The sequence below is a fragment of the Triticum urartu genome, chromosome 6A (assembly GCF_056163025.1).
Source record: "Triticum urartu cultivar PI428250 chromosome 6A, HENAU_Tu73, whole genome shotgun sequence".
NCBI lineage: Eukaryota > Viridiplantae > Streptophyta > Magnoliopsida > Poales > Poaceae > Triticum > Triticum urartu.
This window is the reverse complement of record NC_141878.1, coordinates 529,397,187-529,685,544: the sequence shown is the minus strand read 5'-3', so window position 1 is coordinate 529,685,544 and position 288,358 is coordinate 529,397,187. Positions and strand designations below refer to the sequence as shown.

General features: G+C 43.5%; 2 protein-coding genes across 2 annotated transcripts; one reads left to right on the top strand and one right to left on the bottom strand.

The window, feature by feature from the left end:
• The first annotated feature begins 24,874 nt into the window (after nt 1-24,874).
• On the top strand, nt 24,875-28,442 carry LOC125514671 (endoglucanase 7). Its single transcript, XM_048680011.2, has 4 exons — nt 24,875-25,739; nt 26,276-26,476; nt 27,197-27,451; nt 27,531-28,442. Exons 1-4 carry the CDS (start codon nt 25,281-25,283, stop codon nt 28,224-28,226), a joined length of 1,611 nt encoding a protein of 536 aa, XP_048535968.1. The 5' UTR covers nt 24,875-25,280; the 3' UTR covers nt 28,227-28,442.
• A 527-nt stretch (nt 28,443-28,969) lies between these two features.
• Nucleotides 28,970-37,720, bottom strand: LOC125516889 (dynamin-2A). Its single transcript, XM_087528627.1, has 22 exons — nt 37,496-37,720; nt 37,357-37,407; nt 37,148-37,268; nt 36,951-37,049; nt 36,443-36,504; nt 35,976-36,093; nt 35,546-35,888; nt 35,141-35,288; nt 34,826-34,927; nt 34,621-34,740; nt 33,895-33,978; nt 33,672-33,799; nt 33,146-33,230; nt 32,913-33,021; nt 32,492-32,568; nt 32,291-32,347; nt 31,908-32,046; nt 31,677-31,834; nt 31,337-31,450; nt 31,193-31,260; nt 30,456-30,628; nt 28,970-29,549 (listed from the first exon to the last, which is right to left on the bottom strand). The coding sequence occupies exons 1-22, from the start codon at nt 37,649-37,651 to the stop codon at nt 29,329-29,331; spliced, it is 2,733 nt and encodes a 910-aa protein (XP_087384753.1). The 5' UTR covers nt 37,652-37,720; the 3' UTR covers nt 28,970-29,328.
• Between the last annotated feature and the right edge of the window lie 250,638 nt (nt 37,721-288,358).

Here is a 288,358-nt window from a genome sequence, read left to right as displayed (position 1 = left end):
TATGCTATAAAGAATAATGATATCCATGACACTTGTCATCATGATTTTAACTTTCAATTGTATTATGCCTCACATGATAATTATTTTGTTGAGTTTGCTCCCACTATTATTCATGAGAAGAATTTTTCTTATGTGGAGAGTAGTAAATTTTCTATGATTGTAGATCATGAAAAGAATGCTTTATGTGATAGTTATATTCTTGAATTCATTCATGATGCTACTGAAAATTATTATGAGGGGGGAATATATGCTTGTAGGAGTTGCAATAATATCAAGTTTCCTCTCTATGTGCTTAAAATCCGGAAGTTATGCTTGTTTTGCTTTCCTATGCAAGTTGATTCTTGTTCCCGCAAGTTGTTTGCTCACAAATTCCCTATGCATAGGAAGTGGGTTAGACTTAAATGTGCTAGTCATATTCTTCAAGATGCTCTCTTTATGTTACAATTCTTATCTTTTATGTGAGCATCGTTGAAATCATCATGCCTGGCTAGGGGAGTTAAACGATAGCGCTTGTTGGGAGGCAACCCAATTTTATTTTAGCTCCTTGATTTTTACTCCTGTTTAGTAATAAATAATTCATCTAGCCTCTGTTAGATGTGGTTTTATTCTTTTAATTAGTGTTTGTGCCAAGTAGAACCTTTGGGAAGACTTGGGGAAAATCTTTGCGATCTTACTGTAAAAAAACAGAAACTCTAGCGCTTACGAGAATTGCTGCCATGTTTTATTGGAGAGTGCTATTTAGTTAATTATTTTTGCAGATGATTAATAGATAAGTTCCTCACGTCCAACAATTTATTTTAGAATTTTATGAATTCCAGAAATATACGTTTGATCCAGATTACTACAGACTGTTCTGTTTTTGACAGATTCTGTTTTTTATTGTGTTGTTTGCTTATTTTGGTGAATCTATGAGTAGTATCGGAGGGTATGAACCATACATAAGTTGGAATACAGTAGATATTACACAAATATTAATTTATAATGAGTTCACAACAGTACCTAAGTGGTGATTTATTTTATTATACTAACGGAGCTTACGAGTTTTCTGTTAAGTTTTGTGTTGTGAAGTTTTCAAGTTTTGGGTAAAGATTCGATGGATTATGGAATAAGGAGTGGCAAGAGCCTAAGCTTGGGGATGTGCAAGGCACCCCAAGTTAATATTCAAGGACAACCAAGAGCCTAATCTTGGGGATGCCCCGGAAGGCATCCCCTCTTTCGTCTTCGTTCATCGGTAACTTTACTTGGAGCTATATTTTTATTCACCACATGATATGTGTTTTGCTTGGAGCGTCAATTTATTTTATTTTGTTTTTCTTGATGTTTGAATAAAGTATCAAGATATGAAATTCTTAAATATTAGAGAGTCTTCATATAGTTGCATAATTATTTGACTGCTCATTGATCTTCACTTATATCATTCGGAGTAGTTTGTCATTTGCTCTAGTGCTTCACTTATATCTTTTTAGAGCACGGTGGTGTTTTTATTTTATAGAAATAGATGAAATCTCATACTTCACTTATATTATTTTGAGAGTCTTTAGAACAGCATGTTAGTTTGCTTTGGTTATGAAACTAGTCCTAATATGATGGGCATCCAAGAGGGATATAATAAAAACTTTCATATAAAGTGCATTGAATACTAAGAGAAGTTTGACACTTGATAATTGTTTTGAGATATGGAAATGGTGATATTAGAGTCATGCTAGTTGAGTAATTGTGAATTTGAGAAATACTTGTGTTGAAGTTTGTGATTCCCGTAGCATGCACGTATGGTGAACCATTATGTAACAAAGTCGGAGCATGATTTATTTATTGATTGTCTTCCGTATGAGTGGTGGTCGGGGACGAGCGATGGTCTTTTCCTACCAATATATCCCCCTAGGAGCATGCGCATAGTACTTTGTTTCGATAACTAATAGATTTTGCAATAAGTATGTGAGTTCTTTATGACTAATGTTGAGTCCATGGATTATACGCACTCTCACCCTTCCACCATTGCTAGCCTCTCTAGTACCGCGCAACTTTCGCCGGTACCATAAACCCACCATATATCTTCCTCAAAACAACCACCATACCTACCTATTATGGCATTTCCATAGCCATTCCGAGATAAATTGCCATGCAACTTTCCACCGTTCCGTTATTATGACACGATTCATCATTGTCATATTGCTTTGCATGATCATGTAGTTGACATCGTATTTGTGGCAAAGCCACCGTTCATAATTCTTTCATACATGTCACTCATGTATCATTGCACATCCCCGTACACCGCCGGAGGCATTTATATAGAGTCATATCTTGTTCTAAGTATCGACTTGTAATTCTTGAGGTGTAAGTAAATAAAAGTGTGATGATCATCATTATTAGAGCATTGTCCCAGTGAGAAAGGATGATGGAGACTATGATTCCCCCACAAGTTCGGATGAGACTCCGGACGAAAAAAAAAGAGGCCAAAGAAGCCCAAATAAAAAAAGAGGCCATACAAAAAAAGAGAAGGCCCAAATAAAAAAATAAAAATAAAAAAAATGAGAGAAAAAGAGAGAAGGGGCAATGCTACTATCCTTTTACCACACTTGTGCTTCAAAGTAGCACCATGATCTTCATGATAGAGTCTCCTATGTTGTCACTTTCATATACTAGTGGGAATCTTTCATTATAGAACTTGGCTTGTATATTCCAATGATGGGCTTCCTCAAATGCCCTAGGTCTTCGTGAGCAAGCGAGTTGGATGCACATCCACTAGTTTCTTTTATTGAGATTTCATACATTTATAGCTCTAGTGCATCCGTTGCATGGCAATCCCTACTCACTCACATTGATATCTATTGATGGGCATCTCCATAGCCCATTGATACGCCTAGTTGATGTGAGACTATCTTCTCCTTTTTGTCTTCTCCACAACCACCATTATATTCCACCTATAGTGCTATGTCCATGGCTCACGCTCATGTATTGGTGAAGATTGAAAAAGTTTGAGAACATCAAAAGTATGAAACAATTGCTTGGCTTGTCATCGGGGTTGTGCATGATTTAAATACTTTGTGTGGTGAAGATGGAGCATAGCCAGACTATATGATTTTGTAGGGATAACTTTCTTTAGCCATGTTATTTTGAGAAGACACGATTGCTTAGTTAGTATGCTTGAAGTATTATTATTTTTATGTCAATATTAAACTTTTGTCTTGAATCTTATGGATCTGAACATTCATGCCAAAATGAAGAGAATTTCATGGATAAATATGTTAGGTAGCATTCCACATAAAAAATTATCTTTTTTATCATTTACCTACTCGAGGATGAGCAGGAATTAAATTTTGGGATGCTGATACGTCTCCAATGTATCTATAATTTTTGATTGTTCCATGCTATTATATTATCAACCGTGGATGTTTTATATGCATTTATATGCTATTTTATATGATTTTTGGGACTAACCTATTAACCTAGAGCCCAGTGCCAGTTTCTTCTTTTTCCTTGTTTTAGAGTATCGCAGAAAAGGAAAATCAAACGGAGTCCAATTGACCTGAAACTTCATGGAACTTATTTTTGGACCAGAAGAAGCCCACGGAGTATCGGAGTTGGACCAGGAGAGTCTCGAGCTGCCCACGAGGGTGGGGGGCACGCCCCCTGCCTCGTGGACAGCCCAGAGATCCACCGACGAACTTCTTCCTCCCATATATACCCGTATACCCTAAAAACTTCGGGGAGCAGAATAGATCGGGAGTTCCGCCGCCAGAAGCCTCCGTAGCCTCCAAAAACAAATCTAGACCCGTTCCGGCATCCTGCCGGAGGGGGAATCCCTCTCCGGTGGCCATCTTCATCATCCCGGTGCTCTCCATGACGAGGAGGGAGTAGTTCTCCCTCGGGGCTGAGAGTATGTACCAGTAGCTATGTGTTTGATCTCTCTCTCTCTCATGTTCTTGAGGTGGTACGATTTTGATGTATCCCGAGCTTTGCTATTATAGTTGGATCTTATGATGTTTCTCCCCCTCTACTCTCTTGTAATGGATTGAGTGTTCCCTTTGAAGTTATCTTATCGGATTGAGTCTTTAAGGATTTGAGAACACTTAATGTATGTCTTGCGTGGGATATCTTTGGTGACAATGGGGTATTCTATGATCCACTTGATGTATGTTTTGGTGATCAACTTGCGGGTTCCGTGACCTAGGGAATCTATGCATAGGGGTTGGCACACGTTTTCGTCTTGACTCTCCGGTAGAAACTTTGGGGCACTCTTTGAGGTTCTATGTGTTGGTTGAATAGATGAATCTGAGATTGTGTGATGCATATCGTATAATCATACCCATGGATACTGGAGGTTACATTGGAGTATCTAGGTGACATTAGGGTTTTGGTTGGTTTGTGTCTTAAGGTGTTATTCTAGTACGAACTCTAGGGCTGTTTGTGACACTTATAGGAATAGCCCAACGGATTGATTGGAAAGAATAAGTTTGAGGTGGTTTCATACCCTACCATAATCTCTTCGTTTGTTCTCCGCTATTAATGACTTTGTAGTGACTCTTTGTTGCATGTTGAGGGATAGTTATGTGATCCAATTATGTTATTATTGTTGAGAGAACTTGCACTAGTGAAAGTATGAACCCTAGGCCTTGTTTCAACGCATTGCAATACCGTTTACGCTCACTTTTATCATTAGTTACCTTGCTGTTTTTATATTTTCAGATTACAAAAACCTTTATCTACCATCCATATACCACTTGTATCACCATCTCTTCGCCGAACTAGTGCACCTATACAATTTACCATTGTATTGGGTGTGTTGGGGACACAAGAGACTCTTTGTTATTTGGTTGCAGGGTTGCTTGAGAGAGACCATCTTCATCCTACGCCTCCTACGGATTAATAAACCTTAGGTCATCCACTTGAGGGAAATTTGCTACTGTCCTACAAACCTCTGCACTTGGAGGCCCAACAACGTCTACAAGAAGAAGGTTGTGTAGTAGACATCACATCCCTCCCTCTCCAGGGAAATACCGACGTAGTTCTAGCCACCATCACGCCACCTCGTGGCCCTTCTTTCCTCTCTCTACTAAAGCCCACTAAGGCACATTAACTTCCCCGGGGGGTTTCGGTAACCTCCCGGTACTCCGAAAAAATGCCCGAACCTCTCGGAACCATTCCGATGTCCAAATGCAACCTACCAGTATATGAATCTTTACCTCTCGACCATTTCTAGACTCCTCGTCATGTCCTTGATCTCATCCGGGACTCTAAACAAACTTCGGTCATCAAATCACATAACTCATAATACAAATCGTCATCGAATGTTAAGCGTGCGGACCCTACGGGTTCGAGAACTATGTAGACATGACCGAGACACATCTCCGGTCAATAACCAATAGCGGAACCTGGATGCTCATATTGGCTCCTACATATTCTACGAAGATCTTTACCGGTCAAACCGCATAACAACATACATCATTCCCTTTGTCATCAGTATGTTACTTGCCCGAGATTCGATCGTCGGTATCATCATACCTAGTTCAATCTCGTTACCGGCAAGTCTCTTTACTCGTTCTGTAATGCATCATACCGTAACTAACTCATTAGTCACATTGCTTGCAAGGCTCATAGTGATGTGCATTACCGAGAGGGCCCAGAGATACCTCTCCCATACATGGGGTGACAAATACTAATCTCGATCTATGCCAACTCAACAAACACCATGTCAGACACCTTTTGAGCATCTTTATAATTACCCAGTTACATTGTGACATTTGATATCACAAGGTGTTCCTCCGGTATTCGGGAGTTGCATAATCTCATAGTCAAAGGAACATGTATAAGTCATGAAGAAAGCAATAGCAATAAAACTAAACGATCATTATGTTAAGCTAATGGATGGGTCTTGTCCATCACATCATTCTCTAATGACGTGATCCCGTTCATCAAATGACAACACATGTCTATGGTCGGGAAACTTAGCCATCTTTGATTAACGAGCTAATCGAGTAGAGGCATACTAGGGACACTCTGTTTGTCTATGTATTCACACATGTACTAAGTTTTCGGTTAATACAATTCTAGCATGAATAATAAACATTTACCATGATATAAGGAAATATAAATAACAACTTTATTATTGCCTCTAGGGCATATTTCCTACAGTCTCCCACTTGCACTTGAGTCAATAATCTAGATTACAAAGTAATGATTCTAACACCCATGGAGTCTTCGTGCTAATCATGTTTTGCTCGTGAAAGAGGCTTAGTCAACGGGTCTGCAACATTCAGATCCATGTATATCTTGCAAATCTCTATGTCTCCCTCCTTGACTTGATCGCGGATGGAATTGAAGCGTCTCTTGATGTGTCTGGGTCTCTTGTGAAATCTGGATTCCTTCGCCAAGGCAATTGCTCCAGTATTGTCACAAAAGATTTTCATTGGACCTGATGCACTAGCTATTACACCTAGATCGGATATGAACTCCTTCATCCAGACTCCTTCATTTGCTGCTTCCGAAGTAGCTATGTACTCTACTTCACACGTAGATCCCGCCACGATGCTCTGCTTGGAAATGCACTAACTTACAGCTCCACCATTCAATATAAATACGTATCTGGTTTGTGACTTAGAGTCATTCAGATCAGTGTCAAAGCTTGCATCGACGTAACCATTTACGACGAGCTCTTTGTCACCTCCATAAACGAGAAACATATCCTTAGTCCTTTTTAGGTATTTTAGGATGTTCTTGACCGTTGTCCAGTGATCCACTCCTGGATTACTTTGGTACCTCCTTGCTAAACTTATAGCAAGGCACACATCAGGTCTGGTACACAGCATTGCATACATGATAGAACCTATGGTTGAGGCATAGGGAATGACTTTCATTTTCTCTCTATCTTCTGCAGTAGTCGGTCACTGAGTCTGACTCAACTTCACACCTTGTAACACAGGCAAGAACCCTTTCTTTGACTGATCCATTTTGAACTTCCTCAAAACTTTATCAAGGTATGTGCTTTGTGAAAGTCCAATTAAACGTCTTGATCTATCTCTATTGATCTTGGTGCCCAATATATAAGCAGCTTCACCGAGGTCTTTCATTGAAAAATTATTATTCAAATATCCTTTTGTGCTATCCAGAAATTCTGTATTATTTCCAATCAACAATATGTCATCCACATATAATATCAGAAATGCTACAGAGTTCCCACTCACTTTCTTGTAAATACAGGATTCTCCAAAAGTCTGTATAAAACCATATGCTTTGATCACACTATCAAAGCGTATATTCCAACTCCGAGAGGCTTGCACCAGTCCATAAATGGATTGCTGGAGCTTGCACACTTTGTTAGCACCTTTTGGATCGACAAAACCTTCTGGTTGCATCATATACAGCTCTTCTTTAAGATATCCATTAAGGAATGTAGTTTTGACATCCATTTTCCAAATTTCATAATCATAAAGTGCGATAATTGCTAACATGATTCGGACAGACTTAAGCATCGCTATGGGTGAGAAGGTCTCATCGTAGTCAACTCCTTGAACTTGTCGAAACCTTTCGCAACAAGTCGAGCTTTGTAGACACTAACATTACAGTTAGCGTCGGTCTTCTTCTTGAAGATCCATTTATTCTCTAATGCATGCCGATCATCGGGAAAGTCAACCAAAGTCCACACTTTGTTCTCATACATGGATCCCACCTCAGATTTCATGGCCTCAAGCCATTTCGCGGAATTTGGGCTCATCATCGCTTCATCATAGTTCATAGGTTCATCATGGTCAAGTAACATGACCTCCAGAATAGGATTACCGTACCACTCTAGTGCGGATCGTACTCTGGTTGACCTACGAGGTTCGGTAGCAACTTGATCAGAAGTTCCATGATCATCATCATTAGCTTCCTCGCTAATTGGTGTAGGAATCACTGGAACTGATTTCTGTGATGAACTACTTTTCAATTCGGGAGAAGGTACAATTACCTCATCAACTTCTACTTTCCTCCCACTCACTTCTTTCGAGAGAAACTCCTTCTCTAGAAAGGACCCATTCTTAGCAATGGATATCTTGCCTTCGGATCTGTGATAGAAGGTGTACCCAACAGTCTCCTTTGGGTATCTTATGAAGACACATTTCTCCGATTTGGGTTCGAGCTTATCAAGTTGAAGCTTTTTCACATAAGCATCGCAGACCCGAACTTTAAGAAATGACAGCTTAGGTTTCTTGCCAAACCATAGTTCATATGGTGTTGTCTCAAAAGATTTAGATGGTTCCCTATTTAATGTGAATGCAGTCGTCTCTAAAGCATAACCCCAAAACGATAGTGGTAAATCAGTAAGAGACATCATAGATCGCACCATATCTAATACGGTTACAACGTTCGGACACACCATTACGCTATGGTGTTCCAGGTGGTGTGAGTTGCGAAACTATTCCACATTGTTTCAAATGAAGACCAAACTCATAACTCAAATATTCACCTCCACGATCAGACAGTAGAAACTTTATTTTCTTGTTACGATGATTTTCCATTTCACTCTGAAATTCTTTGAACTTTTCAAATGTTTCAGACTTATGTTTCATTCAGTAGATATACCCATATCTGCTTAAATCATCTGTGAAGGTCAGAAAAAAACGATACCCACCGTGAGCCTCAACACTCATCGGACCACACACATCAGTATGTATTATTTCCAATAAGTCAGTTGCTCGCTCCGTTGTTTCGGAGAAAGGATTTTTAGTCATCTTGCCCATGAGGCATGGTTCGCAAGCATCAAGTGATTCGTAATCAAGTGATTACATAATTCCATCAGCATGGAGTTTCTTCATGCGCTTTACACCAATATGACCTAAACGACAGTGCCACAAATAAATTGCACCATCATTATTAACCTTGCATCTTTTGGCTTCAATATTATGAATATGTGTATCACTACAATTGAGATTCAACAAAAATAGACCACTCATCAAGGGTGCATGACCATGAAAGATATTACTCATATAAATAGAACAACCATTCTTTCATTTAAATGAATAACTGTCTCGCATTAAACAAGATCCAGATATAATGTTCATGCTCAATGCTGGCACCAAATAACAATTATTTAGGTCTAAAACTAATCCCGACGGTAGATGTAGAGGTAGCGTGTCGACGGCGATCACATCGACTTTGGAACCATTTCCCACGCGCATCATCACCTCGTCCTTAGTCAATCTTCGTTTAATCTGTAGCCCCTATTTCTAGTTGCAAATATGAGCAACAGAACGAGTATCAAATACCCAGGCGGTAGTACGAGCATTAGTAAGGTACACATCAATAACATGTATATCAAATATACCTTTCACTTTGCCATCCTTCTTATCCGCCAAATACTTGGGGCAGTTCCGCTTCCAGTGACCAGTCCCTTTGCAGTAGAAGCATTCAGTCTCAGGTTTAGGTCCAGACTTGGCCTTCTTCCCTTGAGGAGCAACTGGCTTGCTATTATTCTTGAAGTTCCCCTTCTTCCCTTTGCCCTTTTTCTTGAAACTAGTGGTCTTGTTAACCATCAACACTTGATGCTCCTTCTTGATTTCTACCTCCGCAGCCTTTAGCATCGCGAAGAGCTCGGGAATTGTATTTTCCATCCCTTGCATATTATAGTTCATCACGAAGCCTTTATAGCTTGGTGGCAGTGATTGAAGAACTCTGCCAATGACACTATCATCAGGAAGATTAACTCCCAGCTGAGTCAAGTGGTTGTGGTACCCAGACATTTTGAGTATGTGTTCACTGACAGAACTATTCTCCTCCATTTTGCAGATATAGAACTTGTTGGAGACCTCATATCTCTCAACTCGGGCATTTGCTTGAAATATTAACTTCAACTACTGGAACATCTCATATGCTCCATGACGTTCAAAACGTCTTTGAAGTCCCGGTTCTAAGCCGTAAAGCATGGCACACTGAACTATCAAGTAGTCATCAGCTTTGCTCTGTCAGACTTTCATAACGTCCAGAGTTGCTCCTGCAGCGGGTCTTGCAACTAGCGGTGCTTCCAGGACGTAATTCTTGTGTGCAGCAATGAGGATAATTCTCAAGTTACGGACCCAGTCCGTGTAGTTGCTACCATCATCTTTCAACTTAGCTTTCTCTAGGAACGCATTAAAATTTAAGGAAACGGTAGCACGGGCCATTGATCTATAACAACATAGACATGCATATACTATCAGGTACTAAGTTCATGATAAATTAAAGTTTAATTAATCATATTACTTAAGAACTCCCATTTAGATAGACATCCCTCTAGTCATCTAAATGATCATGTGATCCATATCAACTAAACCATGTCCGATCATCACGTGAGATGGAGTAGTTTTCAATTGTGAACATCACTATGTTGATCATATCTACTATATGATTCACGTTCGACCTTTCGGTCTCAGTGTTCCGAGGCCATATCTGCATATGCTAGGCTCGTCAAGTTTAACCCGAGTATTCTGCACGTGCAAAACTGGCTTGCACCCGTTGTATGTGAACGTAGATCTTATCACACCCGATCATCACGTGGTGTCTCGGCACGACGAACTGTAGCAATGGCGCATACTCAGGGAGAACACTTGTACCTTGAAATTTAGTGAGGGGTCATCTTATAATCCTACCGCCGTACTAAGCAAAATAAGATGCAAAAAGGATAAACATCACATGCAATCAAAATATGTGACATGATAAGGCCATCATCATCTTGTGCCTTTGATCTCCATCTCCAAAGCACCGTCATGATCTCCATCATCACCGGCTTCACACCTTGATCTCCGTCGTAGCATCATTATCGTCTCGCCAACTATTGCTTCTACGACTATCGCTACCGCTTAGGGATAGAGTAAAGCAATTACATGGCGGTTGCATTTCATACAATAAAGCGACAACCATAAGGCTCCTGCCAGTTGCCGTTACTTTTACAAAACATGATCATCTCATACAACAATTTATATCTCATCACGTCTTGACCATATCACATCACAATATGCCCTGCAAAAACAAGTTAGACGTCCTCTACTTTGTTGTTCCAAGTTTTACGTGGCTGCTGCGGGCTTCTAGCAAGAACCGTTCTTACCTACGTATCAAAACCAAAACGATTTTTCGTCAAGTGTGCTATTTTAACCTTCAACAAGGATCAGCCGTAGTCAAACTCGATTCAACTAAAGTTGGAGAAACAGACATCCACCAGCCACCTGTGTGCGAAGCACGTCGGTAGAACCAGTCTCATGAACGCGGTCATGTAATGTCGGTCCGGGCCGCTTAATCCAACAATACCGCTGAATCAAAGTAAGACGTTGGTGGTAAGCAGTATGACTATTATCGCCCACAACTCTTTGTGTTCTACTCGTGCATATAACATCTACGCATAGACCTGGCTCGGATTCCACTGTTGGGGAACGTAGTGATACGTCTCCAATGTATCTATAATTTTTTATTGTTCCATGCTTTTATATTATCTGTTTTGGATGTTTAATGGGCTTTAATATGCTCTTTTATATTATTTTTGGGACTAACCAATTAACTGGAGGCCCAGTGCCAGTTTCTGTTTTCTTGCCTATTTTAGAGTTTTGCAGAAAAGGAATACCAAACAGAGTCCAAATGGAATGAAACCTTCGCGATGATCTTTCTTGGACCGAAAGCAATCTAGAAGACTTGGAGTTGAAGTCTGGAACTCCACAAGGAAGCCACGAGGCAGGAGGGCGCGCCCCCACCCTCGTGGGCCCCTCGTAGCTCCACCGACATACTTCTTTCGTCTATATATACTCTTATACCCTAGAAACATCAAGGAGAGCCACGAAACCACTTTTCCACCGCCGCAACCTTCTGTACCTGTGAGATCCCATCTTGGGACCTTTTCCGGTGATCTGTCGGAGGGGGAATCGATCACGGAGGGCTTCTACATCAACACCATTGCCTCTCCGATGAAGCGTGCGTAGTTTACCACAGATCTTCGGGTCCATAGTTATTAGCTAGATGTCTTCTTCTCTCTCTTTGATTCTCAATACAAAGTTCTCCTCGATGTTCTTGGAGATCTATTCGATGTAATACTCTTTTGCGATGTGTTTGTCGAGATCCGATGAATTGTGGATTTACGAACAAGATTATCTATGAATATTATTTGGTTCTTCTCTGAATTCTTATATGCATGATTTGATATCTTTGCAAGTCTCTTCGAATTATCGGTTTAGTTTGGCCTACTAGATTGATCTTTCTTGTAATGGGAGAAGTGCTTAGCTTTGGGTTCAATCTTGTGGTGTCCTTTCCCAGAGACAGTAGGGGCAGCAAGGCACGTATTGTATTGTTGTCATCAAGGATAAAAAGATGGGGTTTATATCATATTGCTTGAATTTATCCCTCTACATCATGTCATCTTGCTTAATGTGTTACTCCGTTCTTATGAACTTAATACTCTAGATGCATGCTGGATAGCGGTCGATGTATCGAGTAATAGTAGTAGATGCAGAATCATTTCGATCTACTTGACACGGACGTGATGCCTATATTCATGATCATTGCCTTAGATATCTTCATAACTATGCGATTTTCTATCAATTGCTCGGCAGTAATTTGTTCACCCACCGTAATACATGCTATCTTGAGAGAAGCCACTAGTGAAACCTATGGCCCCCAGGTCTCTTTCCTATTATATTACATCTCTTTTATTTATATCGCATCTCGTTTACTATTTTGCAATCTTTACTTTCCAATCTATACAACAAAAATACCAAAAATAGTTACTTTACTATCTCTATTAGATCTCACTTTTGCGAGTGACCGTGAAGGGATTGACAACCCCTTTATCGCGTTGGTTGCAAGGTTATTGATTTTTTGTGCAGGTACTAGGTGACTTGTGCGTTGTCTCCTACTGGATTGATACCTTGGTTCTCAAAACTGGGGGAAATACTTACGCTACTTTGCTGCATCACCCTTTCCTCTTCAAGGGAAAACCAACGCATGCTCAAGAGGTAGCACGTAGTAATTCAAAAAAAATCCGACAATCATGCGAGATCTAACTAGGAGATGCATAGCAACGAGAGGGGAGAGTGTGTCCACGTACCCATGTACACGGTTGATGTAGTCAAACGTCTTCACGATCCAACCGATCCAAGTATCGAACGTATGGCACCTCCGTGTTCAGCACACGTTCAGCACGATGACGTCCCTCGAGCTCTTGATCCATTTGATGAGAGGGAGAGTTCCGTCAGCACGACGGCGTGGCGACGGTGATGATGAAGTTACCGGCGCAGGGCTTCACCTAAGCACTACAACGATATGACCGAAGTGTTGAACTATGGAGGGGGGCACCGCACACGGCTAAGAGATTGTCTATTATGCTATTGGGGCGCCCCTGGCCATGTATATAAAGGAGGGAGAGAGAGAGGAGGCCGGCCAGGAGGGGCGCGCCAGGGGGGAGTCCTACTTGGACTCCTAGTCCAAGTAGGATTCCCCCCCCCTTCCTTTCTTCCACTGGAGGGAAAGGAAGGAAGGGAGAAGGAGAAAGAAGGAGGGGGGCGCGCCCCCACCCCTTGTCCAATTTGGTTTGGGCAGGGGGAGGCGTGCGCCACCTCGTGGCCCTTCTTCCCTCTCTCCACTAAATCCCATAAGGCCCATTAATTCCTCGGGAGGTTCTGGTAACCTCCCGGTACTCCAGAAAAATGCCCGAACCATTCCAATGTCCAAATGCAACCTTCCAATATATGAATATTTACCTATCGACCATTTCGAGACTCCTCGTCATGTCCTTGATATCATCCGGGACTCTGAACAAACTTCGGTCATCAAATCACATAACTCATAATACAAATCATCATCGAACGTTAAGCATGCGGACCCTACGGGTTCGATAACTATATAGACATGACCGAGACACATCTCCGGTCAATAACCAATAGCGGAACCTGGATGCTCATATTGGCTCCTACATATCCTATGAAGATCTTTATCGGTCAAACTGCATAACAACATACGTCATTCCCTTTGTCATCGGTATGTTACTTGCTCGAGATTCGATCGTCGGTATCATCATACCTAGTTCAACCTCGTTACTGGCAAGTCTCTTTACTCGTTCTGTAATGCATCATGCCATAACTAACTCATTAGTCACATTGCTTGCAAGGCTCATAGTGATGTGCATTACCGAGAGGGCCCAGAGATACCTCTCCAATACACAGAGTGACAAATCATAATCCCGATCTATGCCAGCTCAACAAACACCATTGGAGACACCTATTGAGCATCTTTATAATCAACCAGTTACATTGTGACGTTTGATAGCACACAAGGTGTTCCTCCGGTATTCGGGAGTTGCATAATCTCATAGTCAAAGGAACATGTATAAGTCATGAAGAAAGCAATAACAATAAAACTAAACGATCATTATGCTAAGCTAATGGATAGGTCTTGTCCATCACATCATTCTCTAATCATGTGATCTCGTTCATCAAATGACAACACATGTCTATGGTCAGGAAACTTAACCATATTTGATTAACGAGCTAGCCAAGTAGAGGCATACCAGGGACACTCTGTTTTTTCTATGTATTCACACATGTACTAAGTTTCCGGTTAATACAATTCTAGCATGAATAATAAACATTTATCATGATATAAGGAAATATAAATAACAATTTTATTATTGCCTCTAGGGCATATTTCCTTCATAATATGGGGGCATAAACATCTTATATGATGGCATTGGTCGGCCTCTCGAGCTACGGAATGTGACGACCACCATAGGGTCTTCGTGGGGATTCTCTCTCCAGGTCTGATGGCTACTACTAGTGCCTCATATTGGTGAGGTTGTGGGATGCGTCCGGAAGGCTTCGTTGTCGGTTTTGGCGACTCTCACTCTGGCTCGTTTGTTTTGACGATGAGATGCAACTCATGCACAATGACTTGACGCCAAGGATATGGTGGTGCAGCAGCGATGCTGTGATTTTTAGCCCAATGCATGTAGTTGTTGGGATCATGGAAAAGTTGTGGAGACGACATATGGTTGATTTTGACTTGGTCGTGCTTCACGAGTACCCAGTCTTGAGCTCCAAAGTGAAAACCCTAGGCCTGACTCGAGTTGGTTATACTCCCTCCGTTCCAAAATAGATGACTCAACTTTGTACTAAAGTTAGCATAAAGTTGAGTCATCTATTTTGGAACGAAGGGAGTACCTGTCAATGGTGATATTTTTGGCGGCGTTGCCTTATTAAAGGCATTGCTCGGATATGCTCGAACTTATTCTTCAGGGTGAAAACCTAGAATCTTGACTTTGATAGTTCAATCCGGTGACGACGATGCTTGAGTGTAGTCCCCGACTTGAAGTTGTTGTTGTTGAATAATCTCGTTGTTCTTGTGGTGTAAAGAAATGGTTGGTGCGGATATTGTCATTGTTGTAGTCTGCTTATCGTTGTTTCGATCGTTGGTTTTTCCTCGCTAGGCATAGTTTTGATCATGCATAATTTTGCTAGTTGTCGGCTTGTTTTTATTTGTGTGTGTTGATGTTTGTTGTGTGCATTTTAATTATGCAGAAGCCGGGTGTGCGGTCATTGTGCGTGTGTCTACTTGATGCGGGAGAGGATTTGTTGCATTCAAGTGTGTAGGCATGCATGTCTCTAGTGCCCGCCTTTTATTTTGGCTTTTGATTTTCAAAGTTTAATATTTTTTAAACGAAATTTCCAAATTAAGTTATGTTTTCATATTCGTTTCTCGTGGCCAGCGCTTCAAATAAGATCCAATTTGAATATATTTTTGATGACTTTAAAAAAAGAAACATAGTACGAGCGATCGATAAAAATTAATTATTTTGTGTCTGTGATCGATAGAAAAAATTTCTTGAAATTATATCTGTTAAACTGGTTGAAACTTAGCAGTTTTAGGTACAAAAATCGTAAGTTTCATTGTTGAAACTTAAAACTTTTTGAGTAATGTTCTTTTTTACTGTGCTCTCATGCGGGGTTGAACTATTGTGTGAATCGCGAGGCAAAATGAGCAGGCGGCAGGACTTTGAAGGTAAGTGACCCGCAATCATGTGCCTCTACGCATTTCCGCACTTGATACTTCATTTTGAGTCAATAAAATTCACCATTTATCAAAAAAAATAAGATGAATGACCATGGTAGTACAACATTTTTAGATCCTCCTACTAAATCTCACCCTAATGGAGGGGGCATTTTGGCCAGACTCAGGTGAACCTGGCAGTGAACAAAAAACGTTCAAAATACAAAATAAATTCATAAAATTCTATACCTTTTTGTGGAGAAGGATGACTGAGTGCGTCATGTCCATGCCAAATTTCAAAGCATTTGGATGTCTGAGTAACTCTTAGCAAAAATGATAAACATGGGGTGTGTGAAAAAGTTTATTGTTTATGCACTGTTTGGGCCCTTTTTTTTTGCTGAGAGCTACTCAGGTGTCCAAATACTTTGAAATTTGGCACGCACCTCAGGCACTCAAACATCTTCTGTGAAAAGAAATTGTTTTTTCTCAAATTTTAGTATTTGTTTTGAATTTACTGTTCACTGGGCTCAGAATTGAATATTCGACCCGGAATTTCCTAGTTTATATATGAACTGAACCTTTTCGTGATAGGGTTAGATGTACCAATTGTAAATAAATAATCCATCCTAAGCTCCAAATGACTAGAAACTAGCTCTTGCAGTCTACTCATGTCAATTTTGCCACGTCGTCGTCCAGTGTGAGAAAGGAAGAGGCGTTTACGACAATGTGGTAGTAACTGCATGTTGGCATGTAGTAGCTGTTGAAGCTAGTGACCTGCGTGAAACTTTCTGCGGAAACATCTGTCTTCCATGGACGAGTCGCCGTGGCAGCCTGGCTGGCGATCGACAGCATGGAATCTGACTGGCAAGTGGAGCTGGCTATTTGAGACGTCACCGTGAGGCCGGCAGGACGCCATCAACCTGTTCACGCGTCTCATCTCATTCTCCGGGCGTGGACAAGATGGACCGTGTGGTACGTGGAGCCATGGAAACATGGCGCACGGGGCTGTCGCGACTGACTGGTGGACCCTCATAACCTGTCTAATGAGGCCGTTTTTTTAGATATATATACATGGATGGCCATCTAATCAATACTACGTACTCTAGCAAACATGCATGCACAGTTAGTTCAAGTGGCAAAACGAGCGGTGATGTCTACGAATGCGTGTGGGGATCATATGGATAATAACTAATCGCGATATGCTGTTTGCCTTGATCATAAGTGGCACTGCAGAAGCAGACCAAGAATCTCTAACCTCCTCTAGAACGACTGTGCGAGGTCCCCAACCCCAACAGTTCTTTTGACTGTTACACTCCACAGACGTTCAACGACAGGCACACCGGCCCGGTCGAGCGACCGATGCCGATGCCCATTCGGTGGCTAGCAGCCGGCAATGCCAGGCCGTTCCACAAAGAAATTCCTACCCCCTAACCCTAGAACCAAACAAAACGCACGTCGCCGTGAATCAATCCGTTGGGAAGGAACAAGCACATTTCCGGCGTCTGTGCGTGTGTGGCTGCTGTTACTTACACCAGCGGCTCCAAGACAAGCTGTGCGCCTAAAAATTCCCCTAGAAAAGGTAGGGTAGGAAGCACCAACGAAGAACGCGGTGCGCCGGTGAGTGGAGTATAACACTGTAACACAATCAATCGCCTAACTTGCACTAGCGCGTACGTACGTTCGTACATGCACGGCGCGTCATCGCATCGCCCGTTTTGACCCCATGCAGCTAGCGCGCGCGCGCGAAGACAAACCATTCCGTTCGGCCCACGCACGCACCGTCCCATCCGTTGACAACGTCGCCGCAAGGCAGAGCATGCAGCCAGAGCCAGGATATGTGCATGGCGGGACGCGCGCGCGGCCGAACCAACGCGCGCGCGCATGCGGACGAACTGGAAAAGGCGCCTCTCGCCGAACAGATCGCATAAGGCCATGCATATGCATATGTAAAGAAGATTTTGTGCTTTTCTTCAAGATCTGACCATACATACATGCATGTACGTATAATATATTGTAGTACTATCTTTTCTATATGCAAAAAATAGGCCACACATATTTATTTTTTCGAAACGGAGGCAAAAGCTTTGCCTCATCTCATTAATTAAGAAGAGTTTTGAAATACATGACCGACCGTCCATGGACGGCCTCAATTCGAAAGTCTACTCTCGCGGCATAAGAGAACTCAAATGCTTGGCCCCCGCCAACCCCCAAAGCCTGGCTTCGGTCTTAATTCTAGATGTGATTACATATGGCATGGAGGACACATTCCTAAACACTCTCGCGTTCCGCTCGTTCCAAATCTCCCATGAAACCAACATGACGACAGATGCGAGGCCCTTTCTCACATTGGCATTGACGCCCATCATGTGGTGCCACCAGTCCTTGACGTTGTCGAAGCTGCTCCGGTCGGCGATGTCCACATTGGTCAAGCCCATCCAAGTCTTGATCTCTGCCCAAATGCGCTTCGTGTATCGACACCGGAACCTGATGTGCGCCGCCGTCTCTAGCTCCCTCTTGCATAATTGGCATAGGTTACAGTTTGGCCATCCTCTTCGTTGAAGCTTGTCCGCGGTCCAAACCCGGTCCTGAATGATAAGCCAAGCAAAGAATTTGTGCTTTGGCGGCGCCCAATTGTTCCACACAGCCGACTTCATTTGTGATGTAGTGGAGTCCCCAAGTTGAGCGTTGTAAGCCGAGGATGCCGAGTATTCACCGGAAGGCGAAGACTTCCAAACGATCTCATCGTCCACATCCTCATCGAGAAAGACCTCCTGTAATCCGACCCAAAGCTCATAGTATTCAAGGAAGTGTTGAACTGTGAGCCCAGAATTCATGTTGATATTGACAATCCATCTGTTGAGATCCAAAGCCTTATGCACAGTGTCCTTCTTGTGTTTGGAAATTGCAAAAATGAAGGGAGCGATGTCCTTTGGCTTGCGACCACCAAGCCAAGGGGAATTCCATAAAGAGGCCTTTTGCCCGTTACCAAAGGTGATGGCAGTGCAATAATAAAAAAGTGTCATGTCCTCTTCATCGCACGGATGCCCCAATTCAACCCAAGCTCTATCCGGGTCCTTCCAAGCCAACCAAGGCCATCTGAGCCGCAAGGCACGAGCGAATTTGTCCATGTCCAGGATGCCAAGGCCTCCCATATCCTTGGGTGTACAAACCTTTTCCCATTTTATCTTGCATTTTCCCCCGGAAACCTTGTCTGTGCCTCCCCATAGGAAAGCCCGTTGCAGTTTCACAATGGAAGTCATTGTTCCTTTTGGCACCACAAGCGAAGTGAGGTGGTGGATGGCCTGTGAAGTGATAACCGACTTGACCCAAGTGGTCCTCCCAGCCATGGTAATGTACCTTCCCTGGCCAGTCATGATCTTTCCAGCAATCTTATCGAGTAAATGTTGGAAGTCCACAGCCCGCAAGCGATGAATGGATAGCGGAAGGCCAAGGTACCGCAAGGGGAATTGAGCTCGGACTGCTGGGAAGGAACCCAAAATCATGTCCAGGTCAACATTGGAGCATCTAATAGGGGCCACCAAGCTCTTTTGAATGTTTGTAACTAGGCCGGTGACGTTGCCAAAGCTTTGAAGTATGGTAGCAAGCATGTCCACATCCTCCTTGATAGGCGCCAAGAAAATTGCAGCGTCGTCCGCCTATAGAGAGGTGCGAAGACAGGCTCCACGACCTCGTAATCTATGCAGGTCTCAATTTTCTGTTGCCACGTCCAAGATTTGTTGAAGGGGGTCCATAGCAAGGACAAATAGAAGGGGCGACAATGAGTCCCCCTGTCGGAGGCCCTTCCCATGTTGAATAGGACTGCCGGGAACACCGTTTAGGAGAACCCTAGAGGTGGACGTCCGAAGTAGAGCCGTGATCCATTCACAAAACCTGGGAGGAAAACCTCTTCTCTGTAGCAGGTCAAGCAGATATTCCCATCTAACAGAATCAAAAGCCTTCTTTATGTCCAACTTGAGCAGGAGTGATGGTGTATTTGTTCATTGGAGCCGGCGAGCATAGTTGCGGACATACATGAAGTTGTCATGGATGCACCGAGATTTGATGAAAGCACTTTGAGCACGGGATATGAGAATGTTCATGAATGGGGCGAGCCTCATCGCCATCACCTTTGCCACAATCTTGGCGACAGCATGGATCAGACTGATAGGCCTAAAGTCCGTGATTGCCTCGGCCCCCTCTTTCTTTGGCAAGAGGACCACATTTGCAGAGTTCAGCCAGTGAAAGTTCTCCGCATGCAAACTCGAGAAGATGGAGATGACCTTCATAAGATCGTCCTTGATAATTGGCCAGCAACTCTTGAAGAACGCCCCGGTAAAGCCATCGGGCCCCGGAGCCTTGTCGCTAGGCATTGCCTTTATGGCGGCAAGCACCTCGTCACCCGTCATCTCATCCCCAAGACTGGAGAGGTCACACTCTGTAAAATGGAGGGGCTGCCAATTGAAGTCTGTGGTTCTGCATGGCCCTTTGCTCAATGCGGTGGTAAAGTGTTGGTTCATAATATATTCCTTGTCCTCATGCTTTGTAACCCAACCAGCCCCGTTGCTTAACTTGTGGATGAAGTTCTTGCGCCTCCGCCCATTAATCTTCATGTGAAAAAATTTTGTGTTGGCATCCCCCTCCTTCAAGTTGTGAATGTGGGCACACTGCTTTTTTCTAGCCCTCTCAAGAACCGCTAAACTGATGACGCGCCTCTTAAGCCGCTTACGAAAGTCAAACTCCTCCGGCGAGAGAGAGCGCGATTCCTGGGCGATGTCCAATCTGAGAATTATTACAAGTGCCATGTGAAGGTGTAACCTTGCATACGAGGAGAAGGATTGACTCCATTTTCTCAATCGGACAGCCGTTGTCCGAAGCTTATGGAAGAGAACTTGACAAGGCTCGTAGTGGGGTGTGGGAGAAGCCCAAGTATCGGTGACCGTCTCGTGAAAACCTGGCATCTTGATCCAAAAGTTCTCAAACTTGAAGCTTCTCGGCTTTTTGGGGCCAATTATAGGTGCCAGTAGCATGGGACAGTGGTCCGACAAGGATGAAGATAAAGCATGCAAGATGTGGTATTGGAATTCAATGTCCCACTCCGCGTTGCAGAACACGCTGTCTAGCTTGCTCATGGTGGGGTTTTGCCTCTCATTACTCCAAGTGAATCGACGGTTTTGAAGGTGAATCTCGCGTAGATCACAGCCATGAAGTGTGGCACGAAAGCGGTTGATACGACTGCGGTTGACGCTCCTCTTGTTCTTGTCCCTTGCACGGTAAATTTGGTTGAAATCCCCATTTACTAGCCATTTTCTGCCGTGTTCCGGCTTGTGAGCCATGAGCTCCTCGAAAAAAACCTCCTTTTGATTGCTCTGAGTTGGGCCATACACGGAAGTGAGGCGAAAGGAGCTCTCATCTCGGATTGTCGTAACCGTGAGAGAGAGGCAGTAGGTGCCCATGATGATGTCCGAGATACGAAACAAATCATCATTCCAGAGAACTGCGATTCCTCCTCTTGTACTCCTCCTGACGCGGTTTCAGCAGGAATCCTTCTCGTTTTCATCGGTATGGAGGAGGGTTCATACGCTTATAGTACTGCTACTAGTGGAAGTTGTCGTCGTCGTGTACACATGCATGGGGCGCATGCATCCAAAAATCTATCCGCGTCACGTCGCGGCCAGCCAGACCATTGGTTGGACAGCACTCGCGACTAGGTAGTACAGTAGAAGTTTATGAAACATATGTGGACGTAGGGACACATGGATACATAAGCCTTGTACAATAAGAGGTGTTTAGAGAGATGCTTAGAAAAATAGACCGGATTTTTCTAAAGCATCGGTGCCTATTTCTACAGGAGAGACGCTTAGTTAAGCGTCTATCCTGTACAAATACGCATCGGTGCTTAAGAAAAGCCTGATTTATTTTTATAAACACCTCCCCTTAGCACCTCCCATTGTACCAAGCCTTAGGTGCAAAAATCACGATCCTAAACGGCGACCCGTTCCTGTTCCTTTGTCATCTCCCGTCCTGTCGCCCGATCGATCGCTTGCTGATTGATGCTGCATTGGATTCCAACAAAATGCTCCCAAATCATGGGGGAATACTAGCTTGTGCTGGCGATCGATCAAGCATGGAAACCGCGTTGCCAGCTTCACCAGTGCCAATTTGCCGAACAGGCGTAGTCTTGTTGCAATTGCCTTCCTCGGCATCGAATATGCGTCGTACCATACCGAAAACCCCCCGTATTAATGGCGTTTGGGAGCACCTGCTCCCTTTTCACAATTTTTTTCCAGAATGTTCAAAAAGAATCTCACATTTAGATGACTCGTCATTGTATCTAGATACATACAATGGTTCATGAAAACCACTACCGAGTTGTGAGCTGTGGAAAAATAAAAATCAAACCCTTCTTTTCACAACCGGAAAAAAGTTACTTTAGCTCTTTTTTTTATGCAGACCACAAATCAACAAAAGAAATGAAAAAACCTGATGGTGCATAACTCACTCTAACATTAACATATCAGATTTTTTGTCGAAATGTATAAATAAATATTTTGGAAAAAATAAATATATAAATAAATAAACATGGTCATGACTAAGATAAGCAAACAATTGTATGGTTGTGAAGCAGTGCGACGAAATTCCTGATCAATGCCATTGTATTTATATGTGTGTTCATGATAAAGAAAACATTAATCATAAACCATGAAAGAAACTATAGTGTCCCTGCATACCTGAGGTGGACCTAACCAATAGCTTTCCAGTATGTAATTATGCAGGTACTTGTCCTACAAATCGTTGAAATATATAAATAAATAAATATTATCACAAAAAGAGATACATAAATAAATAGACATGGTCACGATTAAGATAATCAAACTATGGTTTGGTGAAGCGGTGCGACTAAAATTCCCATCAATGTCATCATACCTTAATATATGTGTGTTCATGATTTCAAAGAAAACATATATAGATCATAAACCATGAAAGAAAGTATACTGCCCTTGCATACGTGAGGTGGACCTAGCGTGTGTAGTTGCGTACACCTGGCTAGTGGCATCGCACTGGAATTTGAAAACGACCAAGGAAAAAAGGTACCCTCAGATAAAGGTTTTTGGAAGCAAGAAAGTCTTTATCACCCCAACAAGAGGTAGGTCATTGGTTCGATCAACCTCCGTCACTCGACCTCTAGTCTAAAAAGAAAAACATATCAGAACTAGCGGCTAGAAAATTCAGGAAAGTTAATCGCGAGGGCACGGAAAATCCGTGGCACAAATGCATATCAACGTCATGCATCATCGGCCACCAGAAGGCAGCCATTAATTAGTGATCTAACCACGTACAAAAGGAGGGCGATGAGGTGGTGTTGGCTTAGTAGCCTCCTTGAATTTTCCCGCCTTTGCTTGACAGAACGGTTTACGGAGGGAGTAGGACTTCCCAACCGCACGGGAAAATTGGACAAACCAGACGTCTGGTTGAGCTACGGGGAGAAGAAGAAGCCCCTAGAAAACGGAACCACTAGCATCTCACGTACACACACATACATTAAGCACATCGTGATCGATACTACGTACGTCTAGATCTTCAATTTTCTTCTTCGACGAGCAATAGAAAACGACGAGGGCTAATAGACGGGTGTGTGCGGTGCCAGAGCACGGTCAAAATGTGGTGGTTCAGTCGGCCCTCTCCGAGGAACAATGGTTGACTAGGCCACATGGGAGAGACGGAGAGAGCTATCGGAGAAGTTTCCAAGGGATCGGGTGCTAGTAGCAGTAGTTTATGGTTTGGCAAAGCACATATGTCGCGGTAAAAACCGTGCGTCTATCCATGAACCTGCCTACCAGTACTACCAGATAGATGTACGTACCCATGCATGTATCTAGGGTCTAGCAGGATGGCAATAGGATTGCGCAGCCGGTGGAAGAAAAGGGAGGCATCAAATCGTTGCCGCCGGGGAGTCCCTGTCCGGCCACGGGGAAACGGATCACAAGCTTCACGTACACGCACGAGAATAGGTGGAGGAGAAGACGTATGCTTGTAGCTTAGCTTCAGCAAAAGAAACAGCTAGCTCCTTGTATACTTTTGCATGTGCTCCCTCCCTCCGAAAATACTTGTCAGACCAGTATTTCCGAACGGAGAAAGTACATTCGTTTAGCAGAATATATGGTGCGGCTTAATCGGCTCGTGCTATGTAGTTTGTTGATCATTGATAGTAGTACCTTGCTAGTTCAACCTAATAATCATCTTGCTAGCATTAGCAGTTGATAATAGTATTATCATCGCGAAACATGCTGCAACCGTCGGCTGACTACACGATTGACCAACCGATCGTGGAGAGACATGCCCGCCCCCGACAAACACATGCCCCGCCCCGGCGCCCGGCCGGAACAATAATCTCACGGCTCACACAAAGCTTATAATTTGCCTATAGTTAAACGTACGTCAGCCAACCACTTATAACTACCGCGTAACGTGTACCATATCACTAACATGTTTTTCCACGGGAGGTAGCAAGAGAGAGAAAAAAACGGGTCTTTTTTATCAGACCGGCCGCCTGACCTAGGATACCTTCCCTGCTAAGATTTGACAGTGAAATGAAAACCTGTTACCGGCCACCGGCCGGCCGGTCGATCGGCCGGCGACCTGGCCCGAAGGAACTACGCCGGTCGCACGCGTCCTTCGGCCATGTGTTGGTGCCTGGCGGTACGTGCCCGGCTGGCCCCAACCGACTCACGCTCTGAAAAAAACACGTAACGCGTCCCGGTCAAAATCTGCTCCGCTGCCGCCTCCCTTGCGTGCGTCGTCGCTAACCCAGAACCCAACCCAACCATCTCAATCTATCTCCCCAGACCAAACAAAGGATACAAAACCCGAACGAGTCCACCCCCTCCAACTCCAAAACGCAGCTTCGCTCGCTCGCTCGCTCGCTTACATTTGCATCGTTTCTTTCCTGCCTGCTCCTCCTCTTGCCATCTACTACTATCTCTAGAGTTTTATATTCCCCCGTCCCGGCCCGGCCGCCGAACCGGTTCAACGCGGTGCGCGTGCGTGCGCTGGACCCGGACGCCGGCCGCGAATATAAGCGCGCCAGCCCACGGCCTCAGGTCGGAGGACACTGCCCCGCCCCGCCCCGCTCGCCACACAGCACGCAACGCACAACCGCGGGAGAGAGATCACACACACACCCCTACGCTCGCACACAGGCTAAGCTAGCAGAGCCGGCAGAGGGCGGCGCGGCGGTGATCACAGGGCGCGCCCCGGGCACGCACGCACAAGCGAAGGCGCCAACGATCCGAGGAGCATCTTCTTGCGCAATGAGATCAGGGAGCACCCCATGGCTGCGGGCGGCGCTGCTGCTAGTGCTGGCGGTGCTGCTGACCGCGGTGGCGGCGGCGGAGGGGAGCAAGAGCGGGAGCGGCGACGGCAAGGCGCACAACTACGAGGAGGCGCTGCGGAAGAGCCTGCTCTACTTCGAGGCGCAGCGGTCGGGGCGGCTGCCGCACGGGCAGCGCGTGCCGTGGCGCGACCACTCGGGCCTCACCGACGGGCTGGAGCAGGGGGTGGACCTGGTGGGCGGCTACTACGACGCCGGCGACCACGTCAAGTTCGGCCTGCCCATGGCCTTCACCGTCACCATGCTCTCCTGGAGCATGCTCGAGTACGGGGACGACGTCGCGGCCGCCGGCGAGCTCGCGCACGCGCTCGAGGCCATCAAGTGGGGCACCGACTACTTCATCAAGGCGCACACGCAGCCCGACGAGCTGTGGGCCGAGGTACGTACTCCACGAGCCGACGACGGCGATCGTGTGTCACCTCCATCCCCTGGCTATAGCTAGCTGTGTTCAGATACGATCATGACATGCATGAGATGAGACCGACCGGTTCCAAGCTAGCTGTTGCGCACGCAAGCCAGCGATCGTTCCAAGAAAGAAAGAGAGAGAGAGACCAATTCAATCATGCACACCTAGCTACCTCGCTGCACTTTGATCAATTAGATTCTTCATTTACATACTACACAAAATCTTTTATGTAGAGAGATCAATTATATAGATATAGGAGTATTTTTCTGGTTAGGAGAGAAAAGAAAAAGGTTCTTTTTCTGGTGAATAACAACAAGCGTGTTAGGTAGGCGGCCAGTTTGATTTGATGAACGTACGTACCAACGAACGGCGGCACTAAACTTTTTTTTTTGCGTGGTTGCACTAAACTATTTTCTCCCACACATGGCGTGCATATGTTTCACAGCTTCGTCGGTCGTCCACGATGCACCCGAGCCGTCGGATTAATCCCCTAGCTTTTTCTTGAACAGGTGGGGGACGGCGACACGGACCACTACTGCTGGCAGCGGCCGGAGGACATGACGACGTCGCGGCAGGCGTACAAGGTCGACCGCGACCACCCCGGCTCCGACGTCGCCGGCGAGACGGCCGCCGCCATGGCCGCCGCCTCCATGGTCTTCCGCAAGTCCAACCCGCACTACGCCCACCTCCTCCTGCACCACGCCCAGCAGGTACACACTCCAGATACACACATCGTGTACGTTGACGTGGTGCATGCAATTGCAAAGTCTCATGTGGAAAAATGAGAGAAAAATATCGGCGCAAGCTTGGAGCTTTGTGTAGCACCAGTCTGTCTGCGTACCGGATTTTGGAACATAGCGTACGAATATTGGTAGCTTTGGTCAAGGGGCGCCGGTCTTTTCATGGGCATATGAGGTGTGTGTTCTTTTCTTGTGCCCTGTGCCGCACATGCCAAGTCGCAAACAGCTCGACGCGATGAGACCGACGTCGATCGATCGGGCGGGAAAACGGAGGTTTTTTCTCTTCTGTCGGCTGGCTGCCGTGTGGGGCCGGGGCGCAACCTCTATCTGGTGGACGGGGAACTTTCCATTTGCCGCCTCCGGGCATGATTAGGTGGCCAGTTCAATCACATGCTGAGCCAGCGGCTTAACTGGGAAATTATTAGGAAGCGGTCGTCGTGCCATCATGTGCTAATTGAACCCGTCCGTATCCACACCCACTGGCCTGGCTTGGCTACCTACCTGCCTGCCGCTTTTCAAGTGTCGACTATAAAACGCATCAATGAATGATAGATACATATGCAGCCTTAGTTATTATTCTTAGGGCTTTTTATTTTTTATTTTTTAAGCTGATGATAGTGTATGCGATCTTACTAGTTGTTGGATGTACGTGCACGTTGGCTGATGTTCGCTTTGTGAACGTGCGTGCAGCTGTTCGAGTTCGCGGACGGGTACAGGGGCCAATACGACAGCAGCATCGCGGAGGTGAAGAGCTACTACGCGTCGGTGAGCGGGTACAAGGACGAGCTGCTGTGGGCCGCCCTGTGGCTCCACCGCGCCACCGGCAAGGCCGCCTACCTCGACTACGTCGTCGACAACGCCCACGACTTCGGCGGCACCGGCTGGGCCATCACCGAGTTCAGCTGGGACGTCAAGTACGCCGGCGTCCAGATCCTCGCCGCCAGAGTAAGCCACTGCGCACTTTGAGCTATCAGGTGAACCATCACTGGCCGGCCGGTCACTGACGAGACGAAATGATTTTCAGCTGCTGCTGAGGGGGGAGCACACGGCGGAGCAGAAGAGCACGCTGGAGCGGTACCAGGCCAAGGCGGAGCACTACGTGTGCGCGTGCCTGGGCCGGAACGCGCAGGCCGGCGGCGAGGACGCCAACGTGGAGCGGAGCCCGGGGGGGATGCTCTACATCCGGCAGTGGAACAACATGCAGTACGTGACCAACGCGGCGTTCCTGCTCTCCACCTACGCCGACTACCTGGCCGAGGCCGGCGTGGGGACGGTGACCTGCGCGGGCGGCGGGACGGCGGGCGCCGGCGAGGTGGCGGCGCTGGCCAGGGCGCAGACGGACTACGTGCTGGGCACCAACCCCAGGGGCGTCAGCTACCTCGTGGGCTACGGCCCCAAGTACCCCGCCAGGGTGCACCACCGCGCGGCATCCATCGTGCCGTACAAGCACAGCAAGCAGTTCATCGGGTGCTCGCAGGGGTTCGACCACTGGTTCGGCCGCCGGAGCTCCAACCCCAACGTGCTCGTCGGCGCCATCGTCGGCGGGCCCGACCGGAGGGACCGGTTCAGGGACAACCGGGACAACTACATGCAGACGGAGGCGTGCACCTACAACACCGCGCCCATGGTGGGGATGTTCGCCAAGCTCAACCGGATGGCGAGGGAGGAGAGGGAGCAGAGAGCTGCCACCGCGAGAAGCGGCACGGCGGCCGAGGTGTAAATGGGTTAGATAGGTTATAGGTCGAGGGGCTGTACAATTTTCCCCATTCTTTTGTTCATTTCTTCTCCTTCTTTGGAGGTTTCTTGATACACAGAAAGGATGGAGATGGGTGTAGTATATGAGGGGAAAAAAAAGGGCTGGAGGCATTGACATGCAAATGTAAATTCGCTGCCTGTACATATGAGAAAAGGAAAATGAGAATTTATATATCGGTGATTCTAGTTTGTTTAAGCTTGCAAGAGAGGAGTCTATTGTCCAAGCTTGAAAATGAGAGTTGGCCACGAAAGGAGACGCGACACAACAAACGCATTCAAATAGGAGGACAATATGAGGGCCGTTTTTTGATGAAAACGAAAATGAAACTAGCAACGAAACCTTCACTTCATCAAGTAACCAGCTTTTACATGGGTGCCCTGTACAATCATTCGTGATTATAATTAGGGTCTGCTATTTTAACAGCAAAATTTTGAATCAGAGGACACATGTAGTGATGCCCCGTAAAACTAGGAAATAAGAATCCAACGATGAAGCAGGAAGTTACACAAAGGTAGATGGAAGAACACATAAATAATAATACTCTGTAAAGAAATATAAGATTGTTTAGATCACTAAATTTCTTTACAGAGGGAGTATCAACAAGAGTGCTTATGATTTCTCGTGGCTAATCAAAGAATGACGATCCAGATCCCTTGCATACAACACCAAGCATATCACCTCAAAATAAAAACGTGAGTCTCGTGAGGTCAAAAAGAATGGAAAGAATATAATACACCAATGGGTGAAAAGGATACATTGCCAGTTTGATGGAAGACTTACAAGTTACAACAACAGAGTTCAGAACCAAGATCAACTGATCTGTGGCAACAAAATCTCACAGGCCGAGAGAGCATCAGACTGATCAATATAGCAAAATGATCGCGAAACAACCACCGTAGATAACCTACATATTTCTATAAACAACTGAGGTCCTCTGGATACACACCATTCATGCGATCTCTCGCCAGCTCTCTATTCTCATTCCAATTTGTTTTCCCATCACTATCAGGTGGGAGTGAGAGCATGCCATGAAAAATAGGATTCTCACATATGCCAATCAACATGCTTAGTATTTCGGTGGTGCAGGTGGCAACCGGTTTGGTGTGCGTCGGCTGCCTGAATTGGCACCGTTGGCATCCCCATTTTCATACCGCCGACCACGACTGTCAGCACTTCTCGATCTTGACTCGTTCTGTGAACTGGATCGGTCGGCAGAGCCATTTGCTGCAGCACTGAAGGCAGACCTCCAGTCCTCACCCGACTGGCTAGGGCTCTGTGGGCCACTCTCTGCAAGTGATGTTTCATTTTGTCAGGGTAAAGGTTTGGTTTGTACACCAGGAAAGCAGAAGAAAGAAGAAAAAAAACATCCCAGGGGTATTACTAATATCTTTAATCACATTTCAGAATAAAAGGTGCATGTAAATTCACCTCTCTCCTTTGCCTTAATTTATTTTCACCCTCTCCTAAATAGTCTCCTTTATTTTATCTCTGGTAGTATCCCTTTAGATGCATATTTTATCTTACTCGGTCGGTGATAACTACTAATACAAAATAAAATACAATCGACAAATTTTCAAACCAAGGAAAGAATGTTTAGCAACTTGAAACTAGGATGCTCACAAGTGGTGAACACAAGCTCCTGAACCTAATGCAAGCATATTGCCCCTCCTAAGTTTTGGCCAAAGATGTGTGCCGCCACAACCCAACCTCGATATAACAAATCTGAGCTTTGAACGAAGTACTTCCCCTAGCGTGAAACGCTATACTGTGGTGTTCCAGGTTTGTTTGCATATAGAACAGGTCTGAAATTTTTTGCAGACGCTATGCAAAACAAGTGAAAGGTGCCCACACACAAACACCAAAGAAACTCATTTCTGCCAAGTTGGTACCAAAAAGTCAAACATCATTGATTATTGTAAGTAGCCTTCAAGAAGTGCTTGTACAGGTGGCAGTGATATGAACAACCATCAGCTAATCAGAAAATTGGCATACAGTACAAAGAAATTAAGAACATAATTGATTTTTGCTTGAAACAAGTAACCAATGCGGATGAATTACTTTCAGGGAAATTTTAATGCTTAACTTCTACAAAGTTGTTAGCAAGTTCTAGGTATCATTTGCATCAAGCGATATTGAGGTTTCGGCTGGCTGCTGATACTGAGTATGAAACAGATATTGAAATAGCGCGCTTACCCGGACCAGAAGTATCATCAGAATATGATGCAACTGCAGCTCTGTTATCATGGACACTGAGCTGACGAGTAAGTTTTGACAGAAGAGTCGATTGTTTTTGGGCCTTTTCCCGTCTGCGTTTAGCATTGTGGTCCTCTTGGAGAAGTTCTTCAATCCTTGCATTGCTTTGTGAACTGAAACCGAAAATTGAGACAAAGTTAACAACACTGCAACGAATTATACAAAGATACTTAAATAGATTGACCATGGAACAGGCACGCACTTTTTCAACATTTCTAAAAGTTCACAGTAAGAAATGAATAGCAAAAAAATAGATGAGCTATACTTGGGTTGGTGAATATTAGGTGTAGGCACGCGACTGTGTAAAGTGATTGGAGCCAGAACTGTGTGAATCAATTGGATCGGTGCATATCACTTTTTAAATAAGGATGCAACTTTTTAGTCGTGAAGCATTTCCCAGTATAAAATACACCTCATAAAAGTAACATAATTAGAAGGAAAATAAATATAATGAAGCTATTCAAAATGAACCTACCCATTAGTAGCAAGGACCCATAAGGCCATAACTGCGAGTTAAACTAGGGTTTAGGTAGGAGTACACAAAAGCATTGTGATTCTTCCAACTGGGTGGTCCATTTTTCAGTCAATTGGGTACAAGAAAGAGGATACTGATGAATGGACAAGTGGACACCGAACCAGGGTATCAATTTCGTTTCAGAACAAAGAGAGAATCCAACCTTATTGAGCTGTACAGCTGGTTTAGCATATCTTCCTTTGCTTTCTCCACTTGGCAAAGCACAATAGCCTGATCAATTGATCATGCATAAGATAATGAATGCCACATTTGACAATGTTAAAATAAATGACAGGGACAAATATACCTTTGGAACATTTGCTGCCAGGCTGTTCAACACAGCCTCGACATAACCACGAACTTCTTGTGACATCCATCGGAGTTCTTCTTCAGGATCAGCAGGCCTCCGGGCCATCGTATCCTTGAGAGAAAAGGTGTAATCACGTGTCATTGAATTGTAGAACAAAGCAACAGCAAGAGGTGAGCTTTTGTTTGATAAGATCACACATTGAAATGAGAAACATGCTAACTCAAAATAAGCAGTTCAAAGAAAATAAGCTGAGGCAACTAACTCTTGAAAGTAAGTTCTAAAAGCTTAACGGTGGATACTGGAAAAGGACACAACTCAAACATAGTGTGGAGCTTACAAGAGATCCATCTGAATGGCTTTGTCTCATGGAACCGCCCTCAGGAGTATTTGAACTCTTGACAGACCCGCCTTTGCTCTGAATAATACCTTTTATCTTCTTCACCCATTCAATCTTGTCAGCCATACTCTCAGCCTTCAATACAACGGCACTATGAGCTGCAACATGAAATAAACATTAATGCGGTAGAGTCAGAGTAAACCTTGAGATAGTTGGTTTAGAGGTAGCAACCTTTCAGCACAGTTTTGTAGGCAACCCTGTTAGTAATCTTAAATACGAGACTTGGGCCTTTCTCTGCCCCATTCGCCTTCTTTGAATCCTTAGAAGTTTTAGAAAGCTCTTCCTCCTCTATCTCTTCCAGGTTACATTCCTGAATCACACGACATACTGTTACTACGAAAGTTTATATGACAGCTCCCATAGTTGTAGACATGATATTTCTAAGTTCAAATATCTTTTTAAAAAAGTTTTAAAAACTGGAACTATCCACGATGACTCAGAAAACATTTACTGTGTCTATTACAACCAAGAATGGTAAAGTAATGCATCAATCACAGATTACTCAATGTCAAGTAGAACAAAATGAACATGGTAAAATATATAATCAAGCACACCTCTAAGACAATGACGCCTCGAAAATGTCTCTCCTCTTGTTTCTTGGTGTAGCCAAGCTGGACAGGGAAAGTTCAAAGTAAATAACACCAACCACCTCAAATGTTAAAAATCAGCAGAAAATGTCAAGAATAGTATCAAAAGATTGCATTCAGAAGTTCAGAACAGTTGAGACTAGTGGGCACCAGGGCAGATTTATTTACCTTTCCACTCTTCTCATTTAGGACAAACCACCTTTTGCTCCATTCATTGTTTTTTGCACTCTTTTTCAATAGGTAACCTAAAGGGAGAAGAAAACATATGCTTTGTGTATCAATAAATCAAACCCAAATTACTGGAAAAGAAATCATCAAAACCATGTAATTTGTTACATCCTTATGCATGCATTGTATACTAGACAATGGAAGATTATGTCAGAGTAAGCATGGAATTAACAAGCGGCCAAAAAGGTTGATTCTTATCAAAAGGCTTATTTCATTTTACTAGATAAAAAATGGCATGGTAGCTACGTCAGATAAATATCTGTGACTTCCAGTTTTAATCATAGTCGCATATAAGCAAAAGTGCTAGCAAATTGTTCTGAGAAAAGCTGAAGTTGAGCCAAACTACAGTGCAGTATTATACCTGCAGTTATTTCGCCGCCAGGACCAGCAACCTGCAGATTAGGTCCCTCTTTGGTATCTTTATCTTGCTGATTGGATTTGTCTTTTGACGACTTAGCTTGCTCAGAACCCTAATATGAAATACAACCAATGTAAAGTTATGAACAGCCAGACCAACACAAATATAGGGTGATCAATCTGCATACAGTTTTGTAGGTATGCAGATTCATGCAAGCAAAGACGCAGAAGTGATACCTTGTTCATCATGGCTTGCTCAGCATCTTGTGCTTTCTTAGATGATTTAGTTTTCACCTCCTCCTCACGGCGCTGTCTTTCCATTCTGTGAATATCATGCCAAGCAAAAAGATTAAAACTTAACTATGTGAATATGATCATGAAAGCTCTGAAAGGGCAGCTCCACTTATAGACTGCTTATAGTACGACAGATCATTACAAGTGAGATCAATCTTTTTAACGTAGAAGTTAAAAATGAAGTGGTACACTTTATTGTGTCGCTTTGTAAGGAAAAAGATTCAGCATTTTCGCAGTATAATTTAGGTTGCTAGTGCTATCTCTATTTGTCACTAATATGATCTAACATTAGCTTTCTCTGGTTTAAGAAAATGAGTTAAGAATCTTAAAAACTTCCCTTACCAATTTACCAATAATAGGAAAATAGAAGTAGAAAAAACAGATTACTTGCCAAAGTTATACTTAAGTTGATCAAATAAAATGAAACTAATTACCAACATATTTGTTAAGAGGCCCCAGCTAACCTTACCTTCTTTGTACTAAACGGATGAAATGTTGTGGGGGGACAAAGGCACGCTCCATATCAACGAGCGCAACCACCATCTTTTTCGCATCACTTTTGAATGTATCCAACGCATTAGATGCAATTGTAATGATCTTGCCAAAATAAATGGTGGAATGTTCTGATCAGAACTAATAATGAGTAAGATTTATGTGTATACAAACAGTAAAAAGGGGGAGTAAGTTGATACCTCGCGTTTGAACGGAGGATATCTTCCGAGCCCTGGCGTGCCATTTGCAGTGGCATTTACTATGTCCAACAATACACGGTGTACCTAGTTTAAGAAAACTGATATATCAGAAGTTACATAGACAGTACCTACCAATGCAAAATATACCTATTAGGCTGAGCAAGCCTATGTTTGTATTCAAACTTGGAGCTTGCCTCCTTAACTACTCTACACACATGGGTACATTATGGGCTTGAGCTCCACTTGATAAGGCTTGAATATATATAGTGTCCATTTGAGCCTAGCTTGACCCCATTCTATAAGCTTAACTGCTTAAGGTAATTACAAATGTCTGAGCCCAAGTGTTTTGCTCTTTGGATAGTTCTAATACTAGTGTATTAACTTAACTCTACACACATGGGTACATTATGGGCTTGAGCTCCGCTCGATAAGGCTTGAATATATATAGTGTCCATTTGAGCCTAGCTTGACCCCATTCTATAAGCTTAACTGCTTAAGGTAATTACAAATGTCTGAGCCCAAGTGTTTTGCTCTTTGGATAGTTCTAATAGTAGTGTATCGACAAACATAATAACTGGTAAGCTACACAAACAGTTGCATATTTGAGCAAGGAGCATTTTACAGATAAAACATAATACTGAATATTAGCAGGGTACAAATAGCTCATCAAGAAAACTACATTGTTCTTCATCCAAAGGCATAACATATGTCTAAGCCAAGACATACCTCTTCAACACATAGTCGTGATGGCTCCTTTGCCATTTCAAGCACTCCTTTAATCAAAGATTTTAAACCTTTCTCCGGGGATATCAAATATGGTTGATAACCATCAGCTTCCAAGACAATCTAGAATATGAAGAGAATGATTTCCATTGTTGGCCAATATAGTATTCCACTCTAGTATTTAATATAGAAGAGCTTTTAGATTTACCCTTTTGACATTGTTCAGATCAAAATGCCTGTCCAACGGAAGCTGTTTGATCCTATCTGGAAACTTGCCCTCGAAACTTGCAACAATTTTCCAACCAGACCCCTATTGATTGAGAACAGTATAATGATATTGTAATCAGTACTTTACTTGACAAGTACTTCCTCCGTCAGGAATTACTTGATGCTCAAATAGATGTAGATACATCCTCTTGAGCGTCAAGTAATTCCTACATCCGCTTGAGCGTCATGTAATTCCGGACGGAGGGAGTACTAAATTAGGTATAGACAACGACCATAACTCAAGCTTATTACTAACCTCACCAGAAGTAACATGAGCGAGAAACTTATCTTCAAATTCTCGGCACAGCTCCAAAGCGACAGCCCTGGTTCCTTCCGGACTTTGTACCATCGATTCTCCAAGCCTTGCAAGTTCATCTTTCACTACCTGAGACTTGCCCTGAAGCCTGAGAAATAGAGCAAGGGTACAGGTATTTGCAAAATTAAACACCAGAAATCACAATCAGGTTATTTTTTATATATAAAAGACAAAAGACAAGAAATATCCATGTTTCATGGTGCACTGATGATCAATTAAATTGATAAATAGAATGGATGATTAGTTGATCAGAATAGTTCAGTGGTCATAGCAAATTTCGGTAAGGAGTTTGAAAAATGGTATACTTTAACATTTCAGCTTCAACATATAGATCATGATGCTTACCCAGACAACAAGTTAGGTAGCCGCACTTTCATCCGCTTACGTATCTGCTTAGCAATGGTATCAACAAGAGCAATTCTTCCCAGCTTATTCTGAGGAGCAGTGGTTAAGATTGATTTAAGGCTTTCCGCCTCAGCTCGCCAGGCTGTTTCCAGTGAATTCTCAGATCCAACTGACCCTGATTGAGCTGACGCAATTGCAACAGATTGCCCTATTAAAGCAACCCATTCAATTTCAGCTGCTGTGCGTGGGCCTTTATTAGACAAAATGGCCTGAACACATGCAACTGTTTTTGCATCTGATGCGGCTTGATCGATTTTACTCAAGACACCTATTGTTCTGGTTCCTACAAGGACAAGAAAAAACATCAGTTGCTACGAAGAGAGTGACTGTGCTTTTCTGGAGGATGTATGATCAGATTCAAATGACAGACCCTCTGGATCAATATCCCTCGCCAGTTTAAGAGCCCGGGATGATGCAACCTCAGGGGCTTGCATTGCTGGTATCACAACAATCAATATTGCATCATTGTGGCCAGCAAACTCATTAATCTGAAATGTTAACAACAGTATGTTAACATGAGATGATAGAAACATGATACACAACATTGCAGTTTTGCTGCTTCTCTTCCACGCTGTAAGCGGATGGGGAGGGAGAATGAGTAGCATAGTTACGACAGGCAGTAAGTGATTCTCAGTTCAAGTGCATGACATGCTGTCACTGGTCTGATGTTCCAGCCATTCCTATACGTTAACTATTATTCCAGTTTATATTGGTTAAGTTGATCTACAATGACACAATCATATTTTAACCACAAGGACTATGAATATTCAAAAGATTGGTCAAGCATTGCTTACTACTTGAGGGGTAAGATAAAAATATTGTGTGAGCAGTACTCACTGTTGAATCATCGATAACTCGTTGGTCTATGCCAGGTAAATCAATCAACTTTAGTGGAGGAGCTGGAAAAACAAAGACAGATACAGTGAGAAATCATTTGCGAAGTAAAGATAAGGAGTTAATGTCTAGCATGTAGCACAACTCTCAGATATTGAGCTGGTATTTCCGAATCAGATTAATTATATTGAGCTGGTATTCCGAATCAGATTAATTGCATCGTTGGAAAAATTAAGAGAGCGCACTTTTGAGTAATTAGTAATAACCATACCAGAACACGCTAGATTTGAGTACTAATTGGCGCCTTCCACGATCTTAAGGTCTTACCACTTCAGCTTTAAATGGCACATAAAACTTAAGCTATCAATACCAAACTATGGAAACAGTTTGGAAACTTGCTCAAACATACCATACCCTCAGGAATGCCTGACTAAGTGACTATACAGCTTCTACTAGACTAGCAACATTGCCCAAACTACTAGAGTAAACATGTTGTGATCCAGCGACAGACCTGTACTTGTCCGCAGCTTGAGGTAAATCTCATCAGTCCTGCTCCTCCCGGGTCCGGTGGCCTTGCTAAGCCTATCCTGCAGCGAATGCCGGAGCGCACCTGCAGGCCAACACAACCACAAAGTGTCACCAAACTGAGCGCACCGACCAACCGCGTGCATTGCCAGATCTGGCTGGACAAGGGGAGATCTCACTCACTCGAAGAAACCTGCTGCGACTTGCTGTCGATCTGCAGGACTATGGACTTGCTGCTGAGCCCTGGATCCCTCTGCAGGTCGACAACTATGGGCGCCCGCGTGGCCCCGTTCTCCCCCGTCGGCTGCAGCACACCAGCCACCACTGCTCAGCACAAACGAACGCCTAAAGCGGCGGAGGGCAGCGAGAGCTACTAGAGACGAGGCACTCACCAGCACGGGGTGGCCGATGAGGGAGTTGAGCACGGCCGACTTGCCGGACCCCTGCACGGAACAAAACCGGATCGCGTCAGATCGGGGCGCGGGCGCGGGAGGGGCGGGCGGGAGAGGGCTCCGGGGCGGCGGCACTTACGACGTTGCCGAGCGCGACGGCGTTGAGGAAGGTGGAGGGGCGGCGCGGGGCGGCGTCGTCGGAGGGGTCGTCGTCGGCGAGGAGCGAGGCGGCCTGGCGCATGGACTCGGAGAGCTCGACGAGCTCGACGATGGCGTCCATGGCCGACGACGACATGGGCGCAGGGATCTCGAGGGGCTGGTCGGGGAGATCTCGGGGGTGGGGTGGGGTGGGGTGGGGTGGGGAGCTGCTGTTGCGAGCAATTTGGAGGCGGTCTCCTGCAAACAGTTGGAATCCGCCGGGCGAGTGTAGGGGGGCTGGGAATGGGAACGGGAATGGGATTTGACACGCGAGAGGGGAGGGGGAGTCGTTGCGCACTTGCAGTTGCGCCCCTGCTTTTCAAGTGACGGGACCACCCACCAGTGAGGTGCGGGTGCGGTGGGGTGTGGGACGTTTTGCTCGTTCCGGCGCGTCGGTCGTGTTTGGTTGCAGATCTGGCTCGGGGGTGGAGCTCGGCTCTACGCGGAAACGGGCTGCGGTACGTTTGAGCCTGCTGCGTGTTTTTTTTTCAGTTCGGGAGCTTTATTAATTATTACTCACAATCTGAATTAAATGCTACTGGTGAATCTGAAGAGGAAATTGGGTGTTTAATTAAACATCCTTCTGCTGTGACTGGTAAATGTGTGTGTTGATATTTGACACGGTATATTAATTGCACATAGATATTTAGGTAAGATTTTTTTGCCGGTTATTTATATGATTAGGGCGGACATTGTTATTTAGGGACAGTTCTTTTGGGTAGCTTAAAAATTAAGCTGTCTCTCCCCAGCTTAAAAATAAACCGCCATCTAAGTTTGTTGAATGTGGCCATGCAAGCTAGGCGGCCATGGGCTGGAGGGCTGGGAATATCAAACCTCATATGGCTGAATGTGGCCACGCAAGCTAGGTGGCCATGGCTTCAACGGGTGGACTCGAGCAGACCTTGGAGCGAATTCACAATTAAAGTTCCAACGGAAGCAAAACTTCTGTTCCAGGCAGCAACCAGGAGTGAGGCGCATTGTGGGCTAAACACCCTTTTCTGAGAGGATCGTTGGATCAATGGGATGAGGGTGCAGAAGATTGGACCAATTATATATGGCATGATCCCTCGGCGCGTCAGACAGGTGAGACATGTGGCACCGGCCATCGAGGATGGCTCTTGGGCTCTGGATGTCGGCTCGGAGCTTGGGGAGCAAGCTTTGAGGGAATTCTTATCCATATGGCTATGCGTGTGCACGTGGGAGCCGGGTGGATGTGCCGGATACGGTATCATGGTCCTGGGAGACTAACGGACGTTACTCGATGAGGTCGACATATGCGGCAAGGTTTTGGGGACGAACGGTGGAACCCATGGCGGAGCTGACCTGGGCATCTCGGGCGCCCTCTAACTGCAAGTTCTTCACTTGGTTAGCACTACGAGACCGGTGCTGGACCTCGGACAGACTTGCACGGAGAGGGTTACCGCATCAGGACGCATGCCCTCTTTGTGACCAGGAGGAGGAAACGATTAATCATGTGCTACTAACATGTGTGTTCGTTCAATCGATATGGGATGTGATTTGTGAGGCGTTGGGCAAGTTGGACTGGACACCGACGGCGCAAGACACACTTGGCGTTTGGCTTCGGGATAAGCAAGGTCTGAACAACCTGCGATGCAAGGATCTAGATACTATCTTCATCCTCACTATTTGGGAGCTGTGAAAGCGTCGCAACGCTATTGTGTTCGACGGAGCGTCCCCTTCGATGGATGTGCTTCTTGCTAGGGTGAAGTCCGAAGGGAGGATATGGTCGATAGCCGGCAAGTTCAAAGGGGACGTTGAACCCTTCTTTGGTAGTTTAGAAAGGAGGGCGCGTAGGGAAGGGTAAAGTGTAACGGAGATCTTGTAAACTATGGTGGAGGCAATCTTTGCCTTTCTTTTCGGACGGAGGGAGTATATAATATGCACGACTCGTGCATATTCGAGAAAAAAAAGATTGTTGAGACTTCTAAATTAGTTATCCATAACTAGCTTAGAAGCCCCAATGAACAAGAAAGGCGGCTTATGGGAAACGTTAGAGAGGGGGTGGCTTGTTTTTTAAGCTGTCAAATGAACTGGTGCTTAGTGCTATAATACTGATTACGCGTTAAACCTGTTGAGCAAGGAGTCTGGATCATTTGGATTCTTTATGTTCCCACTGATACCTAATCGATAACGAAGCTGAATGGCTTTTTTCGGTCCAATTCCATCCATTTTTGTTGAGGCAATTCTGACTTGTTCATCGGGAAGTGATCTAGCTCCTAAGATATATGACATTCTTTGTCCTTATCTTTTCCTGGCCTTCTTGGTTGGAATCTACAATCTACACCTCTCCAAACACAAACACAATATCTTGAGTACCCAGAACCCCCCTAAACAATGACAATGTACCCGAGCAGGCCCTACGTCTATCAGGGAGCTCAAATCCTCACTAGAGTGAGGCACATCTTGATCAATACATTTCGAATCTAAAGGGGGAATGTTATTGTTATGCTGTCCCCACTCTGGAGTATGGGTAGGTGTACTAATAACACCAGGGTGATCTCTATATCTATAGGGACAACACCTAATTTGATGCCCGAGATTGGTTGGGTCTGTCCCTTTGGTTTTTTTGGTAATATAGAATTAAATAAACAAATGAGCCACCGTAAGTCTTCATGTTACTATCGGTACTCATAGTTATCGCGATTTATGTGATAGTGGTGCAACCATTAGTGTTATTCATTTGTCTTTGTATGAAGAAGTTTCCGAGGATTCTACCAAAAAAAGAAGTTTCCGAGGATATAGCACCAATAAACATAGAAAGGACTTGTGCCATTACACACCTTGCTGATAGATCTTATGTTTATCCTATTGGAATCTTGAAATAAGCTAAACTCCTATGTGGTAAAACTAAATACCCTAATGATTTTCTCGTGCTTGGAAATAATCAACATAGCTTTCGTCCTATTGTGTTTCGTAGACCATTTTTACGCAGTGCTAGCGGTGTACTCTCTTCGTTCATAAATATAGGATGTTCTAAAAAAATCTAAATCGCATGTAAATAGACACGTTTTAAGGTGTTTGTTAATTCATTTCGGTCTCTATGTACTTTATATTGAAATATCCAAAACATCTTATATGTGTGAATGGATGGAGTAATTGATTGTTTAAAGAAAAAGGATTTTGTTAAGTTTGGTGATGATCAAGTTGAATTTAATTCCTATAGATTTGCTAAACAACCAAATACTTGTGATAATAAATATTAGAGATGATTTTACTCAAATTGCCTCAATAGGAATTCCTCCTACTAACCTAATGAAGCAAATCTTGACAAGTTGTTGAATTCTTATATTAATGATAAACAGAGAAGAGAAATTGATGAAACTTTTCACTTTCAACCACCACTCTTAAAAGTAAATATTCCACTTGATCTTTGGGGAAGCCTCCACCTCCCCAAAAGGTGATCCATGTTTAAATTAAAACCTCTACCTCACATAGTCAAGTATAATTTTTTGGATGAAAGCAAGCACACAAAGTATTTTTGGTATTATTATTTTTTAGATAAGTTGGGGGAGATGAAAAAGAGAGGAAAATAAAAAGGCAAGAAGGTAAAACAAGTAAATGATAAATGTGAGCGAAGGAACCTGGACTCCTTCACGTGAAGTCTTCCCGGCAACGGCGCCAGAAATTTTTCTGCTACTTTATGATATCGTCGGGATTTCACTTAAAATGAAGGGTGGTGTGGCGTAGTAGCGAAAAGTATTTCCCTCAGTAGAACTAAGGTTTATCAAACCAATAGGAGACTCCACGAGAAAAAGATAAATGGTACCTGCACGCACACATAAAGTAAGTACTTCTACCTAACGAAGGCAATAGGGTTGTCAATCCCCTTGTTCTCTCCGATTACAAGGATCAAGTATGATAGTGGTAGATAGATAAAATAAAAAGGGAAATAAAACTAAATAAATTGTAACAAATATTTTTATGATTTTAGTAAATATAAAGTGAATGGACCCGGGGGCCATAACATTCACTAGAGGTATCTACTCATGAGCGCAACACGGTGGGTAAATAAATTAATTTTGGGCAATTGATAGAAAAGCGCATGGTTATGATGATATTCATGACATGATCAATATATAGGCATTACGTCCATGACAAGTAAACTGTTAAACTTACTGACGTCTACTACTATTACTTCACCCCTCGACACTATCTAGCATGGATCTTAAGGTATTAAGTTCATAACAAATAGAGTAATGCTTGAAGCATGATGACATAACGTAGACAAGATAAAACCAATTAATATGATTGAAACCCATCATTTTACCCTTAGTAGCAACAATACAAATACATGTCTCGCAACTCCTCCTAACATAGAGTGAGGACACCGCAAGATTGAAACTACCATCAAGCACCTCTCTCACTGGAGATCGACCAATCAAATTGGCCAAAAGAGATAGGTAGATCGGAGAAAAATACAAGACTATAAAATCACACATAATAAAGTTCAGAAAAGAGTCAATTACTCTCAATGAATAATCTGATCATAAACCCACAATTCATCTGATACCAACAAACACGCCGCATAAAGATTACATTGAATAGATCTCCGAATAGATAGTTGTATTGAAGATCGGAGAGAGAGAGAGAGAGATTTAGCTACTGTTATGGACCCGTAGGTCCTGTGGGAACTACTCACACATCATCATGGAGGCAGCAACGTTGATGTAGAAGGCCTTTGTGATCAATTCCCCCTCCATATGGTGGAGTACCAGAAAAGGCCTCCATATGGGATCACCAAAGAACAGAGACTTGCGTCAGCGGAAAAAAATTGTTTCGGGTCCTCCCTCCAAGGATTTCTGAATATACGTGAATTTATAGGCTTGGAATTAGGGAAATCGAGCCACAGGAGGCCCACGTGGGGGTAGGTGATAACCCACAAGTATAGGGGATCGCAACAGTTTTCGAGGGTAGAGTATTCAACCCAAATTTATTGATTCGACACAAGGGGAGCCAAAGAATATTCTCAAGTATTAGTAGCTGAGTTGTGAATTCAACCACACCTGGAAACTTAATATCTGCAGCAAAGTACTTAGTAGCAAAGTAATATGATAGTAGTGGTAACGGTAGAAAAAGTAATATTTTTGGTTTTATAGTGATTGTAACAGTAGCAACGGAAAAGTAAATAAGCGAAGAACAATATATGAAAAGCTCGTAGGAAGGCAATGGATCGGTGATGGAGAATTATGTCGGATGCGATCGATCGTGTAACATTCATAACATAGGGTGACACGGAACTAGCTCCAGTTTATCAATGCAATGTAGGCATGTATTCCGAATATAGTCATACGTGCTTATGGAAAAGAACTTGCATGTCATCTTTTGTCCTACCCTCCCGTGGCAGCGGGGTCCTATTGGAAACTAAGGGATATTAAGGCCTCCTTTTAATAGAGTACCGGACCAAAGCATCAACACTTAGTGAATACATGAACTCCTCAAACTACGGTCATCACCGGTAAGTATCCCGATTATTGTCACTTTGAGGTTAACAGATCATAACACATAATAGGTGACTATAGACTTGCAAGATAGGATCAAGAACTCACATATATTCATGAAAACATACTAGGTTCAGATCTGAAATCATGGCACTCAGGCCCTAGTGACAAGCATTAAGCATAGCAAAGTCATAGCAACATCAATCTCAAAACATAGTGGATACTAGGGATCAAACCCTAACAAAACTAACTCGATTACATGATAAATCTCATCCAACCCATCACCGTCCAACAAGCCTATAATGGAATTACTCACGCACGGCGGCGAGCATCATGAAATTGGTGATGGAGGAAGGTTGATAATGACGATGGCGATGGATTCCCCTCTCCGGAGCCCCGAACAGACTCCAGAACAGCCCTCCCGAGAGAGTTTAGGGCTTGGCGGCGGCTCCGTATCGTAAAACGCAATGAATCATTTTCTCTGATTTTTTTCTCCCCGAACACGAATATATGGAGTTGGAGTTGAGGTCGGTGGAGCGTCAGGGGGCCCATGAGGCAGGGGGCGCGCCCAGGGGGCAGGCGCACCCCCCACCCTCGTGGACAGGGTGTGGGCCCCCTGACGTGGATTCTTCCTCCAGTATTTTTTATATATTCCAAAAATAATCTCCATTGATTTTCAGGTCATTCTGAGAACTTTTATTTCTGTACAAAAATAACACCATGGCAATTCTGCTGAAAACAACGTCAGTCCGGGTTAGTTTCATTCAAATCATGCAAGTTATAGTCCAAAACAAGGGCAAAAGTGTTTGGAAAAGTAGATACAACGAAGACGTATCAACTCCCCCAAGCTTGAACCTTTGCTTGTCCTCAAGCAATTCAGTTGATAAACTGAAAGTGATAAAGAAAAACTTTTACAAACTCTATTTGCTCTTGTTGTTGTAAATATGTAAAGCCAGCATTCAAGTTTTTAGCAAAGATTGTGAACTAACCACATTCACAATAACATTTAGGTCTCATGTTTACTCATATCAATGGCATAATCAGCTAGCGAGCAATAATAACAAATCTCGGATGACAACACTTTCTCAAAACAATCATGATATGATATAACAAGATGGTATCTCGCTAGCCCTTTTTGAGACTGCAAAACATAAATGCAAAGCACCTTTAAAGATCAATGACTGACTAGACATTGTAATTCATGGTAAAAGAGATCCAGTCATAGTCATACCCAATGTAAACTAACATTAATGGATGCAAATGACAGAGGTTCTCTCCAACTGGTTCTTTTTAATAAGAGGATGATGACTCAACATAAAAGTAAATGGATAGGCCCTTCGTAGAGGGAAGCAGAGATTTGTAGAGGTGCTAGAGCTCGGTTTTGAAATAGATATGAATAATATTTTGAGTGGTATACTTTCATTGTCAACATAATAACCGAGAGATCTCGATATCTTCCATGCTACACACATTATAGGCGGTTCCTAAACAAAATGGTAAAGTTTATACCCCCCCTCCACCAACAAGCATCAATCCATGGCTTGCTCGAAACAACGAGTGCCTCCAACTAACAAGAGTCCCGGGGGAGTTTTGTTTGCAGTTATTTTGATTTGATTTGCATAAAGCATGGGACTGGGCATCCCGGTGACCAACCATTTTTCTCATGAGTGAGGAGCGGAGTCCACTCCTCTTGAGAATAACCCGCCTAACATGGAAGATACAAATAACCCTAGTTGATACTTGAGCTATTCGAGCATACAAAACAGAATGTTTATTTGAAGGTTTAGAGTTTGGCACATACAAATTTACTTGGAACGACAGGTAGATACCGTATATAGGTAGGTATGGTGGACTTATATGGAACAACTTTGGGGTTTATGGAGTTGGATGCACAAGCAGTATTCCCGCTTAGTACAAGTGAAGGCTAGAAAAAGACTAGGAAGCGACCAACTAGAGAGCGACAACAATCATGAACATGCATTAAAATTAATCAACACCGAATGCAAGCATGATTAGGATATAATGCACCATGAACATAAATATCATAGAGGCTATGTTGATTTTGTTTCAACTACATGCGCGGACATGTGCCAAGTCAAGCCACTCGAATCATTCAAAAGAGGATACCACCCTATCATACCACATCACAACCATTTTAATAGCATGTTGGCACGCAAGGTAAACCATTATAAGCTCCTAGCTAATTAAGCATGGCATAAGCAACTATAATCTCTATTTGTCATTGCAAACATGTTTCTTTCATAATAGGCTGAATCAGGAACGACGAACTAATCATATTTACAAAAACAAGAGAGGTCGAGTTCATACCAGCTTTTCTCATCTCAATAAGTTCATCATATAATCATCATTATTGCCTTTCACTTGCACGACCGAATAGTGTGGATAATAATAATAGTGCACGTGCATTGGACTAAGCTGGAATCTGCAAGCATTCAATTCAAGAGAGAAGACAAGGTAATATGGGCTCTTGGTTAGATCAACAATAATGCATAAGAGAGCCACTCAACATTTTCATTATGGTCTTCTCCTCTCGACCCCCAAAGAAAAGAAACAAAACTATTTATACGGGAAAGCTCCCAACAAGCAAAAGAAGAACGAGAAATCTTTTTGGTTTTTCTTTTTAATTACTACTACTACAGGCATGGAAAGTAAACTAACTAAAAACTACCACTATTTTTTTCTTACGGTTTATCAAACACACAAGAAGAAAGCATAAAAAGGGAAATAAACTAGCATGGATATTACAATGAAAAAGTATGAGCACCGGCAACTAGCATGAGTGCGTGAACAAGAATGTAATATCGGTGAGAAGTATGTACTCCCCCAAGCTTAGGCTTTTGGCCTAAGTTGGTCTACTACCACGGCTGGCCTGGCGGATATCGAAAGTTGTAGTTGGGGTCGTACTGTGATGGAGCCTCGGGTTGCCACTGGTTGGCAATCTCCTCCGGATCCCACTGGTAAACAGACTGTCGTGAAGGATCAAATTGTGGTTCCGGCTCTAGCTCTGTAGCTGATGTGGGGTTTTGGTAGGCGTGAATGGCCTCCGGCGGAACAAGGTACTTGCCTGCAGATAAGTCAAACAAGGAAGGAGCGGGCAAAGTGATAGTCTCAGGGTGATTTTTATCAAAAATCAGCTTGTATTTAAGCATCTTTTCCTTATTCTTAACGATAAAATCATGTGCTACCATACTCTTATAGTCTAGAAAAATAGGAGGCAACAACTTTTCTTTTTTCTCATAATGTCTAATAGGTATGTTAAAATGTGCAGCGAGACGCGAGGCGAAGATACCTCCCAAGATGGGGCCCTTAGTACGGTTAAGATTTAACTGCTTTGCAACAATAGCGCCCATACTAAATGTGTCATCACGGAACAAGGCATGGCACAAAATAACAATATCAGAGGCACTAAAGTTGCCACAGTTTCCGCGACCAATCAAGCACTGCTAGCAAATATTTCAAAGTAACGTAGAACAGGAAAATGTATGCTAGTAATTCTTGCATCGGAAACCTTCCTAGTTTCCCCTACAGCAATCATATCAATAAACCCTTGCACATCACTACGATGTGGTTCTTCTATGCTGACTGTAAAGGGTATCTTACAGACCCGGCAGGAATCAAAAAGGGACATCTCCTTATACTCATCATATAAATAAAAAACCACCGAAGGTGGTGACCTCCTAGCATGGAAATGAAAATTTTGCACAAAAATATTAGTGAGTAAGAGATACTGTTCGCGTTGGTCGTGGAGGAAATCGGTGAGGCCTGCATTCTCAGCCAACTCATAAAAATCATCATAAATCCTGGCTGCTCTCAAGAAATCATCACAAGGCCATTCACACGGCCGAACTTCCGCGGTGCGAGGGAGATTATATTTGGGCCTCTTATCCTCCTCACTTTGCTTGTCCTTCGAGCTTCGGCTCGAGAAGCCCCTCAAAAATCTCTTCATCATTTCCTAAAAATTTCTGAAATTTTTAGTAACTTCAAAATAAAAGTGAACCAAACTCAACAAAATTGATAGCAACTACTCCCACAAGTGCCTAGAGACTATATCATGCATTAAAACTACTTTTGACCATATAAATTTGACATGCAAGCTCAAGGACAGGGTCACCTAAGCAGCAAAAATTTGCAATGAATAAAGCACTAGAACAAAAACTAGTTGGACCATTGGAGGAGTCACATACCAAAGAATAATCCCCCAAATCAGTTTTGTGAATGGAGCTTTGAGCTAGGAGATCGAAAATGGCAGCAAGATGAGCTAGAACTCGTGCTTGAGCTGGTTGGTAATTTTTTTGGGAGGAAGAAGGAGTGTGTGGTAGCTGGAATAAGTGGAGGGGATCCACGTGGGGGCCACGAGGCAGGGGGCGCGCCCTCCACCCTCATGGGCACGTGGCTGCTCCCCCTGCTGTGTTTTCGGTGCCAGATATTCTCAAATATTCTAGAAAAAATCATATTTAATTCTCAGGGCATTTGGAGAACTTTTATTTTCGGGGTATTTTTTATTGCATGGATAATTCAGAAAACAGACAAAAAAGTTATTTTTGCTTTATTTAATATAAATAACAGAAAGTAGAAGGAGGGTACAGAAGGTTGTGCCTTCTAAATTCATCCATCTCATGCTTGTCAAAAGGAATCCACTAACAAGGTTGATCAGGTCTTGTTAACAAACTCATTCCGAATCGCATGAAACCGGAGAAATTTCGAATAACACTAGGTTACCTCAATGGGGATATGCACATCCCCGACAATAAAAATATCATATTTCTTCTTGACAGTAGGAAGAGGAAATTCAAAACCTCCAAAAATAATCGGTGAAATTTTTCCAATAGAATTGATACTGTGGACTTGAGGTTGTTTCCTCGGAAAGTGTATTGTATGCTCATTACCATTAACATGAAAAGTGACATTGCCTTTGGTGCAATCAATAACAGCCCCTGCAGTATTCAAAAAGGGTCTTCCAAGAATAATAGACATACTATCGTCCTTGGGAATATCAAGAATAAAAAAGTCTGTTAAAATAGTAACATTTGCAACCACAACAGGCACATCCTCACAAATACCGACAGGTATAGCAGTTGATTTATTAGCCATTTGCAAAGATATTTCAGTAGGTGTCAACTTATTCAAATCAAGTCTACGATATAAAGAGAGAGGCATAATACTAACACCGGCTCCAAGATCACATAAAGCAGTTTTAACATAATTTCTTTTAATGGAGCATGGTATAGTTTGTACTCCTGGATCTCCAAGTTTCTTTGGTATTCCACCCTTAAAAGTATAATTAGCAAGCATGGTGGAAATTTCAGCTTCCGGTATCTTTCTCTTATTTGTAACAATATCTTTCATATATTTAGCATAAGGATTCATTTTAAGCATATCAGTCAAACGCATACGCAAAAAGATAGGTCTAATCATTTCAGCAAAGCGCTCAAAATCCTCATCATCCTTTTTCTTGGATGGTTTAGGAGGAAAAGGCATGGGTTTCTGAACTCATGGCTCTCTTTCTTTACCGTGCTTCCTAGCAACAAAGTCTCTCTTATCATAACATCGATTCTTTGATTGTGGGTTATCAAGATCAACAACAGGTTCAATCTCTACATCATTATCATTGCTAGGTTGAGCATCAACATGAACATCATCATTAACATTATCACTAGGTTCATGTTCATTACCAGATTGTGTTTCAGCATCAGAAATAGAAATATCATTGGGATTCTCAGGTGTGTCTACAACAGGTTCACTAGAAGCATGCAAAGTCCTATCATTTTTCTTTTTCTTCCTCTTAGAAGGACTAGGTGCATCAACGTTATTTCTCTGAGAATCCTGCTCAATTCTCTTAGGGTGGCCCTCAGGATATAAAGGTTCCCGAGTCACTTTACCTCCTCTAGTTGCAACTCTAACAACAAAGTCATTATTCTTACTATTCAATTCATTGAGCAAATCATTCTGAGCTTTAAGTACTTGTTCTACTTGAGTGGTAACCATAGAAGCATGCTTACTAATAAGTTTAAGTTCACCTTTAACACTAGCCATACAATTACTCAAGTGTTCAATCATATAAGCATTATGTTTCAATTGTATACCAACATAAGCATTAAAATTTTCTTGTTTAACAATAAAATTATCAAACTCATCTAAGCATTGGCTAGCAAACTTATTACGAGGAATATCACCTTCATCAAATCTATAGAGAGAATTTACCTTTTACTACCTGTGTCGGGTTACCAAGACCATGTGTTTCTTCAATAGGTGATGAATTAAGACCATGTATTTCTTCAACACGAGGTAAATTCTTAACATCTTCAGCTTTAGTACCTTTTTCTTTCATAGATTTCTTTGCCTCTTGCATATCTTCAGGACCGAGAAATAGAATACCCCTTTTCTTCGGAGTTGGCTTAGGAGTTGGTTCAGGAAGTGTCCAATTATTTTCATTAGTCAACATATTATTCAATAACAATTCAGCTTGATCAACAGTTCTTTCCCTGAAAACACAACCAGCACAACTATCCAGGTAATCTCTGGAAGCATCGGTTAGTCCATTATAAAAGATATCAAGTATTTCATTTTTCTTGAGAGGATGATCAGGCAAAGCATTAAGTAATTGGAGAATCCTACCCCAAGCTTGTGGGAGACTCTCTTCTTCAATTTGCACAAAATTATATGTTTCCTTTAAAGCAGCTTGTTTCTTATGAGCGGGGAAATATTTAGCAGAGAAGTAATAAATCATATCCTGGGGACTACACACACAACCAGGATCAAGAGAATTAAACCATATCTTAGCATCACCCTTTAATGAGAACGAAAATAATTGAAGGATATAATAGTAGCGAGTTTTATCATCATTAGTGAACAAGGTAGCTATATCATTTAATTTAGTAAGATGTGCCACAACAGTTTCAGATTCATAGCCATAAAAAGGATCAGATTCAACCAAAGTAATTAACTCAAGATCAACTGAGAAATCATAATCCTTATCAGTAATAAAGATAGGTGAAGTAGCATAGGCAGGATCATATTTCATTCTAGCATTCAGAGATTTTTCTTTCAGCTTAGCTAATAGTTTCTTAAGATCACTTCTATCATTGCAAGAAAGAAAGTCTCTAGCAGTTTCTTCATCCATAACATAACCCTCAGGCACAACAGGCAATTCATATCTAGGGGGAGAATCTTCATCATCACTTTCATCAATATTATCAGTTTCAGTAATTTCATTCTCTCTAGCCCTAGCAAGTTGTTCATCAAGAAATTCACCAAGTGGCACAGTAGTATCAAGCATAGAAGTAGTTTCATCATAAGTATAATGCATAGCAGAAGTGACATCATCAATAACATGCGACATATCAGAATTAATAGCAGAAGTAGGTTTAGGTGTCACAAGCTTACTCAAAACAGAAGGTGAATCAAGTGCAGAGCTAGATGGCAGTTCCTTACCTCCCCTCGTAGTTGAGGGATAAATCTTGGTTCTTGGATCTTTCAAGTTCTTCATAGTGATAAACAAATATAAATCCCAAGTGACTCAAAGAATAGAGCTATGCTCCACGGCAACGGCGCCAGAAAGTAGTCTTGATAACCCACAAGTATAGGGGATCACAACAGTTTTCGAGGGTAAAGTATTCAACCCAAATTTATTGATTCGACACAAGGGGAGCCAAAGAATATTCTCAAGTATTAGCAGCCGAGTGATGTCTACTACACAACCTTCTTCTTGTAGACGTTGTTGGGCCTCCAAGTGCAGAGGTTTGTAGGACAGTAGCAAATTTTTCTCAAGTGGATGACCTAAGGTTTATCAATCCGTAGGAGGCGTAGGATGAAGATGGTCTCTCTCAAGCAACCCTACAACCAAATAACTAAGAGTCTCTTGTGTCCCCAACACACCCAATACAATGGTAAATTGTATAGGTGCACCAGTTCGGCGAAGAGATGGTGATACAAGTGCAATATGGATAGTAGATAATAGTTTTTGTAATCTGAAATAATAAAAACAGCAAGGTAGCAAGTGATAAAAGTGAGCGTAAACGCTATTGTAATGATAGGAAATAGGGCCTAGGGTTCATACTTTCACTAGTGTAAGTCCTCTCAACAATAATATCATAATTGGATCACATAACTATCCCTCAATATGCAACAAAGAGTCACTCCAAAGTCACTAATAGCGGAGAACGAACAAAGAGATTATGGTAGGGTACGAAACCACCTCAAAGTTATTCTTTCCAATCAATCCGTTGGGCTATTCCTATAAGTGTCACAAACAGCCCTAGAGTTCATACTAGAATAACACCTTAAGACACAAATCAACCAAAACCCTAATGTCACCTAGATACTCCATTGTCACCTCAAGTATCTGTGGGCATGATTATACGATATGCATCACACAATCTCAATTCATCTATTCAACCAACACAAAGGACCTCAAAGAGTGCCCCAAAGTTTGTACCGGAGAATCATGACGAAAACGTGTGCCAACCCCTATGCATAGGTTCCCAATGTCACGAAACCCGCAAGTTGATCACCAAGACATACATCAAGTGGCACGTGGTATCCCCTTGTCGCCACAGGTATCCACGGCAAGACATACATCAACTGTTCTCAAATCTTTAAAGACTCAATCCGATAAGATTACTTCAAAGGGGAAACTCAATTCATTACAAGAGAGAAGAGGGGGAGGAGAAACATAAGATCCAACTATAATAGCAAAGCTCGCGATACATCAAGATCGTGCCAAATCAAGAACACGAGAGAGAGAGAGATCAAACACATAGCTACTGGTACATACCCTCAGCCCCGAGGGAGAACTACTCCCTCCTCATCATGGAGAGCACCGGGATGATGAAGATGGCCACCGGAGAAGGATTGCCCCCTCCGGCAGGGTGCCGGAACGGGTCTAGATTGGCTTTCGGTGGCTACAGAGGCTTCTGGCGGCGGAACTCCCGATCTAATCTTCGTTCTGGAAGTTTTAGGTTACGTAGGTATATATGGGTGCAGGAGGTACGTCGGAGGAGCCACGGGGGCCCCACGAGGTAGGGGGCGTGCCCTAGGGGGGCGCCCCCCACCCTTGTGAGCACCTCCCGTATCTCCTGACGTGGAGTCCAAGTTTATCTGGTGGCTTTCGTTCCAAAAATAACTTCTCCAGTTGATTTCGTTCTGTTTCAACTCCGTTTGATATTCCTTTTTCGAAATACTGAAATAGGCATAAAACAACAAATCTGGGCTGGGCCTCCGGTTAGTAGGTTAGTCCCAAAAATAATATAAAAGTGGATAATAAAGCCCAATATTGCCCAAAACAATAGATAATATAGCATGGAGCAATCAAAAATTATAGATACGTTGGAGACGTATCACTGAGTTGTCAATTCAACCACACCTGGAAAAGTAAATAAGCGAAGAACAGTAGCAACGGAAAAGTAAATAAGCGAAGAACAATATATGAAAAGCTCGTAGGCAATGGATCGGTGATGGAGAATTATGTCGGATGCGATCGATCATGTAACAGTCATAACATAGGGTGACACAGAACTAGCTCTAGTTCATCAATGTAATGTAGGAATGTATTCCAAATATATTCATACGTGCTCATGGAAAAGAACTTGCATGACATTTTTGTCCTACCCTCCCGTGGCAGCGGGGTCCTATTGGAAACTAAGGGATATTAAGGCCTTCTTTTAATAGAGTACTAGAGCAAAGCATTAACACTTAGTGAATACATGAACTCCTCAAACTACGGTCATCACCGATAAGTATCCCGATTATTGTCACTTCGGGGTTAACGGATCATAACACATAATAGGTGACTATAGACACTACAAAAAAATACACTTTCGTGATGATACGTGTTTGTCACAGTAGGTCGCGTTTTCTGTCATGCATGTACATCCATGACAAATTTATGACAGAATCAAGATAGTCATACCTATGCTGTCGTAGAAGTGTTCCATGACATTGCCAAAATTATCATCACGGAAGTGTCCACTTCCATGAGGATAAATCGCGCGTCACAGAAGTGCTTTCTTCAAGGGTGACCGACACATGGCATCCACCGTAACGAAACGCCGTTAAGCTATCGGGTCGGATTTTGGATCCGGTAACCCGTTAACAGCCATGACCAATGCCGATTTTCCACGTGTAAAATTCTCATTGGCTGACGGATCCATGCATCAGCTCCGTGTTGGCACAGGTGTCACTCATCCAACGGTCGAGATGGGCCTATGATATGTTGACACGTGGACCGGCCCAAAAGTGGCCCACAAAGTTTAAATGGGCCGGCCCAACCGAAGGCCCATAAGATTTAGCGGACCATAATGGGCCGGCCCAGCTAAAGGCCCACAAAATTTAGCGGACCATAATGGGCCAGCCCAGCTAAAGGCCCACACGATTTTGCAGACCATAATGGGCCAGCCCAGCTAAAGGCCCACAAGATTCTGCAGACCATAATGGGCTGGCCCAGCTAAAGGCCCAACATTCTCTGTCAAATCGGCCCGTCAACGGCCTGTCCTAAACTTGTCATCAACGCGGCCCATGGTCACTTCTGGCCCGTTAATAGTCCGCTAAGTAATTGGGCCGAATTACGGCCCGGTGTATTTCCGGCCTGTTAAAGGTCTGGCTTCATTTGGGCCCATTTACAGGCCATCAAAACTTTCGGCCCATAAACGACCGTGAAGGATTTGGGTCATATTCGGCCATGTCTGACATTTGGCCTGTTAGAGGCCCACTATAGCTTTGGGCCACTTTCGGCCTGTTGTCATTTTCGGCTTGTTAACGCTGGACGTAAACCATGGGCCATATGTGGCCCAACGTCATATCGGGCCCATTAACGGCCCATATAAAAATGACGATAATCTAGCCCGACCGAAGTTCCGGCCTGTTAAAGGCGCGTGTATTAGGTCAGCGCATTTACGGCCCGTCCGAATTTCGGCCTGTCAAAGATCCGCATCGTAAATGGGCCACCATTTCGGCCTGCTAAGTTCAGTGGGTTATTTGGCACAATCAGGGCCCAATCTCACTTTCGGACTATTAAAGGCCCATGTTTTTTATGGGCTCGAGATATTTACACTTGTAAACGGCCTATTTTTACCGAGGGCCCAAATTATGTTTAGGCCTGTTAAAGGCCCACTATGGGCACATGCCTACCAGAAAAATATGAAAGCTTATGTTGATTTAGGCCCAAATATTTTTAGTGGGCTACATGCCAATTTCGGCCCGTAATCGTTTTTAGCCCAATTAGAATGGGCCCGACAAATGTTGGCATGTTGGGCTCCTACGAAGCTTTCAGCCGAATACATTACTAAGATAAACCTACACTATACAAAAATAGCGTCGTAATTACTGCAGCCTGAGGCAGCATCATAAATGTTGTATCACAACAAAATAAATTCCAACCATACAACAAAAGGCCTGTTGGCATAAAGTTTATAGTCCTTCCAGAAAATCACCATCAGATGTATAGAAGCACATATCATTTGACCTGAGTGCTAATGCTTCAGGCTGTAGAATCTGATGGAGTAGCATGATCTCCACCTTTTTTCCACAATTGCTCTTGAACAACGAAGCGAATGTCTGATAGTCTGGTTTCAAAACCATTCATATCTTGACGACATTTCTCAACCACTATTCTTGTTTCCGAAACAACATCCATTAGGGATTGGACTTGTGTCTGGAGCACAGATATATCACTTTGTCTAGCAGGAATATTTTGTTCAGTAAGCGATTTGGACGAGGTTACCTTGACAACCAACCCAGAATTATGCAGGAAGGTGCTTTTTGCACTGTTAGTGGAGAGATACTGACGCACTGCAGCAAGAGGTGACATTATGCCTGTAGTAGCCTCGTTACCTTCAGGTGGTTGTGGCTGTTCAATCATTTGTTCCATAGCTTCCTGAAAGTTTGAACTTGTAGATTAGTGTACTAGATAAGTTACTAATGAGACAAAAACAAACAAAGTAGGTTAAATGTTTATACATAACTTATTTTGGTGAACTACTGTAATACATTAGCATGTATTGTAGTGCCAACTACTCCCTCTGTCCCAGAATATAAGAACGTTTTTGACACTATGCTAGTGTTAAAAACATTCTTATATTTTGGGACGGAGGGAGTACATAATAAAATCACTTTCGGAACATATGCCCATGTAGCATGCCTACTGTATTGTCTATTTCCTCACATTCGTTGACATCTAAGGATAAAGAGACATGGTTTAAAGCAGGATGAACATAGTATGACATCATTCATATCATGGGCAAACAGATATAAAACAAACATGCTATTTTATCATTGTGTGCGCACGTGAACATAACAACTAGATTACAGATCAAGACCAAAAGAACATCCTTCATCTCTTTTAAACCATGTAAGGTGAAATGATACGTTAAGACAACTGTGAATAAAAGTGAACAGAGTAACTGACATTGGCTGCAAACCAAGTAGTTACATGAACACATCACAGTACCAATCAGTTCAAGGCAGGAGGAGTAAGGACTTACAACAACGGCTTGAACTGGTGTGCTCATGCCCTTCATCTTGCTGGTGTGGCAATCCTTGAAGATTTGCACTGCATTCGGTTCAGGTTCTTTTTGGTCCGCACAGGCTTTCCTCTGTATTTGGAACAAGTCAATATAGATACGATAATATGGCACAAAAAAGAAGGAAGTAGCAGCTATTTACAAGAGCCTCGCAGTGTGCAATATAGCTACGAGATCCTGTTGTCTGTTGGAATTTCACTTTAGAATGGTTGGTTTTGTTCTTCAATCAGTTAGCCTAGAAGAAGATACACTTGTAAGGCACATACGTAAATACAAGTTCAACATGTGGTCTGATCAAATACATATAGCCTACCCGATACTTTGAATCAGACCAGTGTTTAACGAGGGATGTCCAGTCTTCATCTGTAATATATTCCACTGGAGATGTTTGGGCGATTTCATTGTTAGCCTTGCCTTCAAAGTGAGATTTTCTAAGGTGGTATCGATACTGTCGCAGAGCAGACTGAAAAACATGAGAGCATGCTTGTTTAGTTGCATCATCTTTCGGATCCAACTTGAACCTCATCTGTTGAAAAAAGAATGTGAGTCTTATTAGGAGGAAGCTAGAAAGTATGGGACAAAGCAAGACAATATTACTAATTGCGATGAATAACATTACTTACGGATAAATGGTCAAGGAAGGTGTTAAACTGGGTATTGTCTTTCTCATTCCTGTACTGGATCCATGTTGGGAGGATACGCGCATGACACCTAACGGCAACTGCTGCCTCTGATACTAACTTGGCTGACTCTATAGCATCACGTGGCCTTTTTAAACCTGCCTCAAAATGGATCTCCATTCTTCCTCCTTTAGATTTTGTTAATCTGTCAAGCATTATCCCTGATGTCTGTTTCCGCTTGCACCATGGTGCTAGTTCAACAACGAATATGGAAGGTGTTAGTGTACATCAAACTGTGAGAGTACGTATAAAGGAGCATGCAACTGCAACTTGACTCGGTCAGGTACCGTCTTGGTGTTGATGCTCATGAGGTTCATCTGATCTTGCCAAGTCCTGTTGTGTCAGCAGTGCTTCGGAAGTAGTGTTAGGTGTGAAGGCAGCTTGGGAACTGGCCAGTTCTGGAGCAAACGAATGAGTAACTGGTTGAGATGCTAGTACAGTTGAAGCGGATGCTGCAGCTGGTGGATCAAGTGATACCGTGTTTGTAGATTTAGCCGGTGGACTTGGACCTTCTACTGCACTATAAGTACCGACAGAATCTTGACGGCAGAACCTTTTCTGTTTCACCCGACGAGTAACAGCACTCCCTACTATATTATTTTCCTTGCTCTTTTTTGACTTTGCCATGTCAAGTTGTACCCACAACACAAAAGAATAAAATCACTCTTCAGAACTCATTGATGCATGATACAGACAAGCAATACTTTGATGTAAGACAACCGTATGAGGATGGAATATGTAAGAAAAACAGGACGACATGACATATTCACAGCTACGATGTGCAAACTAAGCAGAAGGATTTTCAAGAAAATAGAAGTAATGCAAGCTAGACATCATATGAAAGATGCAACCAATATTACTCTGCCAAGTTAAAAGTGTCTTGTCATAAGTGGCAATTCGAAAAATTAGAAGCAGTACAACGTAGAAATCAATGCAAGATGCAACCACTATCAAACTGCCATGTTAAAAGTGTTGGAAATATGCCCTAGAGGCAATAATAAATTAGTTATTATTATATTTCCTTGTTCATGATAATCGTTTATTATCCATGCTAGAATTGTATTGATAGGAAACTCAGATACATGTGTGGATACATAGACAACACCATGTCCCTAGTAAGCCTCTAGTTGACTAGCTCGTTGATCAATAGATGGTTACGGTTTCCTGACCATGGACATTGGATGTCATTGATAACGGGATCACATCATTAGGAGAATGATGTGATGGACAAAGACCCAATCCTAAGCCTAGCACAAGATCATGTAGTTCGTATGCTAAAGCTTTTCTAATGTCAAGTATCATTTCCTTAGACCATGAGATTGTGCAACTCCCAGATACCGTAGGAGTGCTTTGGGTGTGCCAAACGTCACAACGTAACTGGGTGGCTATAAAGGTACACTACAGGTATCTCCGAAAGTGTCTGTTGGGTTGGCACGAATCGAGACTGGGATTTGTCACTCCGTGTAAACGGAGAGGTATCTCTGGGCCCACTCGGTAGGACATCATCATAATGTGCACAATGTGATCAAGGAGTTGATCACGGGATGATGTGTTACAAAACGAGTAAAGAGACTTGCCGGTAACGAGATTGAACAAGGTATCGGGATGCCGACGATCGAATCTCGGGCAAGTATCGTACCGCTAGACAAAGGGAATTGTATACGGGATTGATTAAGTCCTTGACATCGTGGTTCATCCGATGAGATCATCGTGGAACATGTGGGAGCCAACATGGGTATCCAGATCCCGCTGTTGGTTATTGACCGGAGAGTCATCTCGGTCATGTCTGCATGTCTCCCGAACCCGTAGGGTCTACACACTTAAGGTTCGGTGACGCTAGGGTTATAGAGATATTAGTATGCGGTAACCTGAAAGTTGTTCGGAGTCCCGGATGAGATCCCGGACATCACGAGGAGTTCCGGAATGGTCCAGAGGTAAAGATTTATATATGGGAAGTCTTGTTTTGGTCGCCGGAAAAATTTCGCGCATTATCGGTATTGTACCGGGAGTGCCGAAAGGGGTCCGGGGGTCCACCAAGGGGGTCCACCTGCCCCGGGGGGCCACATGGGCTGTAGGGGTGTGCGCCTTGGCCTATATGGGCCAAGGGCACCAGCCCCAAGAGGCCCATGCGCCAAGAGATAAGGGAAAGAAAGAGTCCTAAAGGGGGAAGGCACCTCCTAGGTGCCTTGGGGAGGATGGACTCCTCCCTGGCCGCACCCTTCCTTGGAGGAAGGGCCAAGGCTGTGCCCCCCTCTCCCTTGGCCCTATATATAGTGGGGAGAAGGGAGGGCAGCCATACCTAAGCCCTGGCGCCTCCCTCTCCCTCCCATGACACATCTCCCTCCTCCCGCAGCGCTTGGCGAAGCCCTGTTGGAATCCCGCTACTTCCACCACCACACCGTTGTGCTGCTGGATCTCCATCAACCTCTCCTTCCCCCTTGCTGGATCAAGAAGGAGGAGACGTCGCTGCTCCGTACGTGTGTTGAACGCGGAGGTGCCGTCCATTCGGCGCTAGGATCATCGGTGATTTGGATCACGACGAGTACGACTCCATCAACCCCGTTCTCTTGAACACTTCTGCGCGCGATCTATAAGGGTATGTAGATCCACTCCTCCCTCGTTGCTAGATGACTCCATAGATAGATCTTGGTGACACGTAGGAAAATTTTGAATTTATGCTACGTTCCCCAACAAAAAGCGTCCAATCATGAGTGACTGATGCGGGATACACAACAGCAGTACTTTGATGTAAGAACATGGTATGATAGATAGATGCAGTGTATTCTAGACACAGAAAGCCATGTCATATGCACATGTATAACGTATAAACTCAGCAGGTGCAATTTAATCAAAATAGAAGAAATACAGGCTAGACAACATATGCAACATGAAACCAATTATCACACTGTCAACTTAGAGCAAGCACCTGCGATGGTGGAGTACGGGAAATGAACTCATCGTGTAGACTTGGGACTTCAACTGCATTAGCAGTAGCAGTGGCAAATCTAGAGAGTCTCTGTTTGCGTCAGTACGGAGGACCACCAACATCCCCTAACTTACTGTGTTCCTTCCTATTTTCTGATATTGCCTTATGAAGTCAAAACCACAAGAAGATGAATAAAATTAGCTCTGCATAGCTGGTTGATGCATGATATAGACGAACACTACTTTGATGTAAGGCAAGCGCAGGATAGGAGGATGGAATATATACAAAAAAAGACAGCGTTTCATATTCACATGTACGATAGGAGGATGGAATATGTATGAAAAAACAGTAAGCAGAAGGCATTTGAACAAAATTAGAAAAAATGAAAGCCAGGCACCATATGAACATGCAACCAATATCACTCTATCAGGTAAAAAGTGTCTCGTCGTAAGTGCCATTTCAAGAAATTAGAAGCAGTACAAGCTAGAAGACAATGCAAGATGCAACCTACATCATAGTCCCAAGTTAAATGTGTCTTATGGGTAAGTGATCATTGCAGGTATAAGTTGTAAGCTACGCAGATGCAATTCAACACAATCAGAAGCAATACAAACTAGACATCATACGAAAAACGCAACCACGTATAACAGTTCCAAGTAAGAGCAAGCACCTGTGATGGTGGAGTAGGGGAGATGTGCTCATCATGTACACGTATGTTCTAGAAACAGGAACACGTGTCATATTCACAGGCATTATGTGTAAAGTAAGCAGATGCAATTCAAGTTAGAAGCAATACAAGCTAGACATCATACGCAACATGCAACCACATATAATAGTGTCAAGTTAGAGCAAGCACCTGTGATGGTGGAGTAGGGGAGATGTGCTCATCATCTACACAGCTACGTTGACTGTCCAGCCTTGTGTTGTCTTGCGAATCTTGTTGGGAGGATGGCAGAGTAGAATCTGTAGAGACCCCCTGTTTGAGTTGCTCCGAAGGACCACCATCATCCACTGCCGGACTAATTTCCTTCAACTGTAATGATTTTGCATTGTGAAGTCAAACCGATAAGAAAAAGGAATAAAATTCGCTCTTCAGAACTCATTCATGCATGATACTGACAAACACTACTCGGATGAAAGGCAAACACATGATGCGAGGATGGAATATGTATGAAAAACAGGATGGTGTGACATATTCACACCTATGATGTGGTAACTAAGCAGAAGACATTTCAACAAATTAAAAGCACTGCAAGCTAGACACCATATGAAAGATGCAACCAATATCACTCTGCCAAGTTCAAACTGTATGGCATTTCAACAAATTAGAAGCAGTACATGCTAGAAATCATATGCAAGACACAACCAATATCACAGTGGCGACTTAAAGGTGCCTTATCATAAGTGACTGATGCGGGATATGCAAGAATAGTAGTCTGATGTAGAAACATGAACACATGTCATATTCACGGGCATTGTGTGTAAAGTAAGCAGATGCAATTCAACAAAGTTAGAAGCAATACAAGCTAGACATCATACGCAACATGCAACCTGATACGTCCATTTTGCATCATGCTTTTATATCGATATTTATTGCATTATGGGCTGTTATTTCACATTATGTCACAATACTTATGGCTATTCTCTCTTATTTTATAAGGTTTACATAAGGAGGGAGAATGCCGGCAGCTGGAATTCTGGGCTGGAAAAGGAGTAAATATTAGAGACCTATTCTGCACAACTCCAAAAGTCCTGAAACTCCACGGAATACCTTATAATAAATAATGAAAAATCCTCGCCAAAGATTAAGACCAGGGGGTCCATACCCTGTCCACGAGGGTGGGGGGAGTGCCCCCCCTAGGACGCGCCCCCTACCTCGTGGGCCCCCTGATTGCTCTGCGATGACCATCTTCTGCTATACGAAGTCTTTCGTCGAGAAAAAAACGGGAAGCAACCTTTCGGGACGAAACTCCGCCGCCACGAGGCGGAACCTTGTCGGAACCAATCTAGGGCTCCGGCAGAGCTGTTCTGCCGGGGAAACTTCCCTCCCGGAGGGGGAAATCATCGCCATCGTCATCACCAACGCTCCTCTCATCGGGAGAGGGCAATCTCCATCAACATCTTCATCAGCACCATCTCATCTCAAAACCCTATTTCATCTCTTGTATCCAATTCTTGTCTCCAAGTCCGGGATTGGTGCTAGTAGGTTGCTAGTAGTGTTAATTACTCCTTGTAGTTGATGCTAGTTAGTTTAATTGGCGGAAGATCATATGTTTAGATCCTTTATGCATATTATTACCCCTCTAATTATCAACATGAATATGCTTTCTGAGTAGTTACGTTTGTTCCTGAGGACAAGGGAGAAGTCTTGCTATTAGTAGTCATGTGAATTTGGTATTCGTTCAATATTTTGATGAGATGTATGTTGTCTAGCCTCTAGTGGTGTTATGTGAACGTCGACTACATAACACTTCACCATTATTTGGGCCTAGAGGAAGGCATTGGGAAGTAATAAGTAGATGATGGGTTGCTAGAGTGACAGAAGCTTAAACCCTAGTTTATGTGTTGCTTTGTAAGGGGCTGATTTGGATCCATATGTTTCATGCTATGTTAGGTTTACCTTAATACTTTTGTTGTAGTTGCGGATGCTTGCAATAGAGGTTAATCATAAGTGGGATGCTTGTTCAAGTAAGAACAGCACCCAAGCACCGGTCCACCCACATGTCAAATTACCAAAGTACCGAACACGAATCATATGAACATGATGAAAACTAGCTTGACGATATTCCCATGTGTCCTTGGGAGCGCTTTTCCTTATATAAGAGTTTGTCCAAGCTTGTCCTTTGCTACAAAAAGGATTGGGCCACCTTGCTGCACTTTATTTACTTTTGTTACTTGTTGCTCGTTACAAATTATCTTATCACAAAACTATCTGTTACCACTTATTTCAGTACTTGCAGAGAATACCTTGCTGAAAACCGCTTATCATTTCCTTCTGCTCCTCGTTGGGTTCGACACTCTTACTTATCGAAAGGACTACGATATATCCCCTATACTTGTGGGTCATCAAGACTCTTTTCTGGCGCTGTTGCCGGGGAGTGAAGCACCTTTGGTAGGTGGAATTTGGTAAGGAAAAATTTATATAGTGTGCTGAAATTTACTGTCACTTGTTACTATGGAAAGTAATCCTCTGAGGGGCTTGTTCGGGGTATCTTCACCCCGACCAGTAGAGCAAAGAGTTGCTCCTCAACCTACTGAACCTATTGAAAATGAAATTCCTTATGAGTATCCTTCGGGTATGATAGAAAAACTGCTAGCTAATCCTTTTACAGGAGATGGAACAAAGCATCCTGATGAACACCTAATATATGTGGATGAAGTTTGTGGATTATTTAAGCTTGCAGGTATACCCGATGATGTTGCTAAGAAGAAGGTCTTCCCTTTATCTTTGAAGGGAGACGCATTGACATGGTATAGGCTATGTGATGATACGAGATCATGGAACTATAGAAGTTTGAAATTGGAATTTCATCAAAAGTATTACCCTATGCATCTTTTTCATCGTGACCGCAATTATATATATAATTTTTGGCCTTGCGAAGGAGAAAGCATCGCTCAAGCTTGGGGGAGGCTTAAATCAATGTTATATTCATGCCCCAATCATGAGCTCCCAAGAGAAACAATTCTTCAAAAAAATTATGCTCGGCTTTCTGAAAATAATCGCACCATGCTCGATACTTCTTGTGCTGGCTCTTTTATGATGAAGACTATTGGATTTAGATGGGATTTATTGGATAGAATTAAACGCAACTCTGAAGATTGGGATCTCGACAAAGGTAAGGAGTCAGGTATGACACCTAAGTTTGATTGTGTTAAATCTTTTATGGATACCGATATTTTCCGTAAGTTTAGCACTAAATATGGACTTGATTCTGAGATAGTAGCTTCTTTCTGTGAATCTTTTGCTACTTATGTTGATCTCCCTAAGGAGAAGTGGTTTAAATATCATCCTCCCATAGAAGTAAAAGTAGCTGCACCTATTAAAGTTGAAGAAAAGACTGTCACTTATAATGATCCTATTGTTCCTACCTCTTATGTCGAGAAACCACCTTTCCCTGTTAGAGTAAAGGATCATGCTAAAGCTTCAACTGTTGTTCATAAAAGCAATATTAAAACTTGTACACCTCCTGAGCAAGTTAAAGTAGAACCTAATATTGCTATTGTTAAAGATCTCTTGTCTGATAATATTGATGGGCATGTTATTCAGTTCGAAGGTGAAACTGCTAGAATTGCTAAACCTTGTGATAAAGATAAACATAGACCTTTGGTAGGCGTGCCTGTTATTTCTGTTAAAATAGGAGATCATTGTTATCATGGCTTATGTGATATGGGTGCTAGTGCTAGTGCAATACCTATTGACTTATACAAAGAAATTATGCATGACATTGTACCTGTTGAGTTAGAAGAAATTGATGTTACTATTAAACTTGCTAATAGAGATACTATTTCACCAATGGGAATTGTTAGAGATGTTGAAGTCTTGTGTGGGAAAACTAAATATCCTCTTGATTTTCTTGTTCTTGGTTCCCCACAAGATAGCTTTTGTCCCATTATATTTGGTAGACCCTTCTTAAATACTGTTAATGCTACCATAGATTGCACAAGGGATGTTGTTACTGTCGGCTTAGATGATATGACTCATGAGTTTAATTTCTCTAAATTTAGTAAACAACACCATGAAGAAGAATTGCCTAGTAAGGATGAAATTATTGGTCTTGCTTCTATTGCCATACCTCCTAGTGATCCTTTAGAACAATATTTGCTAGACCATGAGAATGATATGTTTATGAATGAAAGAAGGGAAATAGATGAAGTATTCTTTAAACAGGAACCTATTCTGAAACACAATTTGTGTGTTGAAATCCTAGGGGATCCCCCTCCACCTAAGGGTGATCCCGTGTTTGATCTTAAACCGTTGCCTGATAATCTTAAATATGCTTATCTTGATGAAAAGAAGATATATCCTGTTATTATTAGTGCTAACCTTTCAGAGCATGAAGAAGAAAGATTATTGAAAACTCTGAAGAAGCACCGTGCTGCTATTGGATATACTCTTAATGATCTTAAGGGCATTAGTCCCACTCTATGTCAACATAAAATAAATTTGGAAGCAGATGCCAAACCAGTTTGTGATCCTCAACAACGTCTGAATCCTAAAATGAAAGAAGTGGTAAGAAAAGAAATAGTAAAGCTTCTGGAGGCAGGTATACTTTATCCCGTTGCTGATAGTCAGTGGGTAAGTCCTGTTCATTGTGTCCCTAAGAAGGGAGGTATTACTGTTGTTTCTAATGATAAAGATGAATTGATTCCACAAAGAATTATTACAGGTTATAGGATGGTAATTGATTTCCACAAATTAAATAAGTGTTGGGGAACGTTGCAGAAAACAAAAATTTTCCTACGGTTTCACCAAGATCCATCTAGGAGTTCATCTAGCAACGAGTGATTAGATGCATCTACATACCTTTGTAGATCGCGAGCGGAAGCGTTCGAAGAACGGGGTTGATGTAGTCGAACACGACGTGATTCAAATCACCGGAGATCCTAGCACCGAACGGACGGTACCTCCGCGTTCAACACACGTACGGAGCGGATGACGTCTCCTCCTTTCTTGATCCAGCAAGGGGGGAGGAGAGGTTAATGAAGATCCAGCAGCACGACGGCGTGGTGGTGGATGCAGGGCGTCACAGTAGCAGGGCTTCGCCGTGTACTACGTGGGAGAGATGTAACAGGGGAGAGGGAAGCACCAAAGGCTGAGCTATGAAGTCCTCCCTCTCCTCAACTATATATAGGAGGGCCAAGGGGGGGGGGGTGCACCAGCCTAGGAGATCCAATCTCCTAGGTGCGGCGGCCAAGGGGAGGTTTCCCTCCCCCCAAAGGCACCTAGAGGTGCCTTCCACCATTGGGACTCTTCCCTTAAGTGGAACCCTAGGCGCATGGGCTTTTGGGGCTGGTGCCCTTGGCCCATCTAGGCCAAGGCGCACCCCCTACAGCCCATGTGGCCCCCCGGGACAGGTGGCCCCACCCGGTGGGCCCCCGGGACCCTTCCGGTGGTCCCGGTACAATACCGATGACCCCGAAACTTGTCCCGATGGCCGAAACTGCACTTCCTATATATAATTCTTTACCTCCGGACCATTCCGGAACTCCTCGTGACGTCCGGGATCTCATCCGGGACTCCGAACAACATTCGGGTTACTGCATATACATATCTTCACAACCCTAGCGTCACCGAACCTTAAGTGTGTAGACCCTACGGGTTCGGGAGACATGCAGACATGACCGGGACGACTCTCCGGTCAATAACCAACAGCGGGATCTGGATACCCATGTTGGCCCCCACATGCTCCACGATGATCTCATCGGATGAACCACGATGTCGAGGATTAAACAACCCCGTATACAATTCCCTTTGTCAATCGGTATGTTACTTGCCCGAGACTCGATCGTTGGTATCCGAATACCTTGTTCAGTCTCGTTACCGGCAAGTCACTTTACTCGTACTGTAATGCATGAACCCGTGATCAACCACTTGGTCACCTTGAGCTCATAATGATGATGCATTACCGAGTGGGCCCAGTGATACCTCTCCGTTATATGGAGTGACAAATCCCAGTCTCGATCCGTGTCAACCCAACAGACACTTTCGGAAATACCTGTAGTGCACCTTTATAGTCACCCAGTTACGTTGTGACGTTTGATACACCCAAAGCACTCTTACGGTATCCGGGAGTTACACGATCTCATGGTCAAAGGAAAAGATACTTGACATTGGAAAAGCTCTAGCAAACGAACTACACAATCTTGTGCTATGCTTAGGATTAGGTCTTGTCCATCACATCATTCTCCTAATGATGTGATCCCGTTATCAATGACATCCAATGTCCATAGCCAGGAAACCATGACTATCTATTGATCAACGAGCTAGTCAACTAGAGGCTTACTAGGGACATATTATGGTCTATGTATTCACACGTGTATTACGATTTCCGGATAATACAGTTATAGCATGAATAAAGACAATTATCATGAACAAAGAAATATAATAATAATACTTTTATTATTGCCTCTAGGGCATATTTCCAACAGTCTCCCACTTGCACTAGAGTCAATAATCTAGTTACATTGTGATGAATCGAACACCCATGGAATTCTGGTGTTGATCATGTTTTGCCCTAGGGAGAGGTTTAGTCAACGGATCTGCTATATTCAGGTCCGTATGTACTTTACAAATCTCTATGTCTCCATCTTGAACATTTTCACAAATGGAGTTGAAGCGACGCTTGATGTGCCTTGTCTTCTTGTGAAACCTGGGCTCCTTGGCAAGTGCAATAGCCCCAGTGTTGTCACAAAAGAGTTTGATTGGCCCCGACGCATTGGGTATGACTCCTAGGTCGGTGATGAACTCCTTCACCCATATTGCTTCATGTGCTGCCTCCGAGGCTGCCATGTACTCCGCTTCACATGTAGATCCCGCCACGACGCTCTGCTTGCAGCTGCACCAGCTCACTGCTCCACCATTCAACATATACACGTATCCGGTTTGTGACTTAGAGTCATCCAGATCTGTGTCGAAGCTAGCGTCGACGTAACCCTTTACGACGAGCTCTTCGTCACCTCCATAAACGAGAAACATTTCCTTAGTCCTTTTCAGGCACTTCAGGATATTCTTGACCGCTGTCCAGTGTTCCTTGCCGGGATTACTTTGGTACCTTCCTACCAAACTTACGGCAAGGTTTACATCAGGTCTGGTACACAGCATGGCATACATAATAGAACCTATGGCTGAGGCATAGGGGATGACACTCATCTCTTCTATATCTTCTGCCATGGTCGGGCATTGAGCCGAGCTCAATTTCATACCTTGCAAAACAGGCAAGAACCCTTTCTTGGACTGATCCATTTTGAACTTCTTCAAAATCTTATCAAGGTACGTGCTTTGTGAAAGACCTATGAGGCATCTCGATCTATCCCTATAGATCTTGATGCCTAATATATAAGCAGCTTCTCCAAGGTCCTTCATTGAAAAACTCTTATTCAAGTAGGCCTTGATGCTGTCCAAGAGTTCTATATCATTTCCCATCAAAAGTATGTCATCTACATATAGTATGAGGAATGCTACAGAGCTCCCACTCACTTTCTTGTAAACGCAGGCTTCTCCATAAGTCTGCGTAAACCCAAACGCTTTGATCATCTCATCAAAGCGAATGTTCCAACTCCGAGATGCTTGCACCAGCCCATAAATCGAGCGTTGGAGCTTGCACACCTTGTCAGCATTCTTAGGATCAACAAAACCTTCCGGCTGCATCATATACAATTCTTCCTTAAGGAAACCATTAAGGAATGCCGTTTTGACGTCCATTTGCCATATTTCATAATCGTAGAATGCGGCAATTGCTAACATGATTCGGACGGACTTTAGCTTCGCTACCGGTGAGAAAGTCTCATCGTAGTCAACCCCTTGAACTTGTCGATAACCCTTGGCGACAAGCCGAGCTTTATAGATGGTCACATTACCATCCGCGTCTGTCTTCTTCTTAAACATCCATTTATTTTCTATGGCTCGCCGTTCAACGGGCAAGTCAGTCAAAGTCCATACTTCGTTTTCATACATGGATCCTATCTCGGATTTCATGGCTTCTAGCCATTTGTCGGAATCCGGTCCCGCCATCGCTTCTTCATAGTTCGAAGGTTCACCGTTGTCTAACAACATGATTTCCAAGACAGGGTTGCCGTACCACTCTGGTGCGGAACGTGTTCTTGTGGACCTTCGAATTTCAGTAGGAGCTTGATCAGAAGTATCTTGATCATCATGAATAACTTCCTCTCCAGTCGGTGCAGGCACCTCAGGAACATTTTCTTGAGTTGCGCCATTTACCGGTTCAAGAGGCAATACTTCATCAAGTTCTACTTTCCTCCCACTTACTTCTTTCGAGAGAAACTCTTTCTCTAGAAAGGATCCATTCCTGGCAATAAAGATCTTGCCTTCGGATCTGAGGTAGAAGGTATACCCAGCAGTTTCTTTAGGGTATCCTATGAAGACGCATTTTTCCGACTTGGGTTCGAGCTTTTCAGGTTGAAGTTTCTTGACATAAGCATCGCATCCCCAAACTTTTAGAAACGACAGCTTAGGTTTCTTCCCAAACCATAATTCATACGGTGTCGTCTCAACGGATTTCGACGGAGCCCTATTTAAAGTGAATGCGGCAGTCTCTAAAGCATAGCCCCAAAAAGATAACGGTAAATCGGTAAGAGACATCATAGATTGCACCATATCTAATAGAGTGCGATTACGACGTTCGGACACACCATTACGCTGAGGTGTTCCAGGAGGCGTGAGTTGTGAAACTATTCCACATTTTCTTAAGTGTGTGCCAAATTCGTGACTTAAATATTCTCCTCCACGATCTGATCGTAGAAACTTGATTTTTTTGTCACGTTGATTCTCAACCTCACTCTGAAATTCCTTGAACTTTTCAAAGGTTTCAGACTTGTGTTTCATTAAGTAGACATACCCATATCTACTCAAGTCATCAGTGAGGGTGAGAACATAACGATAGCCACCGCGAGCCTCAACACTCATTGGACCGCACACATCAGTATGTATGATTTCCAATAAGTTGGTCGCTCGCTCCATTGTTCCTGAAAACGGAGTCTTGGTCTTTTTTCCCATGAGGCATGGTTCGCACGTGTCAAATGATTCATAATCAAGAGACTCTAAAAGTCCATCTGCATGGAGCTTCTTCATGCGTTTGACACCTATGTGACCAAGGCGGCAGTGCCACAAGTATGTGGGACTATCATTTGTTGGGGAACGTTGCAGAAAACAAAAATTTTCCTACGGTTTCACCAAGATCCATCTATGAGTTCATCTAGCAGCGAGTGATTGGATGCATCTACATACCTTTGTAGATCGCGAGCGGAAGCGTTCGAAGAACGGGGTTGATGTAGTCGAACACGACGTGATTCAAATCACCGGAGATCCTAGCACCGAACGGACGGTACCTCCGCGTTCAACACACGTACGGAGCGGATGACGTCTCCTCCTTTCTTGATCCAGCAAGGGGGGAGGAGAGGTTGATGAAGATCCAGCAGCACGACGCCGTGGTGGTGGATGCAGGGCGTCACAGTAGCAGGGCTTCGCCGTGTACTGCGAGGGAGAGATGTAACAGGGGAGAGGGAAGCACCAAAGGCTGAGCTATGAAGTCCTCCCTCTCCTCAACTATATATAGGAGGGCCAAGGGGGGGGGGGTGCGCCAGCCTAGGAGATCCAATCTCCTAGGTGCGGCGGCCAAGGGGAGGTTTCCCTCCCCCCCAAGGCACCTAGAGGTGCCTTCCACCATTGGGACTCTTCCCTTAAGTGGAACCCTAGGCGCATGGGCTTTTGGGGCTGGTGCCCTTGGCCCATCTAGGACAAGGCGCACCCCCTACAGCCCATGTGCCCCCCCGGGACAGGTGGCCCCACCCGGTGGGCCCCCGGGACCCCTCCGGTGGTCCCGGTACAATACCGATAACCCCGAAACTTGTCCCGATGGCCGAAACAGCACTTCCTATATATAATTCTTTACCTCCGGACCATTCCGGAACTCCTCGTGACGTCCGGGATCTCATCCGGGACTCCGAACAACATTCGGGTTACTGCATATACATATCTTCACAACCCTAGCGTCACCGAATCTTAAGTGTGTAGACCCTACGGGTTCGGGAGACATGCAGACATGACCGGGACGACTCTCCGGTCAATAACCAACAGCGGGATCTGGATACCCATGTTGTCCCCCACATGCTCCACGATGATCTCATCGGATGAACCACGATGTCGAGGATTAAACAACCCCGTATACAATTCCCTTTGTCAATCGGTATGTTACTTGCCCGAGACTCGATCGTCGGTATCCCAATACCTTGTTCAGTCTCGTTACCGGCAAGTCACTTTACTCGTACCATAATGCATGATCCCGTGATCAACCACTTGGTCACCTTGAGCTCATAATGATGATGCATTACCGAGTGGGCCCAGTGATACCTCTCTGTTATATGGAGTGACAAATCCCAGTCTCGATCCGTGTCAACCCAACAGACACTTTCGGAAATACCTGTAGTGCACCTTTATAGTCACCCAGTTACGTTGTGACGTTTGATACGCCCAAAGCACTCTCACGGTATCCGGGAGTTACACGATCTCATGGTCAAAGGAAAAGATACTTGACATTGGAAAAGCTCTAGCAAACGAACTACACGATCTTGTGCTATGCTTAGGATTAGGTCTTGTCCATCACATCATTCTCCTAATGATGTGATCCCGTTATCAATGACATCCAATGTCCATAGCCAGGAAACCATGACTATCTGTTGATCAACGAGCTAGTCAACTAGAGGCTTACTAGGGACATATTATGGTCTATGTATTCACACGTGTATTACGATTTCCGGATAATATAGTTATAGCATGAATAAAGACAATTATCATGAACAAAGAAATATAATAATAATACTTTTATTATTGCCTCTAGGGCATATTTCCAACAGTCTCCCACTTGCACTAGAGTCAATAATCTAGTTACATTGTGATGAATCGAACACCCATGGAATTCTGGTGTTGATCATGTCTTGCCCTAGGGAGAGGTTTAGTCAACGGATCTGCTATATTCAAGTCCGTATGTACTTTACAAATCTCTATGTCTCCATCTTGAACATTTTCACGAATGGAGTTGAAGCGACGCTTGATGTGCCTTGTCTTCTTGTGAAACCTGGGCTCCTTGGCAAGTGCAATAGCCCCAGTGTTGTCACAAAAGAGTTTGATTGGCCCCGACGCATTGGGTATGACTCCTAGGTCGGTGATGAACTCCTTCACCCATATTGCTTCATGTGCTGCCTCCGAGGCTGCCATGTACTCCGCTTCACATGTAGATCCCGCCACGACGCTCTGCTTGCAGCTGCACCAGCTCACTGCTCCACCATTCAACATATACACGTATCCGGTTTGTGACTTAGAGTCATCCAGATCTGTGTCGAAGCTAGCGTCGACGTAACCCTTTACGACGAGCTCTTCGTCACCTCCATAAACGAGAAACATTTCCTTAGTCCTTTTCAGGCACTTCAGGATATTCTTGACCGCTGTCCAGTGTTCCTTGCCGGGATTACTTTGGTACCTTCCTACCAAACTTACGGCAAGGTTTACATCAGGTCTGGTACACAGCATGGCATACATAATAGAACCTATGGCTGAGGCATAGGGGATGACACTCATCTCTTCTATATCTTCTGCCGTGGTCGGGCATTGAGCCGAGCTCAATTTCATACCTTGCAAAACAGGCAAGAACCCTTTCTTGGACTGATCCATTTTGAACTTCTTCAAAATCTTATCAAGGTACGTGCTTTGTGAAAGACCTATGAGGCATCTCGATCTATCCCTATAGATCTTGATGCCTAATATATAAGCAGCTTCTCCAAGGTCCTTCATTGAAAAACTCTTATTCAAGTAGGCCTTGATGCTGTCCAAGAGTTCTATATCATTTCCCATCAAAAGTATGTCATCTACATATAGTATGAGGAATGCTACAGAGCTCCCACTTACTTTCTTGTAAACGCAGGCTTCTCCATAAGTCTGCGTAAACCCAAACGCTTTGATCATCTCATCAAAGCGAATGTTCCAACTCCGAGATGCTTGCACCAGCCCATAAATCGAGCGTTGGAGCTTGCACACCTTGTCAGCATTCTTAGGATCGACAAAACCTTCCGGCTGCATCATATACAATTCTTCCTTAAGGGAACCATTAAGGAATGCCGTTTTGACGTCCATTTGCCATATTTCATAATCGTAGAATGCGGCAATTGCTAACATGATTCGGACGGACTTTAGCTTCGCTACCGGTGAGAAAGTCTCATCGTAGTCAACCCCTTGAACTTGTCGATAACCCTTAGCGACAAGCCGAGCTTTATAGATGGTCACATTACCATCCGCGTCTATCTTCTTCTTAAACATCCATTTATTTTCTATGGCTCGCCGTTCAACGGGCAAGTCAGTCAAAGTCCATACTTCGTTTTCATACATGGATCCTATCTCGGATTTCATGGCTTCTAGCCATTTGTCGGAATCCGGTCCCGCCATCGCTTCTTCATAGTTCGAAGGTTCACCGTTGTCTAACAACATGATTTCCAAGACAGGGTTGCCGTACCACTCTGGTGCGGAACGTGTTCTTGTGGACCTTCGAATTTCAGTAGGAGCTTGATCAGAAGTATCTTGATCATCATGAATAACTTCCTCTCCAGTCGGTGCAGGCACCTCAGGAACATTTTCTTGAGTTGCGCCATTTACCGGTTCAAGAGGCAATACTTCATCAAGTTCTACTTTCCTCCCACTTACTTCTTTCGAGAGAAACTCTTTCTCTAGAAAGGATCCATTCCTGGCAATAAAGATCTTGCCTTCGGATCTGAGGTAGAAGGTATACCCAGCAGTTTCTTTAGGGTATCCTATGAAGACGCATTTTTCCGACTTGGGTTCGAGCTTTTCAGGTTGAAGTTTCTTGACATAAGCATCGCATCCCCAAACTTTTAGAAACGACAGCTTAGGTTTCTTCCTAAACCATAATTCATACGGTGTCGTCTCAACGGATTTTGACGGAGCCCTATTTAAAGTGAATGCGGCAGTCTCTAAAGCATAGCCCCAAAAAGATAACGGTAAATCGGTAAGAGACATCATAGATCGCACCATATCTAATAGAGTGCGATTACGACGTTCGGACACACCATTACGCTGAGGTGTTCCAGGCGGCGTGAGTTGTGAAACTATTCCACATTTTCTTAAGTGTGTGCCAAATTCGTGACTTAAATATTCTCCTCCACGATCTGATCGTAGAAACTTGATTTTTCTGTCACGTTGATTCTCAACCTCACTCTGAAATTCCTTGAACTTTTCAAAGGTTTCAGACTTGTGTTTCATTAAGTAGACATACCCATATCTACTCAAGTCATCAGTGAGGGTGAGCACATAACGATAGCCACCGCGAGCCTCAACACTCATTGGACCGCACACATCAGTATGTATGATTTCCAATAAGTTGGTCGCTCGCTCCATTGTTCCTGAGAACGGAGTCTTGGTCATTTTTCCCATGAGGCATGGTTCGCACGTGTCAAATGATTCATAATCAAGAGACTCTAAAAGTCCATCTGCATGGAGCTTCTTCATGCGTTTGACACCTATGTGACCAAGGCGGCAGTGCCACAAGTATGTGGGACTATCATTATCAACCTTACATCTTTTGGTACTCACACTATGAATATGTGTAGTAATACGCTCGAGATTCATTAAGAATAAACCATTGACTATCGGAGCATGACCATAAAACATATCTCTCATATAAATAGAACAACCATTATTCTCGGATTTAAATGAGTAGCCATCTCGTATTAAACGAGATCCTGATACAATGTTCATGCTCAAACATGGCACTAAATAACAATTATTGAGGTTTATAACTAATCCCGTAGGTAAATGTAGAGGTAGCGTGCCGACGGCGATCACATCGACCTTGGAACCATTCCCGACGCGCATCGTCACCTCGTCCTTCGCCAGTTTCCGTTTATTCCGCAGCTCCTGCTGTGAGTTACAAATATGAGCAACGGCACCGGTATCAAATACCCAGGAGTTACTACGAGCACTGGTAAGGTACACATCAATTACATGTATATCAAATATACCTTTGGTGTTGCCGGCCTTCTTGTCCGCTAAGTATTTGGGGCAGTTCCGCTTCCAGTGACCCTTCCCTTTGCAATAAAAGCACTCTGTCTCAGGCTTGGGTCCATTCTTTGACTTCTTCCCGACAGCTTGCTTGCTGGGCGCAGCAACTTCCTTGCCGTCCTTGTTGAAGTTCTTTTTACCCTTGCCCTTCTTGAACTTAGTGGTTTTATTCATCATCAACACTTGATGTTCCTTCTTAACTTCTACCTCTGCTGATTTCAGCATAGCAAATACTTCAGGAATGGTCTTTACCATCCCCTGCATATTGAAGTTCATCACAAAGCTCTTGTAGCTTGGTGGAAGCGACTGGAGGATTCTGTCAATGACCGCGTCATCCGGGAGATTAACTCCCAGCTGTGTCAAGCGGTTATGTAACCCAGACATAGTGAGTATGTGCTCACTGATAGAACTATTTTCCTCCATCTTACAGCTGAAGAATTTGTCGGAGACTTCATATCTCTCGATCCGGGCATGAGCTTGAAAAACCATTTTTAGCTCTTCGAACATCTCATATGCTCCATGTCTCTCAAAACGATTTTGGAGCCCCGGCTCTAAGCTGTAAAGCATGCCGCACTGAACGAGGGAGTAGTCATCAGTACGTGTCTGCCAAGCGTTCATAGCGTCTTGGTTCTGTGGGACGGGTGGATCACCTAGCGGTGCTTGTAGGACATAATCTTTCTTGGCAGCTATGAGGATGATCCTCAGGTTCCGGACCCAGTCCGTATAGTTGCTGCCATCGTCTTTCAGCTTGGTTTTCTCTAGGAACGCGTTGAAATTGAATACAACGTTGGCCATTTGATCTACAAGACATATTGTAAAGATTTTAGACTAAGTTCATGATAATTAAGTTCATCTAATCAAATTATTAATGAACTCCCACTTAGATTAGACATCCCTCTAGTCATCTAAGTGTTACACGATCCGAGTCGACTAAGCCGTGTCCGATTAACACGTGAGACGGACTAGTCATCGCCGGTGAACATCTTCATGTTGATCGTATCTTCCATACGACTCGTGTTCGACCTTTCGGTCTCTGTGTTCCGAGGCCATGTCTGTACATGCTAGGCTCGTCAAGTTAACCCTAAGTGTTTTTGCATGTGTAAAACTGTCTTACACCCGTTGTATCTGAACGTAAGGATCTATCACACCCGATTAACACGTGGTGCTTCGAAACGACGAACTGTAGCAACGGTGCACAGTTAGGGGAGAACACTTCTTGAAATTGTTGTAAGGGATCATCTTATTTACTACCGTCGTTCTAAGTAAACAAGATGCAAAACATGATAAACATCACATGCAATCAAATAATAATAGTGACATGATATGGCCAATATCACATAGCTCCTTTGATCTCCATCTTGGGGCTCCATGATCATCCTGTCACCGTCATACTCATCGACATGTAAGCTGTGATTCCTTGTACAATAGCATGAACATCTCATACATCACATATAGATCATTCATCATTCATCACAACTTTGGCCATATCATATCACAAAGCACTTGCTGCAAAAACAAGTTAGACGTCCTCTAATTGTTGTTGCAGGTTTTACGTGGCTGAAGTAGGGTTCTAACAAGAACGTTTTCTTACCTACGTGAAAGCCACAACGTGATTTGTCAACTTCTATTTACCCTTCATAAGGACCCTGTTCATCGAATCTGCTCCAACTAAAGTAGGAGAGACAGACACCCGCCAGCCACCTTATGCATCTAGTGCATGTTAGTCGGTGGAACCGGTCTCACGTAAGCATACGTGTAAGGTTGGTCCGGGCCACTTCATCCCACAATACCGTTGAAGCAAGATAAGACTAGTAGCGGCAAGAAAGTTGACAACATCTACGCCCACAACAAATTGTGTTCTACTCGCGCAAGAGAACTACGCATAGACCTAGCTCTGATACCACTGTTGGGGAACGTTGCAGAAAACAAAAATTTTCCTACGGTTTCACCAAGATCCATCTAGGAGTTCATCTAGCGTTCAACACACGTACGGAGCGGATGATGTCTCCTCCTTTCTTGATCCAGCAAGGGGGGAGGAGAGGTTGATGAAGACCCAGCAGCACGACGGCGTGGTGGTGGATGCAGGGCGTCACAGTAGCAGGGCTTCGCCGTGTACTACGTGGGAGAGATGTAACAGGGGAGAGGGAAGCACCAAAGGCTGAGCTATGAAGTCCTCCCTCTCCTCAACTATATAGGAGGGCCAAGGGGGGGGTGCGCCAGCCTAGGAGATCCAATCTCCTAGGTGCGGCGGCCAAGGGGAGGTTTCCCTCCCCCCAAAGGCACCTAGAGGTGCCTTCCACCATTGGGACTCTTCCCTTAAGTGGAACCCTAGGCGCATGGGCTTTTGGGGCTGGTGCCCTTGGCCCTTCTAGGCCAAGGCGCACCCCCTACAGCCCATGTGGCCCCCCGGGACAGGTGGCCCCACCCAGTGGGCCCCCGGGACCCTTCCAGTGGTCCCGGTACAATACCGATGACCCCGAAACTTGTCCCGATGGCCGAAACAGCACTTCCTATATATAATTCTTTACCTCCGGACCATTCCGGAACTCCTCGTGACGTCCGGGATCTCATCCGGGACTCCGAACAACATTCGGGTTACTGCATATACATATCTTCACAACCCTAGCGTCACCGAACCTTAAGTGTGTAGACCCTACGGGTTCGGGAGACATGCAGACATGACCGGGACGACTCTCCGGTCAATAACCAACAGCGGGATCTGGATACCCATGTTGGCCCCCACATGCTCCATGGTGATCTCATCGGATGAACCACGATGTCGAGGATTAAACAACCCTGTATACAATTCCCTTTGTCAATCGGTATGTTACTTGCCCGAGACTCGATCGTCGGTATCCCAATACCTTGTTCAGTCTCGTTACCGGCAAGTCACTTTACTCGTACTGTAATGCATGAACCCGTGATCAACCACTTGGTCACCTTGAGCTCATAATGATGATGCATTACCGAGTGGGCCCAGTGATACCTCTCCGTTATATGGAGTGACAAATCCCAGTCTCGATCCGTGTCAACCCAACAGACACTTTCGGAAATACCTGTAGTGCACCTTTATAGTCACCCAGTTACGTTGTGACGTTTGATACACCCAAAGCACTCTTACGGTATCCGGGAGTTACACGATCTCATGGTCAAAGGAAAAGATACTTGACATTGGAAAAGCTCTAGCAAACGAACTACACGATCTTGTGCTATGCTTAGGATTAGGTCTTGTCCATCACATCATTCTCCTAATGATGTGATCCCGTTATCAATGACATCCAATGTCCATAGCCAGGAAACCATGACTATCTGTTGATCAACGAGCTAGTCAACTAGAGGCTTACTAGGGACATATTATGGTCTATGTATTCACACGTGTATTACGATTTCCGGATAATACAGTTATAGCATGAATAAAGACAATTATCATGAACAAAGAAATATAATAATAATACTTTTATTATTGCCTCTAGGGCATATTTCCAACAATAAGGCTACTAAGAAAGATCATTACCCCTTACCTTTTATCGATCAAATGCTAGAAAGATTATGCAAGCATACACATTACTGCTTTCTAGATGGTTATTCTGGTTTCTCTCAAATACCCGTGTCGGCTAAAGATCAATCAAAGACTACTTTTACATTGCCTTTTGGTACTTTTGCTTATAGACGTATGCCTTTTGGTTTATGTAATGCACCTGCTACCTTTCAAAGATGCATGATGGCTATATTCTCTGACTTTTGTGAAAAGATTTGTGAGGTTTTCATGGACGACTTTTCCGTCTATGGATCTTCTTTTGATGATTGCTTGAGCAATCTTGATCGAGTTTTGCAGAGATGTGAAGAAACTAATCTTGTCTTGAATTGGGAAAAGTGCCACTTTATGGTTAATGAGGGTATTGTCTTGGGGCATAAAGTTTCTGAAAGAGGTATTGAAGTTGATAACGCCAAGGTTGATGCTATTGAAAATATGCCATGTCCCAAGGGCATCAAAGGTATAAGAAGTTTCCTTGGTCACGCCGGATTTTATAGGAGGTTCATTAAGGACTTCTCAAAAATTTCTCGGCCTCTGACTAATTTATTACAAAAAGATATACCATTTGTCTTTGATGAGGATTGTGTAGAAGCATTTGAAATACCATTAGTCTCTACACCTATTGTTCAGCCACCTGATTGGAATTTACCATTTGAAATAATGTGTGATGCTAGCGATTATGCTGTAGGTGCTGTTCTAGGGCAAAGAATTTATAAGAAATTAAATGTTATCCATTATGCTAGTAAGACTCTAGACAATACTCAAAGAAATTATGCTACTACTGAAAAAGAACTTTTATCAGTTGTATTTGCTTGTGATAAGTTCAGACCTTATATTGTTGATTCTAAAGTAACTATCCACACTGATCATGCTGCTATTAAATATCTTATGGAGAAGAAAGATGCTAAACCTAGACTTATTAGATGGGTTCTCTTGCTACAAGAATTTGATTTGCATATTCTTGATAGAAAAGGAGCTGAGAACCCCGTTGCAGACAACTTATCTAGGTTAGAGAATGTTCTTGATGACCCACTACCTATTGATGATAGCTTTCCCGATGAACAATTAAATGTCATAAGTACTTCTCGTAGTACTCATTGGTATGCTGATTATGCTAATTACATTGTTGCTAAATTCATACCACCTAGCTTCACATACCAACAAAAGAAAAAGTTTTTCTATGGTTTGAGACATTAATTTTGGGATGAACCACATCTTTATAAAGAAGGAGTAGATGGTGTTATTAGACGTTGTGTACCTGAGCATGAACAGGTACAAATCCTACGCAAGTGCCACTCCGAAACTTATGGAGGACACCACGCGGGAGATAGAACTGCACATAAGGTATTGCAATCCAGTTTTTATTGGCCTACTCTCTTCAAGGATGCCTGTAAGTTTGTCCTATCTTGTGATGAAGAATTGGTAATATTAGTAGACATCAAGAAGTGCCTATGAATTATTCACTTGTTATTGAACCATTTGATGTTTGGGGCTTTGATTATATGGGACCTTTTCCTGCCTCTAATGGATATACACATATTTTAGTTGTTGTTGATTACGTTACTAAGTGGGTAGAAGCTATTCCAACCAGTAGTGCTGATCATAACACATCTATTAAGATGCTTAAAGAAGTTACTTTTCTGAGGTTTGGAGTCCCTAGATATTTAATGACTGATGGTGGTTCACATTTTATTCATGGCGCTTTCCATAAAATGCTTGCTAAATATGTCGTCAATCATAGAATTTCATCTCCATATCACCCACAGTCTAGTGGTCAAGTAGAATTGAGTAATAGAGAACTCAAATTAATTTTGCAAAAGACTGTCAATAGGTCTAGAAAGAATTGGTCCAAGAAACTTGATGATGCATTATGGGCCTATAGAACTGCACTAGCAAAAGGGCCCGTGCGTTGCAATGGGTTAACCAAGTTATATGTTGTTTACTTATCACAATGACTGATGAGGGTGACCTGAGGGCTTGAGACGTGTACGGGGAGGGGGTAGTGGCCACATGGAGGTGGGGCATGGCGAAGACATGGTGACCGCATCAACTGACATGCCGCATACCTCTCTCTCTCCCCCTCTCTCTCTCTGTTTGTGCATCCCCTCCTCTGGGTCTGAATTGAACAGGGTGCATCGATGTCACGCTCTCTCTACTCTTCATCCTTCCCTCTTTCTTAATCTCACCAAGGACACAGATGGCATTCAGAGTGGAGGGATAACTTGGTGGTTGACACTGAACAACTCATGCGTGTGGTGAAATTTGTTAGTGGAGGAAAAATGAAGAGATAGAGATTGAGAGCAAGTCAACATTTCACACCAATATTTCCCTCACATATATATTAAGAATACAATATAATTACTAATGTATTCGTAATAAGGTTGCTAGTAGGGATGCGCGTGGACCATGTCGGCATTTGCATGTCCACGACCTTCCACGAAAAAAACTAACACCGTCATTATAGTAATTAAAGATTAGCGTTAATATTTGCTTCATGGACAGGTGTGGGCATGCTGCTTTAAGAATCGTGTTAGTGAAATTTTTACTTCGTGCACTATCGTGGACATGCGGACGCCGTCCGCTTGCACACCTAGTTGCTGGACATTAACATTTAAAATATTACATCGCTGACGATGTTGTTGGTGGAATTCAAAAGTAGGCATGTTGTATTTGAAAAAAAATCAATGCGAGTGCATGTATAGCAACTTCTAGTGGATGCCAAAGTACAATATCTACAGAAACAACAGTACCAAATCCCCAATCCCACTGGGAGCTCCTCTTTCTTCCTCGTGTTATTTCACTACCCAGCACCACCCTTTCTTTTCTCCAACTAGCGCCCGTGGTAAGGACGAAGCTACCTCCCGGTGCTCCCTACACCTCCACTCCATCTACTCGTGCTTTGTGTGTCACATCCTCCTCCACAGAACCTCAACCGTGGCATCTAGACCTAGCACAAAAGCATGGCCGTCTGTCAGATTTGGCACGGATGTGCGGTAGCTCCTCTCTCCCCTGATCTTCCCTGTGAGATCTAGTGACCCCCTATGACTTCCTCTCCCACACGGTACCGCCTCACTGACGACCTTGCCAGCAATGTGAGTGACAGTACCACTTCTCTTCTGTTCTCCTGCTGGTTAGCAAACTGAACCAAACCAGTTTTTTAGTCATCTAAAACTGAACCAAAACATTTAACTCTAGTTGGTTTCGGTCATCCAGCAGGAAACAGACAGACCTACAGGTGGTCTGCTCATCACGCTTTGGAACAGACCTATAGCTTTTTGAAAATATGTGCTTCATTATATGGTGGAATAGAATTTTATGAAATCAGATGGCAAGGATTTATAGCTGGGTGTAGCACAAAGAATGGGGGTTGTTAACTTAAAGTATGACATCTAAACAAATGATGCAGTAGAACATATATGATTACCTATGTAGGTTTCAGTTTAAAGAGCCTGATGCTCCAGTTACTCATTTTGATTGAAGATCAAGCTCAGTGTTCTCTTTCTAGTATTGACACTTGGAAATAAAAGTCTAAAATACACATTTTTGTCAATGAGTTTCCACACCAAAACTGAATACAATTTAACTGGTCAATTAGCCTTATGGAACCTTGATCTTAAGCTAAAAACTGAGAATCTACAAATGTGACAGTCAGATTCTCCCATGCTTGTTAAATTTCAACGTGTAAGTTAAGTATCAAATACTTGAACTTTTTTAGAGAAGACATATCAGGTACTAACCATCAGTTTTATCCTTACTTAGATATCAAACGAACCTGAGCATGTGCTCGAAAGATAGATCTTCAAAAAAAAACTTCTGCTTACAATGAATATGGCTGCAACCTGAATATGTGCATAGGTAGCACCATCATCAATAATGTACATAAGTAAAAAGGAAGGATGCAAACCTCTTAGAATTATTTACATTAGTGAAGCCAAATCTTATCTTCTCCTAGGACATTTAGAAGGAAAAGATAATTATTGAGGTTGATAGGATCAAATTTGCATGTCACGGTGTCTTTCTAGCTTTAGGGAGAGAACTAATAAGTAAAAGGAAAGAAGGTGCATGATAATTTAAAGTAGAGAAAATTAAGCATGCCATCCCCACCAAGCCACTTGTTTGCTCAGCACTTCGTTGTCACATCCCAGATGGATCTACCTCGTTTTTGGAGGAAAACAATGTCCACTTGGATTAATATATTTCTGTTGTCACGCACAAGCCTATAGTACTGAACCAACTCTCTCTTGAACCAATCTACAATGTAACACCCTACATTTGATTGGCTAGCACATCAGATGGTTCTTTAAAACTCTCTTCTAGAATTATTATGGTGGCTCTAATAGTGCCTCTCATACAGAAAACAGTGCAATCTGCGGATACACCAAGAAAATAAAAAAGTAAAAACAAAGAGTTCTTTCACTGAAATCATCAGCCGCCACTTAATTAGTTCAGACTTCAGCCGCTGTATTGGTGTCGTACTATAGGTGTGTCCTATTCAGTTTTATAGTTTTATCCTTAACTAGGTTATTAAATAATCTCCATGGAGGTATGTTGATCCTTTTGGTTGTGAGGGCACATCCATCACGATGAAGATGAACCATATCAATGAACCAAAGAAAACCTAGCTGCGTGTGTCTAGTGACTAAGCAACTGAAGGAGGGACGTAGGAAGTGCCAATCTTAATTGTGGCGGATTAAGGACTTGGGAGCAGAGGAGGAGGAATCTCCATGGCCACTTCGTCCCCGAGCAGCAGCAAGGTATCCACTGGTCGTTCCTCCCTGCACATCTACAGGAGAAGAGAAGAGTAGAGGTTAGAGAAAAGGGGAGATAGAGAGGACGAAGCCAAGGGAGGGGATCCACTCACCGGACGAGAGGAGGACGGCATGGCCATGGGTGAGGACAAGATGCCCGAAACCCTATCCATGGGGAGAGGGTCGCGGGTGGGCTTTGGTGGCCTTAAGTGCTGGATATAGCCGGATGGGAGGGTGCCGCGGTGCGAGGGGAGCTCGGGCTGTGCTTCGCGATGGCGGGATTCGCCAGACGTCGCCTGAATCATCCGCCGTAGGTGGCGCCACGAGGAGCCGCGTGAAGAGTGAGAGATGGGACAGGAGAGGGATGGGTGGGTAGGGGATGCCGCGGATCCGGCAGCCTCCGGAGCTGCGAGGTGGGAGAAGAGGAGGGGGAGGGCCAGCGGCGAGGTGGGTCTCAGAAGGAAGGGGAGGCGGTGGGTGGCGACGAGGGCGCCGCCCCTCGTGCTCCGCCGTCGCTGGAAAGGGTAAGTCTGGATAAGATGAAACAGAGGATTGTGGGCTGAATTTCTTATAGTATACGCAGGTAAAATAGTACCACCTCGGATATAGGTGAAAAAAACTGAAAGCGTAAAATCACGGAAAGAAAGCGCATTGTGATGGTGAACCCGGAGACTCAATCCGTGCTTTATTATTAAATAAATATAAATATAAATATAAATATTATTATTATTATATATATTATATTATATTATTATTATTAGGGAGAGATATAAAAATCCTATGGGTATGTCTCCGTATAAAATGGAATATGGAAAGGCATGTCACTTACCTCTCGAACTAGAACATAAGGCATATTGGGCTATTAAAGAGCTCAACTATGATTTCAAACTTGCCGGTGAAAAGAGGTTATTTGATATTAGCTCACTTGATGAATGGAGAACCCAAGCTTATGAAAATGCCAAGTTGTTTAAAGAAAAGGTTAAAAGATGGCATGACAAAAGGATACAAAAGCGTGAGTTTAATGCAGGTGATTATGTATTGCTATACAACTCTCATTTAAGATTTTTTGCAGGAAAACTTCTCTCTAAATGGGAAGGCCCCTATGTTATCGAGGAGGTCTATTGTTCCGGTGCCATAAAAATCAACAACTTTGAAGGCACAAATCCGAAGGTGGTAAACGGTCAGAGAATTAAACATTATATCTTAGGTAATCCCATAAATACTGAAACCATAACCTCGGAGGAATACATAAGGGACACTCTCCAAAATGTTTTAGACTCTGAAAAGGAATAGGTATGCGGTACGGTAAGTAAACCGACTCCAAAACAATTTTAAGGCAATATTTCTCCGTTTTGGAATATTTAGAAAAATAGAAAATTAAGTAGCAGTCCGGGAAGGACACGAGGGCCCCACGAGGGTGGAGGGCGCGCCCTACCCCCTAGGCGCGCCCCCTACCTCGTGAGCACCTCGTGTGCCTTCCGGACTCTGTTTTCTTGCACGATACGTATTTTGGTCGGTAAAAATTCACTATATATTCTCCCGAAGGTTTTGACTCCCATATCACGCAAATATCCTCTGTTCTTGTTTTGGGCTGTTCTCTGTCAGGGTTGTCAAGGCCAGGCATCATGTCGTCCCCCTCCTCCAACAACGGTGACAAAGATGCTTGGCTAATGAAGATAGAGCTAAAGAGGGAAGAACCCATGGAGATCAACAAGGATGAAGGGATCAAGAAGGCCACAGAGAACCAAGCTCCGCCAACAGAAGACATCCTTCAACTTGATCACAACCTTCTTACCCCAACTGAGATCGAAGATTTCCAGATGATTGAGTTAACTCGTATCCAAAAAAAGTATCTCACAAGTGAAAATATTTTGTTGAAGGAGCATATCTTTGCACTCAAGGGCATTATTCGCAAGCTAGAGGACCTCTTACGCTCGATGTGCGACTATCCATCACCTCCATCTTCACCAACAACAATGAAGGAGACATAATAACATGGGTATGGGCACTCCCCTTGGCAACCGCCAAGCTTGGGGGAGGTGCCCCGGTATCGTATCACAATCACAACTCCTATCTTTACCGTTTTCCTTAGTTCGATCCTATTAGTAGTATTTTGATCTAGTAGAATAAAGTTTATGGCATGATCTAGTTTTGAGTTTTGCCCTATGATCTCTCTATGTAATCGAGTCCGTGAGCTATATAATAAAGATTAGTGTTGAGTCAAGGGCTTGATTTTCTTGCTATGATCTTGGGTGAATAAAAGAAAAGAGAAAAAGAATAAAAAGAAACAAAAGTTCATATTGATCTTATTGAGAGTAATGACTTCACATAGGAAGAGTATGATGATTTAAAAGTTGTTGGGAGTTGGCAGACATAGCTTTGGTCATCGTTGCAATTAATAGGAAGTACTAAGGAAAGAGAGGTTTCACATATAAATATATTATCATTGACATTTTTTATGATTCGGAGCACTCCTTAAAATATTACATGCTAAAGAGTTGATATTGGACAAGGAAGACAACATGATGAGTTGTGTTTTCTTATATCTGAGATAAAGTATGTTGTCATGGATCATCCAACATGTTGATCTTGCCTTTCCCCCTCATGCTAGCCAAATTCTCAGCACCAAGTAGAGATACTACTTGTGCTTCCAAATACCCTTAAACCAGTTTTGCCATGAGAGTCCACCATATCTACCTATGGATTGAGTAAGATCCTTCGAGTAAGTTGTCATCGGTGCAAAGCAATAAAAATTGCTCTAAATATGTATGATTAGTGTGGGAGAAATAAGCTTTATACGATCTTGTGATGTGGAAGTAATAAAAGCAACGGACTGCATAATAAAGATTCATATCACAAGGGGTAATATAAAGTGACGTTCTTTCGCATTAAGATTTTGTGCATCCAACCATAAAAGCGCATCACAACCTCTGCTTCCCTCTGCGAAGGGCCTATCTTTTATTATTACCTTCTACCTTATGCAAGAGTCATGGTGATCTTCACCTTTCCTTTTTCATTTTATCCTTTGGCAAGCCCAGCATGTTGGAAAGAACCTGATATATATATATATATATATATATATATATCTAATTGGATGTAGGGGGGCATGAGTTACTATTGTTGACATTACCCTTGAGGTAAAAGGTTGTGGGGCGAAACTATAAGCCCCTATCTTTCTCTGTGTCCGATTAAAACTCCGTAACCACAAGTATTGCGTGAGTGTTAGCAATTATGAAGGACTAGATGATAGTTGAGTATGTGGACTTGCTTTTTAGCTCTGACATAGACTCTTTCTGATGTTATGATAAATTGCAATTGCTTCAATGACTGAGGTTATAGTTTGTTGGTTCTCAATAAGGTTTCTGATTCATACTTTTGCATTGTGAATAGATCATCACTTGAACATAAGTAATCATATGACAATATCCATGTATGTTGCTATTATGAGAATAATCATGATGCCCTGATGTCCGTATTTTATTTTCATCGACGCCTCTACCTCTAAACATGGGGACATATTTATTGTTATCGGCTTTCGCTTGAGGACAAGCGAGGTCTAATCTTGGGGGAGTTGATACGTCCATTTTGCATCATGCTTTTATATCGATATTTATTGCATTATGGGCTGTTATTTCACATTATGTCACAATACTTATGGCTATTCTCTCTTATTTTATAAGGTTTACATAAGGAGGGAGAATGCCGGCAGCTGGAATTCTGGGCTGGAAAAGGAGCAAATATTAGAGACCTATTCTGCACAACTCCAAAAGTCCTGAAACTCCACGGAATACCTTATAATAAATAATGAAAAATCCTCGCCAAAGATGAAGACCAGGGGGCCCACACCCTATCCACGAGGGTGGGGGTGCGCCCCCCTAGGGCGCGCCCCCTACCTCGTGGGCCCCCTGGTGGCTCTCCGATGACCATCTTCTGCTATACGAAGTCTTTCATCAAGAAAAAACGGGAAGCAACCTTTCGGGACGAAACTCTGCCGCCACGAGGCGGAACCTTGGCAGAACCAATCTAGGGCTCCGGCAGAGCTGTTCTGCCGGGGAAACTTCCCTCCCGGAGGGGGAAATCATCGCCATCGTCATCACAAACACTCCTCTCGTCGGGAGAGGGCAGTCTCCATCAACATCTTCATCAGCACCATCTCATCTCAAAACCCTAGTTCATCTCTTGTATCCAATTCTTGTCTCCAAGTCTGGGATTGGTGCTAGTAGGTTGCTAGTAGTGTTAATTACTCCTTGTAGTTGATGCTAGTTGGTTTAATTGGTGGAAGATCATATGTTCAGATCCTTTATGCATATTGTTACCCCTCTGATTATGAACATGAATATGCTTTGTGAGTAGTTACGTTTGTTCCTGAGGACAAGGGAGAAGTCTTGCTATTAGTAGTCATGTGAATTTGGTATTCGTTCGATATTTTGATGAGATGTATGTTGTCTAGCCTCTAGTGGTGTTATGTGAACGTCGACTACATAACACTTCACCATTATTTGGGCCTAGAGGAAGGCATTGGGAAGTAATAAGTAGATGATGGGTTGCTAGAGTGACAGAAGCTTAAACCCTAGTTTATGTGTTGCTTCGTAAGGGGCTGATTTGGATCCATATGTTTCATGCTATGGTTAGGTTTACCTTAATACTTTTGTTGTAGTTGCGGATGCTTGCAATAGAGGTTAATCATAAGTGGGATGCTTGTTCAAGTAAGAACACCACCCAAGCACCGGTCCACCCACATGTCAAATTATCAAAGTACCGAATGCGAATCATATGAACATGATGAAAACTAGCTTGACGATATTCCCATGTGTCCTCAGGAGCGCTTTTCCTTATATAAGAGTTTGTCCAGGCTTGTCCTTTGCTACAAAAAGGATTGGGCCACCTTGATGCACTTTATTTACTTTTGTTACTTGTTGCTCGTTACAAATTATCTTATCATAAAACTATCTGTTACCATTTATTTCAATACTTGCAGAGAATACCTTGCTGAAAACCGCTTATCATTTCCTTCTGCTCCTCGTTGGGTTCGACACTCTTACTTATCGAAAGGACTACGATAGATCCCCTATACTTGTGGGTCATCACAACCACATATAATAGTGCCAAGTTAGAGCAAGCACCTGTGATGGTGGAGTAGGGGAGATGTGCTCATCATCTACACAGCTACGTTGACTGTCTAGCCTTGCGTTGTCTTGCGAATCTTGTTGGGAGGATGGCGGAGTAGAATCTATAGAGAACCTCCGTTTCAGTTGCTCGGAAGGACCAGCATCATCCAATGCCTTGCCAATTTCCTTCAGCTTTATTGATTTTGCATTGTGAGGTCATACCGACAAGAAAAAGGAATATCATTCGCTCTTCAGAACTCATTCATGCATGATACTGACGAACACTACTTTGATGAAAGGCAAAGTCATGATACGAGGATGGAATATGTACGAAAAAATGGACGGCTTGACATATTCACACCTATGATGTGGTAACTAAGCAAAAGACACTTCAACAAATTAGAAACACTGCAAGACACCATATGGAAGGTGCAATCAATATCACTCTGCCAAGTTAAAACTGTCTCATCATAGGTGGCGTTCATCAAACTAGAAGCAATACATGCTAGAAATCATATTCAAGACGCAAACCAATGTCACACTGCCAACTTAAAGGTGTTCCATCATAAGTGACTGATGCAGGATACACAAGAAGAGTAGTTTCATGCAAGAACATGGTGTGATAGACAGATATAGTATGTACCAAAAACAGGAAAGCGTGTCATATTCACATGTATCATGTGTAAGCTAAGCAGATGCAGTTTACACTAATTAGGAGCAATACGAGCTAGACACCATATGCAACATGCAACCAGATATCACATTGCCAAGTTAGAGCAAGCACCTTGGATGGTGGAGTAGGGGAGCGGAGACTTGGACCTTGTAATGCACTATCAGTACAAGGAGAATCGGTACAGATGCTCCGTTTACGTTGCTGTAGAGGACCACCATCATCGCCTTCCTTACTCTTTTCCTTCCTCTTTCTTGATTTTGCCTTGTCAAGTCAAACCCACAAGAAAAAGGAATAAAATTTGCTCTTCAGAACTCATTGATGCATGATACTGATGAACACTACTTTCATGTAAGGCAGCCGCATGATAGGAGGATGGAATATGTATGAAAAATAGGACGGCGTGACATATTGACATGTATGACGTATAAAGTGTAAACTAAGCACAAGGTGCTTGAACTTGTTAGAATCGATGCAAGCTAGAAACCATATGAAAGATGAAACCAATATCACTCTGCCAAATTAAAAGGGTGCCCTAACAAATGTATTTGACCAAATTAGAAGCAATACATGGCAACAGGCTAGAAATAATATGCAATATGCAACGAATAAAGGTGACTCATCGTAAGTGATTGATGCAGGATACAGAAGAGAGGTAGTTTCATGTAAGAATAAGGTTAACACATAGATGTAGTGTGTACCAAAAATAGGAAGGCATGACATATTCATAGGTATAGTGTGTAAACTAAGTAGATGCAATTTACCCTAATTAGAAGCATTACAAGCTAGACACCGTATGCAACATGCAACCACATATCACACTGTGAAGTTAGAGCACGCACCTGTGATGGTGGTGTAGGGGAAGTGCGGTCTTCAGGTACAGAGCTACATTCAACATCTTCATTTAGGCTTGCTGTTTCTTGAGAATCATGTGGAGAGGATGAAATTGCATTCTTTATAAGAGTATTGCGTCTCATATTAACCCATGCGCGTGACTGTCTCATCATAAGCGATAGACGCAGGATACAAAAGAACAGTAGTTTGATGTAAGAACATGGTGTGATAGGCAGATGTAGTATGTACCAAAAACAGGAAGACGTGTCATATTCACATGTATAATGTGTACGCTAAGGAGATGCAATTTAACAAACTAGGAGCATTTATGAGGGATACACAAGAAAAGTAGTTTGATGTAAGAACATGGTTAATAGAAAGACGTAGTATGTACCAAAAACAGGAAGGCATGTCATATTCACAGATATAATGTGTTAACTAAGCAGATGCAATTTACCCTAATTAGAAGCATTACAGGGTAGGCACCATATGCAACATGCAACCACATATCACACTGCCAAGTAAGAGCAAGCACCTGCAATGGTGGTGTGGGGGAATTGCGGTGATCAACTAGAGAGCTACGTTGACTATCTTCATTTAGCCTTGCTGTTTCTTGAGAATCACGTGGGGAGGATGACACTACACTCTTTAAACGAGTAGGGCGTCTCACAGTAACCCACTCGGGTGATTGTCTCATCCTAAGTGATTGACGAGGGATACAAAAGAGCATTAGTTTGATGCACGAACATGGTTAATAGACATATGTAGTATGTATCAAAAACAGGAAGGCATGCCATTATCAAAGGTATAATGTGTAAAGTAAGCAGATGCAATTTAACCAAATTGGAAGCAATACAAGCTAGACACCATATGCAACATGCAACCACATTTGACAGTGCAAAGTTAAAGCAAGAACCTGGGATGATTGTGTGTGGCAATTGAGATCATCAACTGCAGAGCTACATTTACTGTCTCCAACTGCTGACACTGCACCCATTAGAGCGCTGAAACGCTTAGTGCTTATCTTCGAATTACACTGGAGTGACTTCTGTCTTTTCTTTTCTGCATTCATCAACACTGCGTCAGAGTCTGAAATACCCATGCATAAAAAAACAATAGTGTGAGTATGGGTGAAGTGTGTGCACAATTAGTACAATGTAAAGGTAGCAAATAGCAGGTCGGTGAGAAATAAATGACGGGAGGCATATGATAGCTCTACAACATGCATGGCACACTAAATTACTACAAGATTCTATGAAAATAACAGTCGTCTAAAAGCAAATAGGTCAGTCCATTTTTTTTGCACCGTCCGATGTACAAAGAACGGGCAGATCGCCTTCATCTACCTCCAGCCAGTCAGTGCTGACGATCTTCCTCGAAACGCCAGCGACCACTGGCCCAGTATTCCTCCCCTGCCCGCGCCCTCCCCTCGACCTCACTGCACCGCCGTGCTTGGCACCACCCCCCGGCCATCCATTCAAGCCCCGCCGACCTCCAGATCGGGCGCAAGCAGCTCCTGCGCCCCACACCCCTATGATAGACACCGATGCGCCGCTTCCTCGGGGAACAGACGGGCTAGGTGCTCCGCGCGCCTAAGCGGGTGCTGGTTCTTTTAATTGCGGTTCGACTGACCCTGAATTGAAATCCAGGCGGGCTACTAACCTCTAGAAAAGGTGAAATAGTAAAAGGGAGGAAACCTTGTGCATTTAGTATCACGAAGAAGATGCAGTAAGAAGCGCTCAACTAGTTTCTTTCGTGGGATGAATACGGTGTGAGCGGAGACGAAAGATTTGCAGTAATAAGGGAAGAGGAGTACCTCTTTCTGCTGGCAGTGCTGTGTCCTCCTTCTGTTTTTCTGACGATCTTCTTGTTGTTCGCCGGAAACTAGAAGTTATGGAGAATGGTGCAGCCTTGGACGAACCCATGGCCAAGTTGTTGAGTGTGGTGCGGTGGCCGTCTGTCGGCGGCGGGGAAGCAGATTCGAGGCGGCGAACGACAGCGTAGCAGGAACAGCTCCGGTGCGGTGGACGGTTGCGATAGTGGAGCCGCAACAGTGAGGCGTGGGACGGCGTGGTCGGAGTGGTTCTGGTACGGCGCACGTCGGCGTCGGCGTCGTGGAGGCAGCTCTGCCTCAGCTTCAGCTGCTAAGTCCTTGAGGGAGTTGCGGTTGCGGTTGCGTTGGACGACGACGTTGGGGTACCGGCTCCGGCGTGATGGAGGAGGGCGGCGGTGGATTGGCCGCTATGGGGTGGAGGACGAAGGAGGCTGGGGTTTCGCGACTGGTGGAGAGGGCATTTTCGCGCCCATGGAGTATGAACGGGGAAACGGAGGGAGCGGGGAACTAAGGGGGAACAATGTTTCAGTTTGAGACGCGCTTGTTTGAAATTTGGGGAAAGTTACAAACTTTGCCCCATCTAAAATTTCGGACATATTGCGGGTTGGGGGTAGGACAGTCATGTCAGGTGTCCCAAATGTGGGCGGGATAGATTTCGGCTGAGCGCATGGGTAGGCGCCCACGGCGTATGAATGCTTCTCGGAGGCGGTTGAGACTGGCGTCTTGGTGAAGTTACAAACCTACCCCGGTTTAGACCTTTGGACATCGGGCCGATAGGCTACACGGGCTAGAGTCAGCACAGTAATTTCCTACCACCAAAACATTAGTCTCACGCGGTTTCGAGTGACCAGAGGCCTATTTGGCGCTTCGTTCAATATTTGGGAGCAGAAGCATTAACGTTTTCGGTTCTCTTGAATTGAACTTTCAGGATTTGTCAAACTTCACAAATCTTTACTCTTGAAAATCCTAAAGCTACGATTATTTTGGAATGGAGGGGGTACATTTGAATATACATTGTACACGAGTATATATTAAAAAATATGCAACTTACCTCAGTTCATGCATGGTTCCAGATATAATCTCCTTGGTTGCAAAAAAAAAGTTAGATATGCGTATGAATATATATAGCATGTTCAAACTCACAACAAATATTGATGCCCCCTTTTACATCTCATTTACAAATGCCATTATCTCCGGTTCAAATATATGAATGCACTTCCTATGAATTCGAATCTTCGAAACCCCCTTTATGTTGAATTCGACATGTATTCTATTTCGTAGCTAGCAATTTGGAATGTATCCATGCAAGTGACAAATATATAAAGTGCTTCACACTAACAACATGGAGTGCACTAATTAATGTTTATATATGAATTGCAAAAGCATCCATTGCCTGTATTTCAAACCGCTCTCACTCTATGGATCGATAATATGAAATAAGCACATGCACACGCTAGAATTCAATAGAGTATGGGTGTCTGATAGACCGATTTTCGTCCATACGCAATTTGCAAAATTCATGATCTCATCCAAAAATAATAATGCCATTTATATTTTAATTTAATGCGTAGAACCGCCTTTTACACGTAGATGCACTATGCCTCACCCCGTTCTCACAAACACGTTATATATCTCTCTATCTAACGCATAAGTGCACACACTTTATATGCATCAGCATTTCTCTTTCACACATGCTCACAATCTCTCTCAGGGTGTCGGGGTGTCTCACGCGCATGCTCTCTCTGTTTCTCTCTCTCCCTCTTTCTGACTACTATGTACCACTCTTTTCACTAATCTCAGTTGGAAAACACTATTTCTCTCACATGCATATATACACATGCACGGTCTCTATTAGCCCTCTATACGCACATATATGTGCCTACGTGTCTCCCACACGCACATTATCTTTAGGCCTCTCTCGCACACATTGCCCCCCGACACATCTCTCTCTTAGTAGTTGGCAGATATGATTTCATCATATCATTCGGTAGGATATCCCTGGCTGTTAGGCTGGATGGTAATACGAGGCAAAGTTTTACCCTAGTTCGGATCGGACCCTTGCAGTTGAAGAAAGAGCCTACTCCTGGTACTGTATATTAGTGATAGAGGTGTGTACAAAGTACACGTGAATACCAGGCATTGTGCGTGTGTGTATACTATCGACGAACTAGCCCCCAAGCTTGTATAACATACTAAGGGCCTAGGGTTACAAATCATATATAGTCGGCTTATCACCAGTGGGGATAGAGTCCTCCGTGACTCTAGTAGATTCGTGTTGTACGTCGAGTCCTCCACATGGGTCTTCGTATAACACGTCTCGGTCCAACCTATATGTGGCGCAGGATGGAACCGACCCATGAGTCTTCATGTTGACCCACCACAACTAGAAATGATGTGCCCACCACACCACACACGCAATCGGCCACTAAGAAAATAAGCATATACAATAGTACAACGGTATCTAGCTCACGATATGTCTCCCTATTTTGTTGATGACACTGACGGACTTTGCATTTGATGCGTGCTCCGTATTTTGTTGACGACACTTATGGTCATTGTATTTGAAGCGAAAGCATGATATGGTCACTGGACTTCAGAATAAGCTCATCACGGTCACCACATACATTTTGTCGTGCTAACCAACATGTGGTTGGATGGTTAGAGGACAGTGGTTTCTTGAGCCCACCAAGGTTAAAGTCCCGGTGCTTGCATTTATCTTGTGTTAATTTCAGTATTTTCCGGCGATGTACGTTCAGTGGGAGGAGACGTTCCACCCGACTACGAGGCACCTATGGTGATTTCGTAAAATCTCAAGATCGTATATGCTGGCCCACTCTCTCGAAGGTGCTCATAGGGGTAGGGTTCACGTGTGTGCGCTTATAGCGGTGAGTGCTTGCGCGTATATATGAGCCCTTGCGTCTGTACCGTGTTAAACAAATACATATCATGATTATATAGTCACTGGCTCACTTGTACAACTCCGTATTTTGTTGATGACACAATCAATTGACCAGTCAAACGTTCCACGCGGCGCTACTAGTGTTGCACCATCGGGGCGCGTTACCATGGGGCCCACCTGTCAGCCCGTATATGAAAGAAAGAAATGGTAGTTTGAGTCTGTACTGTGTTAATAAAATAGGAGTACATTTTAGGGTGATCATACGGTCACTGGCTCACCATACAACTCCGTAATTTGTTGATAACACGATCAATTGACCAGTCAAACGGTCCACATTCAGCAGCGCACATTACCATAGGGCCCACCCGTCAGTGCGTATATGAAGGTCAGAAATGGTAATAAATTAGTGGTCGGTGGGTATTCGAAGTCGTGAGACCTCTGGTTGGCAGTCACCGGCGGTTGGGGGGGCGTTCATTGGGCGGTGGGGTGGGGATCCCCGGAGAAAAAGCTCGGCGGCGGGGGGGGGGGGGGGGGGGGGCTAGAGGGATGGCCGGTGCGGCGGCGGACCGGCGGTGGGGAGTGGTTTCGGGGAGGGCGGGCCGGCCGCGGGCGGCGGGGGCTGGCGGTTCGGTCGGTGGTGGCTGGCGGCTCAGGGGGGTGGAGTTTGATGATAAACTGGAGGCCCTTGATTTCGTATCCAACGGCTGGAAAAATCTAATGACCAGAGATGAAAAAGTCAGTCGACTGACGTGTAGCCTCACCCCGCACGTACACATGCACGCACGCAAGACACACACGCATGTAGGCGTGCAACACTAACACGTACACACACACGCATGCTGGCGTGCAACACTGACACGTACACATGCACTCACGAACACACGCACGTACGCACCCATGCATGCAACACTGAAACGTACCCTTGCACGCACGCAACACTCGCACGCCTGCATGCACACAGCACACGATGCAAGACACATGCTCAACCTATACGTGCATGCACCCTTTGTTAAGGACATGGATTGTTACGGGTCTTAATCAATCTTATCTGTGATAAGCAGAACATTGATGTTTGCAGCGGTCTTTATGAATCACAATGTATCGAATGGGCTATCAACATAGTAGGCTTATCTACATGAAAAAGATGACGTCACACTCAGTGAACAATCATCGGTTTATGAAATGCCCGCTTCTGACTGCCCTGGCCCACCAAAGGTTCCTCTGCTGTGCGCTACCTGCGTTGGGTCATTGACATGCAGGCCATGCACCCAAAGAGCCCACACGTCAGTGGAAGAACGGCGCGGTGTCCTAGGTCAGAGTCGAGGGCGCCACTCGCGGCACGCCCGGCTGAACACGCCTCCGTGCCGCATTCAAACGCCTCCATGAAACCCGCCCGTGTGGAAGCCGAGAAACCAACTCTGGACACACGTCCATTCATGACCAGGCCGGCGTTAAACGCAACACCGATCAAGCTCCTCCCGTCCACCGCCTATTTAATCTCCTATTTAAATGAGGCCAAACGCCGGCCAAGAATCACACACCTCCGCCGCTCCCCTATCTCCTCCACCATTTTGTCCACTCTTACAATGGCTTACGAAGAGTAGTTATTCCGCATCCAAGCCGGCTGGGTAGCCCGCCGGATACGAGCTATGAAGCTCGCTGATCCACCTCCCTCCCCTGGCCCGACGGAGCCAGTTGCCGCCCCAAGCCGGCACGCGGTTCAGCAACTCGCCGCTCCAAGCCAGCTCGACGAGGAGCAACGCACGGGCGTCGTTGCTGCCATCCACGCCGCCGCCTTGTACCGTGTCTCCCGTTTCTGTGGCCGAGACTCCCATGCCGGTGGCCGCGCCATGCAAGCAGCGACAGAAGCCGGGTGCGCGGAGAGCGACGAGTCGATGGCCAGCGCCTCCGCATCCACCGCCATCATCGAGGAGAAGTAGAACACGGGAGGCCGCCGCCGCTTGGGTCCCATGAAGGCCACCATGGAGGCGACCCCGGCGTACACAGCAGTGTCTTGCCGGATCCTTTTGTTGCGAGGAACTTCGTCGACCCCGCATGGGATCCATGGAAGAGGGGAATGTTAGGATGAACTTGAGCCGATGCCGGCCATGGCGAAGTAGTGGCCGATGATGAATTCGAACCGGTGCCGGCCACCATCATCTTCGGCACCAGCCAATGATATCAGTTGGGCAGTGGGGAAGCGAGCCGTCCTTTGCGCTGAAGCATATACCTCCGGGGCTCCCGGCAGTCCGGTGATCGTGCTGCCGGACATGAGGAACACAAATCGATCGGCGGGCGACCATTTAGGCCAGGTATTATATACCCGTGCTGTCCAGAACTAGCACCGCGTAGTTCATTTGAATGTAATGAAATCCGTCATGTTTGTATGAAAATCCGGTATTTTATATGATTTCTGTCGTTGTTTATATGAAATATCAGTTTGTGTACGTGTTTGCGTGAATTTCGTCCGATTGGTTGAGTTGCTGTCATAATGTGTGCGGCTACGGTTGGATGGCGTAATTTGCGGGTCGCCGGTCGGTCTGCGGGCGGCTCGGGCGGCGTTGTGGGACAAAAAAACACAGCTCGTGCGAGCTCGTCTCCAACGTGCGCGCTGGAGGATGCATGACATCATGAGCACCCGAGCCATTCCTCGTTCATCAGTGGCAAAGGCACTAGTGGACAAAAGGGTCGCCAATATTTTGGCTACCCCGGGCAAGATCCAAACAGCCCCTCCCAACAGATTCAAATCCCTCGTTCGCCATGGAATTTTGCAATGTGTTGTTTTCATGGACTAGCAAGATGCCCGTGCATTGCACGGAACATCAAGATGCATTTTTTTACAAACTCCCGCATGCATGCAAGGGATAATTAATGTCCTCCTTTGCTAGTACCACGAGGCAAACACCATTAATATTGCATCGATTAGTGTTAGTGGCCTTGTATATCTGCAAATTGTAATTTTGATAGTGGCCCCTTGTATATAAAAATGGAGGGAGAAAGATGAGGGCTAAGGTGAGGAGGAGTGGGGCGTGGTGGTGACCGGTGGTCGGACTGGGCGGAGGCATGGGGATGGACGACGCATTATGTCTAGGTTTGTATCTCTTTCACACACACCCACGTAGGTGGGGGACGTGCACGAAGAGAAGAGGTGTACGCACGGCGCACGTACTCCCGTCTCTTTCCCAACCACACCCGCGCGGGTACATGGTGGAGCTCATTTCTGTACGAAAAAGGCAGCCCACGTGGTAATTTGGCACGTGTACTGGTTGTCCACTTGGTGGAGGGAGGATCGTCTACCACGGGTGAACAAACAAATTGCGACTTGACGCGTTATGTTAAATTAAAAAAAGAGGAAAACCATGTGGGGCCTACCTTAGAGGCAAGGCTCTATACACTGGAGTACTTTTGATGTGCCCCGTCAACTCGCAGAACGAGGAGAAGCTTGCTTAGTACGCCGTCTCCCCCGCCCACGGGCGCGGTGGCTCACAGGATGAGGTGAAGCTTGCTTACGAGTAGTTACTGCTGCTGCTGCTCCTCCTCCTCCTCCTCCTCCTACTACTACTACTACTACTACTACTACTACTACTACTACTACTACTACTACTACTACTACTACTACTACTACTACTACTACTACTACTGTACGCCTTTACGCCTGCTCCCTCGCCCACGCGCGCGGTGGCTCGCAGCACGAGGAGAAAATTTTACTACTCCCTCTGTTTACTCCTCGTCCCTACTACATACTTTGGTTAATACTCCCTCCATTTACTTATACAAGGCCACTATAAAAAAATACATTTTGCATCTATACAAGGCCACAAATAGTAATCGAGACAAAAGTTACTACTCCCTCCTTTCCAGTTTATGGCTCAATTTCAAAATCTCTCCAACCAAGGTAGACGATGAGTGGTCGAATTAATTTCGTAGTTTGCACAAGTAATTAGTACGCTCATTTTTCTCAAGAAGTTATGTTTACCGAGGCATTAATTAGAACGAATGCATGAATGACCACTAAATTTCCATGAACTTGTACATGCATTGGTTAGTTTCCTCTTGACACTGCTTGCGTCGGGTGATTTAACGCACCTCAAAATCCAACATGTAATGGTACTACTACTAGTATAGTAGAATTAAGACTTATCAAACGGAAAAACGAATGTTTTTAGATGAGCCCTATAAACCCTAGTGGGTACGTACTCCGTAAAAATAGGTTTTTCCAAAACTAAGTCGCTCCCTTTCATGAATTCTGTAGTATACTCCTCCGTCGACGCTCCCTTTCATGAATTCTGTACTTCCTGTCGCCGACATGTGGGACATATAGCAACCGGGTCGACGTGTCAAGCACCAATAACAGTGCAGAACAGCAGGGGGGAAGCACCCCACTCATATCGGCCCAGTAGTAGTAATGAGCAATGAGACGTCAAATCACAATGCCGCACCTTCCCAGACGGACAAAGCAACCATTATTTCACACTTCGGTTCGCCATCATCTCAAACCACGTAGTATTGCTCCTGCCTCAAGAGGGACACACGCATCACCTTGGTACATCATGACACGTGGGACCGCATGACTGGCCATGCTCCCTCGCCGATCGCTCGGTAAAATCACCTCATTTTTACTATACTTCCTCCGTATCGGTTTACTACATGGCATGCACGTTGTTCTAGGTTGAGAATTTAACTTGCTATATATGTGATGAACAGTACTCTAGCCTTTTAAAAATGTATACTTTTGTACAGTAGTACTATCGATGGATTGCACCATGGAGCAAAAATTGAAATTAAAAAAAGGTGGTACATATAGAGAGCGCTCGTCACCAAATTATGCATATAGTACTATTAAAAAAGCTAGTACGTGCTTAATTGGGGTGCTAAATTCTATTAAAGAAATACTAGTAGTATGTACATACTGAAGAGTTCAAGTAACAAGAAACATAACATAGTTCTGCTGGGGGCTCAGCACAACACACCCCTCAAATTAAACTAAGCACACCTGAAATTAAACTATGCAACTAATCCGGTAGACACTGCATTAGAAGTTTAGAACCACCATGAGCAACGACACTACCACCTTACTCGGAGTCCTCGTCCATGTCCTCGACTTTGTCCTTGTCCCTCTCCCTCTTGGTTGATACTTCTTTGCTTGAACCGCACACTTGGCTGTTGCTCTTAATCCAACCCTTGTAGATATTGAAGCAAAGGTATCCATCCATTGCAGTGTAGTGGATGTGGTCTATATCTAGTACATTCCGCTACCATGCATGACGATGAAATGTGTATGGTGGTTTCTCCAGTTTAACGTACGAAGGATGAACCATGGCTCCTGCCAGGGTCAGCATTGAAGGCTGACGAGAGGACACCAGCCGATTCTTCTGGAGGTCAAAGGGGTTGCCTACAACGAGACCTATCTGACGCAGGACATCCCTGTCGTTCTTAAAGTTTACAGTAACGAATTTCACTATTTTTTCCTTGAGGAAGTTCTTAAAATCCTGGCACTCAACGTCGGCATGGCATATGTGGTAGACCAAGCAAACGTTATGTACGCAAACCTGGGTCACGGCGGGCTTCTTCCTCTCTTCGTCCTTTAGATCCTTCTCTGGTCCTAGGAATGTGGTGTACTCAACATCTAGCCCAGCGACCCACTCATCATCTGAGTTTTCGAACATGCGTCTGAAGCGAGAAAGGCATCCTTTCACCGTCGCGGAAGAACGGGTGTAGATGACGTCGAACTCATCGCCGGTGATGGTTCTAACCTTGTACTCACCGCCGATCGTGGAGATTTGGGACGCCATGGATTTGGGAGGAGGGTTAGGATTAGTGGAACTACCGTAATGTGAATGGACGGGACGACTAGGAGCGAACCGCTGTAGTATTGAAGGACGTGCGGGGACGAGTAGGAGCGAACTGCCAGCGTGCGAACGGCAGGGTAGTGGCTTTCAATTCTCCCATGATACGGGCTTCCGAGAGCCCTTGGATCTTAGATCGAACGGTTGCATGGCGTGATTCTAGACCTATGGGTGAATATCCTATCCTGGAGGGTTATTCTGCAAATTTTCAGCAACTTAGCATGAGACTGTTTGATCTCAGATCCAAGTGCTGCCAGCAGCCCGTATCATGGTCGCGCCTACCACGACCGTCGCATCGCTCGCCCGGTCGCCCCCTTGGAGATTTAACACGGTGCGTTAGGTGATAACCCACAAGTATAGGGGATCGCAACAGCTTTCGAGGGTAGAGTATTCAACCCAAATTTATTGATTCAACACAAGGGGAGCCAAAGAATATTCTCAAGTATTAGCAGCTGAGTTGTCAATTCAACCACACCTGAAAATTTAATATCTGCAACAAAGTATTTAGTAGCAAAGTAATATGATAGTGGTGGTAGCGGCAACAAAAGTAAAGACAGCAAAAGTAATGTTTTTGGTATTTTGTAGTGATTGTAACAGTAGCAGCGGGAAAGTAAATAAGCGAGAACGAGTATATGGAAAACTCGTAGGCACCGGATCAGTGATGGATAATTATGTCGGATGCGGTTCATCATGTAACAGTCATAACATAGGATGACACAGAACTAGCTCCAATTCATCAATGTAATGTAGGCATGTATTCCGTATATAGTCATACGTGCTTATGGAAAAGAACTTGCATGACATCTTTTGTCCTACCCTCCCGTGGCAGCGGGGTCCTATTGGAAACTAAGGGATATTAAGGCCTCCTTTTAATAGAGAACCGGAACAAAGCATTAGCACATAGTGAATACATGAACTCCTCAAACTATGGTCATCACCGGGAGTGGTCCCGATTATTGTCACTTCGGGGTTGCCGGATCATAACACATAGTAGGTGACTATAGACTTGCAAGATAGGATCAAGAACTCACATATATTCATGAAAACATAATAGGTTCAGATCTGAAATCATGGCACTCGGGCCCTAGTGACAAGCATTAAGCATAGAAAAGTCATAGCAACATCAATCTCAGAACATAATGGATACTAGGGATCAAACCCTAACAAAACTAACTCGATTACATGATAAATCTCATACAACCCATCACCGTCCAGCAAGCCTACGATGGAATTACTCACGCATGGCGGTGAGCATCATGAAATTGGTGATGGAGGATGGTTGATGATGACGACGACGACGAATCCCCCTCTCCGGAGCCACGAACGGACTCGAGATCTGCCCTCCCGAGAGGTTTTAGGGCTTGGCGGCGGCTCTGTATCGTAAAACATGATGATTTCTTCTCTTTGATTTTTTCTCTCCGAAAGCAAATATATAGAGTTGGAGTTGGCGTCGGAGGGCATCCAGGGGGCCCACGAGGTAGGGGGGCGCACCCTAGAGGGGGGGGGCGCCCCCACCCTCGTGGACAGGGTGTGGGCCCCCTGGTCTTCATCTTTGGCGAGGATTTTTTATTATTTTTTCTAAGATGTTCCGTGGAGTTTTAGGTCATTCCGAGAATATTTGTTTTCTGCACATAAAAAAACACCATGGCAATTCTACTGAAAACAACGTCAGTCCGGGTTAGTTCCATTCAAATCATACAAGTTAGTGTCCAAAACAAGGGCAAAAGTGTTTGGAAAAGTAGATACGACGGAGACGTATCAACTCCCCCAAGCTTAAACCCTTGCTTGTCCTCAAGCAATTCAGTTGGCAAACTGAAAGAAAGAAAGGGAAACTTTTACAAACTCTGTTTGCTCTTGTTGTTGTAACTATGTCAAGCCAGCATTCAAGTTTTCAGCATAGATCATAACTAACCACATTTGCAATAATTCTCAGGTCTCATAATTACTCATATCAACAGCATAATCAACTAGCAAGTCATAATAATAGATCTCGGACGACAACAATTTCTCAAAACAATCATAATATGATATAACAAGATGGTATCTCGCTAGCCCTTTCTGAGACCACAAAACATAAATGCAGAGCACCTTTAAAGATCAAGGACTGACTAGACATTGTAATTCATGGTAAAAGAGATCCAATCATAGTCACACCCAATATAAATTAATAGTGATGAATGCAAATGACAGCTGTGCTCTCCAGCTAGTGCTTTTTAATAAGAGGGTGATGACTCAACATAAAAGTAAATGGATAGGCCCTTCGCAGAGGGAAGCAGGGATTTGTAGAGGTGCCAGAGCTCGGTTTTGAAATAGAGATAAATTGCATTTTGAGCGGTATACTTTCATTATCAACGTAACAACTAAGAGATGGTGATATCTTCCATGCTAAACACATTATAGGCGGTTCCCAAACAGAATGGTAAAGTTTATACTCCCCCTCCACCAACAAGCATCAATCCATGACTTGCTCGAAACAACGAGTGTCTCCAACATACATCAGGTCCTAGGGGGAGTTTTGTTTGCAATTAATTTTGATTTGGTTTGCATAAGGCATGGGACTGGGCATCCCGGTGACCAGCCATTTTCTCGTGAGTGAGGAGCGGAGTCCACTCCTCTTGAGAATAACCCGCCTAACACGGAAGATAAGGACAACCTTGGTTGATACATGAGCTATTCGAGCATACAAAGCAGAATGTTTATTTGAAGGTTTAGAGTTTGGCACATACAAATTTACTTGGAACGGCATGTAGATACCGCATATAGGAAGGTATGGTGGACTCATCTGGAATAACTTTGGGGTTTAAGGGATTGGATGCACAAGCAGTATTCCCGCTTAGTACAAGTGAAGGCTAGCAAAAGACTGGGAAGCGACCAACTAGAGAGCGACAACAGCCATGTACATGCATTAAAATTAATAGACATTGGATGCAAGCATGAGTAGGATATAATCCACCATGAACATAAATATCGTGAAGGCTATGTTGATTTTGTTTCAACTACATGCGTGAACATGTGCCAAGTCAAGTCACTTAAATCATTCAAAGGAGGGTACCACCCCATCATACCCCATCATAACCATCTCAATAGCATGTGTAACGCAAGGTAAATCATTATAACTCATAGCTAATCAAGCATGGCACAAGCAACTATGATCTCTAATTGTCATTGCAAACATGTTTATTCATAATAAGCTGAATCAAGAACGAGGGGCTCATCATATTTACAAAAACAAAAGAGGTCGAGTTCATACCAGCTTTTCTCATCTCAGTCAGCCCATCATATATCATCATAATTGCCTTTCACTTGCACGACCGAACGGTGTGAATAATAATAAGAGTGTACGTGCATTGGACTAAGCTAGAATCTGCGAGCATTCCATAAACAGGAGAAGACAAGGCAATATGGGCTCTGGGTTAAATCAACAATAATGCATATAAGAGCCACTTCAACAATTTAATCATGGTCTTCTCCTACTGACCCCCAAAGGAAAGAGAAGAAATAAAAACTATTTACATGGGAAAGCTCCCAACAAGCAAAAGAAGAACGGGAAATATTTTTGGGTTTTCCTTTTTTTATTACTACTACTACAGCAGAAAAGTAAACTACACCTAATTTTTTTGTTTTTCTTAACGTTTAACAAACACACAAGAAGAAAGCAGGAAAAAGAAAATAAACTAGCATGGATATTACAGTGAAAGAGTATGAGCACCAACATCTAGTAATGAGTGTGTGTGAGCATAAATGTAATGTCGGTGAGAAATACGTACTCCCCCAAGCTTAGGCTTTTGGCCTAAGTTGGTCTATTGCCAGGGATAGCCTGGCGGATACCCGTAGGTGTAGCTAGGGTCGTACTGTGATGAAGAATAGTTGGGATCATACTGTGAAGAAGAAGAAGACTCTGACTGCCACTGGCTGACAGTCATCTCTGGATCCCAAGAATAAACAGATTGTCATGGAGGCTCATCTTGTGGTTCCTGTTCTGGGGCTGGTGCAGGATTCTTGTAAGCTTGGACGGCAGCCCACGTAACGAGGTAGGGTCCTACAAAATTAAACAAAGAAGGAGTAGTCAACGTAATAGTTTCAGGATAATGTTTATCAAAGTATAACTTATATTTGAGCTCTCCATTCCTGTCCTTAACAAGAAAATCATGAGCTATCATGCTCTTATAGTCTAGATAAGCATTAGGCAGCAATTTTTCTTCTTTCTCACAATGCCTAATAGCTATGTTAAAGTGTGCAGCAAGGCGAGAAGCATAAATGCCTCCAAAGATGGGGCCTTTAGTACGGTTCAGACTCAACCGCCTAGCAATAATTCCGCCCATACTAACAGTGTTGTTGCGGTATAAACCATGGAACAGAATAATAATATCAGGAACACTAAGGTTCCCACAGTTCCCATGACCAATAAAGCATCGACTAGCAAATAAAGCAAAATAGTGTAACACAAGAAAATGTATGCTAGTGATTCTTGCATCAGAAACCTTCCTGGTTTCTCCCATAGAGATAAGGTTAATAAATGGTTCCAACTCTTTACGAGGTGGTTCCTCTAAGATACCATCAGGAGGTATGTTGCAGACTGCGCAAAATTCAGACAATGGCATTTTCTTCACAATGTCATATAAATGAAACTCTACTAAAGGAGGTGACTCTTTAGGGAAAAAGTAGAAGTTTTGCACAAAAGTATTTGTGAGTAAGAGATATTGTGGACGTTGGTCGCGGACGAAGTCGGTGAGGCCAGCATTCTTAATCAATGAATAGAAATACTCATAAATCCCGGCCTCTCTCAAGAAATTATCAGAAGGCCATTCACACGGACGAATCTCCGCGGTACGAGGCAAATTATATTTGGGCCTCTGAGCTTCTTCATTTTGTTTATCCTTTGAGCTTCGGCTCGATGAACCCCTCAAAAGTCTCCTGATTATTTTTCTGAAATAATCTAAAATTTTTAGTAACTTCAAACAAAAGTGAACCAACTTCAATAAAACTGATAGCAACTACTCCTACAAGTGCCTAGAGCCTAAATCAAGCATTAGAACTACTTGGAACCATATAAATTTGACATGCAGGCTCAAGAACATGGTTATCTATGCAGCACAAATTTGCAAAGAATAAAGCACTAGAACAAAAACTAATTGGACCAATGGAGGAGTCACATACCAAGGAACAATCTCCCCACGCAGTTTTGCGAGAGGTGCTTTGAGCAAGGAGATCGAAAATCACAGCAAAAGTGGCTGGAACTCGTGCTTGAGTTGGTTTTTCGGGTTTGTGTGAGACAGAGGAAGAAGATGGGTGCTGGGATAAGTGGAGGAGGGCCACCGTGGGCCCACGAGGCAGGGGGGCGCGCCCTAGAGGGGGGGCGCCCTAGAGGGGGGGGGGGCGCCCACCACCCTCGTGGCCAGGTGGCAGCTCCTCCCACTGTAATTTTTGCACAATAAATCCTCAAATATTCCCGAAAAAATCATATTAAATTGGCATGTCATTCTGAGGACTTCTATTTTCGGGATATTTTTATATTGCACGGATAAGTCAGGAAACAGACACAAAAATACTATTTTTACTTTATTTCTACTAGTTAACAGAAAATATAGAGAGGGTACAGAAGGTTGTGCTTCTAGTTTCATCCATCTCATGCTCATCAAAAAGAATCCACTAACAAGGTTGATCAAGTCTTGTTAACAAACTCATTCCGATAATCATGAAACCGGAGAAAATTCGAATAACACTAAGTTACCTCAACGGGGATATGCATATCCCCTATAATAAGTATATCATATTTCTTTTTGACAATAGGAAGAGTAAATTCAAAACCTCCAATTATAGTCGATGGAATTTTTCCAATGGAGTTGATACTATGAACTTGAGGTTGTTTCCTCGGAAAGTGTACTGTATGCTCATTACCATTAACATGAAAAGTGACATTGCCTTTGTTGCAATTAATAACAGCCCCTGCAGTATTAAGAAAAGGTCTTCCAAGAATAATAGACATACTATCATCTTCGGGAATATCAAGTATAACAAAGTCCGTTAAAATAGTAACATTTGCAACCACAACAGGCACATCCTCACAAATACCGACATGTATAGCAGTTGATTTATCAGCCATTTGCAAAGATATTACGGTAGGTGTTAGCTTATTCAAGTCAAGTCTATGATATAAAGAGAGAGGCATAACACTAACACTGGCTCCAAGATCACATAAAGCAGTTTTAATATAATTTCTTTTAATGGAGCAAGGTATAGTAGGTACTCCGGGGTCTCCAAGTTTCTTTGGTATTCCACCCTTAAAAGTATAATTAGCAATCATGGTGGAAATTTCAGCTTCCGGTATCTTTCTTTTATTAGTAATGATATCCTTCATATATTTAGCATAAGGATTTGTTTTGAGCACATTAGTTAATCGCATACGCAAAAAGATAGGCCTATTCATTTCAGCAAAGCGCTCAAAATCCTCATCATCCTTTTTCTTGGATGGTTTTGGAGGAAAAGGCATGGGTTTCTGAACCCAAGGTTCCCTTTCTTTACCATGTTTCCTAGCAACAAAGTCTCTTTTATCATAACGTTAATTCTTTGATTGTGGGTTATCAAGATCAATAGCAGGTTCAATTTCTACATCATTATCATTACTAGGTTGAGCATCATCATGAACATCATCATTAATATTTTCACTAGGTTCATGTTCATTACCAGATTGTGTTTCAGCTTCAGACATAGATATATCATTTGGATTATCAAGTGGTTCAGCAATAGGTTCACTAGAAGTTTGCATAGTTCTATCATTTTTCTTTTTCTTCTTTTTAGAAGAACTAGGAACATCAATATTATTTCTCTGAGAATCTTGCTCGATTCTCTTAGGGTGGCCTTCAGGATACAAAGGTTCCTAAGTCATTCTACCAGTTCTAGTAGCCACTCTAACAGCATAATCATTTTCTTACTATTCATTTCATCAAGCACTTCTTTTTGAGCCTTAAGTACTTGTTCTACTTGAGTGGTAACCATAGAAGCATGTTTGTTAACAAGTTTAAGTTCACCTTTAATATTAGCCATATAATCACACAAGCGTCTAATCATATAAGCATTTTCTTTTAATTGTCTACCAAAATAAGCATTGAAGTCGTCTTGCTTAAACATAAAGTTATCAAACTCATCCAAGCACTGACTAGCAATGTTAGTAGGAGGAACTTCAGCTTTATCATATCTATAGAGATAATTTACCTTTACTACCTGTGTTGGGATATTAGGGTCAGGAGGTTCTTCAATAAATAAAGAATTGAGATCATAAGTTTCTTCAACAGGCGGTGAATTAAGACCATGTATTTCTTCAATAGGAGGTAAATTCTTAACGTCTTCAGCTTTAATACCTTTTTCTTTCATAGATTTCTTTGCCTCTAGCATATCTTCGGGACTGAGGAATAGAACACCTCTCTTCTTCGGAGTTGGTTTAGGAATAGACTCAGTAATTGGAGCAGGAGCTGGCTCAGGAGGTGCCCAATTATTTTCATTTGTCAACATATTATTCAATAGAATTTCAACTTCATCCGGTGTTCTTTCCCTCAAAAGAGAACCAACACAACTATCCAGGTAATCTCTGGAAGCATCAGCTAGTCCATTATAAAAGATATCAAGTATTTCAGGTTTCTTAAGAGGATGATCAGGCAAAGCATTAAGTAACTTGAGAAGCCTCCCCCAAGCTTGTGGGAGACTCTCTTCTTTAATTTGCACAAAGTTGTATATTTCCCTCAAAGCAGCTTGTTTCTTATGAGCAGGGAAATATTTAGCAGAGAAGTAATAAATCATATTCCGGGGACTACGCACACAACCAGGATCAAGAGAATTAAACCATATCTTAGCATCACCCTTTAATGAGAACGGAAATATTTTGAGTATATAGAAGTAACGCGATCTCTCATCATTAGTGAACAGGGCAGCTATATCATTTAACTTAGTAAGATGTGCCACAACAGTTTCAGATTCATAGCCATAAAACGGATCAGATTCAACCAAAGTAATTATATCAGGATCAACAGAGAATTGATAATCCTTATCAGGAACACAAATAGGTGAAGTAGCAAAAGCAGGGTCGGGTTTCATTTTATCTCTAAGTGATTCTTTGTTCCATTTAACTAATAACCTCTTAAGCTCATATCTATCCCTACAAGCTAAAATAGCGGTAGAAGATTCCATATCAAAAAGATAGCCCTCAGGAATAACAGGCATATTTTCATCATCACTTTCATCATCGTATTCAGATTCAATATTTTCTTTTTCTCTAGCCCTAGCAATTTGTTCATCAAGAAATTCACCAAGGGGCACAGTAGTATCACGCATAGAAGCAATTTCATCATAAGTATCATGCATAGCAGAAGTGGCATCATCAATAACATGCGACATATCAGAATGAATAGCAGAAGCAGGTTTAGGTGTCGCTAGCTTACTCATAACAGAAGGTGAATCAAGTGCAGAGCTAGATGGCAGTTCCTTACCTCCCCTCGTAGTTGAGGGATAGATCTTGGTTTTTGGATCTCTCAAGTTCTTCATAATGATAAGTAGATATATATATCCCAAGTGACTCAAAGAATAGAGCTATGCTCCCCGGTAACGACGCCAGAAATTAGTCTTGATAACCCACAAGTATAGGGGATCGCAATAGCTTTCGAGGGTAGAGTATTCAACCCAAATTTATTGATTCGACACAAGGGGATCCAAAGAATATTCTCAAGTATTAGCAGCTGAGTTGTCAATTCAACCACACCTGGAAACCCTGTTCAAGAATTCATCCGATTAACCAGTTAACTTGCCGATTAATCCCTACTCATAGGGTCACCGAGTAGCCGATAAACTGATAAATCGTCCGATTAGTTGATTAAATGGCTGATTAACTTGCCGATTAGCCTATTAATCCCCTACTCGCCAGCCAACCGAGCAGTTACCAGTTAACGATTTCCTCAACAAGGCCTGGAAACTTAGTATCTGCAGCAAAGTGTTTAGTAGCAAAGTAATATGATAGTGGTGGTAGCGGCAACAAAAGTAAAGACAACAAAAGTAATGTTTTTGGTATTTTGTAGTTATTGTAATAGTAGCAGCGGGAAAGTAAATAAGCGAGAACCAGTATATGGAAAACTCATAGGCACCGGATCAGTGATGGATAATTATGCCGGATGCGGTTCATCATGTAACAGTCATAACATAGGGTGACACAGAACTAGCTCCAATTCATCAATGTAATGTAGGCATGTATTCCGTATATAGTCATACGTGCTTATGGAAAAGAACTTGGATGACATCTTTTGTCCTACCCTCCCATGGCAGTGGGGTCCTATTGGAAATTAAGGGATATTAAGGCCTCCTTTTAATAGAGAACCAGAACAAAGCATTAGCACATAGTGAATACATGAACTCCTCAAACTATGGTCATCACCGGGAGTGGTCCCGATTATTGTCACTTCGGGGTTGCCGGATCATAACACATAGTAGGTGACTATAGACTTGCAAGATAGGATCAAGATCTCACATATATTCATGAAAACATAATAGGTTCAGATCTGAAATCATGGCACTCGGGCCCTAATGACAAGCATTAAGCATAGCAAAGTCATAGAAACATCAATCTCAGAACATAATGGATACTAGGGATCAAACCCTAACAAAACTAACTCGATTACATGATAAATCTCATCCAACCCATCACCGTCCAGCAAGCCTACGATGGAATTACTCACGCACGGTGGTGAGCATCATGAAATTGGTGATGGAGGATGGTTGATGATGACGACGGCGACAAATCCCCCTCTCCGGAGCCCCGAACGGACTCCAGATCAGCCCTCCCGAGAGGTTTTAGGGCTTGGCGGTGGCTCCGTATCGTAAAACATGATGATTTCTTCTCTTTGATTTTTTTCTCTTCGAAAGCAAATATATAGAGTTGGAGTTGGCGTCGGAGGGCATCCAGGGGGGCCCACGAGGTAGGGGGCGCGCCCTAGAGGAGGGGGGGGCGCCCCCACCCTCGTGGATAGGGTGTGGGCCCCCTGGTCTTCATCTTTGGCGATGATTTATTATTATTTTTTCTAAGATGTTCCGTGGAGTTTCAGGTCATTCCGAGAATATTTGTTTTCTGCACATAAAACAACACCATGGCAATTCTGCTAAAAACAGCGTCAGTCCGGGTTAGTTCCATTCAAATCATACAAGTTAGAGTCCAAAACAAGGGCAAAAGTGTTTGGAAAAGTAGATACGATGGAGACGTATCATTAGGCCATCGGATGTTGGCATGTCATACATAGTCATCACTTAGTCACTCATACTACAACAAGGTTGGCTATAAGGTTGGCTATAAGTGTATTTTTTACTCCTCTCTATCTCTTTCTTCGTAATGGAGGTGGTCAGGAATCGGGAGACTCACGCCGGTCGTAGCGTCGCAGTTAAAATGATAATGGCAAGTCAAATCACGGGGCCCCACCTGTCCAGCAGTAACTCGCTGTCAAATTACACAGCCCTACGTTTGCAGCAGCCTACTCCCTCGTCTTCTCGCGTCTCTGTCGAACTGACTAGGCGGAACTACCCCGCCTACTGCGCAGGAAAAGCCCCGCCCTCGACTTTTAAATACAACTACATCCGCTTAAGAATCCAATGATATAATTTTTGTGACATAGTAACTCATATTTTGTTAGTCAAATGGATGACCTAGAACTATGTGCATGCCCTATAAACCGAGACGCCTAAAAATAAAATAAAAACAAGATGGAGAGGGTAGTTCAGCATGTCTTTTTAGATCAATATAGTCGGGATTCACCAAGGAGCAAAACCAAGTGGTAGGCTGCTCCTGTCGTGTTGGCGTAGCAACTCAAGCAGGGTCAGTCTGCACACGAAATGGCGACACACTTAACAGGACCCCTTTGGCCGACATGTGGCTCATCCACCGTCTTGTTCCACGTGCGATGCACCAAATTACAGTTGGGAGCAGTGGTTGGAATTGGAGGCACCCCGGTCGTAGCGCCGCAGTAGTAGAAAATGAGCGATAAGGGGTCAAATCACAAAGCCCCACCTTTCCCGCATTAAGCTGGGTGGACGAAGCAACCATCATTTCACTCTAGGGCGCAAGAGCATAAAGAAAAGAGAAAACAATGATGCGTGCGGCAGCTACCTAGGGCACCCTAGGGTAGGGGTCTCCACTACAGATCCTTTTTTTTGAAAGCACCTCCACTACAAATCGGCTTCTCCCTCGTCCTCTTGAAGAAAACCGATGATGAGTGCGGCGGTAGGGTTTGTAGGAGTACTATGGCATGTGGGGCCACGTCGTAGTAAACGGGTTTGAGTCGACGCCTTAAATATGTGTGGGCCGCTTGGTTTTATGGGAACGAGGCAGCATTTTGGGTTCGGGGACCAGGGGAGATATAGTACATACAAAAAATTGTGGACGTAGGTTCGACCGAAAGGCAATGATGCATGGGCCCTGCATATTGATATACCCGGGGACACGTGAAATTTGCTACTCTACTCAAAACTAGTAAGGTACACATGTATTGTACGCATGAGATTTCGAAACCAAATTATGAATAAATACACACTATGGCATGTAAAGCTTCGAGTCATATATGCATGATATAGATGTTCGTTTAGTTTTTATAGTTCATCGGATTCAAAATCTATTAGTTTTATAAAAAATGTTAAGATTCATGGGGTTGTGCATTATAAGTCATAAAGTAAAAAACAAATAATGGCAATTCATTTAGAAAAAATAATCAATTATGATACAGAAGATTCTAGAACAAAGGAGAAGTGCTTGTGTTTTGAGGTTTGTGCATTATGCTTAAGTTCAACCATGGAGTCTTCTAAATTGTACATGTGGCAGATCTGGTGGAATGTTGATGATATCCAACAGCCAGTAGTGCTCGGATTTGCCTATCTCTGCACTGTCGGGTTAGCTTCATCCAGCGACCATCTTTCAAAGTTATTGGCACACTATATAGTTCTTGTGCCATAGTTGCTTGTTTTGGAAAAAAACTACTAGTGGGTTGTACTATCTATTTAGGAATAGAAGATGTATACATGGAAGTTGTAGGGAAAGAAATGACATGGAGCATCTCAATTCCTATGAGTAGGGATTGGAAAAGAGATGTCATTTGGTTCACATCATAGGAACTTTTCTATTGAATCTAGAGATGACATGTATCTCAATTCCTACGAGGAGGGATTAGAAAAGATATGTAATTTGGTTCATATCATAGGAACTTTTCTATTGAATATACGCTAATGTTTATTTTCCTTTGAAATTAAGGGAGTATAGGAATCCATTCATATGAACCAAGTGGCTCTAAAGCTATAGAAATGATATCATGTTAATTTCCTTTGAAATGTGGAGTATATGAATCTATTCCTATGAACCAATTGGCTCTAAAGGAAAAAATCCTATAAAAATCATATCATATAGAGTTCCTATGATATTCCTCGACACTAAAGGATGCTTGAAATTGCTGCGGGTGATACGATGGTCTTTCTTTGTAGACTCCTCACCCATCTTTATAGTTATCTCTCGAAGATAAATGAAATGATATATACATGGTATTCTACATGTGCAATTTGGTACACGAAAACTCGGTAAAAGTTTGCGAGGTTCGAATTTTCAATAAAGCTATATGCACTACATTTCGGAACGGAGGGAGCATACGGCAGTTGCTAACACTCACGTGGAAGATTAGTGTGTAGGAGGAGTGGCTGTTCTGTTAAATGACATGGCAAAACTGACACTGTCGGATGCCGATCTAACGGTTCTTACGGCGTTCGTCAGGAAAAGGCTTGTGGCGAACGTTTGTCGGATAATGATTTACGGACACATGCATTGCATTAATACGTGCCCCCCTCTCTCTCACGCACACGCACCCTCACGAGTCACGACTCTCCCGAGTCCTCTCGCAGACTCGCACGTCGCACCCACCGTCTATCTGTAGGTAGACGTCACGCACATATGTGCTCTTCACACCCTACCCTCAGAACTTCTAAAAAACAAAAGACGGCGCACACATTTTATTTTAGCTCACACGTCACACACTTATACTATTACTCTTGCGGCAAACGTTCTTTGGGCATAGTATATTGTACTCTCACGAAGAGAAGCGGTGCATGCACGCACTAGTTCTCTCACACCCACTCGCGGGTATACATAGGAGCGCATTTTTTTGAAGCTGGTACAACAAAATCACTCCACTATATATAAAAGCAGGAGCCTTAGCACTTGCTTTACTAGGGTTCCTCTCGTTCACTCTCTCATGCTCTCCAGATCTAAGCAACACATAGGTGGCCACACTCTCTCTCAGCTCACGGCTGGTCACAAATCCGGCCGGACAACCTCGACCGGGGCAGGGGTGTAGGTGCATCGTTCACGCTGTCGTCGGCGGCGAGGGAGGAGACCAACGGCTGCCCACATGTCCCGATCGGCGGCCGTGCCGTTCTCTCCGAGAGAGCACCGACTCGGGAGGGCCTCCGACCCCTTCTTCCTCCCTGCGGTATTGTGGCCAAGATGCGGCCTCCCGACGCTGTCTTTGCCACATGCCGACGACCCTCAGGTATATATTCCTTCAAAACCTGCCTTGCTCTACTGCCCCAGCTCCCTTCGTGTGGATCCTTTTCTACTTCCGTCTGCTGTTCCAAAGCCACCTAGACTTCTACTATTATTAGAAGTAAAGCTAGTTCATACAGTCGACTCAAAGCGTTGGTTCAAACAGGGAAGAAAGTGGGAAAGCTGTAGCATGAATCTAGGACTTGGTTCTAAGAGGAAACAGGGGAAAGTAGTAATATCTGTCACTGTTTAAATAACCGTATTTCGTATTTGCGCAAACAGGGATGTCTGTTTCCATATCGTTTTGGGATGTCTGTCTCCGTATCATTTCTATCCACGCAATCAAAAACACACACCTCAGTTTTAGTACAACTGTGCAAAATGAGATGGCTATCCCTTGTTGCCGTCGTCTAACCTCCCGTCCTCAAGGTATCCCTACATTGGTACTCCCTCCTTTCCGGTTTATAGGGCTTATGTCAAAATTTTAGTTTTTCCATTTTATAAGGCTCAATTTGGTTGTTCCTCATCACATGTTCAGACTTCAAGGTGCATTAAATCATTGCATGCAAGTATTAAGAGAAAACTGACCAATGCATGCATGCATTGCAATTAATGCATTCGTAAACATAATTTTTTGAGGAAAACAAGAGCATTAATTGGGTGCTTTTGCAAACTACAAAAAATATTCCACCACTCATCATCTACCTTGGTTGGTGAGATTTTTGAATTGAGCCTTATAAACCGGAAAGGAGGGAGTAGTAACTAAGGTAGAATGACCAACGCAATCTAAAAGAAGCTGATTCGTATGTTTTACTTCCTGATTGCAGTGCAGGGACAAGCGAAAACAACTGCATCCTAGTCCGGAATGCACTTTCTACCAGTTCATCCATGGACCGAGGACTAGCTGGCACGGCTGCACGATGGTTTTTTGGACAGGTGCGCGGACAAGAGGCATTGTGGTCTGCTTATTTCTGCAAATAGCAGTGCTTAAATTTAGTGGAATGCACAAGCATTTTAGCTGGTCAGTACACTGCATGGTTCAGTTCAGCATTCCAGCTGAGACCACAATTATAATTGGTTATTCTGGAATGAGAGAACCTAACCCTGAATGGTGGCAACAAGAAAAAACCAGAGTGAACTCCAGGAAATTTAAGCCTGCCGGGAGGCCCTTTGCTCAAAGAAGCCTTGCTTGTTTTTTCCTGATTTGTAAACCTTCTGACAACTTTGTCTTTTGCTATGAACTAGTATATGTTTGTTATATTCTATTAATCATTGAGATGTATAAAATTGCTTAACTTATGCTTTTCAAATTTTTTATGAAGACGAGTTTAATGTGAGTGTTCCACATGAACGTTAGACTAGCGTGTGAACGTTTGGAATTTATTACATTGTGGCCTCAATTAACGAGATGAACCACTGCAACAAGATACATAGTTGCTTATATGTCAGACAACAAATTGTTGATTGTTAGCTAGTCGATAGCCCAGTGATGAAGCGAGCTGAGCCAATGTGCCGTGTTTTGCACAACTGCTTACAAGTGGGGTAGCACCAACAGTGTTTACAAGTACTTATGTATACGTCGGCGCATGGTTCTCGAACGAGTGCTCTATTTCATCAAAACACACACTGCTCGTATGATAAACCATGAAAACTTATGTCTTACCATGCCATATTCATGAAAAAACTAGTGAGGACGCATCTGTTTCGGCAACAATTACGATGGTTCTCACATGATTCACGGGCACACAAAAGTAGCAGCAATTCCCATAGACGGATTCAAACAGAGTACTAGCCCCAGAGGGGTCGATAACAGGCAAGGTTCGGATAATTAGAAACAATCCAAACTACTATTAAACACTACCTGGGGCAACTATTTCATGCCTCGATCTAATTTGGGCTGGACACAAGACGGACCTTGCCATGAACATCATCGAGGACGTCCCGCAGCAGCTCAATCTAGTGAACCTTCATGAACACAACCTTGTGGCCTTGCCACTGATAAACTTGTTTGTGGAGGCATGCCACGTCATCTTCCTGTGTAAGCTTGACAAGAACAGTATGCCTCACAAATGAAGGAGTAGCTTTGAACTTCTTGTGCTTCAGTACACCCTAGGCAACACGCCTGACAACAGTGAGGCTGGAATACAACTCTTCATTGGTATAACCGCAAATGGCTTCCAGGATCCAACAGCCTAAGAACTCTGTTTTCCCAGTGTGTATATTCAGGTCGTCCGCCTCATAGCGAGTGACATGTACAACCACACAATCCTTGTCTGCATCAGGGCTCTAATTGAAACAGAAACAAATTCTGAATTACTTTTCAGTATAAGAAACACAAGTTATATAAACCACTATGTATAGCATGGCATCAAAGCTAATAAGATTTTGCATTATTAATCACCACATACTTCCTTTTCTAAAAAAAATCACCACATACTTAGATGAAAAACCACAATCGAGATCGGCAAAGAAGGAAATCACCTTGGGCAGCTCAGCGGGGGGTGACACATCCTCGAAGGTGGAAAACTGCTCCTGCAGTGCCACGGGGGCTGTAACCTCAAACAGGGCGTTGACCATCTCAGTATTGGCCGTGAGCGTATCTGGGGTTGGCTCGGTGGTTGCCTCCATCTTCTTGGAGCTCTCTGTCTCGTGGGGATCAGCCTCCCGCGTCTGCTCCAATATCGGCAGATCTTTGCCTGGTTCTCCTTGGTCCATCATGAAACTGACGAATACTAGGAGACCACTGAAAGGAAAACACAATCGCAATGACAACGAAACAAAAAAAAGAGTGAGGATCGGTTACTTCTTTGCAAAAGTTCTTTTTTTTCTCTGAACGAAAATATACCAACATCACGGATCCACTTACCTTCCCTTCGTTCGGAGAGAAGAATAGTGGCAGATGCGAGTGTTGCCTTTCTTGAAGATGGTGAGGGAGAAGGGGATTCAGCGAAGAGTGAAATGATGGTTGCTTCGTCCGTCAAACTTAGACTGCGGGGAGGTGGGGTTTTGTGATACGACGACTCGTTACTGCCGCGCTACGACCGGGGTGACTCTCCGCCTGCATATTGCCTTCTAATTTGGTGGATGGCATTTGGGCCTGCGCGCTGCATGGCCCACATGTCAGTGAACAAAAGTATAACGGCATTCAGTAGAGGGAGACGTTTCAATGACCTAAGAGGAGCCAGAAGCGGTAGAGTGTCTCCACTGTACTAGTAGTAATTGTTTTTCTGGGTAGCTGTAGAGTGTCTCCACTGTACTAGTAGTAATTGTTTCTCTGGGCCCAAGACAAAACAGCCCATCCACACTAGTAAATAGTAAAATCAATTCGAAAGCCCATATATTTACTGAATTGACGGATGGGTATGTCGAAGAGCAAAAAAAGGAGTTTCAGGTGGGCAAAAGAGCTTCTGAACGTCCCGGGCTTCTATTTACAACATATTGTGGTCATAATCCAGTAAATTTTACGACCCAGTATGTTCATTCTATGGACCCGACCGATCCATTTGACTGTGACTGCCGAAAACAGTGCTGGAGTTAGATGTTGTTGCCCTTTTCAATCTGGTTTTTTTGTAAACCTGATGAACAATTAACCCTCGTGCTTTCGTACAGTTTGTAAGCTGGAGTTAGATGTTCCTGGCCTTTTCAACTCGGCTGTGACTGTCATATTTTCTTTGAAACAAGGCAAATGGCTTTCCATTCATTTAATTTAGAGTGAAATATTGTAACAAATCCCAACCAAGGGAAATAACATCACTCTCGCCGGCTGCTTGAGCTCACTGTGCATTACAGAAGCCAAGTGATTAGCCCCCACCAGCACCCACAAACTTATTTCGAACTAGCACATCAAATGGGCTGTAAATTTTCATAGGAAAGGCTGCATGACCGTGACAGATTTGGATTCTGACATTTGGGACCCGCGAGGAAATAGCCTATCCAAGGTGGTGTCGACTTACTAGCCAGTCAACAAACGATTCTGTCTACCAGCCGTTGGATTGACATCCAACATCTGTCGTGTATCTTCTATCTCTTGTCTTCTTCTTCCTCCGACCGCCCAAACCAAACCACCCCGTCGGCTCCGCCTGCTCCCGCTTCCCATGGCTGGCTGCGCCTCCGCCGCCCTACCGTACGTACCCTCCAAGGTTGGCCAGTCCCTCCTTCTATTCCCCCTGATGACCCACAAGTATAGGGGATCTATCGTAGTCCTTTCGATAAGTAAGAGTGTCGAACCCAACGAGGAGTAGAAGGAAATGATAAGCGGTTTTCAGCAAGGTATTCTCTGCAAGTACTGAAATAAGTGGTAACAGATAGTTTTGTGATAAGATAATTTGTAACGAGCAACAAGTAACAAAACTAAATAAAGTGCAGCAAGGTGGCCCAATCCTTTTTGTAGCAAAGGACAAGCCTGGACAAACTCTTATATAAGGAAAAGCGCTCCCGAGGACACATGGGAATATCGTCAAGCTAGTTTTCATCACATCCATATGATTCGCGTTCGGTACTTTGATAATTTGACATGTGGGTGGACCGGTGCTTGGGTGCTGTTCTTACTTGAACAAGCATCCCACTTATGATTAACCTCTATTGCAAGCATCCGTAACTACAACAAAAGTATTAAGGTAAACCTAACCATAGCATGAAACATATGGATCCAAATCAGCCCCTTACGAAGCAACGCATAAACTACGGTTTAAGCTTCTGTCACTCTAGCAACCCATCATCTACTTATTACTTCCCAATGCCTTCCTCTAGGCCCAAATAATGGTGAAGTGTTATGTAGTCGACGTTCACATAACACCACTAGAGGCTAGACAACATACATCTCATCAAAATATCGAACGAATACCAAATTCACATGACTACTAATAGCAAGACTTCTCCCCTGTCCTCAGGAACAAACGTAACTGCTCACAAAGCATATTCATGTTCATAATCAGAGGGGTAATAATATGCATAAAGGATCTGAACATATGATCTTCCACCAATTAAACCAACTAGCATCAACTACAAGGAGTAATTAACACTACCAGCAACCTACTAGCACCAATCCCAGACTTGGAGACAAGAATTGGATACAAGAGATGAACTAGGGTTTTGAGATGAGATGGTGCTGATGAAGATGTTGATGGAGATTGCCCTCTCCCGATGAGAGGAGCGTTGGTGATGACGATGGTGATGATTTCCCCCTCCGGGAGGGAAGTTTCCCCGGCAGAACAGCTCTGCCGGAGCTCTAGATTGGATCCGCCAAGGTTCCGCCTCGTGGCAGCGGAGTTTCGTCCCGAAAGGTTGCTTCTTATTTTTTTCTCGATGAAAGACTTCATATAGGAGAAGATGGTCATCGGAGAGCCACCAGGGGGCCCACGAGATAGGGGGGCGTGCCCTGGGGGGGCACCCTCGTGAGCAGGGTGTGGGCCCCCTGGTCTTCATCTTTGGCGAGGATTTTTCATTATTTATTATAAGGTATTCCGTGGAGTTTCATGACTTTTGGAGTTGTGCAGAATAGGTCTCTAATATTTGCTCCTTTTCCAGCCCAGACCTCCAGCTGCCGGCATTCTCCCTCCTTATGTAAACCTTGTAAAATAAGAGAGAATAGCCATAATTATTGTGACATATTGTGAAATAACAACCCATAATGCAATAAATATCGATATAAAAGCATGATGCAAAATGGATGTATCAACTCCCCCAAGCTTAGACCTCGCTTGTCCTCAAGCGAAAGTCGATAGCAATAAATATGTCCCCATGTTTAGAGGTACAAGCGTCAATAAAAATAAAATACGGACATGAGGGCATCATGATTATTCTCATAACAGCAACATACATAGATATTGTCATATGATTACTTATGTTCAAGTGATGATCTATTCACAATGCAAAAGTATGAATCAGAAACCTTATTGAGAACCAACAAACTATAACCTCAGTCATTGAAACAATTGCAATTTATCATAGCATCAGAAAGAGTCTATGTCAGAGCTAAAAAGCAAGTCCACATACTCAACTATCATATAGTCCTTCATAATTGCTAACACTCGCGCAATACTTGTGGTTACGGAGTTTTAATCAGACATAGAGAAAGATAGGGGCTTATAGTTTCGCCCCACAAGCTTTTACCTCGAGGGTAATGTCAACAATAATAACTCATGCCCCCCTATATCCAATTATATATATATATATATATATATATATATATATATATATCAGGTTCTTTCCAACATGCTGGGCTTGCCAAAGGATAAAATGAAAAAGGGAGAGGTGAAGATCACCATGACACTTGCATAAGGTAGAAGATAATAATAAAAGATAAGCCCTTCGCAAAGGGAAGCAGAGGTTGCCATGCGCTTTTATGGTTGGATGTACAAAATCTTAATGCGAAAGAACGTCACTTTATATTACCCCTTGTGATATGTACCTTTATTATGCAGTCCGTTGCTTTTATTACTTGCACATCACAAGATCGTATAAAGCTTATTTCTCCCACACTAATCATACATATTTAGAGCAATTTTTATTGCTTTGCACCGATGACAACTTACTCGAAGGATCTTACTCAATCCATAGGTAGATATGGTGGACTCTCATGGCAAAACTGGTTTAAGGGTATTTGGAAGCACAAGTAGTATCTCTACTTGGTGCTGAGAATTTGGCTAGCATGAGGGGGAAAGGCAAGCTCAACATGTTGGATGATCCATGACAACATACTTTATCTCAGATATAAGAAAACATAACCCATTACGTTGTCTTCCTTGTCCAACATCAACTCTTTAGCATGTCATATTTTGATGAGTGCTCCCAATCATAAAAGATGTCAATAATAGTATATTTATATGTGCATCTTCTCTTTCCTTATTACTTCCTATTAATTGTAATGATGACCAAAGCTATGTCTGCCAACTCCCAACAACTTTTAATCATCACACTCTTTCTGTGTGAAGTCATTACTATCAATAAGATCAATATGACCTTTTGTTTCTTCTTATTCTTTTTCTCTTTTCTTTTATTCACCCAAGATTATAGCAAGAAAATCAAGCCCTTGACTCAACACTAATCTTTATTATATAGCTCATGGACTCGATTACATAGAGAGATCATAAAGCAAAACTTAAAACTAGATCATGCCATAAACTTTATTCTACTAGATCAAAATACTACTAATAGGATCGAACTAAGGAAAACGGTAAAGATAGGAGTTGTGATTGTGATACGATACCGGGGCACCTCCCCCAAGCTTGGCGGTTGCCAAGGGGAGTGCCCATACCCATGTGATTATATCTCCTTGGTTGGTGTAGAAGGTGGAGTTGTTGATGATGGATAGTCGCACATCGAGCGTAGGAGGTCTTCTAACTTGCGGATAATGCCCTTGAGTGCGATGATATGCTCCTTCAACAAAATATTTTCACGTGTGAGATACTTATTTTGTATACGAGCCAACTCAATCATCTTGAAAGCTTCGATTTCTGTAGGGGTAAGAAGATTATGATCCATTTGAAGGGTGTCTTCTGTTGCTGGAACTTGGTCCTCCACGGCCTTCTTGATCCCTTCATCCTTGTTGATCTCCATAGGTTCTTCTCTCTTCAGCTCTATATTCATTAGCCAAGCATCGTTGGCCTCATGGTTGGAGGAGGAGGGAGACGACATAGTGCGTGGCCTTGACAACCCTGAGGGAAAACAGCTCGAAACAAAGACATGAGATTTTTGCGTGATACGGGAGTCAAAACCCCCGGGAGATTATATAATGAATTTTTACCGACCAAAATACATATCGTGCAAGAAAACGGAGTCCGGAAGGCACACGAGGTGCTCACAAGGTAGGGGGGCGTGCCCAGGGGGGTAGGGCGCGCCCTCCACCCTCGTGTCCTTCCCGGACTGCTACTTAATTTTCTATTTTTCTAAATATTCCAAAACGGAGAAATATTGCCTTAAAAATTGTTTTAGAGTCGGTTTACTTACCGTACCACATACCTATTCCTTTTCGGAGTCTGAAACATTCTGGAAAGTGTCTCTTATGTATTCCTCCGGGGTTACGGTTTCAATAATATTGGTTTCAACATTTATGGGATATTACCTGAGATATAATGTTTGATTCTTTGACCGTTTACCACCTTCAGATTTGTGCCTTCAAAGTTATTGATTTTTATGGCACCGGAACGATAGACCTCCTCGATAACATAGGGGCCTTCCCATTTAGAGAGAAGTTTTCTTGCAAAAAATCTTAAACGAGAGTTGTATAGCAATACATAATCACCTACATTAAACTCACGCTTTTGTATCCTTTTGTCATGCCATCTTTTAACCTTTTCTTTAAACAACTTGGCATTTTCATAAGCTTGGGTTCTCCATTCATCAAGTGAGCTAATATCAAATAACCTCTTTTCACCAGCAAGTTTGAAATCATAGTTGAGCTCTTTAATAGCCCAATATGCCCTATGTTCTAGTTCTAGAGGTAAGTGACATGCTTTTCCATATACCATTTTATATGGAGACATACCCATAGGATTTTTATATGCAGTTCTATAGGCCCATAATGCATCATCAAGTTTCTTGGACCAATTCTTTCTAGACCTATTGACAGTCTTTTGCAAAATTAATTTGAGTTCTCTATTACTCAATTCTACTTGACCACTATACTGTGGGTGATACGGAGATGCAATTCTTTGATTGACGTCATATTTAGCAAGCATTTTACGGAAAGCACCATGAATAAAATGTGAACCACCATCACTCATTAAATATCTAGGGACTCCAAACCTAGGAAAAATAACTTCTTTAAGCATTTTAATAGAAGTGTTATGATCAGCACTACTAGTTGTAATAGCTTCTACCCACTTAGTAACGTAATAAAAAGCAACTAAAATATGTGTATATCCATTAGAGGCAGGAAAAGGTCCCATATAATCAAAGCCCCAAACATCAAACGGTTCAATAACAAGTGAATAATTCATAGGCATTTCTTGACGTCTACTAATATTACGAATTCTTTGACATTCATCACAAGAAAGGACAAACTTATGGGCATCCTTGAAGAGAGTAGGCCAATAAAAACTGGATTGCAATACCTTATGTGCAGTTCTATCTCCCGCGTGGTGTCCTCCATAAGTTTCGGAGTGGCACTTGCGTAGGATATGTTCCTGTTCATGCTCAGGTACACAACATATAATAACACCATCTACTCCTTCTTTATAAAGATGTGGGTCATCCCAAAAGTAATGTCTCAAATCATAGAAGAACTTTTTCTTTTGTTGGTATGTAAAGCTAGGTGGTATAAATTTAGCAACTATGTAATTAGCATAATCAGCATACTAAGGGGTACTACGAGAAGTACTTATGACATTTAATTGTTCATCATGAAAGCTATCATCAATAGGTAGTGGGTCATCAAGAACATTCTCTAACCTAGATAAGTTGTCTGCAACGGGGTTCTCAGCTCCTTTTCTATCAACAATATGCAAATCAAATTCTTGTAGCAAGAGAACCCATCTAATAAGTCTAGGTTTAGCATCTTTCTTCTCCATAAGATATTTAATAGCAGCATGATCAGTGTGGATAGTTACTTTAGAATCAACAATATAAGGTCTGAACTTATCACAAGCAAATACAACTGCTAAAAGTTCTTGTTCAGTAGTAGCATAATTTCTTCTTTCCCTAGAACAACACCTACAACATAATCGCTAGCATCACACATAATTTCAAAGGGTAAATTCCAATCAGGTGGCTGAACAATAGGTGCAGAGACTACTGCTTTCTTAAGTATTTCAAATGCTTCTACACAATCATCATCAAATAAAAATGTTATATCTTTTTGTAATAAATTAGTCAGAGGCCGAGAAATTTTTGAGAAGTCCTTAATGAACCTCCTATAAAATCCGGTGTGACCAAGGAAACTTCTTATACCTTTGATGTCCTTGGGACATGGCATCTTTTCAATAGCATCAACCTTGGCTTTATCAACTTCAATACCTCTTTCAGAAACTTTATGCCCAAGACAATACCTTCATTAACCATAAAGTGGCACTTTTCCCAATTCAAGACAAGATTAGTTTCTTCACATCTCTGCAAAACTCGATCAAGATTGCTCAAGCAATCATCAAAATAAGATCCATAGACGGAAAAGTCGTCCATGAAACCTCACAAATCTTTTCACAAAAGTCAGAGAATATAGGCATCAGGCATCTTTGAAAGGTAGCAGGTGCATTACATAAACCAAAAGGCATACGTCTATAAGAAAAAGTACCAAAAGGGCATGTAAAAGTAGTCTTTGATTGGTCTTTAGCCGACACAGGTATTTGAGAGAAACCAGAATAACCATCTAGAAAGCAGTAATGTGTATGTTTGCATAATCTTTCTAGCATTTGATCGATAAAAGGTAAGGGGTAATGATCTTTCTAGTAGCCTTATTTAATTTGCGGAAATCAGTTACCATCCTATAACCTGTAATAATTCTTTGTGGAATCAATTCATCTTTATCATTAAGAACAACAGTAATACGTCCCTACTTAGGGACACAATGAACAGGAATTACCCACTGACTATCAGCAACGGGATAAATTATACCTGCCTCCAGAAGCTTTAGTATTTCTTTTCTTACCACTTCCTTCATTTTAGGATTCAGACGTCGCTGAGGATCACGAACTGGTTTGGCATCTGCTTCCAAATTTATTTTATGTTGACATAGAGTGGGACTAATGCCCTTAAGATCATCAAGAGTATATCCAATAGCAGCACGGTGCTTCTTCAGAGTTTTCAATAATCTTTCTTCTTCATGCTCTGAAAGGTTAGCACTAATAATAACATGATATATCTTCTTTTCATCAAGATAAGCATATTTAAGATTATCAAGCAACGGTTTAAGCTCAAACATGGGATCACCCTCAGGTGGAGGAGGATCCCCTAGGATTTCAACAGGCAAATTGTGTTTCAGCATAGGTTCCTGTTTGAAGAATACTTCATCTATTTCCCTTCTTTCATTCATAAACATATCATTCTCATGGTCTAGCAAATATTGTTCTAAAGGATCACTAGGAGGTATGACAATAGAAGCAAGACCAATAATTTCATCCTTACTAGGCAATTCTTCTTCATGGTGTTGTTTACTAAATTTAGAGAAATTAAATTCATGAGTCATATCATCCAAGCCGACAGTAACAACATCCCTAGTGCAATCTATGGTAGCATTAACAGTATTTAAGAAGGGTCTACCAAATATAATGGGACAAAAGCTATCTTGTGGGGAACCAAGAACAAGAAAATCAGCAGGATATTTAGTTTTCCCACACAAGACTTCAACATCTCTAACAATTCCCATTGGTGAAATAGTATCTCTATTAGCAAGTTTAATAGTAACATCAATTTCTTCTAACTCAACAGGTGCAATGTCATGCATAATTTCTTTGTATAAGTCAATAGGTATTGCACTAGCACTAGCACCCATATCACATAAGCCATGATAACAATGATCTCCTATTTTAACAGAAATAACAGGCATGCCTACCACTTGTATATTTTTATCTTTAGCACAAGGTTTAGCAATTCTAGTAGTTTCACCGCAAAACTGAATAACATGCCCATCAACATTATCAGACAAGAGATCTTTAAAAATAGCAATATTAGGTTCTACTTTAACTTGCTCAGGAGGTGTATATGTTTTAATATTGCATTTACGAACCACAGTTGAAGCTTTAGCATGATCCTTTATCCTAACAGGGAAAGGTGAGTTCTCAACATAACAAGTAGGAACAATAGGATCATTATAAGTGACAGTTTTTTCTTCAACTTTAATAGCCGCAGCTACTTTTACTTCTATGGGAGGATGATATTTAAACCACTTCTCCTTAGGGAGATCAACATAAGTAGCAAAAGATTCACAGAAAGAAGCTACTATCTCAGAATCAAGTCCATATTTAGTGCTAAACTTACAGAAAATATCGGTATCCATAAAAGATTTAACACAATCAACCTTAGGTGTCATACCTGACTCCTTACCTTTGTTAAGATCCCAATCTTCAGAGTTGCGTTTAATTCTATCCAATAATCCCATCTAAATCCAATAGTCTTCATCATAAAAGAGCTAGCACAAGAAGTATCGAGCATGGTGCGATTATTTTCAGAAAGCCAAGCATAATTTTTTTGAAGAATCGTTTCTCTTGGGAGCTCATGATTGGGGCATGAATATAACATTGATTTAAGCCTCCCCCAAGCTTGAGCGATGCTTTCTCCTTCGCGAGGCCAAAAATTATATATATAATTGCGATCACGATGAACAAGATGCATAGGGTAATACTTTTGATGAAATTCCAATTTCAATCTTCTATAATTCCATGATCTCGTATCATCACATAGCCTATACCATATCAATGAGTCTCCCTTCAAAGATAAAGGGAATACCTGCTTCTTGGCAACATCATCGGGTATACCTGCAAGCTTCAATAATCCACAAACTTCATTCACATAAATTAGGTGTTCATCAGGATGCTTTGTTCCATCTCCTGTAAAAGGATTAGCTAGCAGTTTTTCTATCATACCCGAAGGATACTCATAAGGAATTTCATTTTCAATAGGTTCAGTAGGTTGAGGTGCAACTCTTTGCTCTACTGGTCGGGGTGAAGATACCCCGAACAAGCCCCTCAGAGGATTACTTTCCATAGTAACAAGTGACAGTGAATTTCAGCACACTATATAAATTTTTCCTTACCAAATTCCACCTACCAAAGGCGCTTCACTCCCCAGCAACGGTGCCAGAAAAGAGACTTGATGACCCACAAGTATATGGGATCTATCTTAGTCCTTTTGATAAGTAAGAGTGTCGAACCCAACGAGGAGCAGAAGGAAATGATAAGCGGTTTTCAACAAGGTATTCTCGGCAAGCACTGAAATTATCGGTAAGAGATAGTTTTGTGATAAGATAATTTGTAACGAGCAACAAGTAACAAAAGTAAATAAAGTGCAGCAAGGTGGCCCAATCCTTTTTGTAGCAAAGGACAAGCCTGGCCAAACTCTTATATAAGGAAAAGCGCTCCCGAGGACACATGGGAATATCGTCAAGCTAATCACGTTCATATGATTCGTGTTCGGTACTTTGATAATTTGACATGTGGGTGGACCGGTGCTTGGGTGCTGTTCTTACTTGAACAAGCATCCCACTTATGATTAACCTCTATTGCAAGCATCCGCAACTACAACAAAAGTATTAAGGTAAACCTAACCACAGCATGAAACATATGGATCCAAATCAGCCCCTTACGAAGCAACACATAAACTAGGGTTTAAGCTTCTGTCACTCTAGCAACCCATCATCTACTTATTACTTCCCAATGCCTTCCTATAGGCCCAAATAATGGTGAAGTGTTATGTAGTCGACGTTCACATAACACCACTAGAGGCTAGACAACATACATCTCATCAAAATATCGAATGAATACCGAATTCACGTAACTACTAATAGCAAGACTTCTCCCTTGTCCTCAGGAACAAATGTAACTACTCACAAAGCATATTCGTGTTCATAGTCAGAGGAGTAATAATATGCATAAGGGATATGTGTTGGGGAACGTAGTAATTTCAAAAAAATTCCTACGCACACGCAAGATCATGGTGATGCATAGCAATGAGAGGGGAGAGTGTGATCTATGTACCCTTGTAGACCGACAGCGGAAGCGTTAGCACAACGCGGTTGATGTAGTCGTACGTCTTCACGGCCCGACCGATCAAGCACCGAAACTACGGCACCTCCGAGTTTTAGCACACGTTCAGCTCGATGATGATCCCCGGACTCCGATCCAGCAAAGTGTCGGGGAAGAGTTCCGTCAGCACGACGGCGTGGTGACGATCTTGATGTTCTACTGTCGCAGGGCTTTGCCTAAGCACCGCTACAATATTATCGAGGATTATGGTGGAAGGGGGCACCGCACACGGCTAAGAATATGATCACGTGGATCAACTTGTGTCTATGGGGTGCCCCTGCCTCCGTATATAAAGGATCAAGGGGGGGGGGGTGCGGCCGGCCAGGAGGAGGGCGCGCCAGGAGGAGTCCTACTCCCACCGGGAGTAGGATTCCCCCCCTTTCCTAGTTGGAATAGGATTCGGGAAGGGGGAAAGAGGAGAGAGAAGGAAGGGGGGGGGCGCCGCCCCCCTCTCCTTGTCCTATTCGGACTAGGGGGGGGGGGGAGGGGCGCGCGGCTCAGCCCTGGCCACCTCTCCTCTCTTCCACTAAGCCCCACTAAGGCCCATATACCTCCCGGGGGGTTCCGGTAACCTCCCGGTACTCCGGTAAAATCCCGATTTCACCCGGAACGCTTCCGATATCCAAATATAGGCTTCCAATATATCAATCTTTATGTCTCGACCATTTCGAGACTCCTTGTCATGTCCGTGATCATATCCGGGACTCTGAACAAACTTCGGTACATAAAAAATGCATAAACTCATAATATAACTGTCATCAAAACCTTAAGCGTGCGGACCCTACGGGTTCGAGAACAATGTAGACATGACCGAGACACGTCTCCGGTCAATAACCAATAGCGGAACCTGGATGCTCATATTGGCTCCCACATATTCTACGAAGATCTTTATCGGTCAGACCGCATAACAACATACGTTGTTCCCTTTGTCATCGGTATGTTACTTGCCCGAGATTCGATCATCGGTATCTCAATACCTAGTTCAATCTCGTTACCGGCAAGTCTCTTTACTCGTTTCGTAATACATCATCTTGCAACTAACTCATTAGTTGTAATGCTTGCAAGGCTTATGTGATGTGCATTACCAAGAGGGCCCAGAGATACCTCTCCGACATTTGGAGTGACAAATCCTAATCTCGAAATACGCCAACCCAACATGTACCTTTGGAGACACCTGTAGAGCACCTTTATAATCACCCATTTACGTTGTGACGTTTGGTAGCACACAAAGTGTTCCTTCGACAAACGGGAGTTGCATAATCTCATAGTCATAGGAACATGTATAAGTCATGAAGAAAGCAATAGCAACATACTAAATGATCGGGTGCTAAGCTAATGGAATGGGTCATGTCAATCAGATCATTCACCTAATGATGTGATCCCGTTAATCAAATAACAACTCTTTGTCCATGGTTAGGAAACATAACCATCTTTGATTAACGAGCTAGTCAAGTAGAGGCATACTAGTGACACTCTGTTTGTCTATGTATTCACACATGTATTATGTTTCCGGTTAATACAATTCTAGCATGAATAATAAACATTTATCATGATATAAGGAAATAAATAATAACTTTATTATTGCCTCTAGGGCATATTTCCTTCAGTCTCCCACTTGCACTAGAGTCAATAATCTAGATTACACAGTAATGATTCTAACACCCATGGAGCCTTGGTGCTGATCATGTTTTGCTCGTGGAAGAGGCTTAGTCAACGGGTCTGCTACATTCAGATCCGTATGTATCTTACAAATCTCTATGTCTCCCACCTGGACTAGATCCCGGATGGAATTGAAGCGTCTCTTGATGTGCTTGGTTCTCTTGTGAAATCTGGATTCCTTTGCCAAGGCAATTGCACCAGTATTGTCACAAAAGATTTTCATTGGACCCGATGCACTAGGTATGACACCTAGATCGGATATGAACTCCTTCATCCAGACTCCTTCATTTGCTGCTTCCGAAGCAGCTACGTATTCCGCTTCACACATAGATCCCGCCACAACGCTTTGTTTAGAACTGCACCAACTGACAGCTCCACCGTTTAATGTAAACACGTATCCGGTTTGCGATTTAGAATCGTCCGGATCAGTGTCAAAGCTTGCATCAACGTAACCATTTACGATGAGCTCTTTGTCACCTCCATAAACGAGAAACATATCCTTAGTCCTTTTCAGGTATTTCAGGATGTTCTTGACCGCTGTCTAGTGATCCACTCCTGGATCACTTTGGTACCTCCCTGCTAGACTTATAGCAAGGCACACATCAGGTCTGGTACACAGCATTGCATACATGATAGAGCCTATGGCTGAAGCATAGGGAACATCTTTCATTTTCTCTCTATCTTCTGCAGTGGTCGGGCATTGAGTCTTACTCAACTTCACACCTTGTAACACAGGCAAGAACCCTTTCTTTGCTTGATCCATTTTGAACTTCTTCAAAACTTTGTCAAGGTAAGTGCTTTGTGAAAGTCCAATTAAGCGTCTTGATCTATCTCTATAGATCTTAATGCCTAATATGTAAGTAGCTTCACCGAGGTCTTCCATTGAAAAACTCTTATTCAAGTATCCCTTTATGCTATCCAGAAATTCTATATCATTTCCAATTAGTAATATGTCATCCACATATAATATCAGAAATGCTACAGAGCTCCCACTCACTTTCTTGTAAATTTAGGCTTCTCCAAAAGTCTGTATAAAACCAAATGCTTTGATCACACTATCAAAGCGTTTATTCCAACTCCGAGAGGCTTGCACCAGTCCATAAATGGATCACTGGAGCTTGCACACTTTGTTAGCTCCCTTTGGATCGACAAAACCTTCTGGTTGCATCATACACAACTCTTCTTCTAGAAATCCATTCAGGAATGCAGTTTTGACATCCATCTGCCAAATTTCATAATCATAAAATGCGGCAATTGCTAACATGATTCGGACAGACTTAAGCATTGCTACGGGTGAGAAGGTCTCATCGTAATCAATCCCTTGAACTTGCTGAAAACCTTTTGCGACAAGTCGAGCTTTGTAGACAGTAATATTACCATCAGCGTCAGTCTTCTTCTTGAAGATCCATTTATTCTCAATTGCTTGCCGATCATTGGGCAAGTCAACCAAAGTCCATACTTTGTTCTCATACATGGATCCCATCTCAGATTTCATGGCTTCAAGCCATTTTGCGGAATCTGGGCTCATCATCGCTTCTTCATAGTTCGTAGGTTCATCATGATCTAGTAGCATGACTTCCAGAACATGATTACCGTACCACTCTGGCCCGGATCTCACTCTGGTTGATCTACGAGGTTCAATAGTATCTTGTTCTGAAGTTTCATGATCATCATCATTAGCTTCCTCACTAACTGGTGTAGGTGTCACAGAAACAGGTTTCTGTGATGTACTACTTGCCAATAAGGGAGTAGGTACAATTACCTCGTCAAGTTCTACTTTCCTCCCACTCACTTCTTTCGAGAGAAACTCCTTCTCCAGAAAGTTTCCGAATTTAGCAACAAAAGTCTTGCCTTCGGATCTGTGATAGAAGGTGTATCCAATAGTTTCCTTTGGATATCCTATGAAGACACATTTCTCCGATTTGGGTTCGAGCTTATCGGGTTGAAGTTTTTTCACATAAGCATCGCAGCCCCAAACTTTCAGAAATGACAACTTTGGTTTCTTGCCAAACCACAGTTCATAAGGCGTCGTCTCAACAGATTTTGATGATGCCCTATTTAACGTGAATGCGGCCGTCTCTAGAGCGTATCCCCAAAACGATAGCGGTAAATCAGTAAGAGACATCATAGATCGCACCATATCTAGTAAAGTACGATTACAACGTTCGGACACACCATTACGCTGTGGTGTTCCGGGTGGCGTGAGTTGCGAAACTATTCCACAATTTTTCAAATGTACACCAAACTCGTAACTCAAATATTCTCCTCCACGATCAGATCGTAGGAATTTTATTTTCTTGTTACGATGATTTTCAACTTCACTCTGAAATTCTTTGAACTTTTCAAATGTTTCAGACTTGTGTTTCATTAACTAGATATACCCATATCTGCTTAAGTCATCTGTGAAGGTGAGAAAATAACGATATCCGCCACGAGCCTCAACATTCATCGGACCACATACATCTGTATGTATGATTTCCAACAAATCTGTTGCTCTCTCCATAGTACCGGAGAACGGTGTTTTTGTCATCTTACCCATAAGGCACGGTTCGCAAGTACCAAGTGATTCATAATCAAGTGGTTCCAAAAGCCCATCAGTATGGAGTTTCTTCATGCGCTTTATACCGATATGACCCAAACGGCAGTGCCACAAATAAGTTGCACTATCAGTATGAACTCTGCATCTTTTGGTTTCAACACTATGAATATGTGTGTCACTACTATTGAGATTTAATAAGAATAGACCACTCTTTAAGGGTGCATGACCATAAAAGATATTACTCATGTAAATAGAACAACCATTATTCTCTGATTTAAATGAATAATCGTCTCGCATCAAACAAGATCCAGATATAATGTTCATGCTTAACGCTGGCACCAAATAACAATTATTTAGGTCTAATATTAATCCCGAAGGTAGATGTAGAGGTAGCGTGCCGACTGCGATCACATCGACTTTGGAACCATTTCCCACGCGCATCGTCACCTCGTCCTTAGCCAATCTTCGCTTAATCCACAGTCCCTGTTTCGAGTTGCAAATATTAGCAACAGAACCAGTATCAAATACCCAGGTGCTACTGCGAGCATTAGTAAGGTACACATCAATAACATGTATATCACATATACCTTCGTTCACCTTGCCATCCTTCTTATCCGCCAAATACTTGGGGCAGTTCCGCTTCCAGTGACCAGTCTGCTTGCAGTAGAAGCACTTAGTTTCAGGCTTAGGTCTAGGTTTGGGTTTCTTCTCTTGAGTAGCAACTTGCTTGCTGTTCTTTTTGAAGTTCCCCTTCTTCTTCCCTTTGCCCTTTTTCTTGAAACTAGTGGTCTTGTTGACCATCAACACTTGATGCTCCTTCTTGATTTCTACCTCCGCAGCTTTCAGCATTGCGAAGAGCTCGGGAATAGTCTTATTCATCCCTTGCATATTATAGTTCATCACGAAGCTCTTGTAGCTTGGTGGCAGTGATTGGAGAATTCTGTCAATGACGCAATCATCTAGAAGATTAACTCCCAATTGAATCAAATAATTATTATACCCAGACATTTTGAGTATATGCTCACTGACAGAACTGTTCTCCTCCATCTTGCAGCTATAGAACTTATTGGAGACTTCATATCTCTCAATCCGGGCATTTGCTTGAAATATTAACTTCAACTCCTGGAACATCTCATATGCTCCATGACGTTCAAAACGTCATTGAAGTCCCGATTCTAAGCCGTAAAGCATGGCACACTGAACTATCGAGTAGTCATCAGCTTTGCTCTGCCAGACGTTCATAACATCTGGTGTTGCTCCAGCAGCAGGCCTGGCACCCAGCGGTGTTTCCAGGACGTAATTCTGCTGTGCAGCAATGAGGATAATCCTCAAGTTACGGACCCAGTCCGTGTAATTGCTACCATCATCTTTCAACTTTGCTTTCTGAAGGAACGCATTAAAATTCAACAGAACAACAGCACGGGCCATCTATCTACAATCAAGCATAAACAAGCAAGATACTATCAGGTACTAAGTTTCATGATAAATTTAGGTTCAATTAATCATATTACTTAAAGAACTCCCACTTAGATAGACATCCCTCTAATCCTCTAAGTGATTACGTGATCCAAATCAACTAAACCATGTCCGATCATCATGTGAGATGGAGTAGTTTCATTGGTGAACATCACTATGTTGATCATATCTACTATATGATTCACGCTCGACCTTTCGGTCTCCGTGTTCCGAGGCCATATCTGTATATGCTTGGCTCATCAAGTATAACCTGAGTATTCCGGCTGTGCAACTGTTTTACACCCGTTGTATTTGAATGTAGAGCCTATCACACCCGATCATCACGTGGTGTCTCAGCACGAAGAACTTTCGCAACGGTGCATGCTCAGGGAGAACACTTCTTGATAATTAGTGAGAGATCATCTTATAATGCTACCGTCAATCAAAGCAAGATAAGATGCATAAAAGATAAACATCACATGCAATCAATATAAGTGATATGATATGGCCATCATCATCTTGTGCTTGTGATCTCCATCTTCGAAGCACCGTCGTGATCACCATCGTCACCGGCGCGACACCTTGATCTCCATCGTAGCATCGTTGTCGTCTCGCCAATCTTATGCTTCCACGACTATCGCTACCGCTTAGTGATAAAGTAAAGCATTACAGCGCGATTGCATTGCATACAATAAAGCGACAACCATATGGCTCCTGCCAGTTGCCGATAACTCGGTTACAAAACATGATCATCTCATACAATAAAATTTAGCATCATGTCTTGACCATATCACATCACAACATACCCTGCAAAAACAAGTTAGACGTCCTCTACTTTGTTGTTGCAAGTTTTACGTGGCTGCTACGGGCTTAAGCAAGAACCAATCTTACCTACGCATCAAAACCACAACGATAGTTTGTCAAGTCGGTGCTGTTTTAACCTTCGCAAGGACCGGGCGTAGCCACACTCGGTTCAACTAAAGTTGGAGAAACTGTCACCCGCTAGCCACCTCTGTGCAAAGCACGTCGGGAGAACCGGTCTCGCGTAAGCGTACGCGTAATGTAGGTCCGGGCCGCTTCGTCCAACAATACCGCCGAACCAAAGTATGACATGCTGGTAAGCAGTATGACTTATATCGCCCACAACTCACTTGTGTTCTACTCGTGCATATAACATCAACATATAAAACCTAGGCTCGGATGCCACTGTTGGGGAACGTAGTAATTTCAAAAAATTTCCTACGCACACGCAAGATCATGGTGATGCATAGCAACGAGAGGGGAGAGTGTGATCTACGTACCCTTGTAGACCGACAGCGGAAGCGTTAGCACAACGCGGTTGATGTAGTCGTACGTCTTCACGGCCCGACTGATCAAGCACCGAAACTACGACACCTCCGAGTTTTAGCACACGTTCAGCTCGATGACGATCCCCAGACTCCGATCCAGCAAAGTGTCAGGGAAGAGTTTCGTCAGCACGACGGCGTGGTGATGATCTTGATGTTCTACCGTCGCAGGGCTTCGCCTAAGCACCGCTACAATATTATCGAGGATTATGGTGGAAGGGGGCACCACACACGGCTAAGAATATGATCACGTGGATCAACTTGTGTCTATGGGGTGCCCCCTGCCTCCGTATATAAAGGATCAAGGGGGGGGGGGGTGCGACCGGCCAGGAGGAGGGCGCGCCAGGAGGAGTCCTACTCCCACCGGGAGTAGGATTCCCCCCTTTCCTAGTTGGAATAGGATTCGGGAAGGGGGAAAGAGGAGAGAGAGAAGGACGGGGGGGGGGGGGGGGGGGGGCGCCGCCCCCCTCTCCGTGTCCTATTCGGACTAGGGGGGAGGGGCGCGCGGCCCAGCCCTGGCCACCTCTCCTCTCTTCCACTAAGGCCCACCAAGGCCCATATACCTCCCTGGGGGTTCCGGTAACCTCCCGGTACTCCGGTAAAATCCCGATTTCACCCGGAACGCTTCCGATATCCAAATATAGGCTTCCAATATATCAATCTTTATGTCTCGACCATTTCGAGACTCCTCGTCATGTCCGTGATCATATCCGGGACTCCGAACAAACTTCGGTACATCAAAAATGCATAAACTCATAATATAACTGTCATCAAAACCTTAAGCGTGCGAACCCTACGGGTTCGAGAACAATGTAGACATGACCGAGACACGTCTCCGGTCAATAACCAATAGCGGAACCTGGATGCTCATATTGGCTCCCACATATTCTACGAAGATCTTTATCGGTCAGACCGCATAACAACATACGTTGTTCCCTTTGTCATCGGTATGTCACTTGCCCGAGATTCGATCGTCAGTATCTCAATACCTAGTTCAATCTCGTTACCGGCAAGTCTCTTTACTCGTTTCGTAATACATCATCTTGCAACTAACTCATTAGTTGTAATGCTTGCAAGGCTTATGTGATGTGCATTACCGAGAGGGCCCAGAGATACCTCTCCGACATTTGGAGTGACAAATCCTAATCTCAAAATACGCCAACCCAACATGTACCTTTGGAGACACTTGTAGAGCACCTTTATAATCACCCATTTACGTTGTGACGTTTGGTAGCACACAAAGTGTTCCTCCGGCAAACGGGAGTTGCATAATCTCATAGTCATAGGAACACGTATAAGTCATGAAGAAAGCAATAGCAACATACTAAACGATCGGGTGCTAAGCTAATGGAATGGGTCATGTCAATCAGATCATTCACCTAATGATGTGATCCCGTTAATCAAATAACAACTCTTTGTCCATGGTTAGGAAACATAACCATCTTTGATTAACGAGCTAGTCAAGTAGAGGCATACTAGTGACACTCTGTTTGTCTATGTATTCACACATGTATTATGTTTCCGGTTAATACAATTCTAGCATGAATAATAAACATTTATCATGATATAAGGAAATAAATAATAACTTTATTATTGCCTCTAGGGCATATTTCCTTTAATATGAACATATGATCTTCCACCAATTAAACCAAGTAGCATCAACTACAAGGAGTAATTAACACTACTAGCAACCCACAGGTACCAATCCCGGACTTGGAGACAAGAATTGGATACAAGAGATGAACTAGGGTTTTGAGATGAGATGGTGCTGATGAAGATGTTGATGGAGATTGCCCTCTCCCGATGAGAGGAGCATTGGTGATGATGATGGTGATGATTTCCCCCTCCGGGAGGGAAGTTTCCCTGGCAGAACAGCTCTGCCGGAGCTCTAGATTGGATCCGCCAAGGTTCCGCCTCGTGGCGGCAGAGTTTCGTCCCGAAATGTTGCTTCTTATTTTTTTATCGACGAAAGACTTCATATAGGAGAAGATGGTCATCGGAGAGCCACCAGGGGGCCCACGAGGTAGGGGGCGCGCCCTAGGGGGGGGCGCCCCCCACCCTCGTGAGTAGGGTGTGGGCCCCCTGGTCTTCATCTTTGGCGAGGATTTTTCATTATTTATTATAAGGTATTCCGTGGAGTTTCATGACTTTTGGAGTTGTGCAGAATAGGTCTCTAATATTTGCTCCTTTTCCAGCCCAGAATTCCAGATGCCGGCATTCTCCCTCCTTATGTAAACCTTGTAAAATAAGAGAGAATAGCCATAAGTATTTTGACATAATGTGAGATAACAGCCCGTAATGCAATAAATATTGATATAAAAGCATGATGCAAAATTAATGTATCACCCCCACACGTCCTGTTATTCTCCGGCGACGTCAGCCCCAACACGCATCCGCGCCCGAACCAGTCAACCCTCGTAGTCCCCTCCGCCTGCGACTGGACCGACGCATCTTCAACGGCTCCTGTTCGTTCTGCCCGAGGCCTCGCCATCGTCCTCCGCCTTGCGGCCTTGGTTCGCTCGCCGTGCGCGGTGCGCCGCCCTCTTGCATTGTCAACGTCGTCAACAACCGAGAGGAACAAGGAGATGACTATACGTGGAGAGGATGACAGTAGGGACCCACCAGCGCCATGGCAGTACGCAAGCAAGTGCCTCTATATTACAAGCCCAAAAATATGGTTCCTCCTAATGGTTGGACATTTGGGGCTCACGCCATTGTCAACGTAGTCAATAAACGAGAGAATTACAGTACGAGCGGCTGACACCAGGGACCCAGCAAGTCACACATTTTTTTAGGAACAAGCAGTTGTTATTTATACTAGTTTAGTGACGGATCAGGGTAACAACGGGGTTGTGCGGGGGCTGTGGCCCGTCTAGCCAGGGTTTTATTTATGTTTACCACATCATGAGCCCAGTTGTGTTTTTTTCTTGCTGAAAATGGCTAGCCCAGTTCTATTTTTTTTAAAGAAATACCCAAACAAGGCCTACTTGCTTTATCAGCCCTGCTGGGCTGCAAATCTTTCAAGACGAGGAGAGTTTCATTCGGTTTGCCCAGAAATGGGCTGTACATTTTTAAAACACATCAAACCGGGAATTAGTTTCAATTTTTTTTCATTACAAGATCTTAAATTCCATTGATTTTTATGCGTGGACAATTATTTGGATTTTATATTTATATAAATTATTTTTCAAAATAGTTTAAATGTGAATCGATATTTCTGGATCAAAAATAGTTGACCGCACCGAAATATGCAAATTTCATATACTTTTTAACCGTGGCCACAATATGGGGTGTAATGCTAACAAAAAGAAGATGGGCTCCAAAAAAATTCTTAAGAATTAGCAAATGGGTTGTACATTATTAGAAATAATGGCAGATGGGCTGTATGCTGTTTTCCATAGATTTGAGTCTGACTTGTGCACCTACTACAGGTTGACGTGTATGCTTTCATAAAAAAAGGTTGACGCACACGCAACGCCCTGTCAACTTAGTCAACACACGAGAGTAGTGACTGTTGGATGTCCATCCAACGGCCATCGTGCTTCTTCAATCTCTACTCTTCATGCTCCAGCCGCTCAACCAAGCACCGACGGGACTGCCTGCTCCCTCCTCCCGTGACCGGCTATGCTGCCGCGCAGGCCTCACGGCCCCACCGTACTCCCATCGCTGGCCTAGCCATCCCTCTACTCACCCACACATGCTGTTATTCTCTGGAGTTGGCAGACGAACCAGTAAACCCTCGTACTCCTCCGCGTGGGAAACAACTGCCGGGTATTCCCTGGCTCCGTGTCGTTCCCTTCCTAGGCCTCGCCGTCGTCCACCGCCCTGGTGCTCTCGGCGCGGCCTGGTCAACGTGGTCAATGAACGACATCCATCGGAAGTGGACTGTACGTGGAGAGGCTGACAGCTAGGTCCACGGCCACACGCAAGGAAATGCCTCCTTATTACGCGCAAAATAATGATTCCTCCACCTGACAGCTAGGACCCACAGGAAGGGCCTCTGTATTTCGTGAAAAAACGTTCCCCCCGCTGATAGGTCGGACCCACCAGCTATATCTTCGCACGCAAGGAAGTGCCTCCTTATTACGCCCCAAAAAATGAATACCCCCTGCTAGCTGGGACCCACCATATTGTTGGGCTGACTTGTGGGCCTACTAAGTTGACGGGGACAGAGGGCTTTGTCAACTTAGTCAATACTCCAGTGACCGTATGATGTCCATCCAACGGCCATAGTGCTTCTTCAACCTCTGGTCTTCTTGCTCGAGCTGCCCAAAGCAGCGCCGGTCGTGCCGCCTGCTCCTGCCTCCCGTGGCCGGCTGTGCTACCGCGGAGGCCTCACCGCCCCCATACTACTCCCACCACTGGCCAGGCCATCACTCCACTCACTCACACCCCCTGTTATTCTGCGGCGTTGGCAGCCTCACACCGCAGCCGAACCAGTGAACACTCGTACTCCTCTCCACGCGGGCATCCACTGCCGCGTCTTGCCCGGCTCCGCGTCGTCCCCTTCCTAGGCCTCGCCGTCGTCCACCCCCGTGGTGCTCTCGGCGCGGCGTGGTCAATGTGGTCAATGACCGACTTCCATCGGAAGAGTACTGTACGTGGAGAGGCTGACAACTGGGTCCATGACAGCCGCAAGGAAGTGCCTCCTTATTACGCGGAAAATAATTATTCCTCCACGTGACAGCGGAGACCCACCAGACGGGCCACCAGTATTTTAGGAAAAAAATAATTTCCCCCTGACTGATGGGACCCACCGAACGGGCCACCGTATTTCACGAAAAAAACGTTCCCCCCGCTGTTAGCTCGGACCCACCGGAAGTGCCTCCTTATTACACACAAAAAATGAATACTCCCCCGGCTAGCTGGGACCCACCTTGGTGGGAGGCTGACTTGTGGGCCTACTAAGTTGACGGGGACGAAGGGCTTTGTCAACTTAGTCAATATGAACGATTCTAGCTCCAGTGACCGTACGATGTCCATCCAACGGCCGTAGTGCTTCTTCAACCTTTGGTCTTCTTGCTCCAGCCGCCCAAAGAAGCGCCGGTCGTGCTGCATGCTCCTGCCTCCTGTGGCCGGCTGTGCTGCCGCAGAGGCCTCACCGCCCCCTACTATTCCCACCGCTGGCCAGGCCCTGCGGCGATGGCAGCATCACACCTCAGCCGAACCAGTGAACCCTCATACTCCTCTCCGCGCGGGCTTCCGCTGCCGCGTCTTCCCCGACTCCGCGTCGTCCCCTTCCTAGGCCTCCCCGTCGTCCACCGCCGTAGTGCTCTCCGTGCAGCGTGGTCAACGTGGTCAAGGAATGACTTCCATCGGAAGAGTACTGTACGTGGAGAGGCTGACAGCTGGGTCCACGGCCACAACCCAGTTTTTTTGTGATTTGCCAAGTAAGTCGCTTTGTTAGGCCTGTTGGGCTGCAAATCTTTCAAGGCGAGGAGAGCTTTCATTCGGCTGGCCGAGAAAATGGCCCATCAGTAATGAGAAATGGGATGTACATTTTTAAAACACATCAAACTGGCAATTAGTTTCAAATATCCTTTTTTTCATTTCAAGATTTTAAATTACATTAATTTTTATGCGTGGAGAATTTGTTGGATTTTATATTGATATACATTTATTTTTAAAATCAGTTTGAATGTGAGTCGAAATTTCGGGATTAAAAACAGCTCGGACCGCACCGAAATATGCAAAATTTCATATAATTTTTTAACCGTGGCCACAATATGGGCTGTAATGCTAACAAAAAGAATATGGGCTCCAAAAAAACCTTAAGAATTAGCAAATGGGCTGTAAATTATTAGAAATAATGGCAGATGGGCTGTATGCTGTTTTCCACAGATTTGAGGCTTTCCTAAAAAAAGGTTGACACACAAGCACTGACTGTTGGATGTCCATCCAACGGCCGTCGTGCTTCTTTAATCTCTGCTCTTCCTGCTCTAGCCGCTCAAACAAGCGTCGGCGGGACTGCCTGCTCCCTCCTCCCCGCGGCCGGCTGTGCTGCCGCGCAGGCCTCATCGCCCCAACGTACTCCCATCGCTGGCCTAGCCATCACTCTACTCACCCACACATGCTGTTATTCTCCGGCGACGACAGACGAACCAGTAAACCCTCGTACAGTCGTACTCCCCTCCGCGTGGGAAACAACTGCCGAGTCTTCCCTACCTCCGTGTCATCCCCTTCCTAGGCCTCGCCATCGTCCACCGCCGTGGTGCTCTCGGCGTGGCGGGGTCAATGTGGTCAACGACCGACTTTCATCGGAAGAGTACTGTGCGTGGAGACGCTGACAGCTGGGTCCATGGCCGCAGCAAGGAAGTGCCTCCTTATTAAGCGCAAAATAATTATTCCTCCACCTGATAGCGGGGACCCACCGGACGGGCCATCGTATTTCGTGAAAAAAAACGTTTCCCCCCTGACTGCTGGGACCCACCAGCTACACCTTCGCACGCAAGGAAGTGCGTCCGGTTAAAAAACAAACAAAACGATTCGCCCCCTGACTGCTGGGACCTAGCAGCTACATCTTCGCACGTAAGGAAGTGCCTGACAGTCGGGACCCACCTGGTCGAAGCGTACATAGCGTTGTCATTCTGGTCGCTAACGTGTACGTACATATATACTGGTGGATGTAGAGGCGCGCACGTGTCGTAGTAGAGGCGCGCACGTAGCATGTACACGTACGTACAGCGGCCAGGGTGCAAGAAAGAAAATACGGCCACGTATGTGTACATACGGGCGGGGTCTCGAACGCCTACTCGCGCATACGTACGGCCATGGCTCGTTGACATGGCTGGGTCGGAACGGAGAAATAGCGTCGTCGTCATGTTCATGAGGAGGCAACGGAATGTGTCGTGTTCATGGGGAGGCAACGGAATGCGTCGTGTTCATCGGGAGGCAATGGAACGCGTGGGAGCCAACCAGCTGGGCGGAACAGAATGCGTGGTCGTGTTCAACGGGAGGGTTTGGACGGAACAGGTGATGGAAATGAGGCCTGGCGTACCGCACAATGGAGGAAACGGCCTTGTGTTCGACCGGCCACGTTCGAAACGGGATCCTGTTCATCGGGAGGGGTCTGGCATACCGCAAAACAGACGAAACGGACCTCCTACGGTCGAAACGGGGGTCTTGTTGATCGGGAGGGGTGTGGCGTACCGCAAAACGGATGAAACGGACTTGTGTTGGAGCGCTACGGTCGAAACGTTGGTCCTGTTCATCGGGAGGGGTGTGGAGTACCGCAAAACGGGACTCCACGGGGTACTGTTCATCTCCACCGTCGACTTCCTCCAGCCTCCACGGGCTACCGTCGACCTCCTCCAGCCTCCACGGGCTCCTGTTCATCCAGCCTCCACCGCGCGCTACTCCACGGGCTACTGTTCAACCACCCCTCCACTGTCTACTGTTCATCCAGCCCTCCACACCACGGGGTCCTGTTCAACCACCCCTCCACAGGCACCCCTCCACCGTCTACTGTTCATCCAGCCCTCCACACCACGGGGTCCTGTTCATCCAGAGGCAACGCCACCGCTCATTGTTCATCCACCCCCCCGCAACGCTCATTGTTCATCCCAGAGGCACCATCGATCGGCTTCAGTTAGCAGCAGTAGCAGAGGAATCGCTCGATCGGGTTCAGTTGACAACCATCGATCGATCGCTCGGGTTCAGTAACGCGTAGCGTGCAGTGCAATCGCTTGGGTTCAGTTAGAGCCCAAAGCCTCGCTCAGGTTCAGTTAGAGCCAACGCCTCGCACACACGCATGTACATGTACAAGAGAAACGCGCATCGCTCGGCCCCCGACCTCCCACCCTAACCGGGAACTCCCCGAAATTTTCCTCGCCCTCGCTTCTACCATAGTTTTTTTCCGTCATGGACGGCCCAAAGAATGTCATCCAGCTGCGTCTCCGGCCCGCCCAGGACGAAAAGCCCATTTTCTGTCATGATTTTTTGTCATAGAAGTACGAGCCCACCACATCTATGATGATACCGGGTTTTGTCACAATTATCGTCATAGAAGTGTCATATGTATGACAAAAAAATTCGTTAAGCCCCAAATGTCATGGATGTGTCTTTTTTTTGTAGTGAGACTTGCAAGATAGGATCAAGAACTCACATATATTCATGAAAACATAATAGGTCCAGATCTGAAATCATGGCACTCGGGCTCTAGTGACAAGCATTAAGCATAGCAAAGTCATAGCAACATCAATCTCAAAACATAGTGGATACTAGGGATCAAACCCTAACAAAACTAACTCGATTACATGATAAATCTCATCCAATCCATTACCGTCCAGCAAGCCTACGATGGAATTACTCATGCACGGCGGTGAGCATCATGAAATTGGTGATGGAGGAAGGTTGATGATGACGATGGCGACGGATTCCCCTCTCCGGAGCCCCGAACGGACTCCAGATCAGCCCTCCCGAGAGAATTTAGGGCTTGGCGGCGGCTCCGTATCGCAAAACATGATGAATCCTTATCTTTGGTTTTTTTCTCCCCAGACACGAATATATGGAGTTGGAGTTGAGGTCGGTGGAGCATCAGGGGGCCCACGAGGCAGGGGATGCGCCCAGGGGGGCAGGCACGCCCCCACCCTCATGGACAGGGTGTGGGCCCCCTGACATGGATTCTTCTTCCAGTATTTTTTATATATTCCAAAAATAATCTCCGTTGATTTTTAGGTCATTCCGAGAACTTTTATTTCTGCACAAAAATAACACCATGGCAATTCTGCTGAAAACAGTGTCAGTCCGGGTTAGTTCCATTCAAATCATGCAATTTAGGGTCCAAAACAAGGGTAAAAGTGTTTGGAAAAGTAGATACAACGGAGACGTATCAGTAGGGCGCGCCCTACTTCCTTGTGGCTTCATCGTGCAACGTTTGGTCTTCCCCCGAAGCTTCTAAGGCCCCTTCTAGTCTAGGAAAAAATGTTAAAAAGTTTCAATGTGTTTGGACTCCGTTTGGTATGGATTTTCCGTGAAATAAAGAAATAGGCAAAAACAAGAATTGGCATCGGGCACTGAGTTAATAGGTTAGTTCCCAAAAAGGATATAAAATGGTACATAAAGCATACAAGATTGATAACATAATAGCATGAAACAATCAAAAAGTATCGATACATTGGAGAATCTCGGAGGGGCGGGGGATGTGAGGGAGTCCTGGACAAGGGGGTCCTCGGGCTGCCGACCTAACCGTCATGGGCCGAACAATCAGGCCACGCTGGAGCTGCTAGAAGACCGAACTATTTGACAGCGTCATATCCGGACAGGAGGCCTTTGCTACCTTGGTGTGTACTATAAGGCACGATGGGAAATTCAGCATGTTTATCCTCTTGTTGTAACCGGCCATGTGTAACCCTAGTACCCCTAGTGCCTATATAAACCGGAGGGTTTAAACCGTAGAGGCTAGAACAACAACCGACATCCCACTAGATTAGGGTTTAGTTCATCTGATCTCGTGGTAGATCGACTTTGTAATCCTCATATATAGCAGCAACATAATCAAGAAGGACGTAGGGTTTTACCTCTTAGAGAGGGCCCGAACCTGGGTAAACATCGTGTCCCTAGTCCCTTGTTCCCCATTGATCCAAGATCCACGGCTCGGGACCCCCTACCCGAGATCCCCCGGTTTTGACACCGACATTGGTGCTTTCATTGAGAGTTCCGTTGTCGGATCGCCGAAAGGATTAATGGCTCGCCTGTTCATCAATAACACCATCTGTACCAAGGACGTCTTCGTCCTCAGCTAAGATCTCGCGTTTGGCAGTGTCGTCATACTGTGTTCCGATCCGACCGGCCGCCTCGGCCAGGTGGGAAACTTCACCCTTGGCCAGAAGGTCATATTCGGGAGCCTAGAGTTCACCGTCGGCCCCCAGGGAGACCTCACTCTGCCAAGAACCTCAGCCCCCTTAGAGCTCGCCAATCCCGATGCTTTGACATCAGGGGAGGTAGACTCGCCAGGGACTGATGCAACATGGAGCCCACCCCTAAAGCCCGACTCTGTCAGTTCGACCGGGTTGATCCCAGCCGAGCGCCACCTGGGCTCAACCTCGAGTGTCCCCATGGCAGTCGCGCTATGAATCGATCCCGAACATTCGAAGGGCATAGTGAAGGAAATATGCCCTAGAGGCAATAATAAAGTTGTTATTTATATTTCCTTATATCATGCTAAATGTTTATTATTCATGCTAGAATTGTATTAACCGGAAACTTAGTACATGTGTGAATACATAGACAAAACAGAGTGCCCCTAGTATGCCTGTACTTGACTAGCTCGTTAATCAGAGATGGTTAAGTTTCCTGACCATAGACATGTGTTGTCATTTGATGAATGATATCACATCATTAGAGAATGATGTGATTGACTTGACCCATCCGTTAGCTTAGCACGATGATCGTTTAGTTTGTTGCTATTGCTTTCTTCATAACTTATACATGTTCCTATGACAATGAGATCATGGAACTCCCGAATACCGGAGGAACACTTAGTGTGCTATAAAATGTCACAATGTAACTGGGTGATTATAAAGATGCTCTAAAGGTGTCTCCGAAGGTGTTTGTTGGGTTGGCATAGATCAAGATTAGGATTTGTCACTCCATGTATCGGAGAGGTATCTCTGGGCCCTCTCGGTAATGCACATCACTATAAGCCTTGCAAGCATTGTGACTAATGAGTTAGTTGTGGGATGATGCATTATGGAACGAGTAAAGAGACTTGTCGGCGACGAGATTGAACTAGGTATGATGATACCGACGATCGAATCTCAGGCAAGTAACATACCGATGACAAAGGAAATGACGTATGTTGTTATGCAGTTTGACCGATAAAGATCTTCGTAGAATATGTAGAAACCAATATGAGCATCCAGGTTCCGCTATTTTTTATTGATCGGAGATGTGCCTCGGTCATGTCTACATAGTTCTCGAACCCGTAGGGTCCGCACGCTTAACGTTCGATGACGATTTGTATTATGAGTTATGTGTTTTGGTGACCGAAGTTTGTTCGGAGTCCCGGATAATATCACGGACATGACGAGGAGCCTCGAATTGGTCTAGAGGTAAAGATTCATATATTGGAAGGTTGTATACAGACACCGGAATGGTTCTGAAGAGGTTCGGGGATTTATCGGAGCACCGGGAGGCTATCGGAACCCCCGGGAAAGTTAATGGGCCATAGTGGAGGAGAGGAGGAAGGCCATGGGAGGTGGCGCCCCCCCTTGCCCAATCTGAATTGGACAAGGGGAGGGGGCGTGCCCCCCTTTCTGTCTCCTTCTCCCTTGAAAGGATCGAGAAGAGGTGTCTAGAGAGGGGTGATTAGACCCTCAACAAAGAAAGGTAGCAGTTTTTAGTTTCTTCAAGTTAAGGTGGAGTTTTAGCACAAGTTTAAACATTCACAATACATTCAAGCAAGCATGGCAAGAGTATATGAGCAGCAGAAAGTAAAGCATGCACGTTGCAAGAATGTAAAGGGATGGGATTGGAGTATGCAAATGCAATTGGAGACTCGGAGATTTTTGGCGTGGTTCCGATAGGTGGTGCTATCGTACATCCACGTTGATGGAGACTTCAACCCACGAAGGGTAACGGTTGCGCGAGTCCACGGAGGGCTGCTCCCACAAAGGGTCCACGAATAAGCAACCTTGTCTATCCCACCATGGCCATCGCCCACGAAGGACTTGCCTCACTAGGGTAGATCTTCACGAAGTAGGTGATCTCCTTGCTCGTACAAACTCCTTGATTCAACTCCACAATCTTGTCGGAGGCTACCAAGTGACACCTGACCAATCTAGGAGACACCACTCTCCAAAAGGTAATAGGCGGTGTGTTGATGATGAACTCCTTGCTCTAGTGCTTCAAATGATAGTCTCCCCAACACTCAACTATCTCTCATGGATTTGGATTTGGTGGAAAGATGATTTGAGTGGAAAGCAACCTGGGGAAGGCTAAAGATCAAGATTCATATGGTTGGAATGGAATATCTTGGTCTCAACACATGAGTAGGTGGTTCTCTCTCCGAAAATGAACGTTGGAAGTGTAGGCATGTTCTGATGGCATTCCTTTCTAATGAAGGAAGGGTGGAGGGGTATATATAGCCTCCACACAAAATCTAACAATTACACACAAATCACCAAACTCGGTGGGACCGAATCATGAAACTCGGTCAGAACGATTCAGTTCATAATGCGACCGTTACGCATTTCGGTGGGATCGATATGATCAACTCGGTGGGACTGATGTGCTAGGGTTAGGGTAAAACTGCAACTCGATTTGACCGATTACACAAGCTCGGTGGGACCGATTTTGGTAATAAGCAAAACAGAGAGTTGGTCGGGCAAACTCGGCGGGACCGATTGCATATCTCGGTGAGACCGAAATAATTGCAACAGGCAACAGAGAGTTCGCAAGCCCATCTTGGTGAGACCGAGATCCCATTGGTGAGACCGAACTGATTAGGGTTTCTGGCAGTGGCTATGTCAAATGAACTCGGTGGCACCGGATAGATCAAATCGGTGGGGCCAAGTTTGACTTTTGGTTTGGGACATATGTGGATATGAGAAAGTGGTTGAGGGCTTTGGAGCATATCACTAAGCAGTTTGAGCAAGCTATCCATTAAGCAACACCTCATCCCCTTTTAATAGTATTGGCTTTCCTATGGACTCAATGTGATCTTGGATCACTAAAATGAAAATGCAGAGTCTTGAGCTTTTGCCAATCCTTTGTTCTTAGCATCTTGCAGGGGTTCCACATCCTCTTGTTCACGCCACTCCATTTGTTGAACTTATCTGAAATATACTAGATAAAACATTAGTCCAACAAGAGATATGTTGACATTAATTACCAAAACCACCCAGGGAGCCCTTGTGCTTTCAATCTCCCCCTTTTTGGTAATTGATGAAAACATACATCAAAGCTTTAGATAAAGATGTAAATATTAGCAAGTAAAGCTTTGGAAAAACATGTAACATGCATAGGCTCCCCCTACATGTATGCATCCATGTAACTATGGAATATGAGAGCATGTGAATGAATAAGCATGACAGAGCAGGCAAGGAGTTACATGTATCTTGGTTATATGCATCAGAGCAAATGATGTGAATATAGAAATTGTATCTTCATGTTCATGAGTCCTTCTTGCAAACAATATGTACATCAGCAAGAGATCATCATGCACATGAATGTGATGCATATACTTACCTTGTGGTCTTGAGCTGGCTTAGAAAGAGATGAACCTGAGTAAACAATGTTAGATAACACAGACACATCTACTAGAAAAGGCAAACAGTAAAGAGTACCAAGATTGGGATGGCATGTAGTAAGTGAGTACTAGGTAGTCTTTTAGATATAGGAATTTCCCCGAAGGTAAAGATATGCAATGAATTCAAAGATTTCCTTCCCTTAGATGTCTTTCTCCCCCTGAATCTTATATGGGATACTGGGAGAAGGTAGGGCAAGAAAATCAGAGCAAAACAAGAAAAACAGCACAAAACAAACATAACACATACTAACATGTCTTTCCTCTCTTAAAGACATGGGACTTCTCTCCTCTTGACTACCAAGCATCTCGGGCTCTTTGATGTGATTACGCATTATCCCCCTATTGAAGTGATATTCTCCCCCTATTGAAGTGATTAAGCTTTGATGTGATCTCTCTCTCTCTCCCCCTTTGACATCAATTTCCAAGAAAGGATCTTTTGGAGTGTGAGTCAAAATAGGTTTGGCCCTTGAGTCATGATACATCTCCAATGTATCTATAATTTTTGATTGCTCCATGCTATTATATTATCTGTTTTAGATGTTAATGGGCCTTATTTTACAATTTTATATCATTTTTGGGACTAACCTATTAACCGGAGGCCCAGCCCAACTTGCTGTTTTTTGCCTATTTCAGTGTTTCGCAGAAAAGGAATATCAAACGAAGTCCAAACGGAATGAAACCTTCGGGAACGTGATTTTCTCAACAAATGTGATCCAGGAGACTTGAAGTGGGCGTCAAGAAACAATCGAGGAGGCCACGAGGTAGGGGGGCGCGCCCTCCACCCTCATGGGCCCCTCGTTGCTCCACCGACCTACTTCTTCCTCCTATATAAGTCCACGTACCCCGCAAACATCCAGGAGCACCACGAAAACCTAATTCAACCGCCGCAACCTTCTGTACACGAGAGATCCCATCTTGGGGCCTTTTTTGGAGCTCCGCCGGAGGGGGCATTGATCACGGAGGGCTTCTACATCAACTCCATGGCCTCTTCGGTGATGTGTGAGTAGTTTACTTCAGACCTTTGGGTCCATAGCTAGTAGCTAGATGGCTTCTTCTCTCTCTTTGGATCTCAATACAAAGTTCTCCTCGATTCTCTTGGAGATCTATTCGATGTAATCTTCTTTTGCGGTGTGTTTGTCGAGATCAGATGAATTGTGGGTTTATGATCTAGATTATCTATGAACAATATTTGATTCTTCTCTGAATTCTTTTATGTATGATTGGTTTATCTTTGCAAGTCTCTTCGAATTATCATTTTGGTTTGGCCTACTAGATTGATCTTTCTTGCAATGGGAGAAGTGCTTAGCTTTGGGTTCAATCTTGCGGTGCTCGATCCCAGTGACAGTAGGGGAAACGACACGTATTGTATTGTTGCCATCGAGGATAAAAAGGGGGGGTTTATATCATATTGCATGAGTTTATCCCTCTACATCATGTCATCTTGCTTAAGGCGTTACTCTGTTCTTATGAACTTAATACTCTAGATGCATGCTGGATAGCGGTCGATGTGTGGAGTAATAGTAGTAGATGCAGAATCGTTTTGGTCTACTTGTCGCGGACATGATGCCTATATACATGATCATGCCTAGATATCCTCATAATTATTCGCTTTTCTATCAATTGCTTGACACTAATTTGTTCACCCACCGTAATACTTATGCTATCTTGAGAGAAGACACTAGTGAAACCTATGGCCCCCGGGTCTATTTTCCATCATACAAGTTTCCAATCTATTTTATTTTGCAATCTTTACTTTCAATCTATATCATAAAATTACCAAAAATATTTATCTTATTATTATCATCTCTATCAGATCTCACTCTTGCAAGTGGTCGTGAAGGGATTTACAACCCCTTTATCGTGTTGGTTGCGAGGTTCTTATTTGTTTGTGTAGGTACGAGGTGAATCGCGCATGGTCTCCTACTGGATTGATACCTTGGTTTTCAAAAACTGAGGGAAATACTTACGCTGCTTTACTGCATCACCCTTTCCTCTTCAAGGGAAAACCAACGCAGTGCTCAAGAGGTAGCAAGAAGGATTTCTGGCACCGTTGCCGGGGATTGCTGCCATTTCTATTTGGAAATGTGCTATTTAGTTAATTATTTTTGCAGATGATTAATAGATAAATTCCTCACGTCCAGAAATTTATTTTAGAATTTTTGGGGGTCCAGAAGTTTGCGTTAGCTACAGATTACTACAGACTGTTCTGCTTTTGACAGATTCTGTTTTTCGTGTGTTGTTTGCTTATTTTGATGAATCTATGGCTAGTAAAAGAGTTTATAAACCATAGAGAAGTTGGAATACAGTAGGTTTAACACCAATATAAATCAAGAATGAGTTCATTACTATACCTTGAAGTGGTGTTTTGTTTTGTTTCGCTAACGGAGATCACGAGATTTTCTATTTTGAGTTTTGTGTTGTGAAGTTTTCAAGTTTTGGGTAAATATTTGATGGATTATGGAACAAGGAGTGGCAAGAGCCTAAGCTTGCAGATGCCCATGGAACCCCAAGGTAAAAATCCAAGGACACCAAGAAGCCTAAGCTTGGGGATGCCCCAGAAGGCATCCCCTCTTTCATCTTCGTCTATCGGTAACTTTACTTGGAGCTATATTTTTTTCACCACATGATATGTGTTTTGCTTGGAGCGTCTTGTATGATTTGAGTCTTTGCTTTTTAGTTTACCACAATCATCCTTGCTGTACACGCCTTTTGAGAGAGACTCACATGATTTGAAATTTATTAGAATACTCTATGTGCTTCAGTTATATCTTTTGAGCTATATAGTTTTTTCTCTAGTGCTTAACCTATATCTTTTAGAGCACGACGGTGGTTTTATTTTATAGAAATAATTGATCTCTCATGCTTCACTTATATTATGTTGAGAGTCCTTTAGAACAACATCGAAATTTGCTTTTAGGAATAATATAAAAACTTTCATAGAAGTGCATTGAATACTATGAGAAGTTTGATACTTGATGATTGTTTTGAGATATGGAGATGGTGATATTAGAGTCATGCTAGTTGAGTAGTTGTGAATTTGAGAAATACTTGTGTTGAAGTTTGTGATTCCCGTAGCATGCACGTATGGTGAACCGTTATGTGATGAAGTCGGAGCATGATTTATTTATTGATTGTCTTCCTTATGAGTGGCGGTCGGGGACGAGCGATGGTCTTTCCTACCAATCTATCCCCCTAGGAGCATGCGCGTAATACTTTGTTTCGATAACTAATATATTTTTGCAATAAGTATGTGAGTTCTTTATGACTAATGTTGAGTCCATGGATTATACGCACTCTCACCCTTCCACCGTTGCTAGCCTCTCTAGTATCGTGCAACTTTCGCCGGTACCATAAACCCACCATATACCTTCCTCAAAACAGCCACCATACCTATCTATTATGACATTTCCGTAGCCATTCTGAAATATATTGCCATGCAACTTTCCGCCGTTCCGTTATTATGACACGCTTCATCATTATCATATTGCTTGCATGATCATGTAGTTGACATCCTATTTGTGGCAAAGCCACCATTCATAATTCTTCATACATGAACTCATGCATCATTGCACATCCCGGTACACCGCCGGAGGCATTCACATAGAGTCATATTTTGTTCTAAGTATTGAGTTGTAATTCTTGAGTTATAAGTAAATTAAAGTGTGATAATCATCATTATTAGAGCATTGTCCCGGTGAGGAAAGGATGATGGAGACTATGATTCCCCCACAAGTCGGGATGAGACTCCGGACGAAAAAAGGAAAAAAAATAAAAGAGGCCAAAAATAAAAAAGAAAGAAGGCCCAAATAAAAAAATTATGAGAGAAAAAGAGAGAAGGGACAATGTTACTATCCTTTTTCCACACTTGTGCTTCAAAGTAGATCCATGATCTTCATGATAGAGAGTCTCCTATGTTATCACTTTTATATACAAGTGGGAATTTTAGATTATAGAACTTGTCTTGTATATTCCAATGATGGGCTTCCACAAAATTGCCCTAGGTCTTCATGAGCAAGCAAGTTGGATGCACACCCACTTAGTTCTTTTGTTGAGCTTTCATACACTTATAGCTCTAGTGCATCCATTGCATGGCAATCCCTACTCACTCACATTGATATCTATTGATGGGCATCTCCATAGCCCGTTGATACGCCTAGTTGATGTGAGACTATCTTCTCCTTTTTGTCTTCTCCACAACCACCATTCTATTCCACATATAGTGTTATATCCATGGCTGACGCTCATATATTGCGTGAAGATTGAAAAAGATTGAGAACATCAAAAGTATGAAACAATTGCTTGGCTTGTCATTGGGGTTGTGCATGATTTAAATATTTTGTGTGATGAAGATAGAGCATAGCCAGACTATATGATTTTGTAGGGATAACTTTCTTTGGCCATGTTATTTTGAGAAGACATGATTGCTTAGTTAGTATACTTGAAGTATTATTATTTTTATGTCAATATTAAACTTTTATCTTGAATCTTTCGGATCTGAACATTCGTGCCACAATAAAGAAAAAATACATTGAGAAATATGTAAGAAAGCATTCCACATCAAAAATTCTGTTTTTATCATTTACCTACTCGAGGACGAGCAGAAATTAAGCTTGGGGATGCTTGATACGTCTCCAACGTATCTATAATTTTTGATTGCTCCATGCTATTATATTATCTGCTTTGGATGTTAATGGGCCTTATTTTACACTTTTATATCATTTTTGGGACTAACCTATTAACCAGAGGCCCAACCCAAATTGCTGTTTTTTTTGCCTATTTCAGTGTTTCGCAGAAAAGGAATATCAAACAAAGTCCAAATGGAATGAAACCTTCGGGAACGTGATTTTCTCAACAAACGTGATCCAGGAGACTTGGAGTGGGCGTCAAGAAACAATCGAGGAGGCCACGAGGCAGGGGGCGCGCCCTCCACCCTCGTGGGCCCCTCGTTGCTCTACCGACCTACTTCTTCCTCCTATATAAGTCCACGTACCCCGCAAACATCCATGAGCACCACGAAAACCTAATTCCACCGCCGCAACCTTCTGTACCCAAGAGATCCCATCTTGGGGCCTTTTCTGAAGCTCCGCCGGAGGGGGCATTGATACGTCTCCAATGTATCTATAATTTTTTATTGTTCCATGCTATATTATATTCTGTTTTGGACATTATTGAGCTTTATTATACACTTTTATATTATTTTTGGGACTAACCTATTAACCGGAGGCCCAGCCCAGAATTGCTCTTTTTTTTGCCTATTTTAGGGTTTCGTAGAAAAAGAATATCAAACGGAGTCCAAAAATAATGAAAGCTTCAGGAACGTGATTTTCGGAACGAACATGATCAAGAGGACTTGGACCCTACGTCAAGACATCAACCAGGAGGCCACGAGGTAGGGGGGCGCGCCTACCCCCCTGGGCACGCCCTCCACCCTCGTGGGCCCCCTGTTGCTCCACCGATGTACTCCTTCCTCCTATATATACCTACGTACCCCCAAACTATCAGATACGGAGCCAAAACCCTAATTCCACCGCCGTAACTTTCTGTATCCACGAGATCCTATCTTGGGGCCTGTTCCGGAGCTCCGCCGGAGGGGGCATCGATCACGGAGGGCTTCTACAGCAACACCATAGCCCTTCCGATGAAGTGTGAGTAGTTTACCTCAGACCTATGGGTCCATAGTTATTAGCTAGATGGCTTCTTCTCTCTTTTTGGATCTCAATACAAAGTTGTCCCCCTCTCTTGTGGAGATCTATTCGATGTAATCTTCTTTTGCGGTGTGTTTGTTGAGATCGATGAATTGTGGGTTTATGATCAAGTTTATCTATGAACAATATTTGAATCTTCTCTGAATTATTTTATGTATGATTAGTTATCTTTGCAAGTCTCTTCGAATTATCAGTTTGGTTTGGCCTACTAGATTGATCATTCTTGCAATGGGAGAAGTGCTTAGCTTTGGGTTCAATCTTGCGGTGCCCTTTCCCAGTGACAGTAGGGGCAGCAAGGCACGCATTTGATTGTTGCCATCGAGGATAACAAGATGGGGTTTATTTCATATTGCATGAGTTTATCCCTCTACATCATGTCATCTTGCTTAAAGCGTTACTCTGTTCTCTTGAACTTAATACTCTAGATGCATGCTGGATAGCGGTCGATGTGTGGAGTAATAGTAGTAGATGCATGCAGGAGTCGGTCTACTCATCTCGGACGTGATGCCTATATACATGATCATGCCTAGATATTCTCATAACTATGCTCAATTCTGTCAATTTCTCAATAGTAATTTGTTTACCCACCGTGAATACTTATGCTCTCGAGAGAAGCCACTAGTGAAACCTATGGCCCCCGGGTCTATCTTCCATCATATTAATCTTCCAATACTTAGTTATTTTTATTGCCTTTTATTTTACTTTGCATCTTTATCATAAAAATACCAAAAAGTATTATCTTATCATATCTATCAGATCTCACTCTCGTAAGTGACCGTGTAGGGATTGACAACTCCTTATCGTGTTGGTTGCGCGGATTTATTTGTTTGTGTAGGTGCGAGGGACTCGTGCGTGGCCTCCTACTGGATTGATACCTCGGTTCTCCAAAACTAAGGGAAATACTTACGCTACTTTGCTGCACCACCCTTTCCTCTTCAAGGGAAAACCAACGCAAGTGCTCAAGAGGTAGCAAGAAGGATTTCTGGCGCCATTGCCAGGGAGGTCTACGCAAAAGTCAACATACCAAGTATCCATCACAACCCTTATCTCCCGCATTACATTATTTGCCATTTGCCTCTCGTTTTCCTCTCCTGCACTTCACCCTTGCCGTTTTATTCGCCCTCTCTCTCTATCCTCCCTCTCTTTCTCTATTTGCCTCTTTTTGCCTATTTCTTGTTTGCTTGTGTGTCGGATTGCTTGCTTGTCACGATGGCTCAAGATAATACCAAATTGTGTGAATTTACCAATACCAACAACAATGATTTTATTAGCACTCCGATTGCTCCTCTTACCGATGCTGAATCTTGTGAAATTAATGCTGCTTTGCTGAATCTTGTCATGAAAGATCCGTTTTCTGGCCTTCCTAGTGAAGATGCCGCTACCCATCTAAATATCTTCGTTGATTTGTGTGATATGCAAAAGAAGAAAGATGTGGACAACGATATTGTTAAATTGAAGCTATTTCCTTTTTCGCTTAGAGATCGTGCTAAAGCTTGGTTTTCGTCTTTGCCTAAAAATAGTATTGATTCATGGAATAAGTGCAAAGATGCTTTTATCTCTAAGTATTTTCCTCCCGCTAAGATCATCTCTCTTAGGAACGATATTATGAATTTTAAGCAACTTGATCATGAACATGTTGCACAAGCTTGGGAGAGGATGAAATTAATGATACGTAATTACCCTACGCATGATTTGAATTTGTGGATGATTATACAAAACTTTTATGCTGGATTGAGTTTTGCTTCTAGAAATCTTTTAGATTCGGCCACGGGAGGCACTTTTATGGAAATCACTTTAGGAGAAGCTACTAAACTCCTAGATAATATTATGGTTAATTATTCTCAATGGCACACCGAAAGATCTACTAATAAGAAAGTGCATGCGATAGAAGAAATTAATGTTTTGAGTGGAAAGATGGATGAACTTATGAAATTATTTGCTAATAAAAGTGTTTCTTTTGATCCTAATGATATGCCCTTGTCTACTTTGATTGAGAATAATAATGAATCTATGGATGTGAATTTTGTTGGTAGGAATAATTTTGGCAACAACGCGTATAGAGGAAACTTTAACCCTAGGCCCTATCCTAGTAATTCCTCTAATAATTATGGTAATTCCTACAACAACTCTTATGGAAATTATAATAAGATGCCCTCTGATTTTGAATCTAATATTAAATAATTTATTACTTCGCAAAAGAATTTCAATGCTTTGATTGAAGAAAAATTGCTTAAGATTGATGAGTTGGCTAGGAACATTGATAGAATTTATCTTGATGTTGATTCTTTGAAACTTAGATCTATTCCACCTAAGCATGATATCAATGAGTCTCTCAAAGCCATGAGAATTTCCATTGATCAGTGCAAAGAAAGAACCGCTAGGATGCGTGCTAAGAAAGATTGCTTTATAAAAGCATGTTCTTCTAGTTTCCATGATAATAAAGATGAAGATCTAAAAGTTACTGATGTGTCCCATATTAAATCTTTGTTTTGCAATATGAATCTTGATAATTATGGGACTGAATATGATCCACCTTTACCTAGACGGTGTTCCAAGAATTTGGAATCTTTGGACCTTGATGCTAAAATTGTTAAAAGTGGGATTGAAGAAGTCAAAACTTTAAATATTAATGAACCCACTATTTTGGATTTCAAGGAATTTAATTATGACAATTTCTCTTTGATAGATTGTATTTCCTTGTTGCAATCCGTGCTAAATTCTCCTCATGCTTATAGTCAAAATAAAGCTTTCACTAAACATATCGTTGACACTTTGATGCAATCTTATGAAGAAAAATTTGAGTTGGAAGTTTCTATCCCTAGAATACTTTATGATGAGTGGGAACCTACTATTAAAATTGAAATTAAATATCATGAATTCTATGCTTTGTGTGATTTGGGTGCTAGTGTTTCCATGATTCCAAAGACTTTGTGTGATTTGCTAGGTTTTCGTGATTTTGATGATTGCTCTTTAAACTTGCACCTTGCAGATTCCCCTATTAAGAAACCTATGGGAAGAATTAATGATGTTATTATAGTTTCAAATAGGAATTATGTGCCCGTAGATTTTATTGTTCTTGACATAGATTGCAATCCTTCATGTCCTATTATTCTTGGTAGACATTTCCTTAGAACGATTGGTGCAATTATTGATATGAAGGAAGGAAATATTAGATTCCAATTTCCATTAAGGAAAGGCATGGAACACTTTACTAGAAATAAAATTAAACTACCTTATGAATCTATTATGAGAGCCACTTATGGATTGCCTACCAAAGATGCCAACACCTAGATCTATCCTTGTTTTTTATGCCTAGCTAGGGGCGTTAAACGATAGCGCTTGCTGGGAGGCAACCAATTTTATTTTTAATCCTTGATTTTTTGTCCTGTTTAGTAATAAATAATTTATCTAGCCTCTGTTTTGGTTGTGTTTTTTGTGTTTAATTAGTGTTTGTGCCAAGTAGAACCGTTGGGAAGACTTGGGGAAAGTCTTGTTAATCTTGCTGTAAAAAACAGAAACTTTAGCGCTCACGAGAACTGCTGCCATTTTTATTTGGAAAGTGCTATTTAGTTAATTATTTTTGCAGATTATTAATAGATAAATTCCTCACGTCCAGAAAATTATTGTAGAATTTTTGGGGTTCCAGATCTTGCGTTAGCGACAGATTACTACAGACTGTTCTGTTTTTGACAGATTCTGTTTTTCGTGTGTTGTTTGCTTATTTTGATGAATCTATGGCTAGTAAAATAGTTTATAAACCATAGAGAAGTTGGAATAAAGTAGGTTTAACACCAATATAAATAAATAATGAGTTCATTATAGTACCTTGAAGTGGTGTTTTGTTTTCTTTCACTAACGGAGCTCACGATTTTCTACTATAAGTTTTGTGTTGTGAAGTTTTTCAAGTTTTGGGTAAAGATTTGATGGATTATGGAACAAGGAGTGGCAAGAGCCTAAGCTTGGGGATGACCATGGCACCCCCAAGATAATCTAAGGACACCCAAAAGCCAAAGCTTGGGGATGCCCCGGAAGGCATCCCCTCTTTCGTCTACTTCTATCGGTAACTTTACTTGGAGCTATATTTTTATTTACCACATGATATGTGTTTTGCTTGGAGCGTCTTGTATTATTTGAGTCTTTATTTATTAGCTTTCCACAATCATCCTTGCTGCACACACCTTTTTGAGAGAGACACACATGATTCGGAAATTATTAGAATACTCTATGTGCTTCACTTATATCTTTTGAGTTATATAGTTTTTGCTCTAGTGCTTCACTTATATCTTTTAGAGCACGGTGGTAGATTTGTTTTATAGAAAGCATTGTTCTCTCATGCTTCACTTAGATTATTTTGAGAGTCCTACAAAACAGCATGGTAATTTGCTTTAATTATTTGAGGCATTCAAGATTAATAAATAAAATTTTCTTATGAGTGTGTTGAATACTATGAGAAGTTTGAAACTTGATAATTGTTGAGATATGGAGATGGTGATATTAGAGTCGTGCTAGTTGAGTAGTTGTGAATTTGAGAAATTCTTGTGTTGAAGTTTGTGATTCCCGTAGCATGCACGTATGGTGAACCGTTATGTTAAGAAGTCGGAGCATGATGTATTTATTGATTGTCCTCCTTATGAGTGGCGGTCGGGGATGAGCGATGGTCTTTTCCTACCAATCTACCCCCCTAGGAGCATGCACGTAGTACTTTGCTTCGATAACTAATAGATTTTTGCAATAAGTATGTGAGTTCTTTATGACTAATGTTGAGTCCATGGATTATACGCACTCTCACCCTTCCACCATTGCTAGCCTCTCTAATACCGTGCACCTTTCGCCGGTATCATACACCCACCATATACCTTCCTCAAAACAGCCACCATACCTACCAATCATGGCATTTCCATAGCCATTTCGAGATATATTGCCATGCAACTTTCCACCATTCCGTTTATCATGACACGCTCCATCATTGTCATATTGCTTTGCATGATCATGTAGTTGACATTTTAGTTGTGGCAAAGCCACCGTTCATAATTCTTTCATATAAGTAACTCATGCATCATTGCTATCCCGGTACACCGCCCGAGGCATTCATATAGAGTCATACTTTGTTCCAGTATCGAGTTGTAATCATTGAGTTGTAAATAAATAGAAGTGTGATGATCATCATTCATAGAGTATTGTCCCAAAAAAAAGAGAAGAAAGGCCAAAGAAAAAAAGAGAAGGCCCAAAAAAATATAAAAAGGGGCAATACTACTATCCTTTTTCCACACTTGTGCTTTAAAGTAGCACCATGATCTTCATGATAGAGAGTCTCCTATGTTATCACTTTCATATACTAGTGGGAATTTTTCATTATAGAACTTGGCTTGTATATTCCAATGATGGGCTTCCTCAAAATGCCCTAGGTCTTCGTGAGCAAGCAAGTTGGATGCACACCCACTTAGTTTCTTTTTGTTAAGCTTTCATATACTTATAGCTCTAGTGCATCTGTTGCATGGCAATCCCTACTCACTCACATTGATATCTATTGATGGGCATCTCCATATCCCGTTGATACGCCTAGTTGATGTGAGACTATCTTCCCCCTTTTGTCTTCTCCACAACCACCATTCTATTCCATCTATAGTGCTATGCCCATGGCTCACGCTCATGTATTGCGTGAAGATTGAAAAAGTTTGAGAACATTAAAAGTATGAAACAATTGCTTGGCTTGTCATCGGGGTTGTGCATGATTTGAATACTTTGTGTGGTGAAGATGGAGCATAGCTAGACTATATGATTTTGTAGGGATAACTTTCTTTGGCCATGTTATTTTGAAGAGACATAATTGCTTAGTTAGTATGATTGAAGTATTATTATTTCTATGTCAATATTAAACTTATGTCTTGAATCTTTTGGATCTGAATATTCATACCACAATTAAGAGAATTACATTGAAATTATGCCAAGTAGCATTCCACATCAAAAATTCTGTTTTTATCATTTACCTACTCGAGGACGAGCAGGAATTAAGCTTGGGGATGCTTGATACCTCTCCAACGTATCTATAATTTTTGATTGTTCCATGCTATATTATATTCTGTTTTGGGCATTATTGGGCTTTATTATATACTTTTATATTATTTTTGGGACTAACCTATTAACCAAAGGCCCAACCCAGAATTCTTGTTTTTTTGCCTATTTTAGGGTTTCACAGAAAAAGAATATCAAACGGAGTCCAAAAATAATGAAAGCTTCGGGAACGTGATTTTTGGAACGAACATGATCCAGAGGATTTGGACCCTACGTCAAGACATCAACCAGGAGGCCACGAGGTAGGGGGGCACGCCTACCCCCCTGGGCGCGCCCTCCACCCTCGTGGGCCCCCTGTTGCTCCACCGACGTACTCCTTCCTCCTATATATACCTACGTACCCCCAAACTACCAGATACGGAGCCAAAACCCTAATTCCACCGCCGTAACTTTCTATATCCACGAGATCCTATCTTGGGGCCTATTCCGGAGCTCCGCTGAAGGGGGCATCGATCACAGAGGGCTTCTACATCAACACCATAGCCCTTCCGATGAAGTGTGAGTAGTTTACCTCAGACCTACGGGTCCATAGTTATTAGCTAGATGGCTTCTTCTCTCTTTTTGGATCTCAATACAAAGTTCTCCCCCTCTCTTGTGGAGATCTATTCGATGTAATCTTCTTTTGCAGTGTGTTTGTTGAGACCGATGAATTGTGGGTTGATGATCAAGTTTATCTATGAACAATATTTGAATCTTCTCTGAATTCTTTTATGTATGATTGGTTATCTTTGCAAGTCTCTTTGAATAATCAGTTCGGTTTGGCCTACTAGATTGATCATTCTTGCAATGGGAGAAGTGCTTAGCTTTGGGTTCAATCTTGTGGTGTCCTTTCCCAGTGACAGTAGGGGCAGCAAGGCACGTATTGTATTGTTGCCATCGAGGATAACAAGATGGGGTTTATTTAATATTGCATGAGTTTATCCCTCTACATCATGCCATCTTGCTTAAAGCGTTACTCTGTTCTCTTGAACTTAATACTCTAGATGCATGCTGGATAGCGGTCGATGTGTGGAGTAATAGTAGTAGATGCAGGCAGGAGTCGGTCTACTTGTCTTGGACGTGATGCCTATATACATGATCATACCTAGATATTCTCATAACTATGCTCAATTCTGTCAATTGCTCAACAGTAATTTGTTTACCCACCGTGAATACTTATGCTCTCGAGAGAAGCCACTAGTGAAACCTATGGCCCCCGGGTCTATCTTCCATCATATTAATCTTCCAATACTTAGTTATTTTTATTTCCTTTTATTTTACTTTGCATCTTTATCATAAAAATACCAAAAAGTATTATCTTATCATATCTATCAGATCTCACTCTCGTAAGTGACCGTGTAGGGATTGACAACCCTCATCGCGTTGGTTGCGAGGATTTATTTGTTTGTGTAGGTGCGAGGGACTCGTGCGTGTCCTCCTACTGGATTGATACCTTGGTTCTCGAAAACTGAGGGAAATACTTACACTACTTTGCTGCACCACACTTTCCTCTTCAAGGGAAAACCAACGCAAGTGCTCAAGAGGTAGCAGGCATTGATGACGGAGGGCCTCTACATCAATTCCATGGCCTCTCCGGTGATGTGTGAGTAGTTTACTTCAGACCTTCGGGTCCATAGCTAGTAGCTAGATGGCTTCTCCTCTCTATTTGGATCTCAATACAAAGTTCTCCTCGATTCTCTTGGAGATCTATTCGATGTAATCTTCTTTTGCGGTGTGTTTGTCGAGATCCGATGAATTGTGGTTTTATGATCCAGGTTATCTATGAACAATATTTGATTCTTCTCTAAATTATTTTATGTATGATTGGTTTATCTTTGCAAGTCTCTTCGAATTATCAGTTTGGTTTGGCCTACTAGATTGATCTTTCTTGCAATGGGAGAAGTGCTTAGCTTTGGGTTCAATCTTGTAGTGCTCGATCCCAGTGACAGTAGGGGAAATGACACATATTGTATTGTTGCCATCGAGGATAAAAAAGATGGGGTTTATATCATATTGCATGAGTTTATCCCTCTACATCATGTCATCTTGCTTAAGGCGTTACTCTGTTCTTATGAACTTAATACTCTAGATGCATGCTGGATAGCGGTCGATGTGTGGAGTAATAGTAGTAGATGTAGAATCGTTTCGGTCTACTTGTCGCGGATGTGATGCCTATATACATGATCATGCCTAGATATTCTCATAATTATTCGCTTTTCTATCAATTGCTCGACGGTAATTTGTTCACCCACCGTAATACTTATGCTATCTTGAGAGAAGCCACTAGTGAAACCTATGGCCCCCGGGTCTATTTTCCATCATACAAGTTTCCAATCTATTTTATTTTGCAATCTTTACTTTCAATATATATCATAAAAATATCAAAAATATTTATATTATTATTATCATCTCTATTAGATCTCACTCTTGCAAGTGGCCATGAAGGGATTGACAACCCCTTTATCGCGTTGGTTGCGAGGTTCTTATTTGTTTCTGTAGGTACGAGGTGACTCACGCGTGGTCTCCTACTGGATTGATACCTTGGTTCTCAAAAACTGAGGGAAATACTTACGCTGCTTTACTGCATCACCCTTTCCTCTTCAAGGGAAAACCAACACAGTGCTCAAGAGGTAGCAAGTCGCAGAGCAAAGCAGCATATAGAATGTGATGCAGGTAGAGGACAAGAATCATTGAGTGGAGCTGGAGCAAATATGCGGGATGCAAGTGAAAAAGTGTCTGCTTAGCACTGAAATCGGTAACACCGAGTTGTTTACTTCGGTAGCACCGAAATGGTTCGGTTTGACTAAAAGTAGCAATCCGGTGTGTCCGAGTTCAACATAGAGACAACATTTTGTCACCTCAGCTCACTAGGCAGATAAGATCTCACAAAGATTTGCAAGGAATTAACTGAAGGATTTGTAATGAATTGGATGTACGGAATGCAGAACAAAACAAAGAAGAGAAGACTTAGATGAAGTTTTTTTTTGAAATAAGGTGGGGAACAAATATGCAAGATACAAATGCAAGAACACGGAGAAACACTAGAGAACTTCATCTAGAATTGGTCGGCGACAAAGTCACCTATGTTAGAGTATATTGACTGAGGAGTCAAGTGGGAACACTTGATCGTAGGTCATACTCATTGTTTAAGCTCAAAATGGGGTTACCATTTTTCATTTAAGCATTTGATGTATTCGCATCTTGTTGAGTTGCTTTGACCTATGACTTGGGGTAAAGCTTCTCTAAGATGGAATAACATACCTTGGGTGGTGGTGTTGAACTTGATCATGTAGTTGAACTTGTGTGGGATGCTCAAGGTTGATGTAGCTCATCAATGACTGGGAGCACCACTTGTAGTTTGAGTTCATCTACCTACATGGGTTAGTCTAGCAAGGAAGAGCACTTGTGTATCCAAAATGATAGTCATGAATTTGATACCAAATGAAATTTGATATATAGAAATGGTCAAAGGATATGTTGAAGGGTTTCATGCTTCCTTGTCTTCAACCACCATATTGTAGAGACTTGGTGATGTAGATATTGCTCAAGATGTGAGTGATTTGCAATCTCATAGATTTCAATTCATCCAAGTATCTACAAGGGTTAGATAGCATGCAAGGGTGCAAATATATCTAAGACATTTTATCACCATCATAAGAGAAACATCAAGGATTAGTCAAAGGCTCATGCCTTGCATGTATCCAAATGGAGTTTCTACTCCAAGTTTGAAGCATCAATTATGTTCAATTCACCTCTCAAATGGCAAAATACTTTCTCGTCAAGCGGTTTGGTGAATATATCCGCCAATTGCTTATCGGTACGAACATGCTTAAGATCAATGTCCCCTTTAGCAACATGATCTCGAATGAAATGATGACGAACTTCAATATGCTTAGTTCGAGAATGTTGCATGGGATTGTGAGCGATCTTAATAGCACTCTCATTGTCACGGAGCAATGGAACATGTTTCACATAGATCCCATAATCTTTAAGAGTTTGGGTCATCAAAAGTAATTGAGCACAACATGAACCGACGACAATGTATTCCGCTTCGGCGGTGGATAAGGATACCGAGTTTTGTTTCTTGGAGGACCAAGACACAAGAGATCTACAAAGAAATTGACAAGTACCTGAAGTGGACTTTCTATCAACCTTGTCACTGTAAGTGCATCTAGTGCCACCCCTAGTTGGTTTTGGAGTATTGACGACAAACCTAGTTGAGGGACTAATGTGTTTGTGAGAATTGCAAGATAACACAGGTAGAAGTCCCTCATTGATTCGGTTTTACTACCAGAGATGACCCCTAAAAATGTATGAAGACATTGAAGTCAAAGGTGGTATATGAAGATATTCACATTGAAGACTATGACAAGAGAAGACACTATATGAAGCCTATGGAGCTCGAAGACTTAGATCTTTCGTAGTTCTTTTTCTTTTGTGTTGAGTCATAGGAACCACCGTACTGTTAAGGGAGGTCCAAGAGAACCAGTCAGAATGACTGAAGTGATGCCTAAACCAAAAACCTATGTCTTCGAGTGAATACTATGAGAGCGAATCCTGTCCAGAGTCGGACAAGTCATCTTTGCTTGTAGCCCAAGTAAAGTTGCTGTGTGAGTTTGAAATCTGACCGTTGGAACACGTGTCAGTTCCTTAGTGACCCAGGGTCATTTCGGACAAATCAGGTCGGGTTGCCAAGTGGCTATAAATAGCCCACCCCCTACAACCATAAACGGTTGGCTGCTCAGATTGAAAGTACGGCTTTTGTCGTTTGAGAGCAACCCACCTCGAAGCCTTTGAGAGAGAATTTCTTGCGAGGATAAAGCCCTAACCACCAGAGCCAGAGAGAATTGGGCATCACTTAAGTCTTCTTGTCTGTGTGATCTGAAGACTTATTACACTTGAGGACTGTGCATCCTCCAGCCGGTTAGGCGTCGCGTTCTGAGCATCCAAGAGACATTGTGGATTGCCGGTGAACGAAGTCTGTGAAGGTTTGGGAGTCTACCTTGAAGACTTACCAGAGTGATTGGGCGAGGTCTATGTGACCTTAGCTCAAGGAGAATACGGTGAGGACTGGGTGTCCTGAGCTGCGTGTTCAGGACTGGGTGTCCGGGACTGTGTGTCCTAAGGTTTAAATACCTAGCCGCTCCAACCAGACGTACAGTTGTCACAGCAACTGGAACTGGTCCAACAAATCATTGTCTTCAACGAGTCACTGGTTTCATCTTCACTTCCCTTTACTTACTGTTACTCCTTGTGAAGTCATTGTATGTTTGCACTATCATTTGTCTTCACTGAGTGACTGCGTGTTCTGTTTGGCTTCACAATATCTTCCTACCTGATCCTTACTACCTAGCTGCTATTAGTCTTTGTGCTTTCACTTCATTGAATACTTGACTATGGTTTGCCTAGTGTATTCTACCTTCCGCTGCATGGTAATAGGTTTAATTTTATCGTTTGTCTTCAAAACTTCTATGTTCTGAAGACTTTCAAAAAAATCGCCTATTCACCCCCCCTCTAGTCGATATAACGCACTTTCAATTGGTATCAGAGCAAGGTGCTCCCTTGTTCTGTGTGATTCGGTTTAACCACCTGGAGTTTTAGCTATGTCGACTGCAGGGATAATTAAAGTCTCTGCTGCGTGCCCCGTCTTCGATGGAACTGAATATCCCTACTAGAAGAATAAGATGCGCATGCATCTTGAAGCCATTGACGTCGACCTATGGTATGTCGTCGAGAACGGCGTTCCCAAGGCTGGAGAAGGTGTCACTGCTGCTGATGTCAAGAAATTCGTTCAACTAGACTCTACTGCCAAGAATATCATCTGTGGTCATCTGACCAAAGGACAGTATGGCCGTGTGAGTGCTTTGAAGACATCCAAGCTGGTCTGGGACTGGCTCTCCAAGGTCAATGAAGGCATCTCAACCCAGAGAGATCAGAGAATCAGTGTCCTTCGCAACCTCTTCAACTGCTTCAAGCGAAATGACAATGAGAATGTCCAGCACACATTTGACCGACTCACTGACATCACAAATGAGCTTCAAGCCCTCGGCGCCACTGAGATTACCAAACACGAAGTCGTCAAGACGCTGCTGAGATCACTTGATAGTTCGTTTGACATCCTGGCCCTGATGATTCAAGAACGTCCTGATTTCAAGACACTCGATCCGTCTGACATACTTGAGAGGCTCAACACACATGAGTTTCAGCTTTCAGAGAAAAGAGATATCTACGGTCCAAACTATGGGCGAACTCGTGCCTTGAAGGCAAAAGCTGTCTCCTCATCTGAAGAAGAATCTAACAGCAGTTCTGATGATCCTGAAGACATTGGAAGGGAACTTGCTATGCTTGTCAAGAAGTTCCAAAAATTCACCAAGAAGAAAGGCTTCAGAAAGTCTTCCCGATCAAGTTCAAGGAATGATGAAGCTCCTGCTCATGACTACAAGAAGAAAACATGTCACAAGTGCAAGAAACTTGGCCACTTCATCTCTGAGTGTCCACAGTGGGACAATGAGAACAAAAAGAAGAAGAAGAGCAAGGAATATGACTCTGACGACAAGAAGAAGAAGAAGAAATACTCAAAGTCTTCTTCCAAGTCTTCCTCAAAGTCTTCATCACACAAGAAGAGCTCATCTGGCAAGGCACGTGCGTTTGTTGGCAAGGAAATGGATTCAGAGGAGGAGTCTGCTTCTGAGGAGGCGGAGGTGGAGTCTGAGGAGGAATCTGACTCAGGCGTCGCAAGTCTGGCTACAGGATACGTTGCCAAGTCCATCTTCAACATTAAAGACAATGACTTCATCACCGACACCGATGCAAATGACAAGGACTACTCCGCTTCTACCTACTGCTTCATGGCACGCGGTGCCAAGGTAAACACACGCACTACTCACTATCAAACATCTAGTGACGATGACTCTGATTGTGGTTCAAAACCTAGCTACAAAACACTTGCTAAAATTGCAACTGAACAACAGAAAGCTATGGAACATATTCAAAAACTGTTAGACAGAAGCGATGATCTTTTAGGTGCTGAAATGACTCGATCTGAATCCTTAATTGAAGACATAAAAAATCTTCATGTTAAGTATCAGGAACTTGAAAGTCGTCATGAAACTCTCTCAACAACTCGTGAAAAGCTTTCCTATGATTATCTTCAAAGGAAGTAAGATCTTGAGAAATTGAGAGCGGTTCATGAAGATCTTGAAACGGAAAACGAGTCACTTCGCGCCAAACAGATCAGTCCCGCTCAGGAAGGATTTGAACCACCATGTCTTAAATTCATTGAGCGTGATAATGCTACTTCTGTTGCTGAATGTTCTACTGCTACTGCTGTTGCAATATCTTCAACCGTTGATGTGGTAACTAACCCCTCTGCTGAGGATACCACCGGTATTGCTGATGAGAATGCTAGGTTGAAGACATTGCTTGAAATAGGGATGTACAAAAGTCTTAAAGGGCATCAGACGCTATGTGATGTCCTGAAAAAGCAGATTCTGAACCGAAACCCTAGGAAAGAGGGTGTAGGGTTCGTAAGGAAAATGAATGTAGATGGCTCTTACTGGAAACCTGAGCAGTACCCCAAAACCATGTGGGTTGCTGCAAAGGAACCTTCAGCAGATCCATCCAATCTATCTGGCTTCACTTGTGCTAACCCCATTATCATTGATGAATCCTTTGATGCAAACTATATACTGTTTAAGAATCAGAATGGTGAAGTGTTTGCTAGGTACATTGGTACTAACTGCAGGAATGGACCGCCTATGAAGAAGATCTGGGTTCCGAAAAGGTGTCTGGAGAATCTTCCTGTGAATGTCATCATGACACCTCACGTGAAGAAGACAAACCTCAGACCAAAGGCTTCATATGGTCCAAAGGCTTCATACAGACAGAGGACTCACCTGAGTCGCACTAACGCAAATGTTTTGCAGGGAAACCATACTCAGGCATATGAATATGAGAGCGGTTCATCAAACCGCCATGTTCATAAGACCAAGAACTATTCTGCTTATTCTTATGAGTACTATTGTCCACCTGCAAGACTGTTTGCTAAGGCTTCAAAGCCAAAATTCTCAGATGCTGCACTTAGACTTATTGCTTCTAAGCCGCCCTTGATGTGGGTGGCTAAGAAAGCTTAACTCTCTTTTGCAGGGAAAGGTCTCCAGCAGAAAACCAAAATCGCCTGACGCTATTGCTGGGACCTTAAACATCTTGTAGGGTGCAAGATCAAATGCCCAAATGGTCTTACTATGTACTTCGTACCTGAATCGCTTGCTACTCTCCCTATTAGTCCTAACCTGGATCTAAGCTTTCATAACCCACTGGTTCGTCAAATGTTTTTGCTTCACAATGCTCTTGGTGAAGCCTATCCCCCTAACTGCACTGTAGGGTACGACACCAGCGTCTTCAGAATGGATTATTGACAGTGGGTGTACAAATCACATGACTGGCAAAAGAAGTCTTCTTATGGACTCAACCTTACGTCCATCCGACAAGAGCCACATCACATTTGCTGACACTGGTAAAAGTAAGGTATTGGGTCTAGGTAGAGTTGCAATCTCAAGGGATCAACACATGGATAAAGTCATGCTTGTTGAATCCCTTGGCTTCAACTTAATGTCTGTCTCAATGCTTTGCGATTTGAACATGATCGTAATATTTGGAAAATATCGTTGCCTTGTACTAATGGAATCTGACAAGTCTCTAGTGTTTGAAGGGTATCGAAAAGATGATTTGTACGTGGTAGATTTCTTAGCAGGGCCACAGCTTGCAGTATGTCTTCTAGCAAAGGCTTCAGAATGCTGGCTCTGGCATCGGAGGCTTGGACATGCTGGCATGAGGAACCTCCACACCCTTGCGAAGAAGAAGCATGTCATAGGCATCGAGGGCATCAAGTTCAAGAAAGACCACTTATGCGGTGCCTGTGAAGCAGGGAAGATGACGAGGGCCAAACATCCCTCGAAGACAATCATGACTACTACTCGACCCTTCGAACTGCTTCACATGGATCTTTTCGGTCCCACTCATTACTCAACTCTAACTACTACTGCTTGCCTCTATGGCTTTGTTATTGTTGATGATTATTCTAGATATTCTTGGGTGCACATAATCCTTTACAAGACTGAAGTGCAAGATGTCTTCAGACGCTTCGCCAATCGAGCTATGAACAATTTTGGCGCCAAGATAAAGCACATTAGAAGTGACAATGGCATTGAATTCAAGAACACTGGCCTTGATACATATCTTGATACCTTGGGCATCACACATGAATTCTCAGCCCCGTACACGCCACAGCAGAATGGCGTCGTCGAACGCAAGAACAGAACACTAATTGAGATGGCCAAAACGATGCTAGATGAATACAAGACCCCAAGAAAATTCTGGCCCGAAGCCATTGATATTGCATGCCATACAATCAATCGTGTTTATCTTCACAAGCTACTGAACAAGACATCTTATGAGCTCCTTACTGGCAAGAAGCCAAATGTCAGTTACTTCAAAGTATTTGGCGCAAGGTGCTGGATCAAGGACCCACATCACACCTCAAAATTTGCACCAAAAGCACATGAGGGTTTTATGCTTGGATATGGAAAGGATTCGCACTCCTACAGAGTCTTCAATCTCTTTCATTACAAAGTGGTTGAAACAGTGGATGTGCGGTTCGATGAGACCAACGGTTCACAAAGAGAGCAGCTGCCAAATGTGCTAGATGAAGTTCCATCCAGTGAATCAATCAAGCTAATGGGAACTAGAGAAATTATACCTTCTGAAGCTCATCCTGAAGAAGAACTTATCATTTCAGCACCTGATCAACATGAAGACAATGCTCAGCCTGAAGACATTCCTTCCAACAACGACAATGAACAGGAAGAGCAAAGTCTTCGCCCTGTACATCCTCGCATTGCCAATGAAGTGCAGATTGAAAGAATAATTGATAGCATCAATGCACTTGGTCCACTCACTCGTTCAAGGGCAACTCAGCTAGCAAATTTTTGTGGGCACTTCGCATTCGTCTCAATAACATAACCCAAGAAAGTTGAAGAAGCCTTCATGGAACCTGAATGGATTCAAGCTATGCAATAAGAGCTTCAACAGTTTGAGCTGAATAATGTATGGGAACTGGTTAAGCGTCCTGATCCACGGAAGCACAATATAATAGGCACCAAATGGATATACCGCAACAAGCAAGATGAGCATGGTCAAGTTGTCAGAAACAAAGCTCGTCTCGTTGCTCAAGGATATACTCAAGTGGAAGGCATTGACTTCGATGAAACATTTGCTCCTGTGGCTAGACTTGAAGCCATACGCATACTGCTGGCCTATGCAAATCATCATAACATACTTCTATATCAAATGGATGTGAAGAGTGCCTTTCTCAATGGCAAGATTGAAGAAGAAGTGTATGTTGCACAACCGCCTGGCTTTGAAGATCCAAAACATCCTGACATGGTATACAAGCTCAACAAGGCACTGTATGGCCTCAAACAAGCCCCTCGGGCCTGGTATGACACACTCAAATACTTCCTGAAGAGCAAAGGCTTCATACCTGGTTCCCTAGATCCCACTCTTTTCACGAAGACATATGATGGTGAACTGTTTGTGTGCCAAATATATGTGGATGACATTATCTTCGGCTGCACCAATCAGAAGTACAGTGAAGAGTTTGGATATATGACGCAAGAGCAATATCAGATGTCCATGACGGGGGAGCTGAAGTTCTTCCTTGGTCTTCAAATACGACAACAACGCAATGGCATCTCCATATCTCAAGAGAAGTATCTCAAAGATTGCCTGAAGAAGTTCGGTATGCAAGACTGCAAAGGCTTCACAACACCAATGCCAGCCAAACATCATCTGGGTCCTGACGACAATGGTAAAGAGTTCGATCAAAAGCATCACATAAATTCTCCCGAAGCCAGTTCCTGTTGGTCCAGCAAACGAAAACCTTTGAAGCCTTTGAACGTCTTGAAGCCTTTCAAGTTAAAGTTTATGGCTTCAGAGAAAGCAGCAAGGAAGGGTAGCAGAAAGCGTCGTGGTGAGACCTCCAGAGATCTGCTAGATGAACTCTCAGAAATGTACAAAACAGATCCTGAAGAGGATTACAGTCAGTGCAAGACCCGAATCCAATGGATTCGAAGATATTGGGCAGAACAATGGTTCAAATACAGATTTGTGACCCAGGAGTATGCTGAAAAAAACGCCATCAAGAGACCATGGGGAGACATCCTATTCAAGAATCTTCTACCCAGGTCCAGAGGTGAAGCCATTGCTCAAGGCTTCTATCCATGCATGGTCCGTGGACCACAGCCTGCTGATGCACACTCATCGTCACTGCTATGGTGTCGTGACGACAATCTGTTCAAGCGCAACTTCCAGTTTGCTCAGAACTCAGCGAAGCAGAACAAGAAGACTTTTGGGTTAGACTTCAACCCTGGTCCCTCATCTCCAAGGGCAGATGGCACACGACATGCAGAACCCAATGTCATCGGTCCTTTCGCCAACCTTGAAGGCCTCATCACCTACATCTTGGTTCAAGGGACTACAGTGAATGAGCCTGCAGCTGACACTGAGTCTGATGACGCGCCTGCAGTGCCGAAGCCAAAGCAGTTGAAGAAGCCAAAAGATTCAAAGACGGCCCCTTCACCAAAAATCTCAAGGGCGAAGCCATTGGCAACTGCACCTCCTGAAGACAGTGTGCAGTCTGAAGACTTATCACGCGTCTCCAAGCCCAGAAGGCCAAGATGCCTCTGTCTCACACTGGCAAAGAGCTAACAGCTGCTGCCATTCTGCGCAATGACGACTTTGATCTGTCAAGTGATGAAGATCTTGCAGATGACGCTCTTGAGCAACTCATCAAGAGCAAAGAAGAAGCAAAAATCTTCAATGATCTGCCTCTCTTTGATGTCACCATCATCCACAACTTCATTGACGAGTGGTTTGACACGCCAAACATCAGCTTTGAAGATCTGCAGCTACCCATTGGCCTCAGTGTCGCCTTCCAAGGGCCATTGCTTCAGAACTTGCTATTGCCCAGCGCATTGTTGAACTAAAGCAGAAGATTGACTATGAAAAGGCTCAGTTTAAGAAGCATATGGCCAAGCTCAACGTGCAAGAAGTGAAGAACTTCAAGACAATGATGCACGAGCTCAAGGAAGCCTTTGTGAAGAAGCGTGCAGAAGCTCAGGGTTCGCGTGAGCGCATGAAGACTCTGGCTGACAGATGTGTGCAAGCCTATAATGAGGCTGAGAAGCGCAAGGCATTTGGGCGTCCTGGCATCGACCCCAGGATGGCCGCAAAGAAGAAGAAGAAGCCTGCTACAGCTGAACCTGATGCACCAAGGCAAGAAGCAGTTCCGATTGTCTTCCCAACTAGACTGACTGGCTCGAAGCCAAAAAGCCGGTCAACAGCTTCAGAGCTCAAGAAGACAAGGACTGCTGAGGCTGAAGCCAGGAAGAGGAAACACTCTGAAGCCACTCCTACTACCCCCTCCAAGAAGAAGAGGAAGACTAAGAAAGCTCGGGCTGCTTCCACAGAGCCCTTGATAGTTGAACCCATTTCTATGGTCTATCCTGAAGCTGAACGACAACTGACAATTCATGAGCCTGCTTCCACAGAGGCACATGAAGCTGAAGACATTCCAGCAGCTGATCCCATCGCTGCTGAAGACATTGGTCAACATGACAATGTAGAAGATGGTGCAGTCCTTCCTCAGCATGAAAATAGCGAACTTATCAGCATTGGTCGTCCACTGACGCCAATTGCACAGGATGCTTCATGGGTGGATCACCCACAAGAGGAAGAAGACTATGAGGCCCAGCCCACTCCAACTCCACAGGCGTCGTCTGCGTTCCGCAGGCTTCGCAAAGGTCCAAGGCCTCAAGTCTCTGCTGAAGACATTCCGGCTGCATCAGCCGCAGAAGGAGTCCCACAAGATCCCACTCCCCTGTCCCACCAAGAAGCAGTTCTCCAGGAGAATGTGCTTGTGACCGACCCTCCAGCTAGTCAAGTGGAGGATGAAAATCGTGAGGCTGCCACAACCACCAATGAAGCTAATGTGGAGCCCTCCCCAGCAAAAGCTTCAGAAGACAGCGAAGCCACTGATCCCGCCACTTCTGTTCCTGAGTATGCTGCCGGTCCCCAGTTCAACTATCATGTTGAGCACAGGCCTCAAGTCCAGAAGCCAATCCCAAGACTACCAAGGTTTCCAGGTCCTGCATCAGCACCTGGCTCCTTCAACATCAATGGCTTCAGGGCAGACAACACGTTCTTCAATAGCTCCAGGAACCCCTACTCAAGGGAAAGGATATCATTTGATCGGTTCTGCAGCTATCCTCAGCGAAGCTTTTACTCTTGCATTCTTTACAACCAAGGTCGCATCTTCCCACACAAGCGCCTTGACGTTGAAGCTATAGCTGGTCTGCCCTGTCTGGAAGAAGCTTTAGATTGCTTCAAGGAAGTTGGACTGCTGCCGTTCATTACTGACAAAGAGCATTGGAATGAAGAGCTGCTGCTTCAATTCTATGCCACACTTCACATCAGAGGGTACAGCAGAGATCCGAAGACTTGGGTCCTGGAGTGGATGACTGGCAACGTTCATCACAAAGCCAATGCATTTGACATCATTGAGCTCACTGGCTTGCCCACTCCTGGCGATCTCTTCGAGCAACGCTGTCAGCTGCATGCTGAAGCTATTGAGAGCATCTTTCAGCGGCCAGAACCTGATATGAGTCAGATGCTCAGCATGATGAAGCCATTGCCCCAAGATGCTGCTTATCCCACAGAGTTCTTCGTTGAAGACCTTGAGTACCTTCCAAGAACCATCTATCACATCATCAGGCAAACTCTCTGGCCTATCAAAAGGCACTCTCCAAATGCCAAGCTTCAGGGTGCAATGAAGACTTTGGTCTTCTATATACTTCATGGCAAATGCTTCAATGCACAGGACTTCTTCATACGCCAACTTGCTGCATCAGGCATTGATCTGTTTGGTTTGAAGTTCTACGCCCCTTGGGTCATGCGGCTGATCAAGCTACACTCCGCCATCTCATATCAGCCCTCAGCCCACAACCATCGAATCTTCTTGCTTGACGTGGACATGTCTACTGAAGCCATATATTCTGAGCCTGCCAAGCAACCTCTAAGTCTTCAAAATGCAGAACATCAGAGTTTTACTCAGAACGTTAAAGGAGTTGAAGCAGTTTCTCGGGTGTATCCTTTGGCTGGCACTACACGTGCACCACACCCTGCTTCCACTGAAGCCACTGACAGTGCCACTGCTCCAAGACCCAAAAAGCGCACTCATGTTCTCAACGACCGAGAGCTTCTTGTGGCTCTACATCAGAAACATGATAGGCATCATGACTGGCTGAAGCGTCAGATGAAAAGCCTCTTGGTGGATGTTAATCGCACTCGAAATCCTTCCACCAAGAATGCTTTCGTTGCCCATGAAACCTGTCGCCGCACATGGAAAGGGCTCACGATGATGTGTTCTGAAGCTGATCTTCAAGAGGATGGCTTCACTGAGAGATTCAAGTTTGACTCCACACCTCCTCGAAGGGCTGTGCTGCTAGGAACTCCATCCCTTGAAGACTCTGAGTTCTCTTCCTCTGCTGCCACAGTGACTGCCAGAATTATTGAGGAAGAAGACGATGCTACTTCACCGCCACCTCCTTCAGCACCTCCAAGCTCTTCTGCACCGCCAAACAACACCAACAACCCTGCTACTTCACCTACTCCTCATGGGAACGAGTAGAGGCTCTATGTCTTCAAACCTTTTTGTTCATTACTGACAAAAGGGGGAGAAGCATATGAGATTGATAGTCTTCAAGCGGGTCCATATGGATGGGTGCTTTATATTTTGCTTCGTGCTTACAACTCTCGTTTTTTCTACATTTGGTTCTTATGAGTTGTAACACTTGAACTAGATGGTCGTCTGCTACTTATTTTCCACCTTGTTTTGCGAAGATAAATTCCGCATGTGCGACGATAAACTCCGCACTTAGCTCATTCTGCAGACGTCCATTTTCCATTATGCATGTCATTATCTTCATATACTTTCACATGCATAGTGGATTGTCATCATAAGTTGAAGTGGATCTCCACAAGTACAACCTGCCATGTGCATTTGCATTCCAAAAGCAAATTAACTCATATGCACATCTTCAGGGGGAGCCCTTGCAACTTATGAAGACAATTCCTTATCCTTTACAATTTCACAGATTATATTCCCCGTTGAAAACTTCAACTAGTTTGTCATCAATCACCAAAAAGGGGGAGATTGTAAGTGCATCTAGTGCCACCCATAGTTGGTTTTGGAGTATTGACGACAAACCTAGTTGAGGGACTAATGTGTTTGTGAGAATTGCAGGATAACACAGGTAGAAGTCCCTCATTGATTCGGTTTTACTACCAGAGATGACCCCTAAAAATGTATGAAGACATTGAAGTCAAAGGTGGTATATGAAGATATTCACATTGAAGACTATGACAAGAGAAGACACTATATGAAGCCTATGGAGCTCGAAGACTTAGATCTTTCGTAGTTCTTTTTCTTTTGTGTTGAGTCATAGGAACCACCGTACTGTTAAGTGGGGTCCAAGAGAACCAGTCAGAATGACTGAAGTGATGCCTAAACCAAAAACCTATGTCTTCGAGTGAAGACTATGAGAGCGAATCCTGTCCAGAGTCGGACAAGTCAGCTTTGCTTGTAGCCCAAGTAAAGTTGCCGTGTGAGTTTGAAATCTGACCGTTGGAACACGTGTCAGTTCCTTAGTGACCCAGGGTCATTTCGGACAAATCAGGTCGGGTTGCCAAGTGGCTATAAATAGCCCACCCCCTACAACCATAAACGGTTGGCTGCTCAGATTGAAAGTACGGCTTTTGTCGTTTGAGAGCAACCCACCTCGAAGCCTTTGAGAGAGAATTTCTTGCGAGGATAAAGCCCTAACCACCAGAGCCAGAGAGAATTGGGCATCACTTAAGTCTTCTTGTCTGTGTGATCTGAAGACTTATTACACTTGAGGACTGTGCATCCTCCAGCCGGTTAGGCGTCGCGTTCTGAGCATCCAAGAGACATTGTGGATTGCCGGTGAACGAAGTCTGTGAAGGTTTGGGAGTCTACCTTGAAGACTTACCAGAGTGATTGGGCGAGGTCTATGTGACCTTAGCTCAAGGAGAATACGGTGAGGACTGGGTGTCCTGAGCTGCGTGTTCAGGACTGGGTGTCCGGGACTGTGTGTCCTAAGGTTTAAATACCTAGCCGCTCCAACCAGACGTACAGTTGTCACAGCAACTGGAACTGGTCCAACAAATCATTGTCTTCAACGAGTCACTGGTTTCATCTTCACTTCCCTTTACTTACTGTTACTCCTTGTGAAGTCATTGTATGTTTGCACTATCATTTGTCTTCACTGAGTGACTGCGTGTTCTGTTTGGCTTCACAATATCTTCCTACCTGATCCTTACTACCTAGCTGCTATTAGTCTTTGTGCTTTCACTTCATTGAATACTTGACTATGGTTTGCCTAGTGTAGTCTACCTTCCGCTGCATGGTAATAGGTTTAATTTTATCGTTTGTCTTCAAAACTTCTATGTTCTGAAGACTTTCATAAAAATCGCCTATTCACCCCCCCCGTCTAGTCGATATAACGCACTTTCAGTCACTGGCATAGTCTGAGTCGGAATAGCCAACAAGATCAAAAGAAGACCTCTTAGAATACCAAATGCCAAAATTTGGTGTATGAATTAGGTATCTCACTATCCTTTTCACAGCCTTAAGATGACATTGTTTGGGGGCCGCTTGATATCGTGCACACATGCACACACTTAGCATAATATGGGGATAGGAGGCACGTAGATATAACAATGAACCAATCATAGAGCGATAAACCTTTTGGTCAATCGGTTTGCCATCCTTGGTCAAGTCAAAATGTCCACTAGTAGGCATGGGAGTTTTCATACCTTTGCTTTCTTGCATCTTGAACTTTTTGAATAAGTCCTTGGTGTACTTTGTCTGAGAGACAAAGGTGCCTTCCTTAGTTTGCTTGATTTGCAAACGAAGAAAGAACTTGAGTTCACTCATCATAGTCATCTCAAACTTCTTCGACATTAGCTTTCTAAACTTTTCACTAAAATGGGGGTTAGTTGAACCGAATATGGTATCATCAACATAAATTTGGCACACAAATAATTCACCATTAACCCTTTTAGTAAAAAGAGTAGAATCAATCTTTCCAATCTCAAAGCCTTTTTCAATAAGGAACTTGGTCAAGCATTTATACCATGCTCTAGGAGCTTGTTTAAGACCATAGAGAGCTTTGTGGAGTTTATAAACATGATCGGGCTTCTTAGGATTAACAAAGCTGGGAGGTTGTTTAACATAAACTTCCTCCTCAATTTCTCCATTTAGAAAAGCACTTTTAATGTCCATTTGGTACAAGGTGATATCATGGTGATTAGCATAGGCAAGTAATATGCGGATGGACTCAAGTCTAGCAATGGGGCATTAAGTCTCACTATAGTCCATACCTTCGACTTGAGTGTAGCCTTGGGTGACGAGACGTGCTTTGTTGTGAACGACTTGTCCATCTTCGTCTTGCTTGTTGCGAAACACCCATTTGGTACCGATGATGTTGTGGTTGTTGTCGGGCTTCTCGACCAATGTCCACACTTGGTTCCTTTCAAAGTTGTGTAGTTCTTCGTGCTTGGCATTTATCCAATCCGGATCTTCCAATGCTTCTTCAACCTTCATAGGTTCAATGCTAGAGATGAATGAATAATGTTCACAAAAATTAGCCAAACGAGTTTTAGAGTGAGTGATTCTCCTGGTTTGAATATCTTTGAAGATTTGTTCAACGGGATGGTCTCGTGAAACCCTTGCTCGAACTCATGGGAGATTTTGTTTGGGTCGGGGTGGAGCATCTTCTTCATCATCTCGTTCTTCTTGTTGGCCTTCTTCGTTGTTGACGTTGTCATTCTCTTGTCGAGGTGGAGAAAGAGGTTGATGAGGTTCATCTTGGTGTACTTCCTCATTTTCTTCATCTTGGTGTGTCCCACTTGTGGATGCTTCCATGTAAACTCTTGGTTCACCTTGTCATGAGGTAGAAGCTTCCACTTGGATGGACGAGGTACTCTCCTTCACCTCCGTTGGATGAATCTTGCCAATAGTCAAGTATTGGATTGCTTTCGAAGGGTCTTTGTCTCCTACATCAATTGGCAATTGCTCTATTTGCGAGCCATTAGATTCATCAAACTTCACATCACCGTCTCTTCAACCTTTCGGGTGAAATTGTTGTAGACACGGTAAGTGTGAGATTTTGAGCCATAACCAAGTAGGAAACCCTCATGAGATTTAGGAGCAAATTTAAAATGACTATGCTTATCAAGAATGTAGCACTTTGAGACGAATACTCGAAAGTATCCAACTTGAGGTTTGTTACCGGTGAGAAGCTCATATGTTGTTTTGCCGAGTAGCTTGTGAAGATACAAGCGATTTGTTGCATAACAAGCTGTCTCAACCGCTTTCGCCCAAAAGTGTTTTGGCGTCTTGTACTCGTCAAGCATCGTTCTCGCCATATCAATAAGAGTCCGGTTCTTTCTCTCAACAACTCCATTTTGTTGAGGTGTGTACATAGCCGAGAACTCGTGTGAAATCCCTTCTTCATCAAGAAAGGTATCCACATTTGCGTTCTTGAACTCCTTTCCATTATCGCTTCGAACCTTCTTGATCTTCACTTCAAATTGATTTTGGGCCTTCCTAGTGAAGTTCTTGAAGATCTTTTGGACCTGCGATTTATCATCAAGAAAGAACACCCACGTAAATCTTGAAAAATCATCAACTATAACTAGACCAAATGAGTTTCCACCGAGAATTTCGTAGGCATTGGGACCAAAGGGATCTATATGAAGTAGCTCGAGCAGTCTTCTCGTGGTCATAATGTTCTTCACGGGGTGACTTCCTCCAACTTGTTTTCCTGCTTGACAAGCACTGCACAATATATCCTTGTCAAATATAACATCTTCCACTCCAAGGATATGATCACCTTTAATAAGCTTATCAAGATTTTGCATGCCCACGTGACCTAACCTTCTATGCCACAACCATCCTTTAAAAGATTTAGCAATTAAGCAAGTTCTAGGTTGAGCCTTTTTTAGTGAAATCTACAATGTAAAGATCACCTTTACGTAAACCGATAAAGACCATTTTATGATTATATATACGAAACACTTGGCAATCTAATTCAGTAAATAGGACATTGAAACCAAAGTCGACAAGTCTAGATACGGAAAGCAAATTATAGCCAAGGGATTCAACGAGCATAAAATTTTGTATGGAGCTATCATGTGAGATGGCTACCTTACCAAGGCCAACCACCTTACCCTTTGAGTTGTCACCAAAAGTGACATACTTTCGAGGGCCGTCGTTTTCAGCGAGCTCATGAAACATATCCTTATCTCCGGTCATGTGATCGGTACGTCCACTATCAAGAACCCATTACTTTCCTCCAGCCATGTAGCCGTGAAGATTTGCCATAAGACCAAAGTGTCTCATAGACTCGTCGAGATCAAAGTCACTATCATCATCCTCATCATAGTATCCATGTTCAACATCGTCTTGTGATGGATCAATTCCTAGAGAGGATAATTCATTAGATAGATGGTCATCACAATAATCATCATTATGAATTCTAATGGCTTCGGATATGATATTGCTAATGATTCCAACATCTCCTTTGGCACGCATGAGATTGGTAAGCTCAAATAGGCAATCACCAAACTTAGAATCATTGGAATTCATCTTACTCAAGGCAATAGACTTATGAAGAATTTCATCTAAGTTTCGCAAGGAATAGTTTGGAAATCATTCCTCAAGAAATCTCCATATGGTGTAAGCACAATCAAGAGTAGGCAAGCTGGCAATCAAGTTTCTAGGTAATCCTCTAGTGATTAAATTGACAGTTCTAAGATTATGGATCATGTCAATAGACTCATCAAGGGTAGGATGCATGGGGTCAACAAGGCGCACACAAGGAGTAGTAATGTACTTGTTCAAGTGATATTCATTGAAAATCTCAAGCATCTCAATTTTCCACTCATGAAAGAACTCTCCATCAAGTATAGGCACTCTACGTCTAAGACTCCCCAACATAGACTCATCCATCTTCCTCGAAAGGTGTTTAAACCAAAGCAATGAAGACCAATGCTCTGATACCAATTGAAAGGATCGAGAAGAGGTATATAGAGGGGGGGGGGGTTGATTAGACCCTCAACAAAGAAAAGTAGCAATTTTTAGTTTCTTCAAGTTAAGGTGGAGTTTTAGCACAAGTTTAAACATTCACAATACATTCAAGCAAGCATGGAAAGAGTATATGAGCAGCGAAAAGTAAAAGCATGCAAGTTGCAAGAATGTAAAGGGATGGGATTGGAGTATGCAAACGCAATTGGAGACTCGGAGATTTTTGGCGTGGTTCCGATAGGTGGAGCTATTGTACGTCCACATTGATGGAGACTTCAACCCACGAAGGGTAACGGTTGCGCGACTCTACAGAGGGATCCACCCACGAACGGTCCATGAAGAAGCAACCTTGGCTATCCCACCATGGCCATCGCCCACGAAGGACTTGCCTCACTAGGGTAGATCTTCACGAAGTAGGCGATCTCCTTGCCCGTACAAACTCCTTGGTTCAACTCCACAATCTTGTCGGAGGCTCCCAAGTGACACCTGACCAATCTAGGAGACACCACTCTCCAAAAGGTAATAGACGGTGTGTTGATGATGAACTCCTTGCTCTAGTGCTTCAAATGATAGTATCCCCAACACTCAACTCTCTCTCACGGATTTGGATTTGGTGGAAAGATGATTTGAGTGGAAAGCAACTTGGGGAAGGCTAAAGATCAAGATTCATATGATTGGAATGGAATATCTTGGTCTCAACACATGAGTAGGTGGTTCTCTCTCAGAAAATGAATGCTGGAAGTGTAGGCACGTTCTGATGGCTCTCCTTTCTAATGAAGGAAGGGTGGAGGGGTATATATAGCCTCCACACAAAATCTAACCGTTACACACAAATCACCAAACTCGGTGGGACCGAATCATGAAACTCGGTCAAAACGATTCAGTTCATAATGTGACCGTTAAGCAGTTTGGTGGGACCGATATGATCAACCCAGTGGGACCGATGTGCTACGGTTAGGGTAAAACCTCAGCTCGGTTTAACCAATTACACAAACTCGGTGGGACCGATTTTGGTAATAAGCAAAATAGAGAGTTGGTCGGGCAAACTCGGTGGGACTGATTGCATATCTCGGTGAGACCGAAATAATTGCAACAGGCAACAGAGAGTTCGCAAGACCATCTCGGCGAGACTGAGATCCCATCGATGAGACCGAACTGATTAGGGTTTCTGGCAGTGGCTATGTCAAATGAACTCGGTGGTGCCAGATAGATCAAATCAGTGGGGCCGAGTTTGACTTTTGGTTTGGGACATATGTGGATATGAGAAAGTGGTTGAGGGCTTTGGAGCATATCACTAAGAACTTTGAGCAAGCAAGCCATTAAGCAACACCTCATCCCGTTTTAATAGTATTGGCATTCCTATGGACTCAATGTGATGTTGGATCACTAAAATGAAAATGCAGAGTCTTGAGCTTTTGAGCTTTTGCCGATCCTTTGTTCTGAGCATCTTGCAGGGGTTCCCCATCCTCTTGTTCACGCCACTCCATTTGTTGAACTTATCTGAAATATACTAGATAAAACATTAGTCCAACAAGAGATATGCTGACATTAATTACCAAAACCACCCAGGGAGCACTTGTGCTTTCATCTCTCATTTCCCACTTTCCCCCTCTCCATTGGAAGGAAAGGGGGGGAGGGCAAATCCTACTAGGAGTGGATTCCTAGTAGGACTCCCCCATGGCGTGCCGCCCTTGGCCGGCCACCTCCTCCTCCCATCCTTTATATACGGGGGTGGGGGAACCCTAAAGGCACACCAAGAATTCTCCTAGACGTGTGTGGTTCCCCCTCCACAGTTTACTCCTCCGGTCATAGCGTCGTAGTTCTTAGGCGAAGCCCTGCACAGATCACATCACCATCACCGTCACCATGCCGTCGTGCTGACGGAACTCTCCCTCGACCCTCTACTGGATCAAGAGTTTGAGGGATGTCATCGAGCTGAATGTGTGCTGAACACGGAGGTGCTGTACATTCGGTACTTGGATCGGTTGGATCGTGAAGACGCTCGACTGCATCAACCACGCTAACCTAATGCTTCCGCTTTTGGTCTACGAGGGTACGTGGACACACCCTCCCCATCTCGTTGCTATGCATCTCCTAGATAGATCTTGTGTGATCATAGGATTTTTTTTGAAATTACATGCTACGTTCCCCAACACATAGACTCGTCAGATCTTTCATCATTGAATGATCTTCTAGATCAGATTCGAGCCATGGGAATCTCTAACGGCCAGCCCTTGGTCTATGAATCATATCGGGCTCAGGCCCGACAACAGGGAAATATACATCCCGCCTATCACACACCTTGTCACCACCATTGAGGAATCAGCTGAAGGCTCATAGCCGCCGAAACTAAAAATGAGCTACGTCCCGGTTGGCGACAACCTCGCTCAGGCTCCAAGCCCAGAATCTAGCTTTCGCCGAAGAGAGCCCGGAACCAGGCCTTTGTTCAAAGCGCGGCCTCGATTCTACACTGCATCATGTGGTCAATTCGGAAGCCGCATTCGGCACACCGGATAACTCACGGACACTCAACACCGTCACTCAAATTCCGGACGTACCACTACCCGAAATACCGAGTTTTGTCCCACCCAACCCCCATGTCGAATACTCCCCAAGTAATTGAAGGAAATATGCCCTAGAGGCAATAATAAAGTTATTATTTATTTTCTTATATCATGATAAATGTTTATTATTCATGCTAGAATTGTATTAACCGGAAAGATAATACATGTGTGAATACATAGACAAACAGTATGTCACTAGTATGCCTCTACTTGACTAGCTCGTTGAATCAAAGATGGTTAAGTTTCCTAGCCATAGACATGAGTTGTCATTTGATTAACGGGATCACATCATTAGAGAATGATGTGATTGACTTGACCCATTCCGTTAGCATAGCACTTGATCATTTAGTTTCTTGATATTGCTTTCTTCATGACTTATACATGTTCCTATGACTATGAGATTATGCAACTCCCGTTTACCGGAGGAATACTTTGTGTGCTACCAAACATCACAACATAACTGGGTGATTATAAAGGTGCTCTACAGGTGTCTCTGAAGGTACTTGTTGGGTTGGCATATTTCGAGATTAGGATTTGTCACTCCGATTGTCGAAGAGGTATCTCTGGGCCCACTCGGTAATGCACATCACTATAAGCCTTCCAAGCATTGCAACTAATGAGTTAGTTGTGGGATGATGTGTTACGGAACGAGTAAAGAGACTTGCCGATAACGAGATTGAACTAGGTATTGAGATACCGACGATCGAATCTCGGGCAAGTAACATACCGATGACAAAGGGAACAACGTATGTTGTTATGCAGTTTGACCGATAAAGATCTTCGTAGAATATGTAGGAGCCAATATGAGCATCCAGGTTCCGCTATTGGTTATTGACTGGAGACGTGTCTCGGTCATGTCTACATAGTTCTCGAACCCGTAGGGTCCGCACGCTTAAAGTTCGATGACGGTTATATTATGAGTTTATGTGTTTTGATGTACCGAAGGAGTTCGGAGTCCCGGATGAGATCGGGGACATGAAGAGGAGTCTCGAAATGGTCGAGACGTAAAGATCGATATATTTGACGACTATATTCGGACATCGGAAAGTTTCTGAGTGATTCGGGTATTTTCGGGAGTACCGGGGAGTTATGGGAATTCGTATTGGGCCTTAATGGGCCATATGGGAAAGGAGAGAAAGGCCTCAAAGGGTGGCCGCACCCCTCCCCGTGGGCTGGTCCGAATTGGACTAGGGAGGGGGGCGCCCCCTTCCTTCCTTCTCCTTTTCCCTTCCCTTTCCTTCCCTCCTACTCCTACTACTTGGAAGGGCTCCTAATTCTACTAGGAAAGGGGGAATCCTACTCCCGGTGGGAGTAGGACTCCCCTAGGGCGCGCCATAGAGAGGGCCGGCCCTCCCCCTCCTCCACTCCTTTATATTCGGGGGCAGGGGGCACCCCAAAGACACAACAATTGATCTCTTAGCCGTGTGCGGTGCCCCCCTCCACCATAATCCACCTCGGTCATATCGTAGTGGTGCTTAGGCGAAGCCCTGCGTCGGTAGAACATCATCATTGTCACCACACCGTCGTGCTGACGAAACTCTCCCTCAACACTCGGCTGGATCGGAGTTCGAGGGACGTCATCGAGTTGAACGTGTGCAGAACTCGGAGGTGCCGTGCGTTCGGTACTTGATCGGTCAAATCGTGAAGACGTACGACTACATCAACCGCGTTGTGCTAACGCTTCCGCTTTTGGTCTACGAGGGTACGTAGACAACACTCTCCCCTCTCGTTGCTATGCATCACCATGATCTTCCGTGTGCGTAGGAAATTTTTGAAATTACTATGTTCCCCAACAGTAATTCAGGAAACCCTGACGTATGGGATTTGATTTCTGTCAAACAACAGCCCGGAGAAATAGTCCACCATTATTGGGTAAGATTCCTCCTGGTCAAAAATAAAATGACAAAATACTGTGATCAAGAAATAATAGAGACCTTTTGGTTCAATTGCCGGGACGAAGGAATTTTGAATGCCCTTGCACATCACCGTGTGCAAAGCTACACCAAATTATCGGACCTGGTACGCAAATATTGCGCCATGGAAAGCGCCTGGAAAGCACAACAAACGCGCATGGATGCAACCCACGCCGAGCAACCTAGAAAAGCTCCGGCAAAACAACCATACCTACGGCGGTCGCCCGAACATGAGCCCGCTGGGGAGAAGAATAGATCCCTCGTGAGACACAGGTCAGTCCTCGATGAGCTACTGGACAAACCATGTCCTATACACTCGGCCTTGCGAAACACAAACCCAACCCGCAGGCTTAGAGCTTGCTGGGTGGTCAGACAATTGACTAAGAGTGGTGAAGCAATCCTTGGACTCACCCCCAGTAGATGATCAACAACACCCCCATATGGCGACAATGACGTTATGGCGATCTACAAAACATTCCCCTCAATAAATCAAAGGAAAAGAGCACTTCGAGAGCTCGTCCAAGCCCACTAGGTTACAACTGCTAACTCATGGACGGACACACATATCACATTCGATGAAGAATACGAACCAAGGGCCCGCCCTATTCGAACACCCGTGATATTTCTCCAATGTATCTACAATATATGAAGTATTCATGCCATATTTACAACAATTCTATATGATTTTGGTATGATTTGATTATAACTAGCCTGGATCGATGCTGTTTTCAGCAGAACTACCATGGTGTCGTTTTTTTGTGCAAAAAATAAAAGTTCTCAGAATGAGTTGAAAATTTACGGAGAATATTTTTGGAAAATGTAGAAAATACTGGAACGAAAAGATAGTGGAGAGGAGTCCCGAGGCAACTACAAGGGTGGGGGCGCGCCCTCTGCCTTGTCGTCACCTGGTGGGCCCCCTTGACTTGTCCTCGACGCCAACACGTCCTATAAATTCCAAAACCTCTGGAAATAAACCTAGATAGGGAGTTCCGCCGCCGCAAGCCTCTATAGCCACGAAAAAACAATCAGGAGCCCGTTCCGGCACCCTGCCGGAGGGGGAAACCATCATCGGTGGCCATCTTCATCATCCTGGCGGTCTCCATGATGAGGAGGGAGTAGTTCACCCTAGGGTATGTACTAGTAGCTATGTGTTTGATCTCTGTCTCTATCGCATTGTTGATTTGGCACGATCTTGATGTACTGAAAGCTTTGTTACTATAGTTGAATCATATGGTGTTTCTCCCCCTCTATCTTCTTGTGATGAATTGAGTTTTACCTTTGAGGTTTCACTATTATCAGATTGAATACTATTCTGGATTTGAGAACACTTGATGTATGCCTTGCGTGGGATACCCGTGGTGATAGTGGGGTGTTCTATTGATTCACTTGATGTATGTTTTGGCACTCAACTCGCGGATTCCCGATGTGACATTGGGGTAATCTATGCATAGGGGTTGATGCATGTTTTCATCCTTGTTTCTCCGGTAGGAATCTTGGGGCACTCTTTGAGGTTCTTTATGTTGGATTGAATATTATGAATCTGAAGTTGTTTGATGCATATCTGATACGTCTCCAACGTATCTATAATTTTTGATTGTTCCATGCTATTATATTATCCGTTTTGGATGTTAATGGGCCTTATTTTACACTTTTATATCATTTTTGGGACTAACATATTAACCGGAGGCCCAGCCCAAATTGCTGTTTTTTGCCTATTTTAGTGTTTCGCAGAAAAGGAATATCAAATGAAGTCCAACGGAATGAAACCTTCGGGAACGTGTTTTTCTCAACAAACGTGATCTAGGAGACTTCGAGTGGGCGTCAAGAAACAATCGAGGAGGCCACGAGGCAGGGGGCGCGCCTACCCCCCTAGGCGCGCCCTCCACCCTCATGGGCCCCTCGTTGCTCCACCGACCTACTTACTCCTCCTATACAAGTCCACGTACCTTGCAAACATCCAGGAGCACCACGAAAACCTAATTCCATCGCCGCAACCTTCTATACCCGAGAGATCCCATCTTGGGGCCTTTTTCGGAGCTCCGTCGAAGGGGGCATTGATCACGGAGGGCCTCTACATCAACTCCATGGCCTCTCTGGTGATGTGTGAGTAGTTTACTTCAGACCTTCGGGTCCATAGCTAGTAGCTAGATGGCTTCTTCTCTCTCTTTGGATCTCAATACAAAGTTCTCCTTGATTCTCTTGGAGATCTATTCGATGTAATCTTCTTTTGCGGTGTGTTTGTCGAGATCCGATGAATTGTGGGTTTATGATCCAGATTATCTATGAACAATATTTGATTCTTTTCTGAAATCTTTTATGTATGATTGGTTTATCTTTGCAAGTCTTCGAATTATCAGTTTGGTTTGGCCTACTAGATTGATCTTTCTTGCAATGGGAGAAGTGCTTAGCTTTGGGTTCAATCTTGAGGTGCTCGATCCCAGTGACAGTAGGGGAAACGACACGTATTGTATTGTTTCCATCAAGGATAAAAATATGGGGTTTATATCATATTGCATGAGTTTATCCCTTTACATCATATAATCTTGCTTAAGGCGTTACTCTGTTCTTATGAACTTAATACTCTAGATGCATGCTGGATAGCGGTCGATGTGGAGTAATAGTAGTAGATGCAGAATCGTTTCGGTCTACTTGTCGCAGACGTGATGCCTATATACATGATCATGCCTAAATATTCTCATAATTATTCGCTTTTCTATCAATTGCTCGACAGTAATTTATTCACACACTGTAATACTTATGCTATCTTGAGAGAAGCCACTGGTGAAACCTATGGCCCCCGGGTCTATTTTCCATCATACAAGTTTCCAATCTATTTTATTTTGCAATCTTTACTTTCAATCTATATCATAAAAATACCAAAAATATTTATCTTATTATTATCATCTCTATCAGATCTCACTCTTGCAAGTGACCGTGAAGGGATTGACAACCCCTTTATCGCGTTGGTTGCGAGGTTCTTATTTGTTTGTGTAGGTACGAGGTGACTCGTGCGTGGTCTCCTACTGGATTGATACCTTGGTTCTCAAAAACTGAGGGAAATACTTACGCTGCTTTAATACATCACCCATTCCTCTTCAAGGGAAAACCAACGCAGTGCTCAAGAGGTAGCAATATCATATAATTGATCCATGGATACTTGTGGTGACATTGGAGTATCTAGGTGACATTAGAGTTTATTGATGTGTGTCATATGGTGTTATTTTACTATGAACTCTAGAGTTGTTTGTGATACTTATAAGAATATCTCAATGGATTGATCGAAAAGAATAACTTTGAGGTTGTTTCGTACCCTACAAGCAATTTCATCTTATGTCTCCACGATAGGAACTTTGGAGTGACTCTTTTTTGCACGTTGATGGATTGTTATATGATCTAATTTATGTTATCATTGTTGAGAGAACTTGCACTAGTGAAAGGATGAACCCTAGGCCTTGTTTCCAAGCATTGCAATACCATTTTTCTCACTTTTGTTACTAGTTACCTTGCTGTTTTTATATTTTCAGATTACAAAAACCTTTATCTACCATCCATATTACACCTTAGTGCACCTATACAATTTACCATTGTATTGGGTGTGTTAGGGACACAAGATACTCTTTGTTATTTGGTTGCAGGGTTGTTTGAGATAGACCATCTTCACCCTACGCCTCCCACGGATTGATTAACCTTAGGTCATCCACTTGAGGGACATTTGCTACCGTCCTATAGAACTCCGCGCTTGGAGGCCCAACACGAGTCTACATGAAGAAGTTTGCATAGTAGACATCAAGCTCTTTTCTGGCGCCGTTACCGGGGAGGTTAGTGCTTGAAGGTATATCTTTAGATCTTTAATTGAATCTTTTAGTTTCTTGTTTTATCACTAGTTTAGTCTATAAAAGAAAACTACAAAAAAATGGAATTGAGGTTGCCTCATATGCTTCAGCCTTTTAATGTCTTTCATGAAAATGATGGAAAGGATAATTGTGTTCTAGTGTTAGAGGAATAAGTCAATAAAATGTTTGGCACTAAATTATTTGGACATTTACATCTATGCCCCTAATTTGCGCCCACTCTCAGATTTACCCCTGATTTCAAAGCCTACTCAAATTTTCCCCTCCGCCGTTAGGTGCACTTACAGAAATACCCTTTTGTGTCGTTACCGTCCGGTCAAAGCCGGTCAAAGGGCTTTGACCGTCCTGAAAAAAATAGCAAAAAAAATCTAAAAAATCTGAAAATTTGTGGGATCAAAGATACTCAGATTCACAAGGTGCGTGAAAAGTTTCGTGCTGTTTGTACATTCCAGGAGCTCGTGTTAGAGGAAAAACAATAAATATGTAAGCCTGTGAACAGTAAATTCAAAAAAATAGCAAGAAAATTAAAAAACATATGAAATTTTTTGGCATCAAAGAGGCGCGAGTCTGCAAGCTGGGTGCAAATTTTTGTTGTGTTTGGACATTGGAGGGGCTTGTGGAGAAAAAAACAAAATTTGGCTCTGGAAAAAACTTGGGAAAAATGACTATTTTGTTTTTTCTTGCTATAGCTCCTCGCATGTCATTTGATCACAAAAACATGCAAGAACCTTGTGCACCCAAGCCACTTTGATGCCAAAAAATTTCATATTTTTTAAAATTTTCTTGCTATTTTATTTTAAATTTATTGTTCACAAGGGTGCAGATTAACTATTTTTCCTCACCATGAGCTCCTGGAATGTCCAAATAGCATGAAAATTTGCACACACCTTGGGCACATGAGTATCTTCGATCTCACAAAATTTTAGATTTTTAAGATTTTTTTTGCTATTTTTTTCAGGACGGTCAAAGCTGTTTGACCGGACAATAACGACGCAGAAGGGCATTTCTATAAGGGCACCTAACGGCGGAGGGGCAAATTTGAGCAGGCTTTCGAATTAGGAGTATATCTAATTAGGTGGTTCGAGTTAGGGACAGAAATGCAAATGGCCCTAAATTATTTGAATGATGAGCATGATTGCAATGTTGTTAGTATGAATTCTTTGAATATCCATGATGCTAATGATATGCAAAGCTACAAGCTTGGGGATGCTATATTTGATGAAGATGATTTTTTTAGTCCCCGAAGTTTTGATGTGCAAATTTATTATGATGATAGCATGCCTCCTATTTACGATGATTGCAATATTTACGAAAGTGAGTTTGGAAGAGTGTCAACTTTATATAATAATGATCCCACTATTTTGGAGGGTGTTGAATCTTATAATATTTATGAATGTGGATTTGGAGAGGTCATGACTTTATTTAGTGATGAATCCACTATTTTGGAAGAGGTTTCAATTGATTATGAGAACAAAGTTGCTATCTATGATGATTATTGTGATGACATGTATGCTATAGAGAATAATGATAACCATGAAACTTGTCATCATGATTTTAATTTTCAATTGAATTATGCCTCACATGATAGTTATTTTTTGTATTTGCTCCCGCTATTATGAATGAGAAGAATTTTGCTTATGCAGAGAGTAGTAACATTTCTATGCTTGTGCATCATGAAAATAATGCTTTATGTGATAGTTATATTGTTGAATTCATTCATGATGCTACTGAAATTATTGTGAGGGAGGAATATATGCTTGTAGGAGTAGCAATAATATCAAGTTTCCTCTCTATGTGTTGAAAATCTTGAAGCTATGCTTGTTTTGCCTTCCTATGCTAGTTGATTCTTGTTCCCATAAATTGTTTGCTCGCAAAATCCCTATGCATAGGATGTGGGTTAGACTTAAATGTGCTAGTAATATGCTTAATGATGCTCCCATTATGTTTCAATTCTTATCTTCTATGTGAGCATCATTGTCATCATCATGCCTAGCTAGAAAGGCATTAAAGAAAAGCGCTTGTTGGGAGACAACCCAATATTTACCCCTACTGTTTTTGTGTGTTCACATGATTATGCTACTGTATTAATAATGTTTTATAGCTTTTGTTTCAATAAAGTGCCAAGTAAGACCTTTGGGATGGTCTACGGTGATAGTTGATTTGATCTTGCTGCAAAATAGAAACTTTTGCGCCCAGTAACATAATTTTCATTTCTTACAGAAGCATGATAAAATCATGAATCTTTTTGCACAAGATTGATATACAAATTTTCCAGATTGTCCTAATTTTTCAGAATTTTGGAGTATCAGAAGTATGGTTGTTGTTCAGATCATTACAAATTGTTCTGTTTTTGACAGATTCTGTTTTCAATGCATAGTTTGCATGTTTTAGTGTCTCCATAGCTTATATTAAGTGATATAAATTGTGGAAATGATAAGTTGCAGTAGGCATTGTGTGAGAACAATTCTGAATCTTATCTTTGACATTACCCAAGTGAATGATTTGCTTTATTATACAAACGCATCTCACGAAGTTCTGTTAAGTTTTATGTGATTGATGTTTTCAAGTTTTGGGTGAGATATCGATATGAGGAGAATAAGGAGTGGTGTCAGTGTCAAAACCGGCGGATCTCGGGTAGGGGGTCCCGAACTGTGCGTCTAAGGCGGATGGTAATAGGAGGTAGGGGACACGATGTTTTACCCAGGTTCAGGCCCTCTTGATGGAGGTAAAACCCTACGTCCTGCTTGATTTATTCTTGATGATATGAGTATTACAAGAGTTGATCTACCACGAGATCGGAGAGGCTAAACCCTAGAAGCTAGCCTATGGTATGATTGTATGTTGTCCTACGGACTAAAACCCTCCGGTTTATATAGACACCGAAGGGGGCTAGGGTTACACATTGTCCTACGGACTAAAACCCTCCGGTTTATATAGACACCGAAGGGGGCTAGGGTTACACAAGGTCGGTTACAAAGGAGGAGATATACATATCCGTATTGCCTAGCTTACCTTCCACGCCAAGCAGAGTCCCATCCGGGCACGAGACGAAGTCTTCAATCTTATATCTTCATAGTCCAATAGTCCGGCCAAAGGATATAGTCCGACTGTCCGAAGACCCCCTAATCCAGGACTCCCTCAGTAGCCCCTGAACCAGGCTTCAATAATGATGAGTCCGGCGCGCAGTATTGTCTTCGGCATTGCAAGGCGGGTTCCTCCTCCGAATACACCACAGAAGAATTTAAATACAAGGATAGTGTCCGACCCTGCAAAATAAGTTCCACATACCATCGTAAAGAGAATAATATTTCCAAAAATCTAATCTGCTGACTTGCTTTGGCAACATGACATTATGCCATGGCCCGGTGATTATTCGAACCGTTCCCTTTAACTAGCCCCGCACATATCGCGAGGCAGTTTCTTGACACGTCTTGTCAAAGAAGAGATTGTGTTCCCCTTATTACAGGATTCTCATCAATACGGGCGCGGGTAACCCAACTGCGCCATCGATTATGGCGCTTGGGGGATAAGCGAGTTTTACCAGGCTAGTGGGGGCGCATAGTTTTGGCCGCCCTTATAAAGGGACATGGTTTAACCTTTTTCTACCCACGCCTTCTTCCTCCTTGCTCATCCATTCTTTCACACTCGAGCTCCAATGCCCAAGTCCACATCCTTCCCCTCAACCTTCTCCAATCATGTCCGGAGCGGGAGGCAAATGGATGGCTTCCTCCGTTACGGAGGGACACATCAAGAAGCTGCGTGGAGCCGGATACTTAGCCGCGAATATCGGGCATCGGCTGCCCGCTGCGGGGCAGATCGTTCCTACCCCTGAACCTCACGAGAGGGTAATTTTCCTCCACCACTTCCTCCGCGGACTGGGGTTTCCCCTCCATCTATTCGCCCGTGGTGTCATGTTCTACTATGGGCTGGACTTCCACGATCTGGCCCCGAACTTCATCCTCAACATTTCGGCGTTCATAGTCGTGTGTGAGGCTTTCGTCCGCATCCGGCCCCACTTTGGCCTGTGGTTAAAGACCTTCAATATCAAGCCGAAGGTGGTGGGAGGCCAACAAGCAGAATTCAGCGGAGCCATGGTGGGTAAGATGCCCAATGCTATATGGCTCGAAGGCTCCTTCGTGGAGACCATAAAGGGGTGGCAATCAGCGTGGTTCTACATCACCGAGCCGCGCGACACCAACTGGGTGGCTGCCCCCGTGTTTCGATCCGGAATCCCCACGCGGCTCACCTCCTGGAAAGAAAAGGGTCTGTCCTGGGGTTCATCGGTGGAGCTGGACGGACTCTAGAAATGTATCCAGAATATGGCAAGCAAGAAGCTCAAGCTTGTCAACATAGTCCAGGTCATGCTCATCCGCCGGATCCTCCCGTGTCAACAACGGGATTTCAACTTGTGGGAGTTCGACCCGGCCCAGCACCAGACTCTGAACGAGCTCTTCGACACGATGCACAAAGACGTCTAGAGGGTGCTGTTCAAGGGCGCCGAGGTCCCTCCCCCTCTCACCGAGTACCGCGGGCTAAGAGTGAAGCACCGAGCACATTCGGTGAGTTCTATACATCCGGTAGGATATTTTATTTCCCCTAGATTAATCATATGAAGGGTCTGGGCTCCATGCCTTTGACAGGACTGGGTGGAGACGTCGGGGCAGATTAACTGTCCGGCCCCTCTGCCCGAAGACACTGCGGATGCTCTTCTGACGGAGATGCTGACTCCAGCTCCTTACAAGGTGCCGGAGAAGACCAAGAAGGCCAAGGGAACCTGAAAGAGTTCCCGATGCCAGGTGTTATCGGACTCATCATCCGATAACTCCGCAACGCACTCCTCCCCCGAAGACGAGGAGGAAGATGAAGATGCTCCCCCTCCAGTCGGGGGAGAGAAGAAAAGGAAGGCCGCCCCAACCGGGGGCCGAAGGGTCCAAGAAGGGAAGGACTCTCCTTCTGGACTACTCCACCACTGCCGCCGAAGGCAAAGACGAGTGGCTGCTCAGGTCCAAGCCCCTGGCGAAGTCGTAACTATTCGGATGCCAGAATAACTCATAGCATACCTTTGTCACACTGCTTCTCCTAACGCCGAATTATGATTATGCAGACCGCCACGAGCTCGTATCGACGTATCTTCGGACGGCTCCCTGGGCTCGTCGGATATGGATAGCGATCCACTTCCGACCAGCACCTCCCCTTGCCCTACAGACAATGCCGAGGTATTGTCTCAAGAGGCACCGGGTCAAGGGGAGACAGTCCTGGAGGCGCCTCAAGGCGACCTTCGAGATTCCGGGAGCAAGGCTCCTGAGGGCTCCGAGTTCAGCCCTCAGCCGAACATCGTGCCGGAACCTCCAGTGGTTCCAGAATCAGGCAGGCGGTCCTTCCAAAAGGGGCAAGACGCCTATGCCGGTGACCTCTGTCCATCCAGAGGCACCGGACAGTCTGCTGGGAGCGCTTCGCAGCGCTTCCATCGACGAAGAGCACCGCACTATTATGAGTGCGGTGGTCCAGAAGGTTCAGTCCGCCAAGAGCGGACTGACTGAAGCCTGTGCCAGCCTTCTAACAGGCTTCGAGGTAAGTTTTTGAAATCTGGGGAAAAATATTACCGCATAGACAGTAGCCCCTGATGCTCTGTTCGGTGTTCACAAAGAAAAGCCGAACGAAGGATCAAACAATATCGCAGGAGTCTAATATAAGTATGTCAATATGCGTATGTAGGCTTCGCTGCTGGCCTCTGCCGCACTAACTGCAGAGGTCGCCGCACTGAAGCAGGACCTTAAAGGGTCCAAGGACGAGCTCGGCCTTGCCAAGAGGCATCTCAAGGAGAACAAAGGTAAGTAGTACCTAGTCTATGGATATGTATAAAAAGAATGCGACTGCAAAATGATAGGATCATCGTAAATTTGCCAGGGGCCACGATCAAGGTGGCGACCCTGAAGCAAGCGCTATCCGAGGCCTAAAACAAAGCGGCCAAGGAGCGCACCGAGCGGGAAAGGCATGAGGCACGGGTGGGCGAGGTGCAGCAAGAGCTCCACGCTCTCATGACGAAGCATGAGGCGTTGGAGCTTGACTTGAAGACGCGAGAGTCCGAGCTTGCCGCGGCCCTCGAGAGCGCAAAGAATGCCAAGGCCGAAGCCCAAAAGGCCCTCTAGGAGATTGATGCAATGAAGAAGATAGTGGTGGGTAAGGCATTCTATATGCAAAGCAAGCATGTGAAAGTAAATTACCTGTTACTTACCCGAATCCGGAGCTCTCCAGGAGCATTCGCAGATTTGCCCTGCAGCGTGTCGGATGCCGCACAGTTTTACCAGGCCGAGGAGGGAAGCTCAACGGAGAAGCTGTTCTGGTCTCAGTATACTGGGACCGAACACCCGATGCCTCTGAGCGACCAGCTGAAGCAACTGGTCGAGCTGCACAAGGCGGCCGAACAGGCCATGAAGGGCTTTATAGTCCGGATGTGGCCTGGCGACGCCCTTCCCAACAGCTACTTCGGCCTGGTGAGGCGGCTTGTGGATGCCTGCCCATGGCTGGAAGTCATCAAGCGGTCCATCTGCATCGAAGGTGCACGCCGGGCTTTCGCCTGTGTGAAGGTGCAATGGGCCAAGCTGGACGCCGTGAAGCTGATTAAGGAAGGGCCGCCGGAGGGCAAGGAGCATCGCCACCCCGAGATGTACTAAGAGGGTGTCCTGAAGGGTGCTCGTCTCGTAGCGGACGAGTGTACGAACAGGTAAACTGCCTAACAGGAGTTGTCCAAGAATAAGTATCAGTGGTAAGGGATTTTCCTGATGTATTTCCTGAGGAATTACCAGGCATGCCACCGGATAGAGACATTGAGTTTTTGATTGAGTTATTGCCAGGTACAGGCCCAATATCGAAGCGACCGTACCAGATGCCAGCAAAGGATTTGGTGGAAATTAAGAATCAGATTAAGGAGTTATTGGATAAAGGTTACATTCGCCCAAGTTCTTCGCCTTGGGGATCACCCGTACTTCTAGTGGAAAAGAAGGATGGATCACTAAGGATGGTTGTAGATTATCGGGGATTGAATGAAGTAACCATCAAGAACAAGTACCCACTGCCAATGATCAACGATCTGTTTGATCGGTTGCAAGGAGCTAAAGTGTTTTCCAAGATCGATTTGCAATCAGGGTACCATCAGTTAAAGATTCGAGAGCAGGATATACCTAAGACAGCATTCACCACGAGATATGGACTGTATGAGTATACCGTTATGTCATTTGGATTGACTAACGCACATGCCTATTTTATGAACCTGATGAACAAAGTGTTTATGGAGTTTTTGGATAAGTTCGTCGTAGTGTTCATTGATGACATTCTGGTTTATTCAAAGAATGAAGAGGAGCATAAGGAACATTTGCATTTGGTTTTGGAGAAACTAAGGGAACATCAATTATACGCCAAATTCAGCAAATGTGAGTTTTGGTTGAAGGAAGTTAGATTCCTCGGACACGTTATATCCGGAGAAGGTATAGCAGTTGACCCCACAAAGGTTGAGACCGTAACCGAATGGGAAGCACCAACGACAGTTGGAGAGATCCGGAGTTTTCTTGGACTCGCAAGATACTACTGGAGATTCATTGAGAACTTTTCAAAGATTGCAAAGCCTATGACTGAATTGTTGAAGAAGGATACTAAGTTCAAATGGACTGAGGAGTGTGAGGCTAGTTTCCAGGAGTTGAAGAAACGTTTGGTCACCTCACCAGTATTGATTTTGCCAGATCAGACCAAGGATTACGAGGTATATTGTGACGCTTCACGTCGAGGACTTGGAGCAGTGCTTATGCAGGAAGGGAGAGTTGTTTCGTATGCTTCACGACAACTGAAGCCTCATGAGTTGAATTATGCCACGCATGATTTGGAGTTAGCAGCCGTAGTGCATGCATTGAAAACGTGGAGACATTTCCTCATTGGAAATCATTGTGAGGTGTACACGGACCACAAAGTTTGAAGTACATTTTCACGCAGAAGGAGTTGAACCTCAGACAGAGGAGATGGTTGGAGCTCATCAAGGATTATGACCTAAGATTGCATTACCATCCCGGAAAAGCTAATGTAGTAGCTGATGCATTGAGCCGTAAGAGCCATGTCAACACCCTAATGACGGGGGAAATACCCAAGGAGTTAGCAGAAAACCTTCGTGAGCTATGTTTGGAAATAGTTCCGAGAGGCTATATAGCAGCATTGGAGATTCAGTCAACATTAATGGATAAGATCAGAGAAGCTCAGAAATCTGACAAGGAGATTGCTGCTATAAAAGAGAAATTGAGTGAAGGAAAAGCAAAGGGATTTCATGAGGATGAGCACGATACCTTATGGTTTGAGGACCGTGTTTATGTGCCAAATGACCTGGAGATCAGGAAGTTGATTTTGCAAGAGGCCCATGATTCACCGTATTCGATTCACCCAGGAAATACCAAGATGTATTTGGATTTGAAGGAAACATTCTGGTGGACCGGAATGAAGAAGGATATTGCAGCATATGTAGCAGTTTGTGACGTATGTCAGAGAGTAAAGGCAGAGCATCAGAAGCCAGCAGGATTGTTACAACCATTGCCGATACCCGAATGGAAGTGGGATAAGATAGGCATGGATTTTATCACAGGACTACCCAGGACAAAATCAGGCTATGACTCGATATGGGTAGTAGTTGATCGTTTGACAAAGGTAGCAAATTTTATTCAAGTTAAGACCACTTACACCAGTGCTAAGTTGGCAAAGATATACATGACTAGGATCATTTTTTTGCATGGAGTTCCGAGGAGTATCGTATGAGATAGAGGAACCCAATTTACCTCAAAGTTTTGGAATCAGTTGCATGAAACTTTAGGAACCAGACTGGAGTTCAGCACAGCTTTTCATCCGCAGACAGATGGACAGACCGAGAGAGTCAATCAGATTTTGGAAGATATGCTGAGAGCTTGTGCACTAGATTATGGATCTAGCTGGGATGATAACTTGCCATATGCGGAGTTTTCTTATAACAACAGTTACCAAACCAGTTTGAAGATGGCACCTTTCGAAGCTTTATACGGAAGGAGGTGCAGGACACCGTTGTCATGGGAGGAAGTTGGAGACCGTCAATTCTTTGGACCAGATTTGATTAAGGAGTCTGAACGGAAGGTTAAGTTGATTCGCGATAGGCTCAAGGTAGCCCAGTCCAGGCAGAAGAGCTACACAGATTCAAAACGCAAGGAGATAGTTTACGAACCCGGAGACAGAGTTTATCTTCGAGTATCCCCACTTCGAGGAGTTAAGCGCTTTGGAGTTAAGGGAAAGTTAGCACCGCGTTTCGTTGGACCATATAAGATTTTGCAATGTATGGGAGAAGTCTCTTATAAGTTGGAATTACCAGAGGGACTGCAGGAGTTCATGATGTATTCCATGTTTCTCAGCTGAAGAGATGTCATGCCGAGATGGCAGAGATACCGCTAATAGATACAGTGCCGCTAGAAGCGATTCAGTTGAAGGATGACTTAACATATGAGGAGAAGCCAGTCAAGATTCTTGAGTTTGCCAGTAGAGTTACTCGCAGCAAGGTTATCAAATTTTGCAAAGTTCAGTGGAACCACCACTCAGAGGATGAAGCCACCTGGGAGAGAGAAGAAGATTTGCTCCAGGACCACCCTCACCTATTTTCTAGCCAACCCGAATCTCGAGGGCGAGATTCATCTTAAGGGGGGTAGGTTTGTAACATCCCAAATTTTGCAATTTGGAATGTTATACACTAGATCATCATGCATATCATATTTCTTGCATTTTTGGTTGATCCTAGAAATTTCACACAACTCAAGGACCCTCGGAGAGAGTTGGAGATTTCGTTATTTTCAAATTTGAGTTTTCTCAAATTTTGAAAAGAGGATCATTTGATTTATTTATCTTATCTTCAATTATTTTTCCAATATCAAAATATGAGAGAGGGAATAATATGACTTTCCCAAATTTAGGAAAAAAAATGAAGATTTAATAAATAGATCAAATTTTTGTTTGCCGGAGTTCTTTTTGCATTTCTTTTGGATAGGGAAAAATGCGCGTTTTCGAAAATTGCATTTTAGGCCCGTAGAAAAGTTCATTTTGTTCGGCTCATTTTTAGGAGTCGGGGAAAATTTACTTTAGAATTTTTGGAGTTCGTTTAGTTTTCTTTTTCTTTGTTTTCTGTGCGCGGAATTATAAAAAAAACCTGCAGGCTAGCCGGGCCAAGGCCCAGCCAGCCGGCCAGGCCCCAGCCTCCCCGTCGCGCGCACCAGGCAAGGCAGGCGCCAGCCGCCGCCGCCTCTTGCCTTCTAGGCCGAATCCTAGTAGGATTCTTAGCCCCCTTTCCTTTGTTTCGTTTTCCTATTCCTATTCTATTTCTTGTCCCCTACCCCAAGTAAATCCCTCCCCTCCCCAATATAAATACCCCAACACCCCCCCTCTAAACTCATCAAATCAAACCCCAAGCCCTCCACCGCACCACCCCACACCCACGCCGCCACCGCGCCACCCCACACCCACGCTGCCGCACCTTGCCCACGCCACCGCCGCACCTTGCCCACGCCGCCGCCGCCCAACGCCACGCCGCCGGAGCCTCTCGCCGGAGACCTCGCCGGAGGTTGCCCCGCGTCTCTTTTCCTTGGATCGTTTTCTTCTAATCGTTCCGATTCTTTTCTTCTCTTCTGATTCGTTTTCTAGATCGGTTTTTCGTCTCTTTTTCGGTTTCTTTTCCGAAAACCCTAGATCGGTTTTCGTTCTTCTTTCGGACCATTCATCTCAACGAACGTGATCACCAGATTCTTCTAGGTTAACGAACGTCCGTTCGTTTAACCGTTCTTCTTTTCTTTCTGTCGGATTTATTCCGCGATCGTGATCTCAGATCCAATCTTCTTTCTAGTCTTTCTTCTCGCTCGTTTATCGGAATCAGGTGATTCAAGCGCCTGGAGTTTCGTTTCGAAACCGCCGTTCCGTCTAATCAACTTAAACAAGTTTTTGCCCCGGTAAAATTTGACCTAGTTTCAACTTGCTAGACCCAAGTTGTTTTCTTCCGCCGTTTGTTTGCCGTTTCTTTGTTCGGTTCGTTCTTTCTTTGCAACCGGAGTTCTTAAGTTGAACTTTCTGGTTCGATCTCTTGTTCGAGTTTTACCTGTGCATTAGATGAGTACTTATTGTGTGCTTGTTGTTTGTCTGCGATAGATTACCCGGATTGCGCCGCTTGTTACTTCGATTCCCTAGGTCTCGCGGATCATCAGCAAGGCAAGTAACACTTTGATCATACCTTTTCTACAACCCATGTTTTATTGCATTAGATCAATCCTCTCACATTGCATGATTAGGATCTAATTAAATTGTAGGATGGGAAGTAGATGAGGTAGTACCTATTACCTGTTTATTATCAAACCTTTGGGAGTTACTTCTACGTTTGCTTATTATGCCATGCTATGCTAGTAGACGTGGATTGGGTGAGTGATATCCATGACAGATGTGAGTTGATAATTTTAATGGTTTATCTAAGGTGGCAACTTAAACACACATCTGGGTGGATTGAGGCACCTGATGTCTATCAGGACTTGCCTGTTTTTATTTCGGACCGCCACCTAGGCTCAAAGGGATCATAAGATCATTCATGCTAGTAACTTCCGTGTGCAGCCACAAGCCATTATGGGCTCTGGCATAGTTGACTAAGTCGTGCGAACTCTTACAGGGTAGACTAGCAGATGTAGGGGAAAGTAGGTGTACCGGTCTATCCATCGTAAGGTGCTAGCCCTTCTGAAAGACTGTGTCTTGGTCATCCGTCTTCTCAAACACCATGTAGTCCGAGAAACCAAACGGAGGCGATCGAGTCTTGTGGGGAAAAGTGCGCAAACCTCTGCAGAGTATACAAACTAATCATGATTAGCCGTGTCCCCGGTTATGGACAAACTTGAGTATCTAGTACTTGAATATCATGTGAATCTCAACATGTTACTTCTAATTAATGTTGTTGGGTTTTAATTGTTCACTTAATTGGGATCGGAATGCTGTCAACCATTCTCGATGTTTAACAACCACCATGATAGTTAAATAAATTTATTCCTTTGTAGTAGGGAAAAACTGGCTTTACACAAAACTGTAACCATAGAGCTTTCCACCAGCCATATATGCATATAGTATAGCTGTTTCATTCCATTACTCTCTATGTGTTACTTTGCCAGCATATTCCATGTGCTGACCCGTTTTCGGGCTGCAACTTTCATGTTGCAGACTTTTCAGACGATGAGTAAGGTGTTTTAGGTCGTGGTTCTATACTCAGTGATGCCGTTGGAGTTGATGGACCCATTTATCTTCCGAGTCTTCCGCTGTTATCGACACTAGATGGCCTTAAGCCATTTTTATTGTAATAAGTTCTCTTTTGAGACAACAATGTAATAAGTGTGTGATTGCCACTCTACTATAAATCCTTCGATATACTGTGTGGTGTCAGCATTAGTGATCCAGGGATGACACCTGAGCACAGAGCGCTTGATCCATTCGGATCGGGTCGCGACGGAGATGGTATCAGAGCACACGCTGACTGTAGGACACGACCACTAAGTTAAAGCCATAGATCACCATTCTCTTCTCATTTTCTAACTCCTCATCTTTTCTACCCTTTTAGGATGACGCACGCGAAGATTAAGTACGCTCAACCGGATGAAGGCACACCATTTGGATTTCACCTGAAGGAAGTCACCAAGTACCTGAACATTGGATTACCAAGCTTCACGGGAACCTTCAATGCCACTCTGCCTGAAGAGGAGCGCTGGAAGATTCAAGCTCACGTTCCGGGAAGGACATTCGCTCCAATCACGAAACCCATAGATAGTGTTTTCAATGCACCAACCTGGAGTCTGGGAAGGAGCATGGCAGCTCATATCACCATAGGACGCATTGGAGAAGTTTATCAAGAAGACCTCAAGGACACCATCTACCAGATTTGCGGACGCCGAGATGAACAATGGGAGTTAGTCAACACCAAGAAGGATAGATCCATTGCATCTTTCATCCAGGAGTTAAACCAGCACATTCGACGCCATGAGAACCAGATGTGCAATGATATGATAGAGTTGAAGAATGCAAAGGCAAGGATCATCGAGCTAGAAGGAGAACTGAAGTCTACACGCAAGGACTACATGGACGAGATCGTAGCTCTAGCAAGGCACAATGGCGATCTTAAGCAGGAGATTGAAGAACTCAAGAGGAAGTTAGCATCCACGGAGGAAGACGAGTACGTCGCATGTCCGGACAACTACATCATCATCGACGACACCGATTCGGATCCAAGTGAACCGGACTTTGAAGACGAAGCAGAAGCAGATATCATGGAGTCTTCCACCGGTTAAAATTTCTAGATGACCACCAGATAGTAGTAGTATTCCCCCATGTAAACATTATAGTTGAGCACTTTTGCGATAGCTTTAGATCGTTTGTAAGCCCTTGTTTGATTGATTGAAGTGACTTTGTGCGCATTTGCTCATGTGCATAAGGGTAGTGTTTTCTCTTTAGACCTCACTCTATTCTTAATTCTCGTCTTTTCTAAACCCTCAGATGCCTCCGAGACGTGACAATGGATTTCCACCGGAGCTCACTCAGTTGATCCAACAGCAGAATAAATTGATGCAGATGTTAGTCCAGAACCAGCAGAACAACAACAACAACCCACCACCACCACCGCCACCTGTTGACCACTTAGCCCGTTTCCTTAGGCTGAATCCGCCGGTGTTTTCCAGTAGCACCGAGCCGATAGTAGCAGACGATTGGCTCCGCAAGATAGGAAGGGAGTTGACCACTACAGGATGCACGGATGGTGAGAAAGTGAAGTTTGCCGCTCACCAGCTTGACGGACCCGCGGCAGCATGGTGGGAGAATTTCACAGCCACTTACCCAGTTGACACTGTCACATGGGATCAGTTTCAGCAAGCTTTCCGCACTGCCCATGTTTCAGCAGGAGCTATGGCCATAAAGAAGCGTGAGTTTCGTAACTTACGCCAAGGAGGAAGGACAGTTGGCCAGTACGTTGACGACTTCAGCAAGTTAGCACGTTATGCCCCAGATGACGTTGCTACGGATGCAGCTAAGCAGGAGAAGTTTCTGGAAGGGCTGAACGATGAACTAAGCATGCAGTTGATGGTAGCCACCTTCAACAACTACCAGGAGTTGGTAGATCGTGCCATCATGATTGAAGGGAAGCAACAACAGATTGAGAACCGTAAGAGGAAGTATGGACAGGGGAAGTATAACTCTGGAGCCCAGCAGAAGCCCCGTTTTGCCCCTAAACCGGGATTTCAGTTTCAGCACACCCATGGAGGAGGTAGCTCGCACAACCATAATGGCCACAAGAATGGTAATGGGAATGGAGGAAGCAACGGCCAGAATCGGACCATCCCATCAACCCCAACCAAGAGAGACCTGAGTCAAGTCACCTGTTTCAAGTGTTCCAAGACCGGACATTATGCCAATGAATGTCCAGAAGGCCAGAATGGAAATGGCAATGGAAGCTCTAGGAAGAAGCCGAACCCTTTCAATAGGGGACAGGTCAACCACGTTAATGTGGAGGAGGTTGAAGATCAACCCGATGCAGTAATCGGTAAGTTTTTGGTTAAGTCATTTACCGCACTTGTTCTTTTTAACACTGGTGCATCGCATTCATACATATCAAGAGGATTTGTGGATAAGTATAACCTGCCAACCCAAGCCCTTAGGTCACCCATGTTAGTAAGCTCACCAGGAGCGGAGTTTATGGCTAGATGATGGTGTGATCGGTTACCATTAAGGATTGGTAACTATGTGTTTCCCTCAGACCTGATAATATTGGAATCTCAAGGATTGGATGTGATATTAGGCATGGATTGGTTGTCGATGTATGGAGGAAACATCGACTGTGCTAGTAAGTCAATTTTGCTTACCACACCAGAAGGAAGAAGGATCAAGTATGTATCCCGGCATGTGCCAAACAGGACACAAGTAAACTGCCTAACAGGAGTTGTCCAAGAAGAAGTACCAGTGGTAAGGGATTTTCCTGATGTATTTCCTGAGGAATTACCAGGCATGCCACCGAATAGAGACATTGAGTTTTTGATTGAGTTATTGCCAGGTACAGGCCCAATATCGAAGCGACCGTACCGGATGCCAGCAAAGGATTTGGTGGAAATTAAGAATCAGATTAAGGAGTTATTGGATAAAGGTTACATTCGCCCAAGTTCTTCGCCTTGGGGATCACCCGTACTTCTAGTGGAAAAGAAGGATGGATCACTAAGGATGGTTGTAGATTATCGGGGATTGAATGAAGTAACCATCAAGAACAAGTACCCACTGCCAATGATCAACGATCTGTTTGATCGGTTGCAAGGAGCTAAAGTGTTTTCCAAGATCGATTTGCGATCAGGGTACCATCAGTTAAAGATTCGAGAGCAGGATATACCTAAGACAGCATTCACCACGAGATATGGACTATATGAGTATACCGTTATGTCATTTGGATTGACTAATGCACATGCCTATTTTATGAACTTGATGAACAAAGTGTTTATGGAGTTTTTGGATAAGTTCGTCGTAGTGTTCATTGATGACATTCTGGTTTATTCAAAGAATGAAGAGGAGCATAAGGAACATTTGCATTTGGTTTTGGAGAAACTAAGGGAACATCAATTATACGCCAAATACAGCAAATGTGAGTTTTGGTTGAAGGAAGTTGGATTCCTCGGACACGTTATATCCGGAGAAGGTATAGCAGTTGACCCCACAAAGGTTGAGACCGTAACCAAATGGGAAGCACCAACGACAGTTGGAGAGATCCGGAGTTTTCTTGGACTCGCAGGATACTACCGGAGATTCATTGAGAACTTTTCAAAGATTGCAAAGCCTATGACTGAATTGTTGAAGAAGGATACTAAGTTCTAATGGACTGAGGAGTGTGAGGCTAGTTTCCAGGAGTTGAAGAAACGTTTGGTCACCTCACCAGTATTGATTTTGCCAGATCAGACCAAGGATTACGAGGTATATTGCGACGCTTCACGTCGGGGACTTGGAGCAGTGCTTATGCAGGAAGGGAGAGTTGTTTCGTATGCTTCACGACAACTGAAGCCTCATGAGTTGAATTATGCCACGCATGATTTGGAGTTAGCAGCCGTAGTGAATGCATTGAAAACGTGGAGACATTTCCTCATTGGAAATCATTGTGAGGTGTACACGGACCACAAGTGTTTGAAGTACATTTTCACGCAGAAGGAGTTGAACCTCAGACAGAGGAGATGGTTGGAGCTCATCAAGGATTATGACCTAAGATTGCATTACCATCCCGGAAAAGCTAATGTAGTAGCTGATGCATTGAGCCATAAGAGCCATGTCAACACCCTAATGACGGGGAAAATACCCAAGGAGTTAACAGAAAACCTTCGTGAGCTATGTTTGGAAATAGTTCCGAGAGGCTATATAGCAGCATTGGAGATTCAGTCAACATTAATGGATAAGATCAGAGAAGCTCAGAAATCTGACAAGGAGATTGCTGCTATAAAAGAGAAATTGAGTGAAGGAAAAGCAAAGGGATTTCATGAGGATGAGCACGATACCTTATGGTTTGAGGAACGTGTTTATGTGCCAAATGACCTGGAGATCAGGAAGTTGATTTTGCAAGAGGCCCATGATTCACCGTATTCGATTCACCCAGGAAATACCAAGATGTATTTGGATTTGAAGGAAACATTCTGGTGGACCGGAATGAAGAAGGATATTGCAGCATATGTAGCAGTTTGTGACGTATGTCAGAGAGTAAAGGCAGAGCATCAGAAGCCAGCAGGATTGTTACAACCATTGCCGATACCCGAATGGAAGTGGGATAAGATAGGCATGGATTTTATCACAGGACTACCCAGGACAAAATCAGGCTATGACTCGATATGGGTAGTAGTTGATCGTTTGACAAAGGTAGCAAATTTTATTCAAGTTAAGACCACTTACACCAGTGCTAAGTTGGCAAAGATATACATGACTAGGATCATTTGTTTGCATGGAGTTCCGAGGAGTATCGTATGAGATAGAGGAACCCAATTTACCTCAAAGTTTTGGAATCAGTTGCATGAAACTTTAGGAACCAGACTGGAGTTCAGCACAGCTTTTCATCCGCAGACAGATGGACATACTGAGAGAGTCAATCAGATTTTGGAAGATATGCTGAGAGCTTGTGCACTAGATTATGGATCTAGCTGTGACGATAACTTGCCGTATGCGGAGTTTTCTTATAACAACAGTTACCAAACCAGTTTGAAGATGGCACCTTTCGAAGCTTTATACGGAAGGAGGTGCAGGACACCGTTGTCATGGGACGAAGTTGGAGACCGTCAATTCTTTGGACCAGATTTGATTAAGGAGTCTGAACGGAAGGTTAAGTTGATTCACGATAGGCTCAAGGTAGCCCAGTCCAGGTAGAAGAGCTACGCAGATTCAAAACGCAAGGAGACAGTTTACGAACCCGGAGACAGAGTTTATCTTCGAGTATCCCCACTTCGAGGAGTTAAGCGCTTTGGAGTTAAGGGAAAGTTAGCACCGCGTTTCGTTGGACCATATAAGATTTTGCAACGTATGGGAGAAGTCGCTTATAAGTTGGAATTGCCAGAGGGACTGTCAGGAGTTCATGATGTATTCCATGTTTCTCAGTTGAAGAGATGTCATGCCGAGATGGCAGAGATATCGCTAAGAGATACAGTGCCGCTGGAAGCGATTCAGTTGAAGGATGACTTAACATATGAGGAGAAGCCAGTCAAGATTCTTGAGTTTGCCAGTAGAGTTACTCGCAGCAAGGTTATCAAATTTTGCAAAGTTCAGTGGAACCACCACTCAGAGGATGAAGCCACCTGGGAGAGAGAAGAAGATTTGCTCCAGGACCACCCTCACCTATTTTCTAGCCAACCCGAATCTCGAGGGCGAGATTCATCTTAAGGGGGGTAGGTTTGTAACATCCCAAATTTTGCAATTTGGAATGTTATACACTAGATCATCATGCATATCATATTTCTTGCATTTTTGGTTGATCCTAGAAATTTCACGCAACTCAAGGACCCTCGGAGAGAGATGGAGATTTCGTTATTTTCATATTTGAGTTTTCTCAAATTTTGAAAAGAGGATCATTTGATTTATTTATCTTATCTTCAATTATTTTTCCAATATCAAAATATGAGAGAGGGAATAATATGACTTTCCCAAATTTAGGAAAAAAAATGAAGATTTAATAAATAGATCAAATTTTTGTTTGCCGGAGTTCTTTTTGCATTTCTTTTGGATAGGGAAAAATGCGCGTTTTCAAAAATTGCATTTTTGGCCCGTAGAAAAGTTCATTTTGTTCGGCTCATTTTTAGGAGTTGGGGAACATTTACTTTAGAATTTTTGGAGTTCGTTTAGTTTTCTTTTTCTTTGTTTTCTGCGCGCAGAATTATAAAAAAAAAACCTGCAGGCCAGCCGGGCCAAGGCCCAGCCAGCCGGCCAGGCCCCAGCCTCCCCGTCGCGCGCGCCAGCCAAGGCAGGCGCCAGCCGCCGCCGCCTCTTGCCTTCTAGGCCGAATCCTAGTAGGATTCTTAGCCCCCTTTCCTTTGTTTCGTTTTCCTATTCCTATTCTATTTCTTGTCCCCTACCCCAAGTAAATCCCTCCCCTCCCCAATATATATACGCCAACACGCACCCCTCTAAACTCATCAAATCAAACCCCAAGCCCTCCACCGCACCAACCCACACCCACGCCGCCACCGCGCCACCCCACACCCACGCCGCCGCACCTTGCCCACGCCACCGCCGCACCTTGCCCACGCCGCCGCCGTCCTACGCCACGCCGCCAGAGCCTCTCGCCAGAGACCTCGCCGGAGGATGCCCCGCGTCTCTTTTCCTCGGATCGTTTTCTTCTAATCGTTCCGATTCTTTTCTTCTCTTCTGATTCGTTTTCTAGATCGGTTTTTCGTCTCTTTTTCGGTTTGTTTTCCGAAAACCCTAGATCGGTTTTCGTTCTTCTTTCGGACCGTTCGTCTCAACGAACGTGATCACCGGATTCTTCTAGGTTAACGAACGTCCATTCGTTTAACCGTTCTTCTTTTCTTTCTGTCGGATTTATTCCGCGATCGTGATCTCAGATCCGATCTTCTTTCTAGTATTTCTTCTCGCTCGTTTATCGGAATCAGGTGATTCAAGCGCCTGGAGTTTCGTTTCGAAACCGTCGTTCCGTCTAATCAACTTAAACAAGTTTTTGCCCCGGTAAAATTTGACCTAGTTTCAACTTGCTAGAACCGAGTTGTTTTCTTACACCGTTTGTTTTCCGTTTCTTTGTTCGGTTCGTTCTTTCTTTGCAACCGGAGTTCTTAAGTTGAACTTTCTGGTTCGATCTCTTGTTCGAGTTTTACATGTGCATTAGATGAGTACTTATTGTGTGCTTGTTGTTTGTCTGCGATAGATTACCCGGATTGCGCCGCTTGTTACTTCGATTCCCTAGGTCTCGCGGATCATCAGCAAGGCAAGTACAACTTTGATCATACCTTTTCTACAACCCATGTTTTATTGCATTAGATCAATCCTCTCACATTGCATGATTAGGATCTAATTAAATTGTGGGATGGGAAGTAGATGAGGTAGTACCTGAAGGAAATATGCCCTAGAGGCAATAATAAAGTTATTATTTATTTCCTTATATCATGATAAATGTTTATTATTCATGCTAGAATTGTATTAACCGGAAACATAATACATGTGTGAATACATAGACAAACAAGAGTGTCACTAGTATGACTCTACTTGACTAGCTCGTTAATCAAAGATGGTTATGTTTCCTAACCATGAACGAAGAATTGTTATTTGATTAACGAGGTCACATCATTAGTTGAATGATCTGATTGACATGACCCATTCTATTAGCTTAGCACCCGATCGTTTAGTATGTTGCTATTGCTTTATTCATGACTTATACATGTTCCTATGACTATGAGATTATGCAACTCCTGTTTGCCGGAGGAACACTTTGGGTACTACCAAACGTCACAACGTAACTGGGTGATTATAAAGGAGTACTACAGGTGTCTCCAATGGTAGATGTTGGGTTGGCGTATTTCGAGATTAGGATTTGTCACTCCGATCGTCGGAGAGGTATCTCTGGGCCCTCTCGGTAATGCACATCACTTAAGCCTTGCAAGCATTACAACTAATGAGTTAGTTGTGGGATGATGTATTACGGAACGAGTAAAGAGACTTGCCGGTAACGAGATTGAACTAGGTATTGGATACCGACGATCGAATCTCGGGCAAGTAACATACCGATGACAAAGGGAACAACGTATGTTGTTATGCGGTCTGACCGATAAAGATCTTCGTAGAATATGTAGGAGCCAATATGGGCATCCAGGTCCCGCTATTGGTTATTGACCAGAGATGTGTCTCGGTCATGTCTACATTGTTCTCGAACCGTAGGGTCCGCACGCTTAACGTTACGATGACAGTTATGATGAGTTTATGCATTTTGATGTACCGAAGGTTGTTCGGAGTCCCGGATGTGATCACGGACATGACGAGGAGTCTCGAAATGGTCGAGACATAAAGATTGATATATTGGAAGCCTATATTTGGACATCGGAAGTGTTCCGGGTGAAATCGGGAATTTTACCGGATTACCGGGAGGTTACCGGAACCCCCCGGAATGCAAATGGGCCAACATGGGCCTTGGTGGAAAGGTGAAAGGGCTGCCCCATGGGCTGCGCACCTCCCCCCTTCCCCTAGTCCTATTAGGACTAGGGAAGGTGGCCGGCCAACCCCTCTCTCTTTCCCCACTTGGGGAGTCCTATTTGGAATAGGATTGGAAGGGGAGTCCTACTCCCAGTGGGAGTAGGACTCCTCCTATGGCTGCCGCACCCCTCCCCCTTTGCCCCTTTATATACGGGGGCAGGGGGCACCTCTAGACACAATTGATCATTGAGATCTTTCCTTAGCCGTGTGCGGTGCCCCCTGCCACCAAATTCCACCTCGATCATATTGTTGCAGTGCTTAGGCGAAGCCCTGCGTCGGTAGTACATCAAGATCGTCACCACGCCGTCGTGCTGACGGAACTCTTCCTCGACGCTTTGCTGGATCGGAGCCCGAGGATCGTCATCGAGCTGAACGTGTGCTAAGAACTCGGAGGTGCCGGAGTAACGGTGCTTGGATCGGTCGGATCGGGAAAAAGACGTACGACTACTTCCTCTACGTTGTGTCAAACGCTTCCGTTGCGATCTACAAGGGTACGTAGATCATACTCTCCCCTCGTTGCTATGCATCACCATGATCTTGCGTGTGCGTAGGAAATTTTTGAAATTACTACGTTCCCCATCAGTGGCATCCGAGCCTAGGTTTTATGGTTTGATGTTATTTGCACGAGTAGAACACAAGTGAGTTATGGGCGATACAAGTGATACTGCCTACCAGCATGTCACACTTTGGTTCGGCGGTATTGTTGGACGAGACGACCCGGACCAACCTTACGCGTACGCTTACGCGAGACCAGTTCCCTCGACGTGCTTTGCACATAGATGGCTTGCGGGCGACTGTCTCTCCAACTTTAGTTGAACCAAGTGTGGCTACGCTCGGTCCTTGAGAAGGTTAAAACGGAGTCTATTTGACAAACTATCGTTGTGGTTTTGATGCGTAGGTGAGATGAGTTCTTGCTTAAGCCCGTAGCAGCCACGTAAAACTTGCAACAACAAAGTAGAGGACGTCTAACTTGTTTTTGCAGGGCATGTTGTGATGTGATATGGTCAAGGCATGATACTAAATTTTATTGTATGAGATGATCATGTTTTGTAACCGAGTTATCGGCAACTGGCAGGAGCCATATGGTTGTCGCTTTATTGTATGCAATGCAATCGCGATGTAATGCTTTACTTTATTACTAAGCGGTAGTGATAGTCGTGGAAGCATAAGATTGGCGAGACGACAACGATGCTACGATGGAGATCAAGGTGTCGCGCCGGTGACGATGGTGATCATGACGGTGCTTCGGAGATGGAGATCACAAGCACAAGATGATGATGGCCATATCATATCACTTATATTGATTGCATGTGATGTTTATCCTTTTATGCATCTTATCTTGCTTTGATTGACGGTAGCATTATAAGATGATCTCTCACTAAATTATCAAGAAGTGTTCTCCCTGAGTATGCGCCGTTGCAAAAGTTCTTCGTGCTGAGACACCACGTGATGATCGGGTGTGATAGGCTCTACGTTCAAATACAACGGGTGCAAAACAGTTGCACACGCGGAATACTCAGGTTATACTTGACGAGCCAAGCATATACAGATATGGCCTCGGAACACGGAGACCGAAAGGTCGAGCGTGAATCATATAGTAGATATGATCAACATAACGATGTTCACCATTGAAAACTACTCCATCTCACGTGATGATCGGTTATGGTTTAGTTGATTTGGATCACGTGATCACTTAGAGGATTAGAGGGATATCTATCTAACTGGGAGTTCTTAAAGTAATATGATTAATTGAACTTAAATTTATCATGAACTTAGTCCTGGTAGTATTTTGCAAATTATGTTGTAGATCAATAGCTCACGTTGTTACTTCCCTGTGTTTATTTTGATATGTTCCTAGAGAAAATTGTGTTGAAAGATGTTAGTAGCAATGATGCGGATTGGATCCGTGATCTGAGGTTTATCCTCATTGCTGCACAGAAGAATTATGTCCTTGATGCACCGCTAGGTGACGGACCTATTGCAGGAGCAGATGCAGACGTTATGAACGTTTGGCTGGCTCAATATGATGACTACTTGATAGTTTAGTGCACCATGCTTAATGGCTTAGAATCGGGACTTCAAAGACGTTTTGAACGTCATGGACCATCTGAGATGTTCCAGGAGTTGAAGTTAATATTTCAAGCAAATACCCGAGTTGAGAGATATGAAGTCTCCAACAAGTTCTATAGCTAAAAGATGGAGGAGAATCGCTCAACTAGTGAGCATGTGCCCAGATTGTCTGAGTACTACAATCGCTTGAATCAAGTGGGAGTTAATCTTCCAGATAAGATAGTGATTGACAGAATTCTCTAGTCACCATCACCAAGTTAGTAGAACTTTGTGATGAACTATAATATGCAAGGGATGACAAAAGTAATTCCCAAGCTCTTCGTGATGCTGAAATCAATGAAGGTAGAAATCAAGAAAAACATCAAGTGTTGATGGTTGACAAGACCACTAGTTTCAAGAAAAGGGCAAAGGGAAGAAGGGGAACTTCAAGAAGAACGGCAAGCAAGTTGCTGCTCAAGTGAAGAAGCCCAAGTCTGATCCTAAGCCTGAGACTAAGTGCTTATACTGCAAAGGGACTGATCACTGGAAGCGGAACTACCCCAAGTGATTGGCGGATAAGAAGGATGGCAAAGTGAACATAAGTATATTTGATATACATGTTATTGATGTGTACTTTACTAGTGTTTATAGCAACCCCTTAGTATTTGATGCTAGTTCAGTTGCTAAGAGTAGTAACTCGAAACGGGAGTTGCAGAATGAACAGAGACTAGTTCAGGGTGAAGTGACGATGTGTGTTGGAAGTGGTTCCAAGATTGATATGATCATCATCGCACACTCCCTATAAATTCGGAATTAGTGTTGAACCTAAATAAGTGTTATTTGGTGTTTGCGTTGAGCATGAATATGATTTGATCATGTTTATTGTAATACGGTTATTCATTTAAGTAAGAGAACAAATTGTTGTTCTGTTTATATGAATAAAACCTTATATGGTTACACACCCAATGAAAATAGTTCGTTGGATCTCGATCGTAGTGATACACATAATCATAATATTGAAACCAAAAGATGCAAAGTTAATAATGATAGTGCAACTTATTTGTGGCACTGCCGTTTAGGTCATATTGGTGTAAAGCGCATGAAGAAACTCCATGCTGATGGGATTTTGGAATCACTTGATGCTTGCGAACCATGCCTTATGGGCAAGATGACTAAAACGCCGTTCTCCGGAACAATGAAGCAAGCAACAGATTTGTTGGAAATCATACATACTGGTGTATGTGGTCCGATGAATATTAAGGCTTACAGCAGGTATCATTATTTTCTGACCTTCACAAGATGATTTGAGCAGATATGGGGATATCTACTTGGTGAAACATAAGTCTGAAACATTTGAACAGTTCAAAGAATTTCAGAGTGAAGTGGAAAATCATCGTAACAAGAAAATAAAGTTTCTACGATCTGATCGTGAAGAAGAGTATTTGAGTTACGAGTTTGGCCTTCAGTAAAAACAATGTGAAATAGTTTCAATACTCACGCCACCTGGAACACCACAGCATAATGGTGTGTCCGAACATCATAACCGTACTTTGTTGGATATAGTGCAATCTATGATGTCTCTTACCGATCTACCACTATCGTTTTGGGGTAATGCATTAGAGACAGCTGCATTCACGTTAAATAGGGCACCATCTAAATCCCTTGAGACGACACCATGTGAACTATGGTTTGGCAAGAAACCTAAGCTGTCGTTTCTTAAAAATTTGGGGTTGCGATGCTTATATGAAAAAGTTTCATCCTGATAAGCTCAAACTCAAATCGGAGAAGTGCGTCTTCATAGGATATCCAAAGGAAACTATTGGATACACCTTCTATCACAGATCCGAAGGCAAGACTTTTGTTGCTAAATTCGGAAACTTTCTAGAGAAGGAGTTTCTCTCGAAAGAAGTGAGTGGGAGGAAAGTAGAAAACTTGATAAGGTAATTGTACCTTCTCCCTTATTGGAAAGTAGTACATCACAGAAAACTATTTCTGCAACACCTACACCAATTAGTGAGGAAGCTAATGATAATGATCATGTAACTTCAGATCAAGTTAATACCGAATCTCGTAGGTAAACTAGAGTGAGATCCGCACCAGAGTGGTACAGTAATCCTGTTCTGGAAGTCATGCTACTAGATCATGATGAATCTACGAACTATGAAGAAGCGATGGTGAGCCCAGATTCCGCAAAGTGGCTTGAAGCCATGAAATCTGAGATATGATCCATGTATGAGAACAAAGTATGGACTTTGGTTGACTTGCCCGATGATCGGCAAGCCATAGAAAATAAATGGATCTTCAAGAGGAAGACGGACGCTGATAGTAGTGTTACTATCTACAAAGCTAGAATTGTCGCAAAAAGGTTTTCGACAAGTTCAAAGTGTTGACTACGATGAGATTTTCTCACTCGTATCTATGCTTAAGTCTGTCCGAATCATGTTAGCAATTGCCGCATTTTATGAAATCTGGCAAATGGATAAACAAAACTGCATTCCTTAATGGATTTGCTAAAGAAGAGTTGTATACGATGCAACTAGAAGGTTTTGTCGATCCTAAAGGTGTTAACTAAATATGAAAGCTCCAGCGATCTATCTGTGGACTGGTGCAAACATCTCGGAGTTGGAATATACGCTTTGATGAGTTGATCAAAGCATATAGTTTTATACAGACTTGCGGTGAAGCCTGTATTTACAAGAAAGTGAGTGGGAGCACTACAGCATTTCTGATAAGTATATGTGGATGACATATTGTTGATCGGAAATAATGTAGAATTATTCTGTAAAGCATAAAAGGAGTGTTTGAAAGGAGTTTTTCAAAGAAAGACTTCGGTAAAGCTGCTTACATATTGAGCTTCAAGATCTATAGAGATAGATCAAGACGCTTGATAAGTTTTTCAATAAGTACAATACCTTGACAAGATTTTGAAGTAGTTCAAAATAGAACAGTCAAAGAAAAAGTTTCTTGCCTGTGTTACAAGGTGTGAAGTTGAGTAAGACTCAAAGCCCGACCACGGCAGAAGATAGAAAGAGAATGAAAGTCATTCCCTATGCCTCATTCATAGGTTCTATAAAGTATGCCATGCTGTGTACCAGATCTATTGTATACCCTGCACTGATTTGGCAAGGGAGTACAATAGTGATCTAGGAGTAGATCACTGGACAGCGGTCAGAATTATCCTTAGTAAAATAAGGATATGTTTCTCGATTATGGACGTGACAAAAAGGTTCGTCGTAAAGGGTTACGTCGATGCAAGTTTTTGACATTGATCCAGATGAATCTAAAGTCTCAATCTGGATACATATTAAAAATGGGAGCAATTAGCTAGAGTAGCTCCGTGTAGAGCATTGTAGACATAGAACTTGCAAAATACTTACGGATCTGAATGTGACAGATCCGTTGACTAAAATTATCTCACAAGCAAAACATGATCACACCTTAGTACTCTTTGGGTGTTAATCACATAGCGATGTAAACTAGATTACTGAATCTGGTAAACCCTTTGAGTGTTGGTCACATGACGATGTAAACTATGGGTGTTAATCACATGGTGATGTGAACTATTTCTGTCAAATCACATGGCGATGTGAACTAGATTATTGACTCTAGTGCAAGTGGGAGACTGAAGGAAATATGCCCTAGAGGCAATAATAAAGTTATTATTTATTTCCTTATATCATGATAAATGTTTATTATTCATGCTAGAATTGTATTAACCGGAAACATAATACATGTGTGAATACATAGACAAACAAGAGTGTCACTAGTATGCCTCTACTTGACTAGCTCGTTAATCAAAGATGGTTATGTTTCCTAACCATGAACAAAGAATTGTTATTTGATTAACGAGGTCACATCATTAGTTGAATGATCTGATTGACATGACCCATTCTATTAGCTTAGCACCCGATCGTTTAGTATGTTGCTATTGCTTTATTCATGACTTATACATGTTCCTATGACTATGAGATTATGCAAATCCCGTTTGCCGGAGGAACACTTTGGGTACTACCAAACTTCACAACATAACTGGGTGATTATAAAGGAGTACTACAGGTGTCTCCAATGGTAGATGTTGGGTTGGCGTATTTCGAGATTAGGATTTGTCACTCCGATCATCGGAGAGGTATCTCTGGGCCCTCTCGGTAATGCACATCACTTAAGCCTTGCAAGCATTACAACTAATTAGTTAGTTGTGGGATGATGTATTACGGAACGAGTAAAGAGACTTGCCGGTAACGAGATTGAACTAGGTATTGGATACCGACGATCGAATCTCGGGCAAGTAACATACCGATGACAAAGGGAACAACGTATGTTGTTATGCGGTCTGACCGATAAAGATCTTCGTAGAATATGTAGGAGCCAATATGGGCATCCAGGTCCCGCTATTGGTTATTGACTAGAGATGTGTCTCGGTCATGTCTACATTGTTCTCGAACCGTAGGGTCCGCACGCTTAACGTTACGATGACAGTTATTATGGGTTTATGCATTTTGATGTACCGAAGGTTGTTCGGAGTCCCGGATGTGATCACGGACATGACGAGGAGTCTCGAAATGGTCGAGACATAAAGATTGATATATTGGAAGCCTATATTTGGACATCGGAAGTGTTCCGGGTGAAATCGGGAATTTTACCGGATTACCGGGAGGTTACCGGAACCCCCCGGAATGCAAATGGGCCAACATGGGCCTTGGTGGAAAGGTGAAAGGGCTGCCCCATGGGCTGCACGCCTCCCCCCTTCCCCTAGTCCTATTAGGACTAGGGAAGGTGGCCGGCCAACCCCTCTCTCTTTCCCCACTTGGGGAGTCCTATTTGGAATAGGATTGGATGGGGAGTCCTACTCCCAGCGGGAGTAGGACTCCTCCTATGGCTGCCGCACCCCTCCCCCTTTGCCCCTTTATATACGGGGGCAGGGGGCACCTCTAGACACAATTGATCATTGAGATCTTTCCTTAGCCGTGTGCGGTGCCCCCTGCCACCAAATTCCACCTCGATCATATTGTTGCAGTGCTTAGGCGAAGCCCTGCGTCGGTAGTACATCAAGATCGTCACCACGCCGTCGTGCTGACGGAACTCTTCCTCGACGCTTTGCTGGATCGGAGCCCGAGGATCGTCATCGAGCTGAATGTGTGCTAAGAACTCGGAGGTGCCGGAGTAACGGTGCTTGGATCGGTCGGATCAGGAAAAAGACGTACGACTACTTCCTCTACGTTGTGTCAAACGCTTCTGTTGCGATCTACAAGGGTACGTAGGTCATACTCTCCCCTCGTTGCTATGCATCACCATGATCTTGCGTGTGCGTAGGAAATTTTTGAAATTACTACGTTCCCCATCAGTACCTATTACCTATTTATTATCAAACCTTTGGGAGTTACTTCTACGTTTGCTTATTATGCCATGCTATGCTAGTAGACGTGGATTGGGTGAGTGATAATTTTAATGGTTTATCTAAGGTGGCAACTTAAACACACATCTGGGTGGATCGAGGCACCTGATGTCTATCAGGACTTGCCTGTTTTTATTTCGGACCGCCACCCAGGCTCAAAGGGATCATAAGATCATTCATGCTAGTAACTTCCGTGTGCAGCCACAAGCCATTATGGGCTCTGGCATAGTTGACTAAGTCGTGCGAACTCTTACAGGGTAGACTAGCAGATGTAGGGGAAAGTAGGTGTACCGGTCTATCCATTGTAAGGTGCTAGCGCTTCTGAAAGACTGTGTCTCGGTCATCCGTCTTCTCAAACACCATGTAGTGCGAGAAACCAAACGGAGGCGATCGAGTCTTGTGGGGAAAAGTGCGCAGACCTCTGCAGAGTGTACAAACTAATCATGATTAGCCGTGTCCCCGGTTATGGACAAACTTGAGTATCTAGTACTTGAATATCATGTGAATCTCAACATGTTACTTCTAATTAATGTTGTTGGGTTTTAATTGTTCACTTAATTGGGATCGGAATGCTGTCAACCATTCTCGATGTTTAACAACCACCATGATAGTTAAATAAATTTATTCCTTTGCAGTAGGGAAAAACTGGCTTTACGCAAAACTGTAACCATAGAGCTTTCCACCAGCCATATATGCATATAGTATAGCTGTTTCATTCCATTACTCTCTATGTGTTACTTTGCCAGCATATTCCATGTGCTGACCCGTTTTCGGGCTGCAACTTTCATGTTGCAGACTTTTCAGACGACGAGTAAGGTGTTTTAGGTCGTGGTTCTATACTCAGTGATGCCGTTGGATTTGATGGACCCATTTATCTTCCGAGTCTTCCGCTGTTATCGACACTAGATGGCCTTAAGCCATTTTTATTGTAATAAGTTCTCTTTTGAGACAACGATGTAATAAGTGTGTGATTTCCACTCTGCTATAAATCCTTCAATGTACTGTGTGGTGTCAGCATTACTAATCCAGGGATGACACCTGAGCACAGAGCGCTTGATCCATTCGGATCGGGTCGCGACAATCAACAACGTTGAGCAGTTGCTTGCTAGAGACAAGTACAAGGTGGTCGGCATCGACCTCCAGTACACCGCCGGTCGTCCCGGCATAGATCGGAAGGTTGCCGTCGCCCAGTCATGCGTGTGCCATCATGTCCTCATCTACCACTACTGCATGGCCACAGAGCCTTGCGACCGTTTCAACAGGTTTGTCAACAACACCGACTACAAGTTCGCCACAGTGGAAACCAAAGACGATGTAAAAGTGCTCAGTGTTATGGGCTTGGCCTGCAAGAACCTTGTCAAAATTCGTGACCACCACAGGGTCTGGGGCAGCACGAAGCAGGACTCCCTGGGCGAACTCGCCTCGGCCATCATCGACCCCTACTACGAAAAGATGAAGCAGGATGACCAGAGAACAAGTCTTGTATCCTGGCACAAGGCCTGGATGCGGCAACTGGATGAACCTCACCTCAGGTTCGCGGCCAAGAGCGTGTACACATGCTACGAGATGCACAGGCGGATCATTGAAATGAGGAAGTGCCTCGTTACCCAAATCGACAAGTCCGGATCGAGCCACAAGCAGCGCAAGCGTCACAAGAAGTAGATGATGATCAGATGATCGTTTATGCTAGTTAATCATGCATGTAATATATAGTTTACTTTATATGTAATTATGCAAGTAATAGTTTAATTTGGTGTGTGCAAATGCCATGGTTGTAGTAGCCACCTATGTAAGTGGATGTTTAATTTGGTCATGCAAGCATGTCCTTATAAGTGTGTGTGTGTGTGTGTGTATGTTGTTGTTCTGTATGCAATCCCATCGCACAACACACACGTCTTATTAGCAGCAACCGTATGTGTTATTATCGGTCTTCACACACATTTCTGCTTACAGACCTGTTTGCCGCGTATCACACACATCTTGTTAAGTTGAACCATTTCTGTTCTCATGTCTCAACGCAAACAGTTCATCCAAGTGAACCGCATGCCGTATATCGCACACACCTTTGATCTGGCTCATAGTTTGTTTTGTGTTGCCTAATCACAAACATTTCATCCGACTGAACCGTATGCTGTGTATCGCACACGCCTTCATTTGGCTGCCCGTTTCTTTTGTTCCTCCTCGTCGCAAACAGTTCATTGAACTGAATCGTACGCCCTTCATCGCACACGCAAATAAAACCTGAACCGTGTTTGATTCATCCGTCATCGCAAACGTTTTATACATTTCTATCCGTTTTCATACAACACCGTTTGCGATTATTGCATCGCACACAGTTTCTCGAAGGGTCTCTGATCATAGTGTCGCGTTAGCAGCATCCTGCAGTAGTGAATATTCAAGGAAGAGAGGTTTCACATATAAATATACTATCTTGGACATCTTCTATGATTGTGAACCCCATTAATTATTTTCAAACTTGAGAAAATTAGTTGATGTTGAACAAGACAACTTAATGAGTTATGTTTGGGTATATTTGTATAGAAGTTATATTGTTATGGATCCTCCAACATGTGGTGCTTGCTTTTAGAATCTTTTGCTGGCCAAAATTTCTGTACTAAGTTGGAATACTGCTTGTGCATCCAAAATCCTTGAACCAAGTTTCTTCCATGAGTGTCCACCATATCTACCTATATGCGGTCGTTCCAAGTAAATTTGCATGTGCCAAACTCTAAACCGTCAAATAATAATATGTGTTGTATGCCCGAATCGCTCATGTAGCAACTAAGGGTTGTCAGTATCTTCCATGCTAGGTGGGTTATTCTCACGAGGAGTGTTTATTCACTTGTCATTCACTAGAGAATGGCTGGTAATTGGGCTACCCAGTCCTATGATCAAAAAATCAAAAACAAAATTTCAAATAATCAAACAAAACTCCCCTAGGACTGTTGTTGATATGGACGGTACCCGTTGTTTCATATCAGCCGTGGAGTGTGATTGTTTGTGGAGGGGGAGTAAAAAATTTACCATTCTATTTGAGAACCGCCTATAATGTGTCTAGCATGGAAGATAGTGAGAACTCTTGATCGTTACATTGACAATGAAATCATACATTCTCAAAATTATATTCATCTTTGTTTTAAAAGCTTCGAGCTCTGGCACCTCTGCAAATCCCAGCTTCCCTCTGTGAAGGGCCTATCTTTTACTTTATGCAAGAGTCAGTAGTATTCCTTCTCATTCCAACCTACTCTTTACTTGTCAAGCATCATGTGATGGGGAAAGATCTAACCATATATGGCCATTCAAATATATTTGATCATGAATTATTATTGTTGACAATTATCTATATGATAAATAAGTTGGGAGGCGAAACATTAAGCCCCTATCTTTCTCTGTGTTCAATGGTTGTTATTTGTTCTAAAAATATGCTTTGAGTGGTAGCAAACATGGAATACTATATGATAGTTGAGTATGTGGGATTTGCTAAACCGAAGCTCTTACATAGACCCTTCCTGAAAATAAGATGAATTGCAATTGTTTGATGACTGAGAACCTAGTTTGTTAGTTTTCAAGAAAGTTTATGATATATGCTTTAACATGTGAATTGATTGCTACTTGATCATGAGAAGTCTTATGAGATGAGCTACTGTTATGATATACAATGATGCTAGAAAAAGTGATTGAAATTATCATTGATCAAATGTGTGCACTTGCTAGCATTCACACTTCATAAATTATTTCTTTTATCATTTACCTACTAGAGGATGGTAACCCACAAGTATAGGGGATCGCAACCGTTTTTGATAAGTAAGAGTGTCGAACCCAACGAGGAGCTAAAGGCAGAACAAATATTCCCTCAAGTTCTATCGGCCACCGATACAACTCTACGCACGCTTGATGTTCGCTTTACCTAGAACAAGTATGAAACTTGAAGTACTTTGTAGGTGTTGTTGGATAGGTTTACAAGATAATAAAGATTACATAAATAAAAAGTAGGGGCTGTTTATATAAAGACACAACTAAGTTAGGTTTAGTAAAGAGCTTGTTGTTACGAGAAAGTTATTTGTCCCTAGGCAATCGATAACTAGACCGGTAATCATTATTGCAATTTTATATGGGGGAGAGGCATAAGCTAACATACTTTGTCTACTTGGATCATATGCACTTATGATTGGAACTCTAGCAAGCATCCGCAACTACTAAAGATCATTAAGGTAAAACCCAACCATAGCATTAAAGTATCAAGTCCTCTTTATCCCATATGCAACAACCCCCTTACTCGGGTTTGTGTTTCAGTCACTCACGCAACCCACTATAAGCGAATCATGAATGTATTGCAACACCCTACAACGGGAATCCCTCACGCTTGCGCGACACGGAGAGCACCATAGGACAGCACCAATAATGAAACATGCAACTCAAACCAATCTTGATCATCAAATAGCCCATAGGACAAAACGGATCTACTCAAACATCATAGGATAGCCATACATCATTGGGAAATAATATATAGCGTTGAGCACCATGTTTAAGTAGAGATTACAGCGGGTAATAGAGAGGTTACACCGCTGCATAGAGGGGGGAAGAGTTGGTGATGATGGCGGTGAAGTTGTTGGTGAAGATTGCGGTGATGATGATGGCCCCCGGTGGCACTCCGGTGCCACCGGAAGCGAGGGGGAGAGAGCCCCCCTCCTCCTTCTTATTCTTCTTCTTCTTCTTCTTCCTTGACCTCCTCCCTAGATGGGAGAAGGGTTTCCCCTCTGTTCCATGGCCTCCATGGCACGGGAGGGGTGAGAGCCCCTCCGATATTGCATATGTCTCTCTATCTCTCTCTGTTTCTGCGTTCTCAGATTCTACCCTTTCACCGTTTCTTATATTCCTGGAGATCCGTAACTCCGATTGGCTGAAATTTTAACACGATATCTATCCGGATATTAGCTTTCTTGCGGCGAAAGAAGGGCATCAACCGCCTTATGGGGTGGCCACGAGGGTCAGGGGTGCGCCCCCTGCCTCGTGGCCCCCTCGAGCATCGTCTCGCATGGATTTTTCTTCCCAAAAATCATATATATTCCAAAAAAATCTCCGTCAGTTTTTATCCAGTTTGGACTTCGTTTAATATGGATATTCTGCGAAACAAAAAGCATGCAACAAACAGGAACTGGCACTGGATCAATATGTTAGTCCCAAAAATAGTATAAAAAGTTGCCAAAAGTATATGAAAGTTGAATAATATTGGCATGGAACAATCAAAAATTATAGATAGGACGGAGACGTATCAGCATCCCCAAGCTTAATTCCTGGTCGTCCTCGAGTAGGTAAATGATAAAAAAGATAATTTTTGATGTGGAATGCTATCTAGCATAATCTTGATCATGTAATCTAATCATGGCATGAATATTAAGACACGAGTGATTCAAAGCAATAGTCTACCATTTGAAATAAAAACAATAATACTTCAAGCCTACTAATAAAGCAATCATGTCTTTTCAAAATAACATGGCCAAAGAAAGTTATCCCTACAAAATCATATAGTCTCGCTATGCTCCATCTTCACCACACAAAATATTCACATCATGCACAACCCCGATGACAAGCCAAGCAATTGTTTCGTACTTTTGATGTTCTCAAACCTTTTCAACTTTCATGCAATACATGAGCATGAGCCATGGACATAGCACTATAGGTGGAATAGAATGGTGGTTGTGGAGAAAAAAAAGGAGAAGATAGTCTCACATCAACTAGGCGTATCAACGGGCCATGGAGATGCCCATCAATAGATATCAATGTGAGTGAGTAGGGATTGCCATGCAACAGATGCACTAAGAGCTATAAGTGTATGAAAGCTCAGACTGAAAACTAAGTGGGTGTGCATCCAACTTGCTTGCTCATGAAGACCTCGGGCGTTTGAGGAAGCCCATAATCGGAATATACAAGCCAAGTTCTATAATGAAAATTCCCACTAGTATATGAAAGTGATAACTCAAGAGACTCTCTATATGAAGAACATGGTGCTACTTTGAAGCACAAGTGTGGTAAAAGGATAGTAACATTGCCCCTTCTCTCTTTTTCTCTCATTTTTTTATTTTTTTTTATTTTTTTGGTGGGCTTCTTTGGCCTCTTTTTTATTTGGGCTTCTTTGGCCTCTTTTATTTATTTTTTAAGTCCGGAGTCTCATCCCGACTTGTGGGGGAATCATAGTCTCCATCATCCTTTCCTCACTGGGGCAATGCTCTAATAATGATGATCATCAGACTTTTATTTACTTACAACTCGATATTACAACTCGATACTAGAACAAAGATATGACTCTATATGAATGCCTCCGGCGGTGTACCGGATGTGCAATGATCTAGCGTAGCAATGACATCAAAAAATGGACAAGCCATGAAAACATCATGCTAGCTATCTTACAATCATGCAAAGCAATATGACAATGATGCTCAAGTCATGTATATGATGATGATGGAAGTTGCATGGCAATATATCTCGGAATGGCTATGGAAATGCCATGATAGGTAGGTATGGTGGCTGTTTTGAGGAAGGTATATGGTGGGTTTATGGTACCGGCGAAAGTTGCGCGGTACTAGAGAGGCTAGCAATGGTGGAAGGGTGAGAGTGCTTATAATCCATGGAGTCAACATTAGTCATAAAGAACTCACATACTTATTGCAAAAGTCTATTAGCTATCAAAACAAAGTACTATGCACATGCTCCTAGGGGGATAGATTGGTAGGAAAAGACCATCGCTCGTCCCTGACCGCCACTCATAAGGAAGACAATCAATAAATAAATCATGCTCCGACTTAATCACATAACGGTTCACCATACGTGCATGCTACGGGAATCTCAAACCTCAACACAAGTATTTCTACTAATCCACAACTACCCACTAGCATGACTCTAATATCACCATCTTTATATCGCAAAACTATTGCAAGGAATCAAACATATCATATTCAGTGATCTACAAGTTTTATGTAGGATTTTATGACTAACCATGTGAATGACCAATTCTTGTCATCTCTCTAAATAGATATAAGTGAAGCAAGAGAGTTTAATTCTTTCTAGAAAAGATATGCCCATGCTCTAACAAATATAAGTGAAGCAAAAGAGCATTCTACAAATGACAGTTTTTTATGTAAAGAGAAACAGGCAATCCAAACTTCAAATGATATAAGTGAAGCACATGAAGCATTCTATAAAGCCATACTCAAAAGATATAAGTGAAGTGCATAGAGAATTATATAAATCAACCAAGGACTATCTCATACTAGCATGGTGCATAAAAGAAAAATCAAAACTAAATGCAAAAGACGCTCCAAGATTGCACATATCGCATGAACGAAACGAATCCGAAAACATACCGATACTTGTTGAAGAAAGAGGGGATGCCTTCCGGGGCATCCCCAAGCTTAGACGCTTGAGTCTCCTTGGATATTTACTTGGGGTGCCTCAGGCATCCCCAAGCTTGATCTCTTGCCTCTCTTCCTTCTTCTCACATCGAGACCTTCTCGATCATCGAACACTTCATCCACACAAAACTTCAACAGAAAACTCGGTAAGATCCGTTAGTATAATAAAGAAAATCACTACTCTAAGTACTTTCGCAAACCAATTCATATTTTGTTTTTGCATTATGTCTACTGTAATATAACTTTTTCATGGCTTAATCCACTGCTATGAATCGATAGTTTCATCAAAACAAGCAAACTATGCATCAAAAACACAATCTGTCTAAAACAGAACAGTCTGTAACAATCCGAACATTCACCATAGTTCTGATACTTGAAAAATTCTACCAAAATTAGGAAAAATAAACAATTTGTATACGAAGACATTGCAAAAATAATCAGAAGCATTTGATGTTCCAGCTAAAAATGTAAAATCACGCACTACAGCCAAAGTTTCTGTCCTATACCGTACAAACCATCAAGCAAATGTAAACATCCTAAAGGCAAACCTTGGCACATTATTTTTATAATACAATGGAATTGTACATGGGGATAATTATTTTTGTTGAAAAGTTTCTATAATCAAGATTCACAAAGTTGCCATGAGCATGAACAAAGTTCAAGGAGCTCTCCCACTTCAACAATGCTTGTCTTTCTCACTTTCACTTTCCTTTTTGAAAAAGTTTTGGGTTCCCCTCTTTATTTTATTTTGTTTTTAAACTATATAAAAGTACTCAACAGAAATAAATGACTCTCTAAAACTTCCGGGTTGTCTCCCTGGCAGCGCTTTCTTTAAAACCATTAAGCTAGGCATATGGTGCTCAAGTAGTGAATCCATCCGGATCCCAAGGTATATCAAAGCCAATTTTAATTAACAATGATTTGTAATTTAGTAGTGAGCACAAAGTAACATACATCATGTAACAACAAAGTCTAACTCTCTTCCTATGCATCGGCATGTCATAAAAGAATAGTTCATTCACACATGGTAAAGGCCAATGCATAGTATAAACAGTTTCTTGCAATTTTGTTGTATTGGAAACATAGAGAGGTGGAGATATAGTTCCTCTCACATAATAATTGCAAGTAGGGGCAGCAAGCACATGCATATTATATTCATCAAAATCATCATGTGCAACGGTAAAAGGCAACCCATCAATATAATCCTTAATAAGGGCAAACTTCTCCGATATAGTGTAGTCGGGAGAATTCAAAAAGATAATAGGACTATCATGTGTGGGTGCAATAGCAAAAATTTCATGTTTAACATAAGGAACTATAGCAAGTTCATCTCCATAAGCATAATTCATATTGGCATCTTGTCCACAAGCATAGCAAGCATCATCAAAAAGGGATATTTCAAAAGAATCAATGGGATCATAACAATCATCATAGCAATCATCCTTCGGTAAGCATGAAGGGAAATTAAACAATGTATGAGTTGAAGAGTTACTCTCATCAGAAGGTGGGCACGGGTAGCTAATCCTCTCTTCCTCCTTTTGTTCTTCGCTCTCCTCCTCATCTTTTTCATCCAATGAGCTCACACTTTCATCAACTTCTTCTTCCATAGACTCCTGCAAAATATTAGTCTCTTCTTGGACAGCGGGGTAGTCCTAAATATATGGTTCGACATAGGCATTAGAAGCATAATTATCATAGCAATATTTAAGTATGTCAAAATTTTCAGATTTGTAAAGAGTAGCATCATACGTTTCAATCAACGAAGCAATTTCATAAGCACCCTTAAAAGCAACAAATTCTTCAATTTGTTGAACATCATAGTAACTATAAACACCCTTAGCAAACGAAGATACAATTCCATTATCACTAAACTCACATTGACAGGGAAGGTGTTTCTTAGGGTTTTCAGAACAACAAGTAATATCATATATTTCACATAAATTCCAAGCATAGCATTGCAAACGATGAATTTGACCCGGTAAAATTTTCCCTTTTTCAGATATTCGGTGTCGCACATAACAAGCATGCTCATCTAAAGATTTGCCCTCAACTAAGCTATTTGGGGTTTCAGCACGAGCACATAGGGATCGAAGATGATCCAAGTAATAAGCTTCAACAGTGTGATAGATTTTGAGTGGTTCTTCAACCATTGGTTTAGTAGGTACAACTAATTTTTTTGGTATTTTGCGTTTCCTACCCATAACTAAAGATAGAAAACAACTAAGAACAGCAAATAAAAATTACTTAGTGATACAACAAACAAGCGCACACGAGAATATTCACCCCACGCTATTGCTCCCCGGCAACGGCGCCAGAAAAAGGTCTTGATAACCCACAAGTATAGGGGATCGCAACAGTTTTTGATAAGTAAGAGTGTCGAACCCAACGAGGAGCTAAAGGCAGAACACATATTCCCTCAAGTTCTATCGACCACCGATACAACTCTACGCATGCTTGATGTTCGCTTAACCTAGAACAAGTATGAAGCTAGAAGTACTTTGTAGGTGTTGTTGGATAGGTTTGCAAGATAATCAAGATTACGTAAATAAAAAGTAGGGGCTGTTTAGATAAAGACACAACTAAGTTAGGTTTAGTAAAGAGCTTGTTGTTACGAGAAAGTTATTTGTCCCTAGGCAATCGATAACTAGACCGGTAATCATTATTGCAATTTTATATGAGGGAGAGGCATAAGCTAACATACTTTCTCTACTTGGATAATATGCACTTATGATTGGAACTCTAGCAAGCATCCACAACTATTAAAGATCATTAAGGTAAAACCCAACCATAGCATTAAAGTATCAAGTCCTCTTTATCCCATACGCAACAACCCCCTTACTCGGGTTTGTGTTTCAGTCACTCACGCAACCCACTATAAGAGAATCATGAACGTATTGCAACACCCTACAGCGGGAATCCCTCACGCTTGCACGACACGGAGAGATCCATAGGACAACACCAATAATAAAACATGCAACTCAGACCAATCTTGATCATCAAATAGCCCATAGGACAAAACGGATCTACTCAAACCTCATAGGATAGCCATACATCATTGGGAAATAATATATAGAGTTGAGCACCATGTTTAAGTAGAGATTACAGCGGGTAAGAGAGAGGTTACACCGCTACATAGAGGGGGGAAGAGTTGGTGATGATGGCGGTGAAGATTGCGGTGATGATCGATGATGGCCCCCGGTGGCACTCCGGTGCCACCGGAAGCGAGGGGGAGAGAGCCCCCCTCCTTCTTCTTCTTCTTCTTCTTCTTCCTTGACCTCCTCCCTAGATGGGAGAAGGGTTTCCCCTCTGGTCCATGGCCTCCATGGCACGGGAGGGGCGAGAGCCCCTCCGAGATTGGATCTGTCTCTTTGTCTCTCTCTGTATCTGCGTTCTCAGATTCTACCCTTTCACCGTTTCTTATATTCCCAGAGATCCGTAACTCCGATTGGGCTGAAATTTTAACATGATCTCTATCCGGATATTAGCTTTCTTGCCGCGAAAGAAGGGCATCAACTGCCTTACTGGGTGGCCACGAGGGTCAGGGGCGCGCCCCCTGCCTCGTGGCCCCCTCGGGCATCGTCTCATATGGATTTTTCTTCCCAAAAATCATATATATTCCAAAAAAATCTCTGTCAGTTTTTATGCCGTTTGGACTCCGTTTGATATGGATATTCTGCGAAACAAAAAACATGCAACAAAGAGGAACTGGCACTGGGCACTGGATCAATATGTTAGTCCCAAAAATAGTATAAGAAGTTGCCAAAAGTATATGAAAGTTGAATAATATTGGCATGGAACAATCAAAAATTATAGATAGGACGGAGACATATCAAAGGATGAGCAGGAATTAAGCTTGGGGATGCTGATACGTCTCCAACGTATCTTTAATTTATGAAGTATTCATGCCATGTTTACAACAATTCTATATGATTTTGGTATGATTTGATTAGAACTAACCCGGACTTGTCATCGCCTCATAGGCCCCCTTGACTTTTCCCCGACGCCAACACCTCCTATAAATTCCAAAACCTCTAGAAATAAACCTAGATCGGGAGTTCCACCGCTGCAAGCCTCTATAGCCATGAAAAAAATAATCGGGAGCTCCTTCGTGCACCCTGCCGGAGGGGGAAACCATCACTGGTGGTCATATTCATCATCCCGGTGGTCTCCATGATGATGAGGGAGTAGTTCACCCTCGGGGCCGAGCGTATGTACTAGTAGCTATGTGTTTGATCTCTCTCTCTCTCTTGTGTTCTTGATTTGGCACGATCTTGATGTACCGTGAGCTTTGTTACTATAGTTGAATCATATGGTGTTTCTCCCCCTCTATCTTCTTGTGATGAATTGAGATTTACCTTTGAGGTTTCACTATTATCAGATTGAATACTATTATGGATTTGAGAACACTTGCTGCATGTCTTGCGTGGGATACCCGTGGTGACAATGGGGTGTTGTATTGATTCACTTGATGTATGTTTTGGCACTCAACTCGCGGATTCCCGAAGTTACATTGGGGTAATCTATGCATAGGGGTTGATGCTCATTTTCGTCCTTGTTTCTCCGGTAGGAATCTTGGGGCACTCTTTGAGGTTCTTTATGTTGGATTGAATATTATGAATCTGAAGTTGTTTGATGCATATCATATAACTGACCCACAGATACTTGTGGTGACATCGGATTATCTAGGTGACATTAGGGTTGATTGATGTGTGTCATATGGTGTTATTTTACTACGAACTCTAGAGTGTTTGTGACACTTATAGGAATAGCTCAATGGATTGATCGTAAAGAATAACTTTGAGGTGGTTTCGTACCCTACAAGCAATTTCATCTTATGTTCTCCGCGATAGGAACTTTGGAGTGACTCTTTGTTGCACGTTGAGGGATTGTTATATGATCTAATTATGTTATCATTGTTGAGAGAACTTGCACTAGTGAATGTATGAACCCTAGGCCTTGTTTCCAAGCATTGAAATACCGTTTTTTCTCACTTCTGTTACTAGTTACCTTGCTCTTTTTATATTTTCAGATTACAAAAATCTTTATCTACCATCCATATTACACTTGTGTCACTGATACGTCTCCAACGTATCTATAATTTGTGAAGTATTCATTCTATTTTATTATCATTATTGGATGTTTTACAATCATTTTATAGCAACTTTATATCATTTTTTGGGACTAACCTATTGACCCAGTGCCCAGTGCCAGTTGTTGTTTTTGCTTGTTTTTACATCGCAAGAAATCAATATCAAACGGAGTCCAAACACTGCGAAACTTTTTGAGGATTTTTTATGGACCAGAAGACTCCTGATGGGCCAGAGTAGCACCTAGGGGGTGCCCCGAGGGGGGCACAACCCACCAGGGCGTGCCTGGGGGGCCAGGCGCGCCCAGGTGGGTTGTGCCCACCTCAGTGGCCTCCCACACCCCCTCTTTACCCTATAAATTCGCAAATATTTCGAAAACCCTCGGGGTTAACCTAGATCAGAAGTTCCGCCGCCGCAAGGCTCTGTAGCGACGGAAAACCAATCTAGACCCCATTCCGGCACCCTGCCAGAGGGGGGAATCATCTCCGGTGACCATCTTCATCATCCCGACGGCCAGGGAGTAGTCCACCCTCGGGGCTGAGGGTTTGTACCAGTAGCTATGTGTTTAATCTCTCTCTCTCTCTCTCGTGTTCTTGAGATGTCATGATCTTGATGTATCGCGGGCTTTGTTAATATAGTCAGATCATATGGTGTTGTCCACTCTCTATCTTGTGATGAATTGAGTTTTCCCTTTGAGATTTCGTTTTATCGGATTGAATACTTTTATGGATTTGAGAGCACTTGATATATGTCTTGCAAATGAATACTCGTGGTGACAATGGGGTATCATTTTGATTCACTTGATATATGTTTTGGTACTCAACTCGCGGATTCCCGAGGTGACAGTGGGGTAATCTACGCATAGGGGTTGATGCATGTTCTTGTCTTTGTTTCTTCGGTAGAAATCTTGGGGCACTCTTTTAAGTTCTTTGTGTTGGATTGAGTATTATGAATCTTAAATTATTTGGTGTTATTTTAGTACGAACTCTTTGATAGATCGATCGGAAAGAATAGCTTCGAGGTGGTTTCGTACCCTACAAACGATTTCTTCTTATGTTCTCCGCTAGATAGGAACTCTGGAGTGATTCTTCATCGCACTTTGAGGGGTGGTTATACGATCCAATTATATTATCACTTTTGAGAGATTGCACTAGCGAAAGTACGGACCCTGGGCCTCACTTTCAAGCATTGCAATACCGTTTTTGTGCCCGTTTAGTATTTTCTACCTTGTTGTTTTTATTTATTCAGATTATAAAAATATATTTCTACCATCCATATTACACTTTTATCACCATCTCTTCGCCGAACTAGTGCGCCTATACAAATTGCCATTGTATTGGGTGTGTTGGGGACACAAGAGATTTCTTGTATTTGATTGCAGGGATGTTTGAGAGAGACCATCTTCATCCTACGCCTCCCATGGATTGATAAACCTTAGGCCATTCACTTGAGGGAAAATTGCTATTGTCCTACAAAACTCTGCCCTTGGAGGCCCAACACGTGTCTACAAGAATAAAGTTGCGTGGTAGACATCAAGCTCTTTCCTGGCGCCGTTGCCGGGGAGGTTAAGTAAGTGGCACTCACATCCCGTCAAAGAAGCTCATTTTTGGTGCCGTTGCCGGGGAGGTTAGGTAAGTAGCACTCACATCCCGTCAACGAAGCTCTTTTCTGGCGCCGTTGTCGGGGAGGTGAGTGCTTGAAGGTATTTTGCAATTGAATCTTCTAGTTTCTTGTTTTATCACTAGTTTGGTTTATAAAAAGGAACTACATAAAAAATGGAATTGAGGTTGCATCATATTATTGATCATCTTTATTATATCTTTCTTGAAAATGATGGGTCGGAAAATTGTGCTCAATTGATAGAGGAATAATTCTATAAAATGTTTGACAAAAAAACTTTGAATTATGAGCATGATTGCAATGTTGTTGGGATGAACTCTTTGAATATCCATGATGCTAATGATATGCAAAGCCATAAGCTTGGGGATGTTGTGTTTGATGAAGATGATATTTTTTGTCCCCCAAGATTTGATGTGAAAATTTGTTATAATGATTGGATGCCTCCTATTTACGATGATTATAATGATGAAAACGGATTTGGAGAGGTCATGACTTTATTTAGTGATGAATCCACCATTTTGGATGAGGCTTCAATTGACTATGGTAACAAAGTGGCTATCTATGATGATTATGGTGATGACATGTGTGCTATATTGAATAATGATAACTGTGATACTTGTCATCATGATTTTAATTTTCAATCCCATGATAGTTACTTTGTTGAATTTGCTCCCACTATTATTGATGAGAATAAATTTGCTTACGTGGAGAGTAATAAAATTTCTATGCTTTTGTGTCATGAAAATAATGCTTTATGTGATGGTTATATTGTTGAATTTCTTCATGATTCTACTGAAAATTATTATGAGGGAGGAACTTATGCTTGTAGGAATTGCAATAATATCAAGCTTCCTCTCTTTATGTTGAAAGTTTTGAAGTTGTGCTTGTTTTGCCTTCCTATGCTAGTTGATTCTTGCTCCCATAATTTGTTTGCTCACAAAATCCCTATGCATAAGAAGTATGTTAGGCTTAAATGTGTTTTCCATGTGATTTAAGATGCTCTCTTTGTGTTTCAATTCTTTACTTTCATGCGAGCATCATTGAAATCATCATGCCTAGCTAAAAAAGGCATTAAAGAAAAGCGCTTGTTGGGAGACAACCCAACACTTTTACCTACTGTTTTTGTGTGTTCACATGATTGGGCTACTGTATTAATCATGTTTTATTGCTTTTGTTTCAATAAAGTGCCAAGTAAGACCTTTGTGATGGCTTATGGTGATAGTTGATTTGATCTTGCTAAAAAACAGAAACTTTTGCGCTCAGGAAAACAATTCTCATTTTTAACAGGAGCGTGATAAAATGGTGATTCTTTTTTCAGAATATTAATAGACAAATTCCCCAGGTTTTCCTAGTTTTTCAGTATTTTGGGAGTAGCAGAAATATGGTTGGAGTACAGATTACTACAGACTGTTCTGTTTTTAACAGATTATATTTTCAATGCATAGTTTGCTTGTTTTCTAGTTTCTATGGCTTATATTGCTCAATATAAATTGTGGAAATGATATGCTACAGTAGGAATTGTGTGAGAACAATTATGAATCTTGTCTTTGTCAGTACCAAAAGTGAAGTGGTTTGCTCTTTATCATACTAACCTATCTCACAAACTTACGTTAAGTTTTGTGTGATTGAAGTTTTCAAGTTTTGGGTGAGATGTCGATATGAGGAGAATAAGGAGTGACAAGACCCTAAGCTTGGGGATGCCCAAGGCACACCAAGGTAATCCCCTCTTTCGTCTCCAACATTATCGGTAACCTCACTTGGAGCTATGTTTTCATTCATCACATGATATGTGTTTTGCTTGGAGCGTCATTTTATTTAGAATAATGTTTTGAAATAATAGCTTTGAGGTGGTTTTGTACCCTACAAACGATTTCTTCTTATGTTCTCCGCTACATAGGAACTTTGGAGTGATTCTTCATCGCACTTTGAGGGGTGGTTATATGATCCAATTATATTAGCATTGCTGACAGATTGCACTAGCAAAAGTATGGACCCTAGGCCTCATTTTCAAGCATTGTAATACCGTTTTTGTGCCCGTTTACTATTTTATACCTTGCTATTTTTATTTATTCAGATTATAAAAATATATTTCTACCATCCATATTACACTTTTATCACCATCTCTTCGCCTAACTAGTGTGCCTATACAAATTGCCATTGTATTGGGTGTGTTGGGGACACAAGAGATTTCTTGTATTTGATTGCAGGGTTGTTTGAGAGATACCATCTTCATCCTATGCCTCCCACGGATTGATAAACCTTAGGTCATCCACTTGAGGAAAAAAATGCTACTGTCCTACAGAACTCTGCGCTTGGAGGTCCAACACGTGTCTACAAGAATAAAGTTGCGTAGTAGACATCAATCACCATCTCTTTGCCGAACTAGTTCACCTATACAATTTACCATTGTATTGGGTGTGTTGGGGACATGAGAGACTCTTTGTTATTTGGTTACAGGGTTGTTTGAGAGAGACCATCTTCATCCAATGCCTCCCATGAATTGATAAACCTTAGGTCATCCACTTGAGGGAAATTTGCCATTGTCCTGCAAAACTCTACGCTTGGAGGCCAACACGAGTCTACAAGAAGAAGGTTGCGTAGTAGAAATCAACCCGCAACACTAGTCCTCGAACCCACAGTAAAGGGTTTCAGATTAACCAATGTGCTTGTGGACAGAGGCAGTGGTCTAAACCTCATTTACGAGGACACCCTCGACAAAATGCAGTTTGACAGATCTCGCATCAAACAAAGCTATACCACCTTTCGAGGAATTATCCCCGGCAGAGAGGCGCGCTGCTCCGGACGAGTCACGCTAGACATAGTATTCGGAACTCCCGATAATTACAAGTCTAAATAATTACTCTTCCACATTTTTCCCTTCCATAGCGGATACCACGCCCTATTGGGGCGTGAGGCGTTCTCCAGGTTTCAAGCCATACCACATTATGGGTACATGAAACTGAAAATGCCAGGGCCCAATGGCGTGATCTCACTCACAAGCGACCCAGATAGAGCCCTTCAAGCCAAAAATAAAACAACATCGCTTGCCCTCGAGGCATTATACGAGGCTCTTGCAGCCGAGGAACTAACTGCACTCCGCGCAGCGATAGACAGGGATGATGCAGTCCTTAGTAAAAGGTCCAAATCCACATCATTCAAACAAGCTGATGAGATAATTAAATTCCAAGTGCATCCAACGGATCCCAATAAAACATCATCCATCGAAGCCCAGCTGGACCCCGCAGTTGATGAAGCACTACGCACTTTTCCTGTGCGAGAATTGGGATGTATTTGCTTGGCACCCTTCAGACATGCCAAAAATCCCACGAAGACTAGCGGAGCATAGCTCGAAGCCAGTAAAACAGGCCTTGCGCCAAATTTTCGAACCCAAACGTCAAGCCATCACTACATAAAAAGGCACATATGTGACATTTAGGCCCGAATGAAAATTTTTCTGTCATGGTTATGACACTTCTATGATGATAATTTTGACAAAAACACGTATCATCATAGATGTGGTAGGCTCCTACTTCTATGACAAAAAAATCATAACAGAAAATGGGCTTTTCGTACTGGGCGGGCCGGGGACGCACCTGCATGACACTCTTTGGGCTGTCTATAACATAAAAAATCATGGTAGAAGTGAGGGCGAGGAAATTTTCTTGGAGTTCCTGGTTACGGTGGGTGGTCGGACTGAGCGATGCAGTGTGGTTTGCGCATTTCTCTCTCGTACGCGCACATGGTGCAAGTCGTGTTCGCTATAACTGAACCCGAGCGATCGCACTCCTACGTATTGAAGCCGATCGATTGATCCCTTCACTGCTAACTGAACCCAACCGACTCCGCTGCTAACTAAACCCGATCGATCGCGCTGCTGCTCCTTACTAAAGCTGATTGAACCCCTGTGCGAGACGTAGCTAGCCGGTTGGGTTGCCTCTGGATGAATAGTGCATGTTGATGTCGCACGTGCGATACAAAGAACGAGTCGAGACATCGAGCTGGTGGGTTTGGCTATGGATGAACAGTTCCTGGTGGGGGTTGGATGAACATGACCCTGGCCATGTGTAGGCGGTTTTTGCTGGATGAACAAGACCCTGTGGTAGCACGCGGTTGCCGCTGGATGAACAAGACCCCGTGGTAGTACGTGGTTGCGCTGGATGAACAGGACCCCGAGGAGGCCGCTACACACCCAGCTAGTTGGGGTGGATGAACAGGACCCCGTGGAGGCTAGATGAACAGTAGCCCGTAGATGAATAGTGGCTGGTGGAGGCTGGAGGAAGTCGACGGTGGATGAACAGTAGCCCATGGAGTCCCGTTTTGCGGTACGCCACACACCCCTCCGATGAACAGGACCCCATTTCGATCATAGACGGTTGGAGAGAAGTCCGTTTCCTCCGTTTTGCGGTACACCAGACCCCTCCCGATGAATAGAACCCCATTTTGACCATAGGCGGTTGGAGAGAAGTCCGTTTCCTCCATTTTGCGGTACGCCATACCCCTCCTGATAAACATGACCCCATTTCGACTGTAGGCTGTCAAAGAGAACGTTGTTTCCTCCGTTTTGCGGTACGCGAGACCCTGAGTCGATCAACAGGACCCGGTTTGGGCTGCTCCGTCCAAGTCAGTTGGCTCCTGATGAACAAGACGCATTCCAACCCAGTCGCTTGCCTCCCGATGAACACGACTGCTACTTCTTAATCATGTGTTGGTTTTTCCCTTGAAGAGGAAAGGGTGATGTGGCAAAGTAGAGATAAGTATATCCCTCAGTTAGAGAACTAAGGTATCAATCCAGTAGGAGACAATGCACAAATCACCAATACCTGCACAAACAATCAAACAACTTGCACCCAACGCGATAAAGGGGTTGTCAATCCCTTCACTGTCACTTGCAAAAGTGAGATCTGATAAAGATAAATGAAAGTAAACAAATGATAAAGTAAATATTTTTGGTTTATAGATCGGAATGTAAAAGATTGCAAAATAGTAGATCGGAAACTAATATGAAGGAAAATAGTAGATCAGAAACTTATATGATGGAAAATAGACCCGGGGCCCATAGGTTTCACTAGAGGCTTCTCTCAAGATAGCAAATAATACGGTGGGTGAACAAATTACTGCCGAGCAATTGATAGAAAAGCGCAAAGTTATGATGATATCTAAGGCAATGATTATGAAATATAGGCATCACGTCTGTATCAAGTAGACCGAAACAATTTTGCATCTACTACTATTACTCCACACATCGACCGACTCATGCCTACATCTAGAGTATTAAGTTCATGAAGAACAGAGTAACACATTAAGTAAGATGACATGATGTAGAGGAATAAACTCAAGCAATATGATGTAAACCCCATCTTTCTATCCTCGATGGCAAAAATAGAATACGTGCCTTGATGTCCCTACTGTCACTGGGAAAGGACACCGCAAGATTGAACCCAAAGCTAAGCACTTCTCCCATTACAAGAAAAACCAATCTAGTTGGCCAAACCAAACCGATAGTTCGAAGAGAATTACAAAGATATCAAATCATCCATAAAAGAATTCAGAGAAGATTCAAATAATATTCATAGATAAGTTGATCATAAATCCACAATTCATCGGATCTTGACAAACACGCCGCAAAAGAAGTTTACATCGGATAGATCTCCAAGAACATCGAGGAGAACATGGTATTGAGAATCAAAGAGAGAGAGAAGAAGCCATCTAGCTACTAGCTATGGACCCATAGGTGTGAGGTAAACTACTCACGCTTCATCAGAAGGGCAATAGAGTTGTTGTAGAAGCCCTCCATGATAGAATCCCCCTCCGGCAGGGTGCTGGAAAAGGTCTCTAGATGGGATCTCACAGATTCAGAAGGTTGCGGCGGTGGAAAAGTGTTTTTGTGGATACTTCTGGTGGTTTGGGAATATATGTGAATATATAGGCGAACGAATTAGGTCAAGGGAGTCATGGGGGGCCACAAGGCAGGGGGCACGCCCTCCACCCTTGTGGCCGCCTCGTGGCTCCTCCGACTTGATCTCCAAGTCTCCTGGGTGTCTTCTGGTTCAAGAAAAATCATCGCGAAGGTTTTATTTCGTTTGGACCCAGTTTGGTATTCCTTCTCCATGAAGCTAAAAAACAAGGAAAAACAGAAACTGGCACTAGGCTCTAGGTTAATAGGTTAGTCCCAAAAATAATATAAAATAACATATTAATGCATATAAAACATCCAAAATAGATAATATAATAACATGGAACAATAAAAAATTATAGATACGTTGAAGATGTACCAAGCATCCCCAAGTTTAATTCCTGCTCGTCCTTGTGTAGGTAAATGATAAAAACGGAATTTTTGATGTGGAATTCTACCTAACATATTTATCCATGTAATTTTTCTTTATTGTAGCATGAATGTTCAGATCCGTAAGATTCAAAACAAAAGTTTAATATTGACATAAAAACAATAATACTTCAAGCATACTAACAAGGCAATTATGTCTTCTCAAAATAACATGGCCAAAGAAAGCTTATCCCTACAAAATCATATAGTCTGGATATGCTCCATCCTCATCAGACAAAATATTCAAATCATGCACAACCCCGATGACAAGCTAAGCAACTGTTTCATACTTTTGGTGTTCACAAACTTTTTCAACTTTCACGCAATACATGAGCATGAGCCATGGACATAGCACTATAGGTGGAATAGAATATGGTGGTTGTGGAGAAGACAAAAATAAGGAGATAGTCTCACATCAACTAGGCATATCAACGGGCTATGGAGATGCCCATCAATAGATATCAATGTGAGTGAGTAGGGATTGCCATGCAGCGGATGCACTGGAGATATAAGTGTATGAAAGCTCAAAAGAAAACTAAGTGGGTGTGCATCCAACTTGCTTGCTTATGAAGACCTAGGGCAATTTGAGGAAGCCCATCGTTGGAATATACAAGCCAAGTTCTATAATGAAAAATTCCCACTAGTATATGAAAGTGAGAACATAGGAGACTCTCTATCATGAATATCATGGTGCTACTTTGAAGCACAAGTGTGGAAAAAGGATAGTAACATTACCCCTTCTCTCTTTTTCTCTCATTTTTTATTCTCCTTTTTTGGAGACTCTTTTCTCTTTTTTTGGAGACTCTTTTGGCCTCTTTTTTTATTGCTCACATGGGACAATGTTCTAATAATGATGATCATCACATTTTTATTTATTTACAACTCAAGAATTACAACTCGATACTTAGAACAAAATATGACTCTATATGAATGCCTCCAGTGGTGTACCAAGATGTGCAATGACTCAAGAGCGACATGTATAAAAAATGATGAAAGGTGGCTTTGCCACAAATACGATGTTAACTACATGATCATGCAAAGAAATATGACAATGATGGAACATGTCATAATAAAATGGAACGGTGGAAAGTTTCATGGCAATATATCTCGGAATGGCTATCGAAATGCCATAATAGATAGGTATGGTGGCTGTTTTGAGGAAGGTATATGGTGGGTTTATGGTTCCAGCAAAAGTTGCGTGGTACCAGAGAGGCTAGCAATGGTGGAAGGGTGAGACAGTACTGCAGGATGTTGCTAACGCGACACTACGATTAGAGACCCTTCGACGAAATTGTGTGCGATGCAATAATCGCAAACAGTGATGTAAAAACCCATCAAAAAAGATGCAAAACGTTTGCGATGACGAATGCATCAAACACGGTTCAGAATTTAGTTGTGTGTGCGATGAGGGGCATACGGTTTAGTTCAATGAACTATTTGCGATGAGGCAGAAGAACAGAAACGGGCAGCCAGATGAAGGTGTGTGCGATATACAGCATACAATTCACTTGGATGAACTGTTTGCAATTGATGAATTCATCACTAACGGGTTACCTAGTGCAGTCCGTGTGTGTTGTGATATGCTCTGTCTGCAAAACATCTATGCTCTGTGTACAGAAGAACAACATATATATACTTGTAACATGACATGATTGCAATACCAAATTAAACATCCAATTACGTTATATAACAAATACCATAAATATTGCAAGGTTCAAATTCAAAGATTACAATGCCCAAATTCAAACATTGCAAACATCGTCATTTTTGCAAAGGGATCAGCCGCTGAGAAGTCATGTTTGGGTTTGACACAATGACTTCCAATTGCTCTGTCATATGCTCTTCCAATACGAAGTTTAGCTTTTTGGAGCCTCTTCCATTCTGTAGTACCCGCCGGCTCTGATCAACATACCATTCATCTTTCCTAATTAAATGCGTGTTCAACCTCAGTACCCTCAGCACCCTTGCTCTGGCAAGAAATAACCTGGCAAGTGTAATATCCAGTAAGGTCCCTCGGTAGGGATTCAAAGTAATATTTGAGAGATGCAGATCCAGGAATTCTATGTGTTTGTCGTTATAAACATTATCCACCTCCGGGCCTACTATTATCTGCAAAAGAAGAGAACGTGTTAGTGCCTACATGTAGTTTTGAACACTACTACATGCCTATTTGGTTTGCGGGATTTGTAAAATGCACCAACATGCCATCTTCGGTCTGACATGATTAACATGGGCATTTGATTACAATCTAGAAACATGTAGCTTTCTTCACAAGAGGTTGGATTGGTTGAAAAATTATCCAACTCAAAAGATATAAGTGAAGCACATAGAGTATTCTAATAAATTCCAATTCATGTGTGTATCTCCCAAAAGGTGTGTACAACAAGGATGGTTGTGGTAATCTAAAAAGTAATGACTCAAATCATACAAGACGCTCCAAGAAAAACACATATCATGTGGCGAATAAAAATATAGCTCCAAGTAAAGTTACCGATGGACGAAGACGAAAGAGGGGATGCCTTCCGGGGCATCCCCAAGCTTAGGCTTTTGGTTGTCCTTGGATTTTACCTTGGGTTGCCTTGGGCATCCCCAAGCTTAGTCTCTCGCCACTCCTTGATCCATAATCCATCAAATCTTTACCCAAAACATGAAAACTTCACAACACAAAACTTAAAAGAAAATCTCGTGAGCCCCGTTAGTAAAAGAAAACAAACCACCACTTCAAGGTACTGTAATGAACTCATTCTTTATTTATGTTGGTGTTAAACCTACTTTATTCCAACTTTTCTATGGTTTATAAACTCTATTACTAGCCATAGACTCATCAAAATAAGCAAACAACACACGAAAAACAGAATCTTTCAAAAACAGAACAGTCTGTAGTAATCTGTAGGTCTCGAATACTTCTGGAACCCCAAAAATTCTGAAATAAATTGCTGGACGTGAGGAATTTATCTATTAATCATCTTCAAAAAGAATTAACTAAATAGAACTCTCCAATAAAATTGGCAGCAAATCTCGTGAGCGCTAAAGTTTCTGTTTTTTACAGCAAGATCGCAAAGACTTTCCCCAAGTCTTCCCAAAGGTTCTACTTGGCACAAAACTAATTAAAAGCATGAAACCACATCTAAACAGAGGCTAGATGGATTATTTATTACTAAACAGAATCAAAAAGCAGGAAACAAAAATAAAATTGGGTTGCCTCCCAACAAGCGTTATCGTTTAACGCCCCTAGCTAGGCATAAAAGCAAGGGTAGATCTAGGTATTCCCATCTTTGGTATTTATCTTTTTAATGGAGGTATGCTCGGGTCCGGGAGGTTCCTTACGTTTTCCTTCATACTCGAAGATTTTTAGATCTAGAGCATCCAACCGCTTATTGCAAAGTGAAATCAATGTATTCATGCGGTGAAGGTCCCCCCCCCCCAACATTTTTAAGAGGTTCAATAGACTTTTGCAATTCACATAATTTCTCTAAGATTTGGGTTCCCTCAGGAGATGGTCCCTTTTGTGGGGGAAGTATTCCTACTATCCCTTCTATAATTTCATAAGCAACACTGGGATCAATATCAATAAAATTCCCTTTGGCGGCAAAATCAAGGAGTTTCCTATGGGGTATGGTGAGCCCAATATAAAAATTACGAAGTAAAATCTTAGAGTCTCCCTCTATAGTGCAATCATGATAAGATTTTATCATCCTATACCAAGCATCTTTTAAGTTTTCTCCTTGTCTTTGTTTGAAGTGGAGGACTTCAAAATTGGGACACAGAGGAGTAGATAAAGGACTAGCCATAACGATGAAGCAAGCGAAAGAAAAGGCGAAAGGAAAAGAGGGTGAATAAAACGGCAAGGGTGAAGTGGGGGAGAGGAAAATGAGAGGCAAATGGCAAATAATAATGCGAGGGATAAGATTTTGTGATGGGTACTTGGTATGTCTTGACTTGTGCGTAGACTCCCCGGCAACGGCGCCAGAAATCCTTCTTGCTACCTCTTGAGCACTGCGTTGGTTTTCCCTTGAAGAGGAAAGGGTGATGCAGCAAAGTACCGTAAGTATTTCCCTCAGTTTTTGAGAACCAAGGTATCAATCCAGTAGGAGGCCACACGCAAGTCCCTCGTACCTACACAAACAAATAAGAACCACGCAACCAACGCGATAATGGGGTTGTTAATCCCTTCACGGTCACTTACGAGAGTGAGATCTGATAGAGATAATAATGATAAGATAAATATTTTTGGTATTTTTATGATATAGATTGAAAGTAAAGATTGCAAAGTAAAAATAGATTGGAAACTTATATGATGGAAAATAGACCCGGGGGCCATAGGTTTCACTAGTGGCTTCTCTCATAGGAAGACAGAAAGATAAACAATAAGTATCTAAACACTTACGATTCAGCAAGGGGCTTCGCCCTGGGAGGTTTTTTGGGGACCGGTTCGGCATATGAGTCCAAACAGTCCTGGAGGGTCATTGTAAGTGCATCTAGTGCCCCATAGTAATTTTGGTGTATTGAAGACCTATAGGTTAAGGGACTAATGTGTTTATGAGTGTACACAGGTCTATAAGTCTATGAGGAGTTTGATATTTACAGAGAAAGTCGACCCCTAGAAATGAAGTTCTTCGACTGAAGACTTTGGCTTTCTGAAGACTTTGAAAGTGAAGAAATTGGTGCAATCCTGAAGACTTAGTATTCATTCGCGGAGCATGAAGCATGAAGACTTTTGTTTTCGTAGTTTCATTTTCTCTTTCTTGAGTCATAGGAAACACCGTACTGTTAAAGGGGGTCAAGGAAATACTAAGGGAAAATTTCCATGTGATGCTCAACTCAAATCCTACCTACCAATCCCTTCGAGTGAAGCCATTGGAAATCTCATACAGTTCAGTCAAATTTCTTCAGTGACAGAGACGAAGTTCTTATGGTCTCTGAGGAATTTGTTCTGACTAAGGAGTTAGGAATTCACTAGTGCGGATTGCCTACACAGTGAGGAACATGATAGCCCTGAGGAATTTGATACTCAAAATTCCGACCGTTGTTGTGCTATGCGCCAGCTGTCCCAAAATATCTACCCACTTAATGGTCATATCATTGAAGGGCATTTATGTCTTATCATGTCGGGCTGCTCCCTAGGCTATAAATATCCGCCCCCTACAAACACTAGCTGGTTGGCTGCTCCGGGAGAAACTGGCACTTGTCATTTGAGAGCATCCCATCCTCCGAGGACTTTGAGTGAAAATCATCAAGTGAGGAAAACCCAAACCCAAACACCTACAAACCCCAAGTGATTGAGCATCACTGAAGAGATTGATCCTGCGTGGATCCGACGCTTGTTACCTTTGAAGACTGTGCATCTTCCAGACGGTTAGGCATCATGGTCTAGATCATCCAAGAGGAAATTGTGGATTGCCGAGTGACCAAGTCTGTGAAGGTTTGGAAGTCACCTCGAGACTTACCACAAGTGATTGGGCGAGGTCTGTGTGACCTTAGCTCAAGGGGAATACGGTGAGGACTGAGTGTTCTGAATTGTGTGTTCAGAACTGGGTGTCCAGGACTATGTGTCCTCAGGTTTAAATACCTAGCCTCCCTAACCAGACGTACAACTGTCATAGCAGTTGGAACTGGTCTACCAAATCATTGTCTTCACCAAGTTACCTGGTTCCATTTCCTTAACCCTTCTATTTCCTCAGTTCATTTTCTTCAGTCTGTTTTGTCTTATCCTGTGTTATCCTGTGTTTACGCTTTTTGTACTCTGTACTTGTTTTCATTTCATCATGGAGACCATGCTCATGCACTGCTATGTTTACTTCTGAGTACTTATTCCGCTGCAAGTAGTTCTTCACTCAGGAATTTCCTCACCCGCAAATTGCTCAGTAAATAATTCATAAAAATCGCCTATTCACCCCCCTCTAGTCGATATAACGCACTTTCAATTGGTATCAGAGCAAGGTACTCCCTTGTTCTATGTGATTTTGGTTTAACCGCTTGGAGTTTTAGTTATGTTGACCGCAGGTATGATCAAGGTTTCTGCTAGGTGTCCTACCTTCGATGGGACGGACTACCCCTACTGGAAGAATAAGATGTGCATGCATCTTGAGGCAATTGATAATGATCTCTGGTATGTTGTGGAGAATGGTGTTCCCTCTGTCACTCCCACCATCAATGCTGCTGATGTGAAGAGATTCAAGCAACTCGACTCTCAAGCGAAGAATATCATATGTGGCCATCTGAGCAAATGGGAGTATGGCAGAGTGAGTGCTCTAGAGACAGCTAAGCTTATCTGGGACAGGCTGTCCAAGGTCAATGAGGGAGTCTCAACACAGCGTGACTCTCGAGTTGACATTCTTCGAAATCTCTTCAACCGCTTCAAAAGACTCGACAATGAAAATGTTCAGCAAACCTTCAATCGCCTCACTGACATCTCAAATGAGCTTCAAGCACTTGGTGGCACTGATATCACCGACCATGAGGTGGTGAAGAAATTGCTGAGATCGCTTGATTCCTCATTTGATACCTTGGCATTGACGATACAAGAACATGGAGACTACAACACTTGATCCCGCTGATATCCTTGAGAGACTAAACACTCATGAGTTCCAGCTTGCTGAGAAGAGAGATCTCTATGGACCAAGTTATGGTAGATCATAGGCTCTGAAGGCCAAGGCAGTATCCGAATCTGATGGTGAAGATTCTGACAGCAGCCTTGGTGACCCTGAAGAACTGAGCCAGGAGCTAGCAATGCTCGTGAGGAAGTTCCAAAAGTTTTCAAGACGAGGTCGTTTTGGTAAATCCTCAAGAGGTGGTGACTTGAGATTAGATTCCTCATCCCATGATTACAAGAAGAGACTCTGCCATAAATGCAAAAAACCTGGACACTGCATTCAAGATTGTCCTCAGTGGGAAAAGGAATCGAAGAAGAAGAAGTACAAGGATTATAGTTCTGATGATTCAAAGAAGAAGAAGAAATCTTCAAAGTCCTCGTCATCAAGACCCTCAAGGTCCTCATCTCACAAGAAGAGCAGCTCCAAGAAGGCTCGAGCATTCATTGGCAAGGAAATGGATTCTGAGGCTGAATCTGAAGAAAATGAGGAAGAGGAGGAATGTGAGGAGTCAGACTCTAGTGTTGTGAGCCTAGCCCTCGCTACCGCGTTCGTTAGAAAGTCCATCTTCAACTCTGAAGAAAAGGACGTCCTCAACACTACTGATGACGGCGATGAGGAATACGCTCCCACCTATTGCTTCATGGCAAAAAGCTCAAAGGTACTCAAATATCCCTCATTTGAATCTAGTGAGAATGAATCTGATGAAAACCTCAAACCCAGCTATTCTAAACTTGCTAAGATTGCTGTGAAACTGCAAAAGGCTCTTGAAAAGGTTCAAAATATGCTAGATAAAAGCGATGATATGTTAGGCGAGGAAATGGATCGCACTAAAATCTTGACTGAAAATCTTCAGAGACTTCAGTCCAAGTTTGACAATCTTCAAGCTCATCATAACACTCTCCTATCTGATCATGAGAAGCTTTCTTATGAATTTCTTCAAAGAAAGCAAGATCTTGAGAAGCTAAGAGTGAGTTATGAAGATCTTCAGAAGGAGCATGATTCATTACTTGCTCAACAGATCAGCGCTTCTCAGGATGAATTTGTTCCTCCATGTTTGAAGTGCATTGAACGTGAAACTGCTAATTCTTCACCTGAATGCTCAAATACTTCCATTGCTGCAAATTCTTCAACTGCCTCTACTATCACTAATTCCTCATATGAGGACATTGCTAGTATCACTGATGATGCAGGGCTGAAGGAGTTGTATATGACAGACATGTACAAAAGCCTCAAAGGGCATCAGGCTCTGTGTGACGTGCTTAAAAAGCAGATCCTCAACAGGAACCCTAGGAAAGAGGGTATTGCCTTTGAGAGGAAAATCAATGCTGATGGGACCTACTGGAAACCTGAGCAGTATCCCAAAACCTCATGGGTTGCTACAAAGGGACCTTCAGTGGATCCATCTACTTTATCTGGCTTTACATGTGAATCTTCATATTCTTCTGATGAGTCCATTGACTCTAACTATAAACTGTTCAAAAATCAGAATGGTGAAGTATTTGTTAGATATGTAGGCACTAACTGCAGGACCGGTCCTTCTATGAAGAAAATCTGGGTTCCCAAAAGGTGCCTTGAAATTCTTCACGTGAATGTCATCATGACACCACCTGTGAAGAATAGGAACCCCAGATCAAATTCTTCATGTGGATCCAAGTCCTCATATGGACCAAACTCCTCTCATGGATCAAATTCCTCAAAAGGATCAAAGTCCTCATATGAACATCATCGTGCTAACCCGTCTGTTTCACAGGGAAAATCTAAGGATAATGGATATGCACATTATTCATCAAATCATTATGTCCATAAGTCCTCGAAGAATTTCTCTTCCTACTCTTATGCTTATCCTAACCCCTCTTATGTGAAACGAAGTGGATTGGCGTCTATGCCACCTTTCTCTTATGGAGCTCACATAATGATGAACTCTTTGCCACCCCTTCAGATGTGGGTGGTGAAGAAAAAGAACTAATCTCTTATGCAGGGTCAGGTCTCCAAACGAACTTAATCGTCTGAAGAATTTGCTGGAGACCTGAAATATGCTTGAAAGGATGCAAGCTAATCATGAAGAAATGAATTTTCATTTCTCACGTCCTCATATTGTTTTATCTGTTCTATTGTCTAATGAAATTGATACCATATTCTTCATTGGTGAAGTATATGAGTTCATAAGTTCCACTAATTCATCTGCAGGATGATCAACCCAAAGCCACTGAGACGGTCCTCGATAGTGGATGTACAAATCACATGACTAGTGACAGGAGCCTATTGATGGACACTACTTTATCTCCATCACATCTGAAGCATATCACCTACGCTGACAAAGGCAAAAGCAAGGTATTGGGTATAGGTAAGGTTGCAATCTCAAAGGATCGACACATGGACAAAGTCATGCTTGTTGTGTCCTTAGGGTTCAACCTCATGTCTGTCTCAATGCTTTGTGATCTTGATATGGTGGTTGTCTTTAGCAAGTATCGCTGTGTTGTGATCATGGAAACTGAAAATTCCAAAGTCTTCGAAGGCTTTAGGAGAGGAGATTTGTATATTGTTGATTTCTCTACAGGACCACAACCTGCTACATGTCTTCTTGCAAAAGCTTCAGAAGGCTGGCTATGGCATCAACGACTTGGTCATGCTGGCATGAGGAATCTGCACACGCTCGCGAAGAAGAAGCATGTCATTGGCATTGAAAATGTTAGATTCCTCAAGGATCACTTATGCGGAGCCTGTGAAGCTGGAAAGATGACCAAGGCCAAGCATCCAGCAAAGACTATCATGACTACTACTCGACCATTTGAATTGCTTCACATGGATCTCTTTGGCCCTACTCACTATGCCACATTTACCAATGCCGCATCTTTATATGGCTTTGTTATTGTTGATGATTACTCTCGATATACATGGGTCCATATTATCACTTACAAAACTGAAGTGCAGGAAGTCTTCAAACGATTTTCCTCGAGGGCTTCAACTAACTTTGGTGTGAAGATCAAGCACATCAGGAGTGATAATGGAACTGAGTTCAAGAACACTGGCCTTGATGTCTATCTTGATGAACTTGGTATTACTCATGAGTTATCTGCTCCTTATACTCCTCAGCAAAATGGCGTCGTGGAGCGCAAGAACAGGACTCTTGTTGAGATGGCCCGCACTATGCTTGATGAGTACAAGACGCCTCCTCACTTCTGGCCTGAGGCAATTGATACCGCGTGCCACATCATCAACAGGGTATATCTTCACAAATTCTTCAAGAAGACAACATATGAACTTCTCACTGACAAGAAACCCAATGTGAGTTATTTCAAAGTCTTCGATGCTAAATGTTGGATTAGAGATCCTCATCACAGTTCTAAATTTGCACCGAAAGCACATGAAGGTTTTATGCTTGGTTATGGTAAGGACTCGCACACCTACAGAGTCTTCAACACCTGTCATCACAAGGTTGTTGAGATTGTAGATGTGCGGTTCGGTGAGACTAATGGCTCGCAAAGAGAGCACCTACTTCCTGTGACAGATGAAATACCTCATGAGGAATCTATTAAGCTCAAGGCTACAGAGGATGTCATTCCTACTAAAGAATCAACTGAAGAGGTTATTCCGGAGCATGAAGAATGTCATGCTAATGCACCTGAGGAAAATGGTGCTGAAAAAAATGCTGATCAAATTCCTTAATGTCAACCCGCTCATCCTCACGTCACAATTGAAGTGCAAATTGAGAAAATCATCAGCAACATCAACATTTCAGGTCCTCTCACACGCTCAAGAGCTTCACATTTATCTAACTTCTGTGGGCACTTTGCTTTCATCTCTTATCACAGAGCCCACTAAGGTAGATGAAGCATTTCTGGAGCCTGAGTGGATTCAAGCTATACAAGAGGAATTACATCAATTCAAGCTCTACAATGTCTGGGAATTGGTCAAACGTCTAGATCCTCGCAAGCACAATATCATTGGCACAAAGTGGATCTACCGCAACAAGGAAGATGAAAATGGCCTTGTGGTGAGGAATAAGGCATGGCTTGTAGCTCAAGGCTACACACAGGTTTTGAAGATCCAAAGCATCCTGACAAAGTCTTCAGACTCAATAAGGCCCTCTATGGCCTCAAGCAGGCCCCACGGGCGTGGTATAATACTTTGAAGGAATTCCTCATGAAGAAAGGCTTCAAACCCGGTTCACTTGACCCAACTCTTTTCACTAAATATTATGATGTGATGAATTTGCCTATATGATGAGTGAAGAATATCAAATGTCTATGATGGGAGAACTGAAATTCTTCTTAGGTCTTCTGATTCGTCAACGGCACAATGGCATATTCATATCTCAGGAGAAATACCTCAAGGATGTACTGAGGAAATTCGGCATGCAAGATTGCAAAGGAGTCAAAATCCCAATTCCCACAAATGGCCATCTATGCACTGATGAAAATGGTATTGACTTCGATCAAAAGGTAATCCGCTCCATGATTGGTTCTTTATTGTACTTATGTGCATCTAGGCTAGATAATATGCTTAGTGTTTGCATGTGTGCCCGATTTCAAGCTACACCGAAGGAATCACACCATAAAGCTGTGAAGCATATTCTTCGATATCTAGCTCACACACCAACACTTGGATTATGGTACCCCAAGGGCTCGACTTTTGATCTCATTGGATTTTCAGACTCTGACTATGGTGGTGATCGTGTGGATTGCAAGTCAACATCTGGCACATGCCATTTCCTCGGACGATCTTTGGTCTGTTGGTCCTCGAAGAAACAGAACTGCGTATCATGATGTATACTACACAACCTTCTTCTTGTAGACGTTGTTGGGCCTCCAAGTGCAGAGGTTTGTAGGACAATAGCAAATTTTCCTTAAGTGGATGACCTAAGGTTTATCAATCCGTAGGAGGCGTAGGATGAAGATGATCTCTCTCAAGCAACCCCGCAACCAAATAACAAAGAGTCTCTTGTGTCCCCAACACACCCAATACAATGGTAAATTGTATAGGTGCACTAGTTCGGAGAAGAGATGGTGATACAAGTGCAATATGGATAGTAGATAATAGTTTTTGTAATCTGACAATATATAAACAGCAAGGTAACGAATGATAAAAGTGAGCGCAAACGGTATTGCAATGCTAGGAAATAAGGCCTAGGGTTCATACTTTCACTAGTGCAAGTCCTCTCAACAATAATAACATAATTGGGTCACATAACTACCCCTCAACATGCAACAAAGAGTCACCCCAAAGTCACTAATAGCGGAGAACAAACGAAGAGATTATGGTAGGGTACGAAACCACCTCAAAGTTATTCTTTCCAATCAATCCGTTGGGCTATTCTTATAAGTGTCACAAACAGCCCTAGAGTTCGTACTAGAATAACACCTTAAGACACAAATCAACCAAAACCCTAATGTCACCTAGATACTCCAATGTCACCTCAAGTATCCGTGGGTATGATTATATGATATGCATCACACAATCTCAGATTCATCTATTCAACCAACACAAAGGACCTCAAAGAGTGCCCCAAAGTTCTACCGGAGAATCACGACGAAAACGTGTGCCAACCCCTATGCATAGGTTCATGGGCGGAACCCGCAAGTTGATCACCAAAACATACATCAAGTGAATCACGTGATATCCCATTGTCACCACAGATACGCACGACAAGACATACATCAAGTGTTCTCAAATCTTTAAAGACTCAATCCGATAAGATTACTTCAAAGGGGAAACTCAATTCATTACAAGAGAGAAGAGGGGGAGGAGAAACATAAGATCCAACTATAATAGCAAAGCTCGCGATACATCAAGATCGTGCCAAAGCAAGAACACGAGAGAGAGAGAGAGATCAAACACATAGCTACTGGTACATACCCTAAGCCCCGAGGGAGAACTACTCCCTCCTCGTCATGGAGAGCGCCGGGATGATGAAGATGGGCACCGGTGAGGGTTCCCCCTCCGGCAGGGTGCCGGAACAGGGTCCCGATTGACTTTTGGTGGCTATGGAGGCTTCTGGCGGCGGAACACCCGATCTATTCTCCGTTCTGAAAGTTTTAGGGTATATGGAGTTATATAGGCAGAAGAATCACGTCAGGGGAGCCACGGGGGCCCCACGAGGCAGGGGGCGCGCCCTAGGGGGGTGGGCGTGCCCCCCACCCTCGTGGGCAGCTCCCGTATCTTCTGACGTGGGGTCCAAGTCCATCAGGTGTGTTTCCTTCCAAAAATAACTCCTCCAATTGATTTCATTCCGTTTCGACTCCGTCTGATATTCCTTTTCTTCAAAACACTGAAATAGGCATAAAACAGCAAATCTGGGCTGGGCCTCCGGTTAATAGGTTAGTCCCAAAAATATATAAAAGTGGATAATAAAGCCCAATATTGCCCAAAAGAGTAGATAATATAGCATGGAGCAATCAAAAATTATAGATACATTGGAGACGTATCAAGCATCCCCAAGCTTAATTCCTGCTCGTCCTTGAGTAGGTAAATGATAAAAAGATAATTTTTGATGTGGAATGCTAGTTGGCATAATTTCAATGTAATTCTTCTTACTTGTGATATGAATATTCAGATCCATAAGATTCAAGACAAAAGTTCATATTGACATAGAAATAATAATACTTCAAGCATACTAACAAAGCAATCATGTCTTCTCAAAATAACATGGCCAAATAAGGTTATCCCTACAAAATCATATAGTCTGGATATGCTCCATCTTCACCACACAAAATATTTAAATCATGCACAACCCCGATGACAAGCCAAGCAATTGTTTCATACTTTTGATGTTCTCAAACTTTTTCAATCTTCACGCAATATATGAGCGTGAGCGATGGACATAGCACTATAGGTGGAATAGAATGGTGGTTGTGGAGAAGACAAAAAGGAGGGGAAGATAGTCTCACATCAACTAGGCGTATCAGCGGGCTATGGAGATGCCCATCAATAGATATCAATGTGAGTGAGTAGGGATTGCCATGCAACGGATGCACTAGAGCTATAAATGTAAGAAAGCTCAAAAATAAACTAGTGGGTGTGCATCCAACTCGCTTGCTCACGAAGACCTAGGGCATTTTGAGGAAGCCCATCATTGGAATATACAAGCCAAGTTATATAATCAAAGATTCCCACTAGTATATGGAAGTGACAACAGAGGAGACTCTCTATCATGAAGATCATGGTGCTACTTTGAAGCACAAGTGTGGAAAAAGGATAGTAGCATTGCCCCTTTTTATTTTTTTTATTTTTTTATTTTGCCTTTCTCCTTTTTTATGGCCTTTCTCTTTTTTTATTTGGCCTTTCTTTTTTATGGCCTTTCTCTTTTTTTATTTGGCCTTTCTTTTTTATGGCCTTTCTCTTTTTTTTATTTGGGAAAATCCTCTATTAATGATGATCATCACACTTCTATTTATTTACAACTCAATGTTTACAACTCGATACTAGAACAAAGTATGACTCTATATGAATGCCTCCGGCGGTGTACCGGGGTGTGCAATGATGCATGAGTGACATGTATGAAAGAATTATGAACGGTGGCTTTGCCACAAATACAATGTCAACTACATGGTCATGCTAGGCAATATGACAATGATGAAGCATGTCATAATAAACGGAATGGTGGAAAGTTTCATGGCAATATATCTTGGAATGGCTATGGAAATGACATAATAGGTATGTATGGTGGCTATTTTGAGGAAGGTATATGGTGGGTTTATGGTACCGGCGAAAGTTGCGCGGTACTAGAGAGGCTAGCAAAGGTGGAAGGGTGAGAGTGCGTATAATCCATGGACTCAACATTAGTCATAAAGAACTCACATGCTTATTGCAAAAATCTATTGGTTATCGAAACAAAGTACTACGCGCATGCTCCTAGGGGGATAGATTGGTAGGAAAAGACCATCGCTCGTCCCCGACCGCCACTCATAAGGAAGACAATAAATAAATAAATCATGCTCCAACTTCAACACATAATGGTTCACCATACGTGCATGCTACGGGAATCACAAACTTCAACACAAGTATCTCTCAAATTCACAACTACTCAACTAGCATGACTCTAATATCACCATCTCCATATCTCAAAACAATTATCAAGTATCAAACTTCTCATAGTATTCAACACACTCATAAGAGAATTTTATTATTCTTGAATACCTAGCATATTAGGATTTTAAGCAAATTACCATGCTATTTAAGACTCTCAAAATAATCTAAGTGAAGCATGAGAGTTCATCTATTTCTTCAAAATAAAACTACCACCATGCTCTAAAAGGTATAAGTGAAGCACTAGAGCAAATGACAAACTACTCCGAAAGATATAAGTGAAGATCAATGAGTAGTCGAATAATTGTGCAACTATGTGAAGACTCTCCCATTCAATAATTTCAGACCTTGGTATTCTATTCAAACAGCAAGCAAAGCAAAATAAAATGACATTGGCAAACATCATGTAAAGAAGCAAAAACTTAGGATCAACCGAAACTAACTGATAGTTGTTGAAGAAGAAAGGTGGGATGCCAACCGGGGCATCCCCAAGCTTGAGCTTTTGTGTCTCCTTAATTCCTCTCATATCACGGTCTCCCTAAATCTCAAAAGCTTCATCCACACAAAACTCAACAAGGGCTCGTGAGATAAGTTAGTATAACCTATTGCAAAAACCTTATCATACTCTACTGTAGCAAATAACTAAAATTATTATTCAACATTGCATACTAAATGCCTCTGCATATTTAATAGTCCTATCTTCAAATAGAATCATTAAAGAAGCAAACATATGCAAACAATGCAAACATAACAGCAATCTGCCTAAACAGGATAGTCTGTAAAGAATGCTGCAACATCCATACTTCCCTAGCTCCAAAAATTACAAAAAGAAAATTCCCACTGTAGTAAATTTATCAGATCTTAATATGCAAAAGGTTTCAACATTTTATCACATTCTGACTTTTCTAGGGAATTATTGCAACAGAGGTAAACTTTCTGTTTTCAAACAGCAACATGTATACTTGTAACATAGGCATAGTAAAGGCTATCAATGCCACTTTTATTGAAATAAAAGATGCAAAACATTGTTATAAATAACAGCAAGCAAATCCTAACAAAATAAATTGACGCTCCAAGCAAAACACATATCATGTGGCGAATAAAAATATAGCTACAAGTAAAGTTACCGATGAACGAAGACGAAAGAGGGGATGCCTTCCGGGGCATCCCCAAGCTTAGGCTCTTGGTCATCCTTGAATATTACCTTGGGGTGCCTTGGGCATCCCCAAGCTTAGGCTCTTGCCACTCCTTATTCCATAGTCCATCGAATCCTTACCCAAAACTTGAAAACTTCACAACACAAAACTTAACAGAAAACTTGTAAGCTCCGTTAGTATAAGAAAATAAATCACCACTTCAAGGTACTATAATGAACTCATTATTTATTTATATTGGTGTTAAACCTACTGTATTCAAACTTCTCTATGGTTTATAAACTATTTTACTAGCCATAGATTCATCAAAATAAGCAAACAACACATGAAAAATAGAATCTGTCAAAAACAGAACAGTCTGTAGTAATCTGGATCGAACGTATACTTATGGAACTCATAAAATTCTCAAATAAATTGCTGGACCTGAGGAATTTATCTATTAATCATCTTCAAAAATAATTAACTAAATATCACTCTCCAAATAAAAATGGCAGCAATTCTCGTGAGCGCTAAAGTTTCTGTTTTTTATAGCATGATCAACAAGACTTTCCCCAAGTCTTCCCAAAGGTTCTAGTTGGCACAAACACTAATTAAAAGCACAAAACCACATATAAACAGAGGCTAGATGAATTATTTATTACTAAACAGGAACAAAAAGCAAGGAACTAAAATAAAATTGGGTTGCCTCCCAACAAGCGCTATCGTTTAATGCCCCTAGCTAGGCATGATGATTTCAATGATGCTCACAGAAAGGATAAGAATTGAAACATAACGAGAGCATCATGAAGAATACGACTAACACATTTAAGTCTAACCCACTTCCTATGCATAGGGATTTTGTGAGCAAAAAACTTGTGGGAACAATAATCAACTAGCATAGGAGGGCAAAACAAGCATAACTTCAAAACTTTAAGCACATAGAGAGGAAACTTGATATTATTGCAATTCCTACAAGCATATATTCCTCCCTCATAATAATTTTCAGTAGCATAATGAATGAATTCAAAAATATAACCAGCACCTAAAGCATTCTTTTCATGATCTACAAGCATAGAAATTTGATTACTCTCCACATAAGCAAAATTCTTCTCATGAATAATAGTGGGAGCAAACTCAACAAAATAATTATCATGTGAGGCATAATCCAATTGAAAACTAAAATCATGACGACAAGTTTCATGGATATCATTATTCTTTATAGCATACAAGTCATCACAATAATCATCATAGATAGCAACTTTGTTCTCATAATAATTGGGACCTCTTCCGAAATAGTGGATTCATCACAAAATAAAGTCACGACCTCTCCAAATCCACTTTCATCAATATAATCATCATAAATAGGAGGCATGCTTTCATCATAATAAATTTGCTCATCAAAATTTGGGGGACAAAAAATATCATCTTCATCAAACATAGCTTCCCCAAGCTTGTGGCTTTGCATATCATTAGCATCATGGATATTCAAGGAATTCATACTAACAACATTGCAATCATGCTCATCATTCAAATATTTAGTGCCAAACATTTTATTGATTTCTTCTTCTAGCACTTGAGCACAATTACCCTTTCCATCATACTTACGAAAGATATTAAAAAGATGAAGCGTATGAGACAAACTCAATTCCATTTTTTTTATAGTTTTCTTTTATAAACTAAACTAGTGATAAAACAAGAAACTAAAAGACTCGATTGCAAGATCTAAAGATATACCTTCAAGCGCTAACCTCCCCGGCAACGGCGCCAGAAAAGAGCTTGATGTCTACTACACAACCTTCTTCTTGTAGACGTTGTTGGACCTCCAAGTGCAGAGGTTTGTAGGACAGTAGCAAATTTCCCTCAAGTGGAGGACCTAAGATTTATCAAACCGTAGGAGGCGTAGGATGAAGATGGTCTCTCTCAAGCAACCCTGCAAACAAATAACAAAGAGTCTCTTGTGTCCCCAACACACCCAATACAATGGTAAATTATATAGGTGCACTAGTTCGGCGAAGAGATGGTGATACAAGTGCAATATGGATAGTAGATAATAGTTTTTGTAATCTGAAAATATAAAAACAGCAAGGTAACTAATGATAAAAGTGAGCACAAACGGTATTGCAATGCTAGGAAATAAGGCCTAGGGTTCATACTTTCACTAGTGCAAGTCCTCTCGACAATAATAACATAATTGGATCACATAACTATCCCTCAACATGCAACAAAGAGTCACTCCAAAGTCACTAATATAGGAGAACAAACGAAGAGATTATGGTAGGGTATGAAACCACCTCAAAGTTATTCTTTCCAATCAATCCGTTGGGCTATTCCTATAAGTGTCACAAACAGCCCTAGAGTTCGTACTAGAATAACACCTTAAGACACAAATCAACCAAAACCCTAATGTCACCTAGATACTCCAATGTCACCTCAAGTATCCGTGGGTATGATTATACGATATGCATCACACAATCTCAGATTTATCTATTCAACCAACACAAAGGACCTCAAAGAGTGCCCCAAAGTTCTACTGGAGAATCACGACGAAAACGTGTGCCAACCCCTATGCACAGGTTCATGGGTGGAACCCGCCAGTTGATCACCAAAACATACATCAAGTGAATCATGTGATATCCCATTGTCACCACAGATACGCACGGCAAGACATACATCAAGTGTTCTCAAATCTTTAAAGACTCAATCCGATAAGATTACTTCAAAGGGGAAACTCAATTCATTACAAGAAAGAAGAGGGGGAGGAGAAACATAAGATCCAACTATAATAGCAAAGCTCGCGATACATCAAGATCGTGCCAAATCAAGAACACGAGAGAGAGAGATCAAACACATAGCTACTGGTACATACCCTCAGCCCCGAGGGAGAACTACTCCCTCCTCATCATGGAGAGTGCCGGGATGATGAAGATGGCCACCGGTGAGGGTTCCCCCTCCGGCAGGGTGCCAGAACAGGGTCCCGATTGACTTTTGGTGGCTACGGAGGCTTCTGGCGGCGGAACTCCCGATCTATTCTCCGTTTTGGAAGTGTTAGGGTATATGGAGTTATATAGGCAGAAGAAGCACATCAGGGGAGCCACGGGGGCCACACGAGGCAGGGGTCGCGCCCCAGGGGGGTGGGCGCGCCCCCACCCTCATGGGCAGCTCCCGTAACTTCTGACGTTGGGTCCAAGTCCATCAAGTGTGTTTCCTTCCAAAAATAACGTCTCTAGTTGATTTCGTTCCGTTTCGACTCCGTCTGATATTCCTTTTCTTCAAAACACAGAAATAGGCATAAAACAGCAAATCTGGGCTGGGCCTCCGGTTAATAGGTTAGTCCGAAAAATAATATAAAAGTGGATAATAAAGCCCAATGTTGCCCAAAACAGTAGATAATATAGCATGGAGCAATCAAAAATTATAGATACGTTGGAGACGTATCATATCACTGTCTACTGCTGAAGCTGAGTACATTGCTGCTGGTTCTTGCTGTGCTCAACTGCTATGGATGAAGCAAACTCTCAAGGACTATGGCATCAACGTGAAGAATGTGCCACTCTACTGTGACAATGAGAGTGCAATCAAGATTGCTCATAACCCAGTTCAACACTTGAAGACAAAGCACATTCAGATTCGTCATCATTTTCTTCGTGATCATGTGTTGAAGGGCGACATCTCTATTGAGCATGTGAAGACTGAAGAACAGCTAGCCGATATCTTCACTAAGCCCTTGGATGAGAAGAGACTTAGCAAGTTGCAGTGTGAGCTAAATATCCTAAAATCTTCGAATGTTCTTTGAAAAGGACACCCATCCTAACACTTATGCAAAATTGATGACTTAGATGTGCAATACATGAAGAAACGTTTTTCTTCAATTAATGAAGACTAACACTCTAAGTGTGAAGAAATTAACGAAGAATTTGATTTTTAGAACCCTACGACAATTGTACGTGATGTCTGAAATCATCATTCTTATACGGTGGGTCATGCCACCACAAAATGTTGAAAATCTTCAATTGAGCTTTTCCACAGTTCTTTGAAATTCCTCAGTTGTTTTTCAATTTGCTTAGTCTTCACCATTTTCATTGTTTTTCTTCATTGGCTATATATATGTGAGTTTATGTCCTCTACAACATTCACTTATAGCTATTTCTTCATATTGCTTTTTCTGCTAAGTGAATGTGATCGGACCCTTCCCCCTCTATGCTATACTCAACCCAATCTATTCACAAATTATTCATGTGCGCTCTATTTGAAACTCGTTCAAAATCTTCATTGTGTCCTTGTCAGCTGAAGAATTTGCGAACGAAACTTTTAACTTATCCTATCTAAATTTTTCGGCTTTGCCGCTCAAACCGTTCCACATCCACGACAACACTTATCCATTCACCCACGATCTCACATGATCTCCAATTCTCAGTACGTGGGTGACACATGTCAAGCGAATGAGAAGGGTCAGGGGCACGTTCATCCAATTTCTTCGGGCGAGCAGTTTTTTCACCGTGGCTATAAATACCCCTTCCCTTCCTCACTTCACTTTTACTCCGCTCGTTCTCACTCCAGCTCGAGCTTCTCAAACCCTAGCACCGCCGCTACTTTATCATCGTCGGTGAGGAAGAGCTTCACTACCTCAACCTCGTCGCCATCGTACTCGCGCCGGCTGCGGATTTCTTCACTCCGCCGCCGCCGTAGTTGTCTTCCTATGCCTAGTTAGGGCATGGAAGATCTGAACTGACGAACTTCACATCTACACCTCTCAGTTCATCGTGTTCTTCGTCCAGGGTAATTAAAAGTTACTTTTACTGCCCTCTTTGATTCAAATGATAACTAAAAAAATCTTCAAAGGTGTTTATACTTCAAATTCATCACACACTGAACACCTCACATGTCATCTGTTCTTGATTCATTTCTCTAAGCTATATTTTTCTTCAAGATTCCTCAAATGTGTGGATTTTCGATCTATACATCTCTGGAACCTAAGACAAAGAACGCTTAGTGAAATTCTTCAAGACTCATCTGGTCAAATTCCTCAAACTTCCTCCTTTTTGAAAAACCTCTGAGAATGCATATGACCTCTCTATATTCCTCGCAACTATACTCTGTTCACAGGTACTCATGTCAGCTGCTAAATCACTAGGTTCTCATCAACTTAACTCATTTGCAGCGTTCCTCGAAGAAAAGTTGCATACATCTTTATAGAATTCCATTGTTCAAATCCCTCATCTGAAGAAAATGGCTGATGGAAAGAAGCCACAGAAGGGAGGAAAGAAGCCTGAGGTCAATACTGCTTTTGAGATCCCTGATGACATATACAAGGACTATTGCACTCCTGATGAGGCCACTCATGGAAAGGAAACCAAGAATGAGCGCAAAGTTTTTTTCTTCTTCTCCTCTATTCCTTTCCTCTTCTCCTCTTTTTTTTCTTCTTTATCTTCTCCTCTAGCTATTTTCCTTTCTTCTTCTCCTCTTTTTATTTTTCTTAGTTTTCTTATGTCTTATTGTTTATATTGTTTCTTTGTGTATATTATGTATATATGTTAGTATATATATTGTGTACATTGCTTATTTTCAGATTTTTTTCATATATATGTTTGTATTTTGTATTTTATCTGGTCTGTCGTCGTCGATATACCCCTCTCGATAACTTCAACACGAGGGGGGGGGTCGATATATATACCACCTCCCGATAACTTCAACATGAGGGGGGTCGATATACCCTAAATAGCAAGTATCGTCGGTGTGAGATACATGTGGCCGTCGGTGTCGGACACTACATCCACGTCCCACAAGTGACGCAGGCTTCGACGCCCACGTCACTTGTGGGACGTGGATGTAGTGTCCGACACCGATGGCCACATGTATCTCACACCCACGATACTTGCTATTTAGGGTTTCCTCTACCGCTCGGCGACCCTCCACGACCCTCGTTCCCGATAAAAAAAGAGGAAGAAGAAGAAAAAAAAAGAGGAGAAGAAAGAATAGAGGAGTTCTTACTCCTCTATTCTTTCTTCTCCTCTTTTTTTTCTTCTTCCTCTTCTTTTTTTATCCTTGAAGCGTTGTCGAGGCCACCCCAAACCCTAGAGAAGCAGCATCGAGGCCACTAATTAATATTAGTTCTATGTTTGCCACTAATATATCCATCTATCATGTTTGAATAATAATTGCCATGTTGTAAATATTTGTAGAAACTATGGACACCGCCCGAGACGAAGTACAAGAAGAGTTGTTGGGGGACATAATCGCACGAGGAAGTGATGCCGTCTGCTCGTTGTTTCTCAACGACACCGATGGTCTGGAAGCAGCTGGCTATGATTATGATGGCTCCGGTGACCTAATGCCGGTGCAAGAAGGAGACCGTGAGGACGGCTCCGGTGACCCAATGCCGGTGCAAGAAGGAGACCGTGATGACGTCTCCGGTGACCGAACCGAGTCCGGCTAGGTATATATATATTAGTTAAGCTTGTGCTGACTAGCTAATTGATGCATTGATTGTTGTGGTATGTACACATATTAATTAAGTCTTTGTTCTTTTTTCTAGCCCTCCGGATCAAGCACAACTTCGGTAAAAGAGACGAGGCCCGAATAAAAAATTGAGCTCGGATGAAAAGTTTGAAATCATAGCAATCGCGCCCGACGGCCAACCGATTGAACCCCTCCGGACAAAGAGCACATTTGTTGCTCAGTGCGGGGTTCTGGTTAGGGACAAGATCCCGATCAGCATCCAGCAATGGTTAAAGCCGGGTACAGAAGACCCTGAGGTGTCTTATGTCAATGATATGCAGAAAAATGATCTTTGGACTGAGCTGAAGTTAAATTTCACTCTACCGCCAGAGGATGATCCGGAGAAGCCAGTTAAAGAGCAATTAATCAAGTCTTTTGCTCTTAAGAGGATGGCAGAACTATTCAGGAGGTGGAAGAAAGAGCTGGATAAGTTTGTCAAAAATAAAGAGACACCAGAATTCAAGGGCAGATATGAGAAGATCAGAGATCACTGGCCCGCATTTGTGGCCCACAAGACATCGAAAAAGAGTAAGAAGATGTCGGCGACAAACAAGCAAAATGCTGCGAAGAAGAAGCATCACCATCGCACGGGGTGAGGTGGCTACCTCGTAGCCCGGCCTAAGTGGGCCAAGACTGAGAACGATCTGGGGGGAGGAGTACTTTGTATGTGAGAGTTAAAAAGGAGCATGACCTCGTTGGAATTGAACTGTTGCCTGTTCCATTTGAGGAGTTCTTTTAGTTTTTCAATCAATTGGCCCTCGATAAAGCAACGGTCACCTGCTACTGTCTGTAAGTAGTACTACTTCTGTCATAAAGTCTCTCTATATAGCTCAGCTCTTTCATTGCATGTATTTATAATTATCCTCACTATATTATGCAGATTGAAGATCACCGAATTGAAGAAAAGACAAATCGGTGATATTGGGTTCATTAACACAAATCTCATAGATGCAACTCAGGTTAAATTTCATGCCGCAGATACCGAGGCCAACTTGCTACGATCGTTGGTAATAAATGAAAACAAAGATATAATACTCTTTCCTTACAACTTCAAGTGAGTGTTACTGTCTTGTGCATATTCGGTTTCCCTTATATATTAGTCAAGGTTATAGTAATGTAATTGATGAGTTATGCATGCGTGTGCAGTTTCTAGTATATTCTCCTAGAGATTAAGCTTGAGGAGGGACTAGTAACCGTCTTAGACTCAAGACGAAAAGATCCCCAGGACTATGCGGACATGACTCAAATGCTCGAGAAGTAAGTTAAATCGATCATTATCCACCATATCAGCAACTTTGTTCATTTCCTGATATATCAAGTAATTGTTTTCTTTGTCTGGCAGGGTTTGGAGAAAAATTCACCAAAAAAGCTCCGGAACTCCCGAAGAAGCTGCAATTTAGACACCCGAAAGTAAGTACTATAGTAGCATGTTCTGCGCATCTCCTATTGATTCAAGCGCTACTTTCATCAATACCATTTGGCATTCTTGCTTATCAGTTTGATTGACCTCTATTTCTTGTAAAGTGGTTGTGGCAGGAACAAGGGAATGATTTCTGTGGATACTATGTTTGTGAGTCCATACGCCACATGACCTGTGAGCGGGGCTACTCTGACGAACAATATGAAGTGCGTAAATAACAACATTCACAATTTTATTTTACTACCATCATTTGTGTTGAGTTTCATTCATTCATATATATATATATATATATATATATTGACCCCCTTCTTCAAATTAGATGTTTCGGAAGTGGGATGAACTCCTAGCACCAGCTCGCATGCGAGCAATTCAAGAGGAATTGGCGGCATTCTTTCTTGACCACGTGATCGCTGAAGACGGAGAATACTATGTGGACCATGCGTCCGTATGTTAGGAGATTATATTTGTAAGAGATAATTATTGTATATATGTAGCTGGTAGTGTCGGATAGATATACGAGAACTTGTTGTTCGACCAATCTCTCGGAGAAGGAGAGGTGGTCGATACCACTTCTCTCTGTATGCATATATGTTCATGACGATCTTCTGTTTCCTTCGTTTGCTTACTAGCTAGCTAGCATGTCTAGTCCTCTCTATACATATGTATAGTACGTAGCGTCGACCAAGCACGGACATAAGAGAGGACACTTCTCTCTATTAATTATAGCTAGCTAACACAATATATGAAACACCTAAATTAACCCCCCAAAACCCCCAAACCACCCCCCTTTCAAAAAAACAAAAACCCCAGCCACAGAAATGCTGATGCATGGATGCCTATTAGTCCCGGTTGGTGCCACCAACCGGGACCAAAGGCCCTCCTGCCTGGGCTCCGCGCACAGGCCACGTGGAAGCCCATCTTTCCCGGTTCTGGATTGAACCGAGACTAAAGGGACAGGGCATTAGTACCGACCCTTTAGTCCCGGTTCAGGAACCGGGACAAAAGGCCCTTACGAACCGGGACAATAGGCCCTTTTTCTACTAGTGTTCAGCCATCGCGCGGCAGGCGAGGTGGGGGTTTGCCGATAGTCGGTTTCCTTAACTGTGGTCCCACTTGTAAGGCCAACTCCAACGCACGACCCCAAACGGACCTCCGTTTTGCATGAACTCCAACGATAATTTTGACTAGAAAAGCAAGACCAAAGAAACAAGAACCACAAGAATACATTTTACTACTCCTGTAAGTTGGATTAGTGCCTTCTCGATGCATTCATTGTTGATATGTGGAGGCTTGATCTTGCGTGTGTCTTTCTTCTTCGAGTGTAAAGAAGTAGCGTTCCTTCCTCGCATCTAGTCTCATGTCTAGCCTCTATTCTAGTAGGAGTATCAACAAGTGCACTAATCTCATCCGAGAGCAGAACCGAAGATTTGGTCGGGTTCTTCCTCCTTTTGCTGACACGTGGGACATCCAGCATCCAGGTCGTGTCATGAAAGAAAATAGAGTGGTAGTTGAAGCCACGAGATGTGCATCTTGGGTTAAACTATAAATAGAATCTTACTACTCTTGAGTAACTCCAAAAGCGGCCACCGAAGATCTTTATTGGATTTGTTTTCATCACCAGCACGTCGAGGTGAAAGATGTGCATGTTCAGTGGGTCCTCTTGCGTTTTCACTGACATGTGCGGCCGCATGTGAGCAAACAGACGATGGGCTCTGCGCGTCCGCTGGCTGGCTGAGAAGAGAGATAGAGGAGGGCTGAGCACAGACTGCAGGAAATTTGTTCTACGTACCTCGATATAGGCTCGATATAGTGGGGTGGCATGGGCCATAAATAGCATTCACGTCTAGTAGTACGGCACACGCCACCCACACGAGTCCCATCCGACACCAATTTTCTTGGAGTCCATGCTACAACCATCTCTTCTCCCTTTGTTTTCTCAGCCATTGCGCGGTGGACGGGGTGGGGGTTTGCCAATAGTCGGTTTGCTCAACTGCGGTCCCACTTGTAAGTGAAAATGCAACACCGCATGCATTCCTGCTTGAGCGGCGTGCTGGACCAACCGTGTGGGGATGCGACGCGAACATGGCAGGCTTTTCCTTTTGAACTCGTAACTTGTAAAATTTGGTTCTACTCCATGGCGCGACCGATAGATAGAAAATAACGATGTTGCCTAGAGTAATGAGAAGTTTAGTTCTGGCGCCGTTCATGCATGCAGTACGTACGAAAATTATGAAGTTGATGCGAAAGGTAAGATAATTACTGTAGTATCATATACTACTACATGGATTTGACGGAAAGATAAAAATACATACGAATCCATCAACGTTCAACGACATCCTCACGCCCTAGTGCGCCGGGTCACCAACCGACATGTGAGGAGCAGCGGCATTGGCGGCGAGCTCAACGTGCTTCTGAACAGTGCCATCCAAGGTTGCCCTCCGCTCCAAGAAGACCAGTGTCCTATCGTCCTCCTCTTGCATGTAGTAGTCCTTGTGGATGATTTGCGCGTAGACGTGGGTGATTATGTCGATGGTGTCTTGCTGCGCCAGGCGCTATGCGGCGAGCGCGACCTCGAGGTGGACATTCTCTGGCGCGGCGGCGGGCAGTCGCAGGGCCACTAGTGCGTCGAAGAGGTTGTTACCATAGTGTCCGTTGAGGGTGGCGGGCATTGCAGAGCCTGGGCGTGTCGGCTGGAGTCTTACGTCAAAGTTGTCTGCAAGCTTCTTGACGACGGTGAACTTGTCGCGGAAACCGACGAGGACCTCGTCGAACAAGGAGACGAAGCTGTCGTCCAAGCGGCCCCTCGCCCTGGCGGCCTCAAGCAAAACTACCTGGAGACGTTCCTCGGTGCCGGGCCGCAGGCCGGCGTCGTGGACCATCTGGCACATCCGGCTGATGCTCGTGCTCATCGCCTCCATGGGTCTAGCATAGCTTCTAGTCAACTGATCTTGCGATTCGAGTGATCACTCAGCCCTTGGTTAGCGTGCGTAGGTGCGTAGGATTTCGTACTACTCCTCGGCCCTCTACTGCACCTGCCTTTGGCTATATGATAGGTGGGCCAGCCACCCCCTGGGGCCACGTGTCATTCATCCAAAGGCAGTTGCCGTAAGTCAATGAAGCTACGTCCCCCTCCATGCCGGTGTAGTATAGTCATCTCACCGGACCTCTAGTTGGGGCCAAACGAGAGAAGTTTGATGTTTACTGGTTTATTGGCCCCCTTTGCATTTTGCGCCAAGTTTTGACCTTTGATTTAACTAATAAAATGTTAATGCATGTAAACAAAAATGTTGTGTAAGTCACCTTACGAAAACCAAATAATCCCAAAATACTTAGGCACGGTGCATTAACTCCCTCCTTGTTTCTTATTTCGTGACATATCAACCAATGAGAGATGTGGGCCGTGCATGCTTTCAATGACTTGAGACTACCAAACATGACATGCAGTGTTTAGTTCATTGCATGTAATCCTATTAGTACTCTAGTTATGAGTAGCAGAAAAACATTAAGTTCTCTCGCCGATAGGAATAAAACACCATGTATTTATTTACAGAGGGAGTAGTACATTTTCGGTGACATGCATTACTAGATATTGCTAGTCAAATACTAAAATCCAGATGGACGTGGTAGTACTCCTAAATCCAGACGGTGGTCCTACTAGTACTAGTAGTAGTGGTACCAATGTAGGAGTAGTAGTAGGAGTACTAGCACTGTACTATCCGTTGTCAAATTATTACGTGCTACTCCTCACAGTGAAGTGACAAGACCCTGCGCCGGAGATGACACCTGAGTATAGGCGCCGTGTTCGGCATACCATAGTCAGCCTCACTATCTGCAGTCACTATCATCATGGCTATAGAGCTAGCCTGCTTACAACTAGCCCTGTTCGACATAATTTCCCATGCGTAGATGCCCATGCATTGCACGGAACACCAAGATTGGGGGTGGACAGCTCCGGCAGCGGCCATCGCGCCAGATTTTTCCACGGCCTTCTACTCCTAGATGTGGTGGGGAGGAGATGAGGCTGATTGTGAGAGACAAGGAGTTGTTCGTAAATAGGGAACAAGTGCGGGCATCTTTTTGCAAAAATGGAGAAGCTTAGTTTGTATGCGTCAGATCTAGATCCGACGGCTATTGGTGAAAGATGGGAGGCACAACATCATCACCAACTCAGGACATGTTTGATTCGCAGGAATAGGACACGACAATATTACAAGTTTCAAACTGATATTACAAATGTTAGGAGTAATGCTGCACCTACGAAGAGGGAATTACTAGGAAGTTTACGTAAGAACTTTCATTACTTTAGGTGGATGCAGCATTATCGTACAAACTAAAATCCACCGCCCTGACAAGTCACTAATGGGCAAATAAGTTTTCGAGTCTCTGGCCACTTGATGTTTCAAAAACAAATTCAGCTTCTGTGGAGAAATGAGCTCCACCATGTACCCGCGCGGGTGTGGCTGGGCACGAAGCGTGAGTACGTGCATGGTGCACTTATTCTCTTCTTTTATACGTACACCACCTACATTGGGTTGTGTGAGAGAGATACAAACCTAGAGAGATATAGTGTGTGGGTTCTTGAGAGTTTTTTTTTGGGGGGGGGTCAATCAAAAAATTTAACATATGCAATGTGTGTGAAATAGAGTCCTGGATATAACATATATATAGAGGGGGCGATCCACGAGAAGAGAGTGGAGGTATCATCGGCTTGAGGTGTCCATAGAATCGAAGAGAGGGATGATGTGTGTGTGTGTGCGCGCACGCGTGATCGATAAAGAGTGCCATCGAATTTTTGTGTGCCCACGTCAAAGATATAGAGTGGCTGGCCTACTGGAACGTGAGATGGGATATGTGCAGTTTGTCTCTGTGGCATGGATACCTACCTGCAGCGCTCGACTATCTGTGTGTGGTGGGGGAAGAGGGAGGCCCAATTAACTATAGAGGTACAATGGCTGGTATATGTGTGGAGGAGGAGAGAGGCCTGCCTCATGTATTAAGGAGATCGATCTGCCTCATGTATTAAGGGAGATCGATCGGCATCCATGCATATGTGCAGGAGATGAATAAGGTTGGGAGAGAGACAGAGCTAGAGTGTTGGAGGGGGTGGTAGTGGAGTTGCTTCTAACAAATGGTGGCATAGGCTTGCTAGACAAACGGAGGGCACGCCCGCAATATCAATAAGAGAGGAGATGGCTGCTTGTTGTCTGTGCACATGCGTGTGAGAGACGGTTCAGGGGGCATGCACGAATGATGAGGGGGGACGATGTGGCTGTGGTAAGCAGACGTAACTACATAGGAAGATCAATCGCCCTTTTTAAGAGAAAGGAGAGACATAACTTGTGAGGTACGTCGATCTATGGGGGGGGGTAGTTAAAGTCGATCTAGGTATATGTTGGGAGATCGATCGGTATACATGCATGTGTGTGTTAGAAGCAAATGAGGCACGGGGAGAAGGATAGAGAGGGGGGGATGCATGTAGGACGTGGTACGAGAGGCATACTATATCGAGGGGGAGGAGTGTGCGAGTACGAGAATGATGAAAAGAGTGGTGGGAGTGAGGCATGGATGGTGACAAGAGAAGAGGGGAAGCTTGTGTTTGTGCTAGCCACACCTGGCTAGAGAGGCATATCGATCGATGTGTGCTGTAAAGAAGGAGCTGGGGGCCTACACACACCGTGGGTGAACGACCTAAAGTGAAAAGATGAATTTGCGCGATGGAGCTAGAGAATGCTGAGGGAGGGTGAGAGGGATGCGGGCGTGTGCATGCACAAGAGAAAGTTAGCGCTAGCTACAAAGATAAGAGGGTTGTGTGGGTGTAAAAGACGAATAGAGATCATATATACTTCATTATAAAAAGCGAATTCGGATATTTAAAGAATTTATCATAGTGTTTCAAACCGACGGATGTGTGAATATATATAACGGTGATACACATGGTGTGGTTACGAACATGGTATACTACATTTAATATATTTTATCTCTACTCTTATAAAAAAACGGAGTTGTTGATGATGGTGTGCCTGCCATCCTGCATTATAGGCCGTCTGATTAATATCTGGCGGATAGCAAGGAAACTATGATGGTTGAAGTTGGCAACAATCATGATTGTAGATTCTTATTGAAATAGAGAAACGAATTCAAATTTAGTTCGAATTGCAGCAGTAGTATAAACATTTGGAATGCACTAAAATGTTGGTATGAGTAGGTTACATGCATTATACAGCAAGCGAAAAAATTTAATCGGACATAACATGGATTCATACTCCCTCCTTCCATCTATATAGGGCGTAATGAGATTTTTAAGACCGCCTTTGACTATTGACAAGATTAACAGTACAAGACATGCACAATGTGAAAATTATATCATTGAAAGAACCTTTCACAGACGAATTTAATGGTGTGCTTTGTGTAAGTTGCATGTCATATATCATTGCTCTAATATTTGGTCAAAGTTAGCATCGAAAAACGCATTAGGCCCTATATAGATGGAAGGAGGAAGTAGCTTTGAATAGCATTTGTATAGTAAAACGGGGCAAGACTCTCTCTTTGTGTGGCGTGAATAGTTTTATTTTTTTCGTTTTCTTTTTGGTTGAGGGAAGTGCGAATTGATTTGGTATGTACAAGTACAATATTACTACACGTTAGGCTTGTCCCTAAAATTCAACCCGCGTCTTGTTATATCCCGAAAATTCAGATATCGTGCTCCCAAAACGGGCGCCTTCACAACCCGCGCCTTGCTATCCCGAAATTACAACGCGCGCGAAAACTCCCTCCAGCTGCCAAATCCCGACACGCGAAATCCCCCTTCTAACCTTGAGCCGAAAGGGCCACTAGTTCAAATCGGTGGGGGGTACTTTTGTAACACACCCTACATTTTGGACAAGCGCGTTCCTAAGTCATGCTTCACCCCCTCCCATCGCCCCCATTTCGCCATTCGAAATCCCAGGCCGCCATAACCTCTCCGCTCCAGCCGCGAAACCCCACCCTCCTCTGTCTGCCACGTCACCGCTGCCCAGCCGGAGCCTCTTCCCCGACGACGTCGTCCACCGCAATAGCTCGACGTCCCTCGTCCACCTCCCCAGATGAGGATCCGTCGTCCATCTCGCCGTCCCGCCGGTTCAGCCGCCCCGTCCTCCACCTCCAAGGAGCTGCTCCGATGATCGCCTCGTCTATCGCAGCTGCTCCATCCCCACAGCGCCGCCTTAACCCGCTCCACCGAAACCGCAGCATCCTCACCGACTCCTCGGACGAAGCCGAGGCCTACTCGGCGCCACCAAAGAGGTTGTACACTCATCGCATCGCACCTTCTCCGTAACTCGACCTCCCGGCGCCGACGGTGCTCCATCCTACACCCCCATGGAGTGGCTACCTTGAAGCCGGCGCCGCGGGTGACATCTCCACGGCGGCCCTCCCCCAGTGCGAGGCCCCTTCGGCGAAGGTGTCCATACCAGCCGGATCTGCTGCTGCTGCTCCGACTCTCACTCAATCGCTCGCTCGCCCAGCTGCTGCTGCTGCTCTCCCCCTCTATCGTGCTGCTGCTGCTCTCCCCCTCTATCGTGCTGCTGCTCTGCTCCGATTAAGCCACACTTCAGTCGACTGAATCGACTTTTGGGTCAGTCCATTTTCAGGGGTTGGGGGGCTCGCTGGAGTTAAGGAAGAACCACCCGCAGCAGGGACGGGGGCTCGCCGGAGAGGTACCCCACTATCTATCTTAGGGTTCATGGTGGGGGTGGGGGGCCTAGCAGGCTGGCCGGGGCGGCGGTGGCGAGTTGTTTCGGGGCGGCGAGGTGGCGCTGGGGCCGGCGGTTCGGCCGGTGGTGGCTGGCGGCTCAGGGGGGTGCAGGTTGAAGATGAACTACATGCCCTCCCTAAACTACATGTCAAGTGCCTCTCTGCTACCATTGCGTTCAGTTTCGATAGTAGCATTCAGATTCCACTGTAAATTTCAGTTTCGACAGTTAAGTTCAGAGTAAACAGTTTTTACCTCATCTGTTGTAGTCAGGTGGTTTTTGGTGATGTTAATTTTACATCATATATTGGAGATTCTATTATAATCCCACTTGAGATTGACGATGTCTATCTTGTGCTACTTCAGCCTTGACGTCTTATGGCTCACCGGAGCTGCTCCAACGACAGAACGATCCATCACAACAGAGCAGTGCCCTGGACGCCGTCTACAGATTCCTCAGATCTTCCTCCACACCTCCGATAGCCACCTCTGCCTCAACTGCTTCAGCGACCAACCCAATGACGCTGAGGTCGACATGGCTACGGCAAAGAGGTTGTACACTTGTTGCATCACTTATTACTATACATTCATGTCGATCCATTAGGGCTATTTTGGTTCAATGGAAAAACATCGATCCACTGGTTGTTACCATCACTCTAAATTTCTGGATGCTCTCCTTACATAATCTCACCATATTTTTTTTGTATGCATGTCAGATATTGTACACAGTCATGCTGAACATGTAGAGAAAAAGAGAAGAGTTTTGCGCGGCAATACAATGTCATCCAGACATCGCTCCATGGTGGGTTCAATGGCAAACCCTCCCCACCCCTCTCTAGATTGTAATCCAGAGGAAGATATCTGTTCTAAGGTGGATTCGGACGCCGCTGACCACTCCTTTTTACCCCCCCAAGCTGTTTGCTCTACCTTGGCATGATGATGTTAGTCATATCATGTTGGGTTTCGTAGTAATTTCAAAAAATTTCCTACGCTCACGCAAGATCATGGTGATGCATAGCAACGAGAGGGGAGAGTGTTGTCTACGTACCCACGCAGACCGACTGCGGAAGCGTTGACACAACGTAGAGGAAGTAGTCGTACGTCTTCACGATCCGACCGATCCAAGCACCGTTACTCCGGCACCTCCGAGTTCTTGGCACACGTACAGCTCGATGACGATCCCCGGGCTCCAATCCAGCAAAGCGTCGGGGAGGAGTTTCATCAGCACGATGGCGTGGTGACGATCTTGATGTTCTACTGACGCAGGGCTTCGCCTAAGCACTACAGCGATATGACCGAGGTGGAATATGGTGGCAGGGGGCACCGCACACGGCTAAGGAACGATCACGTGGATCAACTTGTGTGTCTAGAGGTGCCCCCTGCCTCCGTATATAAAGGAGCCAAGGGGGAGGGGGCCGCCGGCCAGGAGGAGGGCGCAGGAGGAGTCCTACTCCTTCCGGGAGTAGGACTCCCCCCCCCAATCCTAGTTGGACTAGGATTCCCCGAGGGGGAAAGAGAGAGAGGGGGGCGGGCCACCTCTCCTAGTCCTAATAGGACTAGGGGAGGGGGAGGCGCGCGGCCATCTTGGGCTGCCCCTTTCTCCTTTCCACTAAAGCCAATTAAGGCCCATATGGCTCCCGGGGGGTTCCGGTAACCTCCCAGTACTCCGGTAAAATCCCGATTTCACCCGGAACACTTCCGATGTCCAAATATAGGCTTCCAATATATCCATCTTTATGTCTCGACCATTTCGAGACTCCTCGTCACGTCCGTGATCACATCCGGGACTCCGAACTAACTTCGGTACATCAAAATGCATAAACTCATAATAACTGTCATCGTAACGTTAAGCGTGCGGACCCTACGGTTTGAGAATAATGTAGACATGACTGAGACACTTCTCCGATCAATAACCAATAGCGGGACCTGGATGCCCATATTGGCTCCTACATATTCAACGAAGATCTTTATCGGTCAGACCGCATAACAACATACATTGTTCCCTTTGTCATCGGTATGTTACTTGCCTGAGATTCGATCGTCGGTATCCAATACCTAGTTCAATATCGTTACCGGCAAGTCTCTTTACTCGTTCCGTAATACATCATCCCGCAACTAGCTCATTAGTTGCAATGCTTGCAAGGCTTAAGTGATGTGCATTACCGAGAGGGCCCAGAGATACCTCTCCGACATTCGGAGTGACAAATCCTAATCTCGAAATATGCCAACCCAACATGTACCTTTGGAGACACCTGTAGTACTCCTTTATAATCACCCAGTTACGTTGTGACGTTTGGTAGCACCCAAAGTGTTCCTTCGGCAAACAGGAGTTGCATAATCTCATAGTCATAGGAATATGTATAAGTCATGAAGAAAGCAATAGCAACATACTAAACGATCGGGTGCTAAGCTAATGAAATGGGTCATGTCAATCAGATCATTCAACTAATGATGTGATCCCATTAATCAAATAACAACTCTTTGTCCATGGTTAGGAAACATAACCATCTTTGATTAACGAGCTAGTCAAGTAGAGGCATACTAGTGACACTCTGTTTGTCTATGTATTCACACATGTATCATGTTTCCGGTTAATACAATTCTAGCATGAATAATAAACATTTATCATGAAATAAGTAAATAAATAATAACTTTATTATTGCCTCTAGGGCATATTTCCTTCAGTCTCCCACTTGCACTAGAGTCAATAATCTAGATCACATCACCATGTGATTAACATCGATAGTTCACATCATCATGTGATTAACACCCATAGTTCACATCGCCATGTGACCAACACCCAAAGGGTTTACTAGATTCAGTAATCTAGTTCACATCGCTATGTGATTAACACCCAAGGAGTACTAAGGTGTGATCATGTTTTGCTTGTGAGAGAATCTTAGTCAACGGGTCTGCTACATTCAGATCCGCATGTATTTTGCAAATTTCTATGTCAACAATGCTCTGCATGGAGCTACTCTAGCTAATTGCTCCCACTTTCAATATGTATCTAGACCGAGACTTAGAGTCATCTAGATTAGTGTCAAAACTTGCATCGGTGTAACCCTTTACGACGAACCTTTTTTTCACTTCCATAATCGAGAAACATATCCTTATTCCACTAAGGATAATTTTGACTGCTGTCCAGTGATCTACTCCTAGATCACTATCGTACTCCCTTGCCAAACTTAGTGGTAGGGCATACAATAGATCTGGTATACAGCATGGCATACTTTATAGAACCTATGACTGAGGCATAGGGAATGACTTTCATTCTCTTTCTATCTTCTGCCGTGGTCGGGATTTGAGTCTTACTCAACTTCACACCTTGTAACACAGGCAAGAAACCTTTTCTTTGACTGTTCCATTTTGAACTACTTCAAAATCTTGTCAAGGTATGTACTCATTGAAAAAAAAACTTATCAAGTGTCTTGATCTATCTCTATAGATCTTGATACTCAATATGTAAGCAGCTTCACCTAGGTCTTTCTTTGAAAAACTCCTTTCAAACATTCCTTTATGCTTTGCAGAATAATTCTATATTATTTCCGATCAACAATATGTCATTCACATATACTTATCAGAAATGTTGTAGTACTCCCACTCACTTTCTTGTAAATACAGGCTTCATCGCAAGTCTGTATAAAACTATATGCTTTGATCAACTTATCAAAGCGTATATTCCAACTCCGAGATGCTTGCACCAGTCCATAGATGGATCGCTGGAGCTTGCATATTTTGTTAGCACCTTTAGGATTAACAAAACCTTCTGGTTGTATCATATACAACTCTTATTTAGTAAATCCATTAAGGAATGCAGTTTTGTTTATCTATTTGCCAGATTTCATAAAATGCGGCAATTGCTAACATGATTCGGACAGACTTAAGCATAGATACGAGTGAGAAAATCTCATCGTAGTCAACACCTTGAACTTGTCGAAAACCTTTTGCGACAATTCTAGCTTTGTACATAGTAACACTACTATCAGCGTCCGTCTTCCTCTTGAAGATCCATTTATTTTCTATGGCTTGCCGATCATCGAGCAAATCCATCAAAGTCCATACTTTGTTCTCATACATGGATCATATCTCAGATTTCATGGCCTCAAACCATTTTGCGGAATCTGGGCTCATCATCGCTTCCTCATTGTTCGCAAGTTCGTCATGGTCTAGTAACATGACTTCCAGAACAGGATTACTGTACCACTCTAGTGCGGATCTCACTCTGGTTTACCTACGAGATTCGGTAGTAACTTGATCTGAAGTTACATGATCATCATCATTAGCTTCCTCACTAATTGGTGTAGTAGTCACAGGAACAGATTTCTGTGATGAACTACTTTCCAATAAGGGAGCAGGTACAGTTACCTCATCAAGTTTTACTTTCCTCCCACTCACTTCTTTCGAGAGAAACTCCTTCTCTAGAAAGGATCCATTCTCAGCAATGAATAACTTGCCTTCGGATCTGTGATAGAAGGTGTACCCAACATTTTCTTTTTGGGTAACCTATGAAGATTTACTTCTCCGATTTGGGTTCGAGCTTATCATGTTGAAACTTTTTCACATAAGCATCGCAGTCCCAAACTTTAAGAAACGACAACTTTGGTTTCTTGCCAAACCATAGTTCAGATTGTGTCGTCTCAACGGACTTAGATGGTGCCCTATTTAACGTGAATGCAGCTGTCTCTAATGCATAACCCCAAAACGATAGTGGTAGATCGGTAAGAGACATCATAGATCGCACCATATCTAATAAAGTACGGTTATGACATTCGGACACACCATTATGCTGTGGTGTTCCAGGTGGCATGAGTTTGTGGAACTATTCCACATTGTTTTAATTGAAGACCAAACTTCGTAACTCAAATATTTTACTTCTGCGATCATATCGTAGAAACTTTCATTTTTGTTACGATGATTCTCCACTTCACTCTGAAATTCTTTGAACTTTTCAAATGTTTCAGACCTTTGTTTCATCAAGTAGATATACCCATATCTGCTCAAATCATCTGTGAAGTTCGGAAAATAACGATTCTTGCCGTGAGCCTTAACACTCATCGGACCGCATACATCAGTATGTATTATTTCCAATAAGTCAGTTGCTCGCTCCGGAAAACGGAGTCTTAGTCATCTTGCCCATGAGGCATGGTTCGCAATCATCAAGTGATTCATAATCAAGTGATTCCAAAATCCCATCAGCATGGAGTTTCTTCATGCGCTTTACACCAATATGACCTAAACGGCAGTGCCACAAATAAGTTGCACTATCATTATTAACTTTGCATCTTTTGGTTTCAATATTATGATTATGTGTATCACTACGATCGAGATCCAATGAACTATTTTCATTGGGTGTGTAACCATATAAGGTTTTATTCATGTAAATAGAACAACAATTTATTCTCTTACTTAAATGAATAACCGTATTACAATAAACATGATCAAATCATATTCATGCTCAACGCAAACACCAAATAACACTTATTCAGGTTCAACACTAATCCCGAAAGTATAGGGGAGTGTGCGATGATGATCATATCAATCTTGGAACTACTTCCAACACGCATCGTCACTTCACCCTTAACTAGTCTCTGATTATTCTGCAACTCCTGTTTCGAGTTACTACTCTTAGCAACTGATCCAGTATCAAATACTGAGGGGTTGCTATAAACACTAGTAAAGTACGCATCAATAACATGTATATCAAATATACTTTTGTTCACTTTGCCATCCTTCTTATCCGCCAAATACTTGGGGCAGTTCCGCTTCCAGTGACCAGTCCCTTTGCAGTAGAAGCACTTAGTCTCAGGCTTAGGACCAGACTTGGGCTTCTTCACTTGAGCAGCAACTTGCTTGCTGTTCTTTTTGAAGTTCCCCTTCTTCCCTCTGCCCTTTTCTTGAAACTAGTGGTCTTGTCTACCATCAACACTTGATGTTTTTCTCGATTTCTACCTTCATCAATTTCCGCATTACGAAGAGCTTGGGAATCGTTTCCGTTATCCCTTGCATATCATAGTTCATCACGAAGTTCTACTAACTTGGTGATGGTGACTAGAGAATTCTGTCAATCACTATCTTATCTGGAAGATTAACTCCCACTTGATTCAAGCGATTGTAGTACTCAGACAATCTGGGCACATGCTCACTAGTTGAGCGATTCTCCTCCATCTTTTAGCTATAGAACTTGTTGGAGACTTCATATCTCTCAACTCGGGTATTTGCTTGAAATATTAACTTCAACTCCTGGAACATCTTATATGCTCCATGACGTTCAAAAAGTCTTTGAAGTCCCGATTCTAAGCCATTAAGCATGGTGCACTAAACTATCAAGTAGTCATCATATTGAGCTAGCCAAACGTTCATAACATCTGCATCTGCTCCTGCAATAGGCCCGTCACCTAGCGGTGCATCAAGGACATAATTCTTCTGTGCAGCAATGAGGATAAACCTCAGATCATGGATCCAATCCGCATCATTGCTATTAACATCTTTCAACACAATTTTCTCTAGGAACATATCAAAATAAACATAGGGAAGCAACAACGCGAGCTATTGATCTACAACATAATTTGCAAAATACTACCAGGACTAAGTTCATGATAAATTTAAGTTCAATTAATCATATTACTTAAGAACTCCCACTTAGATAGACATCCCTCTAATCCTCTAAGTGATTACGTGATCCAAATCAACTAAACCATGTCCGATCATCACGTGAGATGGACTAGTTTCATTGGTGAACATCACTATGTTGATCATATCTACTATATGATTCATGCTCGACCTTTCGGTCTCCGTGTTCCGAGGCCATATCTGTATATGCTTGGCTCGTCAAGTATAACCTGAGTATTCCGCGTGTGCAACTGTTTTGCACCCGTTGTATTTGAACGTAGAGCCTATCACACCCGATCATCACGTGGTGTCTAATATAAGTGATATGATATGGCCATCATCATCGTGTGCCTGTGATCTCCATCTCCGAAGCACCATCATGATCACCATCGTCACCGGTGCGACACCTTGATCTCCATCGTAGCATCGTTGTCGTCTTGCCAATCTTATGCTTCTACGACTATCACTACCGCTCAGTAATAAAGTAAAGCATTACATCGCGATTGCATTGCATACAATAAAGCGACAACCATATGGCTCCTGCCAGTTGCCAATAACTCGGTTACAAAACATGATCATCTCATACAATAAAATTTAGCATCATGTCTTGGCCATATCACATCACAACATGCCCTGCAAAAACAAGTTAGACGTCCTCTACTTTGTTGTTGCAAGTTTTACGTGGCTGCTATGGGCTTAAGTAAGAACCAATCTCACCTACGCATCAAAACCAAAACGATAGTTTGTCAAATAGACTCCATTTTAACCTTCGCAAGGACCGGGCGTAGCCACACTCGGTTCAACTAAAGTTGGAGAGACAGTCGCCCGCAAGCCACCTATGTGCAAAGCACGTCGGGAGAACCAGTCTCGCGTAGGCGTACACGTAATGTTGGTCCGGGTCGTCTCGTCCATCAATATCGCCGAACCAAAGTATGACATGCTGGTAGGCAGTATGACTTATATCGCCCACAACTCACTTGTGTGCTACTCGTGCATATAAAATCAAACCATAAAACCTAGGCTCGGATGCCACTGTTGGGTTTCGTAGTAATTTCAAAAAATTTCCTACGCTCACGCAAGATCATGGTGATGCATAGCAACGAGAGGGGAGAGTGTTGTCTACGTACCCAAGCAGACCGACTGCGAAAGCGTTGACACAACATAGAGAAAGTAGTCGTACGTCTTCACGATCCGACCAATCCAAGCACCGTTACTCCGGCACCTCCGAGTTCTTGGCCAACGTACAGCTCGATGACGATCCCCGTGCTTCGATCCAACAAAGCGTCAGGGAGGAGTTTTGTCAGCACGACGGCGTGGTGACGATCTTGATGTTCTACCGACGCAGGGCTTCGCCTAAGCACTACAGCGATATGACCGAGGTGGAATATGGTGGCAGGGGGCACCGCACACGGCTAAGGAACGATCACGTGGATCAACTTGTGTGTCTAGAGGTGCCCCTGCCTCCGTATATAAAGGAGCCAAGGGGGAGGGGGCCGCCGGCCAGGAGGAGGGCGCAGGAGGAGTCCTACTCCTTCCGGGAGTAGGACTCCCCCCCAATCCTAGTTGGACTAGGATTCCCCGAGGGGGAAAGAGAGAGAGGGGGGCCGGCCACCTCTCCTAGTCCTAATAGGACTAGGGGAGGGGGGAGGCGCGCGGCCATCTTGGGCTGCCCCTTTCTCCTTTCCACTAAAGCCCATTAAGGCCCATATGGCTCCCGGGGGGTTCCGGTAACCTCCCGGTACTCCGGTAAAATCCCGATTTCACCCGGAACACTTCTGATGTCCAAATATAGGCTTCCAATATATCAATCTTTATGTCTTGACCATTTCGAGACTCCTTGTCATGTCCGTGATCACATCCGGGACTCCGAACTAACTTCGGTACATCAAAATGCATAAACTCATAATAACTGTCATCGTAACGTTAAGCGTGCGGACCCTACGGTTCGAGAATAATGTAGACATGACTGAGACACTTCTCCGGTCAATAACCAATAGCGGGACCTAGATGCCCATATTGGCTCCTACATATTCAATGAAGATCTTTATCGGTCAGACCGCATAACAACATACGTTGTTCCCTTTGTCATCGGTATGTTACTTGCCCGAGATTCGATCGTCGGTATCCAATACCTAGTTCAATCTCGTTACCGGCAAGTCTCCTTACTCGTTCCATAATACATCATCTCGCAACTAACTCATTAGTTGCAATGCTTGCAAGGCTTAAGTGATGTGCATTACCGAGAGGGCCCAGAGATACCTCTCCGACATTCGGAGTGACAAATCCTAATCTCGAAATACGCCAACCCAACATGTACCTTTGGAGACACCTGTAGTACTCCTTTATAATCACCCAGTTACGTTGTGACGTTTGGTAGCACCCAAAGTGTTCCCCCGGCAAACGGGAGTTGCATAATCTCATAGTCATAGGAACATGTATAAGTCATGAAGAAAGCAATAGCAACATACTAAACGATCGGGTGCTAAGCTAATGAAATGGTCATGTCAATCAGATCATTCAACTAATGATGTGATCCTGTTAATCAAATAACAACTCTTTGTCCATGGTTAGGAAACATAACCATCTTTGATTAACGAGCTAGTCAAGTAGAGGCATACTAGTGACACTCTGTTTGTCTATGTATTCACACATGTATCATGTTTCCGGTTAATACAATTCTAGCATGAATAATAAACATTTATCATGAAATAAGGAAATAAATAATAACTTTATTATTGCCTCTAGGGCATATTTCCTTCATATCATGCATATGTTGCCTTGGAGTGCCTACTTTTGACATCATATATGTCATCTGCTTAGTTTAGACATGTTCTGTAATGCCACCTATTTAGTTTCTATATCATATATGGGAATTATGCAGTCTCATGTCTTTTAGCCAGCCATAATATATGTGAAATGTGCAATTCCATCCTGTTTAACCAGGCATCATATATTTGAATGATATCTTGCCCATCCTTTTCTTCTTTACATTTCCATTTGTCGACAATGTTTGTACATTAAACTACTCTTCCTGTGAATCAGCCATTTGGGTGGGAGATGGAAAAATCTGGAGTGAAAACAAGGCCTTCAGAGCAGACAGTGCTACCCGTCGAAGTAGATCTCTTGTTGGGTCCTGATAGCTCCTCAGAGATGGATTCAGAGACAGATGACCAGTCCTATTCCCCCACTGAGGTGTATTCTCTAACTTGGCACGGTTATACTGCTCATATCATGCATACGGTGTCTTGCATTGCATAGTTTAGACATCACATACACTATATTCAACACCATGTTCTTAGTTCAGACATCATATCGAATGCCCTCTGTTTAGCATATAAATCACATATGTGAATTAAATGATGCGATCCTAATTACTTAGATAACATGTAGGTGAATTATGTCATGTGATCCTGTTTAGTTATTCATCATATCTTTGAATTATGTTATGCTATGCTATCCAGTTTAGATAGACATCATATATGTGAAATTATGTCATGCTATCCGTTTTAGTTAAACAATATACATGTCAACTATTTCATGCCCTCTTTTTTCCACATTATCTATTGCATCTGTCTCTCATACAATGTATGTACATTCAACTATGTTTCCTGTTTATCAGCCATTTGAATTGGAGCGGGTGATGCCAGTATCTAGCGGACTAAAAACAACGTCTTCAAATAAAATAGTGCTACCTCTTGGTGGAGATAGCACCCCGGTTGTACATGCACAAGAACCAGCCCTACCACACATAACCCAAACTCTCGTAGATTGTACCCCTACTACGATGGACAGAGAACCAGCTTCACCCAATCTAACCCCAACCCCAGCCGATAGTAACCCAGTCCTTGTTGACACAACACCATATCCACCACAGAGCTCCCAAACAAGATTAGTTAGTAAGGCAGCTCCAGTGCCCAAACTCCACCAGTTAGTACGCCTATTCCTGTGGAGGAAGCACAACCAGCTAGTCGTAGTTTAGCATCTATCGCATTTAATGTTGTTAAATCGTATGTGCGTATCTTCCCATCTTGGAAATATTATACTAAAGATGAAGGAAAATGCCAATTGCAGGTGTTTGTCCAGGAGTTATGTGTAAGTAATGTTATTCATGGCAATTACTTTGCTTCATCACATACATCCTACCTCCATGATGGTTATAATACAGCAAATTTTCCCATTTTTCTCTATAGAGAAGGACCGATTTGGAAACTCAGGATGAGGTGACCTGTGCTAATACCTCTGCTATCTTCAAGAATGCTTGGTGGCAGTATCGGAATTACCTGAAGAAAATGTACTTCACCGGCAAAGAAAGTCATCAAATTCCCTTACGTTCTCCTGAGACACATTTACTGGATGATGATTGGGAACGCCTTGTTCTGTACTGGTCCCGAACCAAGAATGTGGTAAGGTCTATGAGCTCATTTTCTATTCTTAAGTATTATATTCTTGCGTCTTACTATAATCTGTTCATGTAGAACAAGTGCCTAAACCAGAAGAACAACTGTTCTAATTTAAGATTCCATTGCTACCATAGGACATAGATATATGTTTGTTTGATGCTTTTATTATGTACTAGTACTTGGCAATAGAAGACTTGGTAGTTTAATCCTGTCCACCTTACTAATGAACTGGTTCACCGAAATGAGTTTCATATACTAGTACATGCTAAACTTGTTATGTGTCTGCTTGTTTCTTCTTTTAGAATGCTGACAGAATATTGGGGAAGAGTGCCTTATTAAGCAACGGTAAAGGAAGTAATGCAGATAAGGTTCAGGATAGTGAGACATCCTCTCTTGGTTTAGTGTTGGAGTTGTCGTGGTTCTAACTCTGACAGTGATGTAGGGGGGTGTGTATGGAGAGGCTAGATCTCAGCTATTGGGAAGTTGTAAACACACAAGGATTACGAGTTCAGGCCCTTCTCAGAGGAAGTAACAGCCCTACGTCTCGGTGCCCGGAGGCGGTCGATTGGATTATGTGTGTATGAATAACAGGGGTGCGAACCCTTCATACTGAGGAGGGGGGTGGCTTATATAGATTTCGCCGCTCCTCTCCTGCCTTCAGTAATGCAGGGTTTAAGGTACATTTAAGGTTGGGCGTTACTGGTAACGCCCCTGATAAAGTGCCATAATGACCATAAAGACTACTTAATAGCCGATCGTTTGCCTGCGGAGTGACTTTAAGCCTCCTGGCAGTCGAGTGGTTGGCTTCATGGTCGAGTGATAGCTTCTTGGTCGAGTGTCTTGAACCCGTCGAGTGGGATACCTTCAAGTCGATTGAAAGGTGACTTCTTCTAGGGATGTCCTTGGGTAGGGCTCTTTTGGACAGGTCCGTGCCCCTACCCTAGGTACATAGCTTCATCATTAGCCCCCAAATGGATCGAGGTTAGAGTGGGGAAAGAGTAGGGGATCTTTCCGACTGGTTCTTCGGGCTACATGAGTGCCTTGTTTTGGGTCAACTGTCACGGATGACGTCATCAACCTATTTCAGTCGCCTTGATCCATTCCAGGCCTTTCGTCGAGTGAATTTCTTTACTTGTGACATACCGAGTGTTGGCGCGAGCGGGGTCTTCTGTTTTGACAAGTTGTTCTGCAGCCCGCGGATGTCGTGGGATTCGGATTTCGGGAAGCGCGCGGGACGGGAGCGGCCGCAGTAATCGGAAGTGATAAAGCGGAAGCTCCTCGATTGCTGCGCCACCTTTTCGCCACGTACTGTGCGCGCGTCTGCTGCGGGATTTGACTGGATAGCCTGGGCCTACCAGTCAGCCACTCGGGAGCGGCCTCTTATAAGTCGCCGGCTCGGGGTTTCCAAACAGTGTGCTTTCTTCTTCCTCTCTCCCTTCGCAAGTTCCTCCGCCACCTCCGCTCTCACCTTACCGCCGCAGGCCCATGCAAGATTTGCCGGCGACGATGGCGAAGGACAAGACATCCGCTCTGGAGCGCGCGAAGAAGCCGGCGGCGCACGGAAAGGGGAAGAGGTCTGCTCGGGGCGGATCCAACTCAAGATCTACTCTGCCCCGAGGCTGGATCCAGGGTGATTGGATGCCGTCGGTGATCCGGCAAGAAGATCTCGACGACATGGTCGAGGGGGGAGTCATTCCCCACGAAGCTGCGCGTATCCCGGGGAGAGAGATCGAACCTCAACCCCGCGACGGTGAGTGTGTGCTCCGAGCCACCCATGTCGACCGCGGGTTTTCTCTGCCGCCCCACCCTTTTTTCTGGAGCTTCCTGAACTTCTTCGGAGCGCAGCTCCACCACTTCACTCCCAACTCCATCGTATACCTTGCTGCTTTCATCTCCATGTGTGAGGGTTTCTTGGGTTGCCGCCCCCATTGGGGACTCTTCAAGCACATCTTTACCTGCCGTTCCCAATCGGTCAAGAAGGCCAAGTCGAGTGACGAAAGGACGCAGGTGATCCAGCTGTGTGGGGGCCTGGCGATCCAGACGAGGGGAAAGATTTGTTTTCCTTCTATCACCTTCCCGGAGTCGGTCCGCGGTTGGCAGGCGACCTGGTTCTACTGTCAAGACCAGGCGACCCCAGGACAGTCGACTGGTCTTCCCCCTTTCTCTCTCGACCGAGCTGAAGAACCTGCTTCTATGAAAGTGACGCCGGAGGAAAAGGCCCAAGTCAAAGTGCTGGCTGGTCGGGTGGTTGAGCTTGTCCGGGAGGGCGTGACTGGTATGGACTTGCTAGAGGTCTTCCTCCGGAGGCGCATCCAACCGCTCCAGGCTCGTGACCACCCGATGTGGCTGTACTCGGGTCTCGACGACACCACTCGGGTCCACCCGGAGGAGGTCACTGACGAGATGCTGGAGGGGTGGCTGTCGAGCATCACGGGGAACAAAGACAACCCCCGAGGAGCCAGGAGGGTTGTTCCATTCGACAACTCATATGAAGTGGATCAGGTCTGACTTTATGCTCCCGACTGAGATCTTGTTTTCTTCATTGGTCTTCTTTGAGTAGGTCAATTGACCTTCGTCTTGTCTGTTGTTTTCCAGGCGACTACCGAGATGTACTCGACGCCCAACGGGGCACAGGAGCCAACTGAGGAAGGGGAGGCGAGCGGAGGTGAGAGTGGAGATGACCAAGGCGAGTGGGAGTCCGACGGTGAAGGAGAGGGAGACGACAACGTCGACTCCAGCGAAGAGGAGGAGGAGGAGGTTGAACCCCCCCCCCCTGCCTAGAGGGGCAATCCACGCTCACACACGATCCAGCGCGGGAACGTGGCAAGGCGACTGCTCCCATTGGGCAGTCGTCGAAACGCCCTCGGGCCTCTTCTCCTACGCCGACTGGGAAGGCTCCCAAGCACCCATGCGCGACGCCGTCCAAGCCGCCCAAGGCTCTGCCCAAGATGAAGATGGCTGTCCCTACCATTTCCGGGTAATAACAAAACTTGCTTTCCTTTGTCGACCGTGGACAGACCCTTGGTCGATTCATTGAGCCAACTGACTGACTTTCGAGATTTGCAGCGCTGCTACTTCTGAGATCTCCGCCAAGGACGACGACCAAGAGATGGAGGATGCTGTTACCTCCAACCCTCGTACGATTACTAACGTTCCGCTTTGAGTCGACTGAACATTTATTGCAACTCTGGTTGATTGAACGTTTTCCTTGTAGCTCCTCCTCATGTTATCGACCTCCCGGATGACGATGACAATGAACCGCTGAGAGTGAGGAGGAACAAGAGGGCGTCGGCAGACAAGACCCCCCAATCCGCTCCGGCGTCTGAGGCCGTAGCTCGGGACGGTGGTGACACCACTCGGGCTTCTGTGACTTTCGCCATTCCTCTGACGAGTGTGCGGCCCTCGACGTCGATTGCGGATCCGTCTTCGCTTTTTGCCGCATACCCCGTCCCTGAGGACCAAGCGGCTGCTGCAAAAGAGGCTATACGCCAGGCGGGGATCATGATGGAGCAAGTGAAGGTGGCTCGGGAGGCCAGCCAAGCAGCTTACGACGCAAGTTCGGCTCTTCAGAGTAACGTCCAGGTCAGTCGACTCAACACTTGGTCTGTTCACGATATGCTGTTTGAAGAACCTCTTTTCCGAAGATCTTTGTATCTGTACACCCACTGGGTGTGTCTGCCAGTTCTTGGACGAGTGGGGGCACGCTAAGTGCACCCACTGGGTGTAGTCCCCGAGACTACGGTGGACTGCTGGCAGTCGACTGTAGTCTCTATATTGTGTTGCTGTAGCTGTATTTCTTCACTCGGTCTGGTCAGGCCATGTCGAATGGGACTGTATCCGGTCGACTGTGCGCAGTCGACTTTTTGTTTGTTTTTTTTACAGTGGGGGCACGCTGAGTGCACCCACTGGGTGTAGTCCCCGAGACTACTGTCGAATGTTCTTGATTCGGCTGTAGTCTTAGAAACGTCATCATTGTCTCTTAGTTACTCGGAAGCAACTTATTTTGGACGTCTGTCGACTGATTTTTATTTTTACAGAAATCCTGCGAACTTGTAGCTTGCTATACTGAGTTGGAGAATCAGCAGATCCAGCTCAACCTTAACTTGAAGCTTGCTCAGGAGAATTTGAAGAAGGCGCAAGAAGAAGAAAAAGGTATGGCTGGTGAGGTTCTCCATTCTTGACGAGTGGCTTTTCTTTCTTGTCCATTCTTGATGTTGATTTCACTCGACGCGCCGCAGATAAACTGGAGGAAGCTCTGAAGAAGAAGGATCAAGATCTTGTAGAGTCACAGAAGGAGGTCTTGGACAAAACGAGGCTTGCTGAAGAGTAAATGGCCTCGGTCGGAGCTCTTGAGCAGGAGAACTCCAGACTGAAAGCTGCTCTCGAGGTAGCCAATCAAGAGGTCAGCCGACTGAAGAACGACAACGTGGCTCTGCACGACAAGGCAGGTGAGCTGGCGGGGAAGAGGAACGATCTGGAGGCTTATCTCGGTGGACTCGCCAAGAAGCTGTTCATCGTGCTCGAAGGTAATTACTCTGCCCCGACTGTCTTGCAGTTACCGAGTCTGTGTAGGGTCACTGTCTTATTCTTGAATCGTGTTTGCAGAATTCTGTCAGAAATTTGAAGAGGAGACCAGTCGAGTGGAGCCAGGCTTGGACCCTGCTAACTCCCTTGTGAAGGACGAGGCTGCAATGAACGTGCTCCGTCTGGAGTCTCATATTGCCAGCGTGGTTGACTATCTTGCTCGACTGAAGGTTGCGATGTCGCGGATCGACACATCACTCTGGCCTGGGACGACACTTCAGAACGACCTCGAGTCCCTGATGGCTCGACTTAATGAAGTCCCAGGTCGAGTGGCGGAATGGAAGAAATCTTCTGCTAGATGTGGTGCTGATGTCGCTCTATCTCTGGTCCGCGTCCATTGCAAGGAGGCGTGAGAAGAAAAGCTGGCCGCCATCCAAGTTGCCAATACCAGGAAGCACAACTTTCAAGACTTCATGGAGACTTTCATTGCTGCTGCCACTCGTATTGCAGACGGCATCGACTTGGACGAGTTCGTCGCCCCTTCCAGTCCTCCTCCTGAGGAATGAAAAACTTTTATGCTTCACTTTAAATTTTCCTCGGAATGCCGAGTGGATTTGTAACCATTAAACTCCGCCGATTCGAGGGCTCGAGTACTTTGATCTGAGGTCTGGGACCTTTTAGGCTTTATCTGATCTTGATTTCTCGTTGAATAGTCTCTAGGTGGGAGAACTTAGGTGAGTACTGGACTGCAGCTAAGCCCCCGAGTGGGAGGGTTGCTCTCCACTCGGTAGGATTTTTTCAAACTTAGGCGAGTGCCTGACTGCAGCTAAGTCTCTAAGTGGGAGAACTTAGTCGAGTACTGGACTGCAGCTAAGCCCCCGAGTGGGAGGTTTGCTCTCCACTCGGTAGGATTTTTTGAAACTTAGGCGAGTACCTGACTACAGCTAAGTCTCTAAGTGGGAGAACTTGGTCGAGTACTGGACTGCAGCTAAGCCCCCAAGTGGGAGGATTGCTCTCCACTCGGTAGGATTTTTTCAAACTTAGGCGAGCACTGGGCTGCAGCTAAGCCCCCGAGTGGGAGGTTTGCTCGCCACTCGGTAGGATTTTTAAACACTTAGGCGAGCACTGGGCTGTAGCTAAGCTCCCGAGTGGGAGGATTGCTCTCCACTCGGTAGGATTTTTTCAAACTTAGGCGAGTGCCTGACTGCAGCTAAGTCTCTAGGTGGGAGAACTTAGGCGAGCACTGGGCTGTAGCTAAGCTCCCGAGTGGGAGGATTGCTCTCCACTCGGTAGGATTTTTTCAAACTTAGGCGAGTGCCTGACTGCAGCTAAGTCTCTAAGTGGGAGAACTTAGTCGAGTACTAGACTGCAGCTAAGCCCCCGAGTGGAAGGTTTGCTCTCCACTCGGTAGGATTTTTTCAAACTTAGGCGAGTGCCTGACTGCAGCTAAGTCTCTAAGTGGGAGAACTTGGTCGAGTACTGGACTGCAGCTAAGCCCCCGAGTGGGAGGTTTGCTCTCCACTCGGTAGGATTTTTTCAAACTTAGGCGAGTGCCTGACTGCAGCTAAGTCTCTAAGTGGGAGAACTTAGGCGAGTACTGGACTGCAGCTAAGCCCCCAAGTGGGAGTCTGGCTCACCACTCGGTAGGATTTTTAAACACTTAGGCGAGCACTAGGCTGCAGCTAAGCCCCCGAGTGGGAGTCTGGCTCTCCACTCGGTAGGATTTTTGAACACTTAGGCAAGCACTGGGCTACAGCTAAGCCCCCGGGTGGGAGTCTGGCTCTCCACTCGGTAGGATTTTTCAAACTTAGGCGGAACGGATTCGCAGCTAAGTCACCCACTGGGGGATTTCGTATGCAAACAAAAGTGACAGCAATTATTGGAACACTCTTGTCTTTGGTAAAAATAAACTACAGAAATTTTTTCTTATTACATCTCGTCCAAGGGAGAACTCAAGTGTAAAAGGGGCGGAGCAGTTCCGCATTCCAAGCTCGTGGCTCATCGATCTGGCGATCAACATTGTAGAGGTGATATGCTCCATTGTGGAGGACTCTGGTGACGATGAAGGGGCCTTCCCAAGTAGGAGCAAGTTTGTGTGGTTTCTGCTGATCCACTCGGAGGACCAAATCTCCTTCTTGGAAGGCTCGGCTCTTCACATTTCTGGCATGGAATCGATGCAAGTCTTGCTAATAGATGGTCGATCTGATCATAGCCATTTTCCTCTCCTCCTCTAGGAGGTCGACTGCGTCTTGCCGGGCTTGCTCTGCTTCGTCTTTGTTATAAAGCTCGACTCTGGGGGCGTTGTGAAGTAGATCGCTCGGCAGGATGGCTTCGACTCCGTAAACCAGAAAGAATGGCGTTCTTCCAGTCGACCGGTTCGGGGTGGTCCTCAGTCCCCACAAAACTGACGGAAGCTCGTCGACCCAAGCGCCTGCTGTGTGCTTGAGATCACGCATCAGTCGAGGCTTCAGTCCTTTGAGAATTAGACCATTTGCTCTTTCAGCTTGTCCATTCGACTGGGGATGCGCGACCGACGCGTAGTCGACTCGTGTGCCTTGAGAGGCGCAAAAAGCTCTGAACGTGTCTGAATCGAAGTTTGACCCATTGTCAGTGATGATGCTATGCGGGACCCCGTATCTGAATATCAACTCTCTGACGAAACTGATAGCAGTGCTAGCATCAAGATTTTTGATAGGCTTGGCTTCAATCCATTTGGTAAACTTGTCGACTGCCACAAGCACATGTGTGAATCCGCTCCTGCCTGTTCTCAGTGGACCAACCATGTCTAGTCCCCAAACAGCGAAGGGCCAGACAAGTGGAATGGTCCTCAGAGCTGATGCTGGCTTGTGCGACATGTTGGAGTAGAACTGGCAGCCTTCACACTTGTCGATTATCTCTTTCGCCATTTCGTCTGCCCTGGGCCAGAAAAAACCCGCTCGGTATGCTTTGGCCACAATGGTCCGAGAGGACGCATGGTGACCACAGGTCCCCGAGTGGATATCATCAAGGATCATCTGACCTTCTTCTGGCGTTATGCACTTCTGACCGATTCCAGTTGCGCTTTCTCTATACAACTGTCCTTTTATGACTGTGAAAGCTTTAGATCGACGGATGATCTGTCGAGCCTCTTCTTCGTCCTCTGGAAGTTCTTTCCTCAAGATATACGTGATGTATGGTATCGTCTAGTCGGGAGTGATAGCCAAGACCTCCATGACTAGGTCGACCACAGCAGGAATTTCGACTTCAGTCGGATCTGTGGCACTTTTTGGTTGCGGGGCTTCTTCTGTAAAAGGATCCTCCTGGACCGATGGCGAGCGGATGTGCTCCAAAAACACATTGTTGGGAATGGCTTCTCTCTTGGAGCCTATCTTTGCCAGATCATCAGCTGCTTGATTTTTCAGTCGGGGGATGTGATGAAGCTCTAACCCCTCGAATTTCTTTTCTAACTTTCTTACTGCGTTGCAGTAGCCAGTCATAGCTGGGCTTCTGACGTCCCACTCCTTCATCACCTGGTTGACCACCAAATCTGAGTCACCATAGACCATGAGGTGCCGGACGCCGAGTGAAATGGCCATGCGCAACCCATACAAGAGTGCTTCATATTCTGCTTCATTATTGGAGGAATCAAAGTGAATCTGGAGAACGTATCTGAGCTTATCTCCTCAGGGGGAGACCAATACTACCCCAGCACCGGAACCATTCATCATCTTAGATCCATCGAAGAACATGGTCCAGTGCTCCGAGTGAACTTGAGTCGGAAGTTGCTGTTCAATCCACTCGGCGAGGAAATCTGCAATTGCTTGAGACTTGATAGCCTTCTTTGCTTCAAACTTGATATCTAGGGGAAGGAGTTCAATCGCCCACTTCGCCACTCGACCAGTTGCATCTCTGTTGTGCAAAATCTCTGACAGCGGAGCGTCGCTGACGAATGTAATGGAATGGTCAGAAAAGTAGTGTGCAACCTTCTTCATGGTCATGTAAATCCCATATACAAGCTTCTAGTAATGGGGATATCTTTGCTTTGAAGGAGTCAAAACTTCAGACACGTAATATACTGGGCGCTGAACTCTGAAGGCCTTTCCTTCTTCTTCCCGCTCGACCGTATGTACTGTACTGACAACTTGTCCCGTGGCCGCAATGTAAAGCAGCAGAGGCTCTTTACTAATTGGGCCAACAAGCACCGGCTGGGTGGAGAGCAGAGCTTTGAGCTCTGCGAACGCTGCATCAGCTTCTGGAGTCCACTCGAACTTGTCAGACTTCTTCATCAGTCGGTAAAGAGGCAACGCCTTTTCACCGAGACGAGAAATGAATCGACTTAGAGAGGCCAAGCAACCTGTAAGCTTCTGGACATCGTGTACACGCACAGGGCGCTTCATCCGGAGTATGGTGCCAACTTTCTCGGGATTGGCGTCGATTCCTCGTTCGGAAACGAGGAAACCGAGTAACTTTCCACCTGGAACTCCGAATGTGCACTTTGATGGATTGAGCTTGATATCATATCTCCTGAGGTTAGCAAAGGTTTCGGCAAGGTCAGTCAGTAGGTCGGAACCTTTCCATGACTTAACCACAATATCATCCATGTATGCTTCTATGTTCCGACTGATCTGAGTGAGCAAACACTTCTGAATCATCCTCATGAACGTGGCTCCAGCATTCTTGAGGCCGAAGGGCATGGTGATGTAACAGAAGCACCCGAATGGGGTGATGAAAGCCGTTTTGATCTCGTCGGGTCCATACAGACGGATCTGATGGTACCCTGAATAAGCATCTAGAAAAGACAAATGCTCACACCCCACGGTCGAGTCCACTACCTGGTCGATGCGGGGGAGAGGGAAATGATCTTTCGGGCAGGCCCGATTGATATGTTTAAAGTCAATGCACATGCGAAGTGACTTGTCCTTCTTGGGGACCATGACAACATTGGCGAGCCACTTGGAGTGGTAAATCTCTCGGATGAACTCCGCTGCTAAGAGCTGAGCCACCTCCTCGCCAATAGCTTTCCTCTTCTGGACGGCGGACCGTCGAAGATGTTCTTTCACAGGCTTGAACTTCGGGTCGACTCGTAGATGGTGCTCAGCCAGCCCCCTGGGAACTCCAGGCATGTCAGAAGGCTTCCATGCGAAGATGTCCCAGTTCTCACGGAGGAACTGGATGAGCGCTTCTTCCTATTCGGAGTCGAGCATCGTTGAGATGTGAGTCGGGGCAGCATCGGGGTCGGTCGGATGAATGTGGGCTGGCTTTGTTTCACCGAACGACTGAAAAGCAGATTCTGAAGCAGGCTTCTTGGCTCGTAGCATTCACTCGGATCAGCAGTCTTCTGGTACTCTTGCAGCTCAACAACTGCCATCTGAGCGTCAGCAATCTTTGAGCCTTTCTGAAAACACTCTTCTGCCTTCTTCCGATTGCCTGTAACAGTGACCACACCTTTGGGACCAGGCATCTTCAATTTGAGATACACATAACATGGTCGAGCCATGAAGCGTGCGTAAGCTGGCCTGCCCAAAATGGCATGATAAGCACTTTGGAAGTCCACAACCTCGAATGTCAACTTTTCCTTGCGGTAATTCTTTGAATCACCGAAAACCAC

What these genes read in the sequence shown, in the direction of transcription:
- LOC125514671 (XM_048680011.2), top strand. Translation starts at nt 25,281, where the DNA reads ATGAGATCAGGGAGCACCCCATGGCTGCGGGCGGCGCTGCTGCTAGTG. An exon ending in CCGACGAGCTGTGGGCCGAG is followed by an intron (nt 25,740 to 26,275) that starts GTACGTACTCCA and finishes TTTCTTGAACAG; the next exon opens with GTGGGGGACGGCGACACGGA. An exon ending in TCCAGATCCTCGCCGCCAGA is followed by an intron (nt 27,452 to 27,530) that starts GTAAGCCACTGC and finishes AATGATTTTCAG; the next exon opens with CTGCTGCTGAGGGGGGAGCA.
- LOC125516889 (XM_087528627.1), bottom strand. Translation starts at nt 37,651, where the DNA reads ATGTCGTCGTCGGCCATGGACGCCATCGTCGAGCTCGTCGAGCTCTCC. An exon ending in GTCGCAGCAGGTTTCTTCGA is followed by an intron (nt 37,050 to 37,147) that starts GTGAGTGAGATC and finishes GTTGGCCTGCAG; the next exon opens with GTGCGCTCCGGCATTCGCTG. An exon ending in GAGGGATATTGATCCAGAGG is followed by an intron (nt 35,889 to 35,975) that starts GTCTGTCATTTG and finishes TTGTCCTTGTAG; the next exon opens with GAACCAGAACAATAGGTGTC.